At 40.0% G+C, this 257,128-nt stretch overlaps 8 protein-coding genes across 8 annotated transcripts; 2 read left to right on the plus strand and 6 right to left on the minus strand.

The window, feature by feature from the left end:
- Positions 1–3,844: 3,844 nt before the first annotated feature.
- Positions 3,845–5,313, minus strand: LOC131698965 (transcription factor HES-3-like). The gene is made up of 4 exons (XM_058994101.1): positions 5,223–5,313; positions 4,999–5,094; positions 4,646–4,727; positions 3,845–4,442 (listed from the first exon to the last, which is right to left on the minus strand). Exons 1-4 carry the CDS (start codon positions 5,262–5,264, stop codon positions 3,958–3,960), a joined length of 705 nt encoding a protein of 234 aa, XP_058850084.1. The 5' UTR covers positions 5,265–5,313; the 3' UTR covers positions 3,845–3,957.
- An 11,624-nt stretch (positions 5,314–16,937) lies between these two features.
- LOC117394650 (uncharacterized) lies at positions 16,938–21,665 on the minus strand. Its single transcript, XM_034922876.2, has 6 exons — positions 21,523–21,665; positions 19,666–19,797; positions 19,448–19,549; positions 19,194–19,283; positions 18,958–19,083; positions 16,938–18,857 (listed from the first exon to the last, which is right to left on the minus strand). Exons 1-6 carry the CDS (start codon positions 21,560–21,562, stop codon positions 18,496–18,498), a joined length of 852 nt encoding a protein of 283 aa, XP_034778767.2. The 5' UTR covers positions 21,563–21,665; the 3' UTR covers positions 16,938–18,495.
- A 14,941-nt stretch (positions 21,666–36,606) lies between these two features.
- Positions 36,607–37,866, minus strand: LOC131698966 (transcription factor HES-3-like). Its single transcript, XM_058994103.1, has 4 exons — positions 37,786–37,866; positions 37,575–37,667; positions 37,344–37,425; positions 36,607–37,138 (listed from the first exon to the last, which is right to left on the minus strand). Exons 1-4 carry the CDS (start codon positions 37,837–37,839, stop codon positions 36,666–36,668), a joined length of 702 nt encoding a protein of 233 aa, XP_058850086.1. The 5' UTR covers positions 37,840–37,866; the 3' UTR covers positions 36,607–36,665.
- A 1,554-nt stretch (positions 37,867–39,420) lies between these two features.
- On the minus strand, positions 39,421–46,606 carry LOC117963759 (taste receptor type 1 member 1-like). The gene is made up of 6 exons (XM_058993055.1): positions 45,365–46,606; positions 44,264–44,573; positions 42,856–43,617; positions 42,376–42,597; positions 41,067–41,184; positions 39,421–40,412 (listed from the first exon to the last, which is right to left on the minus strand). The coding sequence occupies exons 1-6, from the start codon at positions 45,553–45,555 to the stop codon at positions 39,478–39,480; spliced, it is 2,538 nt and encodes an 845-aa protein (XP_058849038.1). The 5' UTR covers positions 45,556–46,606; the 3' UTR covers positions 39,421–39,477.
- Positions 46,607–46,728: 122 nt separating this feature from the next.
- On the minus strand, positions 46,729–52,652 carry LOC117425350 (protein RER1). Its single transcript, XM_058993056.1, has 7 exons — positions 52,534–52,652; positions 50,187–50,268; positions 49,672–49,776; positions 49,409–49,508; positions 48,651–48,729; positions 48,182–48,317; positions 46,729–47,958 (listed from the first exon to the last, which is right to left on the minus strand). Exons 2-7 carry the CDS (start codon positions 50,265–50,267, stop codon positions 47,869–47,871), a joined length of 591 nt encoding a protein of 196 aa, XP_058849039.1. The 5' UTR covers position 50,268; positions 52,534–52,652; the 3' UTR covers positions 46,729–47,868.
- Positions 52,653–54,460: 1,808 nt separating this feature from the next.
- Positions 54,461–146,923, plus strand: LOC117962360 (protein kinase C zeta type). Its single transcript, XM_058993057.1, is given in 20 exon segments — positions 54,461–54,531; positions 55,743–55,825; positions 65,927–66,048; positions 67,224–67,313; positions 68,189–68,239; positions 109,264–109,307; positions 109,309–109,350; positions 115,089–115,220; positions 116,240–116,321; positions 117,259–117,311; positions 117,870–118,058; positions 122,944–123,041; positions 124,207–124,293; positions 125,587–125,722; positions 126,055–126,142; positions 126,607–126,726; positions 128,108–128,187; positions 129,952–130,041; positions 139,518–139,633; positions 144,235–146,923. Coding segments are annotated over 19 exon segments (1,779 nt in total). The 5' UTR covers positions 54,461–54,531; positions 55,743–55,754; the 3' UTR covers positions 144,323–146,923.
- Positions 146,924–148,285: 1,362 nt separating this feature from the next.
- Positions 148,286–156,372, minus strand: LOC131698816 (uncharacterized). Its single transcript, XM_058993058.1, has 4 exons — positions 155,918–156,372; positions 154,680–154,824; positions 153,058–153,746; positions 148,286–148,731 (listed from the first exon to the last, which is right to left on the minus strand). Exons 1-4 carry the CDS (start codon positions 156,085–156,087, stop codon positions 148,659–148,661), a joined length of 1,077 nt encoding a protein of 358 aa, XP_058849041.1. The 5' UTR covers positions 156,088–156,372; the 3' UTR covers positions 148,286–148,658.
- A 7,793-nt stretch (positions 156,373–164,165) lies between these two features.
- On the plus strand, positions 164,166–235,229 carry LOC117963646 (ski oncogene-like). Its single transcript, XM_034904486.2, has 7 exons — positions 164,166–165,526; positions 224,538–224,657; positions 225,479–225,594; positions 226,768–227,054; positions 227,267–227,574; positions 228,574–228,804; positions 230,980–235,229. Exons 1-7 carry the CDS (start codon positions 164,621–164,623, stop codon positions 231,157–231,159), a joined length of 2,148 nt encoding a protein of 715 aa, XP_034760377.2. The 5' UTR covers positions 164,166–164,620; the 3' UTR covers positions 231,160–235,229.
- Positions 235,230–257,128: the final 21,899 nt, after the last annotated feature.

Genomic DNA, 257,128 nt, shown 5'->3' on the forward strand with positions numbered 1-257,128 from the left:
TTTAATACTGCTACTAATACCACTACTGCTGCGGATAACAATAATCATACTTTATTTAACAGGGGAGCCTTGATGGATGCATAATGAATGTGTCAGGGTTTATTAAGGTGAAAACTAATACAACAGGTATACGGAATGCGTGTACTATGAAAGCATCAAGAATCTGGAGAATAGGAAATTAAATTTAGTATCTCTGCTATATTCTCTTATAAGGATACCGATAGTTCTTTTCATTTGGCGCTTTTAGTTTTGCGCCTTATTCTGTAAATCCACACTGTTTACAGGAATGAATACATTAGCCTGCTAAACTCGTTAATCATTAATCAGACATTGGTTTTTGATAAAACGCTTCACCGGTAGAATGATCGATGCATTTTGTCTGCTCCCTCTTTGTGTTCTTGCTATTGTTGATGCGTGCGCATCTTTGGATACAATCCAATCAATAACACGGATTGGCGAGGGTCTAGAATGGTGATGACCCTCGAAACTCCACGCCCATGCACGGGGGAGAAAAATACGACGTCGCCTTTGTTAGCGAAGTACGTACACGCAGGCGTTTAATTAAAGTGAAATACATCCTAACAGTGCAGAGGCGGTACATTATGTCCTCTGTTATGTACAGTAATACAAACGTAAATATCCAACATGAATATAGAAGAGGTAAGTAGTCTAGTGAATCTTTTGTAGAGGCTACCTAGCACTTGTTTCGAGGTTACCTGTAGCCTATATACAGTATTTGCTACACCCCTCCAACTGTTGAGACACCTATGCGAATAACCAAACTGTTTCCATGTCTGTCGTCTTGATGCTTGTGCTGTGCATTACTCCCCCCCCCCCCCCCTTTGTTGTATGAATGATGTTCACTAGACAAAACGGCCTTAGTACGGGCATTGTTAAACTAAGGCAGGGTCTATTGTCCTGACCGCTTTCAAACAGGGTTGCAATGGACAGCGGACTCTTTGCAATGTCATAAATACACTTCTGGCTTTTAAGACCGCTCCGCTGGACACAGTATTATGCAAATGCTATCTTCTCTTCCCTTTCTCAAGCATATAGGGCTCCGGTGCACGCCTTTTGTGTTCTAAACTAAACTGGGTTCCTCAAACAACACTGGGAAGAGTTCATAGAAATTCTTTTAAGTTAAGTTACTTCAGTGAGTCTGTCGCGTGCCCACGCGCTTTCCAGTGCAATGGCCTAATACGGCAAAGCAATGTGATTATTATTATTATTATTATTTTATTTTTTCATTTATCGATCATAGATAGATCCCCTCCAGTATCCGAGTATGTTTGCATTGTGCGTCGCTTGCATCTGTTGTACTGTGTATTCTGTTGTTGGCACTAAACTGTGTGAAAGAGAATTGAATGCATTGGCTGGAAGGCGTTTCTGCAATTTGCCTCGCTGCGAGGTGCCATCCTTTCTTAAAACCCGTTGCATGAGAAGATTCTGTTTAACGCTGGGGCCAGGAAACCCCACAGACTCCCAACCCCCGCTACCCAGTTTACAATACATTAATAAACGTGAGCGTCTGACTTTATTCAAAGAATAACCAGATATAGACTGCACGCTTTCCAAGGCCGGCGTGGCGCACCTGTTTAATTGTCAAATTATTGAAGTAGGCCACATATGTAGGCTACGCAATGCAATCACAAGTTAATGTCTGTTAATATAAACTCTTTCACGGATTTAAGAGCATTGGAATATTAACTTGATACAAACAATCATTATCCTTGGATATTAAATGTTTATTATATTCACTTGGAAAAACCAGTCATTCTTAATATGAGAAAGGAGCTTAATTCATATTAGTTAGGGGAGTATATACGGTGCACTGTAAAAATATTGACTTAATAAAACTGTATTTGTAGATTCATTCGAGTGTATATTTCCGTATTATTAAAGGTTCATCATTTTTTGCAGTAATATTGAACAACTTTACTGTAATTTAACAGAAATGAAAAAATATATATTAAAGTAAGTTTACCGTAAAAATACGTTTTTTGACAGTGTTAGTTTATAATCAAACTGGGAGAGTTTCAGTAACTATAATAGTGAACAGGCGTTCTCAGCTGTCTTTGAATTGAAGGCTTCAGTCTGCTATACTCAACCTGCCTCTAAAAATGTACCATAAAATTACTATGACATTGGTATCTGAGGCGCCCAGTGTGTGGTAGCTGGCCGCTTCTGCTCGTGCTAGGTGGTAGCATTCAGCCCATTCTTCCGTGGTTTTACGCATTAGCCCCAAACAGCACCGCGCCAATGAACTCCATGTCAAACAGAATATCAATTTTCTGCTGCTAATTATTTACACGCTCGCCCGCCAGCAGAACATTCTCCAAAAGGTGGAAAAAAAATATTAGCATTTGTAACAGACTAAACACAGAGCAACATGTGCACGGTTCAGCAATGGTGGCCAGAACATCTTTACAAGACTGGAAATGATCGCACGTGTATAACAGTGGAGCATTGCTAACTTAGAAATGCATCTTTTCTACAGGATCTTCTGCTTTTCATTTACACAATCATCATGTGTACGTATGCTTACTGTCTATATTTCGCATCATTATCGAACACTATCAATAGATGTGTGCCATTCTGTATTGTGTACATTCTACCGGACTATGAAAAGTATACCTTTAGATTATTATCATGTATTTGTTTTTGCGTGCAGTTTTTTAGTATTGCTATTTTTCTTTTCATGTTTTACGTGTTTTTTTGGGGGGTGAGATAATAGAATGCTGCTCGAAGCTGTCTTTTGAAATGCCTTCATATTTGCATATAGACTGGCATGCTTGGTGCAAGGTGTTCATTCGGTCACATGTAATTGCTATTAGAAACATCAGGCCTTCTTTAATTGCCCAAGCAGTGAGAAAGTGAACGCGAAAGGTCCCAGTGCTGTAGAGTCTGTAGACAGATCGGGCTTTCCAGTCTGTTTTTGTTTGATGCGACAAAGACCGGATTAATTTATTAACCAGCTGGGGGTCCTTTTGCTTTCCTTGAGTGCCCCACTTTTTAAACGATTTTAAATGCGTAAAGAGACACCCACCAACCCACACACACATACAAAAACATTTAATTAAAGGGAGCTGACTAACCTGGCGGGAACGAGTTGGCTAAAAGAAAGGTGATTATTTTAAAAGCGTCAATATAGTTAAGCCCTCCGTCATTGTATTGGGTGGTCTTCACAGATGCTGAATAGAATAAAAAAAAACTGATCATCTTCTGAGAGTTTTATAAATATAACACACCATCGTTTATGTTACATTTGATATTAACATTTTACACGATAAATGAGGACTTGTTTTATACAGAATGTGTTGTCATTTATCTAATTTATTTAAGCACCTTGTCATTCAGTGTATTATTATTATTAGAACATAAGAACATAAGAAAGTTTACAAACGAGAGGAGGCCATTCAGCCCATCTTGCTCGTTTGGTTGTTAGTAGCTTATTGATCCCAGAATCTCATCAAACAGCTTCTTGAAGGATCCCAGGGTTTCAGCTTCAACAACATTACTGGGGAGGTATGGAAATAAATATTATTATTTATTTCCATACCTATAAAGAGGAGTGCAATACATACTAAAAGTGAAAGTGCTATAGTAGCAATGAGACATTTAATGGTGTAATGTAATTAATATCATTCGTGTGAGTGTGTGTGTGTGTGTGTGTGTGTGTGTGTGTCTATATATATATATATATATATATATATATATATATATATATATATATATATATATATTCACTTTGTTGGTTTAAGGAAAGACTGATAGAGCCACAATTACTGTATTTTTTATTATTAAATTATTTTTTTAATAAAAATACAAAACAATACGTGTGAGATATCATACAAAATATACAACAATATTCAATGCAAAAATCGCCACCTTTAAACATTAGTTACACGAGGCACGCTACAGATAATGATCATACAAGAAATATACTGAGTATACATTTCACCAGGGTCGCCAAAAATTCAAAGGGGCAGAGCAAACATTATACGTGGCATTATTTTGCTTAGACTGTCCTGAAACGCGAGGAAAGTTCCCGGCCTGTTCCCTTTGCTTGGGATTCTGTGCTACGAATATGGTTTCGTTTGATACACTTGTACTGGAGATAGCTTTGTCGGAGGTACAGGGCAATTCGACAGTGTGAGGTTTGCAAAACGTAGCGAATGGGTTTGCAGCTGGCTTGGAGTGTTGTTGCTGCAGGAAGTTCGACGCTGAGCGTGGTGCGGTGACGTGCTGCGCGGCGCCGCTGTCCAAGGTGCTGAAGCTGCGAGGGATTCCGCAAGCGTCCGGGACGTTGTTTGTCAGGTGGTTCAGTAATCGGACGCTCCCGCTGGAATTGTCTGACGTCAAAAGGTACTTGCTTACGCCATTCAAGCAATTTCTGAACCCGGCCTGGTACTCGGTACATTTCCCATTGTTCCCCGTGGAACCTGCACAAATACACAAGGCAATATAAAGGTTTCGTTCTTTTCTGATATCCCAGTTATTCTAGAACATTAGAATGGTAAAATACATTTGATTGTACAGCTACACATTTAATTCAATAAGGTTGGGTTTTTTGTGGTATTTTGCTGTTAAATTATTTATTGTATTTTGGGAAAACGTGCCATTCTTTTTGCACTTGTAAATTGACCTTGTTGGGAGTTCTGGAGATCCCTTAGGTGTTTCACTGTTAATTCCAGAATATCAGCTTTCTCGAGTTTACGTTTTCGGATCTGTAAAAACATAATTATAAAGAAAAGGGAAGGGGTTATCATGAACATTAAATAAAGTATATAATATTGATAATTTCCATGTTAGTTTGGATATACAGTTTTTATCCTTATTGGATTGTAAATCTGGATAAATATGAATACATATGTACCATCAACTGCATGGGTTTGTCATAAAAAATGGGTTTATTGCATGGAGGCTCGGGTGTTGATAGTGGGTCTCTTATTTATCGAACAGAGAATATATGAGCTCATTTATGCAATATCAACTTACATTATTAGTATAAGAGCTTTCCAGGAGGTGTTTCAGTTGCTGTAGACATTCGTTAATTCTGTCTCGTCTTTTCTTTTCCATTATTGGTTTGGAAACCTGAAAAGGAAAACAAACAATTTCAGTATGAGTTTGATCATTTTATTTATTTGTGTATTTATTTTTTTGCAGGTAAACCTTTTACCCCTCAAAAAAAAACCAGTTATAAACTCATTAAACATACAAACCTTTTTACCATTTAACGTCTGTTTTTTTTCTGCTGCTCCCATATTGCAGTTTGGGTTTAAATCCACTATTCTCAGAGAAGCGCGTGTCGTATCTCTGATATCTTCAACCCGACAGTAATGGAATTCAGCCCCGCGCCTCATTTATATCGCTGCCCCATTTTGCATCTGAATGTAAAGAATACCACGCTGCGCGCGCGCACACAAATTAACAATACGGACAGTGCGCGAATCCACTGCAGGCTGACAGGTAAACAAAGCGGCTTTAAAATACTGTACAGTTAAAAATACATTTTTTTTTGTAATATGAAAAAAACGTCACACTAAAATCAATTTATTCACACTGCATATAGTAGGATCCCTTTTATAAATCGATGTGAGTAGTAATATTACTATAGCTTATGTCAAAAGGCTAATTTATGACCCTTTTGACCTTTTTTTGACCTTATAGGTATGAATTTATGAATATATAATGAGGGGCATGGATTTATGAATTTATGAATATATAATGAGGGGTATGGATTTATGAATTTATGAATATATAATGAGGGGCGGGGATTTTATATAGACATTTGGAATATGGGTAATGATATATATATATATATATATATATATATATATAAAACAGCCCTGTGTATTTAATAAGTGCTTATAAACATTAAATATTTATAAATGTAAAAGAGTATGAAAATAAAATAATTACTGTTGGGAGGATTCGAACCCACACGGACAATTAAGTCCATTGCCTTAACCACTCGGCCACAACAGTTTTTTCTTAAAATATTAATAAATAAAAATAAGTATTAAGCTTACCATGGGTTTCAGAGAATCAAGGTGGTTAGGTGTTTGAGCAAAAGGTTGAAATGATCGAGACTATGAAGGGTTTTTGTTTTTTTGTTTTTTTTAAAGGGGCATGTCTGGGCATGTATTTCAGACCTTATAAAAAGGAGGAAAATATTTTGCCAACTTATTAGAGTGGTACACCAGATGGCTCATACCTTTGTTAGTGGCTGCTCAGAGAAAGTGGATCTTGAGGATCGGGAAATGTCTGAACTTATAAAAGCTTTTAAAAAAATGCACATTAGCCCCTCCACAGATGCAAAAGAAACCACGGCTTGTAAAAAAGTTTCAAGAGAGAGTCCAAGCATGGGGCCTTCAAGCATTCTTCCCAAGGATCGTCTGTGTACTGTACAATCTCCTCTGTGGCCTGAACTGAAAACAAACATCAATGAGAGAGAGAGGGGTGGATGTAATAGGGTAACTCTGAAAACGCCCACAGGGGCGGCGCCTCTAGGACCACCCATTCAAGGATCTCTGATAGGTCATCTCAAAGGATCCCCCGCGGTGCCTGAGGCGTCAACACCCTCATAGGCCGAAAACTAATCTTGGGGAGCATACTAAAGGGGCTCCCCACATGTCCTTTTGATTGAAGGAGTCTGACACCATGGCTTCTGCAAACTTTAGATACTTCTCTGAAAATGCCGTTCTTGAACCGTGCGATCTTGAGATGGATTGGACCAGTGAAGAAATGACACAGCTTATAAAAGACTTTGAAAATGTCCCGCTCCTCAATCCTGCAGAGTCTGACGACGTTGACGGGGGCCTAGGCATCTCTTTTGAAAAAGTATTAAAGATCTCTATGGGTCTCGTGGCTTCTCTATTGGAAGTGATCATTGACCGTGATATGGTAAAAAATTGCCGTGGTTGTGAAATTGACCACCCGAGCCAACTGAGACACAGCTGCCTTTTTGAAGCGGCCCCCAATTATTTTGATCAACATTTTGAAGAAATACTAGAAAAAATACACGTCCCGTGGCTGAAGCTTCTGATAGCTAAAGCTCTAGCGTGTTTCAATTTTCATCCGTCTTTAACAAAACTTCAGAAACTGGTGGAAGATATTTTAACAGAGCTAAGACCAGAACACAGCATTAGACGTAAACTGATTCATCTACAAGAAACCCTGGATGACAAGACCCGAGACATTGTTAACAAAATTACCAAAGCTTTCTACCATCGCAGTTTTACTAACCCGCGCGCGCCATTAGCATATTACGGGGCCTGTGACTTTGAAAATGGGGAACGTCCAGACTCCAGCAAAACTGAGGAAAACCATGGAGGGGCTGTTGTTTGAGTTATTAGCTGAGAAAGTGGCTTGCAAGAGACTCTTTCAAAACCTGATCCCCGTAAATGTAAAAATGTTTAGCAATTTAAAAAGTGTAACTGATTTAATCCGTAAAGATATTGATACTAAAGAATGGTCAGAGTTGGTAATTACCCATATAAAACACTGTAAACCCTTAAATGCATTTTTAATGAATATATTACCTGTAATGTTTGATGAAATAGAAGATTGCAAATGTACACATATCCTTGTTTTGTATGCTTATGTGACTGATGTATGTTTTTATAACATGGCCAGGTTTTTAAGAGATGAAGATATATCAATAGTTGTGCAAAATGTCGTGGATTATTTAGTGACTAATCATGAATGTTTGTGTAAAAACTTTATAGCTCTTCTAAAATGTCCTAATCTTCTTGATAAACTGTGAATAAAACTTTTGAACGTCCCACATGTCTCTGAAGTGTTATGATAACCTTTGAATAAAAACTTTTTGAAAGTCATATTGTTCTCAGTTGTGTTATTTTGGTTAAAGATGACACACCAGCGTATGAAAAAAATATACTACGATCCCTCAAATCCTGGAGGTTTAGGGGGTTTACAGACTCTTCAAAGAGCTCTGAGGTCTGATGGACCTAAAGTCTCTGAGAGGGTCGTAACTGACTTTTTATCAGAGCAAGACTCATATACGTTGCATAAGCCCTCTAAAATAAACTTTAAAAGAAACACTGTATTTGTATCTAATATCGACACACAGTGGCAAGCTGATTTAGTGGATATGTCTAGCTTGTCAAAAGAAAATGGAGGTTATAAGTACATGTTAACATGTATAGATATCTTATCCAAATATGCATGGGTCTTACCATTGAAAAATAAGTCATCTAAGGCGGTGACAGAGGCGTTCAAGAGGATCATCGGCGCTGGTAGGAAACCTAAAAAACTACAAACTGATAAAGGGGCCGAATTTCTAAACAAAGCATTTCAGAACATGCTAAAAAAACATAATATTCTACACTTTACCACGGGGAATGAACTAAAAGCATCTATTGTTGAGAGATACAACAGGACTCTTAAAACAAGAATGTGGAAATATTTCACCGCTTTTAACACGCATAAGTATATGGATAAACTACAAGAAATGGTACATGCATATAACAACTCCTTCCACCGTAGTATTCAAATGAAACCTTCAGAAGTTAATGAAGATAATTCATTTAAAGTGTTTAAAACTTTATACTCTAAGAAGAAAAGCCCTAAACATATAAAGTTTAAGTTTGCCGTCGGTGACAGCGTAAGAATTTCAAAGTTAAGAGCTCCCTTTATAAAAGGCTATGAACAGACGTTTACATCAGAGATTTTTACTATAACAGAATGTATACCAAGATTTCCACCGGTGTATAAACTATGTGATTATGATGGAGAGCCTATAATGGGCACATTTTATGAACCAGAATTACAGAAAATAAATGTTAAGACTGATAGGCTGTTTAGGATAGAGAAGATAGTTGCCGAGAAAAAGGAAAATGGTAAAAAGTCTTATCTCATAAAATGGGCCGGTTGGCCTGAAAAATTTAACAGTTGGGTCGCAGAGCAGCAGGTGGTGGATCTAAAGAGTTAACAAGTACAGAGTGTATTTAATTACACTTAAAACATTATTCAAGATGTCTCAAGACTCTTTTTATGTAACTCTGCCTAGTAATGCTTCACAGGAGGTTTTCCCTAAAAATGCAATATCAAATTTTACTATCAAATTGGTTAAAACATTGAATCTACCGGGAAAATGGGAAGTTTGCTTAGCAGAGATTCAATATCCCCATACCTGGGATAATATTAGCCTTAAAGACAGCACTTTTATTACCAATGATATAGAAAATGCAATAAAACGTGAATATACTATACCAGAAGGATATTATGAGACCCTTCAGGATGTAATAGCGACCATGAACGATGTCCTGCTCGGAAAAGGACTAGATCAGAAAGGTGACAAGGCTCCCGATGAACAAAATAATAATGATTTGAAATTATTCTATAAACCTATAGAAAGACGAATTTATATAAAAAGTACTAATCCGTATATGCTTTTTACCAAAGAACACCTCGGACAAATGTTGGGATTTCGTGAGACTATAAAGGGTGAAACTATTAGCCTATTAGGTCCTATTGAGGCTAAAGTGTATTCTGCTTATTTGAGGACCAACTACCCAGCTGACATCAGAGTGGGCTTTTATACCCTGTATGTCTATACTGATATCATTACACATCAAGCCGTTGGAGATAGTTACGTGCCTCTTCTAAGATGTGTTCCTATTAAAGGCAAAAACAACGATATAATCACGGTAACTTACGACAGACCTCATTATGTGCCACTCAGCAAGACCACCTTTGACACGTTAACTATACAAATTAAGACGGACCAAAACAAGTTAGTGCCATTCCGTTTTGGGAAGGTTGTAGTGAAGTTGCATTTCCGACCTGTAAAGCCTCTTTTTTACACATAATTGAAAATGGGCCCTAATGGATATGTCAATCCTTATATTAATTATTACAAAAATCAGGCTGGTAATGGATTGCCAGGATTTTCTGGAGCTCCAGTAATGTATGGTGCGGGTATAGGGGGTATTTTTAGAAGTCTTTTCAGAAAAGCTTTACCGTTACTTAGAAGGGGTTTTGAAATAGTTAAACCTCATTTTAAATCAGCAGCTAAAAATATTGTTAGTGACGTGGTGTCAAATGTCCTAACAAGTCATAACCCTCATAGCCATAACAAGAGCCAGTCAGGTGAGGGCTTGATGGTGATGTCCCGAGGATACAAGAGAAAACGTAGCAAACCCCCAGGATCTCGCTATCATCCACACAAAAAGGCTAAACCAGCTACATTGAGGTCATTTAGTACCGGTAAACGGAGAAGGAGTAAGAAACCAAAGACTCCCAGAACAGCGAAAAAGAGAAACATCTTTTAAATCATGACGCTGGTACATCATATGTCTCAAGAATGTGTGAAATCAGAATTGGATCTGTTTACTATACCTTATACCCAGACAAGTATTGAAAAAAACCTTTATGTGGAAATTCCCCCCCTGTCTGCCTTGTCTGACACGGGCCCCCTCGAATTTTACATAGCGGGAAATGGGGAAGATTATCTTGATTTGAATAATACTCTTTTAAGACTTTCATGCAAAATTACTAGGGCTGATGGCTCAGATTTAGTTGGAGGTAGTATAGTCGGTATTATCAATTACCCTGTAGCTACCATGTTTTCACAAGTGGATGTAACTTTAGGAAATCGCTTAATCAGTCAAAGCAGTAATACTTATCCTTACAGAAGCATTATAGAAGCAATGCTAAACTTTAGTAAGGACACTCTAGAATCACAGTTCACTGCCGGCTTGTTTTACAAAGATACCCCAGGACATATGGATGAGACTGATCCTGCAGGGGCTAATGAAGGTTTAGTTAAACGGCATGCGTTTACCAGAATGAGTCATACTGTTGAACTTTTAGGACCTCTGCATGCGGATATATTTTTTCAAGAGAAACTCATGCTGAATGGGATTGACCTGAAAATTAAAATGGTGAGGGCCAATGACACTTTCTGTTTAATGTCTGATGCTGCAGAAGAGTTCAAACTTAAAATTTTAGAAGCATCTCTCTATATTAAAAAAGTAAAAGTGTCCCCTGAGGTCAGAATTGCCCAAGCTCAGGCCTTGATGACCTCTAATGCCCGATATCCTATTGATAGAGTGTCTATGAAAGTTTTTAGCATTCCTAGAGGGAGTAGGGTCTGTAATCAGGAGAATTTGTTTCTGGGGCAGTTACCAAAGTTTGTGGTTATTGGTTTAACAGATAATGATGCATTTAGTGGTTCCTACGCTAAAAACCCATTTAACTTTAAACACTTTGCTGGGAACTTTATAGCTATGTACGTCGATGGTGAACAAGTCCCCTCAAAACCTTTACAACCCCACTATACAGCAAGACACAACCCAGTCAGGGAATATTACAGTCTAATACAGGCCACAGGTAGACATCTCAAAGACAAACCGCTGATAATTGATAGGTCAGACTTTATTAGAGGCTATACGCTCTATGCATTTGATTTGACCCCTGATCAAGAATGTGGAGATCATTTTTCCTTAGTGAAAAATGGTAATATGCGCCTTGAAATGCGTTTTGCCAATGCTCTGCCAGAGACGGTGAATATGATTGTATATGCTGTTTTTGAGAACGTGATTGAGGTTTCCCACCAAAGAGCTGTTCTCTTTGATTACTGAAAAGTTTGATACAACATTGATCCTTTTAAAATGAATACCACTCAGCTTACAGCTCTGCTAACCAGCAACCCATTGACTGCAAAGTATTTTTACGGGGTTCTAGCTAGTGATCAACTACCTAAAGGAAAAATAAAAAAATTGCCTGCAATACTCATTGTCAACACGGACCCCCAGAATTATCCGGGAGAACACTGGCTAGGGATTTATCTAAAAGAAGAGGGACAGGGAGAGTTTTTTGATTCTTACGGTAACCCCCCAGATTTTATTTATTTTCCTAAGACTATCTCAAACTTTTTAGACAACAACGTCAAACAAACAGTGTACAATAATCATCCTCTACAAGGTCTTATGACCACGACATGCGGCCATCACTGTGTTTTCTTTGTACATCATCGATCCAAAGGACTTACTTACCCTGAGGTTATGGCTCTCTACAGCTCTGATTTAAACAAAAATGATCTGATGGTGTCCCAATTTATACATTGTATGTCTAACCCTAAAAAACAGAATTGTATAAATATATTTTCATGCGTGCAGTGTGTCAAGACTCATCATGATTTTAAAAAATGTTATGAATGTTAATCTTCAAAAAAAAAAAAAAAAAAAAAACTTATGACAATGTAAATGGTGAATAAATATTTTTATTGCTGTAAATATATCAGACATTGTTTATATAACATATGCATGAATATACAACAAAATGTATCAGACAATGTTTACACAACATATGCATGAATATACAACAAAATGTACAAATATGTAAACTCAATAAAAACAGTAACATCTTAATAACTTTCCCATAACTGCTGTCTTTTTTTCTGCTTCTTTTGCATGGGAGTCTCTAAGGGTCGTTTTTTATAAGCTTCTATGAGTTGTCGTGTTTGAGAATTAGGTACTGTAGAATAGGGGACATTTATTACAGACAAACCTTTGATGAATTCGGACCATCCTACAGGCAACCTATGTTCAGGGATATGGGTATGCCCCGTTGCAGCCCTGATTAAATCAACCATATGCGACCCTCTAATGTTCTTGCCCCTAAGAATGAATTCCCCTTGATCATTCCATGAGGTAACCAAAGCATTCTGAGACATAGCGTTTAAAATAAAATTAGCATTTTTCTTAGATCTGGAGGGCACACTACTCATAACAGCAGTCACTATCTTAGATTCAGGTTCTGCTGCCGGTTGGTCCGTTTCCTCAGAGGGGGGTGTAATTAATGTAAGGGTATTAAACTCTTTTTCACTCTGTTTAAGCAGGGTTAGATATCTCTGTAAGGAGTTGGTGTATAGCTTAACTTTCTCATGGTCACTGATGTCGCTTCTAAGTAGAATGCTTTTCATTTCAGAGTCAAGTCGGCTTTCAACTGCTTTTTTAATAGGCTCGGGGTTTTGGGGCTCAGGCTGTCGAAGTCTATCAAGTTGATGCTGGGGTATCAGAAACATTTTCTGGGAGTGAGTCATTATTACAAATTAACTTTGATGCGATAAGAGTCCTGATAAAAAAGGCAATGCAATCCTTATTAAAGCTCCGATAAAACCACCACTCTGATTCACAGTTTTTTTCTTCTTTTTAATTGAATGCTTCTTATTGCATAGGCTCTTTATAACACGTCGCTGCTTTTTGAGAGTGTTTAACTGACTCGAAGTTAAGGGGATGTGACCCTTTAAGGCATTTAAGGCAATTTCCCCAATCGATTTGATAAAATCGTCTGAGGCGTTTCGTAAAATTGCTCTTCTCTGATGAGCAGAGCTATGAACTATGCTCTTTAAGAGATGGAGGTTACGTTTTATTCTAGCCGACATGCTGAGCTGTTGCATAGCCTAGATAAATAAAAGTTTTAGAGCAATAACCGGCCGTTTATAGGTGTTTTGATTTGGTATTTCTCAGGATGTACGCAACAGGCCAATCAGGAGTAAATAAACCAGTTCTTAGACGAAATGCTTCAGGGGTTTGGGCCTTTAAGTCTATTAAAAGATAACCATAGGGTTTTTTTGTCGCATCTTCAAACGCTTCTAAGAAAAACTTGGAGTTCCCGGGGTACATCTGACGGGCTAGTGTGTTGATTTGAAGTTTATCTCGAGGGTTTTTAAACAGAATAATGTAATTGGCATTCAAGTTTATTGTGCGGCTCATTTTTCCTTGAAAAAAAAAATTTTGAACCAAATACAGTACGCATAAATTCCTATGATGAACGTATTTTGTAAAAGCTTTCTGTATTTCATCATTTTCGCTAGCTGCTTCCATCAAGTCATCTATAATGAGTAAATTGATTTTGTTAGGAGGCATTAAATTATCATCGGTTAATGAATCTGGTATGCCTTCAATAAATTTGATATTTTTAAATTTAAGTGACAATTCATTGTATATTCCCTGCCAGCAACTATAACTCCAAATGATATTCTCAGGGGGTTTGGAAAAGATCTGTTGAGAGTTTTCTAAAAGCTGCTTCACAAAATAACTTTTCCCTGAATTGGAGGGTCCCGATATTATAGCTGCAAAAGGCACAGATAGTCTAATATCAAAACCTTCTTCAGTACCCATAAGGAATCGATGTGAAATCAGAACGCAAGACTCGCTTATTGTAGACTATTTGAAAGGTTTTCTGGAGTGGTTTGTTTTCCAATTGAAATTCTTTTTTATTGCGGCAAATCTGGGAGCCTCGAATCATGATATGTTCTGCAGGGGTGTTTCTATCATGATTCACAAAGTTTTGTACAAGGTCTTTTAATGAAGCGATGTTAATTAATTTGGAATTCTCATAGTTTAGGGTAATCCCCTTTACTTTGAGACATGTTTTTCCGTTGTTTGTGACGTACCCATATGTTTTAGGGCCCCCTGACACAAACTCTGTAATGTGTTCCCCCGGCTTCAACTCGCTAGTTAAATCACCAAGATAATCACCTAGTTTGGGACGCCAAGCCTGGGGCCTGCTGACAAAGATTACAGAGTCTGTATCATGATACAGACATCGACCCTGCAAACGATCCAAGAGGTTATAGAGCTCTAGCCGGGCGTAAGCGGTAGTAAATGCCGCTATGAATACGTTTACATTACCTGTGGGAGTATAGGTATCAGAAGCGTAACGCCACTGAACCTGAGCCACAGTATCACTTACAAAACAAAAATGCGAAACCTGATATCTTTTTGAAAAGAGATAATGGAAAAACTGGTCAGGATCCTTTACCAAGCTTGTAGAGAGCTGGTTAGTTCTCTGTGCTAGTTTTCCCCACAAACTATTGAGGCATAGTTTGGAGATTTGTCTTTTAGCAGGGTTAACATTAATGTTTTGAGGATCTAATTGAACCCCCTCTTTCTGAAAATATTCCGCAATATAACGCTCTTTACGCTCCTCATCGGTACAATGAGCAGGGTATCCTGAACTTTCCTGTTTCCCCTTGAGATGACTATTAATGTAACCTGTAAAGAGAGTGTCAGATTTCTGAGGAAAATGCCACACTTCATGTATTTTAGACACTTTGTAACCTTTCTCAAGAGCTTTAACTACCTCTACACTACACCATGTCCCGGTCAAGGCTCTTTCTCCAGAGGTATGATTACATACCCCCGTCTGGTTTAGTGTTTCTGCGCATGAACGGCAGAGGGTAAACATTAATTTACCACAGATGCGGGCAGGCAGTACAGGGAAATAAAGACCCCTAGGAGGCAGAACAGTTAATTTGAACAATCCAAAGTACTGGCTCAAGTCTTGAAAATTATGGTAAATTACAGTAGGATGGTCTACGGGATACACTTTTGTTTTGTTAACAAACGGATACAAACTAGTGAAATCAAAGTATTCCACCCTTTCATTTTCTTGGGCCACATAATGTAATGTAATGGCATTTGTACGTCCCCCAAACAGAGCCTCGCGTGGATTTATGCGTTCTGGAAAATCAGAACGAATCAGAAATTCGTGAACTTTAGGTTGTTTTTTCAGGGTGTTCCATTCATGTTCCCAAATAACTCTGACTTCCACCCCGTAAACCTTTTGCAATGTTTCAATCTTTTCATCAAAGTGATGATGCATCGTACCACACGATACTTTGCTTAAGGGGTTTACATCGGCCGAATCATAGCACAAGGGACAACCATGAAAAAAACACCCTGCAAATTCAAAAGCCGTACGCTTACCATTAATCACAGCATAACCGTCCAAGAAAAAGGGTCCTATTTTAAGCTCTCCGTAGTTTAAAGCGTGTTGAATGAAAACATTTTCAGTTTCTGCTACATACATTAACCATTGTATCGAGGCATTTGAAAAGCTTTTTTGCTGCTCACTGTAATTGTCGGGAGGAATGATCGCTATTGTGTCTTTAGGCATGAATTTACTTCTATACATAGCCATGCACAGTGAAGCAATGGTGGTACATTGGAAGGGGTCTATCTGCCCTATTGCATAAACCTCAGTCCGGAATTTGATACAGGCCTCTTTCAAAATTTCAACATCATTTTTGCAGTAGAATGCCATTTCGTCTCTGAAATTAAAAACACCCATCTTAATCGAATCATACCATTTGTAAAAGTCATCACGATCTTTAGACATCATTTGCTGAACACCATAGTAAATGGGTTCAGGAAATGGCCCCACATAATTCTGGTTTTCAACAGTATTGAAAAAATGAGGAAAATATCCTTTTTTGGCTTCAAATCCCATAGCAGCAGGCAGGGCACTTAACTTCATGGGCAAAAAGTTAAAGGAATCAATGTAACGCATTTTAAAAGCTTCGTCTGTAAAACACATCAACTTGCTACCCTGAGCTATGATATTTGGGTTAATTCCGTTGGATACTAAATAATTCATCAGTAAATAACTGTCATAAGACTTTGCATTGTGTGCCAAGAAAGTATATCCTGCATAACAAGGTCTACGATACCGCTCAAAAAACTTTTTCACACATTCCTCGCCCTCCCAATACCATGATTCACCACCCATGTGCATGCAGTACAAATAATTAGGAATGTGTACGCCAGCTTCCTGACGACATTCAAAATCATAAAACACATATTTGTCTGTGGGTTCCTTAGGTTTAAGCATTTGAATGAAGCATTTATGATCACTGTGAGGTAACAACACGGCTTTACATAGCTTACAGTAAGGAGTAAGACATTTGTGAGTCTGTGGCTTTGTAGGGTCACATTTATAGAGAGAATAACACCTTGTACAAAGTTTTAAAAGGTCACACATAGAAACCTGTTTTTCACTGTTGGCTTTATCTCTGAGAATCTTATGCTCATCATAACAGAGCTGTGATCGACAATAACGATTGCAGTCGTTACATTTTACCTTTACAGAGGACTCGCTGTTACAGGCTGGTGAAAAACACACATTACAGTGTCCTTCACAGCGATGTCCAGATCGATTACTGTAGGCGGTGTAACAGTAATTACACAGATAGGCTGCACCCAGAAAACCTTTCAAGTTAACAATACCATAGAAATGATTCTCATGAAGAAACAGAAATACAGTTTTGTTTTTTGCTCGAGTATCTGTTTGGTGATTCAGGAACACATCCTTTTGAGGACATCTGTACCAGACCACAATTTTAACATCTAAGGCCTGTTCAAATTTATCTATGTCTACAAACGACACCATTTGATGTTCACTTAATCCCACACTCTGTTGAAGTTTTAAAGCCTCAGCCATACACATTTCATAAGCCCCTCTGAATTCTGGAAATATCAAGCTCAGTACGCTGTAGGCAAAGCATAATTGATTGTCTCTGTTGTAACATATAATCAGATGCTTGGCTTTTTTTCTAATAAGCTCACTTTTCATTAAGGTCTGCAAACATCTCCTTACACCACCTCCTTCTGGGCACCTAATAACCTGCACAATCAACATTAAAGAGTCATCAGCCAAAATTTCACTATGACTTTGAAGGAGAGCTTCAATCTGACTGAGAAAATCATCTAGACTTAAATTGGCTCCACTCATTTTTACATACACTGGTATATCTAAGGATCCCGCTCGTAATTCAAGCTGGACAACGTCTGAGGGTCTTAGCGTTCTAGAAACCTCACTCAACATATTCTCTAACGTTTCATGTAACACCGTAAAAACTTCAGCGTAGGAATCCAAGTCATACAGATGTGTAAAGTTAAGAGGTTGCTTCAATTCGAAATTGTTAAACATAGGTCTATGTCTACGCTGTACACCTTCCCCACCAATTCTATCACCGGCACTATCTCTATGGGGGGCCTGTAAACCTGAAGGACCTGCCACTTGATCATCATGTAATACACCACCCCCCAGGACTTTTATGCTAAAAGAATCATCACGGTAAGCCCCGTCGTTCAAACCTCCCCCTATTTGTTTTTCCACATCAACTACACTCTCTAGAGTATCATGATTCTCTCTATACATTTCATGCAGAAGCTTATCCAAAGAGTCAAAATTGATCTGAGTCAATTTAGCATCATTAACAAACACACGGCACTGGGAGTTATTGCTGTCTATATTAGTGGAGTTGTCATTTATCGGGGGCCTATCTGGAGAAATTTCATCAATCAGAGCCCTGATTGACGGTAAACTATACGCATTATAATTTATATCATTTAATAGTTTGTCTAGATAGTCAAAATTCTCGAAACCATTTAAATTTTGGGGGTGAACGGGGGGCAGACAGACATTGGGGGCTGTAGACATACTATGTGTATGTGAACTTGTTGAAGGATCAGAATTTAAGGTATTTTTAGGTACGAATATAGAATTTACCACAGAATTTGACACATTATGACTCGGATCAATTGAAACCTTTTTATTTTTTAGAACACCATTCACAGCCGTATCATCATTGTCAGAATCATCAACAGTAATTTCAATGTGTTTCCTTTTACATGTTTTTTTGCGATGTGGTTCCATTGTAGCTCTACAAATACACTGTTATTGTTTTAAAAAACCCAGCGTTTTCAATAGGGTAATTAATGTTTGTATATTCTGAGCCACTTCTGGGTCAGAAACTAGGGCCCTTATAGCAGGATGTCTGTAAATGATCTGCTCTATAGTCATATGTACATGTTTCAATAGCTCAGCGCTGTGATACCTAGCAGTAGTTGAAGTTGAGGGGATCGTAGGTTTTAGCCTTTGTGATACTTTGGAGACTGTGGGGGTGCCTCTTGCTTGTAGTGAAGCATGAAACCTTTCGGAAAATTTACGCGGCCTTTTAGACTTTGGGTCTCTGCTGAAGGAGGTGTCGTCCTCGGAAGATTCGCTTTCCACAAGAAGTGTACGTCTAGTGGGCCGTTCTAAATGAAAATATGCCAAAATATACAATCAGACCAAAAATACCTTAACAGATGATTGAAATATTTAACAAAAAAAAAACTTCATTTTAAATACACTTACTTTTGAGAGGTCTTTTTGCAGATTTTTGAGGTCTATTGGGATGCTCCAAGGGGGTATACGCATGTATAACCTGGCCCTCCTCCGAAGTACCGGCCACGTCGTTCCTTTCGGAATTTTCAGGAACTTCTAAAATAATATAAACGGTTGAATATGAATGTTTTAACCTAAAAATAATTAATATTATGAAAAACGATCAAACATTTTTTATTAATCTATAAAAACAATACGGTTCATACTTTTAGACAATTCGGAGTCTGACGCTAGATCACTGAAGGATGTCTTGAAGTACTGTTCCAAAAGCTCAGAATCTTCAATATATTCAGCTTCTAAAAACAGAATGAATCAGGTATGTTTTTAAAAGGAAATCATAATAAGCTAAAAAACAATGTCTAGCATGTAATATCATTCACGCACTATATATATCATAAGTACCTTTATGTATTTGTTATTAATAAAACAAACAGACAAATATGTCTACTATTTTACTCACTTTCCGGCTTTTCTGTTATCACTGAGAAATTATTTAAAAAGTCCTCAGGCACGATTAGATCGCACGGTAGCTCAAGGGAAATGCTGTGCCCTGGGATTGTATCTGCAATTTAAAAGGAGGTACTTATAGTTAGACCAGAAAAAAAAAAAAAAAAAAAAAAAAAAAAAAAAAAAAAAAAAACCCTCGCGATATTTTGGTTAGCAAAATGAAAAACTCACCATTCTGACTATCCAAAAAAAATGTCGGGGACAATGGAATGATTGTAGGTGAGAGGGGAATGAGCATAGGAGGATGCTCAATTACTTCCTCCTGGTGTGAAATTAAATGTTCTTCAATAAATTCCTGGATATCTATAACAATGAAAATATATGATTTTAAATAAATAAAATAATAATAATATTAATGACAACATAAAATAAAACACATTGCATATCCTGATGTAATAACCCCTTTTTTATAATTTATATTTTTAGATATTGTCACTATTATCTCATTTTATACACACACACACACACACACACACACACACACACACACACACACACACACACTTAATGAAAAAGAAAGTTTAAAAGAAGTTATTAAAAGCAAAAAGAAAACGTCTTATTCACCATTTAAAAGCATTTAAACAATATACATATATACACTTAATGAAAAGAATGTTTAAAACCGCATATCACAAAATAAAACAGATATTAAATTAAATATTTATAAAAAAAAAAGAAAAAAAAACCAAAAAATCTACCAAAGTACAATTTCTGAAAAAGCGCTCTCTCTCTCTCTCTCTCTCTCTCTCTCTCTCACCGTTTTTCAAAAAAAAACTTCCCAGACAAAACGTTTTACAGTCAGCATTCCCTGAAAGCATTTAAACTAACATTACACACACGCACACACACTCACACACACACGCACACGCACACACACACGCACACACACACACGCACACACACGCACACACACACACACACACACACACACACACACACACACACACACACACACACCCACTTAATGAAAAAGAAAGTTTAAAAGAAGTTATTAAAAGCAAAAAGAAAACGTCTTATTCACCATTAAAAGCATTTAAACAATATACACATATACACTTAATGAAAAGAAAGTTTAAAACCGCATATCACAAAATAAAACAGATATTAAATTAAATATTTATAAAAAAAAAAAAAGAAAAAAACAAAACAAAAAAATCTACCAAAGTAGAATTTCTGAAAAAGCGCTCTCTCTCTCTCTCTCACCGTTTTTCAAAAAAACTCCCCGGACAAAACGTTTTACAGTCAGCATTCCCTGAAAGCATTTAAACTAACATTACACACACACACACACACACACACTCACACTTAATGAAAAAGAAAGTTTAAATCCGCATATCACAAAATAAAACAGATATTAAATTAAATATTTATAAAAAAAAAAAAGAAAAAAACAAAACAAAAAAATCTACCAAAATACAATTTCTGAAAAAGCGCTCTCTCTCTCTCTCTCACCGTTTTTCAAAAAAACTCCCCGGACAAAACGTTTTACAGTCAGCATTCCCTGAAAGCATTTAAACTAACATTACACACACACACACACACACACACTCACACTTAATGAAAAAGAAAGTTTAAATCCGCATATCACAAAATAAAACAGATATTAAATTAAATATTTATAAAAAAAAAAAGAAAAAAAAAAAACAAAAAAATCTACCAAAATACAATTTCTGAAAAAGCGCTCTCTCTCTCTCTCTCTCTCTAACCGTTTTTCAAAAAAACTCCCCGGACAAAACGTTTTACAGTCAGCATTCCCTGAAAGCATTTAAACTAACATTACACACACGCGCACACACACACACACACTTAATGAAAAAGAAAGTTTAAATCCGCATATCACAAAATAAAACAGATATTAAATTAAATATTTATAAAAAAAAGAAAAAAACAAAACAAAAAGAAAACACGATTACGCAGCATCACCGACACACCCCACATTGTTCATCATAAACATAAATTAAGTATCAAACATTTTTTACCACACATCTAACATTTACAGCCAATTTAAACATTAAACCTAGGACATACCGTTTAGATCCTCATTGCTGTGGCTTGATTCAACGTCCATTTATAGCTGAAGTGGTTCTTTACGGGATAAGGTATCTTTGAGAGGATTCGTCCTTTTTCCAGAAGTGTAATACTTAGCTCTGTACGTGGACGATTTTTATACTCTCAAGATCCCCGGTATTTGCCTTTGTAACCACACGGGGTCCGGATCAGGCTGGATCAGGTGAGATAAACCCGACACCCCGAAAGTTGCCTAGACTAGCTGGCGCTGAAATCTGCCCCTCTCCGCTTCTCTAAAGCGGCTATTCACAAACCCATCCGTCATATTCTCGATATTATGCGGAAATTATGTTTTATTATGTTTAAATCACGTTTTTAAAGGTATGCTTTTAATAAACAAGAAATGACGACGCATATACCTATACTTGTATGTTTTTATAGTTAAAAGAGGGCTTAGTTTTTCTATACTCAGTATTATATGCAAAAAATATTCTCATTCGTTTTGTAACGATTTTATACAATCTGTTTTATAACCCGATTCATTTTAGATACACGTAAAGGAGCATTACAACTGTATCGAGTCAATATTCGCCGTTTCTTAAAAAAACATTACGTTGTACTATGCTACCCCATAGTTTTAAATCTACAAACTGTAAAAGCGTGTTAATGATTTGCACCAACCTCAGAATAGTTTGTTTGTGTATGAGAAGCTACTTGAGATTATCATGAGGGGTGGCTATTCAAAAAATGGGCCATGATAAAACACTTAAATAGGTTCTCTTATTTTATTTGCAATATAACACAGATTTTATCTTATTTTATGTTCTAATCGTTATGCCCAGAAACTAAATCCCGCTTGAAATACCATGATGCTTATAGCCTCTAGCAGGCTAAACGACGCTGCGGTGATGTTTCTCAGTGGGGTGCCTTCCTCTAACATACGCTATCTGTACTTTTAATACACAGCGGCGCCAAGCTGAGCCTAACGTGTAAAATTGAATAAAAAATATTTATCCCCTATAGTTATCTATCTATCTATCTATATATATATATATATATATATATATATTCACATTGAGATAATATCGTGCTTTCCAACATCATCAAACATACCGTCACCCAAAGTCTGATATGTTAAAGAACTAGACTCACGGGTGCCACGATTCTCACCTCACAAATGAATTTCGGTTTTTCAGACACAAAAAATACTCTACAAAAACCGTAACACTTATTCCTTAAGACATGATAAACTCTGATTTATTCATTTACATATGTGTTTAATTTTCCTTCATTTGTTTCCTGCAAAATCATTACATTTTGTTTTTATTCAGTTATATTCAATTCCCTAAGTTTTACAGGTACAGAGCGAATAACCAAGCTTTGCTATAGCATATATTATACATGTTTGTTTGTTTATAGTTGAACGTAGGCTTAGTTAAATCTACTTTCTTTACGCGGTAATACAGGCATAAAATGTTCATGCAATATATTTTAAATACGTCTTTCATTTTTTTTTTTTTTTTTTTTTTTTTTTTTTTTTTTAATTTTACTAGCGTCATGAAAAAATGCTCTCATTTTATCTTTTAAAAAAACATGCAAACAAACAAACACAGACAACCAAACACATTTAAACAGTTTTTATTTATAGAATTGATTCCTGGTTTTAATCTTAACAGAAATATGCACGCCCCTTAATATATATATATATATATATATATATATATATATATATATATATATATATATTTATGTATAAAGTATGTATATTCATTGGAAGTAGTCATCGCAGTGTCTATCATGCGGAGACCAAACCTTTAGGCATTACAAATCACACATTTCAATAGCCTTCTCTGCAGGGGACCTTCCTCTAACAAATAGGTAGCGGTGCTTTTTAGTACATCGAGACGCCAGTCTGTTCATAGCGGGTGGTTATGTGTCTGTGTGTGTCTGGGTCTGCGAGTGGGATTGTCTCAGTGTCGGTGCTCATGGGCGCGCGCCTGTAAGTGTACCTATAGGAAGTTGTGCGCATGTTCGAAGCCCAAGGAACCGCCCCCTATTTAAGTCAAAGAGCGAGTTTGCAGTCATTCTTCTGCTAAAGTTTGATGAGTGCAGTTGGCTGCAGTTGTCTGCGAGGGAGAGAATTCAGACTGTACTTAAGCGGATGTCCTGGGGAGTTTTTTAAAAAACGGTAAGAGAGAGAGCGCTTTTTCAGAAATTGTACTTTGGTAGATTTTTTTGTTTTGTTTTTTTCTTTTTTTTTTATAAATATTTAATTTAATATCTGTTTTATTTTGTGATATGCGGATTTAAACTTTCTTTTTCATTAAGTGTGAGTGTGTGTGTGTGTGTGTGTGTGTGTGTGTGTGTGTGTAATGTTAGTTTAAATGCTTTCAGGGAATGCTGACTGTAAAACGTTTTGTCCGGGGAGTTTTTTTGAAAAACGGTGAGAGAGAGAGAGAGAGCGCTTTTTCAGAAATTCTACTTTGGTAGATTTTTTTGTTTTGTTTTTTCTTTTTTTTTTTTTATAAATATTTAATTTAATATCTGTTTTATTTTGTGATATGCGGTTTTAAACTTTCTTTTCATTAAGTGTATATATGTATATTGTTTAAATGCTTTTAAATGGTGAATAAGACGTTTTCTTTTTGCTTTTAATAACTTCTTTTAAACTTTCTCCTTTTTCATTAAGTGTCATGTAAAAAAAAACTTTAATGTTGTCTGCACCAAGCATAAGTTAACATAAGCATTAATGTTGTATGCCCAAAGCATAAGTTAACATAAGCATTTATAAAACATTGGTACCCCCTATCCCGATTACATAAATAACATATTAAACACTGATTTTTGTACATATCTTATAAAAGACGTGCAATAAGTTTATAGGCAAATATAAGCCTATATTCAATAAGCATATCTGTCTTGTAACAACCATAAAATCCACGCCCCTCATTATATATTCATAAATTCATAAATCCATGCCCCTCATTATATATTCATAAATTCATACCTATAAGGTCAAAAAAAGGTCAAAAGGGTCATAAATTAGCCTTTTGACATAAGCTATAGTAATATTACTACTGATGTGTGCCAATGAATTATTACGGAATACAGCAAATCTTATTAAAATCACTGAACGCTTTTTATATAGCCTACATCATATTTATCTAATTTGGATTGTATTTATATGTATGGGTGTGGCATATGATTTATCTGAATGTGTTAATTTTATTAACTTGTGTATACATATATGTTCTGATTTTGCATGTATTCCATATAGTCGCTGATACATTTAACCACCAACGTGTGAGGTTGGATACATTAAAAAGCGTAAAATGTACCGCAAAATTGGTCAGAAATAATGAAGCATTCTCGGTGTGGGGTTTGGGGCTGGTGGCCAGTGCTGTGCTATGCAGCGCTATTCATCTCTTTCTTGCTGAGTTTCACGCTCCGTCCTCGGAGGCAGCACCGTGTAACTGGTGTCCGTGTTCTCACAGAATTAAAATGTTCTGCCACTATTAGAAACAGGATAGAGGTGAGACCTGCTTCTTATTGGAGCTGTTATTAACTAAGCTTCCTGTGTTGTATACAGGTACAGGTGCATAGTTTGGCAATACAAAAAATTGTTTCATAATTTAAAAATAAATAAAAAATACATATTTTATTGTATTGCTTCCAACGAGCGAATTCAAATGCATACAGTTACTTTACATATATTATTGTTATTCGCCTATATATGTTCTTACAGCGATATATTAAACATGAGCGATAAAGTGAAAAGCTTAAATGGTTAACTTGGTATATGACCATTTCTCACAGACTGCTGGCTTTGTCAGAATCAGGGAGCATAAAGAGACAGGAGGCGTTCCGTCGAGTCTCCTCGCTTTCAAAAGAAAAAATCTGTATTCTATAAACTCTTTACACAAGACACTTTTAAATCAAATCTTACGTGTCTAAACTGCAAACAAGAGATAAGAACAGTAAAAATAAACAAAGACACGTTCTGTAGCCTGCGCGCTTTGGACTGCATTAAAAGTCTTGCAGTTTCCTAGTTTAAAAGTTACCAATACTTAGAGTTTGTGTTTTTAGATGCTCATATGGAAGAAAGTTACTATTAGTCGTGGTAGTATAAAACTGTGCATAACGGTTTAATACATTGAAGAAGAAGAAGAAGAAGGAGAAGAAGAAGAAGAAGAAGAGGAAGAAGAAGAAGAAGAAGAAGAAGAAGAAGAAGAAGAAGAAGAAGAAGAAGAAGAAGAAGAAGAAGAAGAAGAAGAAGAAGAAGAGGTCTGTTTATATGTATATGCAATCGCCTTTCCACGCACTTTGATGCATGAAACGCTTTCACTTTATTTGCATTGGAAATCGGGTCACGACAATAAAGAGAAAGTTGAGATTTCTGCAACAGCCTTAGAGAGCGGCACCTCGCGGCGAGGAGAATCGAGGACACGCCCCTCTGCCATTCAACTCGCCTACGACCTGTGTGATGTCAGCAGCAGGCACCAAAGCTTCAATAGCGTAGCAGTTAGTTTGCAAAATCTAAAATGATATGGGAGAAATGAGCTCCAGGTGTATAGATATAAGTGGAAGGACACGCGACCTCCTCGTATATGCTCACCTCAAGGCAAACAGAGGTTTGGAAGAATTTCTATAGACTATTTGGACAGTTGCTTAAGACTCCTAAGTTTGGTTTAACACACAAAGGCTTGCTTGGAAATGTGCATTGGAGCTGAATAGCATAGAAAGGGAAGGCAGTGCGCATTAACATTTCACTGTGTTCAACCCAGAGCTGAAAGCGCCGGTGAAAAGGCTGCAGTAAATTTATGACTTGAATGGGCGCAGATCCTTTTACCGCGTCTCCGTTGCTTTGTGTTATTCTCTGTTCTGTGTACAAAAAAGCTAAAAAGCCAATCAAAGCATTATTTGCATCTGAAACACGAGACTGAATACTTTGTTACAGACGGGATCGTTGAAGTATCGTGGGCTCCACTCGAAAAGTTTATCTTAAGAAAGGCAACACATGAATAGATCTTGAGCTGGTACAAGCACGACACTTGAGGTGTCTAAAATAAATACATATATACTACAGATTTATTTTTTCTTAATCTTAATATCGGTTTAGATCGATGATAGACGGTCCTATTTTTTGTGCCAATACACAAAAACAAATTTTTATATATATATATCTATATCTATATATATATATATATATATATATATATATATATATATATATATATATATATATATATATATATACAGTTGTAAAAATATATTAATAGATTAATAATGATCTTACAATCTTACTAAACACACACACACACACACACACACACACACACACACACACACACACACACACACACACACACACACACACACACACACACACACACACACACACACACACTCTTAATCTTTATTTGCATGCACTGCACGTTGATTTCAAAGCAATTTGTACTCTAATTTCACCCCTGTACCAGCAATAAACTCCTGGCTGTGTCTCTGTACCAGACTGAAAGAGCTTCCTTGCACAGTCAAGGTTGTATTGAGCTCTGAAGTTCATACTCCAAACAAGAATAGGATTTTGAAGATTGAATTAAAGTAGTCCGTAAATGTGATAATATTATTCTTCGATCTTGGTGCACCCAACTGTAATAGTCAACTGTAGATGTGCCTATGTTTGATGTTTCGTTATTTTTCTTTGATAAGAAACAATGCACCCTTTGCTTGTGAATGAGTTAGTATTCGGTATTTGTTGTGTAGCATTAATCGCTTTGTGACTTCATTTGGAATAACGTGGTTGGAACTTTGCACCGGAATAAAATGACTTTGCATTCCAGATATATCATGGGTTTCATTCCTTCAGCTTGTGTGGCTTCATTAATGTCCGTAAAATGTAACGGGAAATTGGAACAGCACAGTTGGGCTTCGTTTTAAAAAGCAGCGCAAAATCACTATGAAATTGGCATGCGGTTGTTCGGAGCGGTTGGGTGGTGCCCATTCTTTTATGTGGATTGGTTCCCCTTTTCTCACTCAAGTTGAACAGGCAGAACCGTGATGATTTTCATGTTTTGTTAGTGGAGGAATTATCCATGCTTTTCACAAGCAGGCTGGTTATATGCGTGTATTAATGCTAAACGTGTTCAGATATAACCGCTATTAATGTTTCCCCCAAAACACGTTAGTTTGTTCGTTCACTGCGTAGGTTACTGGTTTCTGAATTATCCTTTTTAAAGGATAATATTAATGCAGTTTTTGTCAGTCGTCTTCTAGTTTTGTGCTATACTGTGGAACAAGACGACCGGGCAGCACAGAGAAGACTGAGGCGTTCCAGCGATTCTCCTCGCTTTGGGTCTGAATATAACTCAGAACATTCAGACGGCTTCAAAGAATCAGCAGGGTTTTTTTAAAACAACATTTTGGCAGTGAGTTTTTTGTTTTTGTTTACTATTCAGAAATGGCGAGCACATATTTCATAAATGGGTTTTATTTGGCTAACTCTCTACTGATTAAGGGTTTCAATGTTAATGTGTTTTTTTTTACCATTATTATTATTACCATTATTATTATTATTACACTGTAAAACCAGATGTTGATGAATAAACATCCACGTTATGGAACAGATTGCCACTTGCATTATTTGAGTTGACTTGAATTGTTACACTTCAGACGCACGAACGCCAGTGTTAACAGAATAAGCATTGCATTACTAAAATGCATGTATAATCTGCTGCGCAAGACCGACCTGTTCATTCTCAAGCGCTTGTTTTAAAGCGTGGGACAGTAACGGTGGCTTTTATCCTGTTTCATGAATGATCTACTTCTGTATTTTTGTTAAGCGCTCGAAATCAGCGGGGCTCCCAAGTCAAGTATGGTAATAATTGAAGTATTATCGGTGGTGTTAACATTAATTAGTTAACCAATTACACAATGACCTGCAGTAAACCACTTCTATGGCTCTCGCTGTTGCTTTAATTAGCAATTGAATGGCTTTTCAAGGGGCAGCAGGTTATAGACAACCGGCTACAAGGTGCAATCGATGGGAACAGCGCTGGATTTATTGGGGCTCTTGACACGTTTGCAGTGATGACGTCTCTTTAAAAACCGCAGTGCATACTGTAGACAGCCGATAGCTCTGCCATTACAATTATTAATAATAATAAACTATTTGGAATGGACTAAATGCTGAGAATAGTCGAGTTCAGACGTCTTCCAATACAGAATAACAGCTCTCAGAGCAGAGCCTCGGCTCTATTCAATCTCTAGACACAAAAGTGTGTGCCGAGGGATGGATTAAACGCTGGTCTCAACCCGGTACAGGACAGGATGAATGTGCATGTGGTTATATATATATATATATATATATATATATATATATATATATATATATATATATATATATATATATATATATATATATATATATATATATATATATCAGCAGGGATAAAAGTCGATTGCCACGCGACTGCTTTGTTGCCGCAACTCTGCTCAAACATTCGATCCCATGAATTTCTATAGACTGCGCTCGCGGTTGTTTAAGACCGCTTAGTTTGGGTATAGAACACAAAGGGGTGTGTTTAGAGACGGCCATTGATCTGAATGCCTCAAAGGGGAGCCCTGCGCATTAACATCGCATTGTGTTTTGTGAAGGAGCCGAAATGAACTAGAGGAAAAGTAACTTCGTAACTTTGCGGAGGCAAAGTCCCTTTGTTGTGGCTTCCCTCATCCACTATGAGCCAAGCCGAGGACAAACAAAAGCAGGCTCCGCTTTCATTGTTAAACACGGCGCTGGGGGAGGAGGGGGGTGATCCCTGCGCCTCGAATCGCTAAACATCTGCCCTAAACACCGCAAACCACTTGAGAAAGATTTGCATTAGAAAGATGAGTGGACCCTTCTGCAATGGCATGACTTTACAGCGGCGCGCATAGAAAAGGGGATTCAAATGAAAACGATAAATATGAACAGACGACATTAGACAGAATGAAAACAAAATCTGTATAAAAAACAGAATATTTGAGCTAAAACAGATCATTTATAAAACCATGCTTTGGGAAATGTTACGGCCTGTTACCAATATGTCATAAGAGAAGACTGCATATTAAGGTATGCTCATATATTAACGCAGTACATATAACGAGTATATACAACAACAGTTTATTAAAACCGTCTCTGCCTTCTTTTCCTTTGGATGGTTGTCTTCTTGGCGAATGACAATTGTAATAAGAAATAAAACGTGGGCCAAACAAAGGTTCCAGAGGCATCTCGATTGTCTTAATTAGCACATTTGTTGTCCTCTTAAGGGTAATTTGTTACGTTAATGATTCATTTCCCAGCCATCAACGTCTTTAAACGGGCTCGGCGATCCTTTCGACAGGGGTTTCATTAGCATTTCAAAGAGGACCTTTTTACCCAGAGAGGTGGATCAAAGGGAAGGCGCCCCCACATTATTTTGTAGTAGGGCTTATAGGAGTGGATTTTCTAGTTGTCTAATAAACTCACCCATTGTAATGTAGTTTCTTTTGTCAACGCTCTGGCACAGCATAGAAACACACTGTTAAAACACCCCGCAATATTCAGTTAACGTATTCGTTTGATTAACACAAGCTGTGATTAAAAACAGCAGAGCGTGGGGTTAATGTAACACAAAACAGGCTAATCAATTGCTGTTTCGATCATTCTGATCAGGCCAAAAAAAAAAATCTGTCTTAATTGTATTTCTGTCTTAGAAATATGTAAAACTCCAGGCGCCTCCTACTTCTTAATCCGCCACCGTCGAGAGCAATTGAATACATCTCTAAATGCTTTGTCCTTAATCAGACATTTACCACAAACTGTGTGATTGTAAATGTAACACGCTTTTCTATTACGGTGTATGTAATACAGTAGTCGTAGCCTTTACTTTATGTCTTCTTGCAAACTATTTGAAATCAAATCGGCCGCTGCATGGTGCAGCAAGATATATGCTATGTCATAGGCTGCTGTGCAGCTGGGCGCAATAAAATGGGAACCGCTAAAAGGATGAAACTATATTACCCTGGTTCAATCATGCAATGACTGTCGAGGCTGTATAACACGTGAAATAAAAAGACAAAACTGGCACACTTGGAAAAGAGTGTTTCTAGTGGAAATATTTGCCTATACCAACCTGTATTTAGAATATAAATCCTTTTTTTTATATATTGCAGGAGAATTGTTGCCAAATTACCCACAATTGCAACCAATGAATCCCACTCACGTTGGCGATAGTAGCAACTGTGTTGTAGAAGTTAATGAAATTACTTTGCGATTAGTTTCTGAATAATATAACGTGGCTTTATAGCACTCCAGGAAAGACCTGTTGCCATCCCTATGTCTTTGAAGCCCCAAACGGAAACCTTAAAAGTGCGTTTAACTAACCGAAAAATGGCTTTTGAATTGTAATGGAGTGCTGCTAATTTCTAGTCCCTGCTCTCCCAAGGGGATCAATTGAGTTATTTATGAAGTCATTTCTGCCGCCCCGTGCCTCACCTCCACCTCATGTGGAGGGTTCAAATCAAGGCATGCATATTCTGAGAGCGTGTAACAGGAGCGGGTATCGCACCAGCACGATAACCACACTCCACCGAGCAGCTTCTAAAATCGAATGGAACTGTTCTTTATTAATATACTGCCTATTCAGGCCGCCAGCAAATCATTTCAGCTCCAAGATTAATTGTATCTAAAGCATTGCTTTTTCAAGATCTTCTTTAGACCTTTATACTTGAGAATTACTATATGCATGTTTTTGTTTTAAATTTTGTAATTAAAACAACAAATGTGTAGAATAATGATCTTGGAGTTAGCTGTTGCAAGGACTCTGTAAAGCTTGCAGGGCAGTTTAGCGAGAGGCACAAAGGGGTCTGCATTTGGAAATGAATGGCACCCAACTCCCATTATGTTACATCAAGGGTTAAAAACCCGCTCGTGTTATCTAGAAGTGTAAAATGCCATTTGAGTAACAGATCCCGGATTGTGATTTGTTCTGTTAAATACAGTAAGCTTGCCTAACAAAGTGATCTATGCTTCTTTCTTAAACATGAGACCTTTACATTTGGCGAGAAAAACATCTGCACACAAAGCTACCAGGCCTCGTCCAAGCCTTAGCATAAGAAAGCCGGGAATGAAAAATAAAATGGAAAAACCCTTTTGATCTTTAAGCTTTGTTTTAATGGTCTATTAACGTCACAAATATTTATCCAATGCATTAATCTCAAGGATAAATACAAACAACATAAAGGCGTCTAATATCAACATTGAGTTTTGAAGTTTGTTTTGCATTTCATGGGAAGTTTAAATGTTTGTATTAAGATTACCGGTACATTTAAAATGCGATTACACTTCATTTGTAGCATTCCTTACAAAATGCCTACATTTGAGTTCATATGTCTTCTTGAAAAACTACATTCATTTGGTCTAATAATGTTCTGCTTAGTTTTCTCCATGTTGTAAGTTATGAAAACCAGGACTGTCCACACACACACACACACACACACACACACACACACACACACACACACACACACGCACACACACACGTCAGAATTACGTGTATATATTATGTTTTATCGTGTCTGCATTAACACGTCGATGATTGCTTCTTTATTTGGGCAATTACATTAGTTATTTGTGCGTGCTGGTCCCTAACGCGCGCAGTTAAAGACCATATCCAGTGGAAAATGCGGCGGTAAATTAGTATGAAATTGGAATCAGATTCTCACAGTGTGTGGTTGAGAGCTATGCCCAGGGGCTGGTCGACAGGGCAGGGCTATTCAGTTCATTCTATCCCCACGTCACGCTGCTGAAGCGGGTGCAGCCCGGAGCCAAGGACCCCCATGCTTTAACAGCGTTTCAATTTTCTGCTTTGAAACAGGCAAAGAGCGCCAATTCCTATTTCCTGATAACAAAAGGAAACGGCCATGCAATTCCCTCGACTTCAAGTTGGCAATACAAATATCTTTACACAAGATCTTGAAAACTGACCCTGTAGATTCCAATCTGATTATGATTGTACCCATGCTACGGAGATTATTGCAATCTATGTGTCAGATCCAAAAGACTTCGCTACACAACTCTATTACAGTAATGCGTGGTTTCTTGAATAACAATAAAAGACAGATATGTTAAAATCGGCTACTTTGCAATCATAAACCCACTGCATTATAACTCCTGGAGTCTATAAGGCTAGGATCACCAGGTCGGCAGATCCATTGTACTGTAATGCTTGATAATCACGTGGTCTAGAAAATGGAATAGCAGCTTCAGAACTAACATTACTACTAGTCTTTTGGGGGTTCATACACGTGTTCCAGGTAGTCAAAGTACATTATCAATTATTGTCTACGCAGCCGTTATATCCGATTTAATTTCTGTTATAACCCCCCCCCACACACACACCCAACTATAGGCTATTTAAAAATATGTCTTTATAAAAAGTGTCCGTATTGTATTCCGCATCGTTTAGAGGATAGACGTTTTAATATGTTGCGACGTGGGAAGCAGGGTTCCCAGGGTATTCTCCTTTATTTTCCTAAAGTGGAAAATCGGAGTGTAGGATTCAAAAGCCGAGAGGCGTTCCTCCGATTTTCCTCGCTTCATATTTTGCAGCAGAAAAAAATATGCTGGATGTGTCGGCGTGAATGCGGCTGCTGGTGCTTGTAGGAGCACAAAGACATTTTGAACAGCTCAACACTTTCCAAACTTTTTTTTTGTTTTTGTTCCTTTCTTACCGCTCCAAGGAACAATTTGTTATATTGCTCTCGAATCCCCCTGGCATCTGTTCATGAACAGAGGAACAGTTTTTACCATATAATTCAAGGACAGTCGGATACGTTCAAATGACGCATGTTTAAAAGTGGTTGTTATAGGCAGGTATTGTTTAATCTGCGTGGTCGCTCCATACAGGTGACGTTACAAGTGAATTGACACCTTGATTGGAGTCGAGGGACTTTTCAGTGGGCACTAAAGAGGCCTTGCGCATGTTTAGTGTGGATTGGGTAATTTGCGCATAGTGGATAATTGTCTCTTGAGTTATACTGCTTAGTCGCTTGGTTCTTGTTTGTTAAGATTAACAGGTGTGAACCGCACAGCTAAGCAATTGCACAAAAACACGGCGATCCCTTCATTGGCGAGATAAGGCAAGAGAGTGTGGTTTAGGTTTTCAACCATCTTCTGAGTATGTGAAGAGTGACGCACAGTAAAGACACCCGGTCAGCACTTAGGGTCTCAAAGTATATCAGAAATTGTAGTATCGGTTGTATTGTTTTGTAAATAAATAGCCAACAGTTAAGATTATATTTAAACGCATACTTCCATAATGTCACCTTGGAGCTTTCGAAAACGCTAGAATACACAACGTGTGTGGCTTCTAGAATTTTACGCATAGAACTTTACCGCAAAATTGGTATGAAATCGCTATTTGTTGCAAACAGTGTGTGGCATTGGGAGGGACTCCATATGTCATACTAGACCGCATCATTGAAAGGATTATTTCCTCGTTTCACGGTACACCTCGACGGGAAGCACCATGCCAGTAGCTTCAATGTCCTAACAAAGTGGCAATTTACTGTTTCACATTTTCGCATACCCTCAGGGAACAAGCTTTCCGTTTCCCGCTGCGATATAGCCATTGTAAACCCACAGGCCAATAAACCAATGGCATATCATTCTGGTATTATTTATTTATTTATTTATTTATTTATTTATTTAATTGTTCAAAATAGATGCAATTTGTCGTTAGCATTTTTGTATTTTCTTTAAATCAAACCAATTCTAGGGAATGGTGAAATTGTTTACTAGACCTTTCCCAAGGACAGCTCCTTTGTCTCTCCGAGTGTGGAGAATCGCAGAGTATGGTTGAAAGAATGAAGGCGTCCAGTCGATTCACCTCACGTCAGGATGCTCAGAGTTGGGGACAAATGCTTTAAAATTGCCGAGGCATTTGTGAAGTAATTGTCTCGGCTCATAAAGTGTATTAAAGTGGCAGCTGTTCGGTATGTTACAATAAGAAACGCGCCTTGTCAAGATGACATTAAAGATAGACCCTTCCAACAGCCCCACGTACCATCATTTCCACTGGAGGACAATCCGTGTAACCGGTACCGCCAGCTTAGACAGAATGTACGGGTGCCTGTAGGTTAGATCTTTCTGGAATACCTGCAATATCACATTAAACCCATTATACTGAATTTAGAACCACACCCAAAGAAACCAGAATTATTATCCCAGCAAGAACTCAATAAAACTAATAACACGTATTCTACTGAACGACTACACGCTCTCATTTCTCTTAAGGAGAAATACAATCCAAAATCTACCAAGAAAAAAAACAAACTCAGCTATACTTAAGAACAGAAGAAAAGTTTTGCGAACGCGAAAAGGCCATTCGATATAGCTCAGTTTAGCATATATTTAACTGAGGACAACACAGTGTATCATTAGTTAATGGTATGTGGAAGGTTAACGGAACTTGTGTTAAAATTAAAATTAATTCATTGTTTGTTTTAAATTCATTTATTTCATTCTTACTAACATAAATAGTGATGTATTTCCCAAGCTTTTGCTCTAGTGCAAATTAAATAACTCCTTATATCAAGACAAAGTAGGCAGAATGTTGATATAACGGCTCCACACAGGTTAACACATTTGGGGACATATTCCCGAGTCATTTACCACTGTGCTAAGTTCAGATGTTGTTTGCTTTAAATAAATAACTCCCGAGGTTAGTTTAGCACACCTCAGTTGTTTCTTTTCTGTAACTCTAGCCGTTCGTATTTCGTTTTACAATGACATGGTGCCTGATGGTGCAAACTGTGTCACAGTGGTAAATGTATTTAATATCACTTGCTTTATTTCACTCGTGGAGCACACGTTGCACTAGAACTAACCCGTAATAAATTAAGCCCATACACTCTTAAAACGAAATGTTTAAGAACTAAACATACATCTTATGGAACGCACTATAAACACATTTTAAGACTACAGGCCTACTTGAGAAGCACGAAAAACAAGTGTCTCCAAAATAAACATTGGTGTAAAAGTATATACATACTTAAATATGCTCAGAATCTGACACATGCATGTTCTTAAATAGTATCGGTTATAGTTATGCATTATTTAAAGCTCTTAAACTGATCATGAACTCTGTTACATATTCATTTTGATAACTTTTTTAAATGTTAAAATGTATATTACATAACATATTATATTCTACAATAGTGTGTTATCTAAACTTTTAAAACTATTGTCCGTAATGGAACACACTTTGTTGTTCGTGAGGTTTATTTATTTATAGTGTATTAGAACTTATTTAATACCGGTATTTCATTTTTTCATTGATAACTTTAAAACGAAGTCTTTGGTAAACATGATGCATTTTAAAAGGAGTAAAAATAATTCATTTATATTTCGAAGGAGTAATTTATACTGGAGTTACAAAGGAAGCATTAGGAGAGGTGAGACAATTTTGCAAGAATATATATATATATATATATATATATATATATATATATATATATATATATATATATATATATATATATATATATATATATATATACTAATTAATTAATAGACAACGAGGAAGGCGTTCACTGCGTTGTGGGCATTGTTAAATAAAGCGATTCCATTCCATGCTTCATAATAACGGGTTCCATGTATGTGCGTGGATAGGTATGGCTGTATGTTCTCTACACAAACATTCATTTGTCGGTGTGCCAGCGAGCTTGATTTTACTGGCTCTGTTAAATGAGTTGCACCGTTATCCCAGCCAGATTATTATTTGTTTATTTAGCAGACGCCTTTATCCAAGGCGACTTACAGAGACTAGGGTGTGTGAACTATGCATCAGCTGCAGAGTCACTTACAACTACGATACAACAACACCTTACAACAAAAACATTTTTGGAAAATGTATTTTTATTTTGTTTCAGTTTTACAGTTCAATAATATCATCAAAATGATGTACAACGTGCCTTCTTACGAAGAATCTATAATAACTGCTGTGCCAAGCATTCCTCTAAAATACACTTCATTTACATGCAAAAAATAATAATTAGAAAAAATAATTGGCAGCAACCGATCCATTAAATAATGGAAGTTGCTGCCTTAAGTACTGTAGCACATAACATGGTTCTCAGAGCTGGGCTCACCAGGGGCGCCAGCATTCTGATTTAGTATATATAACGTCTCTAAGCAGTAGCAGATCGGGACCCTGGCTCGACTTTGACGCATCGGCATTCTGATTCACAGATGGTCGCACAATGTTGTCAGCGTTTCCATTCATGTTTGCAGGAGTGTTCTGGTGCATGGCTGGAGTTGAAACGCGGCTTGCCTGTTTTCTTTCTAAAAAGTCCGAAGAAATGATATTGCGTTTCACTGCTGGGCGGTGGTTTTGTGGTTGAGGATAAAGAGACGGAGAAAAGCTGGCTTCTTGTCCTGGTCTGTTACTGGCGCTGTCCAGCGTACAGCGGCGAGGTTCCTTGGGCGCGAGGGGTCTGGCGAGCTGGCTGTGTAATTCTAAACGCAGCTCCTGGCTTCTCAGCAGAAACTGGTCCATTCTGTCTGCACAGCACTGGAATCCAGCGTGGAACAAATTCTGCTGCTTTGTGAAGGTGGCATCTGGAAGGAAACCATAAAACAAAACCGATCAATGGAATATCCACAGCAAGTAAACTCAAAGCCTGGCCGCTCAAAGGTTATTTCAAATGCCTTAGCTCAAATGTATTTCACTTATGGTCTTATAGGGGCTTGTGTTCACTGAATCGGTAATCATGTTAAAATGATCGATTATATGAGTAATATGAGAAAGCTGTTGATTATTTACCTTGGTGAGAGTTTTGCAGATGCTTGAGGCATTTGACTGTTAATTCCAGAATGTCGGCTTTCTCAAGTTTTCGTTTGGAAATCTAAAACAGAAAAAAACAAACAGAGAAACATGATGGTCAGCACTGAATATAAAGCACAGGTCACTTCAGGTCTGATGGAAAGCTATTCGGTGAATCTTCCACATTCAATTCAATGATACTGTATATTCGATCAAGTCAGATACACTTACTTTGGGATATCGGCTTTCAAGAAGACTTTTCAGCTGCTCGAGGCTGTTGTTAATTCTTGCTCTCCTTTTCTTTTCCATCAGCGGTTTGGAAATCTGGTGGGGAAAAAATAATAAACGAATTAATGAACAGTCCATTTTGTTTTACATGAACAGATTTGCTTTGTTTTATATGAAACACATCCCAGCTCTTAATGCACTGTATAGATTGTACCTTTCTTTCCATGCTGGCTTGCTGTCTAGCGGTGGATCTCGAGTCTGAATGCATTGTTCGCGAGTTCTCGATCTGATCAGTGTTGAGTGAAGGACCAGCTTCCATTCCACGCTTTATATGCCGGGCTTGCTTTGCATATGAATGCGGGCGCTTGTCTTATTGAGACAACACAATACCACGTCTTGAACAGTTTAAATGAGAGAAGGTGTTCTTCCTGACGCTTATCAGAGCTACAGTCAGAGTTGCAGGCTGTATTTATTTGTGTGTGAGACAGGTCGACGAGTTTCTCCTACATGTTGTTGTAATGCTGTCGATCAGGTATGTCTTATTGCCTTGCACTGCATGGATTAAGTGATCCATGACAGGTTTTGTATTACATTTGTGTTAAAAATGTATGTATAATTTTTTTTTAAATCGATGTGCGTTTTCTAAGAGATACGGGTTTGACAACAATGATAAATCCTGTAGCCTCTATTAAATATACTCAACCAAACCGAAACACACATATCCCATTAGCTAAGCAATAACGCTTAGCATTCTTGAGTTCTGTGTAAAATCATGCGTCAGAACGCTTTCCGAATACAACAATGCTCGACTTGTGTGGGAGAACTGGTACTTTTCTCCTGGCAAATTCACCGCAAAATTGCTATGAAATTGGTGTATGACAGGCTCAGTGTGGGGTGTCGCAACGGTGGCTAATGCATTACTAGGTGTGGCAATCGGGCTCAATAGACAAGGCTTTCACGCCTCGGGCAGAATAGCAGCACCGTGCAAGTGGCCCCCATGCCATTACAAATTGTCAATTTTCTGCTATCGAGGTTTTTTTTTCTAATGGTCAACTCTTTTGGTTGCCAAAACAGACGCGTGTAAGTCAACTGGGTTTCTGTCATAAAGTGTCTTTTTAAATGTCGTCTTTCAGTGCTTCAGGATGGATTCCAAAGCGGGTCACGGACTTCGAAAGTATAGGTATACAGCACCTTTTTTTTTCACGAACTGCTAGAAAAATCAGATTTTTTTTCTTCTCTCAATTGATTTAATTAACCAGGTGGAATGTAAAAGAAGAAGAGAAAACAAGGGGAATGAGTTTCATTTACTATACAGGGGGGCCAATAAAACACCAGAGTGGGGTTTATAGGATTCTGTAATTAGTTTATCACATGCAGTTTTGATAATTGAATACGTATCAAAATACAGCGGCCGCCCCCTTTCTCCATCCAAATATACTGTCACTGCCATGTTCTGCTGAGAAGTACCTTCGGAAACTACTGTAATAAGCCGGTAACCTCTAGTACGTTTTACAATGGAGATTTCTGGGCTCAATGTTGAACTCTGTGAGCGACATCACCATCTAGTGGTGAAATGCAGGAAGTGGCACTCTGACCAATCCTGCGTCGTGCATGCGTGGAACGTAGCATTCTGGATAGTGAGAAAAGCGTTGCGATTCTTTGTATGTTTTTTGAATACCAGGTGACCTGCTGGGGGTTTGGATAATCACACCAGGTTTGAAAATGCTACTTACAAAAGGACAAAAGGAAACACACAGGTATACATCAAATAAAACACGTTTCGTTTTTTAAATATACTTTAATTGGAATTAAAAACAAAACAAAACAAAACAAGAATACAAGTGAAACTGCTACATACCTGCTTAATTATATCTATATCTGTACTTATCTAATGCAATAGCAGTCATCATTTACTACTAATGGTCTTAGTGTAGTTCTGAATGCATGTCTGAAAGTGTGCTGTCGTATTGTACTCTGGTTTAAAAAGGATGACGTAACATTTGGGGATGAAGTAACCCACCAGGATACTGGCCAGACTAGCCAGCACTGAGATGGCGTTTATCAGGGGAATGTATTTCCCGCTGTAGACGACGTAAGCCGTCAAGTACGCAACCCAGGTGAAAAAGAAGACCAGCAAGCTGTAGGTCACGTACTTGGCCTCGTTGTAGTCTTTAGGGAGGTCCTTCCCGAAGTAGGAGAAAGCGAAACAGAGCACGCTGAGCAAGCCGACGAAAGCTATCACTGCTGTGAAAGCAAACATGTTCCCCATGCCGCAGTCATAGATAATCTGTCCCCTGACAGCCTGGGTGTCATTGAAAGGGTGCGGCCCCTCTATGCCGACCCAGAGACCACACATGAAGATCTGGAGGCCCACGGCCGCTGTCACAAACATCCACTGACCGTTTTTCTTGACCCAGAACTCATAAACTTTGGGATTCTTGGCGGCTATTTTGAAAACGCAGATTACCTGGAAGGTGCGGACTGAGAGACAGCAGAGACAAGCGGTGAATAAAACAGCAAAGACGGGGTTTCTCAGTATGCATTTCCAGGTGGTGGGTACCCCGAAAAAACAACTGATGCTGAGGCAAGAGACGCCCAAGCAGCCCAACATGAAGAAGCACATCTTGCCCCCGGAAGATTTCACCACGGGGGTGTCGTGGTGGACTGCAAAGACAATGGCTACAGCCACCGAGACAGTACACATCAGACCCGCACACACCAACAGCCCGATGGAGAAATGATCATTGTAGTCGAGGTATTCCAGGGTGCGTTTTTGGCAAAATGCACTTTCATCATCTGACCACTCGTCCTCTGGACACGGCTGGCAGGTATAGGGGTCACCTGTTTAAGGGGGGGTGGAGACAAGGTTAAGAAGGTTGCACAGAATGGCCAAAGATTCCTTTGAATTCTCATGCATTAGCTGCTGTTCCTGTGCTGTTCCACTTGAATTCATTTAGAGTTTGTGGCTATTTTAGATTATCTTTGGGACTAGAAAAAAATCACAACAGAGCATAGGTTATCAGGTGTTACTCATATGTCATTTTATGGAAATTCTTATGAAAGGTCATATCGTTAAGAATCTGCTGCAGTTTAATTTAGTTTATTATGGTGTTGACCACCAGACCAGCTGGACTGCTCGGATGGGGCGATAGTGTTTGTGTTTTAAAACTTTTTGTTGTTGTCTATTAGCATTTCTAAATGGAATTAGACACAGCCAGCTTTAGCATATTCTGTTTTTTGTGCATCAAGATAGGGTTAGGGTTAGGGCACCAGGCTAACTATACTCATCCATGCTAGCATGCATTCATTACGTTCTTAGGACAGGGATAGTTTTCAGGCTAGAGCAGGCTCCAGAGTATACAAAAGCAACGATGCTTCAGATCTAGGGAAGTAAAATGGAGAAGGGAAAGACTGATCAAGACACACAAAAACTGTAACAGGAGGAGTAGGAGGAGCCCAAGATCAGGTATGAAAATCAATGGAAGTTCAACGTACTTTGATTAACAAAAGTTCCGGCAGTGCAAGGCTCACAGTTGAAGCAACAGGTGTGAATTCCATAGGGTGTCTTTTTAAAACCCGGGATACAATCCTTGGAACCCAGCGCTACAGGGATCTGCAAGGAAAACGAAACAACAACAAAAAAAATCTTATTCATTTATTGACTTGGTATTGCAAATCTGTTTTTTTTTTTTCAAAGTATGTTAATACATTTTTCAGTTTGGCACTTCTCTCTCAGCACAAATACAGCGGATGAATTAACGAATTCTGGTCTTTGCTATGCCCCTATATAATATTTGTATGACTGGCTTAAATATTATACACTGAAATAATGTCATTGAAGTAGTTGCGGTAGGGTTGTCCTGTCAAGCAAATCAGAATAAACAATCCTCATACTTAAGATTACTTAACATTTTACAAATGTGGTGCTAATTTAAACAGTGCCACTTGGTGACCCAGTATTGCAAATGCAGTTGGTCAAATCCAGGAATTGAGTTTTGTATCGCTGAGGGAAATCAGTGAGGCGATTTGTTTTGCAAGGATCAAACTTCTTTTCAGTAAAAAGGAAAACGAAAACCCCACACAGCCCACCCCCTAACACCACACTGGGTGACTGGCGATGTGTTTCAGTCCTGTTTTGAGCTTCTGAAACTATGCAAAACCTGTCTTTACCTGACTGCGGTTTATCATGGTGAAAAATCAAGCACAGGCAAGCATTGCTTCAGCGTGGTGAACTGCAGCATTACTGAAAAGCTCTACCATAGAAAAAGTTTATTAGGAGCCACCCTGCTTCCGAGATCCCAATACTGAACATCATAATGCATACTGAATTGGTTTCCTGGTCTCACATTTCAGGGCACCTCAAGACTAGTTTAAATAGACAAATACACCAAGAACATGGATGCAAATTAGTGCATACTACATTAGGAGCCACAAAGGTATCCCTGAACAGCAAATGCATGTTGCTTTAGATGTCCCTTTAACCAGGCTTGGTTGGTCACATCAGTCAGTCCTTACGCGCTGTTAGTCTGTAGAAACAACACAATATTGAATATTGTCCTCTTTTAAAATGTTGCTAGCATTTTAAACATGTCAGTAGGCTCGCTCATTATTCAGAAGTCTTTATACAAATCGTCACCTGGAAAAACATCGCAACCTCACCTGAGTTCGCTGTGCTTGAATTTGGTTACAGAAGCAAACAGAGTTGTGGCTGACAAGCTTTAGGCTGTAGAAGACATTTAGAAGCCTCCTCCCTATATGGTCACTTCACTATGTGATAATCAGGTATAAATATCACAAACGTTACCTGGCCACTAGCGTGCCACTTGATATCCTCTTCTCGAACAACAAACCGGGTCCCTGAATCTCCTGAATCTGAGGCATACGATCCAACTCTCTTGAAGCTGACTGGCTGTGAGGTCGTATCCCAGAACACTACCTCGTATTGGGGGGGCGGGTCTCCATTTTTGTCAAAGCTGATGGTTCGGCCGTTAAGGGTGAAGCTCCCCTCTTTCATGTTTTGCAGGATCTGAAATCAGGTCCAAGGTAGAACGTTTTGCAATATGCAAAGTAAAACAACGACGTTTTAAAAACTAGTTAAAAAAAAACCAAAAAAAAAAACAGCAGTGGCATATTCTAATGTAGTGCCAGGCTTAGCAGTCAAACACATGATCCCACCATCAAAGTATTCTGCATGTATGCATTTGTCCCAGTACCTTGGTGGAATGCCTTACATTTTATTTAAGTTACCTAACCCTCTTTGCAGACACTGATGTGTTATGCTTACCTGATGAGGAAAAACTGGCTCTGATCTTTTGCAGATTTTCCCGTCGCACTTCAGTACCCGATGCAATGCATGGGCGACAGCATAAACTGCAGAGTAAACGCTAAAACTGAATGTCGAGTCAAAGTCCTGGACGGCTGACGCGGGGATCTCGCTGCACTGTGGGCAGTGCTGGTTGCATGATCCCTGATTGCTGGTTGCTCCCAAGAACGCTGAAGGCTTCTTTTGAAAGCTCCCGTTCCAGGAATTCCTCGTACTCTGGATAAACTGGTCAAAGCCGGAAAGAGCCATCCCCTTAACGGCCATTCCTAAAACAGTGCCGACCCTGCTGATTCCAGGCATCTTGGGTATGCTCTGACTCAGTGACCAGGCTTCGCTGGCGACCCAGACAATGTCCCCCACGTTGCTGGCGATGGCCTGTCTCATGAGGTCGGTGACGGGTTGCCCCGTTGCAAACACCACCACGACCTTGACGTTGAGATAGACAATGTTTCTCAACATATGTCCCACGGCGCTGCTGCTCTGTGGGATTGTGTTCTCGTAGGCCACACAGATGCCGTGCTCCCTCGTCTGCTCATTCAATGCCTTTATGCCGTCCTGGCTGTAATCGTCGTCTGTCCCCAGCAACGCGATCCAGCGCCAGTTGAATTTGAGCAAAAGGAGAACAATGCCATCCACTTGATTTTTGTCGCTTGGGATCGTACGGATAAACGAGGGAAATCTGGCTTTGTCACTTAACTGCATGCTTGATGCTGAATGACTGATCTGTTTGAAAACAAAGGATGGTAATTAACCAACAGTAACCAACGTGTACAGAGCGGAAGAGGTTTGGAAACGGCATTGCTGTGTTCGCTCTAGATGCTGTTGAGATAATCACAACATGCTGACTGTGCTACAGTCCCAACATCCTCTTTTATACTTCTCTTCTACATCGGGCTTTTACTTCTGTCACTCTCCACTCTCACAGGTAAAGCTGAGGGAACACAGAGACATTTTGTGGCTTGGAACTTGGTTTCAGGAGACTAGGTTTCAGGCCACTGCAACGGGAAGACTTGGAGTTTGTGATTCAGCAAAGTTGCTGAGGTCTCCCGTTCTGGAAGCAGGTTTCAAGCCAATGCTCAATCATAAATACTGTACTATTAATGCAATCTGCTTTATGACGAGGTGTTCCATTGCGCTATTCAAGGCTAGGATCTTCAACAGCCCATCAAATGCAAGTTTAAAGCAAATACTATGCAAGGATGAGGAAGGATTTCAAGCACACCTACATTTTTTTCCCCTCTAAATTAAAAACATGCCAATTCAAATGGTTATCTTTGCATCATCCAAGCATAACCCTGAAACGTCAGTGAACATATAATTGCAATTATTATATATATATAAAAAAAATCAGTATTATACAAAAAGTTACCAGTGGCACAAGATAGGTCATCAACATAGATGCAGTTAAAAATGCCTCCGTGCTGGAGGAAGGCCCAATCACTGACAAGACCTTGGGTAGGTGATGGTCCGGTCTGTATCCCACTCCAAACGGGACGGACCGAGTTGAATTGTCAGAGAGGAAGTCTAGGACTGCCCTGATGTTCACAGAACTGGAACAGAGGTCATAGATCTCATAGCCCAAGGTGACACCGGGCAGGAGGGAGGTCGAGTTGTTGATCTCCTCCACAGCAAACCTCATGACTTGAAATTGATTATAGCCTTCCGGGAAAAAATCATATCTACGGAGAAACAGAAACAGTATATTCCAGGAGTCGTGTATACATGCAGTGCATCAGATCCACCACCGCAGAGTGCCAGATATGTACAGTACATATAGCGTACTGGTGTAGGGCCAGAATGTGGTATATCGTCAGAATGTGGTACGCGTACCAAAAGCCGACCTGTGTAACGTCAGAAAACGGTATGCGGTCAACGCTGTGATTGACTAGTGCACAAATCAATACGAACAAGACAAACCGTAATTCACCCACAAAATTGTATACGTTTACAATTTTAGATAACCCAGTTTGTTGCTCCTCGGTTAAAGTCACATGCATTTTCTAAATTGTGAAAAAAAACCAAAATGATTAAAAAGAATTTTAAGGGCCAAACTCAGTACATCGTACCCGTTCAGATGGGCGTTTCCTTGTTTTCTGAGCTAAAATCATTTGCGCAAGCACAGTACATGGCGTACCACTTTTTAACACGTACCACAAAATAATCCTACACCTATATATTGGTGCGTAGTATATTAGTACGTTAAAAAAATGAATAATATTCACACTACTGTGCATTTTAAAGTGATCACTTCCTTATTTTTACACCACTGCAATGTTCATCCGTTAGATACTAATATAATGATATTAATACTACAGTTCCCAGAAGAATTTTTTTTTTTTTTCACAACCCTCAAATCATTTTATACATAAATAAATAAGCTCCATTGTTTAAACCGTGTTTTAGAAAGGCAAAACATAACTTGAGCAACATTGTTTGAGAAAATGATGTACAACAACAAAATGGTACTTACTTGGAGCACTGTATTACTTCGGGCTTCCTTTGCAGATCAATCTGTTCGGTTTTATGGACCGGGAACAGTCCTCCTAAAAGATAATCCCCTGGTAAACTAAACTCTGAATTAGATTTGACATTTACTGCATTTATTCCTGTGTGCCAAAAGTACACACAAAGTTTAACCACTAATAATACGAGCCGCTGCATGACAGCCACCGCGTGAAGCTCCTTTCTTTCTACCTGGCGCTGCACAGAATCTCTTTTCCGAAATCACAGCGCGTCTGTGTTAAAGTCTTAAATCCTAAAGTTACAATGCTAATATCCATGGGTTTACATAACACAATGTGAATTTGCATGCAGTTTGGGGCATGTTTGCTTCGTATTATTTTAAAAGGTAATACTCAAAACAAACTGCTTTTTAAAATTATTATTCTATTAGTATCACATAATATTCTTCATGTAATACTTTTTTTTTTTTTTTTGGTGAGTAAACGATGACACGTGTAAGTGTTTATGCAGGACACATGGGATGTATGCATCCCCTCTTGCAAATAGGAAGCAAGCAAAATGCTTTTTGTGCGTGTGTGGCTCAAAGCAGTCAGACAAGGTTTCAGGGCAGGCTTTGTATAATGAGAAGCAACTAAACTTTATTTATTTATTCCTTCATTCATTCATGCAGTGTTTCTTTGCTGAATTTTGGCTTCTCTGAGCTCTTGCTCCCATGAAAAGAAAGAAATGCATGTACGTAATATTCAACCAGGAAATGCATTTTCTCAAGCACCCTGCTGTTGCTTAATACTTCCCTAAATAATTGCCAATGAACTCTACAAGAAACTCCATAAAGTGACCCGTTTAGAAAACTACATATAACATGTACAGATGTATTTAATGATATTGTTTTGTATGGTAAATAACTGATATTAGGAATACAGTGAAACGCAAGTAGGTACAGTGGTGTCAGCAAATACATTGTTGAACTTATTTGGTTGCTGTGGGCACAGACACAGGAGATGCCAGTCAGACACTGAAAGCAACATGTCAACAGCCATGTACCAGCAGGTGCTAGCAAGAGAGACAATTAAAAGTGTCAAATCAGTGTTAGCTCCACTGTTGTGGGTGCTGTGAAGTAAAGGAAGCGTGTTTCATTTCAGCAAACAATTCAACACTTTGAAGTTTAGTTAGTCAGGTATATACGAGTTGCTTATGCCCTTCAGCACTTCGAAAGAAATGGAATCCCAAAACTTTACAAGTCGGGTCTTAAAGCATCCCAATTATTTATATGAAGGCTGTGGCTAAATTTGTACAGTTAGAAGCATTAATTATACATACACCCACACCCACACAGAAACATACAAAGACTGATTAACCACACAAGGCAAAAAAGGGACATTGTCTCTTTAATAACATCTGAAGTGAAAAATTACACTTAATAAAGTTAATAAAATCATGTTTGGGTTTTTTTTTTTTTTTTTACCTGGAGCACATGACACGAAACATGCATTTTTACATATTTCTTTTTTTTTTTTTAAGAAACTGGATTATAAAGCTACTGTTCAAGGGCTACTTCTTCATTTCTATGAGATTGTTTACATGAAATAAATTGATACGTTAATCAAAAAAAAAAAAAAAAACACACCTGGAAACAGTAATATGTTTGTAAAGCAAAATATGATGCATTCAAAATAATCTCAAAACTATTTACCCTTTTTTTTTATATATATAAACCCTGAACAAAACCCCTAAGAAAACATGATACACTTCCACCAGGAAAAAAGTTTTGATCCTTTAGTGAAATGGTGATTCGGACACATGTAATTCTTGTCTTATGTTCCCTTCCATAACAACAGCAGAATCCTGAACCTTCTCTATCGTTCACAGCATGACTGCATCTCTGGCACACCCTCTGGAATATGAGCACCAAACATTAAAAAATAAATCTCCTTAGGAATGATAGGATTCTAGAATTGAACTACTTCGTAATAAAAAGTGAGGTTTTTAAAAGTCAGAACAAGAGAATTGGCAAAAATAGATCTGTGTGCACTGTGCTATAATTTAATGGAATGAACAACTGGGCAGGTACGATGAACATGACCTGACCAGAAGGGTGGATTAAATGCTGATTTTTGCTTTATTGGTTTCTTTTCCCCTGAAAGTAGCTGGAAGATGAATTACACCAATGAGACAGGGACAAGCAGAGCAGGAGCAGGTATACATTTCTGTACCTCACAGCACTCAACAGCAGCTTGAACCATCCCCCCACGGGGAGGGCAGAAGGCAAATATAAAGCACTCCACAACTCCAATGAAAACCTGTCCTGAAATGAAATAAGGTCTACAAGAGAGAACCTTTTAGTACCAAGGGGAGCGTAATCTGTTTATGTAAATCCTTTACCTGTCTGCCGTCCAACACCGTCACAACGGATCAAAACTCTTTTCCATTTTATTTTTTTAGTCCCTCCTCCCCCCACCCCACCCCAAGTTAAGGATTTTCTTTCTCTTTTTTCAGGCGGTAACATTTATTCTAACTGGTAAAGGACTTCCCTGTGTCTTCCTTGCCTTTGTATTTTGCCTTCCCGTGTGTAAATGGTAGATATCTGTACTTGATCATGTGCTGTAAAGAAAAAAAGAAAATAAGAGAAATAGCTTTAGTGCTGGTGGTTTAGGATTTGTTTGGAAAGATTGCACGACATGGTTAACCTTATTTGCAATAAAAAAGTTAATAATACTCCTTTTGTACATCATTTGGTGCCACTAGTATAAAATCTCCTTGACTACTGTTTGCAAGTAATAGTTAAAGCATCGGGGGTAAAAGGTACAAAAAAAAATGGTCATACCTTAATCTGCCTCTTCATTGTGATACAGAAAAGCATGATGAAGTACATAACGAGAATAGGCCAGAACACTGGCACGTTGAAGGCTTCAAAGAATGTGCAAATCATTGCAACCACAATTCCTTTAGTTGCAGAGTGCCTGAAAATAGCAACACGTTATATATCACACAACAGTAGATGAAAACCAATACAAAAAAACTACAACTTTAACACTGCATTTTACCTGTGGAGACAAAAAGCTATTTGCTAGGTATGGTCACGAGTTGCTTGAATGTTATATTGCTACAAGTAGTCAGCAACTTAAATGGCATCTAATTCTGAGTTACTTCAAGGGTCTTCAGGGTCTTTCTAACTTTTTCTGTTACTGAAAATGTACTCAGGTTATAGCGGCAACGTTGTCAGTAGACAGGCACTCACAATACAATGAAAACCAGTGAGTGGTGCACCATCCCTCGTACATTTTGGTACTCACCAGAATTTAAACTCTGGTAGCCTTCTTATAAAGGGTCGGAATTCTTCATTCTGCTTTGTAGGTAATGCAGGACCTTCATCTGAAAATAAAAGAAAAAAGGTAGAGCTGTTAAAAAAAAAAAACACAGATTCATGGGAACCAGAAATGATCATGAAGTCGGTCAAGCGAGGAGCTTTTCCAAACCACTCCTAGAAAGCAGTTCATGTTTAAACCCACTTTAAAAAATAAAACCCAAATTGAACTTGTTTTCCAGAACATCTGGAAGCATGTTCAGTAGATGCACGATCCCTCTGTAAAGTTATGTGGTTTCACACTTTGCTTAATGCTGTAGGTTATTAATTACCCTGTTCATAGATCACAGGGTACTGGTTATCCTTAACTATGCATTTAATAATAACAGTAATAATAATTCACATCCCTACTGGAAGCTATTAGCAGCTACTACGCTTACAAATTCACTGAGAGTGTCGGCCTCGCACTCAGAATATCAATGACAAAGACTCCTAAACCACAACAGGTTCTATATAAACAGATTACATCCTTCAGTATCCAATCTAATTTTTTATTTTGATTTAATGACTTATAATACGTTTAAGCGCTCGTAGAGACCGTGCAAGAAATACACTCTTAACTTTATTAGAGGTAGCCGACGAACACTTATAAAAACACACATTTTCACTCACGGTCAAATCCAAACCGATTACACAGACGCAAAAATAATTTCTCAAGATTCAGCGCTCGTCAGCTGAAGGGTTTACCTGCGTCGTCCAGTAGTGACGGATCCACTTTTGGCGACAGAAAAGCAATGAAGAGATTGAGATGGTAGATTCCAAGAGCGTACGTAACAATATACCATCCCTAAAAAAAAACAACAACAAGAGAACAAAAGAACACAGTTGAGAGTTTTAAAAGAGTGCGGAATGCATAGAAAGCATGAGTAAGTTAACTTATTACAATGGACACAAATCACAAAGTTTTCACTGTTTCAAATGTAACTCACATATTTTGAAAGCATGCTTACCTGCAGTATATACACTCTTATCAAATAGATGACAGTTAGAATTAGAGCAACAACCCATCGGACCACTGCAAATGGTGTGGACTTGTCTAACCACGACTGGTAAATCTGAAAAAGAAATTAAGCAATTTGCCAGCGGCAGTTCTTCTAACGTCAAGCAGACAATTCATTCCGATTCCCAATGATCTGGACTTTACCATTTTTTAAATACAGAAGTAAAAAGTGTTTTTGAAAGCTTTTGAGATAAATGAATGACCTTACAACGCATTTAAAAGCAATAACATAAGACTTCCAAAAAAATAAAACACTCTACAAGGAATATGTATTTAAAGAAAAGGAAGCTGACTAATTATAGACCACTGTATTATCATGCTAAAAAAAAAAAAAAAGCTTATCAAAATAAGTATGTCATTAATTGCATAGAACACGCCTTTGTCTTTTAACTCGTTATTGATCAAGGAAAGACAATACTAGTCTAGGATCACGGCATTTGCTTTTAAAAAAAATAAATAAACCACCTGCCCAAGCCTTGTGAAAAAGCTGGCGATTGATGATGGTTTCCCGTGAATGGATTCACCTGCACTGTCCCCTTCAGACATTCTGTAGATAGAACAAACATTATTAAAAAAAAAAATAACAAATGTACTCATGTATTTAATTTTTATTAGCAACTTCTGATATAATATATCCCCACCACTGTCTGTCACAAATCTGTAATTGCGTTTTTAGACATTTTAAAAAGGTTTGTGTGTGAACTCTACGGAGTTTGAGAAATTGCCCTGCTCTAACTTTGGCGTAAAAAAAAACCAAAACAAAAAAAACATGTATGCATTATAAAATATGATGAACAGATAGAAAACATAACATGATACAATAGTGCACACAGTGACCGAAGGGCATGTAAAGAAATAACAGCTGAGCGTACATTCAAAACGAGGTTGGGATTACCTCAGTAACTGAACATGCCACTGTGCTGATGTTGCTAGTTAGCCTACAGGTAATTATACAATGAGGCAGCAGTGCCGAGGTATTTGCCCATTTCACATATAATGCAAGCTCAGCTGACTGTTTTCCTGACATGTAAGGCAAGGACCAAACCATGCATCTCATGGACAATATAATCTCCCAATACTGCCCTTCTTATCATTTTCATAAAGCAAAGGACAGTGTTGCAAGGTGTCCAAGACCACAGATTAGGGTCTCCAGAGGCTGGAACAATTAAATCTAATGCAAGCCTTTAGATCATTTACAAAGAATCTCGGTCCAATTATATGCACAGCACCACACACAGCAAACACTGACGAGTACCAAACGAGTAAAAGTCATGTCAGAAAGAACATTCTCTGAACGTCAGAAAGAAAAACAACAATACAAAATAAAAAATACACTGTTGGAAAAAAAAAGAAAGGATAGTTAAAACATTTAATAGTGTCAATAATTTACTCTGCACTGCCAGTTTTCTTGGTATGGGCTAAGCATGACTGTACGTCGCAGTGGGTTGGGTCTGTCTTCTGTATAGTGATGACTCAGTAGATCTTCCTCAGACCTTTCCTTTTAGATACACTCATTAGGTTCAGTAGGTCATTTTCTCACTTCATAGTTCAGGCTACTTGATATGTGATATTTCCATTTGTTAGCCATACTTTAGACTCTCCCATACATTATCCTCAAGGTTGAGTTGTTATATATATATATATATATATATATATATATATATATATATTTTAGCTCAAAGAGCCAGCTGCCCAACGTTTCGATATGTTGTACATATCTTTCTCAAGGGAGCCTGTGTTTGAATCCAAACATTGGAGGTATTGATAGGTTTTTGACGGCATGTATATATATATTTTTTTGAAGTGTGCAATTGTACATAACACTAGTACAACATATTGATAAGTTGGGGGTAGGCAAAATAAAAAACGGTTTAATTTAGGTAGGCATTTTTTGCCCCACAAAGAAATGTGTCTCTTATCAGAAAATGATATTAATTAAACGCTGTGTTGTTACAGTACACTAATACACATATCCGTGAATATGGGCTATTTTATTTTCTAAGATTGTGTACAAGTCCATTTCTGCCTACTTGAAGGTGATCCACAGTCATTTACCAAGTGTGGGCTTACACAATTGACAATCGGCTGTAAATTCTGTAAATCATATACAGGTATTTTAACTATATGATAAACTAACATCTGTGTTACTGTTCTATCTGGTGGGTTTACAAGCACACATCTTGAAATATGAATGACATCTCGCTCATACTAAACGCATTTGATGTCTGCTCTAATTCTAAAAAAGGTAATGTTATAGTTATTAATATAATCTACAAAACATAAATATGAATAAAATAGTGGAATGCTTAAAAAGCTATTCCTTAAGGTCGATTCCGTCTTTCGGTTACGGACACAAACCTAGCGCATTCTGGAGGTTGTAGTTTTCGTTTGTACAACTCCTCATCCACATAAACATCGAATTACTCGCATTTTGACTATTATTCCCGAAATGCAATGCGTTGCAAGTTTGTTGTCAAGCGCAAAGCTTTGCGTACTGGACGTTGTAGTTCATTTTCCCCCGAACTCTAACACGAATACGAGGCAATCGAGTCGAATTAAAACTACAACTACCGGCAGTAACTTCGTAAACTGACCAACTCACTTCCGGCTAACCCCATCCCCGAAGCCGACTGTGAAACGGGTTTTCACTGTCGTTGGGGAGGTTTGTTACAATTTGGAGATAAACTCGAACACGCAGCAGAAGACGTTTCGATATTCAAAGACACCACACATGACAATATAATGTATATTCTTCGTAATTCTCAAGGAGCGACACCGCCCTGTTATTTTCTGTCCGGAGAAACGGTCCTACCTGGTTGCTGCGGTGTCGCTCTCCTCTCGAGACTACCGCTCGTGCAATCCCCGGAATGTGAACACGTCACTGCTTCCGCGAGAGCTCCACGGCTGATAGCTGACAGGGAAAAGCAGCTGAGCTCAGAACGCGGACATTTGGACACCTGCCATTCGGGGATCGGTTACCTGCCCTGAAGAATGATCAATGATGTATAATAAAATAATTACAGGTTTTAAAATACATCATAAAAAATGCACGGCCGTGTTTTTGTACTGTAATTTAATTTACGGTCGGTACCAGATACTATTTGTATTTATTTAATTTTTTTTAGAAATTTTAATTTATTGGCTTTGGCATTACTCTATTTATATTTTATTTCTTTACTTATTTTAATAGTTGAAGCCCGTATATCCGTTTCCAATTACTATTTATTACGAATTCCACCAGCGGCGTATATGTGGAATGAAATCCTTAATCTTACATTTTTGTATCCTGGGACACTATCACCCTTCATTTAAATATGCTTTATTTTGCTCTTATCTGCCCCCTATTTTACTGCATTTAATCCTGTACCTCAGAATATTGTAATCTGCCAAGTGTTTAATCTGTAGTATTTTGTACTTAATCATATCCTGATGTAACTATCACTATTTAATCATATCCTGATGTAACTTTCACTATTATCTGCTGTATTATTGAATTGTGGTTTGTCACACTTGAGAATTATTGTATTTCTTGTTCTTATTGTATGACTTATATTGTAACACTTGAATGTATTTGTATTTGCTTGCGATTGTAAGTCGCCCTGGATAAGGGCGTCTGCTAAGAAATAAATAATAATAATAATAATTTTATTTGAATGCCTTCTCTGCTATTGGGGGGGTTTCATGTGACGTCACCACAGCACGACGCGGCCATACTGTCGGTCAAAACAACAATGGCTGCTAATGCAAAAACGGTATCTTCCACACCAAAATGTAATGCACAGAGTGATTAGAAATTAAGTTTACCACATCAGTGATATGGTGCGTTGATGTGGTAAACTTATATAATGGTAAGTGCCAGATCATTGTGACCCTTACTGTGCACCCCGGGGTACTCATTTCTGCAAAGCATAGTCCTTTAGCGGTCTCTTAGATTAAACGTTTAGCTGTCACTTGTTGAAGCTGATTTTACAGGAACACAACATCTACAAATTCCAGTTACTGACGCTTCGTAGAACAAAAGGTTATTTTTTTTGTTTATCCCTATACAAAGTTATGATACACACCAAATAAGTCATATACATTGTTTTAATTACGAGTCTGTTAAACGTTGTATATACAAACTGCATAGGAATATTGTATATAATGAAACAAACTATTGAAAATGAATATTGTCTTAATTGGTAACACGTAAGTAAGAATGTGGTTTGCACGGCAAATCCAGTCAAAGCGTGCTCGCTCACCGGGGGTGCACAGTAAGGCTCACAAATTATATCTGTCCCTTATCATTATTTATTTCTAATTCCTGTGACTGGGAAGTAAAAAGCCTGCTCGGGTCACATGCCTGCAAACCCTCAATTGGATTTGCAATACCTGTTTGCCTTGTGTTCTGTCAATGCAGTTTTTTGAATGGGCACTAGAGGGACACTTTATTCTACATATATGTTCATTTATTTATTTTGTATTTTTTATGTATGTCTGATGATTCTGTATTATTTAATATAAATGCCGTACCTGTCTCTCCAACAGATTTTGGCTGAATATGTATTTATCTACCATCAAGTGTTCATATTCTGGTTTATCAGAACACGATTATTCCAAATAAGAAATGTAACTATGCAAGGTGTTTTTAATTAGCTCCTTCGCAATGGTTTCTGATTGGGCGCAGGTAACACAAGCTCTCTTTTGATTGGACGGGAATCCACCCGTTTATTATTAATTCAGCTAAACCACTGCGCGACCGTTTATTGGTTGAAGGTAATCTCATGTTTCACTGGATTGGCTACAGGTGTTTCTCGCTCCGCTACAATTGGTAGGCAGGTATTCTTACTGCAGTCTGATTGGCTTTTGCGCTGGTCTTTCTCCGCCATGTTAGGCAAATCCTGCTTTGAGACAGCAGAAACTTCTGGAGTTGCGGATTGGTTTTGAGGATGAGATATTTAAATCATTTATAATTTAATACAGGCAATAAACAAGGCGGTGCATGAAGATGGATTGTACTTTCATGTTTGGCAGGACGTCTTAACAGTTGTTTTATACATTTATTTTTTTTTGCAAGTTTCCTGCCTGATTTTATAAATAACAGCTTTACGAAATACTTGAAGAGAGTGCAACTTTTTTCCCCCATCATTTGAAAAAAGGAACAGTTGTTTGTGGAGCCTTAAGTTAGGTTTCAAAATATTTGCAAGTTGGCTGTTTTTAATTAAAAAAAAAAAAAAAAAAAAAAAAAAAAAAGTCTGACTGCAGACTCGAGTTGGTTTGGCTCAGAGTACACACATTGAGTTACGTTGTGCCTTTGTTTTTTAAAAGTACTATTTTTATTTAATAAAACATATATTTTAAACGTTACTGGTTTCAAAACAAAGCTAGCGAAACAATGCTGGATATTTAAACTTTTTAAAACTATAATTTCCTAAATATTGTGTCGCAAGGTCAGGTGAACCTCGAAACGTTTCTTGTCTGTTCTGATAATACAGTCAAACGTAACCATTTTTATACATCGTCATTTTGCAATATATTTACGTACAGAAGGAAAGTGCATTACATTTTATTTACCACAAAAAAAAAAAAACTTCAACAGGTGTAATTGTTGCCGTTGTCGGGCAGCACAGACTTGACAGAACTTTGCTTTTCTTAAGTTTACAGTAACATTAGGCAGGCTGCAGGACTGGGATAGTCGGTATGATCCAGAAACGCTGATAATAATAAAGTACAGCCCTTCTCTTTGGAATGTGCAACTCGTTGCATCCTCGATGATGGTCGAGAGAACCGAAAATGACTTTGAACTCGTGAACAAAACTTAGAGATTTGATATACCTGTGTGTGTGCATATATATATATATATATATATATATATATATATATATATATATATATATATATATATATATATATATATATATATATATATATATATATATATATAGTTTCTAAAGATCATTTCTCACAGAATTCCCTCCCCCAACTGGATTACAACATTTGTTTGCAATTGCACACAGCTGATATCTTCATTTCCTGCTGTAGTTTTGGAGTATCATGCCTACCAGGCAAGCATCCACGATGGATCTGCAGCAGGATTATGTGAAAATTAAAACACATTACAGAGGGTAAGTGTTGTTTTTTTTTTTTATTTAATTTTTAAAAATTTATTATTATTATTTTATATATATAAATAACAGCCGGAATGGTGCGACATAACTTCTACAGCTAAACGAAAAAAGACACCGTGTTATTTTGTCGTTACCTTGTCAACACGAATCACGACTTTCTTTTTTATTTTTGTCGGAACTGTGATTACAGCAAGTTCTTCAAGTTTATCTACCTACTCCGAAATACATTATCACCTAATGTATTAAATCAGTTTTTTAAAAAAACAACGCCGCTTGAGTACTGTGCGATTAAGAAGCGTTTGCCACACAAGGGGAAATGCTTCTGTGGTCGGAAGTGCTGGTTAGCCAGTTACACGTTACATATTCTATTAGTATCTCCATTCATATGCCTTGCAGGCAAATCCGGCACTGTCGCTGTGATTTTTTTTTTAAAGGAAGAACTGATTCGAATTAGACAGCCTGGTTCAGCATTGTGTATATATTCACGGAGTTATAGTTGTTCACGATTACCTTCGTTTCAGCGAAACCAAATACTAGTGTCACATATCTATCTATCTATCTATCCTCAATCTTTTACTGCACTCTCCATATATAATTGTAACCTTCTTTGGTGAAGAGAAAACAAGACATGGCTTTTAAAGCGACATAGTTTACTGTAGATCAACCTAATATGTACTATGTGTATACTAAACAATAACGTTATTTTCAAAGCAGGTCAACATGATTGTGTTTGACTTTATGTATTTGATGGAAGCAGATGAACAAGGCACTACTGAGTTTAGTTTTTTTTTTTTTTTATATAGCTCATTTTATCTCTAAGTCTATCTGGATGAAGCGTTTTACTCCTGTGTAATAAGGAACGTGTGTTTCTTAAGAGAACAATGCTCTTAAACAAGTAACCGATTTAAAAAACAACCTTTCAGGAAACAAATGTTATTCCTGAAACTTGAAGCCTTGTGAATGTATCCTGTTGTGAGAGGCCTCTCAATATTATAATGTGTTGCACTGTACCTCCTGTGTACCTCTTGTGTTCCTCCTCAGGGAGTGGAGTTTTGCAGGAGCTGGTCTTTAAGTACCCACGATGAAGTGTCCCAGACTGTACTGTGCAGCCTCTGTAATGTGTGTTCTGAAGAGCAGATGTCCCGTGGGTTAATCAGTTGAACCAACTAAACTTTGTAAGAACAACAGGTTGTTTGTTTTGCATACTGTGGGGTATTGCAATTCCCCCTGTGTAGGAATCATGAGAAGGAAGTAAAACTATAGGCCAGGATTCCATGGCGTTAAACTGCCCTTAACCCCTTGAGGTACACAAGACACTGATCATCTGTTCAAACGGGTTCTTCTTAAAATACATTTAAGAGTGACTCGGTATTGCAAGGAAACTGACAATGTGGATGAGCAGATCTGTCAGTACGTTTTAAACGCTGTTCCCTGCACCTCATTGCAAAAATAAGAGTTAGCATAATTTTATTTGTGCAGGATGCATCTCTTGTACCTTTTTTAAAGGGTTAAGCTTCTACTGTTATGTAGGTACTGTAAATGCAGGGTCTGAACACACAGCAAGCTCAAGTGAAGTTCTTCAACTTTAAAACCTGTTAGATATACATGTAGATGCACACACAAGAACATCCTTGCCAGTGTAACGCCCCTCATGTGAAAAAGTGATGTGAAATTGAAAGAGAATAGACAAACGAAACCAGAGTTTAATGTATGTACAGTAATGCAGGGATCGATATCTTTTTTTGAATATTCTTTTTCATCCCAGTGTAACATTTCCAAAGTTGTGTTCATCAACACTTACCTGATTGATTTTTATTGAAGATGGGAGATGAATTTCAAAACAGCCTCTGTATGACAGTGCATTCATCTCCCTGGGCACCTCAGAGCTGTCCTGAAGTGGGATTGCTTCCTAAGTGAGCCTGTTTAAAATCCTAAATAAACCACTTCTGTCGCTGCATTGTATGGAGTTACAAAATATATTCTGCAGAGCAGGTCATTAATCAGGTGTGGGATGGCTCTGTGGTTTTATAACCAAACACCAAGATGTATTTCATAGTTAAATTGAACTAAATGGCATTTACTTTTCACTAAAATGACTACATACATGAGGGGGTAGAGAATATCTATTTTCTAATAAGTATCTATTTTATAATGGTGCATATGATTTTTTTCAAAGTTTTGGCAGGGCAACTTCTCAAACTCCATAGAGAAAACACAAACTGTTTTATAATTAAAAAAAAAAAAATGCAATTACACATTCTTTCCCAGAGGGGGATATTTTAATTTCCTGCAAGTAGATTTCTGGCCCAGTTGTGAACTGGGTTTTGAAGGTTGATGAAAACCTGACCTATTGTTTTAAACAGACTTAAATAATGATGGAAGCAGAGTACAAGGTACTGTACAGATCGCCGAGTGTGGATAAGTGTCTGATTGGCGAGGAAGCAATAAACCTCTTTGCAGCCCTTGTTTGTCTGTGCACACAAGCTGCAAATACATTGAGCATCAAAGGTAGGGAAAGCAATGCCTTGCATTAAACATTTTGCAAACGTTTTACAGCAGATTGAATTATTATTTGAAAACCAGCGCCTGGGTCTATTGGGTACGGCATTCCACCACCTTTTTTAGATTCATCAGTGTTTATTATCTATTGTTTATCTGACATAATTTCTTAAAATATTTGCACAAATATGGAAGAAATTGTATCATGAAGCGTGTTGTCTTAATTGTGATGCAGCTGTTAAAACAGCAGTGCTGATTGATATGCGTCTGCACTACCTCAGATTAAAATAGCACAGTGTCTGACCCTGGCTCTCAACCCTCATTGATCCACATCAAAACAAGAAACAGTCAGCAGACAGCGAGAGCCAGAATCAACGCCTTGGCTGACACTGCCAATTCTCTCACCAGAAAGACACCTATACTGTCAGGTAGCCTCTAAATACTGTACCACACATAGTTTGAATTCCATTGACTACCTCTCCACATACAGCACGGTAAGGGAGGGGGTTTTCAGAGCATTAAAAAAAATCCTGTTTGTTATGTTTTGCATTAATAACAAGAAGACACACAGAAGTTTGACTTTCCCCTTTTGTTTTGCATTGAGATAACTTTGTTTATCAAAGCAAACATGCACTCGCTGTGCCTGCAAATGGTGCTTGACTGTATGAAGAAAAAAAATACCACCAGTATAAAATCAGCATAGTCCTCACATGGTGTTCTAACGGTAATAATAACATCACGATTGTGTAGGCAACAAACTTGGTCTAAAACACAACACACACACACACACACACTTCTTAGAATCCTGGAACAATTGGCCCATTTTGAATTTGTTGTTAAGGAGTGGGAGTAATCAAGCATTAAAACCTTATCAGCCCATACTACATATATCTCCCTGTGCATCAGATTCAAAGCAGGTATTGCAGATCTTGGACAGCAGATGATTACATACTGAAGGTCACATGGTGCAGGGGGTGGGGGTGTTTGTTTGGTATCACCCTGTAGTTAATCTAACCAGCTGATGAGTGAGTGGAATAGCAGGGCTGAGTGAGTGGCACGGAGGGTTCAAGGGTGGATTTAAATGATGAGACGGCCAGGTTGAAAGATAAGACAGCAAGGCAGTGTTGTGAACCACATGGTTGTAAATATATCTGATACTATTACTATAAAAAGGACATCATAGCGCAGGTTCATCAGTGAAGAAACTGGCTCTACAGAGTCTATAACAGAGGTGGCCAGTGGGCCTTTCCAGTCCTGGTCTGTGTTTGAACCCTGTTCTAAATCAGTTCAACCTCCATCCAGACTCTGACGTAGTTCATTATCTGATTTCCCCTGTTAAACCTGGAGTGGCATGGCCCTCCAGGACAGAGATTGGACATCCCAGTGGGATTACCTGACCTACTGTAAAAGCTTAACATTTATTAACCTCCTACTGCTGCAAGTGTTTTTCTTCCTAGTATGCTTCCCTAAGGGCGCAGAGAAAGCTTAAAATCTTTATCTAAACCCTTTGGGGAATGCAAACGAACTGGTTTATCAACAAGGACTTGTAAAGTAAAAGGCTAAAAACCACAGAAAAATTGTGCTCAGCAGACACCCATTGATTGTATTTGAGTGTGAAATAGTTTGTGGTACACTGCAGCTTGAAGATACTGTAGTGCTTTGTTTACTCGTCTCCAGTACCGTGGGGTTATTGGAAGGCAGAATTGCTTTTCTGTTTCGTTACCAGTTGCCGGGGGTTTCAGTCCAAAACAGACCACGCCTTCTTCTAATCTCGGAATGCTCTTCATGTTTATGATGTGGAAGGCACAGTTCCAGGCATTCTTTATAGTTTCAAAAGGAGGGGGTGTGTCCTAAATATAGAAGTGTTTTTCCCCTTGGGCAACCATAAATATGCCTCGTCATTGGCCTGTCTAATTAGTGTTTTTAATGTCCCTGGAAAATGAAGAGTTCCATCAGCTTGGTTTTACTTAAGCTGCCCTTGTGAGTAATGTCCCAAGTGTTTTCAGAAGAAACAGCTCTTCTTTTTTTTTTTTTTTTAACCCCTCAAGGTACACCGGGAATTGAGCGCTTGTTCAAACGGTTTCTTCTTAAAAGACATTTGAGAGCGACTCAAGTATCGCGAGGAGGAAACTGACAATGTGGATGAGCAGATCTAACCAGTCAGTACATTTTAAAGCCCTGTTTCACGCGCCTCATTTCAAAAATCTAAGAAAGTGAGCATTTTTATTTGTCCCTCGTACCTTAATGGTCTACTTTTAGTTGATACGATGCAGGGCTTTTAAGGTGGTGATTTGAATAAATTAAAATAAACCACACAAAAGAGAGGAAGCTGCCAAGGAATGGCTTTAGTTTTAATTCGCTCAAAGCCAGACAGCGAGCCAGGCGTCATTTCACGGGTGGCTGGCTGTTTTGATTGGAAAGACAGGCACTTAGACATCAGGAGCTGATCTGTTTACAGGCAACTAGCTGGGAATCTCAGCATTTAGGGCTGTTTTTAAAGTTTTCTATGAATTAAGAATAACGATAATGACCTCTGGGACTAATCATTACTAAACGGCTGAAGGCCGCCTTCTTCTTCTTCTTCTTCTTCTTCTTCTTTTTCTTCTTCGATGTTTGATTGATGGTAGTTAGGAAGCTAGAACACTTTTTTTTTTTTTGGGGAGGTCCTTTTTTCTGTTTTTGTTCCTTTTTGACCTGCCCAGACTTCCATTTCCAGGCACTGATGTGCGGCAGTGGTTTCAATGTTTAACTAGGAACCTTTACTGGAACAAGCCTTGTTTAAACAAAATCGAGAGTTTAATTGAGGTTGTGTCACTAGATATGTATCCTCCTGTCTAATTTTCACCTCAGCTGGTAGTTGGCAGACTTTGTTTTATATAGGGGTGTATGCAGGTGTAGTAATTCCTGTGCTATTTCAATCTTATACAGTAGCATTACTGTGCCATCTTAGCTCACCTTTTGATAATGCAGCCTAATACTTGCTTATGGGATATTAATCAAACAGACCTGCAAGATAATCTTAAGTGCTGTGCAAGGTGAACATTGTCATGGATACCAAATACACTTGTATTATTTAAGGTAGGTTAGGCAATCATGTTAGGTATTTAAAGCATTTGCCAATGCCAATGGTCCCAAGAACTAATTAAAAAAAAAAAAAACTTTGGAACGGTTGCCAACGCAGTGGCTTGTCAAAGGCAGGGAGCTAATCTACAGTGCAGCAGGAGGTTCAGATTTGAAGTTATTGTACAGTGATGAATGTTCTTTCCCAATTAGCTGTATGTTTTGGAAAAGCTTATTTTTCAATAAGTTCAATTGAATGTTCCCATCAGTCATTAAGCCCCAATGGTGTCAACCACTCAGCTTAATTTCATTTTTTTTTTTTTTTTAAGCACTGTGCAGAAAACCACCCAACAGCCTCATTTTGCAGGATATTATAAATACCAACAAACTCAATAATTGAAAAGTGTTTACAAGACCTCAACTTACAGACTTCAATGTCCCAAGAGATTTCAGGCAATATCGCTTCATGATTTATTCATGGGTTTTTATGAATCTTGCCTGGAATATGTAGTGTATTTCTACACCGTTGTATTGAAAGCTCTGTCGTTTCATTATTGAGTCACTGATTCCTGCTTGTTGTATTTTGTTATGCACTGCTGCCTTTTAAGCAGTGGGAATGAGAATGGAAATTTACTGGGGTCTGTAAGAAAGAACAGATTTTCTATGTTCACAATTTGCCAAGATTAGAAAATGCATGAGTAGAGCACCTGTCCCTGGAACTGTTCTCGGAAAATATCCTGAAACCCCCGACTGCTGCCCCTGGAACAAGGTGCATGCATTCGACATGAGCGCCTTGGATAACCAGCAGGGATCCACATTGCTCAGCATAGTTCACTCCACTGCGATGTTGAAATGAGAATGCTAATCACCAAAGGCAATGGTTCATGTACATGCTACAAACTCTGCACAAGAAAACCAGGTTTGACATGTACAGGTTCATTTGTGCTGTTTCCTTGATGCATAATTAAATGCTCACTCACACTGTGGTACAGGAGTCTAATAGATACTTAAGATGCCATTAATCAGAAAACAGTGCCGTGATGAGGGGAGGTGCATGGCGTACATTCGGAGGACTGTTTTACAGCACTGTTGTATAGCGTACTGTGTCAGGCTTGTTTGATAATGGAGAGATTTAAGTTGAGATGTGAAGTATTGGATTCATCCTGGCTTTTAGATTTGTAATGTCTTAAGCCCAGGGAGCACAAAGCCACTTTTTTCAGGAACTGGCTTGAAACCTGGTTCCAGGAGACCGGGAGACCTAGTTTGATGCAACTTTGCTATATCAAACCCCAGGTCTCCCCTGGTGTGCCATGCTGTGGCTTGAAACCTAGTCTCCTAAAACCAAGTTCCAAGCTTGCTTGAGCAATTTAACAATTGCTTGTATTGAGAAAACACACTTAATTAACCAAACAGCTTGTTTCACAGACACTGATTAGCACTAATCTTGGGCTTGACTACTTCTCATAGAAAATATATTCACAGTTTAGATTTACTGTTATGCTAAGGTATGGGTAGGGCAACATTTTAAATGAATGCCTAAAAATAGTTCTGTAGTAAGTGAAAGAAATCAGTCCCATCAATCCATGTGCTTGTCTATGAAGATGGCAAAAGCTGACTCAAGCGCTGCAGGCACACTGTTAGGCAGACTGGAATGAATCCAGCAGGTTCACAGAGCAGGTTTAAAGCAGATTGCCTGCATTCCTTAGACATGGTTTTAGCAGTTTTGCAAAAGGTGTGGTGACGTATTGTTCATTTTAATCAGCTACCACACGTGCACTGCCATTTACTACAACTCGCAGTGGGATAACACCACAACCTTTTCAAGCTTTCTCTTTGCATAGTAAACCTGTCCAAATGCATGACAGGAGGTGGATGATTAGTTAATTGTAAAAAGTGTATCTAGGTGCAGTGTCTGGGTATTTCAGGGACTGCCAAAAAACAGAGAAATGCTTTTATGAGCTGCGATATTCAATTACTGATATTGCAGGGCTCATTGAATGATAGTTCTATGTGTGTTATATTGGGGTCTGTCGGGAAGTGTGCTTCTTTGTCTGGAGATTTTAAGCTTATTTGTGAAAAGCAGTGTATAATTATTTTTTTTTTTTTGACATACTAATATGATAAATTAACGTTTTAGCCAATGGGGCATTGCTATTGAGGTTTCCATGGCTACCAGCGTACTGCTGAGAGAGCAGGTGGTGAAAAGGCTGAGGAAAATAAACTCGAAAAAATCTGGCCTTTTCAGTGCAAGGTCTTTTATTGAGAGTAATTGAAAACAAACCACAATGGAATTTAAAAGCTGTGCAGTTTATAATACAGTACAACAGGCGCTTCACAAAAGCACTGAAAATAACCTTTCTGTGTTGCACTTACCAATTAGCCCACTAGAGGGCATGAATGTACCACACACACACACAAACACACAAACCTCAATAAAATCTATTTACAAAAATAATAGGCATGTGTGCACATTCTGTTGTGTATCTCTTCAGCTGCACTTTATTTGTATGTCAGTTACCTGCCCAGAAAGACATTGCTTACCTGCGTTACATTTGTAAGATGGCTCGACAGAAATACTGTACACCTTATGGGTAAGGCTGTGGGGAAGAAAATATATGGCGTGTGATGTTTCTAAGCTCTAGCTCCAGCAGGTGCTATCCGTCTTGTGCCTCCCTCTAAAAATGACGTGTTCTCCTCCATAATACATTAGCAAAATATGAAAGTGTAGAATAACTACAATTTTTTTTTGGAGTCTCACTCTGGTTGTGATATTGCTTTTGCTGTAAAAGATGGTTCTTGTTTTCATTGCTTGCTGACTCGGAAAGAAGACTTGGCTAGATGCTGTGTTTTCAAATTAGACTCCCCAGAAGCAGGTTTTGCCTGTGCTCGACATCAATCTGATTGGGTTTTAGGTTGAATAAGTAGCCTTTGGGTTGAGCAAGTAGCCTGGTTTCCATACAGGAAAGCTGTCCTTGCAATAATCCTAGTTGCACTCTTTTGCTTGAGAGGAAAAATGGCCTTTGTTGCACGTGTTTCAATAAACGTGGTTTGTGACCCGAAGCGATTAATTTAGCCTAATATGTTGGTATAGCAGAAAAAAATGTATCCTAAATATAAGAATGAACTTGCTCCAGGAAATAATAATAATAAAAAAAAATACTGGTGAAGTACAGTATCCAGTGTAGCTAATTCAGTGAACTGCCTGTTCTGATTAAATCAACAGCCTGCTCCAGTTGTTTTATTTATTCATGCAGCTTTGAAGTACGTTTCAATAACTCTCTAATTTTAATATGACTTGATGTCTGATTTATTTAGCAAAGCAATTCAGAGCGCTAATTCTATTACTGTACGTTACTGTAAGTGCAGGACGTTGCTACAGTGTTTGTCACGGCAATCTTAAACTGATCTTATTTCTCATAGGCTTTGTGTTTGCTGACATGTAGGACAACAGCCCCACCTATTGATTGAAATGTACTGTGCTGTTCTGAATCGATCAGTAATAATAATAAGGGAACTGCACCCTGACCTTTCCCCTCGTGCTAGCCAAACCGTCTCTCTACAGTGCCCAAATGCACGTTGCTGGTGCATCTGCTTTGGATGGAAAAGCAGGCCGCTGAAAAACACGTCCCTTGACTTTGCAGTGGAAGTTCATCTAATACTGTACTAGTCAGTATGGAGAGGTATGCCATCTACCCCTATCTGAAACCTTTACTATTTCCTAGTTCTTTAGGCCGACCATATGATGATCGCTGTGTTCTCTTCATCTAGTTTAACCTTGCTATATCAAAACTGTACACCAGCCGCTCCACGTCTATAGTGTAGATGCCACCGTGAATTTGCTGATGTTATAAGGAGGGGCAGTTCTCTCCCTGTTTAAATCCGAGAGACCTGGATTGATGTGTCTGAATACTACGAGAGAAGCAATCTCATTACCTCGGGCTAATCCTTCATGCACTACGTCTTTCTTTGGACATTTAATGCATCCTAATTTGTCAACCATTCCCCAACTAAATCAGTCTTCACATAGAGATTGGTGGCTCCAGACACCTTATTTTTAGAGCGAGATATAAAATATTGAGTATTTTGAATTTCTACAGCACTGTATTGCCTTATCAACAGTGAACCAAACCTGGTAAACGTAAGCTTACAATTGGGATATTCCAGCACAAGAGAACCAAAATCTGGTGTTTCCAACCATGTGTGGCTTATTCAAAAATGCATGTACTGTGAAATCCTCAATGTTACAGATACAGTTCATGTCGCCACTTGATATTTAGCTTGCAGCAAAAAGAGATGCCATCAATCTCAGTAAAAGTAAGTTTAGAACAGGTCGGAAGCATCTTGCTCCACAGAGTTATAAATGCATGCAAAAGTCTACCAGGTAAACTAGTGGCTTCCAAAAAATTAACAATACCGTTCTTTTAAAGGCGTTCTAGGTGGGCAAATGGTGTGCCACGAAGGCACGAGCCTTGATGGGCCAAGTGGCCACTTCTCTCTCCCGAACTCCTCATGTTGTTCTTGTTTGTGTTCTCTCTAAAGGGACATGCTGATCACAGATCTGGATTCCTCCTTGACGTACAGTGCGCTGTGTGATGAGGTTCGGGACATGTGCAGTCTACTACAGAGCCAGCCCATCACACTCAAATGGATTGACAATGAAGGTACAGACTTTTTTTTTACCTGCTCAGTTTCTGCATGCTGGTTGTCTTTCACTTCTTAGCTATGCACACAGCATTGCTGTTTGGAGGTTCCACAGAGGTGGAAGGGAAAGTTTTGTTTTTTTTTTGCTCGCTAGATTCATCTGCTTTCCAGTATCCGTTTATAAAAAAAGAGGAGGCTAGGAAACGAGGTCCTGAATATTAACACTTCTCACATGTCCATTTCCAACTTGAGTTGGCGTTTTCATAACAACTTGATTTCCTTTTACCTGTTAAACGCAGTTTGACAAAAAAAAAATCTATGAAAAAAAACAAACCATAGGCTTCCCTAAGGTCAGCCTCTCCACTTATCTGCAAGCAAATGTATAGGCAGGGGTACCTTGAAAGGTAAAGAATGTAGTGTAAAATATGTATAATGTAGTAGTGTTGTGTGGTCTAAGCTTTAATAATCTATCCCATGAGTTTCCTGACTGAACTAAGAAAAAAAAGCTACTTCATTCTTGACTTGGCAGTATCTTTTCAGTTTGTTTCGGTTTTATTGAATTCTTGCTTGAGAGCAGGTTATGTTTTTGACTTGGAGGATGATGGATGTTTAGAAGTTAAGTTGAGATTAATGGACCTGTCCTCCGAGGAATAAGTGTCCTTCATTTCCGTACTGGCACAGTAAAAAACACACACTGCTCTTGGTGGGGAAACAGAGGACTAAAGACATTACACATTCTTAAAAATTGCTAGAACCTAACCAGCAATTTATATTTTTCCTCCCTGCAGTATGTTGATACCCAAGCAAAATAAATGTTTGCTTTTCAGTACTTAAAAAAATAGTTACAGAAAATAAGATTAATTAATCCAGCGAGTTATATTGCATGAAAGCTTGCATGGAAATGTACTGTAGACGTACAGTGAAACCTAAAATCAGGTGTGAGCATGTGCTGTCAGCTATCAAGCATTCATATTAAATTTTACTGCATTTCCCAAGTGTAATATATTATAAACAGTTGTTTCCAGGCTCCCCAGTGACTCTCCTGGTAAATGCACTGCAGTACAGTTTAATGTCCGAGTTTCTGCTCCACATCCTGGGCTGACAGTAACCCTGCATGGTGCAGTGCCTGCTGTACCGTCTACATTCTCCAAAGACTGAAATATCTTTTTTTCCTGTTTCTTCTCTGCGTTTGCAGGAGATCCTTGCACCATCTCCTCCCAGATCGAGCTGGAAGAAGCCTTCCGTCTGTACAGCAGGAACAGAAACGAGGGCCTCCACATGCACGGTACGCTCTCCAGTTCTGAGACTGACCCCTTGGTGGGATCCATACCTTTTCCTGATGTCTCTTTATTTTAAGCGTCCTGAAATAAGTATTTAATGAATATGCAGTTAACCATTCGCTGAAGATTAGTTCCATGTTAATAAACAGTCAATAGATATGCCATGCATGTGTGTGTGTCTGTCATTAGACTGCCATTTGAGCTCATATTTCCCATGTACAGTACGTTGGGTACATGCAGACAAGTATGTACAGTAGTGTTACTGTATAAGCTATCCGCTCTACCTAAGTGTGCATTTAGAGCACATGATTGCCATTCACAATCTATTAAATTGTGATAATCGTGGGAATAGGGTATTAGTAGCTTTGCAGACCAATCTTTTTTTCTTTTTACTCTTAAGTGTCAAAAAACACAACATACACATAAAATATGAGCTCAAGTGGTAGATGCACACATGCATGGCATATCTAATAGCTAAAGTTTATTTAGGTTATCTTACCAATTATAACAGAAATGAGTTATTCAGTTGTTACTCCATTCAAGTGCAACCAACCGCTAACTACTCCCTTATACAAGGTTACGGTGGTTAATTGTTTACCATATTTCCTTCTTTCCCATACATTTCTGCATATATCACTTCAATCATTTTAAAAGTTACCTTAGCAACTCTAATTATGCCAAAGCCACCTCCAGCAAACTGGTTTAGCATTACCAACACATTCTTTCTTTTTCCACATGATTGATTACCAATGCATTTTACTCTACAGAAGTATCATAAGACTTGGGCAATTTGCCCATTCTGGGAAATTGGGCATTGGATCTTAGTTCGAGTTGTATGCAAGGATTAATGGTTTAATAATTTGACTTGCTCTCTCTTCAGTGTTCCCCAGCATTCCAGAGAAACCAGGCATGCCGTGTCCCGGGGAAGACAGTGAGTACAATGTTTCCAATAACCAGTCACCAATCATTGATGAGTGCTGGGGGCCGCTCTCCTCTAAAGTGCTGTTAAATTATAGGGTTCTTCAGAGAGAAAGTGCATTTAGCATTCCACTTCTGACTGCGTGGCTCTAAGGCACAGGTTTTCATTCTTTTTACTGAAGGGGAAGGTTTCATTCAAGTTTTACACCAATACTTCCGCGTATAGGAGTCGCGCATTGGCTGAGAGAGGCTTGGTGATTGTACATTTGTGTGTGTGTGTGTGTGTGTGTGTGTGTGTGTGTGTGTGTGTGTGTGTGTGTGTGTGTGTGTGTGTGTGTGTGTGTGTGTGTGTGTGTGTGTGTGTGTGTGTGTGTGTGTGTGTGTGTGTGTGTGTGTGTGTGTGTGTGTGTGTGTGTGTGTGTGTGTGTGTGTGTGTGGTTCTGCGTTTGCCATCTGTGTTGGTGTAAAGGAGTCAAGAAGAAATGTTCCCCAACTGTGCCTTTTAAAGTCAATAATGACCTGAATCTGAAGTGAATGAATTGAAACTCTTGCAGAGCTGTTCCTGTATTTTGATACCTGCTATGGAAGCAGTTTTGTTTGTGAAATCGTATTTCGTGTGCAAAGAAATCTAAGCAGTGGTATCGAAACTGCACCCGATTCAATCCCCTATGTTATAAAATCACACTTGTGCCAATGTCACAGCCTTCTGTCAGAACTTGTACAGAAAAGCAATGTCCTCTGCTTTCCAATTAACTTTTTTTTTTTTTTTTTTACCAGCAGTTTCGTTTTTCAAATACTGATTCCGTTTTCATTAGATTACACTTACAATTTGACAGGTTTGACACATAGCGCGTCCTGTATTATTTTATGCATGTTTTACAGATTAATCAACCCAATCATAATTGCACCGCTTTCAATCTCCTCCTAAGGAAGTTTTGAGTTTTAGCTGCTTGTGATTAATTATAGCATTAATAATAATTTTGATGCAAATTAAGATACGTTTTTGATAGAAATTATTTCAGCTGTTTTGCTTTCTACATAATTCCTTTGGTGGAAGGACCCATACAGCTGATTAAAGAGGCATAGAACAAGCGTGGGTCTGTCCACTTTGGGTACATTGGTATGTATGTATTCAGTAGGCAGAGGGTTAGCGTATTGATTAGCTGTCAGCCATCACATTGGAGAGAGGCGCTTCTCCAGGATCTCACTGCTGTGCCTTTTTAGTTACAATTTCAAATAAGCAAATGAAAAAGCTTTTGAGGCGAGTCTATCAGCAAATGTAAAAAGGCTGCTTCATGTAATGTCTTCATTAGGCAGCAGAACACAAACAGATTCATTTACGGGGGCATCAGGGGACTCGAGTCCCATTCTCCACCTACTAGCACCCTGCAGCCTCTCCCATTGGAACGTGCTGGAGTTTAAAAACTGCACTTCAGTGCGTTTCGTGTCGTGCTGGGTTGTATAAAAAGAGTACGATGCCAGTTGCATGATTGGTCATCAGTAAAGGTTTTAAAGTAAACTTATAGGTATATACTTAAGGTGCATACTTCTCTATAGTGTAGTTGTAATGCTGTGTATTGTTTACTCCGTTGTCTTTATTGAAAGGTGAAGTCCTATTCATTTTTTACTGCGTTTGAACCTGCATCCAGTATTCTTTCAGTATTGCCCCTGTGTCTGAATGTGGAACAGTGAAACTTCTCAGTAGCAGATGGCAACATTTGTTTTACAAATACATTAGGAATGGTTTATTAGCCTTGTTATGCTGATTTGGGTCCATTGTCTGCAGTTCAGTAGGTGTAAAATTCGACCGCACGTACCGTATTCAGATTGCAGGGCTGTTAAGCATTTTGAAGTAATTGACAAGCGCATCATTACTTGATAAATGTGGACAGTTTTGAGTAATGATGAGGATATACTGTAGTGTCAGCTCCTGTAAGTGTTTTATATGTGTGTGTGTGTGTATATATATATATATATATATATATATATATATATATATATATATATATATATATATATATATATATATATATATATATATGAGAACTGCCTACCTAGTTTTGATGAAACTAGCCAATGTACATCTCTGCCTGTCAGTCTGTCCATCCTTATGTATGTCACACAACAGTAAATCCTACATTTTATAATTCAAAATATTTTTTTGTAAAGAGGAGTGACGTTGTTTTTCCAGTGTCAGCAGAACTTCTCTGTGTTTCTTGAGCGTTGCTGTCTGTCTGTGTGTTGAATGCTTTTTTAACGAAGGACTCTAGCGCCACCTCTGTTGATGGATGCCACATTCATAAGAATGTACTTTTTAAATTCAACCTGAATTTCTTTATTGCCAGTGACAGGATGCTTCAGTTACCGTGTAGGTCAGGAAGGCTGAATAACATCATGCAAGCGCAATGCAAATGCAGCTGCAGTAATAATTAGCCCCATTCATCCTTGCAGGGCTGGCTCATTGCTAATGGCAGTGTTTACAATCAGAATTACAGCAGCGTCTGTAAGCTTTGTTAAACGCTCGCTCACCCTGTTAGCATCCGAACCTCCGCCACTCAGCGGAACCAACCCAGCAGGGTGTTTCTGATCGCCTGCAGCCAGAAGAAACACATTGGGCATATCAATTTAATGAGGATTGTGGCAGGGCAGCACCACGGTGCCTCCAAGCACGTTCAGATCAGATGGGTCCGTCATCTTTGATTTCTTTTTTCGTGTTAATCTGTTCTCTTTCACCCTGGTGTACCGGTTTTGCAGTCGAAAGAAACCTCATTTAACCTAGAGATTCCTCACTCCTGCTGTGCTCCCCCACCTCCCCAGTTTTTTTTTAAATTGGCTGCTGAACATCTTGAAGTACAACTATTGAAGTTAATTGGACAAGCGCTCTGTTTTATTCAAAGAGTGCGGGTCGATAATTGCCTTATTGACGCTTGCCTTTGTACAGCATAACGTATTCATTCACTGCGTACGTGCTGTTGTATTCGTCTAGGTTTGTGACACCTGAATGCGAATATGAATGATCCAATTCCGAAGCAATGATCAGGCAATTTGTAACTTTCGATTAGCACAGCGTGTTTTTTATGTAGCAGGATTTGTGTGCTACAGAAATACATACAACGGTCCGCTAACTCCTGACAGCAATTGGTGGTAATATGATTTTCAATTACTTGTGCTACAGTACAGTTTAGTTGTATTCCTGTCGCTTACTTTTAAATCCTGTGTATATGCTTAGGGGCAACAAAACTGCATATATGTGACTTTGCGACTCTGAATGTCAAATCAAAACCCCCAATAGCTGAGGTGTGATATTTCTGTATTCAGGGCATATAATGTACAACGTGATAGGTGGTATTTGGTATTAGTGCAAGCATTTTAGCTGGAGAGCCTTTTAAGCATCAGAACGAGCAAAGCAGGGGTTGTCGTCTAAATATTGAAACCAATACAAATGCATTTGACTGAGTGCATTAACGGCATGTCTTTTGTGACAGTAACATTGTGAAATCCAGGCAGTTGTTCTTGATTGTGAGTCTGTCACGTTAATCTCATAGCACCGTTAACATGAAATATCAGAAATGAGCGGTCGAATTGTAAGCTGGAATATTTCAAAGAAATCATATAAACAGTACAGTGGTCGTTTTTTTTTCCTTGCAGGTTTCTATTTGTAGACGTGAGATTAAATACAGAAAAAAAAGAAGCATTTTACCACCCGTGGATGTGTTGCTAAGCAACCTTTCTTATGAGTGAGTAATGGAGCCATTGAATCTGTATCGGAAGGGGACAAATGAAATTGGTCACACCTTCTTAAAAAGCAAGTCTAAGAACTCGGCTAGAGAAAGGAATGACAGGAAATAGGACAAGCTGTCTGCCTGTCCAGTGTGATTTGTTGCAGTAATACCTGCAATTACTAGAGATTACAGACAGGACATCTTTTACGCTGGAGCATAATCTTGTGAATCCTATCAGTTTTAAAGGCTTATGTGAGCATTTTCTTCTTCAAAAAAAAATGCATGCATATTATTTAATATAGCAGTAGTATTATTGTATATATTTCTTCATTTGTGGTAATGTACAATGGAGCTTAAAATAACCCAAACCTAATTGAGATAAGTACTTAATTAGTTTTGACCTCTTTCATTATCTTTGAAAACATATACCTAAAGCATCTCCATCAATTGCTATGCTTGTTCACTTGAGCTACCATGCTACTCAGTTAAAGGATGAGCGCTCGATCAGCGTTCATCAAGAGTGAGATCTTTTACCATTAGAGCAGCACTCTTACCATTATCGTTCATCACTGCAGGCTACCTTTATTATAGCAGAATTTCTATTATTTACATAATAACTTGTGATCTCTGATCTACTGTCTGAATAAGATTAAAGAAAAATAATAATTATAGCCACATTTTAGTCATGTCATTTGACTGGTATTTGTAGCTGTAGTTTCTTTTGAATGGGATTTCATCATAGCACACAGTGCCATCAGGTGTCCAAGTGTTGCAATCTCAGCGGTGTTAGGATGAAGTCTTCATTGCTGTACTGCAGGGTTGGCCAACCCTGATCCTGGAGAGCCACGATACTACAGGTTTTCTGGGTAGATGCATCAACTGAGAAGCGCAATTTGTAATCTGCTGAATTGTCCCAGCAGGACACCATAGTTCAGTTCCTACTGTAATCACCAGGACCACTTTCCAACTTTGAGCAGTTTTGGTAAAGTTCCTTTCCATATATAGTGTTGCATGGCTACCCACAACCAAACCTAGGACCACACACAAATCAACAGAGATGCAACAATTAGGATTGGCATGGCTTTTGATTTTGCGAACATCAATTAAATATGAATTGATGGAATCGTCCTGGTGCCCTTTCTGGAGTCGTGTGTGTGTGTGTGTGTGTGTGTGTGTGTGTGTGTGTGTCTATATATATATATATATATGACACACACACACACACACGAAGCTGTTGTGAAAAGTCTAAGAATCTACACATTTTATGTTGCACCTTGCTTTTTGATAATAAAACGTTCACAATAAATTGATCGCTGTGGATTATTACCTTTCCGATATTCAATTGATTGCTCGTTGAAGCTGTAAAATATGCAGTTATCCCTCTGTGACAATACTTTAAATTCTGTTATTTCACTGACACCCCCCCCCCAGTTTGACGCCACCCCAATGCCAGCTAGGTAAGTGTGTGTCCCAGTTCTCAGTGTCAGGGATAGAAGATTATTATGAGAGGATTTAGATCCGTACGGCAGTGTTCTTGAGGGTTGCCTGCACCTGATATGTCAGGAAATTAGGAATATTCCGTAATTAGGGTTGTATTTGAAAGACAAAAGCTACCAACATCTGGCCTGCATGATGTAATCTGATTGGATTTGCACAGTACTTTTTTTTTAAAAGGAGTTGAATGTCTGTTTCCGGAGTGTGCTTTTTAATGCTACAAATCATTTCTTTCAAAGCTCTACAGGACCGGTGGCACACAGTTAAGCAGTGGTGGCTTGGTGGCCACCCTTCCCAGCCCTCTTTTTATTTGTTTATTTAGCAGATGCCTTTATCCAAGGCGATTTACAGAGACTAGGGTGTGTGAACTATGCATCAGCTGCAGAGTCACTTACAACTACGTCTCACCCGAAAGACGGAGCACAAGGAGGCTAAGTGACTTGCTCAGGGTCACACAATGAGTCAGTGGCTGAGGTGGGATTTGAACCAGGGACCTCCTCATTACAAGCCCTTTCCTTTAACCACTGGACCACACAGCCTCCTTAGTGCGCGATCCCAGTTAAACACTGATTTTGCCTGATTTGCAGCTGCTGCTTCCTCTCTTGAAACAGCGTCTGCTTGTTTGAAATGCAGATTATTGTAAATTTATAATGCATCGTTAGCGTGTCGATGAGTGTGAAGCCGAAGGCGTCCGTTATAAAGACACCCTTTCATTCTTCGCACCGATTCAAACAATACAAAAAGAATGAAGGTATCCCCCCTCCCATCAGTTCACACCTAGTATCGACTGTATTTAAAAGCCCTGACAGCTGTACAAAGCATTGCGCAAAGATCTTTTTTGTTGTAATGGACTGCAAGGAAAAGACACTTAAGTAAATGCTAACGGGGGATTAATGAATCTCAAAAATGCAGTTCTGTATTCTTTGTGCTTGTAATTCTTGCATTGTTCTGTTCTGTTGGATACAGATGCCCTGTCTCTTGTCAATCTTCCACAATCGTACCCCTTTCAAAGAAATACATCTTAGTTGTACCCATTACCTGGGCATCTTGCTTTACAGCTAACCCCTCTAGGCCTTATATACTGCACATTCAATGTTGCATTGGTCAAGTCACTATTTCCTCATCATTTGCTTTCTCCATTAACTGGTATTTCCTTGTACAGCAGTTCCTTATAAAATCTGTATTAGTTTTATTTAGCTTGTTGCGTTTGGTAAAACAGTTTGTTTGCATGTCATTCTGCAGTAGCTAATTCTCAAATTTTTTATTCTCCAATTGGGCCCTTTCATTGATTTATATGTTCGTACAAGCGCTGTTTGTTTTGCTTTGCTTGTGCTCAGAGTTAAATGTCAGTCTGGTAAATCGTGCTCTGATCGTTTAAAAGGCCTGGCTGGCAGGATGTGCTTTGTAAGCGACTCGCTCTCAGGCAGTGCTTTCTCCTGTAGGTATAATGCATTTTCTATTCACTGTCTGCCGGCTATGGGACCTGCATGGAAACCTGGTACAGTAAGCCATTGCTGCAGCTGCTGATTGTATTCTGTGTGAGGTGCTGATGAAGTGTGTTGTGTTTTCAACTTGGAAGGTAGTTTGCTGGTGGGGGGGGGGGGAGGGGGGAGGATTCATTTCATGGAACCTGCGCTAAGCAGTGTTGACTTTCCTGCCTCCACTCCTCTCCTCCTCTTCTCCCGTGAATGATGTCCGTGTTGTGTGCCGAAGGGGTGCCGCTGTGTTACATCAGAAATTTTAAATTGCAGAGCTCAGACTGCCATACAGTAGGTAGGTTCTGAATATCCCACACTGTGTGGAGAACAGAGACACTGTTTGTTATCGTTGCTGGAATGCTGCAGTGCTGGTGGCAGACAGACCGCATGTTTTGTAAAATGTTAATTGATTGTTTGGTTTTTTCCCCTCAAGATCGACTTGACTTTGCAGGCTATCCTGAATATTTTTCTGCTGTGCATATTTCTGTGTGTCAGTATTTGCATTGTGATTCTAATCTTTTTGGTCTACAGATGCAGACCAGTAACTAAACTGCTGTTTGTAATGCTAGATTGACATCCTTTCTTGGATTTGTACTGAACAGGTGTTGGGGTCCTGGATGTTGGTTGCAGCTTTCAAAAAAGGACCAGTTTATCAGCTTAGAGGAAAGAAAATGGAGGTTGTCACCAGTTCTGGGCTCTGGGGCTTGTTTTACCAAAGATGGATGTGCATCTGGCCTGCAGCCCAGCGTGGCCCGGCCTCTCTTTAAGGTTGTAACCGCATTTTAGACTTGCACCCTTTTCAACCCCCCTCCCTTCTCGTTTGAAACTACTGCTGTTCACGATGGAGTCATACCCATTACAATTGTTCTGCATAGGTGTCCTTTTTGGAGCTATTACAAGTTTTGATTGACTCCAAAATGAATGCCCTTTTAATGTCTGCTAGTTGTTGTTCTTTCTGTATCTGTTGGTTTCTATGAATTTGTGTGCCCTGCTGGTACGTCACCTGGGTGCAGGCTGGAATTATGATCTCGAGGGGTCCTGTTGAAGTGTTTCGATTGATTTGTTTCATTTCGTTACCCCACAGCACCCTTGCAAACAACCTTTTAAAAAAGATATATATATATATATGTTGTAGTTTATGGGGAAAGGGTTTGGACAAGCAACTCTGATTTGTTGATGACATTTTGAAAGCAGATTGTGAACGGATGTGCTGTACCTGTGCTATTTTTTTCAGGTTGTGGTTTATTAGGAACCTCTTTGTAAATGAACCACGAGCTGTACCATTCAGAATTGTGGATTTCCTGTAAGCTTATTCTTGTACTTGACAATTTGCTGAAAAGAGATTAATGCTACTGCTGTCCATTGACAAAATGACACGCACGAGAAAGCACGCATTGAGTCAAAACCTATAAACGTTTCAAACCAATCCTGGACATTGTTTGACACTGTACTTCGTACAATGCAGATGATTTACTTCTAGTGCAATGTCAGCATTGTTAATACCAAACAATGTACAAATATCAAAACCAGAACTATTGTTATCAATCAGAAGCAACAAGGAGATTTGCAAGAAGACTGCAATCCTGACCTGGACACCCCCTGCTGAGCATTTAGAACCGTGCAGGCATTTAGAACCGTGTCCATCTACAGTGTTTGAAGCCTTCAGTATGGACAGGGTCTGTATCTCACCATCTGCATAATCTAGTGTTGTTAGCTCTACAGTACAATATCAGAAATACAGTGCGACTGCCTGAAAAAATAACGTTTATCATTCAATGCAGAGCTGTGTGTTTGGTTTTATAGTGTGAGTCATTGTACACAAAAAGAACTGATCGGATTACATTAGCATTTATAATTATCCATCACAGCCACCAGAACGAACAGAAATATTAACCTTACACCCTAATACAAAACTACTAATATAACAGTACACTCTTTGGGCTGTACATAAACAGAGCTGCAACCATTTATTATTATTATTATTATTATTATTATTATTATTATTATTATTATTATTATTATTATTATTATTATTATTATTTCTTAGAGTCCTTATCCAGGGTGACTTACAGTTAAAGTATCACATTACAAAATATAACATTACAGGTAAGAGCAGTTATACAATACAGTTATACGGGCAGCAGTGTGGAGTAGTGGTTAGGGCTCTGGACTCTTGACCGGAGGGTTGTGGGTTCAATCCCCAGTAGGGGACACTGCTGCTGTACCCTTGAGCAAGGTACTTTACCTAGATTGCTCCAGTAAAAACCCAACTGTAAAAATGGGAAATTGTATGTAAAATAATGTGATATCTGTATAATGTGAAATAATGTATAATGTGATATCTTGTAACAGTTGTAAGTCGCCCTGGATAAGGGCGTCTGCTAAGAAATAAATAATAATAATAATACAGTAAAATCAGTAGTAAGAGCAAATTCAAATGAGAGAATTAAAAATACAGTACATATCATTCATCTAGAATTAAACACGATCACAGATCTCAAGGAGCTTCCCTCCAATACGGTACATCCTGCAGAATATCGGCAAATCGCTTTTAACAGTCAACTTTCTTTCGCATTCGTTACAGCGAACAAGAGATGCTTTCTAAAATCTTACTGCCACGGCATGCTGGGTGCCAGGGACAGTGGGTGTCCTCCCTCCCTCCCTCTCTGCTGTGCTGCTTTCAAGCTGAATCTGGCTGGCTGTGATTTTTCAATCCCTTTGCCACATCCATGCCATGTTTTTGGTGGTGCCTCAGCTGTTCAGCACTGGCTCTCGAGGGAGAACACGCTAGCCGTGCCTGGACGCATGAGGCAGGGATGTGGTAGAACAAGAGAGGGGAATCACTCTGCCATTTAAATATTTGCTCTTAATGTTCAAGCCCGTTTCTCCCTTTGTCCTTGCTGCCTGTCAGTATTCGAAAAGCAGCAGCAGTGAAATAAAAAATAAGAAAAGCAAGGAAGGTGGGATTGGACATGCCAACCGGGTGCAGCGTAAGGCAGCCAGAATAATGTGCTGAAAGAGCAAAAAAAAAAAGGAACGAAACTGGTGAGCAATATATCTCCCTATCGCTGTGTCATTAGCAGGATCTAGGTGAAATGTAATGTGTGCATCAGTGCTTGCTAGTATGTTTACTGTATGTGTCTGTGTGGGGCCAGTGAAAACAGTAGAATGCAGTATTTTGGTAGAAGGATACAGTCTGGTTTTTGCTGTCTGTGTGCAAGCTGCTCTGAATCCACTGCTCGGCATGCTTTTGTTATCTTGTGAGGGCTAAACCTTTTGTGAGTACAGTGAGGTCTCTGTAAGGAGACATTTACAAAGTAGCAAAATATATTGCTTCAGTTGCCTAAAAAAAAAAGGCTAGGCTTTGAATCGAAGGGACAAAGGACAGTTTTTGTTGCACTGGTGTGTTACGTGGCTTCTTCGTCAAGGGGGAAAAATGCATCCTAAAAAGAATGATGGTATGGGTATTTTTTATGCTTTATGGTCTTGCCCAGGTTGTAAATATAAGCAGTGTTTTAGTGTTATGAATGAATTATGGCAGGTGTGGATGTTTGTTTGTTTTTTTACATGAGTCACTGCATCCATTATTATGGGATAATTTTACATAGAGCAGCAAAAACAAAAGGGTCATTTTTAACTATTTCATTTTGATATTGTAGCCAATGGTGGATGTTTGTTTATTAAATGACATAGAATCACTTTTCATTATGGTAAAGATGTAGAAATAGCATCTGCATGCATATTTTAAGAAATAATTAATAGAACAATTTCCAGACTGTAATTTTGTTTATTAGTCTGGAACAAAATAATAATAATAATTATATTCTTTTGAGGAGGGTGCAGTTAATAAAGCTGTTTTGTTAATTTAAGGCTTGTCTGTATGAGGAATAATATACCCTTTTTTAATTTTATTATTATTATTTTTTAATTTTGAAGGCTTACAAGTAAACAGAAAGGACTCCTTTTGATTTTATGTTGTCAAAAGCGCACAGCTGTTGTGTTAGATTTCCTGATCCCAGATCTTAATTCCATTTGTTTAAATATTCAGCAGGCAGGAGAATGCCTTGCCCTTAATTTGATGCATGCATTCTACTCTACAGTCAAGCCAAGCTTACATGTAACCTTTACAGTGTCGCTCGCTGGAAGCATACACCGTGCGGCTCATGGCAGTCATCTGTCCAGATTTAAAGCAAACCGATATTCTAGGATTTGTGATAGAAGTGTCATGACTTCTATAGCAATTTTATGTGCCGTCCTTTGCTTTCTTGACTTGACAGTTTTTTACAGTGGTTATTTTGCCTGCAGCATCCAAACAGTGGCGTATTTTAAGGTTTGCATTAAATGAAAAAAATAACTTGTTTGTCCAATTGCTGTCAATTCTGTAATCCATCTCCTTTGTTTTTTTTGCACGTGAGCTGAATCACAGACGTGCCTGTGACAGATTAAGACGGAGCTAAATACAGACCAAGCTAACTGGCTGGCTAAAATCCTCCCTTACCGTTTTAACCTCAGATCTCGGTGGCTGTGTATGGATATCAAGTCAGAGCGTGGTTGTAGACCTCGCCTCTTTTTGCGTGATGGTGGTTTTTGAAAGGATTGAAGTAAAACGGTTCAGACAGGCTTTCAAGGACACCCAGGATGAGCCACACATGAAAAACAAAGAGCTAGCTAATCGTGTTTCCTACAGTGTGCAACTTGTGACCGTAAACCACTGCGTCTGCACAAACGTTGCTTGGCACAATGATGCTAACTATCCGATTTTTACAGTATCTTCTTCCCAACTATCTTCAGCTAATCCTGGGCTTCAGCTGCCTATGTAAGTGTCAATGCTAAACTGGAAAGGACATGTGCTCCTGTGTTTTGTCTCTACAGCTACTGAACTTGAACAGGAGAGAGGAGTTCACATGGATAGATGTGAATTAAGAAGGTAGCACCTGTACTGTAGGTATCGCTGTTGAATTCTTCACCCTGTGCATTCATATTTCTTTGGAAGTGGAAGGGGTGTAGATGCTAGAGCTCAACCGCATGAAATGAGAGGATTTCACATTAGTTATGTTTCAGACACCTGCTCAGATAACCTTGGCTGGTTGTACAGGTGCAAACAGTGGTTTCCTTCCCGTTGGTGCCTTTGAAACCCCTTTTGATTTTAGAGGCTTTGAAACCTTGTAAACCCTGTTACTGTGAATGCTGGATGTTAACTGCCCTGAAGTGCTTTTACAGGATCCTTCGAAGTGTTCGCCTGCCTGCATGAACGTTCGTGTGGAAAGTTATTGACGTGGGGTTTGAAATTAGATTCAAACTTTTTCCAGTTTGCGTTCTGTATTGTTTTCTTTTTATTCTTCTGCCAGCTGCAATTGGAGATGGCTGTTCTTTGCACAGGGAATTTGCCCAACAGAGAACACAACAAGAGCGTGTTCTTTGTCAAGGAATCACCCCCTCCACCCCCCCTCCACAGATTCATGTGACCCGGAGAAATCAGGAGCAGGTTCTAAAACTGAAAAGCCAAAACCTTTATTGATGCAAACTACCATTGTTTAAGGTTCAGTTAGCGGCATTAAAATAACAGCTGTATCGATTTTTGTTGCATAAAATAGACTTGCTTTTGGGCGTTTTGAGTACAATCAGCAGAGAAATTAGTGGACTTAAGAAAATCGATGCTCTCATAATATGGCTCTGCAAAGAAAAATATTGTTGTGTTTGAGTTGGCAACATGAAGCGGCCGTTCTTAATGAGGAGGTCAGTTTTGGTTACTTAAGGTTTCATAAAATATAAAGGCGGAACCAGCCAGCACTGCTAGAAACGTCATGCATTCATTTTTTAACATGCTTCTGTAGAATTTGTGACGATGTCTGCAGTGTACCCACGTAGCCAACCTGAGGACTGAAAGTCTAGCAGCAGGCTGAGACTCATGCATTGCAAGGAGGTTGACAGATACCAATCCCAGCTTAGAAAAGTGTTCGGATTGCTTATAAACTATTACCTTACTTGAGTAGAGGCTTCTTTTTCTTTTCCTTTTTTTATTATTTCTTTTCAAATCTGGAACTATCCTGCACAGCTGCTGTAATGCATTGATTCTGCTGTCGGCTTTGCCCGTGAAACGGGCAGCGCAGAGCAAGAAGAAGATTGCTTTCCATCAGTTTTCATTGCTGCAGCAGGTGCAATTTTATTACTTCCAGTAAACTGTTAAAACACCAATAAGAGAAAGATAACCATGCAAATCTTATATCTGTGTCTTATTTACATCACGCGCTCCCTTATCAGGCTCAGAATTACACTACACACACACACACTCCAGTGATTCCATTTACTTGCACGTTAAAGGTTCCTTGTGCTACACCACCCTCTTCTCCAGTGGGATCTGTGAGGACACAGTGTCACAGTCGGAGCCCCATGGCAATTTCTCCTGCCCAATTAGGAATTGGCGGCCGTACAGGCACAGAGACGGCCGTACAGGCACAGAGACAGCCTGCCTAGCATACCTACGCCTAGACTGTCTCAACCCCAATTTAAACGGAGAGGGATGCACAACAATGCAGTCAGGCAGGTAGATGTACTACAGGGAAATTAAAAGGCTGACTCACAGATTGTAATTGACCTTTGTAGGCTCTCCACAGATTGTTCTGTATTATGTCTAATCATTTAAAGGGATTCAGGGAGGGTTTTGTTTGTTTAGCCAGAATGGAAACTTGTACTGTAGGTGGGGTGTGGAAATGACTGTACCTGCCCTTTGCTGCCAAATCTGCAAATCTTTGCCACCAACTGGTTATCCTTGGCGGCCCCTAGAGCTGGGAGCAGGTGTTAAAACAACAGACTGGCAGCCGACCAGTTGATTTAACACTGAATTATTCATGATAAATTCCAAATTCATCATGAATATTAATGCATTGCATGAGTTTCAGTACACTGCCAATCAAGATAATGTTTTAGGTACTGCACACACTGAAATTGACTTACAAAAGGATTGATTCGTTATACCTGTTGTGTTTATACCTTCTCCAGTGTAAAAAAAAAAAAAGTATTAGCACACAAGTCCTGTAGCTACAGTAGAAGAATACAGATTCAGATATGTAGAGTACTTCCGATTGACCCTATTAAGTGCCATTGGAGGACAGGTTACTTTGTAATTTGATGCAGTATTTTTAACTGGCACCTCCCTGTTATTTTAATTCTCTCTAACTCTATTGTTATGATAACTTAATCATTTTGTTAACTGTAAAAAAAGTAGTCTAAATGGAACTGGTAATTCTGCAAATACAGGCCTTCAGATGCTTTTATGACACCTCCTATATAAAATAAGAAACCCAAGCCTAAAAATGATCCATTTCTTGGTGTTTTCCTCCCCACAGTGGTGATAAAGCTCCATTTTCTATGTTGAGCTTCATAGCCGACATGAAATTTCACTGGTCTGATTACTGGCATGCGTCTAACTTGACTGTTCTCGAAATAGATTGCAGCAGTTTGTAGCCAAAACGAAGGTTTTACATGTTTATTCTGTGGCAGCTGATCAGCCTCTGACCTCGTTTCACATTGACAGGGCTCTGCTGTCGCTGCGAGGAGCGGTGCTTGGAGATGGCTCTGTCGCACACTGGGTTTGAGTGTGCGATGGAGCCAGCTTCGCAGCTGAAGTCATGACGCGGTCTGCCAAAGACGTGAGGTCAAGAAAGCTTGGGGTGGGAGGGGCAATCCCATTTGAGTCCACAAACAAACAAAAAAACAGAATTCAAATAGTGTGAATTGGTTGGGGTGGGTGTTTAATAAAAGTGCCGTGGTGACGTATGAGCATCGAGGGTGCTGCGACACTGCTGGGATTTGTGTAATGAAGTCATTCTGTTTCATCACGCTCCTGGCCCTAATTCAGTATGGGAGCATGTGAGATGCAACCGGCAGTCACGAGATATGGTATTTCTGATTTCAACTCAAGGCTATAAAGGAGAAATATGAAGATGGTACATGTAAGTAGTCTGGCAGCCTTATTGGTCTGTTGATTCGTTTGTTCAGTTATTTATTTTTCTTTTAAAGGAAAACCTAGTTTGGAAATGAAGAGTCACTAACTAATAAACAACAGCTTTCTTACTACTTCTTTTTATTGTGAAAGCAAAGAACCAGAAGGTGGTGATAATGCTGGTGCTAAAGGCTTTTTTTAAGGTTCGAAATGCAGTTGATTGTTTTGGAAGTGTGTCAAGTACAGTAGCCTATAAGAACGTCTGCAAGTCCAGTTCTGCTGGTGCTGTACTGCACTGAAGGCTGCCTCTGCATGGAGTATGCAGAACTTAAATGCACGAAAATTCCCAGGAGTCAGCAATGATCTCATTTAGCATAAAGCACTCATTTACCTGCTGCAAATGTATTCTGCAACGCCTCACACGTGACCAAATGGCTAGAGAGCTATTCATTTTGCACATTTTCATATGATTCAGGAGCAGTGAAATTCGCAATACTGCACTCTGTAGTTATGGTAGTAATTTTAGAGAGGGTTGCAGTGGAGTGTTCAGCACACAGCATTACTGTGCACAGGCCAGTCTGCATGCATCATTTGTATTCAGTGTTTGTGGAATCTATTTGAGAGTTTTTTTGTTAAACCGGTATGCCTCTTCTACCTCCTGCTTGTTTTTAATGAAGATTTTGTTGGGATCTGTTTTTTTTTTTTTCAGAAGCGTCTTGCTGTTTGCTGATGCCCGTTTCAGTCCTTGCTCTCTAGCTCTCGTAATGAATTCAGAATGGAGAACAGGGAGCTCTTGTGTTTCTTGACAGTGGCGTAGGAGATTGTGGTGGCAGGTGTTCCTTACTACATTAACAACTACCCACTGATTCCCTAAAGCAGAGGTGTGGGGGAGGGAGAGGAGAAAGGGGGGTTATTAAATTAACTATAGCTACCCAGTCAGACAGAAAACAGTAAATAAGCAGCTCTGAGATCCTGAAGACCTCCTGTTATCTGAAGAATGAATGGCTATTAAACTGCACTCTGTCTGTCCAACTGCGTTTTGTTTAAAGCATAAAGATCCATCTGAAAACGTTTCATTTGCATTGCCTAGCAAAGTCTGTGGTCTTCCATCTGTCCGTCTATGTTTCCTTCGCTAACAGAATGCAGATGCAAAAATATTTTCCCTTGTGTTTGTGTGTGTGTGTGTGTGTGTGTGTGCTTTTTTTTGTATGTGTTTGTATTTTTTTAGGACTAGCCGTAATCAGATTGTTAATCTGGGGGGTTGGGAGAGGTGAGAATGGCTCTAGGGGAGTTTAGCGTCTACCCAAACCGATCACTCTGTAATGGGAGGGATGGGAATGGGGGTGGGGGTGAATCTCTCTCTGGTTCTCTACTTTAATGTAAGAATCCACAGCCAGTTTTGAACAAGAGTGGTTTTTTCTTTGTTTTTTGTTTTTTTAATCATGAAATAATCTTGACATTGGGGGTTAATAACATTGTGTAGATACGTCAATCAAAGATCAATGGCCTTTTCATATTCATTTTCATATGTGTAATCTACATTGTATTCACTTTCTTGTCTCAATAGCTTATAATAGCTTCATTTCATGCATGTTTGTTTAAACATCGCGGAGCTCGGTTTTTAAAAGGCAACAGTGAAATGAAGGTAGGCTAACGCCCCATATGAAAAGACAATCCAGAAATATACGAGAGCAACCAATTTCCTAGTCGGATATCGGACTGGTAATAATAATCAACTGATTGATGGATTGAGAACCCTTTTATTATTCAAATCAAATATCAAATGTATGTATTTAAGCAGGACCTGAAAAAAATACAGCCTTGCATATGACATCTCAGCAAGGCAACTGTGTTTAATAGCATTTTAGAAACATGCAACACTTGTAAAGCATGTCAGACTGGTATTTGATGTTGAAAGGTTTTAAATTGGACATTTCCTGAATGTCATCCAGACCTTGAGATATTAGGTGTAATGATGCAACGCTAGCTAGCTTTACTTTTTGACTTTGTAACGAACCCCGGGGCTATAGCGATGCTTTTATGTCGCTGAAGCTAATCTGGATGAAAACAGGAAGATTTTCTTTTTCTGCTCTCCCTGACCTTCACAGCATCTATTGCATGCACACTAGTCCATTAGTCATGAAAGACCTAGTCGTCATTTTGAAAACACAGCCTGTAACTAATAGTTTTATACGGGTAGTGTTCTTGAAGAGAGGAATCTCAAGGAAACTGATTAAAAATATGCATAAAATGCCCCCCCCCCCCCCCCCAAGCTCACTAATTGAAGATGCACTTTAGTCACACACTTCTTCACAAGCCATACATTTGCAGCTGAGGTTTGTGATGAAAAGTTGAAACCTTTTTTCTGTTGACAAAAGCTGTCACTTGTATCAACATGCTTCTGTTATAGAAGTACTGGTATATACAGAACAGCTTGCATCCATCGTTTGTGTAAAGTAATGCAGGTAACTAGGCTGTTTTCTATTCTTCTAACTTGCAGCATTAATTAAAAACGTTGATACTGAGATTTAAGTAAGATTTTGTGTGTGAGTTTAAAAAAAAAAAAAAAAATTGTTTTGCTCTGACATGCTCTATATTGCTGTTCCATTGAGAGTTCGCTAGCAGGTGCGATTTTAAACAGCTGTTTTGATGCTCAGCACACTCTTAATTTAGAATATCCATGCCCAAAAGCCCAAATACTGCTTTACATTCTTGTGTGAATGGTTTTTAATAGTTCTTTTCTCCCAGCATGACAGCTGCATGTCACCTAGCTTGCCCATGTGGTCTTCTGTCCAGTGCTAGACATTGACGCCCTTGTTCTCTCACATTAAAGGGCTTGCAAGGTTTCACTGACAATGACCAGCTTTAAAAAGCCTCCCTCGCCCTGGTGGTATTTAATCAGCGTGTTCCTGAAAGAGCTTCTGACCATAACTCTTGCTTCCCTGCTTAAGGTGACTTCTTCGTAAGCACTGTACTGTGCGAGATGTAATCTTGGTCCAGCCAGGTAAATGCAAAAGTGAACCTGCTGTGCTAAAAGTATCTCACGTCTTAAATCTTCCCCGTGACAATTGCAGCTCTTATTGTGAGCTCTTTTTAATAGAGGGGCTTTTGTACTTATATTGTTAAATAGTGTCGCACCCATCTGCTTTTTGATTTCCATGTTTTTTAGCCCCTAGTTCTGGTTTCGGTTTAGATTTGTATTAGATGTATCAACACTCATTTTAAGGAGTAGTTGAAGACTTTTAGCGAGATTGAGTCAAGTAAGCAGAGTGGTCCAAGCAGAAAACCAAATGAGGCTTTTGAATGTGTATGCATTTGTCAAGTAATTTGGGTGGTGAAGTTCTAATACAGAACAGAGAGGAGAGAGAACCCTGGGTGAGAATGGGTTGTGTTTAATGCTGATCTTCTTAATGCAGCAGCTTCAGTAGGATCTTGGAAGCTGTCAGGACCTGTGCTTAATGTTAAACTGCTCTGAGATAGCTGGCAGTGTGGTTCTGTAGCATGTGGTGTTTGACTGGCAGAGTGTAATACAGAGCCGGGACTGTAAAAGCTGCAGTGCGGTGTGCCAGCACACTGGTAAGTAGTTTATCGATACCAAAGACTTTGTAAAATTAAAAGGCTTCTTGTGAATCAAAATTAAACCACTGGTGATTTTTTTTGACGCTGCAGAGAAATGATAATTGAAACTGCAGGCCGCTGTGCTGCAACAAAAATACTCCACACAGTAAAACTAAACAAGCAGTTTTTTCTAAATTGATTTTTCAGCATCCAACACTTATTTATTTGAGCTACGGTCCTGTTAATTTGCACTGAGTATACAATGAAACACCTTTAAAGAGCATTGTATAAGAATTTAAATGTAGTATTTGCAGTATAAATCTATAGTAATCTTTCATACCTATTGCACGTACCCTCACCCAGCACAAATATTCAGGAGTTACATGTACAAATGCTGTACTGTGTAAAAGGGTTGGGTTTTGTCAACATTAATCTACATTAAACAATAGATATATTTAGAAATTCATTATGCAGCAATTCACCTGAATAAAACATGCATTTTCCCCCATCTGATTTGTTTGTTTCATTAGTAAGAGCTGATGACATGACTTGCCTGTTTCTGTTTCCGTTGATGGTTGAAGATTGGCAGAGTGGCTCAACAGTGCAGGTAATGCAGTCAGGCTGCCTCAGGGTATTGACCATGGCGGCAGAGAGAGAGAGACACAAACAGATGACATTTGGGGAAGAGGACTCTCGGGGAGTTGCAGATCTCTAGAGGCAGATGGAGAATAATGAAAGTGGGGTTCAGTATTGGATCATTGTTGGGCTGCACAATGCAGTCTTGTTGTGCTTGATTTAAGACAGTAGGCCTTCCCAACCACATTGGAACGATGTGTTGTGTATAGAAAAGGATTCACTTCGCAGAGCTCTGATGTGCAGCACCCTCTCTTCCTGTGTGCTGTCTGTTGCTGTGCGGTCTTGCAGCTGGGACTGAGGCACACCGAGATCATGTGACTTCTTCAAGGGCCACAAGAGAATGACTCAGTGCAGAGTGGAGACTGGGACTGTGTTGAACTGAGACGCTTCGCTTTCACAGATGTAATGATTGCTTTCCAATCCTGGCTGAATAATTAGTTTTTCTCTCTTGGGGAAGAATGCTGTGTATATACTGGCTGTGTGACTTTTTAGTGTGTGACTCTGCAGGTGTCTCGTTTGTCCTCCTGAAATAAGTGTGTTCAGAGTTCATCCATCTGATTTACTGTCATACAAACAGATAGGGGATCTCAGTATGAAATCCATTTTCCATTCGGGACAGATTACATTACAAAGCTGTAATTAAATGATGGGTAGCCAAACTGATCTATCATAGTCTCATTGAAAACCCCATGTACTGAATGCATTTATATTACATTGAGGGTATTATCCTGTTACCGTGGAGTAATGTGTGTGTGTGTGTGTGTGTGTGTGTGTGTGTGTTTTTTAAAACATTAAACAGGTGGCTGAAATGGCTGCCATAGTTAAATTACTGACTTTTATTTATTAATTTTTTTTTAATTAACAATGGCAGTGTCAAGCGCTAATTTCATTGGTCAGCCTGTGAAGCGAGTAGTGTAGCCAGTTTGCTGTTTGTATCTGATTGATCTAAATGTTAATTGGTGGAGATGTTGAATCCCCGAGTTGTTAAATAGCTGTAATGCACAGATTGTCAGCAGCTGTTTAGAACAAAAATGATCTAATTTGGTTTGTGTGAACGCTGGAACATTCGAACTGTAGCTGGGTTCTGATGTGGTGTAGTGTAGTTTCTCTTCAGATTCATAATTGGGTGTCCAGTCTCCCTATCGGTTCAGCAGTCCTGCATCTTTGGTACCCTCTGAGGGCTTCCAGAATTAGACATGTTAGTTTAATTACAAAATTAAGAAGTTCAGACTTTTGGCCTCTTGCTGTAGTACATTTTTAAATAAAATGCAACTTTTTAAAAATATCTTTTTTTTTTTCTGGGATGTCATTTTGCACTGAAAAGTACCAGAAAGGGATGTGCAATTCCAGACCTGACCGTGTAACTTGTATTTTTTACAACAAAATTCCGGAGGTCCATGGGGATTTATATTGCAGGATTATTGACTACACCCCAATAAAGAATTTCACATGAATCATTTCTTAATGAAGTCCTTTACGTGGTATATATCTAGTTTTAGACAGGCACAGTACATCATACATACGGATGAAAAATGTATCCTGTCAATTTTTTGTTTTTGTTTTTAAGCACTAATCATTGAGCATGTTTTAGAAAGAAAGAAAATTAGTATTGTACCTCCTGAAGAGAACTGGAGGAAAGGTCTGGTGGGACGCGCTTCATGTAAGATGCCTGGTAGCACAGCGTGCAGTACAGCAGCTTGGGGTGCAGAGGTGTTGTAGCTCAAATGCATTTCAACAAAGGCTACAGTTTACCTATACAGTCAAATGAAATGACCAACGTTTCGACTCAAAGAAAGATTCCATGAACCCTGAAAGCCTCCCTGACACTTGCTAAAGTAGCTGACAGCTTTATTTACCAGAATAGCCGTGCCGCTGAGGTCAATCTGCCGGCTGTATCAGAATGATATTATAATTATCTGATAGGGCTCACAATCCTTAAAACTTGCCTTTGCACATAATTAAATGAAGCCGGAGGCACTAATACATCTACAAATTACTTCCAGCCCCTGTAGACTTGAACAGTTGCTGACTTGGTCTAATATTGCTGAGGGAGGTATGCAGCAGATAGATCTTGAAGTGGCTTGTTTTTTTTTTTTTTTTAGGATTGATAAAAATAAGTTAAATAAGTTGCTGGTTTCTGCTTATCGGATACTTTATAAGTCATAAACAAAATTCAGCAAGAGCTTGCAGTGGGGCTCGTTTGTCATCAGCTTGTGCAATTGACTGCCAATGGATTCCAGCACACAACCTTCTTGAAGGAGTTATTAACCTCTTAAGGTAGGCAAGGAATTGAGCGGTTGTTCAGACGGTTTCCTCTTGAAATACACTTGAGAGCGACTCAAGTATCACAAGGAGGAAACTGACCAGATCCAACCTGGCAGTCAATTTGAAACCCTGTTTCGTGCACCTCATCGCTAAATTAAGAACATTTTCATGATTTTGTATGTGGGGCACACAGGTCCCTTGTACCTAAAAGGGTCAAGCACTGAAGAAGCCACATGTCTCTGAATGACAGGCTTACTCACACAGTGAGAATCCTGGAAGGAAGGAAGGAAGGCCTGTGCTGAGGAAGTGAAGTGATAAGGGTCGGTAATGGGACACCTTCCAGTCTTGCAGTCCTCGGAAACCCATACTGTTTGTGTGTGTGTGCGTGTCTTTCCGTGTCCTTTTCACATGCCAGTGCCAGTTTAACTGCCGATGAAAACATATTCAGCAGGATTTTCAAAAGGGGCGAAATAAGAACTAGGTCTCAAAGAGATTTCTGAAATGTGGGTTACTGAGTGTACGGCTATCAAAAGGTTTAGGTGAAAGGAGTCGTGCATCCACTTGTTGAACCATTACAAATTTATAAAGTGACTTAGTTACATTTAATCAGGCATTAAAAATGATTTTGCTGCTCAGTTCTTATTTTGCCCTTTTTGAAAATCATGCTGATTTGTAGATTTGAGCAAAGCGGTTATAAGGTTGTACGGTCATCGCAGAGCTTCATGTAGGGATGAAGGGACAAGCAAAATGATTTGTCTGCTTTACTTGTGCATTTTAAAGCAGCAAACAAAATGAACTGAACAGATGCAAAGACTTGAAGGAGGACAAAGGAATGGGAATTACAAGCACTCGATCTGCCAAAGAGTACAAGGAAAGGGATAATTGCTTGCAAAATTAGCTTAATTCAGTGTTGTGGCCAATGGATTGCCTAAACACTGTGCTGACTCACTCAGGGTCTAGCATGTCATCTCGATCGTAGCTTGTAGCTTCCAGCCTCAATTTTGCTTTCTTCATTGAAGTCTAATTCTTCTTGTGGCTGTGTTTTTTTTATTTATTGTTTTTAACTTCCTCAAACCCACACGGCTTCAGCAGCCTTTGATTCAGCACCTGCCATTCTTCCCTCTGGCGTTCTGCACTATATTAGAGCAATCACAGACACTGCTGTCACAGTGCCAAACATTTTACTACTCTCTTCCAGCAAAACCTGGCACGTTTTAATTATGTTTGAAGCCTTTTAATTGTATGCGAAGTTGCATCTGTAGTTATAATTAGTTTTTGTGGCTTCCTCTTGTTGGATATCCAGTCAAATGTGCATCAAAGCTGATTTTAGAATGGTCGGTTGTAGGTGCTACTTCTGCATTAAACATATTTGTTTTCTGTCTCTGTGTATTACATAGTCCAGTGTGTGTGTGTGTTTTATAACAGTTTAAGATAGCTATATACATACACATAAACGGCACAAAATTGCCTTTTTGAAAGGCTTTCTTCACTGCTTTGTTCCTAATAAAATGGCCCCACTCTGAATGTGGTTGCAGGATAGGTTACTTGTTACTTGTACAAATCATGTGAATGAGATGTTGCTTTTTTGTTTTTGAATAATAGTGTTTCTCAAGGCATTGATTATTGTCTATTTATTTATAACCTTAGGGAATTATTTCCTGGTTGCACCTAGACTTTAGTGTAATGTTTGCAAACCGTTTTATTTTATTTTTTTCAATCTGCTGCATGTATTATTATCTTCAGTGTATTTTCCGACCTAGCTCCTATTAAACACATTAAGTTGCATGAATCTCATACAGGGATTTATTTCCTCATGTAAAAGTGGCCTCTAAACATGTTCCCCGAAGTGACAAGCCCTATCCACTCTGTTCTGCTGTATGTAGGACGTGCTAAATTTGGGTCCCAGTTTGTACTTGTGCATTAATCTTGTCAAACAAAGTGACACCTTCAGCAATCATGTGATACGTTACCTACAAAAGGAGAAAACTGAATCTGGTGCACTTCACGTTTGGAACTCAGAATCTTTATTTACCCTTTACATGTAAAAGAAGGATTACTGTAGCATGGTTCATTTTTAAAGGGGCTTTGTTACAGTGAAATCTGGTCATTGTCATTCCTATAATATGGATAACATTTAGGAGTTTCATGCACTGAGGTGTGCTTATAAAACTAATTCACACACGCATGAAGATAACAGTACTTTATACATTCAGGGATACAAAGGTAATTGGTAAGGAAACAGTCTGACTGGGACAAAACAGGCAGCAAGCACCTCAAACCAGCATGGGTGGCTGAAATACCGTTTTGAGTCCCTCGAAGTGGATATAGATGTAAGGTATAAATGTACAGGAAGTTTCTAGCCCTAGCCTGAACAGACTGCATTTTCCCAGTAACATTAGAATGCGTTGAAATACCAGCTAGATGGGTGTAAATTTTTTTTTTTCTTTTTTAAGGTTGCATGCGACTAGTGAGTCTTTTCTTATTTACAACACGCTTCTAGTGGTAGCTGCTTTCTTAAATACAAGATTTACATGTGTCCTTTCTTGACATGTTGGCACACCTCAGAGAATTGAATTTCCAGAACTAATAGCCGCAAATCCTGACTGACACAATCCATGACCCAAGTCCAATTCCTTTGTTGTATAAAGCGGATTCTGGAACCGGAATTGCTTCGGTCTTATTTTTCCACGGGAAGTACTGTAACAAATTCCACCGGATCACATATATAAGTATTCTCGTAGTTAGCTATCCCTCGATTTGAATATCGTCTGGGATCAATTAGGACTAAATTTAATTAGTTTGATATTTCAAGTTAACCACCCATCACTTCATAATTTAAGTACAAGTTAAAACGAAGTCAAGTAGGCTGACACTTCAGCTAGTGCCTTCACTTTGTTTCTTTTAAGTTTTACATGATATTTCAAATTAATTCAGGTCAGGATTTTCACTGCAGGTGCAGAAGCACTTTAGAAATGTTTCGCTGTTGTTTCCAGCTTCACCCATAACGATCTAAACACTGGCAAAATATGTAGTAATAGTGAAAGAAAACAATACAATTCTTACAAAGATGTTTCGACGAGAAGTCTTTCTGAATGTCTGGCTTACTAGAAACGACTGAATGGATCCGCTCCAGGGAAAACACTGACTGCCTTCTGAACCATCCCATGTCTAATGCTCATTGAAAACAACCCCAATGGAGCGAGTTTGCTTCCTATAGGGATCAGACTGCATTTCTGAGGTTTCGAAAGCTGACAGCTGCTTTAAAATCTCTCAAAAGTTGTTTTCTTTATTTGTTATTTTATAGATAATAAAGTCATACTAAGCCAAAGGAGTTGACAGATGGCCGCTGCTTGTAATTGTCTAAACTTTTAGGTGGTTGCACAGTGACAACATGAGTATCATAGAGTTCATTCCTTCAGAAACTTTTATCGTCTTTAATAAAATCTGCTTATAATGCCCGTCTCCTGAAATGCATTTTATTGTTTCTCAGTCTGATATATATATATATATATAAAATTATATATACATAATGTTTTTCTGTCAAGCAGTACTGTATTTTTCAAAATAGAATGTATCCCCCCCCCCCCCCCCCCCCTCCCCCCCTCTCCCTGAAACACTTTGACAACTGCAAACTGATAACTTTATTTATAGCTTATTTAAAGTAGCTGGCAGGTTTTATTCTTCTCAAATGGTTAATGTAAATCACTCTGTAAAAAGCCTCAGTGGGTATATGTACATATGTTGTCTTTACAAGGCACAGGGTAATAGAATTGGGACAAACTCAAAGCTTCACAGCTGTCTGTTGACCTGATTAGATTTCTAAGTGGTGTCTGTCGTTGTGTTGGGACATCATTGGGTTGCTGGGTAGCTTGTACAGGTAAATACGCATTGGGGTTTGTTGCTGTCTCGTTTGGTACTCATTTGTAAGGTTTATGAATTAAGGTAAACATGGAATTAACTACTTTGTTACACTATAAGGACCAGACAATGTTTCAAATTAACAGTGTTTCCCATTTATTACTTCCAAAGCCCCACATTTCATTCTACATTGAACGTTATTGTTTAGATACAATATGTGGCAGTAGTATGAACAGAGAAAGGCAGTTGATTAGATTACCTCCCCTGGAGAGACAGCTTGAGACGCTACCCCGATGGTCCTGATGATCTGGAGGTACTGGGAGCTTCTCTGACTGTGTCGCCTCTATGCCTGGTATTTATACTCTGGTAGCTCAGAGACTACGGGATTGCATTTCATTTCTAATTATAATAGAAATTAGTTATTCAGCTGTTGCACCACTCAGGTGCAACCAACCGCTAACTACTCTCTTTTAGGTCTCCTTCCCATTCATTCCTGCACATGTTTTATCACTGCCACCATTCTAAACCTAAGTTGCCTTGGCAACTTAACTTATATCAGTCACCTCCAGCAAACTGGTTTAACATTACCAACACATGTTCTTTGTCGTCTGCCAGCATGTTGAAGGCGTTTATCTATATAGTGTTAATGTGAAGGGCTGAGTAAGTGGACAGCATCCAGCAATGTTCATCACGGTTGTTGCCCATCGTGTATGTGAAGTCACCTCTTAACACAAACTGCAATATCTGACTGAAAACCGATGAGAGGAACTTGTTGTGATTTTATTGCTTCATCTGTCATTTCCCCCCCGAGCTTCTGAAATCAAATCACGCTTTTACTGTTATTAAATATGGGCCCTGGCAATCTAACTGCGTCTGAATATTAAAAAAAGAAATTCTCATATACTCTGCCTAGAATGAATATGGATTTTGTTTCCTCAACCAAAAATAGAAGTAAATAATATAGAAAAATCAATTGTTTTCTAAATGTTTTTTTTACATTATACTACCCAGGGCTTACCATGTGTCGAGTATTGCCTAGTCACTTGGGAGAGATCTAAAATATCTTTCAGGATATTTTGAAATCAATTTAAGATATAAATAGCACCTTAGTGATCCCCACTTGTGAATAATTGAAGAGCTGTCTGCATTTAAGCAGGACCCTGTAAATGTGTTTGCTTTTTTGCTCCTGGATTCCATCATTTTGAGCATTGGAGATTGAAGCTTTGTAGACAGAGCCCAGGTGACTCCTGCTGCTAGCCTATCGAATATCTGGTTCAATAACAAGCCTCAATCCTGGCCTGGAGAGAAAATCCAGCAAAGGATCAAACTGTCGTATATTCACCCTGCGCATTCGATGTTCTTGAGAGATTGTCAATAAAAGTAAACATTCATGGCAGCTGGAAATGAGGTTTTGAGATTGAACTTTAACTTCCTGTACATTGCCCCCCCTCCCCCCAGAACAGTGGTGTGGAATCATTTTAGATGTCTTGCGATTGATGCTGGACCAGTTCACATATGTTGCTTAGTTATGCCAAGGTGTCGTGCAGATTGGCCCAGATTGTGTGTTTCACACTTCACCCAGTGGCCCATGTTGTGTGCTTCACTCTTTCACTTGTTAAAAGGTTCACAGTGGAGTCCAGCTGTGCTGCTCCTATTAGTTTTGTTCTATATCTATATATAAGATGGCTGGTAACACTAATCTATGTGGTGTGTGTTTACTTGAAGTAATCTAGTTGATTTCCTGTGAATCAATTTGACAGCCTGCTTCAGGAATGTTGCATGTGTATTTGATATATATTGTGTGTTTGTTCAGGTCACATTTCGTGTCCTCCTTTGGTGTTCTGGTTTCCATTTTCATTTTCGTGCAGTTTATAAATCCAGTTGCTGCTGTACTCGGAAACTCTGTGGTGATAAGAGACCAAGAGGAGTTTGGTGTTGCAAGTAAACAATTTCAATAGCACTTTGTATATCGCTGCCTAAGATGAAGTGTAATTAGTTAATACATTTCTTTCTGAAGCGAATGCAAGACGACAAAAACTGCTGCTATGGTGACCAAGGCCAATGTGTTTTTCGGTAATCATCGTGTTTGCGAGTTCCACGATGAGAGAGAGAGAGAGTGATTTTTTTATACTATGTGCTCTTTGGTCTTTCTGAGCAGCAGGTGCTGGGCTAGATAATCAGCAGGCGCTGCAGGAAATGACAGGGTGTATCTCTGAAATCACAGGGTCACCTCTGATGATCACCACAGATCCTTAAATATAACTGCAGACCAGTAAACATTCACCCTACTCGGTAGCAGTACTGTTTGTCTCTGGGAAACACATTTTGTTATGTTTTTGAGTATGGGCTACTTAGGTTTCTCTCTGTACTAGTGCTTGCATATATACAATCTCTTTCCTGTATTATACAGTGCATAATAGTTTACCTGGAAACTCTGAACTCCTGCTATTCTAAATTCCCTGTTTTTCTGAAAGGAAAAATGTTGTGATCCCCTAATGCCTGTTTTGAGCTCACCTCATTGCCTGCAGTGCATGAGGACTGCAGCACTGTTAATACTGTGGGCTGGGGGAGGGGGGTCTGTGTTGTTGCATGTCTGCTCTACACTGAGAGCAGTGGTTTTTGAATTGAAAGCCTGCTGAGCCATTGCTGAAAACTGTCTCATCTACTTGGCGTGATGGACGGCTTCATGCCTCTGCATTGGTCTGGGTGTATGGCTGCACTCCGCAGGGGGTATCCAGGCTTCCATGGAATCCGTGCATGTTCTTAGAATGCAATGGGGCATAACCGGTCAGATAGACAGACAGTGTCTTCGTCATCAATGTATTCTGGCTGGACAGGACCAATAGTATGAATTGGTTTGATTTAAATCAGTCTGAGTCATTTTGCTAGTTATTAGCGTCCCTGTTACTGTACTTGCTGCAAACCAGTCGTTTTCTCCTTTTTATTTGAAAGACCACGTACGAGTAGAGACTGGCCTGATAAATGGAGGGTTCGGTTTTTCAGTTGTACTTTGAAGATGTTCTAGATCAGATCTGGTGCAACTATATATTTTTTTTATAAGGATAAGTAACTCTGTTGTTTAGTTGATATTTTCTTTTGTACCCTTTTTTTTATGATGTTTACAATTGATTACAATGACCTTTTAAACTCTGTTGGCCGGTTACCCCCATGTGATTTCCTTGGAATCAGGAAGTACTCAAAAGGAGCTGGCAACTAGGATTCTACAGGCATCCCAGAAGGGGTTGGAGATGGCACTTCAAGATTATTACCCTTTTAAGGTTATTTACACAGAATAGACTACACTTGCGGTTCATAAAATGATAGCTGACTGCTAAACAGTGTTATGTCAGATCCATCCAGAGATGTATCATCTCTTGAGTGTTTCCAATTAGAGGGGACGGTATGTTTTTTCATTATTTATTTATTTTTTTTTTTGCTTTCTGTTCATGAGACAATTCAATTCCTCTGCCTCTCTGAAGCATTCAGTCATCAGTCAATGATATGATGTCTGCCATAACTGAAGTATACTTGCTGTCAATATTCTGGCACCTTTGTGAATTATGTTCTGTGAGTCGATGTGTTATCTGCGGCGTGTTTCTGATTAACGGTCTTGTATATAAAGCCATGGACACTGGTCGCTTGAGCAATCAAAACAATATGATCCTGTTATTAAATAAGGACGAACTCCAAGTCTTGAGTCTGCAACTCGTGATTTCATTTGATTTATTCAGTAGCCTGAAATATTTCCTATTTGGAAATTACCTCTGTTCTGTTATCCTGTACCCATTTACTGCATCAAGATCCAAATCCGTAGATAAACAGGGTTTCTTTTGAAGGAAGGTACGGCACTGTAATGCTGCCCTCTTCCCCCATGTTGGTCCACACATATTCAGAGTCCCTCCTGTGTTTTTTTAATTTGCTAGACATCATGCTATACTGAAGCTGCAGACAGGTGGGTGGCAATGGAGTTGAATATTCCCTCTGATGGAGCACACACTAGGGGGGGACTGTAATGCATGCGGACCAGTGTGGAGGATAGAGCTGCTGTAGTGTTGATCGGGGGGGGGGGGGGGGAGATTTTAAAAACAGAAATCTCAATTGTATTCCCTTCGACGGGTCCCTGTTGTTATTTACACAGAGTAATATTTGTAAGAGGCTGTCGGTTTGTATTTCAAAGGTCATGTCTAGGGGTTCACCGCCCAGCTTTTCACTTGTCATTCATTTAGAAATTTCTGGTAATTCTAGCAATGTTAGCTGTTTTTTTTTTTTTCTATTGAAGTTGAATTGGCTTTGGATGTAGTGAGAGGGATGTAGCTGTCAGTCACAGCCACACGCTGTCAATTCAGGACTGCCTGTGGAGTCTCGCGCTGTAATTTCGCTTGCTGTTCTACTGTAGCAAGCTCTTGGCTTTAAAAAAAAAAAAAAAAAAATACTAATTCCCAGACAGTCTTGTACGTTCTGAATCCATGTACATCCCTTGTCTTATCATCCTTGTTGCAGACTTGAGCAACATGACTGCCCAGACTGATGCCTAGGGAAAGGACCTCCTGAATTTTTAGAATTCAGAATTGCTGTCCTGTCAAATTGCAGTTGAAATGATCTCCCAGTGTTTCTACCACTTTAAAGGATTGCAGCCCATCGATTTATTTCGCCCTGTTATTCCTTTTGATGTTATTATTATTCCGTGCTGCTGCATAGTTCTTTTTATATGTTGCCAGGGTTCTGATTTATTGGCATTCATTTCACAGCTCGTGTTGTGTCTGTGGGTGTGTTTACCATAACTCAAACGGTCCTCTGTGTCTAAACACTGTCCCGAAGACTCGCAGGTAATAGGGGCCACTATAAATCGCTTTCATGCTGCTATGAAGCAACAACAAGGAATATTTTATGAGCTGCAAGAACAACTGTGTGGAACCAACCAGTGCAGGTTATAGCAGCTGTGGGGAAGCAATTTAATGCTGCACCGTACCTGTACAGCTTCCCGGTAGACTAGTCTCTATACCTGGTAAGGTATTTCTGGAACTAGTTCTCTTGATTTATTTTCAGCACTGGTTATTTTTAGATCTGTGTGAACAGCTAATTCTTGATGTGTTGTGTGACTGAGATGCAGGAGGTGTGCTGAATTAATTTGCGTCGGGATGATTTTAATTTCTCGCTTTTTTATATAGCTCCTCTCTCTCTCTCCTCTCTCTCTCTCTCTCTCTCTCTCTCTCTCTCTCTCTCTCTCTCTCTCTCTCTCTCTCTCTCTCTCTCTCTCTCTCTTCTCTCTCTCTCTCTCTCTCTCTCTCTCTCTCTCTCTCTCTCTCTCTCTCTCTCTCTCTGACTTTTTTTCCTTGTGCCAGTGGCCATATCCCTGTTTAATAATAGAAAAGCATTTTTTTTTTTTTTTTTTTTAAAGCGTTTAAAAAAAAAAAAAATAATAATAATAATAAAATAAAAAAAAGCCGGAGGACAAAAGACTCTACACTTCACTCACTCAGACTGCAGATACCACCACATAGCACCTGCCATTTTGTGCTGATGCTGGTTTTAGATCCTAGAAGGCATAGCGCTTCGCTGCACTTAATGAAGTAGGATCTTATTAAATGTTTGGGAAATTAGCAGTAATTGTTGGAAACAGACATACAGTATAGAGGACTGGGATCTTTACTGGCTCTTCATGTACAGAACACAAAGGTCTGCTTTTAGGATGTCTCAGAAATTATAATTGTGAGCTTACAAGTAGGTTTCCTGTTGCAATACAATGAAAGGACACCAGCGGCAAATCTGCAGAAACTGCGTTTTCATACAAATGCAGCACAAGTCGGTGTCCAAATCAATCAGTGATCTTGCATGTGTTTCAGACTGGGGCAGGGCAGGAGAAGAGGGTTTTTTGTGTAATTGTATATTGTAAATAGTGTATATTTATTGGAATTGTTGTAATTAATTAATAAAGTACCTGACGCTCCTGGGAGTGCCTGCCTGCTGTGTGTGATTGACAGCCGTGGAATCTAATCAGCAGGTAGGTGTGTTCCAGCGGGGCGTCGGGTGTAAAAGCTTATTCACCCGAGAGCTGCTGCAAAGCCAATGGGCTGAACATCGTCCACGCTACCCGGATACAGAGAGCGAAACGTCTTGCTGAAAGCCTCCGATTGCCGTGAGGGTAACCAGGGATCGGAGCCAACAGAAGACAGCTTTTTGTAGTGTTTTGTTTTTGTATGTACCATGTATGTACTCCGTGCGCTACCACTTCTGGTAGTGTCATGTGAGCTGTAGTCCTGCGTGTAATGTAGATAAAACCTCCGTCTCGATCTCCTGCCTGTCACTCGGCAGTGACTGCAGACACGCAGGCATTTTAAAGTTGTTATAAAACACGTATCATCTTCAATTTCAGCAGCACACCACTGGACACAAATGTATCCCACGCTAGATCTAACCGTGCTTGTGGTGTAAACTGGGAGTAGTGAAGTTATTTTTCTTTCTGCAGAAGCTGTTCCACTAGTCGGAAGTACCATTTGTAGAGTTTTAAGAGTAAATGTCCCTGTTACAAGCATCCTGTCTCCCACTGAACTAACTACAGCCTTGCTGAATGAACCCTGACCCAATGGCCTTCCTGCTGTATCCACGGTATAAAGAGCTTCTAATGTGGCCTGAGTCTTTCTTTAGCTGGATGAAGAATGGAAAGTGCAGCTGCTTGTCACACTCCCCTCCTGTGTTGCAGACTTCTCTGTACCAGCCAGTGTAAACACCCTGCACTCCTCCATGAAACCCGCGCCGGAAATAAAAGGCAGCCTTCCCTTTCCAGCAAGCTGCCTACATAGTCTAGGAATGAATTCATGTTTTGTTATCTGTTCTCCCCTGGAGATGAAACTGTAAATTACCAAGTTGGTACCCCTCTCCCTAGCCTGATGAGCTCACAGCTGCTAAGCAAGCATGATTCACCCCTTTTATATAACTTCTATTCATCTCTGGATTGAGTTACCAAGGCTGACAGTTACTTTGCTATAGAGAGAATGCTTTGTCGCATTTAAGGTCTCTTGTTTTCCAATCTTCCTTCTTGGTACAACTTCCTGTCATCTTTCTAAAACCCCGACCAATGTGCATTTCAATACCAGATGGATGGAAAATGTGAGGAAGTCCAGACGCCATTAAAACCCAGTGGACTAACACCTATTCTGTACATATACCGTACAAACTCATCACAATCTAATACAGGTAACGTTGGAGGCAAGGTCTTGGTGGGGCACCTCCTGGATTGGAACTAATGGGCTGTCGCGTGATGAAGTTATGACCTCCAGTTCAAATCAGACTGGGGTCATCGAAGCCATGAGTTGTGACTAAAGACGTCTGTGCGTTTCTCATCTGGAAGGAGACTTGTGTTTGAGTTTGGCTCATTTTAAATCGTGTGCTTGCATGAATGCAAATGCATGGTGTATCCCATCCTCCCACCAACACCTACAGCAGAGATTTAAAACGGTGCTCCCTTTCTTCGTATTCAACTCTAATGCTGGACTGGTGGCATGGCCCTACTGTACGTGTTAAAACCCTGTGTCCTGTTTCATTGAGAGTTATGCTCTCCGCTTTTCATTTGATTCAGAATGAGACAGCAGTTTCGTTTTCCCTCACTGCTACAAACATGTGCTGTCAACAAAAAACAAGAACATTACACAGACCCCCCCCCCCCCCCGCTCCCTTTTAAATAGCTTGCTATCTTCCAATGCAGGAAAGAAATGATTCCCTCTGTGTCTGAGCTGAGCTCAATCCTTAATGTAGTATTGCTTGTTCTGTTTGAGACAGCATGGCCGGTCCTGTTACTATATAGGACTATGAGGGATCAGTTCAAGGATAATGGCGCTAGGTAAACCTGCACGATTTTATAGTTATGCAATTCCGTATAGAAAAGATTTGTCTTGGATAGAATTAACTAAGATGCAACACTTAACTGGTCAGGCCCTAACACACTGTGACCTTCGTCAGGGTCAGGGTCAGGGTCAGGGTTAGGATGGAAGATCTTCTTGGATCAGTGTTTGTGTTTTAGAAGCAGACACGCAGAGATAGAATGAATACTTTGTAACAAAACTTTAACAAAGAGCACCATCTCCTGGGGGCCTTGTGTTATTACATCAGCTCAATTCTGAACCACACTGTACTGAGCTGGCTGGGACATGCGTTGTGCATCATTAGCAAACCCAGTGATGTACGTAACCGTGGTTAAATAAATCAATTAAACAGAGGGAGCTGTTTCCTTCCTATGGGTACGCTGCATACCCAGAGACACTATTCCACCAGATTTCAGGAGCTGACTGAGCGTGCTCTGAATAGTATCGGATGCAAGCGAGAGGAACGTCTGATTTGCTCGGTAGCCTTTGAGCTCTCCAGGGTGAGAAAATCAGCAGTAGCCATACAGCAGATGGCCTGAGGGGGACACATTTTAAAATGACAGGAGCGCTCTAATTCAAGGATCCGGCTTCCAAATCTGCCACGATGCTTCTGACGCTGTTGTTTTATCTGCGTATAAAAGGTACCCTTTGATTTTGTTTTGTGCAGTGTTGAAAACACTGCAGAGTGGGAAACAAGGCTTGTGCACGGTGCATGTGAGGCTAATTGATGCTGATTAGCAATTGATCCAGCTACCTAATGTTTGCCTGCTTTTAACAATGCTTTGTTTCAGCAGCATTTGGTTCCAGTAGCCTTCTTTTGTAACACTGTACCCAGGCACAGTATCAGTCCATATTGATTGGTTTAGAAGCCTAGGAATCAAAATGTTCAGAAAGCCTGATGGGTTTATATGGCACCAATTGTCTTGTTTGTTTTTTAACAGGGAGATTGTGTGTTATGGTTACAGCTGTTTTCTATGGATTCAGAATTGGTGTTAGAAAATGAACGTTTAGCATTTAGCGTTGGAAATTATTTCATTAAGTACAAACCATGATCTAAATACCCGACTCTGGAAGAACAGGTGGGATAACAGTTACGTTCAAAACCACTTACCCTTTAAGGTGATGGTGGATATTTTTTATTTAAATGGTATTGTTTTGAGGTTTTTCTTAAAAGGGAAGTCCCAGTGTGTATTTTCTAAACTTCTTTCATTTAAATTCAATCATCCATCATTGCTTCTCCTGCTGTACTGCTTCATATTTAAGTTAAGCATCAAACGTATTTTGTAAGCCGAAGCTGGGCGTATATTAACTTCTCAGCTTCCGTCAGCGTAGTTTTGTGACATGATGTTTTGCAATTCATTTGAACAGGTAAGTTTGTCTTCATTGTGGTAATTGGAACAATTTGTGTGATTTTCCAAGCATTGGTCTTGTTATTGATCTAAGTGCTCTCAGTCCAGCTAGGCTTTACATTTCAAAGTGTGCTCTGCATTCACGCATGCACTCAGGTTTATGGCAGCAAACATTTTGTTGCTGATATTGTTACTTTTTTTTTTTTTTACAAAATATTTTCCTTTTATTCAGCATCGTTTAAATGTTGCCTGCTAGGGGAAGTTCTGCCAATTTAAGGGACAAACAAGGGACCTCCACTTGATGGCATTGTAACCTTATGTTTCTTTTAGCCCATTCAAGTAGGAAATCATTTTCTTTTTCAGAGCACAAAATGTATTTATGCAATTTGATACAGAAAAAAAGTCCTTCATTTTGGCTACAAACTATTGCAGCTCACGTTTGCTGCACAGATGAGTTTTAAAGTGATTATATATATATATAAATATATATTGCCCTACCTAGAATTGCCCTATATATAAGCTATAGCTGTGCAGAGCAGTAATTAACGCACAGTCTCCTTTGTATTCCTTATTGTCCGTTATTCATTATGTAACATCAAGTGCTACAGAACAAAACAGATAGGAGTCAATGCCGAGAGAAAGGAGAAAGCAGGGCTGAACATACCCCTGGGATAATAAGAATCGCTCCAGTACAGCAGCTTAGCTAAATCTGCACAAACTGCTCCAGCACATTGTGTTCTTTTGATCTCCCAGTTCTAGATGCTGTTTTTTTTTTTTTTTTTTTTTTTTTTAAACGAAGGAATGTGTTTGCTTGATTTTATAAGAAACAGTAATGTAGCGCTGTGTGTTCTGTTACCATGTTCAATGCAGAAGGGTAGTTACTCTGATTTTAACAGCGTATTGCCTCAAATTCTTATACTTTTTGACACATTTAGAATATAAAAGCATTGGTTCTGTGTCTGTATATGCCACTTGGTGGTGAGTAGCCTTATTACACAAATTTTGCAAGAATGTATTCCATTACAACAAGAGCTGCTGTAGATTCTAGGTAGGGCAATAATTCATAATACACAAAGAAAGAGTCTTCATAAAACCAGTTGCTAGAGGCTTCTCTTTAATGCTAATGCTTTTGTAAAGCTCAAATAAACTACCCTTTCTAACCACGTCCAGCCTTTTAAAAGTTTATGGTAAATGTACTGTAAGTTGGTACAGTCACTTTGACAGTTTCACAGTTTATGTGTCTTCCTATAGTTTTCCATACATCACAATCCCACGTTCTCACGGCTCTAAACCTTGGGGCAAGTGGCATTTACCTGACAGCAGTGAGCAAGTGTGGCAGGGTACAGGAATGGAAATAGAAATAGAGTCAGGTTAGTGGAATAGCCGACAGTTAAAAGTAACAAGGTCAACTCGCTTCTCCACTCTGCCCTCCGTGAGCTTTTCAGTAAAACTCGTCTCAAACTGCAAACTTTCACAGCACCCTGCTACCCTCTGCTGAATAAAACGTCGCCTCCTGGGTTCCCAAGGCTGTGCTCTGTTACTGTGTCTCTTTTCAAAGTGTTCTCCTGTCTTGCCAAAAGGATTATGAGTTTTTGTTTTATATTGAAAGATGGGCCGATGGCTTTGCCAGTGGATGAGAGGGAATGTTTTGAGAAGCCAGCAGTGTGATGGTATGTTGTTACTGTAAATAGGGTGTTGCAAATGTATGGGATGTGTCTGTGTTTTTAGACCTGTTTTGTGCACCTTTTGCACGTTGAATATTCCTTTCTGAATGTTTGCAGTTCAATTGTAAAGGAATGTGGCTAACCATGCATTTTAATAGGGAAATAATTAACAGTAATTATGATTTCAAATGTAGTGTTCCAAGCAGTTTAGTAATTCATGTATTTTTGTTTTCTGGCGCTAATCCTCTGTGTAATTTGTAATTCTGTTAGTAATATGAGAAGAGCTACAAGCTGGTACAATATTTATTGCTGTGTAGTTTGTTTATTTAATTATTTATTCATTTCTTTGCTGAGCAGTGTGTTTAATATTCCATTGTGAAAACTTGAAACTGAATTTTAGCAAAATGATATCCCCAATGATTTCCAAACGATAGCAACAGATACTCTTGTCTTTCCCTATTATTAATGGCTGCTTCAGAAAGCTGCATGCAATTTCTTGTGACAGTTTTTGTTCTTAACTGTCTGTAAAACACATTCATTTCTCAAAGGGGAATATTGTAAATAAGACAGAATTGTGAACATGAAGGATAAATACAACTCTGCAGTTACATTTACAACTGCTTTCTTATTTATGTAGAATACCAAGTCCATGTTTTCAGAAGTATTGATGATATTAATAAGCAGTGCTGCATATACTGTACACCGTCTACTTTGACTGTGATGGTTATGGAAATAAAATATAAATATTGACAACACTGGCCTTCAAAATCTGGAGACTTCCAAATTGCTTCGTAGTTCATGATGGTGACAAGAAGTCCTGTATCACGGACTGCCACCAGAGGTTGCTCTTTTTAAAACATTTCTGCTTTAACTCGAGGGAAAGGCAATTCAGTCCACCAAGCACTGAAGGATGAAAATGGTATTGATCCGTAGTTGGAGTGAAATAATGTCATTTATTATCTTGTTGGTCGTTAAAATTCACATTTATATAATGTGGTTAAAATATATAGTGTGTTACTAATGGATGTGCTGAAATGCTTACTGTGTGGTTTTTATGGTTCTGCTTGAAGTTCTTCAGTTAGTTCATTTAATTCAGAGCGTTTATATAGCAATTTCTCAGCTGGTGGTCTGTGGATTACTCTGCTGCATATTGTTTATTATGGCTTGCCTGGTTGCTTTTAGTTTTCTTTCCTTGGAAAACAGTGTGGAAAATAAATCTAAAATGGCTTTGAGAAAACTGAGAGATCGAAGTAAGGATGTACAATCAAGTCTGACACAATCTTCCCTTTTAATATCTCTACCCCACGTTGAGCTACCTAGTGGCATGCATGTGCTATAAAAATTTGCAGTTACACTTTATTGCCACCAGTGGCACTGCATGCTATGCCAAAATCCTACTAGAAGTACATTTTAAAATGTTAAAGCAATATATTTGGTAGTCATTTATCTTTACAGTATACAGCAGTGTGCACACGTTTGTTGCTTCTGTGTTTTGATTTGTTGTGCATATGAAATCAAACCACTGGAACTGAAATCTTGGAAAATTGTCAAAGGGAAATGAGTGATTGTCAAATGTAATCGATGATTTTGATAGGCCAGACATGCAGTTCATTAAAATAGGAAGAGAAAAAGAACACCTTGCCACAAATGGTCAAGTGCTGAGGCTTTTTAGAAGCAGTTTTAAGATGCCTAATTAAAGCACAAAATGGTCTGCCTGTTGTTTCTATATCACAGATTACTGAGCAAAAATTGAAATCTTCACACCCTACCAGCAGGTAGGTATGTAACAGATACAAATGACAAATCTTGAGGTGTTCTAATAGATGTGCACACGACTGTATACTGTGTGTGATGATGAGTAAAACCAATGGGATTTCAAACCGCTTTCTGTCTTGTACTGCATGTACACGTGTGGTTCATTTGAAAGGGCTGGTGCAGACAGTGCTGTATTTCACTGCACCCCACGTGAGTAGGTGGCCTCTCGCCGAACTGTGACAGAAATAAAGTGAAGTCATTTCTCTTGCTGATATCCATCATCAGGCTCTGATGATGCAAGTCGCTTGCTTTTCAGAATGCATGTACCTTCTCAAAACACGAGATTAGCTGTGTTGAAGGAAGCGTGGGGTCAACGAAGTCCACTGTTCTCATCCTTGCGTCAATCTCTTTATAGTTGTGGGTGTAGGGGGAAGGGGCTAGGATTAAAGGAACTGCACTGACATTCATAAAAGCTGGTCCAGTGCGTACACTATCACAATGCTTTTATGCATTGTGATAGAATGAATGAAACCAAATGTAACCATATTATGTAATGTACATTAGCGAGCTGTGTCTCTGTCCTAACAGTGCTTCATTAGACATCCAATGAGCGATTTCTCATGCTTCATATAGGAAAAGTAATGCATACTGCAGCCCTCCATTTGCACTTAAAACCAGAGACAGTTTTATTGATCAAGTAGGTACAGTAAAGACTAAGTCGCAGTAGCCATATAAAATGAAACATTGAGAAATTTGGGTAACTATGGAAACTGCTTGATTTGTAGTCTATTCCCTTTGGACACTGGAAGTGTACAGGATTAGTCTGTGAAGCAATGCTGGCTGCTGTAAAAGACTGTTTATTTGGCTCCTCTCAATACCGTGTGGAGTGAGAAGGTCTGAGTAATGTTCAGGTGAAATATCTGCCTATCAAACATCTGTCCGTCATTGCTAATGCACAGCATGCTAAAGTGATGCAATCTCGTTGGTTTAATGGTTTGTAGGGAGGTGACTATAGGCGTCCAAACAAGTATTTACTGACAGAAAAAGACGCAGCACTTAAACCAGCGTGAAGAAGCAAACGGTAATGAAGAGAGACTCATGCATATAAAACAGGCATTACTTCATTTTATTCCAAGTAAATGACCTTGCTTCCAAATTGAGGTTTTGTGAAGACTGCATTGAAGAGCTCTGACAGGATTCCTTGTGTGCTCTGTCCTGTAATCCTTCTAGCCCTGCTTTGTGCGCAAGCAATCTTTTGAATATTTATATCTACACCTTACAACTGTAAATTAAAATAATACAAAAGAAACCTCAGTAAGTAGATAGGCCAGATCATTGTGAAGCAGTCCTACTAGGGATGCAGATGCATCTCTTAACCCTGTTTTTGGAGCTTGACAAATGCTTGAGTCGTCTCGCTCTGGGTCTGAAGGTATGACTTTTTTTTTTTTGGAACAAATCCTAGGTCAATATAACGTTGCTGTTTAAAGGCTAGAATGTATTTGTAAAGCTCTTTTGGAGTGTTGGAACAGAATTCTGCTGTTAACATGGGATGTGGGGCTGCTGTGGGTTACCATAGAAACAGTGGCAATGAAGTGGAGCCCTGTCATTCCCTGTGGACCTGCAGTGAAGTGAAATTGCAGGTAAATGGGAGATGCAGTCACTTACAATACTTTTCACACTGGTATTGTGTCTTTAATACTATTAGCAAAACAACGTTTTAGTTTGCAGGGGCAGGGCTGAGACACATTGCTGTTGCAGCGGGTATGAGACGGGAGAACGATTGCGCTGTAATGTGACACTACCTGTTCTGTGCATACCCAGAAGATTTCAGTCTGCAGCTCCATCGATCCATTATGCTTCTTCACAAGCGATGAAAAGCCAGCTTCATTTGAAAGCAGCAGCAGAAGGAAAACAAAAAAATCCAGAAATCTAAAGTGTGCAATTTTTGCACTGCTCTGCATGCTCCCCAAACAGTACTTGCTATGGTGAGGTGTGTGTGTTGTCTTTAGTGCTTGGAGCTTTGCAGTTCCCTCCCTGGCTAGCCAATCACTTCTTGTATATGGTCTGCATTGAGAAATCACTGTCTCCTGGGCTGTGCTGTTTAGCCTCTCGAAAGAGAGAACGCAGAACGAGGGGAATCATTTCTGAGCTCAATCCCTTTGATGGATGCGTTGCCTCACTAGGCGTTGGTGAATCCGTAGCCCCCTCACTGCTCCATGCTTTGCAGGCTTTGTTAGGCTGTAAAGATGCACAGACCCTCCCCAAGCACCTTAATGATGAACAATAAAAACAGTGCTGAATTTGTTGTTTGTCAGAAAATCGCTGATCTGCATGCAACTAAAATGATACCTGAAATGGTGCAAGCTGTGTTTTAACCCTCATCCCCTCCCTTGGCATGGTTTAAAGCCTATATACTGTGCTACCTGTGCGTATGGTAATGTTGGATGCAGGCTTAAGTGTGATCTGTTGCAATTATTTAAGTTCTAGACAATTCTTTTAATTTGAGTATGCATTTCTCAACCACAATCTAATAATACCACTTAATCTCAGAAGCCACCATTGTGTTACCAACACAAATTCCCATTTTGAGTTGTGTGTTGATTTGGTTTGTAAGTTTTGAATAGCTTTATTTGACTTAAAGAATGGCTTTGATATGGAGACCCTTAAGGTGGCCTTTGTTTCACACTTATTCCTAGAGTGTTTCTCATCCCTTATTGACCGTAACAGCTACTACAGAGGCCTATAAATACTGCACTGTACAGTAACTCTCCCCCCTCCCCCAACCCCCCCCCCCCCCCCCCCACCCACTCACCTGGGTTCCCAGCGTGCACAGCCAGCAGCCGTGATATAGTAATGAGATTAGAATCACGTGGGACAAGCGAAGAGCAAGAGAGAGTAGGAGAGGCAGCAAGAGTGTGTGCGAGAGAGAGAGAGAGAGAGAGAGAGAGAGAGAGAGAGAGAGAGAGAGAGAGAGAGAGAGAGAGAGAGAGAGAGAGAGAGAGAGAGAGAGAGAGAGAGAGAGAGAGAGAGAGAGAGAGAGAGAGGAGAGAGAGAGAGAGAGAGAGAGAGAGAGAGAGAGAGAGAGAGAGAGAGAGAGAGAGAGAGAGAGAGAGAGAGAGAGAGACGAGAGAGAGGAGAGAGAGAGAGGAGAGGAGAGAGAGAGAGAGAGAGAGAGAGATGAGAGAGAGAGAGAGAGAGAGAGAGAGAGAGAGAGAGAGAGAGAGAGAGAGAGAGGAGAGAGAGAGAGAGAGAGAGAGTGTTTGTATCTCAGGAACCTGACATCTTAAACTCCTTTCTCCTCTCTGATCAGATTGACTGCTTAGCGAAGGGTTTTAGCAGCTAGGCTAGGCTGGACCACGCGCCCCTAGCCTGCTATAGATGAGAGCCACCCCCTCTCTTCTTCACCTCCCTGGTCTCGCTATGCTGCTCCTTTACACCTTTTTCATTTCTGTTTTAGAATCAATCTACCGTCGTGGAGCCAGAAGATGGAGGAAGCTCTACCCGCGTGAACGGGCATCTCTTTCAGGCCAAGCGCTTTAACAGGGTGAGTGCGGCTCTGTGAAGGGGTTAAGGGAAGGTTCCCCCTGGCTAGCGGGTATAGATCTGTCAGCTTGCACTGCCTTTTATCTGCCGCTGCTGTTGTCTTCTGGTGTTTTGGTATGCTCCCTGGCTGGTTAATAATGGATACAAAATAATTCTGCACACTGTAGCAGCGGGAAAAGGATTTGATGCATTATTTAAAAGTGGCTGGCCTATATCATTTCTCTGCGCTTTCGCTTTAGCCTGTTTTCTTAGCTTCTCCATCAGTTCTCAAGGGGACTGGTTTCTGTATTGCTGCTGATTTTTTTTTCTGATTTTTTTTTTTAACTGGGATAGTAACCGCTTGCCTGCAGATGCCTTTTAATGTTTCCCCTGTCTCGTTTGGGTGTAATGGTCTTGCTGCCCCCACTGTTTGATATGCCTGACTCCTGCTTTTATTGTGTTGTCTTGTTGTTGATCTCCTTCGAAATGCACTTTTTTTTACGAAGGAGCACAAGCTATTATTATTATGTTGCCGCCAGTGTAAGCAAATCATAGAGAGAGACATCTGATATTTCTTTAACCAGCTGGGCTACAGGGGTTGTACTGGAAGTACTTTTTGCAGATTCTGGTTTTCTTTTACCGGGTTGTCGACAGAAGCCATGCTTCTATAGAACGGGCAAGTTTGATTTCTAGATTTTTTTTTTGCTTTTTATGTAGCCTAGGTCTGCAGCTAAGTGCTCAGGAAAACGTCATTAAAACCCATACTGTACGAACCTGACCGACAAATATGCACGTAATTCTGGACCGTGACCTTTTAACTCTTGAACTCAATTAAGTGACATTAGAAAGTCCAAAAGGTTCAACTTCTAATAAGATGAGACAAGCAGACACATGCTTGAGATAGTACCTTCATCTGACGCTAGCCTGCCCCAGTCAAACAGGAACATATTTAACAGTGTCACACAGCTCTGCTCCGGACCTCTTTTGCTTTTTTGTATTGGCGTGACTAGATGGCTAGTACCCAGGTATTTCACACTGCCCATGGAAAGTAGGTCATTCATTTTGTACTCGCTGCTCTCTTTATTATGCTGTAATTGGAGTGTCCTACACAAAGACAGCCCCTCCCATACACACAAACACAGGCTTCAGTTTCTTATTTTATACGGAGGCATCACAAAAGCATCTCAAGGGCTGTATTTGAAGGATTAACAGTTACGTTTAGAATTCACTTTAGCGGTTAACAAAAGGAGAAGTAGTTATCATAACAAATATAGTTATAGAGAACATTCAATAAACAGGTAGATGCCAGTTGAAAATGACTTCCAATAACAGGTAGATGCCAGTTGAAAATGCTCCAAAAAATGACAAATAAGGACACTTCATGGGATACGCTTTGCTTGAAACACATTTGTATTCTCAGTCATTCAATATTTAAATTGTAAAAATCTACACTTTCAATAATATTGTATAACAACTGCTGTACGTTTTTCTTTTTATATAATTTAAGGGCTTAATCCCCAGCCTACAGTAGCTGTCTTTTCAGAAATTAAGAAGCCCCCCTTCACCACCCCTATGAATGAGCTTTCCTGGGATTTCTGTCAGTGCTGCTCCGTGGGTTTGAGCATGGGAGGCAGTCTGTGATGTACGGCTTAGTTGTGAGCAAACGTAGGAAGTGACCGCGGGGCTAAGATTGCTCAACTCTTAGCTCTTTACAAAAGCCCCTTCGCACTGCCACAAAAGCATGTGTCAGTAGTATGTTAGGGAACTCGCACACGTCACAAAAACGAACATCCACCTCAGTTTAACAAAGTTTCACCACCTGTTGTTTACAAGAGAACTCGCGTGACGTTCCGTAGGTGAAGGACCAGCTGTAGTAGCCCCTTCCACACTGGTACGTCCTACTTGGGTCAAGCTTCTCTGGATCGGCAGCCCAAATGTTGATTTAGAGCAAATGTTTCTTCATCCCTGCTGCAATCTGGCTCATGCTGTGTCTCAAGCAACAAAAATATGGCTAAACAGAAACGTTCCTTGCGGAAGTGAAACCTTCACGCAGGCGTGGCTGTTTGTTATTTCATCGGCTTACGAACGGCCGTCATGCATTTGGTCTCGCTCAACCCGGGTCAAAGCGTGTCGACTCACATCTTGAGGTGGGTCGCTGGGACCCGGGTACGTTGTTTCACACTATGCGGGATTGTGACCCGGGTAGCCAGAACCCCGGTCCGGGACCTGGGTAGGAGTGCCAGTGTGAAAGGGGCTTATGTAAATTCAAGCGATCAGGTGACCATTACAAACTTGCAACAATGGTTGCTTGGCTGCGTACGTACAGGCTAGTGAATTTCAGGTCATTTTAGGGTTTTATTGCATTTGTGATTACTGATTTCCTCCAGGCCTATCAAAAAGCAGCTGGATCATCTCAAGGTGTTCACAATGGAGAGCAGCTCTTTAATGAATCCATTCATTATGAATCCAGCAAACAGCTGTTGATTGGACTATAAGGAGGGGTTTCGCAGTGTGCTGGCACAGCAGCTGTTAGAAGATGTGATTTCCTATTTCTATACAGGGCAGTTTTATTGAGTTTATGTACCAGGAAGCACAGACATCCAGTCTGATATATTACAGCAGCCCTCACTGTCTGATTACTTTGTGAGTGTTGTGTTCGTGAGTGTGAGTCTGAACTGAAAAAACGAACTGCTTATTATTTAATGTATTTGATGTGCATTTCATCAAAAAGAAATAATAAAACCTGCTTTTCTGTGGAAATTGAAAGTGTGTAAATGGAAAAAGCAAACGTTGTTCCGTCTGAACGGCAGGCTTTGCACAGCCCATGCAGCTTGCACAAATGAGCGGAAACACTAAGGGCTTTCAAAATGAGCTGTGAAACACATCCCTCGAATTGGTCTTTCATTTAGGTCTTTAGGTAGTGGAGCAGTTTAAATGTATTATTAATATTATTGTTATTATTTGTCACCATCTTTAACACAGCAAACAAAACTTTGTCAGTAGTCAATTTGTAAAGGTTTGGTCTAGATGGCCTAACCATGATTCATTGAGACATATCTGAGCTTAATTCAGGTTATCCACCTGGGGGAAGAATGATAGAAGGTGACTTTTAGTTTTCTGTTCATTTACGGATACAAGCATGCACGTTGCTTAGATGGCACAGTTTATTAAGCTAGACACCAGTTAAGCGATTTTATAATGAAAGACCCACGCATTTCCAGTAGGTTGTTCCCTGTACTTAAATCAGTGTTACTTCTGCAACGTATAGCTACCAAACAGATGAAACACTCAGAGGTGTTAGTTTAATGTTTCTTCTGCATTGATTGGAGCTGGCAGACAGGCAGCAGCATGAGAAGAGATTTCACACACTTTCTTGTATAAAATCAGGAGATGTAGGAGCAGGGGGCAGTCTGCTTTACTGTATGTCTGCTCTCTGTTGGGCTGTTAAACACTTCCTTTCCTGAAGCTTTTTAACCCTATTCACACCAAGCGCCTCATTACACGCCTCGTTAGAAGAAATGAAACGTCCGAGCTGCTCTAGAGTGGTATAGAGGCACCCTCATTCATACAGAAGGATTGGGGTGAAAACGAGGGATTTCTTTTATTGTTGTAGTTTGGAGGTTTTGAGTACTGAGGTACAGTGTTGCTAGTTTATTGAACTTTATCATCAGCAAATGCTTGATGATAGCCTAGCATTCGTAATTACGATTCTTTCCAGTTATTACAGCAACTAAGAAACGGTGCCAGCAAAGCACGGGGTAAGGTGAAAACGGTTAATCATTTGAGCTTTTTAATCATTAAAAATCACGATTTACATTCAAATGCAATTTCATTCTCATCTCATATCCAAGTGTTGTTCATTTTTCAGTGTAGGGTATACTGAGATGTATAAAAGCCCAGTCAGGAATGGCATTATTTTCAACAAGTCATCACTCCTCATGCTGTAGAAGAGCATGCTTTGATGGGTGCCATTATTTATTTCATTTTATTTTTTTGCACCCGGAATTAGGCGGACAGCTCATGACAGAAACAAGGTAATGGGTATCTGATCTGTTTCACCAGCTCCTTTTTTTTTTCTTTCTTCATGGGTCTGGCAGATTTATTTCCAGTAAGTCACAATTCTTTTTACAGTGCAGACAGCTGAGGAGAGGAAACGCAGTGTTAGAGGTGTGCGAATGGTCAAGCTGGTGGAGGGACAGTTTATTCCCTTAGCTCATTAAGTGTCATTGTCCTCATTTCAGGACCGGCCACTTTGTCATTTTTTGGAGCATTTTTAACTGGCGTCTACCTCCTTTTTAACGATGTTGTTATGATAACTATTATGATAATTTTGTTAACCGCAAAAGTTAAGTCTAAATGCAACTGCAAATATAGCCCTTCAGATGCTTTTATGACACCTCGGTATAAAATAAGAAACGGAAGCCTAAAAATGATACATTTTCTTGGTGTTTGCCTACCCGCAGTGATGATAAAGCTGCATTTTCAATGAACTTCATAACCGTCTTGAAATCGGGCTGTTACACTTTTGTTTAGCATTGTGTTAAAATGCAGTGCATTGAAATATAGCCGCAACACTCAATCACACAGAAAACTGTTAATACTTTACTGATAAGGGCATCCATTAACCTTGCAAATATGCAACGGTTCTTGCTTTATTCTGTATCAGTTTTTCAGACAAGGATGCGAGAGTCATTTGTTTTGTTGCATGTGACGAGCAAGATAATGGTGCGGACCGATACGGAGGGGAAAAAGAAAACGGGACAAGAATCTTAAACTGTACAATACTTTTATTGTAAAGTAGAAAAACACAAAGGAAGAAGAAAAAAAAAATCTGGTTAAAAGGTCTTTGGCTGTCTCTTTAATTGACGATCATATTTATCAGCTGCTAATGCACATGCAGCCGTTCCTTTTTATACATGTCCTTTGCAGCTTTCAAGGAGTCTAGGAGCACAATTGGTAGAACGTCCCCATTTGCAATATGAAAAGCAGCAGTGGGCGTTTTTGCCAGCCACCCTAGAAGATTAAACGTTCACAGGATGGCAGGAGGTCGTCAGGGGTTGAAACGGATGTGCAGTAATAGATTAAGCTATCCCATTAGTATTAGCCTTACCGTACGTGCTGGTGCACGTGCACAGCTCTCTTTGAATGAACAGTGAGAGAACATGGATGCGTTAAGAGTAGCAGAAATGCCTGTCTGTGTTACTAACCCTGTCACAGGCTTTGGTCATGCTTGACACTGTGTTGGTCCTTCACACCAGGGTTAATCTTTTACAGTGATTGGAGTTGTTAAGAGTTCTGTTGCTCCAGTAATCATTTCAGTGGCTTTATTCCAGTTAAATCCACTGTGGCTGTTTTGGAAACTGCTGTTGTACAAGTTCGAAGGAATAAAGTTTAATGCATCCTGTTAGCTGTTGTAATAAATGTGACCTGGGACTGGTCCGATATTAATGCGCCCACTTTAGTGCTGAGTGCTAGTTATTTATTCAAGCAATTTTCTGAAGACTGTGCTTTGAGAAATTAGATGCTGGGCTCTGTGTCATCCACAGTATAGACCGGATTGCTGTAGCTGGTTCCAAAACTGCTGCTGAATCTGCCAAAAGCATTTACTCCAGCCAGTACAGCACCCCATGAGGTGTGATTCTGGAATGTTGTGTGGTTCTGGAATGTGTGATTCTGTTCCACACAGCTGATGATGTCACTGTCCAGTCTGATACAGCGTGCTTGCTCTGATTTCTTCTCTGTCTGTCTTGCCTCCCACAGAAAGCTTACTGTGGCCACTGCAGTGAAAGGATATGGGGTCTCGGAAGGCAGGGCTACAAGTGTATCAACTGCAAACTGCTGGTCCATAAGCGCTGTCACAAACTAGTTCCTCTGACCTGCCAAAGGCATATGGTGAGTTCAGATAGCTTCTGTTTGTTGTGTACCCAATGATCATTATTCACCTGTCAACCTGACACACTGTGTGCACACAGTACATGATCACACTAAGAATCCACATGCATACATGGCCCAAGGCTTTCTGACTAGTCATAAACTCAACACGGCGCTGGTATTTTTATGATGTATTTTGACACAACACCACTCGGGTGTTGTACCTGCAGGATCTAAATTTTAAAGGCACTAAAAAAAAAAAAAAAAATACTCTCAAAGTCGATAGTCGCAGTAGCTGAGGCTTCAGATTAGGGGCAATCAGGAAACAGTGCAAATGCAGAATACCAAATTTAGAATCTAGGACTTGGTGACAGGAACTTGGTGTGCCCTTGATTTGGATATTGAAAAGCATCCAGAAATAGCTTTTCATAATGTCTGAACTGGAGTCACAAACGTAGCTTCTGGGAGAGGTCAGGGGCATGTTAGTTTGGGTGTCCATTGCAAGAACTACAGATGCCCAGCAGCTGTGTTATTTTCAGAGTGCGCCGGCTTACTGCACATGTACCTGTGTGTCTTGCACAGTAGGGTTTCTGGAGATCCTGTATTTCACTGCCACGGAAATCCCAAGGCCCCTTGTGCATGTCTTGACTCACTTATTGCTATCTTTGCTTTCCAATATGCATTACCTGCCCCCTCTGGCTTGTTATAATATCCACACTGTCTGAGATATTAAGCTCAAGAACAGGGCTGTTGCCACTGAGACCTCACTGTATCAAACGATGCAGCTTCTGGCAAAAACAAAACACAGTAATGCATGATACTAACCAAAGGAGGAGAAACTGTAGAATGCACATGTTTCTATTTTATACACAGTGGTGGATTCGGCTGCATTCTGTTTTTCATTCTTCACTCTGTTTATTTTTTCCTAATGCGTACATGTAGGCTTTTTATTTATTTTTTTCAGTTCATGTTCTCGCTCTCCTCTGATCTAAAAAACGGGATCTGGAAACGAGTTAATTGTCCTTCTGTGCTTCCCATAGGATCCGGTCATGCCATCCCAAGAGCCGCCACTGAATGAGAAAAACGATGAAGTCGACCTCCCTTCAGAAGAAACAGACGGAAGTAGGTTTTCTAAGAGAGATTTTGTAACGTCAAACATATGTGTGTAGGTACAGCCGTGTGGAAATGTATCTGAACACCCCATTGCTGCTGTAGTTTGTGATTTGTTGTGCAGATGAAATCAAACCACTAGAACTGAAAATTGTAAAAACAGGCACGGTCTAATTTTAATTGATGACTTTAATAGGTCACACATGCAATTCATTTAAAATAGTAAGAGAAAAAGAACATGTAGCCACACATGATAAAATGCAGGAGACTTTAGAAGTTGTTTAAGATGCCTAATTAAAGCACAAAGCGGTCTAACATTTTCACACAAGAGTGCCTGTTTTTCTATATTACGAATTACTGATCCAGAATCCTCACACCCTGAGGTTTTCGTGCAGGTAGGTATGTAAAGGATATAAGTGACAAATCTTGAGGTGTTCTAATAAATGTGCACACGACTGTATGTAGGTACGTGACCATTATAGATTCACAAAATGCCATTGTTTAAATGAAAGGGCTGTCCTTTGAGATTGGAAACTGTAATCCTCGGTACTTCTGAAGAACAGGGTCTGTTAATCTAGGTGTTTAGTGTTAATTCCAGTGCAAGCCTGACTAGAATCCTTCTGCATGGTCAAGTTTAATCCAAAAAGTCAACAGTTGACCGCTGCAGTTTGCAAATGTGAGAGTGCTGTGGTGCCCTCTAATGGTTGCTAGCTTATATCACAGGGCACTTCTACAGTAGTGATTTTAATTATTAAACTCAAGTTGTGATCATACACCGGTATCTGCTAGCACATTATTATATGCGAATGCAAATCGCAAAAGAATATCACCCTTACAAAAAAGTACTATTGTAGTACTATACTGTAGTACTTTATAGCAATTTGCTGACTCTCTCTCTCTCTCTCTCTCTCGCTCGCTCGCTCACCGCTGTTTATTTTTCTTCTCTTAGTTCCATTTATACCACACAATCGGACGTTGGACAAAGGGGAGGATGATTCAGAGGTGAGTGAGAGGAGTAAAGCCAGGTCCTCACATCCACGCAAATGTAAGTAACATCAGTCTAGCCATAAAAAAAAAACACCCAGCTTAAATTCTACCCACTGAAGCAGCCGTCAAGCATGACTTCCTTGCTGCGTTGCGGGCATGCTGTGGTTACTGTTTACTCATTATGTTCACTGCTTGGCTTCATGCTTATGCCTTACAGTAATTTAAAACCTTGACTGCTGATATTTTTTGTGGAACATTTTCTGTTATCTGTCTTGCTGGTTATGAAACAATCGATGAAAGACGTTCAGAATTATTAAGCTTGTTATCATTAAATATATATTTTTATATATACACTGACTGGCCAAAATGTGATTGACCTTCTACTGAAGCCTAGAAAGTCACAGCTCTGTGAATTGTGTCGCTGTAGCACATCTGTTGCATTTCACAATACGTTCAGGCTTGATCTGTCATGACCTGCTTGCAACCGGAGTGGTGCTTTGTCGTGAAATCAAGGAGACCCTGTGCCAGTATGTCTCGTCGCTCTGTGCCAGTATGTCTCGTCGCTCTGTGCAGGATCTCAAGCCGGTGTTGGACGGGATCGATGGGATTCAGATCTCCCAGGGGCTGGGGCTGTCGGACTTCGACCTGATCAGAGTGATTGGCCGCGGCAGCTACGCCAAGGTCCTCCTGGTGCGGTTAAAGAAGAACGAGCAGATCTACGCCATGAAGGTGGTGAAGAAGGAACTGGTGCACGATGATGAGGTGAGCACAGACACACACACACAGGGTTTGAAACTGGAGCACGATGATGAGGTGAGCACAGACACACACACACAGGGCTTGGAACTGGTGCACGATGATGAGGTGAGCACACACACACAGGGTTTGGAACTGGTGCATGATGATGAGGTGAGCACATACACACACACAGGGCTTGGAGTCTCAGCCTATTAAAAATCGTCTTTGTTTAATAGGAATGCAGAATTTTTTTGCATTATAGGATGGGATACACTGTAAGACGTTAACATTAATTGAATAGACCCGACCCGAACCCAAACCCGATTTGCATAACACTTTTCTACGTGAAACCCGTTGGAGTACTGATTGGGTCTCTGGTCCTCGGGTCCGTCCGGTCCCATGAAGACCTCGGATACAGTAGTTCGTATTTTTCTGACCACTAGATGGTAGCATTACATTACTGATGCCTCGTAAGCACTCCCCATGTTATTTGTGCTCGTTCATGCTTATTGAGCAAGCCGTTCCAGTGTTTGTGCTTTCCTCGTGCTGAATTAGGGAGCATCCAATACTGACAAAGGGGCTTGGGAATGTGTCTATATGTTAATATGTAGAACAGAAAGGGTTAAACCTTTCGCTGTGACAGGTACACCGCAGTTTACTTCCTTCATGCACGTGAACAACATTGCAGATATCATGAGAACCAAATAATGCTCCTAGTGTGAATTGCTCTGATTTAAGACAGGGCAGTGGGGGCATTGACAGATGCCATGTGCGACAGACACTGCCCTTTAGGCTGCAGGGTTACTGCAGCTTAACTGAAAGGCACCTTCAAAACACATGGTGCATGTGTATACACCCATGTGCGTTATATATATATATTCAAATTTATTGTACGTTATCATAATCCGTTCCTCTACATTTTTATGAATGATCTGAATATTTTACTGGGCAATATGAATAAAAAGAATGAGAAACTAAACAATGCTGTATTTACAATCCTGACCCTGTTTTTCTTGCCGTGGTATTTGTGATTTTAAGCAGGTCAGGTCTGCGTTGCAAACAGTCTTAGCTGCTTTTTTGTATTTCCAATTCCACCTGAGAAAAGAGACCTCTAATCCTGCTGAATGTATTGATCATCTCTTCCATAAACATCTGGATATCTCCTCGGATTGTAAACCCCTTTGCCAAGCGTACAGCCTTGTGTTGGAAAACCACCCCCTTCTCTGTACAGCATTGTACTGCACAATTAATACAGTGGCTGCATAAACTGTGCTTCAGTGCAAGTGATTCTTGTGCTCACTTACACTTTGTTTGTCATTGGCTAGTTTTCCAGTCCTGGGACTTCTGAAGGAATTGGGAAGAGCCAAAAAAAGAAATCATTGTAAACCCAGCTTCCGTTTTCCCCTTTTGTGTTTTAAGAAGTAGTGACTTCCAGGCCAACTCCAATGAAACTCTGGCAGCTATGAACACTCAGTGCTGAGGAAGCATAACGATATCTCCTATTGTTCGCTCACTGTGTTTTTTTTTTTAAACTGTCAGAATGATGAATTGCATTTACCAAGTGAGAGCTAAAATTTAATTCAGCTGTTTTTCGTCAGTGTTTCTACTTTGCAATAGAGCATGTGTAAGGATGCGATTTACTGCAGGAGAATCTAAATGAGATTCCTTGTCTTGTCTGTCTGTCTGTGTGTTAAACTGGTTGAGTGCACTGCCGTATGTGTAATTAAAACTGTACGCTATAGCACCAATGCAGTTATTTAAGATTGGTAAGAGCAGTACTTAATTAATCAACTTCTATAAAGCTGAGGGTGGTTTGCCATTCTCACAGAAATCCCTTGTAATTTATGGTAATGCATTTGATAATGCCTCAGAGTGCATGTGTTAACTAAGGGTAGATGACTGGAGTGCTCATAATTGTTATTGTACAATGATAAATATAGCTAGGTAAGTCTGAAATCCTTTGCAAGCCTTTGCAAACTCTCAGGGTTTAATTCACAATTAAAAAAGGGGTGGTTGATCCAGGGAGCTCAGTGCACGGTAGAAACTGCTGTGTCTAATGGAGCTGTGTCCTGAGGTCAGAGTGAACATATTATTTGAAAATGACATTTTGGGCTACCTGAAACCGGTCCTTTGCATTAACTCACACTCTCTGCCTATAATAATGTTGTGCTAATAAGGGATAGCTGTGAATTCTAGTTTGACAGAAGGGCTGATAGTATAGCGGCTGCTTATGATTCGACGTGCAAACACAAATGCTAACTCTGAAGTGAGGTCAAAAGAATCGAAATGTAGAATTCTAGAACGTTTGGGCGTTCCGAAGAAGAATGCGGGTTCAGGCTCAGTCCTGCTCTCTGAATGTTTGCAAGGCTGGGATGGGAGGTGAAGTGAAGGGTTAATAATATTCTGCTCGTTTCAGAAGGGAAACTAGTTTTCCGGTTGCACTTGCAGCACCAAATTCAGCACAATGACAGCCTTTTCTGCAAATACAATAAACCCATAAAATAGGGACAGAATTAGCCTTTCTCCCTCAAAGGGGGGTCTTCTGCGGAAGTGGGGGTCCGCAGATCAGCCAGGCTGTGTCTGGGAGCACTGCCTGATGAATTAAGACTGCGGGCCTCAAGTACCGAATCTGTATCGGGCAAAACTAAACGGGTTAAATCAGAGCAGTTGTACTTCATGTTCTTTGTTTGTTTGTTCACATTAAAACGAGTTCCTGTGTAGGGTTATTAAGAGGGAGGGAGGGAGAGCTCCGTTTCCTCCTCTGTTACATGTCAGCAGGCGGAAAGGGCTCGTTTAGCTGGTAAAAATAGAAGTACTATTGTAAGCAATTTCTCAAAGCCTATAAAATAAAAATAAAAGCAGTGTGAGGCACCGACCTTACACTGCTTTTATTTTATTTATTTTTTTTAATATGATTTTTTTTTTTTTTTCTGAAAAATTTAGTAGTTGGCAATTTGTGTTTTTTAGCATTTTCTCCCAATTTAGAATATCCAATTATTTTTAGGCTCAGCTCACCTCTACCACCCCCTCGCTGACTCGGGAGCGGCGAAGACGAACACACGCTGTCCTTCGGAGCGTGTGCCGTCAGCCGACCGCTTCTTTTCACACTGCAGACTCGCCGTGCAGCCACCTCGGAGCTACAGCGTCGGAGGACAACGCAGCTCCGGGCAGCTTGCAGGCAAGCCTGCAGGCACCCGGCCAGACTACAGGGGTCGCTGGTGCGCGGTGAGCCGAGCCGTTCCGGTGCCTCCAGATTTGGGGGGCGACACCACTGGTTGAAGTTGAATTGAAGTGGGAAAGCTTTGAGGATCCAGCCTGCTGAGTTACAGTGCAGTACACTGCAGACAGACAGCCTCTTACCCCAGAGCTCTCATTAGACGCTGGTGTCTAGACAACACAACCCCAGCAGGTTGTCAGCTCCACGACCGACTGATTTTCAGCTCATACAGATGTTCTATTTGATTGGTCCGCAATATCACGGTTCGGTATTTTTCACTGGTGTTCTTATATGTGTGCATGTGAAGTAAGAAAAAAATTAAATCCTGCATCTCTATCAGCAGAACTAGCTGATGCTTTGTTATAATGCTGATGTATAGTAACACAGACCATGCCAGCTCTTTTACCAAATGTGCTATGAATGGAAAATCATAAAATGTGTAATTTAAAACAGCCTTTAGTAATATAAATCACTACAACTCTATAGCAGCTGATTGATTTTCTAACATAAGTGAGCTCTCAAGGCCGACCTTAGACTTCCAGAGCGTATATATATGTGTATGGAAACATTTTTAATGCACAAACACAAAGCATAACCACGGCTTATTCAGGCTCTTGCCTATTAAGTTGATAATGACTCCTCCGCTCTAGCGAGTTGGAAGGTCCCGATCCCTGGATCTCGGGGCTTGGTCACTCCAGCGCGTACTGCAGTCTACACTCAAGGGGCTGAATAGAAGAGGTTTGCAGAAGGAGCTGGAAAAGAATGGCAGCAATTCCACCCGAACAATGGTTGCGCGCAGCTCTGAGAGGTTTCGGCTTGTGTGTGAGAGTGGATAGCAGCTAAGAAGAACGTGTGTGCTCCCGGAGTGAGGGAACGAATAGAAGCATTCAGAGTTTCCGTAGCCGCAATTCCGCATTTTATTTCCACAATTCTAATTCTGTGCCTGGTTTATGATTTTTTATTTTCTTCGGTCACGGTGTGTGGAACAGTTTTATCTCTCAACACATTACTCCAGGGGCTTCGGTCCTTACACTGGTTACCAGTGAGTTATCCAGTTGATTTTAAAGTTGCCGTAATATTTCATGGATTAAGGCCATCCTATCTCCAAAAACTACTAACTCCGCCTAGTCCTATTCTTTCATTGAGATCAGAAAATACAGAAAAAAAAAAAATCCTCTTAAATCAGCTGGAGCCGCAGTTTTTTGCTGTCGTGCTCCTCGTTTGTGGAACTCTATTCTGGCTGACATTAGGCAGGTTCAAACATTGGATTCTTTTAAGTCTAAATTGAAAACGTGCTTTTATGTAATTGGTTGTAGCTGGAGTGTATTGTACATATGAGTACTCATGTTTTGTTTTTTAACTTTACAGAGCACTCTGGGATGTATTGTATTGTATTTGTCTGTATAATGCACATTGAGCAACTTCTCATATATATATATATATATATATATATATATATATATATATATATATATATATATATATATATATATATATATAATTTCATAATGCTGCTTATTGACAAAATATCTCTATTTATTTTAAATGTGTGTTGGGAAAGACATAATTGAGCTGTATGCATTTATTAATGTTGTATCCTAGCCAGCCAATTAATCTCCCAGTGTCCTTGAAATGAATAAGAACCCTTAGTTGAAGCCTGGGAAGCTCATAGTCTCTGTATTTCTCTTCTAGGACATCGACTGGGTCCAGACAGAGAAGCACGTGTTTGAGCAGGCCTCCAATAACCCCTTCCTCGTCGGCCTTCATTCCTGTTTTCAGACAGAGAGCCGGTGAGACATCCTTTCTTTACAGCCCACGCTGACTCCTCAATGTAAAGCTGCAGCGCTGATACGACTGTTTAGGAACTAGCCGCAGGAGAGAGCTCAAGAGAGCTGAAGAGACAGGCAGGCGAGACGAGGGAGCCTTAGGGCTACACAGAGTCAGGGAACTAATGGGGAGACTGGTCAGCTTGCGTGGGGACTGGACTGAATGCAGGCTTTCACAACACTGAAACATGATCAAATTGACATTTTGACAAATGCTGAATGCTACCAAAAACTGTGTGATAAACAGCATCGCTACAGTGTGGGTCAGAACTCCTCCCAGGTTGCATTTGCTGCTTTATTTTAAAAACCCACTACTGTGGTCTTCGTGGCAACAAATTTCTGCTTTCATTTGTTGTGTGGCCTGCCTTCAAGGGTGTGAGATTAGGACTAGACACCTTTTTAATAGTCACTGGTGTACTGGCAAGCAAGTTTCTTCTTGGACATTGAGGAATGAATGGGCTTCCGGGATAACTGAGGAACTGGAGGGTGTATGTTTAGGTTACTACACCCTATACCAGTATGCATGTCTAAATGCACAAACATTCATTGATTGGCTCAGTGCATTGCATGCTATTTTTTTGGGTTTGTTTTGCACTCTTAAAGCAACTAAGACATGCCACTTGAATAAGAGTGATACCACAGCGTGGTTAAACCAATTGCAAGTGTAAATTACAATGAGATTCCCGTTACTGCTGCCAGAACAATTCCCCCACAACAAGCTCTGCCTCTAGTTAATTACATTTTCCATCCTCGCACAACAGCCTTGTCCCAATTCCCAGTGGCAGTAAAAGGTAAAATATGAAGGCTTAACATGACCCTAGAATAGTTAGCAATAAAACGAAGCACAATACAGGTTGTGGTACTGTCCCTCGCGATTTTGCATTTTCATTTTCTAAGCAATTGCTTTCTCTGTCTTTTTCATAGCATTCAATGAATGGGCCCAGCCCCCTTGTTTTCAGTTAGTAATAATAATATAAATTCAGATCGCTGCAGTGAGTTTTCAGTGCATTTTACTTTAAAAACAACAGTACTTGCAGCCCTCTTGAAAACCATTTACTGTAGTAGTTTTTTGTAGCCCTCCTTTCATAACCTCTGATGAATGTTGAGTAAGTTTCTTTGTTCTGTTTAGATTGTTCCTGGTTATTGAGTATGTTAATGGCGGTGATCTCATGTTCCATATGCAACGGCAGAGAAAGCTTCCGGAGGAGCATGCACGGTAAGAGGCTGGTTTGATTCCTATCTTCACAATGAGAAAGGGTTCGAAAGGTACTGGAGCTTGATGCTGATGAGCCTGCACTCTGTGCTCAAGTGTGCAGTAATGCACACTTGCAGCTCAGAAATGATTTAAGTAGCAACATTAATTGTTAATATTTCTGCTTTGAACTTCCATTAGCTACATACAGTAGGTCTCAAATGTGCAGTTTTGAAAAGAAACGTGTTTTCTAGCAAACGTGTATTATATTTTTGTTATAAAAACATTTAACAGTCCTCTTCCGTGTTGTGATGTCTGCAGTCATTCGGAGTGGTTCGTTCTGCGGTTACTCAAATATGTTTTTCTTTATAAATCTGTGTCATGATTGTTTGACGATGAGTTCAGGAGCCGATCCTCGGGTCCATTTGCCTGCCGCAGGCATTTGCAGTGCAGGCTAGATTTGCCAGTGTCTGTATATGGTATAGAGTGATTGTAAACGTCACGAAAAGGAAAGGCGACAGTGAAGCTACTGTTATTCTTTAATGATTTAAGCATGAAAGTGCTAAAGCAGCGCAGTGATGAGGATCAGCTGATGCTAGAGGCAGGGACACTGCCCGGTGCTGGTTAACCCCCCCCCCCCCTGCTTATCAATGACAGCTTGCAGCCCTTAGTGATAATCCATGCCTCATCCTATAATCACCGTGCATGATCCCGCAAATAAAAATTCACACATTTCAGTGAGGTTCATTTTGAGCCTGCTGCCTTCGTTGGGTCTGGCCAGTAACCTGTATGGCCGGGGTTGGGGGCTGGATGTGGGGTGCATCCTTCCCTCTGGTGTAAAAGTCAACCAGTGCCTCAACATGGTGTTCAGAGGAGCCAGTGATGGTCTCCGAATATAAAAATCCCAATATAGGTCAATCCAAATCTTTCTTAAGCTTTTCCTCCAGGCAAACACATTGTCCAGCACATTACACTTTGAGAGCATTGACGGTTGGTTGATTCAGCGTTTTTAAGATGTGTTTCGCACCTTTTGGACGCTCAGCCAAGGCCAATTGAATCCATTCCCCTAGCATGCTGATATCTGTTGTGCAGTGTGCAAATTGATCTACAGGCTGACTTACAGGGAACACTGTTTATGACAAGGTTATTAGATGGCAGAAACATTAATTAAGAAGTGAAAAGGCATTGAAAGTGAAATATGTTTTAATGTACTTGGGTTAGAACCCAGTTCTTTGCATCCATTCGCTCCTGTGTAACTGCACGGGAGTACTGCGCGTGATCTTCCTAGAGTACGCAGTTCTATTTTCTGTCCTATAGGTTTTATGCAGCTGAAATTTGCATTGCTCTAAACTTCCTCCATGAGAAAGGGATCATCTACAGAGACTTGAAACTGGACAACGTTCTCTTGGACTACGAGGGACACATCAAATTAACAGACTACGGGATGTGCAAGGTGAGAGAAAATCAAGGGAATGAATCACCCCTGTGTCTGGTAAATGGAACAGTAGGGCTGGCTAGTCCAGTTGAAGAAGTAAACTGTTCACATGCCAGTCCAAAAGCAGTGTTTTAAAGATCACATCCGATTACATATATATAATTAAATGTCATTTGTATGTTCGGCTATTCTGGTAAAATATTTCATACGAATAAATCCGCTGTTACCCCTGAATGCTGTTGATTTCCTTCATGCACTGTGACAGGCCTGTGCTCAAGTGTGTACAGATGCTTATATCTTGGTAAGTAAATGTGTTAAACAGGCTGTCATTCCCATATTACTCTCCATAGGAGGGTATAAGACCTGGTGACACTACAAGTACGTTCTGTGGGACGCCAAACTACATAGCACCTGAAATACTCCGGGGAGAGGATTATGGTAAGCTGCTAATGGGTTGCCTGTACACATGCAGAATATATAAAACCAGACTTTAGTAGATATGCAAAGGTGACAATAACACCCATTTCTTTAAAATCTCCATCTTTTGAAATATCTGTATGCCTTTTTCAACCCTATTAGGAACTGTACAGAAAGATAACTGTAATGTAACTAAATCAATCAGTCCAGTGTCTTGTGCGGAGTCATAAAATAGAGAATACTGCATGGGGTAGTGTGTGAATTGAATGCCCACCCGAGGGGTGGGATGCTGCATTATCCAAGCATCCCAACCCCATGGGGATGGGCATGGACTTGTCATTTATCACACAGTTGTGTGCTGCTTGTTGTGGGGGGCCACGCTCTATTGCTGGTTGCTCCCCTGTAATAACCTTGTATTGTGTAATAAGCACGCTAATCGCTGCTGGGGTCACTGCTGTAATCCTGCTTGTTCCGGGGGTGGCCAGGTTTCAGTGTGGACTGGTGGGCTCTGGGGGTCCTGATGTTTGAGATGACGGCTGGAAGATCCCCGTTTGATATCATCACGGACAATCCTGACATGAACACAGAGGAGTACCTGTTCCAAGGTTTGTGATGCACGGAGGTGTTCTGGGTTGAGGATGGAGGAGGGCGGGGGGGGGGGGGGGGGTAAGAAGGCACTCTTGATCCCTGATGAGTAACGCTGATTGCTTACAGAACAGCATTATACAGGCCCCGTCATGCCCTGCACTGATGCTCTGTAGTTGTTGTTTTTGTTGCCTATGTTAGTTGAACTCAATTACGGTTCTGTCTGGATCTTGCTAGTGTATGAAAAGAGCAGGTGCAGTTGCTGCCTAGCTGTGTCCAGCTACGTTTACGGCGGTAGTGTGGTAGGAACTATTCCAGGACCTGTGCTGTATAGTGTAGTGCAGTATTCCAGGACCTGTGCTGTATAGTGTAGTGCAGTATTCCAGGACCTGTGCTGTATAGTGTATTGCAGTGTTTCAGGATATGTGCTGTATAGTGTATTGCAGTGTTCCAGGACTTGTGCTGTATAGTGTAGTGCAGTATTTCAGGACCTGTGCTGTATAGTGTAGTGCAGTATTCCAGGACCTGTGCTGTATAGTGAAGTGCAGTATTCCAGGACCTGTGCTGTATAGTGTAGTGCAGTATTCCAGGACCTGTGCTGTATAGTGAAGTGCAGTATTCCAGGACCTGTGCTGTATAGTGTAGTGCAGTATTCCAGGACCTGTGCTGTATAGTGTAGTGCAGTATTCCAGGACCTGTGCTGTATAGTGTATTGCAGTGTTCCAGGACCTGTGCTGTATAGTGTAGTGCAGTGTTCCAGGACCTGTGCTGTATAGTGTAGTGCAGTATTCCAGGATCTGTGCTGTATAGTGTAGTGCAGTGTTCCAGGACCTGTGCTGTATAGTGTATTGCAGTATTCCAGAACCTGTGCTGTATAGTGTATTGCAGTATTCCAGGACCTGTGCTGTATAGTGTATTGCAGATTTATGGTTCGAGGTGTGTTACAGAGGCACATTGCTGTCACTGGTCCAACTTCAAAACATTTATCTTGTATTCCTAACAGAACCTTTCCTGCTTACACAGTAGACAGTAGATCACGAGCGGCCAACCCTGGTCCTGGAGAGCCACAGGGTCTTCTGGTTTTCGTTCCCCGAGTTCTCAATTACTTAATTTGAACCCATTATTTTCTTAATTGGTCAACACAAACCAGGACCAGGGTTGACCTGTAGATGAGGTTTTGATAGAAATTTGCCTTTTTATTTTAGTTAAAAAATATTTTTTTTTTGTTAGTTGTCCCTTTTCTCGTGCAAGAACAGCCGATTGTGAACAGCAGGCTGGCTCTAGAATAGACATACTTGAAGGATAATGCTGCTATCCCTGTTATAAATACAAGCTTTACAATACTGTTTGTCTCTTTGCAATATGTGTGTTTTTATTATTTTATTTTTTCTTCCTTTTCAGTTATTCTTGAAAAGCCCATTCGCATTCCAAGGTCTCTTTCTGTCAAGGCTGCCAGCGTTTTAAAGGGCTTTTTAAATAAGGTAAGTCACGAGTTTGGCATGCTGTCTCCTCAGAGTACACCTCCACATGAGCAGGACACACAGAGCAGGGGGCTGGGGGCATTATCACAAAGTCTCATTTATTGGCAAGAAGAAGAGATCCTTTCTCTCACACGTTCTCACAAATCGTGTGCCTGTGTTGGTTGGCTGAAAACAGCAGGGGTTTGCAGAAACTGCAGTTCCGACAGTCAACCACCGGGTGTCATGTGTTCTGTACAAAATTTCCATTCTGAAAACTCCCATTTACTGTAGCACCAATGTAAATATGAACAACTGCCGTGTGAGTTACAGTGCTGGGAAATGAGCGCCTAAACTAATAGAAACAAAAACATGCATTTTATTAAAAGTAAAGTTAAAATCTCCTGTCCCTAGTCGGATGATTAGTTTAATTGTTGCTTTGTATATACTGTACTGTCCTCAATTCTATGAGTCAGTGGAGGAGTGAGTCATTGCTACAGTTTATTTTCTTCTATGTTGTTATTGCAGAAAGCAAATAAGCTGCTTGGCTACATATAACACACAACATTGTTTATTTAAAAATGAGTCATTTTTAATATTATCTATACATTTTACACCTGGAGACTTTGCCATCTCATATACAGTCATCTTAGCTTGTTGCCTTAATTTATGATCCGCCCCAGCATAGATAATGAACACGTCTGTGTCAACATGTTTTAGACAGAATTGTACTCATCATTTTTACTCACTGTAGGAACATATATTCTTGCGTGTACAGTGCTCTGTATACAGCTATGGACAAAAGTGTCGCATCACCTACAATTTTAGGATTGAGACGCAATTAAAAAACTAAAAAAGAAAAAAAAAATATATATATATATATATATATATATATATATATATATATATATATATATATATATATATATATATATGAACATAGTTTAGAACTTATTTTATATCATGTAATCAAAGGAACTACAAAATGATATTGCAAAAGTCTACCGGAAGCCATAATAATAGTACAGTATTTCATGTTAGATTTTTCATTAAGTGTATGTAATTCAATATGTTAATGTAACATTATTCAGCAGGTTTCATTCGACTTTATGAAGCAAAATTGTTCATTCTACCTGGTGGTGCAAAACTTTTGGCCATAGCTGTACATGCACACACAATATGACCATTCTCCACTATTTGATTTATACCAGTAAGTGCACTCCTCTTCTAGTTGAGAGTGGCTTCTCCTCACTTAGTCATATTTTAAGCTAAAAGGAGGCTTGAGTTGTTTTATATTCATTTTGAAAATTAATTATTCTAACAAACGGATGAGGCTGCTTAAGAGGCTAGAGAAATTTGACGACCTCCAGATGCTCCTAGGCTACAGACGGAGGTGACTTATAATACCAATCAAGGATGAAAAATAAGACTCCTAGTGCATTGCAGTTTCACCCATTCCAGGTTTTAATACAAGCTTGATCAGCCACAGTGTATAGTCGTCTTATTAAACTCCTAGTAAAACTGCTATGCAATGGGAGTCTTACTTCCATCCTTGCCAATGGAAGACCTCCTGCAGCCAGTCTGAGTTGCAAAATCTAAAGCCGCAGGTCCTTTTTATGCACTTTTATGTTTTCATCTATAAAACATGTCGCCTTTCAGATTATCCTTCTTTCATTCGGGTTTACAGGAGTTGCATAATTTATTAAAACCGGAGGAAATTAAGATGATATTGCAAAATAAAATCCATGTGATTTTGTTGGACCGAACCAGCTTGTTTGTGTTCCACAGGACCCTAAAGAAAGACTTGGGTGCCAACTGCAAACAGGATTTTCAGATATCAAGTCGCACACCTTCTTCCGCAACATAGACTGGGACCAGGTAAGAGGCTGGGCTCTAACCGAGAGAAAGGAATTGACACTAAGGCTGAGGTACAAGCCACGTGAGTTTAGATGCAAGGTCTCACCACAATGCCATGTGCTCTGTGGTTTATGAAAGGACAATTCTGTTAATCTCCCAAAGCTATTAACAAGCAACTAAGAAGATTCAATTAGGGAATCAAAGGCATGACTACGATCTTGGCTGTTTTGTGACATTTTAATCATGTTTCCTTTCATGATGCCAAATTGCATTTTGGTGTAGACCTTGAAACAATGTTTTAAACAAATTGATATCCTTGTACATTTTCTTCCTTTCTGTGGGTCAAAATTGCAAAAACCTTGTTGAAGCAACACTCCTGTAGAACGGACCGAGTTACAAGAGGTGCCTGCATGAACCGCCAGGGCTGATGAGTCTCCTGTCTTGTAACTCCATGAGCACGGACTGAGCACTGATCCGGGGTCTCCCGCATTCCTCATGGATAGAGTTGAGTGAAAAGACTTCTATGCAATGGAAAAGTTTCCATGCAACACAAGTTTGACGGATGTTGTCCGTTCTTTCCCAGCAAGCCTTGCGGATAAGGTAGCATTGTTTACAAAACCAAGAATATTAAAAGCACAGAAAAACCCTGATGTTGTTGCCCACTCGTCACTTGAGTGGTCAGTGTTGTGACGTACTTCCACCCAGCCCGCTTTGGGAAAGGGTGTGGGGGGAAAAAAATCGTGGGCAGCTCAGATTGGCAGCCAATGTGGGTTGGCTAAATGAACATGGAAACGCAGCATCAGGGGCAGCAGGGTTTTCAACCTGGGAAGAGTGGTGCATGGAATGAGGTATTCTTGACAATCACTACACTGATGAAGCAGATATGTTTTTCATTTACAACAGAGTTCCAGTATACAGTGTGTGTCCACTGTCAGTGTTTACTTTAATAGTTTTAAAAGATGACTCAAAGAGAGTTTGTGGTTACTTGGTTTTAATTTATATAAAACGTTGAACCAAGAAGTATCATGCAAGCACGTCATTGTATATAAAACTCAAAAACAGAGAACAGATTCATTAGGTTTTTTTTTTTTTTTTTTTTTAAAGGTTCCAATAAAACTCTTTGGGGATATAGAGATGATACACTATGAATGTTAATGGAGTTCTGTAGTTCTACATATGTTTTTTTTTTTATGGCCATAACCACAGCACGGCCAATGTTAAAGTGAAACAAGGGTCAGGGAGTTGTTGCATTGAAAACAATATATACGGTTTAAATTGGAGGTTAATTATCTTTTTTTTTTTTTTTTAAATCAAATGATAAAGTTAATACGCTGGGTGTCTCTTCTAGAAGACATGTCATCTCATGCATTTTGTACATCTCAAAGCTAAGCTATTATTGCACAATGTATTATTATGAAATCACAAAAATGGATATTGTAATGTACTCGGGTACCACAAAAAAAAAAAAAATTGTGCTTTGAATTGCACCTTGTGTTCAATGCACACAGAGGTTTTAACAAATCCTGAACAGAGATCAAACATGGGATTTATAAGAGAGAATTCAGCTCCTTTTAAGCGTTGCTTGAAGGAAAGGGTTAATCTCATCCGTAGCTTGGACGCGACTGCAATGCTTTCTCAAGCTAAATGAGTTGTGTGGGCAGCCGTTTGTGAAATAAGCCCCCAAATAGCTCCCTTGTACTTGTCACATACAGACCAGCACAGCTTGCCCTTTTAACCTGAATTGTTTAGGCTGTTGTGTAATTGGTACAGCGATACATGTAGATTTTAAAACATGATTAAAAAGGAAGCATCGGCAGTAAATGTTTATGGTTTGTATTAAACTAAAAAGCTGGTCTTCAGCAAAGGTTTTCGGTCTGAAGTGAGAATATATTTGCCCAGTGCTGAGATTGTCAGACTTGTCCGGGCTCCACGGTTACCATGAAGAGAGGGGAAATGACAGCGGAGTGTTTGGATGTGAATTAGGCATTTGCTTTCCTGTGTGCTGGCAGGGTAGATGGAGTCCTGTGGAAATGAGCGCAACAGCAGAGGAGGAACAGCTTCGAGTGGTGCAGCTGGATCAGGTGATTACACACTGCAGCAGCAACCTCGCAATTAGAGGCGTTAGACTGTGCACTGCCATCCAAGTAAAACTTTTATAATGAAGCTTGGATACTTATCAAGGGTGTGCAAAAACCAATAGGAATGAATGAATTAAAAAAATAAACATGGTCTCTGAAGAGTTTTGACACTTGTCTCGTCCTGGTGGCCGAATATTGTTCTTGGTCATTTTTTTTTTTTTTTAATTTCTGATTTTTGTTGAATACTGTCTGCCAGCTTGGTTTCCCTGTATGTCCTTCATCTAGGGCACAGAATCGAATCTGAAGCCTGCAGGCATCCACAATGTGACTGTAAGGAAAGCTCTAACGTGTGTTCTAAGTCAGACCTCTTAAGGTGATGGATAGATACCTGGCAGTGATAGATATCTCCTGGCGATCCATGGAGTGCTGGCGGCTCAGCTGGCAGTAAACTTTCCCCAGTCAGCAGACCAAAGGTTCTAGTCATACATATTCCTAAATTCTTAGCAAAGCTCACGTACCATCTTCAAATACTCCCAGCCTGCTTCAACCCTCAGTGCCACACCAGACACTGGTCCCGTCTGTCCTACATGTTATTACAGATACCGTGACTCTTGTGGTTGAAAAGTTAGTGTCCTGAAAAGAAGGCTTTGTAGCTGCATGAAATACCCTTGTACCATCGAAGAAGCAAGTCTATGGGTTAATGCAGCAGAGACAAAGCTGGCTAATTTGCGCTGTTTTCTATTGGGCGTTGCAGCGATCTGCTGCTGAGAAATCAAAGCAATATTTTCCAAAAGATAGCAGCTCATTTAAACTGATAGAGGACGGTGTTTAAATACCCAGCAAAACAAATGCAATTTACAGGGATTTCACTGCAAGAGACTTATCAATGTCTTTTTTTTTTTTTTTTTTTTTTTTTTTTTTTAATGTAGGCTGACTTGTCACCCCGCTCCTGAAATTTGTCATTGTGAACTCATGTTCTGTTTCTTTGTGTTGGGCCTTCAGCCATCCTGATACCGTAGTGGCTCTGCTCCGTGGGGAGCCTGGACGTGCTTGCCAGTGGAAACACGGAGTCTCTCCCCTTGGCCCGTGGCGCACTGGGAGATGTCAGCAGGCTGAGTGCAATGCCTGCAGGACTCCTGCCATAAATAATAAAGAAAATGGTCTTTAATGAAAGCCAGTCTGACTAGCGCGAGACAGAGACGCAGGGTTTCGGGCCTCTTTCTCTCAGCAGAAGTCAGCGCTGTCTACACACTTTTTACAGTACTTTTAACCCTTTAAGGCACCCCTGTTGGAACTGCTTATACAAGCGTCTTACAAGAAATTCTCTTTTAAAGTAATTGCAATGTTCTGGCAGCAGAAATCTCAGTAGGATTAAAGGTAAATGATATCACCTTAAAAGGATTATATATATATATATATAATATGAAGAAGGACCTCCACCTTCTTCAGATATTATGGATATGTATATATCTCCTTGACGAGACTGAGTCAGTAATCCTGGAAAGAGTTAAAGACCTGTGTACGACAATTGTTAATTGAAGCTGTCTCGGAGCGTTGGCTGCATTATTGAGCAGTCCCTGCACCTGTGTCAGACGGGGGGGATAGTTAACACGCAGGGATGAGAAACTGTGAACAGGAAGCCAGCTCGGTGAGCCTGCACTAATGTCATCATCTTCATGCCTCCCTGCTTCATAGACACAACTCCAGGCTGTGATTGTGTTCCAACCCATTGCACCACCTGTGGCACCGCGCAGACAGCACGGTCGGGGTAAAATAAAAAAAGGCCGGGGGTAGGCAAACCATAATTATTCTCTTGATCTGGTGACGTGAGTAATTTTAATATTGAGGCGAGGTGAATGGATTTGTTTCCGTGCATCTTGCAGGTCTCACTTGCAGACATACTGCGTGATGCCAGTTGCTTGTGCCTGGTGGAGGCTGTGTCATCAAATAGCTTTAGTCCGATGCAGACGCTTTAGTCTGATGCTTAACTCTGTGTCACTTTAAAACTGATGCATAGGTACTGTACTGTACATAATATTCGCCAATACAATATATACATATAAGTTTGGCCTCAATGTAAAATACAATTATATGCAATATCTAGGAACTAATTAGACAGCAATATTACATTGCACCTAGGCTGAGGAAGAACTAAGAAAAAATGCAGACCTTTCTCACATTTTAATTTTGATATCATTTCAAATTGAGTGCCCCTAAAAAACAGCAAGATTGCAGTGTCCTTCTTGGAGACCAGTTTGAAAAAGATGAGATACAATTACTGTAGGTTTCGATAGCTTGATAGGTTGCGAAGCCCAATTTTTAAACCCAAAAAGAAAAATGACATCCGTCTAGCTGTGTGGAGGGGAGGGGAATATAAAAGGTTTCGATATAATAAAATAAACTGGATTACAAAACAATTTTCCAGTTCCCTAGTTTCTCCATTTGGAGACTGATGGCTGGAGAAAAGAACAAATGTACCCTGTGATTGGAAGCGGATTGAAAAGGTATTGCTCATTAAGGGATGACAGCAGACCACCGAGGCTGACAAGCCAGGGAAATTTAGCCTCTGACCTGCGATGTCTGCTCCGCCAGGCTCCTACCTCATCACACAGGAAGGGGCTCCCGGGATCATTAACTCAGAGCAGCACCATCATTCCGGGACAAGCGGCAGGGTGATCCATTGACAGATTTAGGCTAACCTTTCTTAAGACACCCTCGTAATGGGAATCCCTGCAAGAACGGCTGAGCAGACACAGACACACGACAGGCTCCGCACGTGAAGCACGGCTTTGAATTCAAGTCTCTTCTCTGATTACTTCATTTCCTTCTGCCGGGGAGGATTTGAATCTGAAACGTGGCAACATGACTTTGCAAGGCTGTAGGTTGTCTCGAGGTGATGGAGAGATGTGTTAGCTGATGGTAAAGCATTCTATTGCAGCTTGAATTAAACTGCCTGAGCTTCATACCCTAATTTTTAAATGTAGACAGCAAACTGTATACAAAACTTTTAGCTAGGCTTCACTGGCAATGACTGTAAATACATTTTATATAGCAGGCAATCATTTATATTTGTCATATCCTGGTGAAATATAAAAAACTTAACTGCAAAGTCTTGGGAACTGATTTACAGATACTCTTTAGCTGGCATGTTTACTTCGAAACACATTTACAGTGCAGAATTGCATAGTTTATTATTATTATTATAATTATTATTATTATTATTATTATTCATTTCTTAGCAGACGCCCTTACCCAGGACGACTTACAATTGTTACAAGATATCACATTATTTTTTACATACAATTACCCATTTATACAGTTGGGTTTTTACTAGAGCAATCTAGGTAAAGTACCTTGCTCAAGTGTACAGCAGCAGTGTCCCCTACCTGGGATTGAACCCACGACCCTCCGCTCAAGAGTCCAGAGCCCTAACCACTACTCCACACTGCTGTATATGTGTTCAATTGAAAGTTAAATGCTTTCGTTGGCATACACTTTACTGTGGCTCACTCAAACAAACATGTACTTTATAAAGATAAAGATAAAAAAAAAAAAACCAGACAATAAAGAAATGTCTCCGAGTCTTACAGATCAAATGCTCTTCTTGATTTATAACAACTGTGCAATGCAAACTCACGCAGTGTCAAAGGGCTTGTGTGTGATCTTTTTAAAATCAAACCCCACGTGTCGACTTTGAAAACAAATTCTTTTTTTGTTCATTTTAAGAGTTGTTTTAAAGTGCCTCTCCTTGCTCCAGGGTGCGATCCGGGGACGTTAGGGCTCTTGCTATTACCCCACCTCCTCCAGTTACTGCACAGAATAGGAGACCTGCAGGCACTGCACCGCAGTGTCAGAGTGCACAAAAAGAGGAGCTCCTTTGGTATCGCTCCAGCTGTAGAAGCGAACAGGAAATGCACTCCGCACTGTGTGTGTGTGTTTTAAAGGAAATGCACTCTGCTCCATCTTTGCTTGCGCAGCTCTTAAGTGCATTTGAGTGTTCAGTACTGAGACACTAAAGCATCAGAAAGGGTTGTGCAGAAAATTCAGTTTCACTATCCTTTTAAAATTCTTTCCAGTTGGCCACTGGCAATACCGTGAATGTATCAGTGTGCATAATTTGGTTTTGGACTTGAATCGGTAGAAAAGGGGTTAATGTTCCCTGTGTTTCAAGTTTGCTGTTCTTGAAGTGCATTTCCGTGTAGCCTACACCACAGCAGGGATCAGTAGAGTCTTGATAAAGCCCTTTTATCGCAGGATTTCACAATAAGATCCACAATGAAGAGAACTGTTCTTTCACGGCCGTCCATTCAAACCCACATTTCAAACTCTTGCATCTGTTCTGGAGGAGGTAGTGGACGGTGCTTTTATTAAAAAGCTGATGGTCAAGGAAACGTACTGGGGTAACACTTCCCACACAAAGCAACCTGCTTTTTGATCAGTTAACCCATTAAGTACCAATTTTTTTATTTTTTTTTGGAAAAAAAATTAATAAAAATCAGAACACAAGCTGTAATTTTTGATACATTCTAAATCAATATTTCATCACGAAAATAATCTCAATCCTTCATTTTGGCTACAAACTGCTGCGTCCTAATTTTGAGGACGGTCAAATCAGACCAGTGAAATTTCAGTCCCGCTTCTTGTTGGCTATTCTTTCATACTTTCCTCTACAGCTTTTGATCCTGTTTCTCAAGCATCTCTATTTCCTGTCTTTTTAATATCATTTTGTTTTAAATGTATTTGCCTTCAGTTCCCCAAATGTATTGATTTAGCAAATAGGTTATTTCATACAGGAACTCATGAGTAAATCCACAGCTGGGGACTGCTTAGCTTAGCATTCAGTTTCTGGCCTGGAAAAATATTCCAATTCTTTTCTCAGTAATGCCCATTTCCCACTTTTTTCCTTGGGGTAAAATGATTCTATTCGGATAACAAGACAGCATTCGTATTCCTATTTTATTTTTCTGTTTTAATCCTCTGGATACAAGACTCTATATAAAGCGCTTGAAGACAATGCCTTATGAAAAGCGTTACATAAATGCAAGATGTTGTTTGTCAAAGTTTTTTTGCCTGCCTGTTGAAATCTATTGAAAGAAATCAATAACAGACGGGGGTGTTTTCTAGGGGAGGATCAAGGCCTGTCTGTGAAACAGTGTGGGGAATTGATTCAGTAACAGAGGAGTTTCTTCAGTCGTATGTGCTTTTAGTTTGGTATAAACACAGCCTTCCTGGGTTTTTACAAATCAAGGACTTTGAAAGGTGTTGTATAGAAACGACATTGCATTGTATTTTGCCCATCTTAAGCTGTGCTTCCATGCCAGACGCCCAACATATCTATCGTGAATGTGATCAGATGTCCAGTGAGCGCGTGATGAATTGGAACTTGAATCTGTCATGCACCTTCCGCAGTGCCGGTTGCGTGATGCCATCTTTAACCTGTTGTTTTTGCAATGTTTTAGTGGACGGATGTTACTGCTGTGTTGTAATTGGTGTCGTGGTTGCTTTAGCCTGCGCTATCCTGTTATTTTGGCATCTGAGGCACAGGTGTATTGGAAAGTTGCGTCAGGATTCTGTTGTCTCTGTTGTCAATCCTCTGCTAAATCTACTTAGAAGTGATGTGACTGATCACAGCAGGAGTAAGTCTTGCCTGAGTCTGTTTTGTTCACTATTAAGAATTGCACTTGCAGATGTGGAGGAGAAAAAATTTAATTTGACGGGGGCCTTATTGTTCAGACTTGCGGTTCCTGATCTTTTCAGTATTCTACCTCACTGAGGTGGAGTTCAGAAACCCAGGATTCTACTGTAAGAAACCTCGACCTTCAGATTTAGAAACAATACTAAAGGGTGATTCGCTTTTGGAAACCTGGAAGAGCAGAGGTGGAGGGGTCTCTGCAGAAAGCACATGCTTGGGTTGAGATCTTCAGAAGTCATGAGTGTAAATCATATGCTTTTTTTGCGTTGTGTGTTTTTATAGGAAGTAGTAATCGTGTGAAAACCTTTGACTGTGACTAATATCACTCTGCGAGTTGGCATATAATATTATCCCCTTATCTGAGGGTCAATGGAGAACCGAAACTCCTAGATGCATTAACCACAACCATATTTTAAACTTTCTCACAGTGGTAATAAATGTAGCGTGTTGGGAAATACTGTACAAGGGATAAACCGCACTGGAAAAGCAAGGGCCTCAAACGGCCACAGTCCGAAAAAACAATCTGGGAGGTCATAAAGAAAAAGAACCTGTCTAAAGATCCAATTCCGGGGGGGTACTGTTCCGAACCGGAATATATGGGTATTTCCTTCTTACTGTCCAATTGTGTGCAAGGGACAAAACTGGGAGAACTTGCTTCGTACCAGTTCAATGCAAGATTTCACAAGTTGGGGAAACTTGAATGTAAAACTCATGGGGAAAAATAACTCGACAAAGCAGGCCAAGCTAACCGAACGAATATGATTAATATAATTCCCATATCCGTCACTATTTGATTAGTTTTCTTTTTGCAAAGAAATCATTTCATTAAATGGACAAACTCACAGTGCCTCGTGTAGTGCAATAATCCCACATCAAACTTGAAATATTCAAACAGGATTGTAGTCTCACTAAGCAAAAAAAAAAAAAGAGATTAGCTTGTGATTAATATATTCGGATACATAAACTATTTGAAATAAACCATCTCTAAATTTGAAATGATCATGTTTTGCTTTTTTGTTTGTGGTGCTGCTGTTGTGTAAAAATCCTAAGGATTTTCTTGTCCTCGCAAAAAAAAAGACCCCATGTGAATTGTTTTGTGAAGTTCCAACTGAATCCTTAAGTAATTAGGAATCTGTTGCATCTCTCTCTCGTGCTCTCTCTCTCTCTCGCGCGCTCTCTCTCTAAATTGGTTGTTGTTTTGCTTCAGTGAGAGTGTTCCACTTGATCCACTTACTAGCAACATTTCCCGCAATACCACTTCGTGCATCTTGTTTCCCCCCCTGCCTGTGACGCAAGCAGGAGACTGTTATTAAATTACTACCTGTTTTTAAGAACACAAGGTTTTCTTGTGCTGTTTTTTTGTTTTGTTTTGTTTACTTGCTTGGGGACGGGGGGGACGGACTTGTGTAATCTTTTCAAATTGAGCACAAGTGAAAGAAAAGGACATGTAGCATGAATAGCATACATATTTGCTTTCAAAACAAGGATTGTACATTTGTTTTAAGGGTTTCTATAAATCTTCTTTTTTAAAAGGCACTCCAGCATAATAGAAATGGCGTGCTGTTCAATAGCTTTGGTACATGTTTACCATTCACCAAAGCCAGTCCATACTGAAACTGCATGCATAGGGGCTTGACGTTACTTGTAGTTTTATGTAACCCTTGAGTCACTGCGTGTGTAATTGTATGAATGGATATCGAAACCCTTTTTTTTTCTTCTCTTCACAGTTGGAGAAGAAGCAGGTGACTCCCCCATTCAAACCGCAGAGTACAGATGACTATGGTTTAGATAATTTCGATACTCAGTTTACCAACGAACCGGTGCAGCTAACCCCAGATGATGAGTAAGTGTACTTTTTAAAAAATGAATCATCTTTTGGTGAATTTAGACGGTTCAGGCAGGTATCACTGTAGACGTATATATTTTTTTGTTTCACCCAAGGCATTAACAATGCAGATTGCTCACACCACTCAGTATCCTAATACATCCAGTTTAATTTCACAGACCTGTTTTCGATCAGTGCATACCACAAAGGACTATAAAACACTGTAAACTGCTTTAATTCTATCGGATAATTTACAATGATTGTCTTGACTGTATTCACATTTTACAAAAGTTATACATAGAAAAAGATAACTTCACCTTAAGCCGTTTTGGATGTGATACCCTCAACCACACTAAAAATGACACTATTTTTCCTGGAGTAATAAAAACGATAACTGTAGCTAAGCAAGTTCCTAAAAGAACCTTTATGCCTTTAGGAACTTGGGAATTGGCAGGCTTGCACACTGCTAAATAACACACTGCTCTCTGCATGTATATTCTCATGGCAGAGAAAACAAAAACTGACAAAACAATAAAAAGCAGCAAGATTACGGGGCTCAGCTGCAAGAAATTTAAACACAGCTGTTTTAGCAATGAACGCATATTTTATATAGTATGAAACATTAAAGTTGTAAAACCAGAGCCCTCAAAATCCCTCCACTGCAAATCCAGGACCTCAATTATAAAATTCCTACAAGAAAAGCAGAAAGCCTACATTATTAGTTTAAGATGTATGGCAGTTGTAGATTTCAGCTGGATCCCTAAGGCGGCATTTTATATGCCACTCTGGTATTGCTGAGAAGCCAACAGGGAATGCTTTAAAAGGTATTGCACACTAATTGCAAAATCTGTCATTGCCTTAACCATTGGTTTATATTTTATGCTTTGTATTTTGTGATCATAGTACCCCTTTGCACACACACAAACACACACACACACAATAGCAACTTTGCAAGACCTTTATTGTGTATTGTAGGGTAATGTGCAATAGCGAGAAAGGAGGTTTAACCCACTAGTGAGGAAGACATTCATAAAACCCACTTCTGCCTGTGGCTCTTCACGTCCGAATGTCTTCCTCCCTTATTCAGGTGTTCCACTACAGGCTACTTGAGCAGCTCCTAACATGTCAGCCTTTGCAAAACAGCTCAATAACTCAGCAACAAATAAACTCAAGGTGCATTGCAAAGTTCCATTAGTTCCATAACAAAGAAGAGACCCTGTGCACTAGCATTACATCCATCATTGAGAAACATCGTCCTGTAGGAGATTGGATTTCTAGAAGCGTGCCTACAGTATGTTAAGGTGCATTTAGTTTATAAAAGGGTTACAGCAGCTAGTAGCCCACTGGAAGGAATGATGGAGGCATCAATGAATAACTTCTGCAAAGCTCTGTCCAAGTTCTGTTCATTAACACAAAAACAGAGGCTGCCTTGCATGTCACTCTATTGCATGGGTAACATACCTAGTTAAGTCACATACATAACATGGTAGTCAACCCTGTGAGTATCTATGTTCTTTTAAAGAAAATAAAACACTTTCTGATAACCCTGTTCACTGGTTGGAAACATGCAGTTCAGTCCGTGGAGCCTGAATAACAGGTAATTTGAACAGTGCTGCAGAATATCAGTCTTACCAAGCCTTTGTGTCTCTGTGTGGCGCTGGCCATTCAGGTGTTTTAAACTTTATTATGTCTGGTCGGCTGCTTGAACTTTTACACCCTGTGCGTACTTAGTTTTCAAATCTGAAAGCAATCGCATTTCTTTCAGGTTGATACGTTTTGAATGAATTGGCAGGTCTTTTGTAGAAAGCTGGGGAGTGTGGTCACATTGCACTGACATTGCTGGTATACAATAACAGCTCATCCTTTTCTTGCAGAAAGTTCATATTAATATGTAATGTTTACACTTGTTTTTGAATAATCTAAAATAATTGCATATTGAGATTAGCTACATTTAATGGATTCAGGTCAGTTTCATGGCTATAAAAAAACAAAAAGGGACTCCAATCCAATCTCACTTCTCGTAGGTTTTGAAAAGCCTTGCATATTGGAGTAATTTTGCTTTAAATCAGTTTTCATGCTTTGTTGCTAAATACAAACATACTCTCAATGCAAACCGCTGGGCGTTTCTGGCATTATGATAGTTTGTGATTTAATACACGAACATACCACAGCATACATTTCCAAAAAAAAAAAAAAAAAAAAGACTTGGCTTTTGGTCTATAAAGGCTTGGCTACAAACCTGGCATCACCCATTTCAGATTTACTGTTCGTTATGGTAAGCAGGACATCAAGTAGTAGGAAATGTATTTAAAACAACATCTGACTTAAAGGCAAAGTGAATATATACATATATTAGGTTGTGCAAATGCACAATAGAAAATAAGGTCAGAAAAGCATAATTTGAAAAGACATTAAAACTTGCATCGTCATTATTTAAAAAAAAAAAAAAAATTGAAATTTGAAATTCCTTAGAGATTAAGAGGTGTATCTAAACTAAAGATGTTATTTGTTATTCAAATATCCAGATTCTACAATAAAGATGTTGGATTCAAAGGGTTTTGTATGAACAGTATGCTAATTATTAGTTAATGCTAATTACAGTGATTCCCCTAGAGAGTATAACATGAAAGACTGTTCTGAGCAATATAATACTGAATACCATTCATAGTAAAGTCCTTTTTTTTTTTTTTTTTTTTTTCAATCTCTTGAATTGTAGGTACAATTTCTTTTTTTTTATTCTTAACTTAATCTAAAAATACATTGCTTCTTATAACGATAATCGTAGACATATACAAGATCCGCACACTGAACACTATGAAATGTGGCAGGGGGAAAAATGCACTAGTTTATGCAAAAATAGAGAGCAATCTATTTTATACAAAAGTGCACTTTCTCACTCCTGCACTGTTTGGCTAGCACCTTTGACCTGTACTTTTTGTATAAAATAAATGACTCCATAATTTTGCCAAACGTTGCAAATTATTTTTGCTGCCACATCTCAGTGTTCAGTGTGTGGACCTAGTGTACAGCCTGTGTGATCTGCGCACCTGCACTACACTACCCGCTGGACGCTACCGTCTAAGGCTCAGTAAATTGCTACGTGAGATTCTTATATTCTGTTGATAGAAATTCATTCTTGGCTTCAATCGGGGATTTGATGTTGGCAGCACAAGACTTTGCAGCATGTCAAAAAGCACTCTTTTCATGAAAGCTTTTTTCACTTTTGAAGAATGAAGGAGACATAGAGAAGCAAATGCCTTTTGTTTGACTGGCTATTGAAGAAAGCAAACCATTGCTTGTTAGGGTCGGGCCACACACACGCACACACACACACACACACAAAGTCCCTGTGCCCTAGCCCAATAGCTAGGAAAAAGGGAGGACATTTCTTAATGTCACAGACACATGACTTCATCAGTTTCCAACTGTGCTTGTTAATATCAAGGTGTAGGAAACAATTTTGCTGTTCTCCTTCGGGGGGAGTGGTGGGTGTTGCGCTGCTCCCATTGCGTAAACCTTTTGGCAGCAGTCACAGAGACGCGACGTGATCCGCAATTGCTTTTAAATGGTCCCTGTATTTGATGCTGACGTTAAGTTATATTTACATGCAGCAACTGAAAAATACAGTAGCAAATCCGATAACTCAAGTTCCTGTATGCCTTGAATTTCTTCTGGTGGAGAAAAACATAAAAACTACGAATAATAATGTAAGAGCAATTTATCTTTTAAAGTCGCACACTTTATTTGGCTTAATAGCAGGTATGTAGTTGCATACGTTTAAGTGAAATTAAAATAGGTTTGAGTTGGCATGGTGGCACTTGTCACACCGAGCAGCCAGAACATCCCAGCAGGTGTCTATCTCCCGCATTGTTCCACATGAGACACTCCCCTCCAATTATCATGTGTGGGTGAGGACTGAAGGGGGTGTGGGCTCTTCTGGCATCAGCTGTATTGAGGTCAGTCACTGACGGGTCTAAGCTAACAGACTCCTCTCCCAGATTCTCCCAGCTGGAGTTTCTGGAAGAATTCATATTTTTCAAGTTTCTTGGAGATGGTCCTGTATTTAGTTGCAGCGCCCCCTACGGCATGGAATAGTCTGGACCAGAGTATCTGGGATATGATCGTGCATCAGATAAATAACCCAAATGTATCGGCTGAATGTAGAATAATGACCAACGTTTATTTGAATGAGTAGGTTCCGAGAATTATCGAATGTTTCTGTTCTCAGATCGAATGTATGATGTCTTTTTTAGAGTGTTGCTGTTGTTTTTAATGATGTTAAATTACTGCTGTCTGTTTCTGGTCCTCTTGCCAGGACACTTGTAAATGAAGCCTCCGTCTCAATGGGTTTTTATCTGGGCAATACCACGCAGAAACTAACAGCAGCTATAAGTGCAAATCAGAAATGACCATGCAGATTGATTCTCTCTCTTTCTCGTTGTCTAACCTTTGCCTAAAATTATTCATATATATACGTACCAGCACAGGAAATGCAAGTCGCTTTTGTTCAGATTGTTTTCTAAATGTATTTTTGGCATGTCAAGTGTCATGTAAAAGACACACCCACATTTTCAATTCAAATGTCTTAATCTCTTTTTTCTTTCTCCCCCCCCCCCCAGCGATGTTATTAAAAGAATAGACCAGTCTGAGTTTGAAGGATTCGAATACATTAATCCCATGCTGCTGTCGTCCGAGGAAACGACATGAAACAGGAGCCACTTTGTTTAACCTGCAGATCGCAAACCTGAATGACCTCCGTGACCAGAATCATTAAAAAACTTTATGGAGGTGGATCATTCTCTGGAACTACTTGCATGCAAGGATGAGGAACTGGTGCAAGACTTTCAAGAAGAACACTAGAACTGCTGCAGAAATAAATAAATACATTTATAAAAAAAAATATATATATATATATATATATATATATATATATATATATATATATATAAAGCAAGGTCAGTCAGTGGTAGTCTTCCTCTAACCACTATGTTTCCGTTTTAACTGTTTTTGGGTGTCGACGCTACCTGGCTTTAACTGATGAAGAAAGCCTGCTCATTTCGTGCCTGCTTCCATGAAGGATCCTAGAATACTAATTTCATCCCTGGGAGAATATGACAGTTCTGCGCAACGGAACTTGAATTTATGTGCGTTTTTTTTTTTTTTTTTTAAATGACATTGGATGATCTCGTCGAGGATGACTGACCTTCGAACTATACAAGAATGTACTATAAATGAAGGAAAAACAATATACTGTATTAAAAGTGTAAGTAGCGACTCCCGAAATTCTATAATGCCTTTTGTTGACGCAAGTTGGCATGTTATTTATAACCACTTTGCTGGCAATTCCTGTACTTCAGCAACAAACAAAGGAGTTGCATTTAACTACCAATCTGTGTTTTAGGATAAAGTTTAAGAAGTGCCTAACATGACTCAATGTCTCACAATATTCTTGACTGCACTTAAATTAGTTTGAATTAGTTAAGGTTTGACTTGTGTGGTACAGCTGAATAGGGCTGGCTTACAAATTTGAAGGGCCACATTCATACCTGCAACCCTCCCAATTCTCTTCCATTTACACTCCACTGTCTCTAGTCCTTCCAAAAACCCTGAATGGAAACATGACACGGCTTCTTAAAGAAAGATTGCAATGAAAACTGGATACTGACACTCTTTAGTCATATGAGCTAAAGATTTTATTTTTCAAATACCTGTTTTCAAACAGAAACCTAAGGTACTAAAAAAAAAAAGAAAACAAACTTGTAATTATATTGCAAAAAAAGAACAAATCTAATGATATACGGCTGTTTAAATTGTACATACTTCAATATACTATTATTATTATTATTATTATTATTATTATTATTATTATTATTATTATTAATCCTGAAATGCATTATGTTTGATTAAATGCACAACTCCTTTGTTTAAATGATGTATCGTCAGACTGAAGCACTTCTTTGTTTTTATTTTTTTATGTAATGCTCAGTACAGAAATCTCAGGCACTTTGTCTAAATTAGTGATATGGCAGTGAATCATTATTGATTAATAAAAAGGGGGAAATCAATTTGGACTATAATGAATGGGGGAAAAACACTGCTATTTTTGCTGATGTTGATGATCAACCCAAGTCTATTACAACTGATTACTGAACTCTTCATTAAAGCGTAGCTGGGGTTTTAGTTTTTTTGTTTAACAATACACACACACATTATATATATATATATATATATATATATATATATATATATATAATTATACTCTTCTGTAAAAATCCTGGCAGTGAACTTTAACCCACTTTGATCTCTCGGATTGGAGCGACAGTATCTCTTCTGTGTTTTTCTTCAAGGTTTTACATTTTTACCCAGAATAAAATTCTGTATGTTTAAGTAACACATTCACTAAAAGGACAAGGGTCTGGAAGATGGGGATTCTTCGGTCACAAATTTCTCATTTCATTTTTTAGAAATTTGAAAACTGTTTGTGTTACCCTGTACCCTAAGAAGTTACCCTGCCGTAACTTTGAAAACAAAAACATATATGCGTTATAAAATAGATACACGGACAGAAAACATGGTACAATTGTGCACACAGTGACTGAAGGGGATATTTGCAGAAATGAACTTGCCACGTGTTTTCCCTTTTAGCCAATTCTAATTTTTTTTTTTTTGTAGCAAGTTTTAATGTGGGTGTCATTGTTAAACAACTTCTGTCTTTTAATATGTTGTTAAGCATTATGAATTATAAGATGTGATCAATATTAAAAGATGCTGTCAATACACATGGGGGGGGAAATGGGACACAGGCAAAAATTCCCATTTTAAAGACCCTTGTCCTTTACCCCTGCACAACACGAAACAAGCCAAGACTTCTTTTCTTATTTCCGCCCCTTCCTCCCCTCTCCGGGAATAGGCTTCAGTTATTAGGAGCAGTTTAGTGCCCTTGATATCTGTGTATGCAGGTTCTTGTGTTCCACTGGCCAGGATTCCCAAACTTTTTATTTGAGGCTTCCTGTTGCTCTTGACAGTGCAGAGACCAGCAGACAAAGAAATTAAGGCAGTTTCCAAAAAATGAAAACACGTGTTTGTGATGCTGCAGTATGAAAGCTCAATCACATGGCAGCGTTTTGAAGTGTAGGATTCTAACTGGGATTCAAAACCAAATAATCAAAATCAACCACACCTATTAAGAGGTCGTTTTCAAAATAATTGGTTTAATTGAACATTGTTGGATTGTGCTTTGGTACAAACTGAATGCCCTTCCTTCTTTTATTCCAGAATAAATTAGAGACAGTGGCTCCTTGGATGAGAGATTAAAAAAAAAATCTAAAAAAGGCATCAAATTCTTTTTATTAGTTAATAACTATTGCCAAATATTTCTGCAGTTGCAAGCTTTCTCTGCATTTTGCTAATTGTGGCCAAAGCAAATTATGTTCTATCTACGTGCTATAGAGGGACACTTTTATATTTAGAAGTATTAATTTTATAAATTATATGATATAATTAAATATGTGACGAAAAAAACAAAATCTTAAAAAGAAGATTTGAGATTGGGTCTGGTTCTGGTGTACTGTGGTCTTAATGAACCTTCTAGATACCTTGACGATTGTAAAACAGTAAACATGTTTAATGTAGTTATTTTGTATATTATGTTGGTTGGATTATGGATGTGAGTTGTACCTATTGTTTGCCTATTCTCAAAATTTAAGCAAATTTAAACTGGAGGCCTCCGGCCACTTTCTATTGTGCAGAGAAATGGCAAAACTAATACATAATATTCTTGCACATCGAAATTAAAGACTTTGACGAACAAATACATAAAAACGAAGGTCGTGCTGTCATTGAATAACTGCAGTGTCATTTAATCATATCGTGATAAGACATCCTGCTATAGCTTCTTGGGCTTTCTGGAGCAGTCGCTTGGCTCCCTGTCAAGCTGTGCTCTTAGAAGAAAACCTGAAATCAAATTATTAACAAATATAGCAATGTACAGCTATGGCCAACAGTTTAGCATCACCTGCAATTTTAGGACTGAGACAAAAAAAACAAACTAAAACATAATTTTATATCTTATTTAACATCATGTAATCAAAGAAACTGCCACATGATATCGTGAAAGTCTACCAGACCGGAAGCCATAATAATAAATAACTTTAAGTATATGGGAAAACTACAAAGCGCTGTGTAATTCAATATGATAACGCAACATTATTCAGCAGGTTTCATTAGACTTTATGAAGCAAAATGAGTTCATTCAATAGGGTGATGCAAAACTTTTGGCCAGAGCTATATTATAGCTTCACACTTCTACTAGCCATCTGAAAAGAAGAAACTCTGGATTAAAATAATCCAGCAATGCCTCTTAAAAGGATGATAACGGGTTTTATTAGAACAGATGGGTTTTAAAAAAAAAAAAAAAAAAAAAAAAACTTGATTGGTTTGAAATTTAATTGAAGTGTTACCTGTTAATTTTGTACAGCAATTTTAAATAAAGTGATTCATGTTATCCGCATCAGAACTGAGGTTTGCAAAACAACCATATTTAACATTCAGGCAACGTCAAGGTTTGTATCGCAAATTGCTGCCTTATATGTGCAACGACCTGTTTGCCTATTTATTCAGTCTGACACGACACTTAAAACCGATTATGTACAACAAGCACGCTTCATTAGATCTGTTCTGTAGATGTATTTATTTAGATTTATGTACACAAGCATTGGTAATGTAAGTACAATACATAAGTGCTGCTATAATCTGATCACCATGTGCAGAATCTCAAAGGAATACTATTGCATGTACAGAAGAAAAAAAACATTCCAGGTGTCTAAGTTAAACGATGATCTAATTTAATGACTTTACAGGAACTTTATAGAAAACCATTCATAATACGCCTGCCTCTTCATGGCACAGCACAGTTTAAGGTGTTCAAGTTTGGAAACACGTACATCAAGCTGCACGCAATGCAAACGGACAACGCTACCTAAACAGAGACAGATCCCACAGGAGGACAATGATTTAAAACGGATCAGATGTTGTTCTAGCGAGTTTACCATTCAATGTCTTCATTCATTTCGGACAGGCACTTGGCAAGGTGGCAGTCAGTTTCCAGCTGGGTAAATCTATAAAAAAAAAAATGGAAAAGCCAGAACAATGTTGAGATCATTTTAGGACTGTTACAGCTCTAGGGTAAAAAAAACGGAATTCTACATGTACAGCGATGGCCAAAAGTTTTGCATCACCTATAATTTTAGGATTAAGACATCAAAAAAAATGTTAATTCTCTCTCTCTCTCTATAATATATATATTTTTTTAATTTAACATCACGTAATCAATGATAAAATCACAAAAGTCTGCCAGAAGCCATAATACTAGTACAGTATGTCATGTTAGATTTCGAAATGTCACATTTTTTAAATGTCAGTTTTTCGTTAAGTATATAGAAAACTACACACCGGCATGTAATTCAATATGTTAAAGTAACATTACTCAGCAGGTTTCATTTGACTTTATGAAGCAAAATTAGTTAATTCTGTCGGGCGATGCAAAACCTTTGGCCAGAGCTGTACATGAGCAGACCCTTTTATGTCTTTCCGATTAGCTATGTACTGTAACAGGACTAGACTTGAAATTTACAGTCTTTGCATTTTGTTTAAAAGGTTATTATACATGGAAGCAAGCACCTTTTCATCTGAATGGTTAACTGTTGCCTTTTAATGTAGCACCCCACAGTCTCAGAGGTGCAAAATACACCATGAGATAAAAACAACAAGTAAATCACCTGGCTACCTGGTTCTGTCTTTGTGAAAGACAACTCACAGCAAGCGCAATCAAACTTGAGACGCCTACAGTAGATCCCACAACTGGTCCTTGCAGCCAACACCTCTAAAGACTATCGCATTGACGACTTAGCAAGGCCACCATTCATCTCGGCTCGCAGAGCACTGTTTGAGTGGAAATGGGTGTTGAAGGTTTCTATGATTTGGTTCACTCTCACCCTGTTTGTTGCTTGTCACAACATGATGCACATGTCCGAGGCTTGATCTGTCATGACCGGTTTGCGCCTGGAGTTATACTTTCCCTATCTGTTTCTGCAAGCGTCACTAATCAGTGCAGCCCCTTGTGAAGTCACAGGGATCCTCCTGCTTTCCTGTGATTGTTGCTGAATAGTTGCACATATTTTAGGTCTAGTGTATCTCAGGTTCCATGACCACATCTATTTGCATATATTGGACACTACAGGATTTTTTTTTATTTTAAATTTGTATTCATTTTTTTTTAATTTCACTTCACTTTTATGGCGTACGTCTGTACTAATTGCTTCCAGGAGCCCTGCTGAGATTTCTCCCAGTCTTCCAGCCAGAGGGCAAAACCTGGGCAGGGGGCCCACATTGAGAGAAGCTAAAAGGTAATCTACTGTAGAACTAGAACGCATTTTTAATAATAAACTTTCCAAGAACCTTTTACACCCAGACTGCTGAATGATTTTTTTATTTTATTTTTTTACAGTCATGCCCCTTTTTTTTTTTAACTCCCCTTTCAGACAAAGGCGCTCTTTGTCCGCATCTGTTAATGCTAGAAAGTGGCTCCTTATCCGCCAGCCAAAATACACAGCATAGACTGGAACCCTGACTTACTGCTTAGGTCTGCTCAAACCCAGAGTGAGGGTTGGGAATTTTACAATGTCACTCTTGTTCGGGCCACAAATGTTGCTTTTTGTAGTGTCGTGTCGTCCCTCTGGTACTGCAGTTTTATCAAACCAAGGAGAACAGGATTTCAGGAAGGATTTTCCTGCACTGCAAATCACAGAAGTGTCCCCACCCCCCGCACCGTACAAGCTTTCGATAAATACAACTAAGCTGCATCAGAAATTACAAGTCCATAAGGAGTATGCTGTCCAAACCAGCATGAATCAAAAACTTCTCTTCCTGAGGATGCTATGGAGGAGAAGGCTTCGTTTTTTTAACGCAAACTAAACTCCTAATGCTACAGAACTGCCAAAAAATGCTTGCACAGTGGTAAATGCTTCATGAAAATAGCCTGTAATGTATACACTACTGTATCCCCCTTTTATATCTGACATGAGATGGACCATTAGGGCTTTAAAAAAAAGTGCCATTATGTCAATTTATACTTTAAATTATTCAATTTATTATAATATAGTTTGGGTTTTTTGCAGAGTATTTTCCAGACTTTTGGTCAACATGGTGGTGTGGTCCAGAGGTTAAAGAAAAGGGCATGTAACCAGGATGTCCCCGGTTCAAATCCCGGCTCAGTCACTGACTCATTGTGTGACCCTGAGCAAGTCACTTAACCTCCTTGTGCTCTGTCTTTTGGGTGAGACGTTGTTGTAAGTGACTCTGCAGCGGATGCATAGTTCACACACCCTAGTCTCTGTAAATCGCCTTGGATGACGGTGTCTGCTAAATAAACAAATAATAATGTGCTGTATTGAGCACTATACAACCCATTACAACAAAAATAAGAAATAAATACACAATTACATGCTCAGGCCACTGGGTGGCACTGCAGTTTAGAGCACAAATCACTCTCTAAACTGACCACTTCTAGGCTGCAACCAACAAAATGCTTTCATAGGTCGATATTAATGTGGTAGTACAGTCCACATTAACATGCAACTTTGCATGCAATAACTTTGAATGGCTCTCTCAACTGTCCACAAAGCCGACTTAAAGAAAAAAGCCTTCAAGAGTGTAGAAGGACCGGCTCATAGAATTTACAACATCATAGCTTAGCCATGTCATTACTGTAAAGGTAAATAGGAGCTGTAATATATATATATATATATATATATATATATATATATATATATATATATATATATATATATAAAAAATCTTTCTCTTAGCTTTATTTGTGACATTTTGAAAATGATACAGGCAAAAATCTAATTTAACTGTCTGGATAAGAGGGGTAAAATGTAATAATGTCTTTGTGTTAAAAGGCCAGAAGTGCGGAGGCAGCGTGTTGGGAATGGAAAGTCAATAGGGCTTAGAGATTCAACGTTTCAAATCTGGTTTCGTTTTTTTTTTTTTTTTGCAGCAGCAGCAGCAGCAGGCAGAACTAATCACGCTAATTTGCATTTACAATGCCATCATCAGTCAACCCCGGGGAATGATTTCTGATCAAATCAAGTGAATTCAGTGCTTTTAAAATGAATTTAAAAAAAAAAACTACAAAAAATGATAATGATGTATTTTAGCACACTGCACAGCAGTACTGCCGCGTCCCATAATTACCAGTCAGTCTGATATCATTATGCACAGATCCCTTAAGCAGCTTCTAGTATCAACTTTAATGCAATTGTCTTGGTGGCAGAAATATGGCAGGAATGAAACGTTGCAGGAATGCAGAGTTAGAACCCCACCCACATGCCCATGGAACACACACAAATGGACCTCTTATGTACACGGTGCGCCGCTATTTCTGGTTTTTGGGTTTGCAAAGAAGCAAAAGGTTCTGTATGGGCAGTCAGTATGCTGTGGGTCCTCATGTTGTTTTTTTTCTGTTTGTACTCAATAGCCCCTTATGAACTACTGCTCCAGATTGATCAAAACCTAGCTTCAGCACAAAACACACACTGCCTTCAATATGTAATGAAAGTCTCACACCCATGTCAAGGTGGAGGATTTCAGCAGAAGAACTGAAGCCGTATGTATCAAACAAGTGCTAGGGAGCCCTACCCCTGCCCCTTCCATTTACAATAGAGACTTTCCCTAAGCTTCCCCAACGATCATTTATTTTTTTAAAAGCTGCGTGCGCTGCTTGTTTCAAGACAGGCCTCAACTCCCCAAAGATAAAGGATAAGTTCCCTTAAAAAAAAAAAATGCAAACTCATCAGTTTCTATATATTTCTCTCCTTAACGCCTCAACCTTTCTATCATATTTGCAGGCCTGAAGAAACTGATTTTACAAAGCTTGCCAAAAACTGCAATATCCTGGACTGGGAATTAACTTGGCTGTGCACGGAGTTATCACAATGCAACATTCTGAATTCCACGAACTAAGTGTTCTGTGCCCTCGAATCAGACTCATCCATACCCTTAGCACAAGGATGTTTGCTTGCGATTCCAAACAAATTACTGCCTTCCTTCTAGTTCTCTTCGGAGATGCTAATCGAAGCAGTACAATATGCCTCGGCAAGCATCAAAAGCTACGGGGAGCCTGAGTTTCTGAGCCAATGGATAAACATGTAGCCTAATGATTCGGCATTAAATAATGTACCACAGTCCAGTTATTGCACAGCCGGTAGTGCACACAGTACCACATTCCACTTTGTGTGTCACAGGGGATCAGTCTGTGATATTTTTGTATTTTTATTTATTTTTTGTTTAGTAGTTAAAGCATTTCATACATTTTAATTATTTCTTAAAAATATCTCATGAGAGCAAAACAGATAAAGCAGTGCAGGCACTGTGTTGCTTACCCTGCAGGAAACTGTTGTAGACACATGGGGCAGCTCTCAATGGATAACCTTCCATCTGATTTCCCATCCACTCTTTCATGATTAGCAGCATTACCATGCTTACGTGGAGTTTCAACAGAATGATCTGCCCTCATCGGGGATTCATCTGAGCTTGAGTCTTCTATTGTAATACAGCTGTCAACATCTCCCACCTCCAACACAGGCAGCTGCTTTTTGATCGCATCTTCTGATTTTTTTACACTTTGGGCTTCTTCTGATGAGCGAAACCCTGCTGCGAGATTCTCAGCAGGTCTTTGAGGACCAGCCACTCTGGAACTGGGAGTTCTGTCAGTCGATGTGCTTTCTGATCTTCCTCCCGTCGGCCCCGATGATCGAGAAGGTTTACGTTGATGATGATGATGATGATATTCTGTTTCGTTTCCGTGATCGGTTCTGTAGGTCTCATTACTCCTCAACCTAGCTGTCTCTCCCGTGGCTTCACCTTTGGAAGTCGATGAATCTTCAGGCTGGTTGGGTTCGCTCAGGCCATGTTTTGCAAGCTCCACAGGAACCTCTCCTTTAATCGCAGTCTTCAGCTCAGTGCCTAGGTCAGGGTAAATTGCTGGCTCACACACTGATGGGAATGGAGTCCATGCTTTGCAGCCTCCAATGCAATCATCCAGCTTGGGATATTCTTGCTTTAACCAAGCCTGTTTCAGAACGACATATAATATATAAAAAAAAAACAATTTTGTGATGTAGCAGGATTCATCATTCCCCGCCATTTACCCCTGTCTGTTGACACACCTAAATTGCATTCAGAGACGTTTTACAAAAAAATAAAAAATAAACAGAATATTTGTACTGTTCAAAATTAAGAAAATGGTAAAAACTTATCAAAACTAAATCAATTAGATCTCCATTTAATCAAAATTAAAATTGTCCCACGTTTGCCGAGTTTCTATTAGGGTCTTGCATTTCTATTAGGGTCAGTACAGTATAAATATTTTAACAAACAAGACCTGACTATTAATAAGTGCTCCAGTCATGGGACACTGGGAAAGAATGTTCGTTATACCAATAACTGGTGAATTTCCACACCTTGTTAATCCAAGCTTTACTGCATGTTATATTTATTGTGACTATTAATGTGTGCTACTGACTGCCTGAAGACACATTTATCAATAAATCTCTATCAATTGCATAATAAATGTAAAGGACAGGGCATGTTACTTACTAACAAATACACAGTCCACTGGCCCTTCTAGGTCTATGGCATTGTAAAAGAAAAATAAATAAATACGTTTTCACTTGCAGTTGCAACAGTAATTATTTCATCATACTGAGGGATTTTAGCCAACGGCATGCGCTCCTGTCGCTGCGGGAGGGTTACATCAGATTGTGTCTTGCTGTGTCCCAAAATAAATAACTGAGCAAATACCAGTTTGCATCATCCACCTGTCGGAATGATGGGTTCATCCAGAGTGCATGTCCCAGAACTGCCACTGGTGTGGTTATCCATGCATGCAGCGGCATGGCAATCCACACAAGCAGCACGCCACGCTACAGAACATGTGGGTGGACGTTATTGTCGTTGGCATTTGTAAATAAAAATAATTTTTTAAAAACCGTCATTGCCACACCTTGGGTGCAAAAGCAGGTAAATCTGGTACTGGTTCCCATGTACTCTGCTTCAGGTCTGGATAGACAGACTTCAACGTGGAAGCCCACAGATTCTCAGTCAGGTCAGTTTTATCCCACCATGCACCAGCATCACAGCTGAATGTGCTGAAAAGAATTAAAAAAAAAGGTTAAATCGATGAATTCTAAATGTCCTGTAAACCCTTTTTCATTCATAGCGTTTATGATTAGGGCAGCAGTGTGGAGTAGTGGTTAGGGCTCTGCACTCTTGACCGGAGGGTCGTGGGTTCAATCCCAGGTGGGGGACACTGCTGCTGTACCCTTGAGCAAGGTACTTTACCTAGATTGCTCCAGTAAAAACCCAACTGTATAAATGGGTAATTGTATGTAAAAAATAATGTAATTGTATGTAAAAAATAATGTGATATCTTGTAACAATTGTAAGTCGCCCTGGATATGGGCGTCTGCTAAGAAATAAATAATAAATAATAATAATAATGATTATCTTAGCTATCCAGGGGTGGCCAACGTTAGTCCTTTCAGTCCTGGTCTTTGTTCCAACCCTGTTCTAAACTGTTAAGTTAATGATCTCATTTTACCTGTTAAACCTGGAGTGGAATTGCCCTCCAGGACTGTGATCGGGCGCTCCTGATTATAAGCTACACTACAACTGGCAACATCCCTGAAATATTCTGGTAGTGCAACACTGACAGGGCTGTATAGTTACTTGCATAAAAACCCACAAAGCTTCATTAAATTGTAGATAAGCGGAAGGGCTGAAAATAACTGGTGGTCTAGTTTAGCAGGGGTTTTTTTTTTTAGGGTTTACACGCTATCGTGTTTAGCAATATGTTTTGTCGCCTTAAAAGCGATCAACACTGAGAAAGAAATGTCAAAATGCATTAATCTTTTCACACAGCAGTCCCGTTCTGTAGCTGACATGAACCAGAATATACCACGCTGTTGCCGGGGCCCTAGGTTGCAAAACCAAATCGACATGATGCAAACCTATGGAGGTCAATTTATGACAAAAAATATATACATTTCAATTTTTATTTTTTTTTGGCATAAAATATCCTCACTAGCAATCGGTGTTTCACAATTAGGACAGTAATAATGTTGTACATGATGCGTCTAGGAACATATTGACCGAGATATATATATATATATATATATATATATATATATATATATATATATATAGACACACACACACACACACACACACAGTAGTACTCACCTTTCTGTCTTCTCTTCTAGGAATGTGACTTTACGTGTTGTTTCATAAAGGTCAGTTTTGCTTCCTTCTTTGCTGTTTTTAAATAGGTCTGCGCTCTCTCCATGCACAACACTTTTCTTTCTCTTTAGTTTTAGTTTAGGGTGCTTTTCTTGAGACATGACTCGATCCATAACCAGTTCAACTTTCCAATTTTTAAACGGTATAACTTTTATTCCCCGTGTTACTGTCCGAGTAGCCCTCCCACATCACAAACCAGAAAGTATTTTGCGTCCTGCAAATCCGTCCACATAAACTTGTGCATAAAAGATAAATATCAATGATAACTGAAACGATAACGTAGACACTGTACAGTGTCAAAAATGTGTTTTATTTTTATTGCGTTGCGTTTTTGTTTTTGTTTTGTGCCTTTGCTACGGCTGTGTGTGCGTTTTGTTTTTGGCGCGGCAAACAGCTGACGAACCGGAACTAGTTCATTAATTGATTGGCAGGTTGCTTTATTTAATTTGAGAAGGTGCATTACTGTTGCTCCGGTTTAGATTTGTGACAACAGAATGGTTTATTTTAAAACGTTTATTTAGTTGTAGGTTTGTTTTTTGTCTTGTCCCCAATTTCTAGTTGTGTTTAAATGTATGTGTAGTGTGGTGGATAACGTATCAAATTTGATATTATTATTATTTATTTTAATTATTATTATTTGCAAAATATTACAATCATCACAAAGTTGCCAAAATATTATGCAGGAAAAAAAAAAAGTCAAATAATTTTTGTTTTACTTATAATTCATAGCCTAAAAAGAAATCTATTGTGAGGAAAGGGTTTGAGAGGGGGGGAGATTGAAATCTGAGGTTACTGTCAGATTTGGATTAAAATTTTGGTTCATTTACAGGTCAAGAAACTTGACTTCTAAAGTAAAACAGGACCAGAAATAATTGCCCAGGTGCGATATGGAATTCTCAACAGGAATTTGGCACTCGCCTCCCACATTCCCAGACATAGTACATTCTCAGACAGGTTTAACGGTAGTTGACTGTATAAGATTTTCACTCCCATTTTCATGGGGTCAGCGAAGTGTGTGTCTGTATGTGCACGCATTTGGAAAGGGGTGGGGGAGGGATTTAAAAAAAAAAAATTGAACCACCGTTTCTGTTTTCTTTCAAATACCGCCTGTACAAATAAAAAGTAAAAAATAAACAAAAGTGTTTCTACTGAAATGAACTCTACAGGAAATTTGGAAAATCGACTCTATGATGTTTTACATATTTTTCAATATTCTCCAGGAAAGCACAAAAAAAAAAAAACACCAAGACAGAACACACTAATTGCTTCCCCTCGGCACTGGCCAAAGCAAGTTTGCTGAACCTTCACATTTTCACCATAACCAAACACGACTTTCCATTGCAAATCATAGTGGCCTTAGAGACTCCAAAATTCCCAACGCAGGTGCAGCCAGCAAATGAATAACTTTTCTTCATTTTCTATAGCAGTCAGTATATGAGAAAATAATATTTCCACACTGGCTATTTTTCTGGGGAAACATGGTATCCATGGTGAGTAAGTGCCTGCGATTTTTTTTTTTTTTTTTTTAGTGTCAAGGCTTGAACAAGCTCCACTTCTTGGAAATAGACCTATTTTTAGACACAAACAAAATAATATAATGCAAGTGACATGCAAGTCTTTTCATAAACAAGAGGACCTGGGAACCATACTTACCTGCCTCTTCCGGATGCTCTGGAAATGATTTATAGAGCCTCAATAATCTGGTTCCTATCTATAGAATATGTGAAAAAAAAAAAATGGCCAGGGGAAAAATCATTGGCAACAGAAACCCTCCACGTTGGCATGCATGCAGTATTTGTAAATTACAGACTAAATACATTGCTTTTATCATGTTAAGGCCTTCAGTATTGTAGGTATTGCACACAGTGACTTGGGTATAGTCATTTGATAAATTAGCAATTGGAAATGCTAATCAATTTTAAAGCCTGTCAAAAAAGGTGTTGTGTGTCCAAGTCCAAAATGATGAATTCTGTTGTTTTTTTTTAACGGTGTCTGGATAATGCAACCTGCCATTATGCAAATATCTTTGCTGTGAATGCTCTTTCCAAAGTGGCGACTGACTTTACAACACACTGCATATAAATTATACAGCAGAAGCTAGCATGTGTTAGATTGACACACCATAAAGAGTTTGCAGCTTATAAAATAATTGTATAAATCCTACCTGCGTTGCGTGCCATTTGCTACATAGCTTTCCTGTATGTTTCTTTTTTTTAAAATTATATCTGGTGCTACATTAGGGTTGAGAAATCTCTTTTTCCAAGCCTTGATCGTGTTGCACTTCCTAGGTCATTTGCAATAACATGTGTTTCTTTTAAAAGTGCTCGCTAGAGTCCATAGTCGAGAATGGAAGGAGAATGGAGCCACGGTCACTTAAAGGCAGGTGAAAGTTCTATATGAAACCAAGGAAGCAATGCTTTGAGCTTTGTACCATATATATATATAACAAAAATAATATCTCTTGCAGATGCAATGTAAGTTAAACTAAGTTAAAAAGTTACACCATAATAAATGGGAGTATCAGAATGCTGACATCAATTCTTCATTGCCCCAGATGTGGATACCAGATGAGAAAGCAGTGGGTGTCTGGTTCTGCATTGGGGGGAAAACCAACAGGAGACAGGAGTCCAGGAAAGAGAGGTTATATCATTATGAATTGTGATGCAATGTTATGAAGAATTGCCATGGATACAGGAAGGAAGAGGGAGGGTAGAACAGCAGGATTAACAGGGCACAGAATCCAGGACTTCTCACTGAGCTCAGGAAAAATAGATGAGTCCATTCTGGCAACTGTTTTATGAATCATTTATTTTATTTATTTATTTATTTTTGGTTGTTTTTTTAACCCCATTTGGCAGATTTGAGAGAATGGTTCAACAGTCCTTTATGGTATTCAACTAATGCTGTATAAACCTAACAAATCTATAGGATCTAAAGGCCATTACAATCGACGAAGAAATGAAACAAGTGCACAGAATGCATTATGAATGCAAAATCAGGTATTCAGATTTGGCTTTTTATTGGAGGCTGTGTGGTCCAGTGGTTAAAGAAAAGGGCTTGTAACCAGGAGGTCCCTGGTTCAAATCCTACCTCAGCCACTGACTCATTGTATGACCCTGAGCAAGTCACTTAACCTCCTAGTGCTCTGTCTTTTGGGTGAGATGTAGTTGTAAGTGACTCTGCAGCTGATGCATAGTTCAAACACCCTAGTCTCTATAAATCGCCTTGAATAAAGGCGTCTGCTAAATAAACAAATAATAACAATATTGGCAGTGGTGTAGTCCTAAATCTGAAGATGCCGGAACAACACTAAAATACAAGAATTCTTATACAAATTCACATTCCATTTTTATACTGAACTTCTAGTAACACACATAATAGGTAATGCATTTATCTCATTTCCACAGTGTCTTTCTCCAGCTTTGTTTGTGTTTGCGTCTGCAGTCGTTGTCTACTTAAAGAAGTAGTTTGTAATAGAATAAGTTCCTAATGCTCTTTTCATTGCATCAAGAGGACTGACTGAATCAGACAGTTGTGAGGGAGATAGGAGTCATGTGAGTTAGCTTTATGCACGTTCCAGCTCAACTACACCACTGCTGCCTATAGAAAATAGTACAGGAATGGCTCCACTACACTACCACCTATTGTCTGTAGGATAGGGTATATAGTAAGTGGTGGAATGATGGGACTTCAATGTGTAACCCTAGAACCATCCCAGTGACCGTGCTAAGAATGGCACTGGGCCAAAATGATTAAGCTATTACGTTCACAATATCAAAGGTCGTAGACTAAAATCCTAGATATTTCCATTTCTAGTCTTCAGTTGCGTCATCCTGCAGTTCAATGAAGTATGTGTTTTCGCTTCTCCCGGGGAGAGACTGGTGAAACAGAGAATATTTCATGGCGCCACTCGGAGTGCTTGAATTAGGGACTGCTAAGCGTGCTAAACGACCGATTAAAAATGGAAACTATAAAATCTGTGGGAATGATATTTTGCATCTTCTTCTGCAACTGCAACATTTGGCCACAGGTGTAGGAACTGTGTACGATGCCAAAACAATATTATGAATGAATGTAAATAAAAAAAAAACAATGATTCTGCCCTGGCGATGTAAAAGAAGGAGATGTAGTCCAAGTTATTTCAATCCCAGCACAAATTAGAGCTAGGGAGCGTGAATGGAAATGCAGAGAAAGCACACTCATAAGGTGGGAAGCACATTTTAACCAATGCGTGGAGTAGTTTACTGGGTGATTCAGCAGCTAGTGGTTCTCAAGCAGGGAGAAGCCACCAACGCTTACTGGTACTTTTACATTAAAAGCTCAACCCTCACGCCATTATCTACAACAAGCTGCGAGTAATGATCAACCAGTCAGCTGGGATGACAGTACTGTTCTCCAATACAAGCTGGCACCAAGCAAATCAGAGTTGTGTGAGTGTTCTAGATCTTACACAAGCCAATGGGAGGCAAGCGAAAAGGAAGCAGTAAGCCCAAACCATGACAACAGCAAAGCACAGCACAGAAAACCTGCTACTGAGATCAACCAGCTACTAAGAACCAGATGAGCCCTGATGGGCCTCCTCTCGACAGTACGTTTTCTAAAGTTCTTGTGTTGGGCCAAGTGAAAGCTGCACGGAATTTTGCTGTTACCAACAAGATTGTGTGTTTGATCAAAAGCAGTGTCCAATGGGAGATTGCTGTGGCTGCAATTCAGAAACACTGGTCTCAGATACAAAGAGCTTTCAAGAAACAGTTGTGGTAGAAATTAACAAATCTCATTGGGCCAAACAGTGCGTTCTCCTTCCCAACATTCCTTTGCTTGTGTTCCAGCGTGTGACCTGGATACTATTTACGGATAGGTCTTTGTTTCCAGGACGACCATTCTGACAGGTGCAGCCTCTGTCAGGAGTCTCTGTTGGGCGTTAAACTCCACAAAGGCAAGCACACCTTCTGAGACTACAGACATTAATTACCATAGAAGTCAACATGTTTTCTTCATTGGCTTCAAACTGCGATGCCAAGCAGCAGTGGGCCTACAGAGGGGATTTGAAATTATGTTTTGCTGCTGCTTTACTCCAAGGGAAACTCAGTAACTTCTGTGGAAGATCATGCAGGGCCTGCTAAATCATATACCCTCCCGCAAGTGTTTAAAAATACAGTGCTCTATATTGAAGCTACTGCAGCTGAAGGGGAAAAGATCGACCCTTTTGTTTCCTTTTTTTTTAATAATATAACATATTCAACACTCCCCAGAAAATCCAAACCTCTCCTCATTTTGGATTGAACTTATTTTTTTAATTTTTTATATGACATATTCTTTTGACTGTACTATCCATTTACCCTGGCTTGCCATGTTTTATAATATGCTTTATCATACCTGTCTATGCTTTACGATTCTTATCTGTGCTCTATCATGCTTTCACTGTACTTTATTACACTTTGCTATGATTTTACTATCCCAAATCATCCATATGCGACTGGAAATATATTTGTAATTTAAGACCTCCAACTTGTGTGAAAAATGCTAACTAATCATGCTTGAAGTGTACGGTACAAGTTTACATATACAGCTCATAAAGAGAACCCTTTATTTCTAATAAGGTGTAAAAGCAAGATGCCTAGTGTGAGTTTAATCCCCTTTTATTTTACACAGAAAGAATTTGATATGGCATTGTTAAAATTTTGAAAACATGATTCCTGTGTTTGCCTTGGGGCTGCTGACATCAAGGGCGCTATGCAGACGCTTATTGCATTTCACGGCATTAGATTCAATTGCAGTAACAACAGCTCAGGGTCATATTTGGTCTAACGAGGACCTATACACTGATTAGGGTCCTTTTCCAAAATCGAGATATTTATACACTGATCCTGTCTTTTTATGTTGAGTCTATTTATCGCTTTGTTTTCCTGTGTTCTTCTGCATTGAACATTTATTTCTCCTAAAACTACAAATCGTAGGTCATTCATGTTATGTTCATTTTTATGTATGTGTGTATATATATATATATATATATATATATATATATATATATATATATATACACACAGACATATTATTGCGGTGGAGCCTTCACTTTTACAGCACCTGAATTAAAACAATACCTATACTGTAAATCTCCAAAAATGACTGAACTTCTCTGATTGCTTAGCACTGGTTATTGCTCTCATTCACTTCTATTGAAAACTGGCCAGTGGTTGACTGGTATGCCTGGATGACTGCTTAGCAGTTGTAACACGTGTGCTATTTGTTTTTTTCTGTCAAAGGTGGAGGCGTGCAGTGTTGCTTTTACAGTGCCTGCCTGCTAGGGGGAGCTAGTGGAGCAGGGAAATCACGTTAATTGGACTGGTATCTTTCTGTCCCAAACATTTTGTATTTGCACATGTAGATAACCAGTGACAAGAATGTGCTCAATGTATTATTTTGATTATTGTCATGAACACAAGTTTAAAGTATGAAATGCACGTTCATTTAATAAAGCAGGCACACGGCTTAGCAGTTTAAGTTTTTAAAACCCCTCGTATGAAAAGTAAATACTGCATAATAAATAATACAGGCTGAATATAATATGGATATGATTAAAAAATATATCTCAAAAGAGCCAACTTCCCAACGTTCCTTTGTGGGAAAGTGTGTTTGAGAACAAACACTGGAGGTACTTACAGGCTTATAATATATATGCATTTGCTGTATATTTCAATCACACATCTAACATGTTTTTTTTTTCTTGCATAACAAAAAATGCTATTCACAATTAACTGCAATATTATAATATTGCTTGCAAAACAAAGTTGTTGTTTAATTGATGTATTGATTAAATTCTTTCAATACAACAGTGCATTTCCCAGTGAATTTTGTGAGGTGAACTATATATATATATATATATATATATATATATATATATAGATAGATAGATAGATAGATAGACAGATATATATATATATATATATATATATATATATATATATATATATATATATATATATAACCTAATAATGTTACTGTAAACATGTTTTAGTCAGTGGGCCCTACCAACATATTCCAGTATATGAATGTCACAACATCTGCTTATAAAATGGCTAGACTGCAGTAAAGCACTTTAGCAGTTGTGTATATTGGAGCGGCTTTTCCGAGAAATAAAAGTTTAAGTAAACAGGTTTTTTTTTCATCCTGGAAAAAATAAATAAGCTATTCGGCTTTGGGATGTGTCTCTCTGCTTTAAGCCTTGCTGATAAACTTGGTTTAGAATTCAGCTGCTTGTCTGCAATGCCCAGTCGAAAAAGAACTGCAGTTTTTCAAATAATGTCCTAAATCTGTTTTTAAGAGAAAGCACTAAATTGAGTTAGTCGGCATTAGTAAAAGGAAATCTTTTAGTAAAAGGAAATTCTGGTTTCAGCTGAATAGGAATGTGTGGGTGGAATGGACTTGCAAACACCCACCGCTTCATTCTCTCTGGTTCAGAAGTTTACAGTAGAAACAGGGTTGTGTTTCAGAACTGGCCTTGAAGCTACAAGGAACAAAAAAAAAAAAAAGTTTTTAAGGTTGCTGTCACACTCCCTCCTCATTTTTTTAAAAATACACTATTGCTCTACTTCTTTAGATCAAAAGCCAGAGACGCGCATGTTTACCATTAATGTATGTAACTGAAGATCAGAATAAATGGTTTTTCTTGGACATATATGTGTTTAAGGGTAATGGACACATATGTGTAAATATGTGTGTTTTATATACCCTGTTGTATAAACAGAATATTACACTGGCCCACAGAGAGTAGAAATAAATAACATAAACATTGTGGGGGCATTTTGAACCTCCTGGTTTGCACAATTGCTTTATTTTATTTATTTATTTTTGCACCCCTTGGTCGTCCTCTAATCATAGCCTGTTAGTTTAACTATTCCAAATACCACCCTCCCCCGCTGTTTAGTTACATGTAGAATGGACTGTGAACCAAGTGATTCACTGTGCTCTAAGCTGTTTTTTTTCTCTCGCTTGCCTTTGCATCAGCAGAAGGCTTTAGAGAGCGGAGGGTGTGACGGCATGTACTAGGAAGAGCCAGCCTGGGGAGTCAGTCACATAGTTGGCTGGGATTCAATGACTGAGCCAGACACACACAAACACTGAGAAGGGGGGGGGGGGGCTGTGAGGGGAGGGAGAGAGAGAGAGAGAGTAAGTGAGCGAGCTAGCTAGCTGGCTGGCTCTCGCTATACAAGCATAACTTACTGCAAGGGCAGACTGCGTGGATGTGCGTTCTGTCAGTGCGTTAGTAAAGCCAAAAAGAAACAAAAAAAGTATACAAGCTGTACTCAGCTGGGTTCATTCGCTGGATACCTTTGTGTAAGCGAAGTGCTAATTTTGTTCCATCTACTGTATTTGGAAAGGGTCGCTGCTGGATATGGACTGTAAAGGGACTGCAGCGGAAGACGCGCTGCTTCTACTGTACGCATAGTCTTTGGGATTGGAAAGGCACGGCGCTCGATTTCTTGTCTCTGGATGTTTGATGAAGCACTTCTGTTCTTCGTTTCTAACTCTGGAAACCTTGGATTTACAAGGAGCTACTGGGGTTGTTTGGGCGTCTTTATTTCCCACCAAATCCTTTTCCACCCAAGGGAAGTTAACGCTTTTTAAAAACCAAGATAGTGCAACATCATGGAGACTGTAACTCGACCAAGCTTTCAACCTCACCCAGGACTTCAAAAGACTCTCAGCCAGTTTCATCTGAGTTCCATGAGCTCCCTCGGCGGCCCGGCTGCGTTCTCGGCTAGATGGGCGCAGGAGATGCTGTATAAAAAAGATGGCAAAGATCCAGAACCGGTCCTTCACATACCCATCCAGCCTCCTCCTGTGATGCCGGGCCCCCTCTTTATCCCGTCAGACCGGTCCACTGAAAGGTGCGAGACTGTCCTGGAAAGCGAGACCATCTCGTGTTTTGTAGTCGGCGGGGAGAAGCGGTTGTGTTTGCCCCAGATCCTCAACACTGTTTTGCGAGATTTCTCCCTGCAGCAAATCAACTCCGTCTGCGACGACCTACACATCTATTGCTCCAGGTGCACGGCGGACCAGCTGGAGATCCTTAAAGTTATGGGGATTCTGCCCTTCTCGGCACCTTCTTGCGGCCTCATCACCAAAACGGACGCAGAGCGTCTGTGCAATGCCCTGATCTACGGGGGCACCTACCCGCCCCACTGCAAAAAGGAGTTCTCGGGCACTTTGGAGTTGGAACTCACGGAGAAGAGCTTCAAGGTATACCACGAGTGCTTCGGCAAATGCAAGGGGCTCTTCGTTCCGGAGCTGTACACGAGTCCCAACGCAGCCTGCATCCAGTGCATGGACTGCAGGCTCATGTACCCGGCTCACAAGTTCGTGGTCCACAGTCACAAAGCCTTGGAAAACAGGACTTGCCACTGGGGTTTTGACTCAGCCAACTGGAGGGCTTACATCCTACTCAGCCAGGATTACACGGGGAAAGAGGAGAAGGGGCGCCTGGTGCAACTTTTGGATGAAGTGAAAGAGAAGTTTGACTTCGCGAACAAGTACAAGAGGAAAGCAGCAAGGGTATGGAAACATTTATTATTTTTTTTTGCCATGTCAATTCCTGGGAGCAATTTTGATTATTATTATTATTATTATTATTATTATTATTATTATTATTATTATTATTATTATAAGCGCTTGAACAGCGCTGCTTTTTTTAAAAAACTAAACTTGTTTTAAAGTTTTTGAGATTCTTTAAAAACAATATTGCTGGAACAAAGATGAGATACAATAGCTAAGTAAATGATCCTCAGCATCGTTAATGAGTGGGGGTTTCAGTCAAGCTAACTGAACTTCAAAACAATAAGAGATTTGAATACTGTCGATTTCTTATTCATTCTAAGCCTTTCCCGTTAACGTCTTATAGATGCAATGCGATTTTTATAACACACCCTCCCACATAGGTTGGTTCCCACAAGTGTGGTAGTGGCTTATCTTAAAAAAAAAAAAAAAAAAAAAAAAAAAGACGTTGTAGTGCAAAAATACATTGAAAAGTGTTTTTTTCAATCTGCTAAACTTCTCCTTTTAGAAAAAAGAATATATATATATATATATATATATATATATATATATATATATATATATATATATATATATAGCCTATTCTAAAAGGAGAAGTTTAGCATATTGAAATGTTACGATTAAAATGTTAATTGATTATTTTCCCAATGGGATGTAGTTAAATATATTGCCGCTAACAGTCACACTGTGTTATTTGTTTATTTTACTTTTGATTTATAAATAATTATAATTGTAACTCGAATGAGAACGAATGATTTCTGCTCTAAAGCGTTGCACGCGTCGGTTACGGTGATGGGAGCGCAGGTTGCGAACGCGTAAGGTGAAATTTGTGTCGGGTTAAAAGTTTTTCAGGGTGGATAAATATGTTTACCAGCATATTACACTACGGTACTGGGTAAAAGGTTAATATGAAAGAGTTTTGGTCTGTGAGTTGGGTTTTGTGGTTGGTGTTTTTGCTTGAAAAGATCGACCTACTTAACTGAAAAGCCGTATTTTTTTTTTCAAAGGACATTTGACATTTTGACTTATAGAGCATTTTAGCCTTTATTAGATTTACATTTCACACATGCCTATTAATTGGCTGAGAAGAATAACGTTTTTAAGTAGGGTTATAAACTCATCATTTGGTTCCTTGAAGGTGTGAAGCATTTCCTTTGTTTAAAAGTGTAGATAAGCATTTAAGTTAAAGGGAGACTGCCAAACTATTTAAAAGCCCAGCTTTGAAAATTCTGATTTGAACGATTTCTTATCTCTTCTTGGTTATTTGCATCTTGTTTTCACGTAACATGCTTTTAAAAAAAAAAAAGAAAACAAATAAGAAACATAACGAAAATACCTTTTTTTAATTATTATTATTATATTGTGTTTGGTTTTGTGAATGCCAATGATCACACCTTTTAATCGCAATCGCCGACAATAAATCCGCACGATCTCTCATCATTGTTTTACAGCATATTGTGGAAATGTTTGATATATGAGTCTATTATCACAGGTGGTTGGAGGTGGATGGGTTTTCAATGACAGGCACATCCTTGCTTAATGATGTGCTACTTAGCAAGTCTGAGCACACAGAGGTTGATAGGTAAGACTTTTTGGAAGGGGCAATGATCGCGAATGTTGTGTCTGGCTATGCAGACGTCATTAGAAATAGACTAGCCTAGTTTTTTTTTTGCTTAAATTGGTGTTTTACCACAGAGCCCGATTCATGAAATAAGCTACTTAAAGACTGCTTAAAAAATAGAGTGTATAAACTTATAGAGGGTGTTGTGAAACACTAACCCCTTACTAAAACATAAATAAAACTGGTAAAACCGTTCTAGTTTGTTACCTGGGAAACGCGTTAGATTTTTCTTGTGACCCCGTATGCGACATAAGGATCGTTATACTAGGGCTGTTTATAGCAGAATGCTTCCTTTTTAACTTTGACAGTAGAACACTGTAAAGTTGGATTTGAAGTACCCTGGTGTTAACTTTTGCTTATAAAGAGAACAGAGGTTACAGTGGGGCAGTGCTCTGTTCCAGGAATCAGCTCTGTTGCTTTTCCTGAAAGAGGCGCTTCTTTTAAGGATGAAGTTATTGTTTTTCTATTTTGACAGCCAAACACTGGATACACAATACCCCCCCCCCCCCCCCCAAAAAAAAAGAAAACGGCTCTTAAAATATGTGATTAGGTCTTCTTAATAACCAAAAATGAAATGGTTTATAATTTGACAAGAAAAAAAAAAAAAAAAGTTGTTCAAATCTTTTTTTTTGGAGCCGTTGCAGAGAAAAATGTGATCAACACACGGTTGTGTGAAGATTGTATGCGTATTTCACATAACTCCCCCACTGAGTCAAAGCCACCTTTTAAAATTAATATTGGCGAGAACAGATCAAGAAAAAAAAAAATGTATTGGGTGCAATGCTAATAAGTAATACGTTTCAGACCCCTTCCCGTCGTCCCCCACCAAAATAAACAAACAAAAAACAACCTTGCCTTGCATCTGCTTAGCTGCGTAGTAGTGCTTTGTTGCCCGCCTAACCCTGACTTTTACATTGAGAACTCCGTTAACAGATTGCAGACAGAGGCGGATTGTTCTCGTCGGGCGAGGGGGGGCTGAGTCTGTGTATGACGGGGGGTCGGTCAGCGCAAAATGTCCCCCTCACCCTCTCCAAAATAAAAACAAAAAAAGAAACCCTTTAATGAAAGGCCATCACGTCCATTTGCATGAACTGTTTCAGCTTGAATGGAGCTGATGGTGCATTGTGGTGGAAACATAATATGCTTCAACAATGGATTTCATTCACCCCCTGCCCCCACACCCCTCTTCTCTGTGTAGGGGGTGGGGTTGTGGCAGGGTATTCAGTGGTCTGTTTTACAAACAAAAAAACTGAATGTTTACAAACATAAATCCCCATAATAGCGGTAGAGTCAACAAGCACACTTGGAAGGTAAAATGGGTCATTAATGCATCAATTTGAACTATCCTATATAATGCAGTACCTAAATGCGTGCTCTGAAATATAGCTCAGCTTGAAGGTAATGTCATTGGATGTGGAGTGGCTGCTCTGGTGAAATGAAACCTTGTATGCAGAACTGAAACTACAAAAAAAAACCAAAAAAAAAAAAACCTGATTGGTCAACCAGGGTGTGTGGTGTACCTACATTTCCAACCAAATCAAATCTCGTGAGGTAATGGGCTTGCTCTTTGGTTTCTGGTAACAGTCCATTTCTATTACTGTGGGCGGCTCCTTGGATCCAGTCCACCGTGCATGTCTGATAAAGCGCAGCCAAGTTATCTTCTATTTCCTGTAAGTTGTCAGTTTTTTTTTTTTTTTTTATCAGTGCAGATCGATGCTGCATATGCATATGTGAATAACAATTACAGATTTACAGGCTAGTGTATTTCTGAAACTGTGTTCAGTTGCAGGGCAAGGTCATGAACTTACTCCCTGATTTGAAGCGAGTTTCTCAATTTCTTTCAGCCGGGCGGCTTTTCTTGCCTCGCTGTCTGCAATGTTGAGTAAAGGCACGGAAGCAGCAGACAGGATGTCCCATAGCTGCAATGTGTCTATCTGGATGTCATTGTGAAAGTCAAGACAGTTACTCCTGTGTAGAGCTGAATTGAGCAATCTCTGAAAAAAAAACCCAAAAAAAACCTGCGACTTCCTGTTTCTCTGAAAATGCCAATAAAGGAACGTGATCTGCTATTTTTAACCCATATGTTCACCCTACTGTACAGATCTATGGGGCTGGGAAGTAATTCATCCGATTTGGGCACTGGGATTGGAAGGGGTCTTGGTACGTTTCAGTCCACAGCAAGGAAAGAATGCCTTGGAGTTGTTTTAGGTGAATTCCCATGGTTTTTTTATGTACCTTTTAACTTAGAATCAAAGCAGTACAACAAGGCACAACAGCAACCTAATACCTTCAGCCTGTACAGGGCCATATCCTGCCAAGATGCCTCCAAGCCACCTTCCAAAAGATTGTAACGTGCGTGCAAACTGGAAGCTCAGATACAGTTCATCTGTATTTGTTTACTGTCTTTTGAATCCAAGTCAAAATCCAAACCCAGACAGATTCGAGAATTTTTGTTGGGGTGACTTTCAATGCATAAGCTGAACAATGTCCATGTTTTGTGTTATTTGTGTCTAGGTTTTGGCAGCTAAGTACCCTTTACGAGCAGGGTGTGTAACTTCTTTACGCTTCAGATGGGAATGGTAGATTTATATAGTGGGGACTGGCTTCAGCAAACTTGTGTGGGTGACTCATTTTTATCAGTTTTGTGCTTCGAAGCAATGCAGTTAACCTTAGATACTGGAATATTCCATGCTCTGACACTGAGTTATTTATATGTACAGTATGACTGTACAAATATATCATAGTCATACTGTACATACAGTGCTAGACCTTGACACCACCGTGTAGACAGAACTATTTTTGCTGTGGTGCAGTGGTTAAGTGTGCCCAAGCCTTTAATCCCATAATGATGAATATGAATGTGCTGGATGGAATAACTCTGAGGTTGAAGGGTTTTTTTTTTATTTTTTGGTTATAACCCAAATTGGGTTTGCAAAGGGTTTTGGAAATTAATGCTGAAGCCTTGTGTGTTGTTTTATTGGAAGAATACCTGAATTATTTTCTACACACACACATATTTGGACTATTGGAATTTCTTTCTATCTATCTATCTATCTATCTATCTATCTATCTATCTATCTATCTATCTATCTATCTATCTATCTATATATAGACAAGTGTGTATTGTCTAGCTATTGTGAAATTGACTTACATTGTGAAATTCCTATAGTCCATTTCCCCCCAGGTTAAACTGGATGAGGCAAGACCTCTGATGAAAGCATGGGTAGACATGAATGAGTCTGCAGACCTGTTCGATACTCAGAATCAATCATTTACCTCTCCACGGTTGCAGTTTGTAGTTCAAGCTCAATTACTTGCTTCTACCTTTTGATGGGGGGAGGGAGTGGCTGACTCCTACGGCTAGGATAAAACATTTAAAAAAGCGATAGGTTTTTGTCAAGGTTCATTATGCTTTGAGGAATACCCCCTTCTCAAAATAACACATAAAAAAATACCTGTGCCACTAAATACCATTTATAGTGACCATTTATGAGTGCGTTTTAAACTCTGTTATTACTGATTTTAGTAACACATTTAGGAGTCATTTAATAGATTGTTCTTGCTTCACCACATTTCATGAAATTGTATTCATTAATGGATTTGATTAAAAAATAATAATAATAATCACAATCCTCTCTCACCTCATAATAATTTTTGTTCCAGCTATTTCCCCCACTGTCATAATATAATTGTAAGTATTTCATTATACATTCTCTTAAACAATGTATGTCTTAAACAAACACAGATGTGCTCTTCTTGTAAAGTTTTGTAGCCTTTAAATATTCCAGAGAGTTGAAACTTTCTCTTTTCGCTGCTCGCGCGGCCCCGGTGCATTGTGGGATTTCCCGTCCACAGTTGAATGGGCTGGTTGTTTGAGGGGAAAGGAAGCGTGCTCCCCAAAGGATTAGAGGGCTTGTCCTGTTTCGTATGCAAGGCACATCGAGCTAAAACCCTCTGACAATAAGCCACATCCATTCGGAGCAGGGCACAACAGCTGCTGGGCTTGCATATGAATGGTCCAAAAGAAATCCTTTTTTTTATTTCATTTTTTTTCTTTTTTGAAAATGCGCTAACCTCAATTTAATTTTTTTTTTTTTTTTTTTAAATACAGCTGCTATTAACTATTCTGATGCGCTGGTCCTTCAGAATTCGCTCGGCCGTGTAAAATGTAATCCTTACCCCATCTGGTTGTACAGTTAAGTCTGAAGTATTATTGTGATACCCATAGACTTCATCCTGTATTACAATGCCCCTTGTGCCGAGAGAGCTCACTATGGGATGAGAACATTGAAATTGGTAATCCACTATTTATTGGCCTCTAGCGTTGGCCACTTTCCACTTCAGATTGTCTTTCAAGACACACACACTATACAAAGACAGAGGAATCAATTAAAATGACCACCAGGGAATTCAGTGTTCCCAACCGATGCTTATTTACAACTGTCTATGACCACATTAAAACCTGCCTGGTTCTGTTTGCTTTGTGAAGTGTGGCAGGGTTCAAAGACACAGAACTGGCAATGCGACCTGTAAAATAAGAATCATGTGCCGTCCTCCAGCATATTCTCTGTTAAACACAGTACTTAGTCAATGGCATGCAAGCCGCACCGTCCTTGTATATATGCATATAGATGGTAATAAACGTGTCCATTGACTACCCCTCCCAGTCCTGGACTTCGTTACTGAGATGAGGTCTCCCCAGAATTTTAGTTTGAATTGCTCTGTAGCTTTAATGGTATGCAAATGCAAGTCAATTAAGAAGGGGGGTTTTAATTAGCAGTTAGGTTCATGTGCAAAGCGTCTCACACTAATTATCTGCCACACACGCTGCTAATTTGCTGGGCTTTTTCTGCAGACCCATCAAAACTGTGATTTTTTTTTTTTTAATTTTCTTTCTTCCTGAGGTGGTTAAAGCAGCAGGGGAATTGGCCAGCTATTAAAATCTGCTTTACGGCACCTTTCTCTAAATCACTTAAGAAAGTTTTTTTGCTGGCAAATTGCTTCACAACCGAATTTGATGGGGGCATATATATATATATATATATATAACCCCCAGAACCCTCCCCACTTTTTTGCAAAAAAATAGTTAAAACACTGCTCTTATATTCAACTCAAATGGTACTGATTTAGTTGATAAACAAAAAAATTTGCATGTTAAACTTTGCAACCTCCACCTGTCCTGCCGACTCTGTTGCAGGCTGACAAATGGTTTATTGGTGCCTGCCTGCTTTATGATAATTGAGGCAGACGTCTGTGGGAATTACCGGCAATCAATGAATATTTCCATTGTGTAATACTTACAAGGAAATTGTATTTGTAGTTCTAGAAAGGCTGAAACAAAAGAGGTTAGATATATCAAACGAAACCTGTAGCGCGTTCGGTCCACCTTAACGATGAACCCTCGTGAGTCCTCGCCAGGGTATCCCATTTCAATTTGATTTGATTTAATACAATTAGATAGCTTTCAGGTGAATTAACGGCACAGGCCTTTGTGCATCAGCCTGTCAAGTCCTTTTTTTTCACCCAGGAGAATAGCCTGAGAGCTTCTCCAATCCTACACTCCTTTCCACCCCCCTCCCCCTGACCCCCTCCCTCACACACACACATACACACACACAATCCCATCTCATCCCAGGGCTCTCAGCCTCTCTTACAGAAGTCCATTATCCTGACCCCCCCCCCCCCCCCTTCTTGTGCTCCCCAGTTGCTCAGCAGACGACTGGGTATCGTGGATCTTTCAAGGGTATCTAGGGAAGACCAATGGAAGCCCAAGGATGTGGTTTATGGGAAATTAGGTCAATGAGACATGGAGGATCAATTCATTTATCAGGAGGTGGTTGGTTGTATATCTGTAAGCGTACGTGTGTATGATTGAGGTGGGGGGGGGGTTTAAATGTAGCGGTTCCCCATACTTCTTTCTCTATTTCTAAGGTTCCCAAGATTAACCTCTATGCTAGTGAATCGCAGCTGTGCTTACGGCCACCTCTGTTGGTTTCAATTTGAAGGTCCATTTCCTGATTAAGACAAAAGAGGAAAATGAATATTGACTGAACTTTGCAGACAGGGAATACATGGTAGAATCTGATTGAAAACGCCTCTTAATGGGTTAATGCACATTTTTTGCAATCACACCTTTCTAATTGAATCTTTTTTGATGAATACATCAATGTGGCTCTGTAACAAACTCTTCATTATTAAGTATTACTAAATCTCAATTTGTTGTCGTGGTTTTTTTTTATTTTTTATTCAGCCTTTATTTATTATTGATGATGGATTACGGTGTGCAGCACAGGCCAGTGTGTTTATTTAATGAGAGAGATAGTGCCACAGAGCTTAAAATATTAATCACACAACTGCCCGTGCAATTGAAGATGTAACATTAACTACACGTTGAGTGATGCTGAGCTAGAGAATGCCACCATACGGTTTGCGAATGCAGCGTTTTCCCCAAACCTTTTTTCTTGTTTTATAGTGTAACACACTGGGCTACTTCTAAATAATAAATAGCTGTGTATTCAATAATATATAATAGTGCATAATGTATGTCTATATTCCGAGCCCTTGAAACCCAAAGGGTTGTTTTCATTTAACCTGAGCCAACACAACCCAGATATGTATATTACCCTTGCATGACTGCACACTGCATGTTTTGACCTCCATCACCAAACATGCTCACTGTTAGTTTACTAGCCCTGGCTTGAAGGCTGGCGTTGACCTGAATTGGATTTGTTCTTCGCTGGTTCAGGAACCACCAGTGGTCTCAGGGGTTAAAAAAAGAGACTTTTCCTGCACGGCTGCGAGTCTCTTTTGTATGCGCCTCTGTGTGGTTGTGTGGCTGTCTGTGCGTGTGTTTTCAGATGTGTGGGTCTTGATGCTTGTGTGCGTGTGTACGTCTTTATTATTATTTGTTTATTTAGCAGACGCCTTTATCCAAGGCGACTTACAGAGACTAGGGTGTGTGAACTATGCATCAGCTGCAAAGTCACTTACAATTACGCCTCACCCGAAAGACGGAGCACAAGGAGGTTAAGTGACTTGCTCAGGGTCACACAATGAGTCAGTGGCTGTGGTAGGATTTGAACCGGGGACCTCCTGCTTACAAGCCTGTTTCTTTAACCACTGGACCACACAGCCTCCTATGTCTTTATGTCTCTGTTAATGTGGACTAGTTCACTGCTCATAGAGACATCCTGGAAACACATTGAATGTATGAAAAAGGCTGCCAAGGGGAAGAGTTTTTTTTATTAGTCGGGTAGATGAGGGCTAAGTAATTCTTTGGAGCAGTTTCAGGAATTATCTTTCTTATAGGTCCACTCACATGTGCGTCTGTGTGTTTGTATGTCAGGGTGCGTACACGTCTGTGTGTGTGCGTGTGTGTATGTGTGTGTGCGTGAGCGCTATTGGAGGGTTAAAGACATACCAATAAAAGCCCAGTGTGGGTTTAGAGGCTTTGTGTGAATGTGGGCTTGAACTTGTGTTTACATATTAAGGTGAGGTTCGGGTGGGGAAGGAAGCCTTTACACAAGTGACAGGTAATAACGTACACACGGAAAAAAGAAAACTAACAACCGTCAGATATTTAGAAAATCTGCTAAAAGGAAATCAATGACTTGAGAGGACCGTTTGTACTTAAAATAAAGAAAAAGCGACAGAATCAATTAAAGATTTCAAGCTTCTCATCTAAAAATCCAATCAAGAATCCATTGGAAGTTTTAAAACGGTAGAATTTTAAGCAAGAAGTTAATTATACAGCACTGTGTGCCTAAGGCTGAAGGATAGACTGGCTAGTTGAAATCTTTTTTTTTAATAGACTGACTGCCCGTGAGGATTGCTTAATATTCATTTACACAAATACCTCCTCATGATAAAAAAAAAAAAAAACGTCTTAACAGTGCAGAGTGTGTCCTGCATGTCTTGAATACACAGGGTTGCAGTTTTTAGTGCATAGACAGGAGACATTGCTGGATGATGAGATTAAACCACAAACCAGTGTTATTGTAGTCCTCTGGTTCCAGCTAACAGAAGGCGAGACTTAACCCTTTATAGAATTTATTGACAAGTAAAAACAAAAACAAAAAAAGAATTGCCTGAATAGATGGGGCGACCTTTCTCACGTCTGTGCGTCTCGTGAGCTATAGATAGAAAGTATTTGAAATTGTGTTTGCAATCGTGTCTGTTCAGCAGGGTCATTGTTAGAAATGGCTCAGTTAGCAGACAGCCAGGCTTTGGGAGAACTCTGCAGCAGGTCAATATATCAATAGACAGATATGTGGTTTAGGTACAAATCAACCAAGACGCCTAATAAAGCAAATTATCATGACAGGTTTGTGATGTCAGGAACTGGGCTAATCCTATCCAAATTCCTTTATCTTTGAATAATGACTGTATAACAGAAATAGCGTCTAGAGATTCCTCCTGCAGGACATTTTCTATTGAAAAGCAAGGGCTCTTATTGCAGAACAAACTGCTGTATGTCATGCCACCCTCTTAAAAAAGATCTGAAAGTGAAATGTGCACTAAGTTCAAAGAGCCGGTTTGCATTGATTTAGTCTGTGGTATTTTCCCTAAACATTATCAAAGCACATTATTCGATGGCAGATGTGCATTGTTTATTTATTTATTTATTTTTGGTTCTTTCTTTGTTTTGTTGCCAACTAGGACTTGCGTAAAAGCATCTTTATATGTTTAAATGTTTCTCTCTCTCTTCACAGAACATGGGAAAGGGAGACAGATCAGCTAGTTCTAATTTTAAAATAGATTTGTTCAGTTTGTGGTATTGAAACCAGGGCTGGTGGTACCTTAACCTAACTTTGAAAAAGAACAACCACAAGGAGAATCTGACCGCTGTGGGAGCGGGGCTAGGAGTTTTTAGACAACCCCTAAGACAGTGTGTTAAAAATGCTCTTCTTTATTTTTTATTTTTTTTTCAAGAGATGGCCGCCGCTGCTGCCACAGTGCTGTAGACACTCATTCAGAGAATTTGTGCCTTGTCAGCCGACGCTGTTCTTTGTGCGATGATGTCAGGCTCTAGAATCCCATGTGTTGTCAAAGGGGTTCTGACACATGACCTCTTCTAGGACCCCCGCCCCCCCCCCCCTGCAAAATAAAAGAGCTCCCAAAGGACAGATGGCTTGTTGATAAATAGGATGGGGGGACGGGGGGGGCAGGGGGACAGGGGATGATAAAATGTTACGAATCTGAACCAGCCATTTCTGTGCAGAATTTTGGAATTGATATTCTTTAAATGGTACTCATGGCGGGGAGCTGGCTACTCATTTTTGAAAAATTTCTGAATTTCTGTTTTGGTTTTTTTTTAGGCATTTAATTTGATGTTCATTTCACACATTAGTGAAAACAGGAAATAAACAACACAAATCAGTGTGCATCTCTCATTTCCTTCCTGGTTCTTTATTTAATGCATCTTGTGTTTCATACATATATTAAATAAAGCACTAACATTCATTATAAGCAGCATTGAAGTTTCATATTCAACAAAAAGTACAATTCCTGGTTTCAGCTCTGCGGACACATGCCTTTTTTTCTCATTAGATGAATGCTGCACATAAATGTGTCCTCTTATTTAGCCACTGCCATAGCTCACTGTTTACCTTCAAGGCAATTCAGACATCTACAAATGCCCCAGAAACCTTGAGGTGACACTGCTGGTGCATTACGGACTGCCAGACGTGCAAAAATCAAATGAGAGAGAAATGTGAGAGATGATTAACAAGCTCAGTTAAGAGCTTGCTGCCTAACCATTTACATATCCATCTGTCTGCTTCCCACAGTGACGTGGGCAAAGCACACCCACAGCCCTACTGTCGGCACACAATTGCAGGGTGCACCGTGTAGCTCACTCTAACAATGGCTAAACAGATACAGAACTGACTCAAAAATATAACAAAGGCATTGAAAAAAATAATGCAGTGTCCGGAGCACCACAGCAAAAACTCAGTTAATCGTGTATCTTATCTTAACGCTAAGCTGTAGTACTGAGCTGTGGAACCCTGATTCAAATGTACTGTAGAGCGAAACTGAAATAACCACTAAGCTCGCCTTTCTGAAGCTTGTACATCCTGCAAACAGATATAGTATTGTACTGGGCTTGTTGGGTTGGGGGGGTTAGTTTGGTGTCTACAATACGTGAGGGAGTGCAGCAGCCAGCCTTCTGAATAAATGAATGAATTGAGGAATTCTCTGCAAGCTGATAAAGGGAGGTGGCATGCTGAAATAGCTTGCGCCCCCTGCTTTTAAATGGGTGCCGGTGACTTCTTCCTGACTCTAAGCTCGCCAGGGCCAGTGTGGTGCAGAAATTAAAATATTAAAAGGATTGGATGCATTCTGCTGTCAGGAGAGGCTTGGGTTCCCATTGTCTGGGCTTTTATGTGAGCTGTTGGGTATTAAAGACGGGGGTCTCCAAGGGTCTCCAGTCTCGATGCTGGGGGGGGGGGTTCTCTCTTGTCTTTTGGGGTATTGTTTTGCTGGGCGGGTTGGGGGGTTGGGGCACGGAGGGGTCCTGCCATCTTGTTAGGGTTTGGTCAGGCCCCTTTGTCATTCTTTGTTTAAATGACATCAGCTGGGACAGTGTGTCGGGGGACAGATTCAAGGAGACAAAGCCCCCCGCCATCTGCATTGTCCCGGGATGTCGGTTTCCCAGCATCAGATTCAGCCAATTATACTTCAGATTCAGCAAATCGGTCATTGTTGTGCACTTGATGTTTGCTCTTTTTATCAGCTTTCAACCACAAAGACCAAGACCGCTGATACGTGGGCTACTGTTATTGTTATTAATTAAACAAAATGTTGTTCTCTTTTCTTATTGGGCTACTGTTATACACATTGCGCGATTTATGCAGGAAGTCATCCTAACTGTCAACTGTTGTTTCAGAAAAGTCACCTTATTTATATGACTCAAATGAATGTTTTCTGTTTGAACTGACTCTAGTGTTTAGGGATAGAGAAAATGGTGGGGTTGCTTTCTAAAACGTTACCTTAATCAAAAGTGAGTAAATAACCCCACAATGGTATTATCCCAAGCTCATGACTAATGCTGCCTTCCCATCTGTCCGATTGGTGAAAATCCGGGATGTATACCAGCGATTGAAGGCTCAGGTTTTACATCTGATCTGAGACACGCTACAAACGTGTGATTATTGTGAAACATTAAGCTGATGTCAGAGTCACTGTGGAATTTGTTCGTCTGAGACTTTATGGTATATTTTATGGCCTTAATAGTAATCTGGTCTCAGTGTGTAAAAATAAAATGTGTCTGCTGTTCGACTTCACCTTCAAACCCATTGCATTGTGACGTCCTTATTTATTTATTTATTTATTTAGTAGGTTTCATTCCATGCGTTTCTGCATTTACTTTTTGGTTTGTAGTGAATGCATGAGAAGTTTGGATTGAACTAGGAAAATTCAAGCCACTGAAACACACACACCCACACGCAAAAAAAAAAAACAGTTCCTGTGTGACGACAGAGATCATGTACTGTATCAGTCGTTTATGAGTTTTTAATGGCTTTGATATTTTTTGCAAGCCTGGGGGTAAGGCTGAAACCAAACCTATATTTTTTACAAAGAGATTAAAATGTTCTCCCTTTTCAGGGTTCCTCCCTCAGCCACTGCTTCGTTCCCAGCCTTGGGGGCATCCTGTTTGGGGAGTAGGTTACAAAGGAATGGCAACCCCAACCCCAACCCCCATCCCGTGTCATTTTTAAAAGAATAGGTGTGTGTGTGTTACCATTAAATCTAATGGGACATGCATGTTATTTAGACAGGCCAAATTAGAAACTGTTAGCCACGGATACCAGGATAGTAATGATGCTTCTTTGGAGCTGATTAGGAGACTTTAATTAACTTGTTTGTTTAAGGACAGCAGCAAGACAGAAAGGTTGGTTTGCATGCCAAACGCTTTGCAAAAACAAACCAAAAAACTGATCATTTGCAAAATGTGGTTGATGCGCTATATTTTACACCACTGCACACCAACCATCTCCCACCCCTGCGTTTTGCACTGCAGTCATCTCTCTTAGTGTTGGACGTTCCCCTTTGAATATGGTCCGAATGCTTGCCTTCCAAAGGCGCTAGGTTTTGTAACGAGGCTGGAATGTAGTAATAAGTGTGCCATTAGGCTAATGAATGTGATTCAGGCATCCGTTCTAGAATGGCAAGCATGCATCTGTAAATAGACTGCTGTGACAACTATCCTTGTTAATTGCAGCAGCAGTTCCTAAAAGGTGGGCAAATTAAAACAAGACGAAAAATCTGTTATAGTAGTTGGGTAGTGGTGATGGTTAGTCATTTTCATAGCTGAGAGGTACGTCATGCAGGTTGACTGCCCAGATTTGCACAAGGAAGGAAATCGCCACCCTTCCGACCTTCTATGACAGAGAAGATACTTTTTGCAGAAGAGTGCAGAAGAGAATCCAGCATGTTGACTTCAGAGGGTGCAGGCTTTGGTTTTAAGACTGGATCAAAGTATCTTCCCAATGGAAATGCTAAAACCTACAGAAAGTTAGCAAAGGCAGCAGTGCAGAAGAACATATTGGCTGCCAAGCAGTGAAAGGAACTAAGAGCGAGAGGGGAGAATGGGTTGGGGGGCATTGTGTGTCCCGGTTACAGGGACTGGGGCAGCAAACTCTCTCTTCGCCCAGCAGGAGATGGTTTTTGTGGTCCGTCACACCTTAAAGGATTTCGTGAGGAAGCCAGGGGTGGAGATCAGTGATGGGATTTAAGCAGTCCATTCAGGGAGGGGGGGCTATTGAGATCATTATTCTTAAGTGTTGGAAACAATAGCATTTAGTGATCCCTCAAACCTTTCCCCTAAATCACTGATATGTATACAGTTAATCCCATTCCCGTCCCTCTTTTATCAATGAAGCAGCAGCACAGAAAATACATAAAACAATGTCTCGAAACTGGAGTTTACTACTGCAACATGACTTCTTTTTTCCCCTTCTTCTTCTGAAATACATCTTTCCCTTATTAGCCGTGTGTCATCTCATTGATTTATTTTTCTTGCCAAGACCCCCCGCTTGTTAATAATCCAATTAGAGAAGTTTAGAGTGAAAGTGCTAAATGCTGATTAAAACAGCGCGCTGGGGTGCAACGGGTTAATAAGAAATGGTAATGTTCTTCCCCTCACCTCCCACCTCCCCCTGTTGTCAGGGAGACCATAAGTAACTGGCCATTTATACAGTGCCTACCTCTCTATATATTCCAGTCAGTTTATGGACATCTGCCTGTTTGTCTGCACGTCACATCTATCCACACTACCTATTTGTTTTGACCCATCTGTCTACTTTGCTTAATTATCTGAGGACAACGCAATGCATTGGCTATTGACAGAACTCTGCTTGGGTCACGTTTAAAACTGAACCCCCCTGCCATTTACTTTCAGATGCGAATCCAAGAGCAATTCTAAATAGACAGTAACTGAATACAGTATGTGGTGTTATTCCCTTCCCTGGCTGCCCAAGCAGATTATTTAGAGAAGGATGCACTGCAAGAATAAAGATGCCACTGTACTGAACTGCACACCAAAGCTGTGTCCTCTCCAGACGTGGTTTCACGCTGTATTTAAATATAACTGCAGGAGGATTTTATTTTCCCGGCGTTCTCTTAGCTTAGTTGTTTTAAACAAAGAAATAGACATTACTCAGTGTTATGTGATAGTTGTTTTGTCTTGAGTTGAAGGGCAGAGGGAGTCGTGTTTGGTCTTTTCCGCTCTTTCTAGAGATCAGGAAAGGATCGCCTGGATGTCTTTGCACAGCCATTGCGGATGACACCAGATTTGTAACATCAGACAACGCTTCCTTCTGCAATCGATAACGTTCGCTCGCCTTCTTCCAAAAAAGTGCGTGCAAAGGTTAGAAAACTAGCAAGCGCTGATAATCTTAGATTTGGCTTGCAATGCCCATCAGGAAACACCATTTAAAAAAAAAAATATATGACCAATTTATCTTGTACGTTCTAGACACAGGACTTGGTTAAGAATAAGAATAAAAACAGATCTGTTTGTTTTTTTCAGTAGGCATATTTGTGGAAATAATGGAGCTGATTTTATCGGGCAGGGGGTAGTTAATTTATCATTTGCAATAGGCACTAATAGGCCTGGCTGAGCTAACGCAGAGACTAATGTGTCCATTAGTGCCGCCCCCGGTTAACAGGGCTGAAATAGAGTGATGAGATGGCTTGTTTACAAACAGTGTTCATTTTTACACGGAGCTGGCCTGTTTACCTGACCCTTTCTAACCTCTCCCTCCGCCTGTTGCTTGAGGGATTGAGGTGTTTTTTTTTTTTTTTTCTGGTTACCTTGGTGTTCTTAGCCATGGCAGGGTGCTAAGAACAAAAACGTGGCTTCCATTTCCTGACTGTTTCATTACTCTGTTTAAATCGGCCCAATCGACTCCTACCCACCCCCCCCCCTCCACCCACCCCCCCCCCCCTCCACCCCCACACCCACCCCCTCCACCCCACACCAACTCCTGCCCCACTTATCCCTTTTGGGAGCCTGTTAAGATTCTAGATTTTAGATTAGTTTGGATTTTGTAAACTTTTGCAGTCAGATATCCTGTGCTTTTCTTTTACAACTCGATTGATATCATGTTTTATTTCAGTGCTTCGTTTTTGCATAAAGCTGCAAAACACACATCTCTTGATTGGTCATATTAAGCCAATGTTTCTTTAGGCTCGGCAATTAAAAATATAAATAAATAAATAAAGGTATAGCATGCATGTTGTGTTGGATGATGTTTGCTTTGCTGAAGAACTCTTGATTGGACTGATTGGGGGCGGGTAACAGGATGAGAGAGCACTTTTATATGGTCGCTGCCTCCTCCCTCCAAACCCAGCCTAGTTCAAGGGTCACAGAGCCAGCCTGCTGATTAGAGAGTTTATCCCAGGCAAGTGTTCCAGGCGGTCCCCCGTCCACCCCAACACTGCTCTGCTTGTGTGCTGCCCACGTGACCTCAGTGGGGTGATCAGAGCTGGATGAACAGCAGAGTCACAGCTGCAGGAAGCCTTAAAGGGGTAGCGCTTGTTAATAATCGTGTTCATATATATATATATATATACATTTCATTAAAGGAGTTATCTTTAAAATCAATTAAAGATCAGGTGTTGCCGGATTCTTTCAACGATCCACGAGTTCTCAATACTGGCGTCTCTGTTTAGTTGGGGCAAGTAAATGCATAGTCGAACAGGGTGGGGGGTATATTTAAGGAGGAATGACCGAGGAGAAAGAGATAGCCTCCTAAACCCTGTACCGGGTGGTCCATTCTAGGCAGGTGAAGAAGGACCTCATATAAAGAGCCCACCATTGTGCTGTGCACCTGGCTACAGAGTCTGCACTGTCCTTCACTACCGCTTATCTCTGGAGATCTGATTCATCTCCAGTATTCAGGTTGAACCGTCTCTAGAGTAAGCCCTGTGTCTTGGATTGTGGCGTTGCTGATATGTGATCTCTTCTACCCTAGCAGAACCTTAGCTGCTGGACGAGCCAGCCTGTCTATAAATAGTGGTTGTTACATTTCGATCTTGTTTAATTGGGCAGGGCACGGGGTGAGCGTGTGTAAGCAGGGGCTTGATAATTAAAGGCTGAGTGAATATTTAAAAAAAATACAAATATCGTGTCCTAAAACGAAAGCCCAGCTCAGTTCAGTTTTTTTTTTCAAGTGCAGGCAGTAGCCTGGCACACACAGGGTTAAGTTCGTCTGCACTTGCTAAACAGAATGTATCAGTATATTCTGCCTAGAGGAGACTCTTCTGTGTCCAAGTCTACCCTAGTTCAGATGCAAAACTGTTGAGACAGCACATCTGGCTGTTCTCCAACCGACTGGCATTAGTACAGGGAGCACATTTTATCACTGCCTCTCATGCTACCCCGAGGCATGCTCACTGCCCCCCTCCCCCTCCCTTTCCACAGCCTCAAACGCTAAGCCTTGTGATTTTGCCTCCGAGCCAAGTCTTTCCCTGAGTTCAACTCATACAGAACAAAATGTTCGAGGCACTGACCGAAAGCACCAGCATGTGCGGGCCACCCCAGCGCTCTTAAGGGCGTCCAGCGCTATTAGAACCAAAGACCCTTTGTGTGGGCACTCAGACAACGGAAGAGCAGCTTCTGCACACATGTTTACAGAATGTGCCTCGAGCAAAACCACTGGGGGTTTGATTAAAGACTGATCGGCAAACGACCCATTATGGGAGTTCAGTTGATGAAAAAAAAAAAAACAGTTTGCCTTTGTCCTAAATTCGTTGGATACCCGGATACCTAACATTTTGATGAACCTTTCTATTAAAAAAAAAAAAAAGCTATTGTAATTGATTTTTATGCTTGATTGCCAGTGGCAATGACAAAGCACGACAGTGTAAGAATTTTTTAATTAAAATGCCGCAGTGCTAACTAACAGAGCAGGTATTTTCTAGCTGGTAACTTGAAGTAGAGAATATCTGGACAGTAATACTGGGTGTATCAATCTTCTGCCTTAACTTGGCTAGGACAGCATTCATCAACAAACAGTAACAGGGGACTTCAAAGCAGCATTTTTACTATGTTCAGTGGCTTTGAAACATTGAGAGTGAACAGAGGAAGTACTCATTAAGAATTGGAGCTCAGCACAGAGTGGCTGGTTGCCTGTGTGCCTAATTTCCTTTAAGAGTACACTTAGTGGGTAGACTTAGTGGAGAGCATTCCATGGGTGTGTATTCCCCTGTACAGAATAGATCACCTTCCATCGGCAGTGCCACATATACAGCGATGGCCAAAAGTTTCGCATCCTCTAACTATCTGAACATAATTTAGGTATTTCATTTAACATCATGCAATCAGAGAAACTACAAAATGATATCGCAAAAGCTATAATACACATTTTTCGATTTTCGATATATGGAAAACTGCAATATGCAATTCAATATGTTAACGTAACTTTATTCGGCAGGTTCCATCCATGAAGCAAAATGAGTTCATTCTGTCGGGTGATGCCAAAAGTTTGACCAGAGCTGTATATTTAAACTCACCCCTGCTGTCAGATATTGATCTCCTCTGAAGTTGACGGCCTCCTTAAAACTGTGTATTTTTTCTTGGTATCTTGTTAGCACGGCTGGACTTTGTAACACGAGCCAGCGCTCTCTCTGTCTCTCTCTCAGTTCAGAAGCTTCTGTAGTAAACAGAACAAGTACGCAAAGAAAATGTTTATTTAGTTACTGATAACCAACCTGCCAATTTCTTTCTTTATTTCTTTCCAGTAAATACGACTGCTGTTTTTTGCTACAGCTCATTAGAGCTAAATTAACCCTTTAATGAGCGGTACCACAAACTTCGCTGATATCAGTCCATTTAAGTGCCAAGGATAGGCTTTGTTAATTGGCCACCAAAACAAAAAATCTCATTGGATATAAACGCGTTGAGGTACTGGATTGCAGCATGCAGTACCATATCTGAATGCAGTTTACAACCTTTTCATATTGTTTGCCATATAAATATTTTAGAGAGCTGTGTGTTTGTATAAGTGAAGGCTCCAAAGAAGTACCCCGTAAAATGCTGCAAACAATAATACACAGTGCCATCAAGGTGATGAAGTATTGTGAAGTGTGCAGCAAGTGCAGTTTTAAATAAAGCACACACTGTGCTGCCTGCATATCTAACTTGCATTATACTGAATTCTTACGAGATTGGAGCTAATGCGGTTGCTAAGCGAAGCCTGTCTTCCTGGGCTTAATAAGACTGCTGCCTTTTCAGACATGCCAGGTCTGATAGGATACAGAACACTGCAGCAAATACTCCCTGCTTTGAGCCAGCCGTGTTTCTCACAGTTTAAAGACAAGTTGTGCTTTTCTGTGAGGCTGTAGGACAATCTTTATCTCAGTCCAGATAGATATACCAGTATGTCGTTTTGAGCTCTTAGTTCCTTTCTTTGCCACTTTCTTCGGAAACACACACACACACAAAAAAAAAGCCAAACACTTGCTGCCAGTATGTACTACACACAGAGGCCGACGGTAAACCACTCACTTCCCTTCTGTGCAAAAAGACAGAGAGGTCAATTCTAGACACAGGATGTTGGGTTCAAAAATCAGAGATCGTTTGCCATGAAAGGTTCACAGAACCGTTAATTTGATTGCCAGACAATGCCCTGGGCCAGTATTTAAGTATCAGCAGTGATACTGTACTGTCCTATCTTAGTTCTTAGTTACAGTAGGCTAAAGCTTAGCAATTTACCCCCTCCAAACAACCTTGATGAGTTGGCTAAACAGTGATTATCTATTTATAAACAGACGGTCACTCATGTCTCTGCAGGTCCCCCCAAAATACAGCATAACCTTTAGCAAAACTCTATCTGTGTTGTCGGCCCACATGTTCTTTGGTGTGTGAGTATTCATTGGGAATTTGAATTTTTCTGACCCCTTTACTGTTAAATAACAACCTCCAAGCGATTTAATAATTATATTAAATATGACCATATTTGCTCATTAGCTGTTTGCCCGCTGCGTTTCGTTTGTAATTTTGTGTTTGAAAGCCTGACACATGCAGGGTTTAATGAGTTTAAAAAAAAAGCTTATAAATAAAGGATGAAAAAATGTTTCAGCTGATATCAGGAGGAACGTACTGCAACCCTCTCTACATATCTGTTTTGAGCATGTCAAATTATGCTTAATTTGAGTGCAAATCTCGATTTGTTGATTCAGTTTAATGCAACCTTTCCGTTATCCTTTACTGTAAAGCCAGCCACATTTCATTTCCTTGCAACAAAAGCATTAGTGGACAACCAGACTCAGTAAAAGCATATGCACAGCAATTACTTTGCATGCATGTATTTTTTTTTGCAGCTGCAAATTAAGGAATGGCTAGATCCACCAGATTTTTTTTTTAACCAAAAACAAACAAAAAGCGAAACCAAATAGGCTTTCCTCCATTGTTCAGTAAGTGCAGACATTGTGATTTCCAGCTGTCCTAAAATATTAACAATCTTAAATGTTCACGCTAGCCTGAAGCCTAACAGGTCATTGTTTTACATTTTATCTTCTTCTCAGTACCACAAAGTTGGGGGGCCTGCTGTAACAGAAGCGCCCGCTGTTTTAAAATCGAGCGTGGCTCCGCAGAGCTGTCATTTCAAATTAACTCAACTTCCATTCCTCTAATCCTCTCCCTCTCTCTCTCTCTCTCTCTCTCTCCCTTTCTCTTTCTGAGCAAGGGACCCGGGCCACTGCTTTATGTAACCGTCTCAGCAGAGAAAAAGACGGTTGCACGAGGATGTCAGTTTATTTTTTAATCTCGCCATGTCACGTTTCCAGCAGGGGGGTTTAGTTGGGGCGGGAGGGGGCCACTGCCGCGGCCTGTCTAGATGGATTTGCAATGCAGAGCTTTTTAGACAACAGCGCATTAATGCGATTCCATGGATTAGAGTCAGATACATTTGCCTTTGATTTCTGAGAGGCATTCAAATACATATTTTGCTTATCTTGCTTTACCCCGCCAGTAGCTCCTTTGACTACCCACACCAAGGCAGTTCACTATCTATAAAATATGTCTGGTTATATTTATAATAACCGAAGTGTCAGGGATTGCACAGGTAATGAGGCAGACAAAAGGGTTGGCAGCATTTTCCTAAACGAGCCCCACCATGACACTGCGGCTTATCCCGCACTGACATCCTCATCCTTATCGTGTCTGGTGACAGAGATTGCATTGTCAGCTAAGAGTTATATCATACTGTATCTTAAAAAGCTCAAAGCCGCTTTTGGGATTTACCGTTGCAAACTAGGTAATTGTCACTCCCCTTGGCACAAACAGCTCAGCCACTTTACAAATAATAATTGCTCTCGTCAAAGGATACTATAGTCGGCGTTTTCATGGGGGCGTTCTTGGGACAGCAAATGGTTTTAGAAAAAAAAGTAAAAGGGCATAACTTCAGGGCCAGATTGTTGTTCTTTTTTTTTCATAACGAGTACATTCTACTGTGGCTTTGAACGCAATGCAAATATGATGCAAAGGCACTGCAGAGGCTGGGCTTGTGTGTAGCTGTTTAATAAAAATGAACAAAAACGGGGAACCCCAAAAAAAAATCCTTTTTGGGCGCAGGTATAATATAATGGAACTATAGGCTTCTATGTTATTTGTAATCCGTAGCGGCAGACTGGTGGCGCCCAGACACTTTTGAAATGACAATGTTGTTCTTCTTTTGTGTACTTTTGTGTACTTTCACTCCCCCTTCCAGTCACCTCATGCAAGCTACAGAGTTAGCAATATCTCAAATGCAGCCTCTAAAGCTGTCTATTACTGTTTGAGACCTAATCGTATTCTGGGAAAAAAACACACACAATTGAGAGAGGGAGACAGCTTTCAAATAGCAGCTTTCATGGCAAGTATTACTAATCATAGAGGGACACGTACAGGCTTAACCACAGCAGAGTCACCTAAAAAGACATTTGTAATGTTATTTCTATGTAGTGCGTAATGTCTTCCTTTATGTGTTGTTTTTTTGATGACATCAGAAACTAGACTTCAGTCCTCTCCAGGGTTTGCACCAGTAAATTATATTACTGGAAATTATATTTTAGCTTGTTTTTGGCTTTTCTTTCTCAAACCAATAACTGAAAATGCTGTATGAAAAACTGGAGGACCTAGCGGCTAATCCCAGCCCAAAGCCTAGGCAGAGAGCTTGCCTTAATTACCCATGTTAACCTGGAGATCGAACACTACAAACACTATCTTTATTTTAACTAAGCCTTTAAAATCCATGCCTGTTGATGTGTCTAAATGAACTTCTTAACACCTAACCTACATCCTCTTTTTTATCTAAACCATATTTGTTTTTTGGTTCCCGTTCTTGGTGTTGGAAGCCAGTGGAGTGTGGGCAGGGGGGTGGTGGTGGTGGTGGGGATCTGACTATAGAAAGAAGCTGAGAAACATGTGACGTGTTCTGCTCTCATTTTGATGAAATCACAACCTGGATGGCATCATCTCTGTGCCCCTTTGGCGGTGCTTTTTGTTGTAAAAGAAGAGGTGCTTAATTAGATATAGACGTAGTTCACTAGGAGACAACTCTGTAGCATCTGCTGTCAAGTGAAAGCAGCGTTTGTACCTTTTGCAAAGGCCGTCACTGTCCTGGGCTTTGTGGGGGGTGAGGTAGTCGGCTACAGTCATTTGCTTGCTGATCTGCTTTTGTATCCAAGTGCGAAAGAATGTTGGCTCATATTGGCGTTCAGACATTGGCCTTTTATGCGTTTAGATTTTAACCAGAATAGTTTGGTTGTTAATGAAAAACCGATTGCTTCGAACTTCACAGGATCGCTTTTTAAATTTTTTTTCCTGTAGCAATTAGAAGTCAATTTTTGCACGATGAATTTTTTTTAAAAAAAAAGTTTAAATCGTCCTGTACTATTCTGGTGGCTTGATCTACTGTATGTAAGATCAAAAGAGTTCCCCCGCACCTTGCAGTTAGCCAGGTTTCCTCCAGGTTATGCCCAGGAACCCCTAAGAATACTAAGAGATGCCCTGGTCTGATGCCAGCTCTCGTTTTATATACAAATTAGCTTATAACCCACAGGGGAATTTGTGTGGCTCCACTGGACCCCAGAAGAGGTAATGGGTTCCCTTTTACTGGTTTCCTGTTCATTTCAATCCCCTGAAGGCCAGCCACCAGCAGTGCTACTCATATTTAGTGCTAGGATATAAATTACGTCAGTGTGTAGGCTCCGGATAGGGTAGGCTGTTCCCTTTACCAGAAGTTAGCAAGACAGAAAGAGAAAATATGAAGAAAAAAGAAAACTGCAAAAAACAATATTTGTGCAGAGAATTTACTGCCAACCCCCCTGGGGTGTATGTATTACCGAAACTCCAGGTTTGTGTTTGTGTGTGGGGTGGAGGTTCTAATCATTAATGGCCTGTTTCCATAAAGGCTAGACAGATGTATGAGTGGATCATTTCAGAACTGATGACCAGACCAGTAACCGAGGCTGAATTGCAGATGTCGGTTTTATTTAGTTTAATATGGGGTGGTAAAGCTGGTTTAATTTCTTTAAACTTTGCCAGACCCCTCAGCCTCTCCTCAGCTGATCCAGAGGCTAAAAGGGCAGACATAAAAAAATTCAGGTCTTTTGCTCTCCAGTTCCTTGATAAATAGGACCTGATAATCAGTTGTGATCAATGAACAAGGTCATCTGCTCCTCCTTTAATCCCCACCTCCCATTCCTCTCCTGGGCTTCTTGATTTGTTATTCCACAAAGTTTATGCCCTGCAATTCAAACCTGACCCCCGCACAACCCCTCCTCTCTGATTTCTCTGGCCATTAAGGAGGCTGTGACTTGAGTCATTAAGTGGCATTTGGTGTAATTAAGGTTAACTATCACCCTTGATCACTTTTCAAGATGGCCGTTAAAACTCAGCGCACATTCTAAAGAAGTCCAGACAGGGTTTTTTTTTGTATTTTATTTCTTTTTACAGCTGAGGGACAGGCTGTAAATAACGTGTCACAGCCAGGGAAGGTGTTGGGGGAATGTCAGAGGAGGTTATGAACTCTTGCAGAGTTTTACAGTGGTCAGACTTAGCCCCACAAGGGTGATGGGTGACTGGCTTACTGAAGTGCCACCATTCATGGGCGACTAAACAAGCCTGATAGCAGTAACTGCTGTTAATTGAAAGCATATAGCCGGGTAGGAAACAGCATAACTTGAGTCTTGCAGGAATTCACAAGCTTAAAATATGAAAACAAGCCGAATTGGGTTCTTTCGAAACCCTATTGTACACAAAGTAGGGTAACTGATTAAAGGCTGAGATCAACGAAATCCCGGGTTGTTTATCTCAAGCCACGTTTGAGCTGCATGTGTATTTGCCTCATTTATTTTCATACCAGGGAAATTCATCCTGTTCAATGCGCTTCAGTGCAGCGTTGAAACCCCAGCCAGCTGCGTAGTATGTAAAATGACAACTAAAAGGAAAAGAGCAGTTTAGAAAAAGGAAAGAAATGATCTTAAAAAACGCTGAGCCGCACGTAGTATTTGCTGCGATTGTTGGGTTATAATATTCCCTGTAAGAGAAACACAGTAACCATCCCCTGCTGTGCAGACTGGTGCATTGCACACTAGCAGGCATAAAAAAAAGAACTAGCAGATCTCCCGTCATGGTTTGTACTGCGGACTTTGAAACCGCAGGAGAGAGTGTCCCAGCGGTTCTGAAGGACTACCCTCTGTGACCTATATAAAACTTCCTTTTAGCAGCCTGTTTAAAAGTGGTAGGTTGCTCAAATGAAGTGGAGCTACAGTTTAGAGTCTGGCATCCGGAGCAGATTCGAAGCTTTTGAACATGAGTTACAGACAGACTTTAGGTGGGTCGCTCAGTGCCAGGCATTTAATAATAAGAGAGACAGAGAATCTACTATAGTGCAACGCTGGAGTTTTCCAGAGTTATATTGAGGACAGCACGCTGAGTTCATTTTGATACCAGAGACGGTGCCAATTAAGGTAACTGGCACAGTGTGTCACGTGCCCCAGTTCAGAAGTGCACGGTTGTTGTCTTAGATGCCAGTTTTATGTGGTGGGGTCATCTGGTCACTTTTTTTAAAGGGTGTAGCAGTAAGTCCACAGCCAGCTTGGCTTCTCTTCCCATCTGGCAATCATAAAACGGGTAGTAAGTCTCATTTTGTTGTGTCTCCTAATGGGGCAGAGGGACAGGGAGAGAGAGAGAGAGAGAGAGAAGCTGTAAGCTGTTGATATTCAGCTGTGCCCCAGAGCAAACTGCTTCTCCGAAACGAGGGCGTCTGTGTAGTGGGTCAAAAGTTCATGCTGTCCAGTTTTTTTTTTTTCTAAAGAGGGGGGCTGAAATGCAAAAGCTGTAAAATGCTTTTTCTTGCTCCACCCCCCCTATCTACTTTACCAGGCTAGGATCCCAGACCTAAACAAAAACAGAGACAGATTACGAGAACAAGGAATGCAAGGTTACTACAGCAAGCTACTTCCCAGAGTGCAGATTATGGGCTGTATTACAGGGAATGCACCCAGAATGAACAGGGTTTGCAAAATAGAGCTAAATCATCCCTTTCTTTATTTCTAAGAATTGCTCATATTCAAGGGTATGTCTTAGCAGAGAAAAAAGCATTCAGTGCCTCGTATTCTACCTTTCACTCACTTTCAATCTCTGTTTTGAATTTCAGATACTATAAACTTCTAAAGCGATGCACTCAAATATCAGTAAGAAAAAAAAAAAAAGTTCCTTCCTGCATCACAAGTGAAGCCATATTATTTTAACACTTCAATGTTAACCAGACTAGACCATGTAGACTGGCTGATAAGAAAGTGTGAAAGAAAAGTGTGAGAACGTTCTTTGAATATATATATTTAAATAAGCATGACAAAATGAAAAGTGATCATTTCCTTAAGGTCTGTAGGGAAGAAACAGAAGGCAGTAGGGCTACCTAAATATATCCCATGGTGCCACAGGCTGTATTCATTAGACAGGCCATTACATTTGCTATTTGATTAGCAGGGCTAATGTCTAGGGAGGTTTAAAAAGTCAGGGGGCTGGCCTTTTGTCATTACTGTAGATTATCCCTTTTACCAAAAAAGAAAGTTTCTACCCCTCCTGGTAAAGAGGGGTGGGGTGGTTGAGATCTTTGAATTAGAGAGAGAGAAAAAAAAAAGGTAGAGGATCTCTTTGTCTTTCTAATCTGTGCCCCTTTTCAAATGAAAACGTGCCACTTTGCAGCTGGAATGAAATATGTTAAGCAGGGAACGTTAGCCAGGGCAATCCTGTTAGCTGCATAACTTTCAAGAAATAGTCAATCTCCTTAAGTGATTAATCTGCATGAGAAAGTCAGGCCTTAGAAGGCAGTGATCCACCTTGAAATGCCAAGTTATTTATCAGCCAGAATTTGTCCAAAATGTATTGGACTTTGGGGAAAGAAATCAGGTCCACACTTGGATTATATTAAATACAATGTATGTATATTTTGCACTTTGAATATTGCCCACATAGCAAGTCTGCAATGTCACGCTGTCCCTCTGGCCATGACGGGGATTAAAATGAAAAAGAAATGGCTGGGTTCAGGAGGTCATGGCCTTTAGTTTTTACAACCCAAAGCTGAATAAGACAGAACCTAACAGCTTTTGTTGTTGCTGTTTGTGTGTGTGTGTGTGTGTGTGTGTTGGTGTGAGAAAGGCTAGCAGCAGGGCCTTTTTTTTTGTATAGAAGTGTTTTGAGAAAGCTGCTACGGATTAGTTTCTTGTGGCATTCCCGTGGACAGCTTGATGTTTTATTGTTCTGAAAAATAAATAAAAATAATTAAATAAGTAAATGCTGTAAGTTTCCTAGCCACCCTTAGCAGCAGTCAATTAAAGTGATTTTCTTGTTTATCAAACTAAATTCTTTCTCTTGCTCTCTCTTTTTTGCATGTTTCCTTGACGTCCCTGCGCCATGGATGCTTGCAACAACAGGTAAGTTTGTAAAACTTCAGCTAAATGACGAATCCCTGGTAGTAAGCCAATTGATACATACAGCAAATTACAAAATTACACAAAATGCACCCACATAGGAAACCATTTAGAAATGCCTATAGGTTTATATATAGTACATACTATGTACTGTGTCTATTAATCGATTGAACGATGATCCAGTGAAAGAGTAAGACAATGTCAAGTTTCTTTTTAAAGGTTTACGTGATAAACGTTACAGGTGAAACATGAAAGAAGTCGGAGTCAGTTGAACTAAACACCCCTTTTACTGGGCCCATAACTGCCCACGGTTATTAACTATGGAAATATGTAAAAGGAAGGCATATGAGTGCACTATAACTGCTTTATTCAAACTGTCAGGCATATATTACATGTTGAATCAGAGTATTTAAAAAAAAAAGGTTGATTTACTACAACCAAAGGAGGAAGTGGAAGCAGTGTGGCCAGTTCCCCCCCACGCATGTGTGTTCGGGTTGTTTTGCAAAAGTTGGTTTTTAAACTGGTTGACTTCAGCACCGCAGTAGTTGTGAGATAAACCTCCTGGGTTTACCACTCGTCCCCTCGCTCTTTGCGCAGATACGTTGAGCAGTTTTAAAATTCAGATTAGAACGTTCCTCTGCCTGACTGCTATCTTGTTGGCTTTCTAAAGCGATCCCTCGTGTTAGTTGTGTTTGTAGTGTTACTCACGAAACCCATCATAAAGGGGGATGCTGCTCTTCCATCTCCTGTAAACACCGCTGTGCTAGGAAGCCTATCTCTTATCAGTGTTTGTCTGTTCTTTGCCTGTGTGATAGCTCTCGAAAAAGCTTGTTAAGGGTTTAAAGTTCTGGCTGTGAGTGTTATCTTCTACTGGTAAATATCTGGGCCATGGTTAAAACTAAATAAAAGAGCGACAGACAATAGTAATCGTGGAAAAAGCGCAGTGACTGCAAACCAGACCCCTGTTAATATCTTCAGATAATTGAGTTCGGTCAGGAAGGCAGTGCATCATGGGAAGGCGGGGTCTTTGAAGACACTGTGCTCTATTTTTAATGAGCTGCTTAAAGGAAAATAACACAAGTAGATGGTTCAGGTTATTCTGGAATAAAAAAAAAAAGATGCCTGCCAAATGTATTTATTTTATTTGACTGGAATTATTATTTTTAAAGGAGTTGTTTTGGCAGCGTTTAAGTGAGGTAACTAAACTACAGAGAGAAAAGTAGGCCACGGATACAATGCTGTGGAAAAAAACTGACAAAAAATCCGGCAATCAGTGGATGAAAAATGAGCGTGGTAAACTGCACTGTCAGATAGCCACTTACAAAATAAGCCTTTGATCTATCTGAAGCACTCTTATGAAGACTAACCCATGGGAAATAAAATAATGATCATTTCCCTTGTTCAGACAGAGGACCAGTTGACCAATTATTAGTATTGTTTTTTACACTCAGTATTCCTAAATATTGCACCGGGATAGGCCACTGGAATCCTTGAATCCTCCATTTTTAATTGTCTGGACTACTTCAGTCAGTGACTGTCAGGTTTATTTTTAGGGCCCCCACCCGTCCATTTATACACAATCTCTTAGACGTCAAAACAGTGAATGTAAATGAGCACTCTGCAAGGCAGAGAAAGGTTCCTGGGATATTCAGTGGGATCCAATGGGGGGAGGGTCAAAGGCCATGACCTTCACAAAGGGCAAACAGAAGCCAGGACTTGTTAAAGAGATGTCTGGGGCTGACGCTTGGTGGAGTGTTGACAAGGCCAGGAGAAAATCATATGTGCTCAGGAGAGACCAGGTGCCTGGAATTTCCACCAGGAGTTGTGTGTGGGTTTGGCTTTGAGGAATCAAAGTGGGCAAAATAAACTCCCCTTCATTTCATCCCATTCTACAGTAAGTTCAACTGGTGCCCATTGAAATCCTCTTTTAGCAGCACAGCGGCAATACAAGGCCACCCACAAAGACAGTTTTTTGGGCATTATCATTTATTTATTAACAAAGTAGATGTTTAAGGGATGTGTGTACAAACCACATAGATTTTCCATAGAGTTGGATGTGGTTAAGCCAGCTTGATTATTTGACAGCTAGATTTTCAGTCCTACACTCTTTGGCCCTGGGTTTGGGCTGTGTGATGAGATGGGTGTAAATGCTTCGTGGAGTTACGCTGTTCGTTTTGAGGGATACATGATGTAAATTAAAAAACCAGCGCTGATGTTGAAAAGTTTAAGCTGCTACAAAAAAAAAAAAAAAAAAGAAAAACGCTGTATGGGGGGAGTGAGAAATGGTTCATCTTGCTCTGTCAAGAAAAGGCATTTCCTGTAGGGAAGTCACTCTTTCTCTCGCTCCAAGCTTTTACGAGTTCATGCCCTCTCAGCTTCCCACACCACTGGTATTGTTCGGAAGGAATAAAAAAAAAAAAAAAAAAACGCTGACAAGACAGTGTGAAAGCGTGTTAGGCAGGCACACCCTTGCAGGTTTCTATATCACTCAGCCCATATTCATTTTTAATTGCTTCCTCTCGCAAGCACATAGCCTGACTTTGTTACTTGCTGAGGAGAAAGCGAAGAACAAGAGAAAGAGAGAGAGAGAGAGAGACAGAGAGAGACCGAGAGAGAAAGAGAGAGAGAGAGAGAGAGAGTGAGAGAGAGAGAGAGAGAGAAAGAGAGAGAGAGATAGTTCACCTGGTTTGACTAGCAGCTAATGAGAATTACATTAGTGCATCCATATGTGTTCAGAGAGTGGTTTTCCAGGACCCAGAGAATGTGCTCTCCCTGGTGTCTGGAACAGGGACATTGCTTTATTTTCATTAAGCGTCATATTATTCTTCCTAATGTATTGTGGTTCAAGCACACAGCAGGAATCTGGCTACAAACTCTAGTTGCTTCTTCCACTAAAGGTAACAGCCAAAGAAATATCAAGTATCACTGCCAAAGAAATATCAGCCTTTTTTTTTTTAAACAAAGAGACATTTTTCTTAACCTTTCTCACGTTATTTTTATTTATTTTTTTTCTTTTAAAACCGTCTTGGCTCAGACACCAGCGTTTGATCTGCTCCAAAATTATAATTATCAAGGAAACCTTTTTTTTTTCATCGACATCAAAGGGCATTTTAATAAGGTAGCGTTGCCATCGAGAAGAAAGCGCGAGAAAGCATGATCAAAAGCTTTACACAACTTCCACTTTACGGACTGCTCTAGTGGTCTCTTCAGTTTGAAAGAAAAAATGAAAGAAAGGCCCGCTCTGTTTCGATTCAGCCGCTGCTATAACTGGGACTGAGTCAGCTTACAAAAAAGCTGCTGCTGTCTCTTTAAGTAGGCTCTCTGCCTGCCTGCCTACAGAATGCATCAGCTCTGTGGAACGGATGCAGTCTGAGCTAAGGGGGAGGGAGGAGGAGGAGGAGGAGACGGCAGCGGAGGGGGGAGGGAGCGCGAGAGGATGGAACAGCCCTGTCTGGGCCTCCAGCCTCCTGGCTAGACTGCTGAAACTTATTATTGAGTTCCTGAGCTGAGCCTCCCTCCCTCCCTCCCCCTGCCTGCCTGACTGCCGCTCTGCTCTGCTGTGAGTGAGAGAGAAGGGAATGAAAAGAAAAAAAAAAAACACGCTGGCTCCCTGCCATGCCCTTTCACAGCGACCTTGCATGCAAATAGCGCAGAGGAATTTTTTTTCCTTTTTTTTTTTTAAAAGCCGCCGATGAATTAAAGAGGAGTCGTACGCTAACCTCTTAAGCTTCACCCCTTACTAACATGTGAATCAGTTCAATAGTTATAAATTGAGCCACAGTTCTTTAGGCAACACACACACTCACACACATCGGCTTGTGCCTAGTAAAACTCCCAAATGATACCAGATGTCACACTGACGTACGCAGGTGGAAGAAAAAACAAATACAGTCCAAACAATGGAGATCACTCTGGTAGCTTTATTTTATTTTTTAAAACATATAGAAGTGACCGTTTGCACGTGTGTTTGTTTTTTGACTTGAAAATGCCAAGTTGCAAGCCACGAAGATATCAGGCTTAAAAAAAAAAAAAAGTTTAGTTTGTTTGTGTCTGTGTCGGTAGGATACTCCCAGCTTGGGGTAACTCAGAAGCCCTTGCTGCAGTTAGGAGTCATTCTGTTTGCATGAGATGCTTATCTCTGAACCAGCAGAATAGGAAGCAGGCATGTTAGCTAGAGGGCAGCTGGGGAGGGCAGTGATGAAGTGGGCGCGTTCTGAGTTTTTACCTCTCCAGTGCTGCAGTACCATCAACCTACTGCAGTCAAATTTTGTTTCCACGGGTCAAGCTACTGTTTTATAAGCGTGGCTTGCGCTGTGGGTTGGCCACTGCTTGTTTGGAGCCAATATCAAACCAACTTTGCCTTTTAGCAAAATCTGTTTGACTGCAAAGGGATAGCTTGTTTTCTAGCACTGACTGAATTATTCTGCACGCTAAGGTGTATGTATTAGGTTTAAATTATTAGAAAATATATATATTTCAGGACATTTTGGACAAAACCCCTTTTCTGCTGTGCAGTAAGAAAAGTAAACAGTGCAGTAAACATGTTATTTTTCAATAATTCCTATATGAATGAATATGCATGCCAGAGTCAGATGCGTGTCATTGTCTGTGGAGCAGCAGTCTGGTGCCAGGGTTTATGGTGCTGTGTATATTGTAGATGACGAAGGTGGCGTAAATGAGTTTATAAGATAGCCAGCTATAGCAGTCTCCTGTAAGGTGCGCTGCGGTGAAGCAGATGGCAGTGATATCAAAGGGCAGGCGCTCTCGCTTCCTACCAAACTCCTCGGCAAACCCCCACCTGGCAGCCACCTGCTCCTGTCATCTGCTCTCCCACCCCCTCGCACCAACAGGTACAGGACAAGGGCAGTGCAGTCACGTTGCCATCCTGCACTGACCTACAAAAAAACACAGTCATCTGTGAACCCATTAAGCGCCGTTGTCCTCATTTGAGGACAGGCCACTTTGTCATTTTTTGGAGCATTTTTTTAACTGGCTCCATTTTCTATGTGTTGAGCTTCATAGCCGGTTTGAAATGTCACTGATCTGATTACGAGGAATATCTGACTTGACTGTCCTCGGAATAGGATGCAGCAGTTTGTAGCCAAAACAGAGGATTTTATTATTTTTTTTCTATGAAGAAATATTGATTTAGAATGTATCAAATTACATGACTACAGCTTGAGTTCTGATTTTTTTCAAAGAAAAATGTATTTGTTATTTAATGGATTAAACAGAGCTATGTATTGCATCTGTTTTGGCACGGGGTACCATCTAGACTTATACTGTAAGGGTTTTGTAATAAAGTAAACATGCTTTTGACTGATCTCGTCCTGTCTGTTGATAATGCAGTTTCCATGAAGGAAGTTAATCACTGTGCTTGCAAACCCTTAAACTCCCTTTCTCTGCCTGTTTCTCTGTGTGGTTTATGAGACTGGAAATCCCAGCACTGTACCCTACAGTGGCAGCCACACAGAGACGCACATTTTGTAATAAATTTCAGTTTGGAGGCTTAGAAGATGGATTTCAGAAAGACTGACAAACAAACAAGACAGTCAGTAAGCTGGCCTAGTCTAGGAGCCGGGTCAGGTGCATGTACCTCATTCAAAATAACTAGATTATATCTGTGTAGAGGGGAAAAAAGTATCAGTGTGTAGGACGCATCTTGCTTGTCCTGTATGGTTCAATACCCTTGAGATCCTTTTATTACAATTTGCCAGGTCATGTCAGGTAAACAAAGATCACAGGGATTTACAAAGTAGGCAGATACCACTAACTCACCAGCATACTGGTACAGAATGTTTCAGACTGGATCAAAGTACAGTGACATTATTTATGAAGTAATGTGTGGAAATGAATGAACCCAGGTGAATTCTGTGGGGTAGAACCCCCTGCTATAAACTCACTCCACACTGTCCTTGTTTTGTAATTTCAGCTGTATACATTTTCTCCCCCCTGCCTAGTTAAAATGTTTCTTTTCCATCGTGCGCCATTCCCTTTGAACGAGACGTCCGTCCTTGGTTCCCAGGTGATGTAAATGACTGAGCCAGTGCTTCTTAGCAAAAGTGGCTTCATTTTTATTTGTGGAAGTCTCCAACATACAATTGTGGTTTTTAATCTTCCCACATTTCCACCTGTGGTGAAGCCGGGCTAATGGAACAACGGACGCCTAAACGGTGTGGTGACAAGCTTGGGTAAAATAATACATAGGATTCTGGAGCTTGAGGTGTTGTGAGGAGCTGCCTCCAGAGCAGGTCACAGATACTAAAACGGAAAAGACAAACACAGACAGCTAATGGGGACAATATGACCCATTAAAACCTTCCTAAGACTGCTAAGTTCACTGCCAGCTGGTGCACTACCACTGTGTCTAGTTCACAGATCAGGATTGATAAGGACCTTATGGAGAGCTAGAGTGGGATAACTTGCTGTGCTTGCCCTGCCTTGCCCTCCAAGGCTATATGGGGGAGTATTTCTTTATGTTATGGTATTTTTCTTTCAAATCATCATGATGTGCTGCGAAAGGATAAAACTAAACGTTTCAGATGAATTATTACAGCAGAATGGTTTGATGTTAATTTCCCTTACATTTGAGCCCACAGGCCTTTTTCCTGTCCCAGCGCTGAAGCACTTTAAAAAAAAGACAAAACTCTTTCTCTTGGTCTCATTCCCCCTTCTGCGTGCCAAGAATGTTCAGAAAATGGAAAATGTAGGAAATACCTCCCCTTTCTCTCCAACGGTTTCTCCAGCTGTATTAAGGCTGGGACATGCGGGGGGGGGGGGGGGGAGGTTAGAGAAAGACAGAGAAATACCGTGGGGAAGTATGTCAGTGGAAAATGTTTCTGCCTGCCAACTAAAACTGGTACATCCTAGCTATGGAGACAGGATCTTTTTTCTTCGTTCTCAGTCTGTCTGAAGGAAAACTGCAGCTTTCTCCCACCCCCCCCCAAATTAATGACGCCCGATGAATATAGACAAAAAAGTATTTTGCAGAAGGGTGAAAGGTTTGGCATTGCATACTACTAGAGTGCATGCTTAGAGATTCATAGCTTGCCCTTGTCTGCGACTTCAAAATGATAGGTGGTTGCAGTACTTCTGAGCTGTGTCACAACATGCAGACAAAGGGCTTTACATAGCCCATTTATGTCGATAGCTTTAAGTCTTCTTTCCAGTTGACCTTCCATCCTGTTTTGCAGTCATGAGACTATGCACTGAGCGAACACTAAAAGCGAGCATAAAAACGGCGAGACTTTTCGACGTCAGTGTTGTGACTATTGGAAATGCTGGCAGGGCTCTGTTTCACATAAATCAGTTGACGCTGTATTTCTGCTGTGGTTATTGACGTCATGCATGATGATTTGTTGTAATTTCAATTTAAGAGGCAGTTGAGAAAAAAAAAAAAAGGATCCCCGGTGTGCAATCGGCTCTCTTTTCGAGTGACGGAGGAGGCTGTCTGTACAGTATGTTATAAAAACAGACTGTGATAAGTCTGTCTGGAATTCACTGCCGCTGCCCCAGACAAAACACTCAGACAAAGTTTAAAATAAAAAGCATGCGAGTTGTTTATTCACCCATGTTACGCAATTGTGCTGTGGACTTGGACCAAGAATGCCGAGGTGTCAGAGAGTGGGGGTAGGAGAGGGGGGGATTGGCTCACAGGTGCGGCATCCCCTTTTTCACAGAGAGGCCGGTTGTAAACTAACAAGCACACTGTGTTCTCACAGCAGGATTGTGTCTATAGAATCACACGCTACAGGGGCCCAGGGGAGAGGAAGCAGTGTGCTTGCACTCCATCTGTGTACAGAAGAGCACTCAGCAGTCCCCTTGACCAGTTTCCCACAAGTAGGATTGTTCCAATCTTCCAGACAGACAACACCGAACGCGTGACTCCTAAATCCGCTACGTCATTCGGCTGGTTAGACTCTAGCAGGATTACCGTTGGATGCCATAAGGCTGTCTGTCTTTTTATCTTTATCTTTTTTTAACAAAAGCTGAAGTATATCCTTACAGATCCACAGGTCTCAGCGTGCAGTTACAGTCGGTGATGTTTCTGGCATGCTTCCCCTCTGCAGCTCTGGTTCCTCTGCTGCTCTGCAGTGCTGAGTTGGTGAGGACGTGCCCCAGTTAGAAGAACATGAAGCAGCAACATCCACAGTGCAGTACATCAGTCTAGTCAGTGAAGCCTAAAGCCTGATCCAGTCTTAAAGGTTAGCGGAGTGTGGCAGAACGACATGTGCCCCTAGTGGGTTTTGATTTTTAACCCCTGCTTTGTATGCAGAGTTTGTCATATTTGTACAAGAAAATACCCTTTTAGAAAGGCTGCTACAGTGAGTGCCTACAATGAATTTCTTCTTGTCAGTTTTTAGACCAAGGGTGTCTAATCACGGTCCTGGAGGGGCATTCCACTCCAGGTTTAACAGGTAAAATGAAATAATTACTTAAAAAAGTACTTATCTCATAATGAATCCTGTGGGCTTCACTTTCAAATGCCATAAAATTACAGGATGTTAAATGAACACAAAACATGCACTTGTCGGGTATAATATCTGCTTGCAGTGGGTGGGAGATATATGAGCGAAGGTTTAACTGTTAACGGATTACACTGTTATACAGTGTTTTTCTATCAGGCAACTATAATCCGTCACTGGGTCAATCTGTACCGATTATAATGCTTGCTGGGTGACCTGTGCTCAACAGGACAGCCAGCTCAGACATTTATGTAACGTGTCATTTTTGTATTCAAATGGTTTGTCCTAAATCTCAGAACTGATCATCCCTTCTCACTGACAGTTAGTTCTAGTTTCATTAAGAAGTGAAAGGAAGAAATGTACACTTTCCCTTTTTAATGGCTGATATTCTTTAATAGGACTAAATACCCCCCCAGGGCATATTTCATGACGCTTATTTTAAAAATGCAGACTCTATGTTTTTTAGTACGGCAATGTATATGTGCAAAAAAGTGAAAAGATGTCAATGACGTCTGTTTAAAAGCTTGCCCATCTGAACCAAGCCCCTTGCATGGATGCAAAAAAGGAAGAAAAAAAATCCTTTCCATAAATTTGTTGGATGATATATATATTTTTTTGTTGCTTGCTCTGTTAGTGGGGTTGGGAATTGGCTCTGTAGTTGTGTTATGTCGGTTCCTATGGTGAAAAACACTACCCGCGCCAGATTAAAAAAAAAAAAAAAAAAAAAAAACATGAAAAAAGAGAAATTTGATCCAAGAATTTACAGGGCGTGAAAGAAGACAGTGCCTCTCATTGGACTGAGGGAGGTATATCACCCTCCCCTTGCCGTTCCTTGGAAATACAGCTGGTTCTTAAAGACACAGGGCTTTTTGTTTGTGCTCTGAATTAGTCAGATTACTAGCGAGCAAAACTGGCAGCAAGAAGAAAGGGTTAAAGTTTCCATTAGATCATTTACAATGTGTAATCTGAATTAAATGCACAGGCCGAAATGCTCCTGGTGTAGTGGGAGAATCATATTACAGCTCTTAAAGAAAGTGGGGTATAGGTAAACCAAGTCATAGAGATCACCAGGTCAGATATAATTAGGAGCCAGACACTAACCTGCTAATATCAACCTGCTGTACTGTAAGTAAGAGAAAACATCAAACAGCACCTTGTTGTCTGCTCTATGGCGGCTATGGTAAGAGAGGTCTCGTTTTGTGCTCTAAGGGAAATTGCTACCCTAAAGCAGCACTCAGACATGTGAGAAGAGCTCTTGTTAATGCAGTGTGCAGAAACCTGATCGCACATTTTATAGGATGAATAACGACTCATGAATGGAAGATTAGATATGTTAGAGTGTTAAATGCATGATGGATGGTGTGCATATATTTTAACATATTGAAGACACTGAAAGGGCAACCAGACAGGCAGACAGACAGACAGGCAGACAGGAAGGAAGGCAGGCAGACAGACAGACAGACAGACAGACAGACAGACAGACAGTTGGCTTTAGAGGCTGTACGGATGGATCAGGGACGTAGGTGGGCAGTAAATACTTCCGACAATTGGCAATTTTAATGATATTTTTTTCCTGACAATCACTGGTGTATATTGTTGATGCCTGAGTCGTATGCTTGCGTCCATGGATGTATGGCAGTGGAAAGCTCTGGATTTGATGCAGCACTGCATGGTGGGTATTCTTTGTCTCCCCCCGACCTTTCCATGATGGCTTTTTTATATATTGTTCCTTGGCATGACCTCTGCTTTTACACAGCACTTCCATTGGCTTAGCGCGAGGGCCTGATTTTGTGTGGTTTTATTTTTTCTTTTTCTTTTAATGCTGTTGTTAAAATGAGGTTGGATGGGGCCGCGCATTTGTTTTTTTGTTTCCTGGAATCCGCTGGATGATAATCCTGTTAAATGTTAACATTTGGCCTGGCTCTTTATCAGCACTTGTACGCGGCAGTCAGCACAAAACCAAAGTAGTGACCTGCAAAAATATTCGCTATGAACTCCCGTTCGAGGGGTACAAGAATGCAAACGGGGAGGAGGGTGGGGGGGGGGGGTCGTCGGCTCTTAGTTAAAATTCTCTTACTGTTCGAAGAGTCAGTATCACTTAATCTTTCCCTTTAACTGCACGGTTTGAACCCATAACCTCCTCATTTGGTATGTGCTGCTTACAGAACCGCGCAGAGCTGTGTTGAGCGTGCCAGTCCTTAACTAATGTAGGTTGTTGGCCCGGTGTGAGCTGCAGAGAGCCAAACGGAGGGAGAGCATTGGAACCCAGCAAGCTGTGACCTGTTCTGTACCATGCTGTCATACTTTGTCTGGGCATTGGAACTGAGTGTGCATGTAGTCTTGAGACTCTTGCTTTAATAGCAAACTAGATTAACTTTTAAATTGGGAGAGAGGAAGAGATGACAATCATTTCTTGATGCTTTCTTGGCTAAAACCAGATTCACCAAGCCAACCTCCTTTTCTTTGTCCTTCAAACGAACAGCTCCTTTTTTTTGTTACGTTGTTTTGCTGTTACGTAGTGCGTTCAGCTTGTTTGTTGTTTGTTGTGCTGCTATGTCTAAAATCACAGGAATGGGAGACAAAGGGCAGGGGAGTTGCTTGCAGATCGGGCTGAAGCTTTGCGTTCGTACCGTCTAGTTGATGGATCAGCTGGATTAGGATTTTTTTAGTCTAGGTTTGGTCTTTTATGGAAAGAGGGTCTTGTGTGGAGACTGTGTGGTCCAGTGGTTAAAGAAAAGGGCTTGTAAGCAGGAGGTCCCCGGTTCAAATCCCACCTCAGCCACTGACTCGTTGTGTGACCCTGAGCAAGTCACTTAACCTCCTTGTGCTCCGTCTTTCAGGTGAGACGTAGTTGTAAGTGACTCTGCAGCTGACGCATAGTTCCCACACCCTAGTCTCTGTAAGTTGCCTTGGATAAAGGCGTCTGCTAAATAAACAAATAATAATAATAATAATATTTAGATCAAATTGGCATCACAGAGAGCCTGAGTGAACTTTGTACCGAGAACTGGAAATCTTATGTCTGTAATATTGATCATTTCGTCAAATAAAACCTACTTTCTACATCATCTTTTATCAATAATAATATCAATAAAGTTTATTAAGTTCATCATAGTAGCATTCTTTATTCATTATTTATCAAGTTTTAACAATGCAACTTGTGATAACAAATTCTGAAACAAGTTCAAAAACCTTTTTTTGTTTTCCTGGTAACCAGTAGATATTAAAAACGAACTGTGTTGTCATTAAAAGAATAAAAAAAAAAAAAAAAAAACTGCCTGAGGGTTTAGTTACAGTCGATAAAACTCATTAACATGAGACACTTCCGAATTGGTGTTGACAAAAGGAAGGAAGGTGCTTTCAGGTATCAATACTGGGTAGTTTGTCAAGGAAGACAGTAGTGCAGGCCAGAGGTCTTGTTTATAGTAGGGAACCTGTGATGTCAAACTGCTCAATCATAGCTCCAGAGCCAGTCAGCACTACAGGTGTACACTTCACCCTCTTGGTCTTCAGATAAGGGCCCCTGTGCATTCTCTGCATTTTAGCTTTCTCTGTGATATTGCTGTTTTTAATAAACAGTCGTAGCACAATGATACATTCCACAGAGTCATTTATTTTTGCTTGACTTCCTCTATTCTTGGGGGGGGTTTACATAATATTCCCTCCCTTGTTACTTCTCACAATTTCCTTTTAGTTTTAGAAAACACTTGCACTTTGCAGTTTCTACCCCCCCCCCCCCCCCTTCAACACTAAACTTTTTCATCATTGAGTTGCAATGTTTAATTCATCAGACTGCAGCGAGCTGTGCAGGGCTTCTATAGAAACAAGAGGAAGCCACTGGTACGAGTAATAAAATGTTTGGCTCTGTATGGAAACTTGGCAGACCTTACCTTGCTGGCTTCCCAGACACAACAAAGCTTTTAGAAATGGACGGCATGATTAAGGAAACACAACACTTTTACTGCTCTGCCATCCCCTTCTTAAAGCTACCTAGACCGATCAATTAATAATGAAATCCATTGGCTCCAGACCTGTGCTTTTTAGACAGGGATGAGAATTCCGTCGAATTCCGTTTAATTTGGCTAGTCGTGCATTCAGTTACACAACGTTTCTTAGAAACATTACATTGTGAGGCAAAAGCTGAATAACAATACCAATGAATACCAATTTCCCATCTACTTTACATAGCGGTAACACTTCAAATTATTTATGTATTTTTAGATATTGTTTTAGTCGTTCTGGCTGGAAGTTGTCTGAGCTTGTAGCATCCTGTGTTGCCAAAAGGTTTGTCATTTTGATATTTCTGGTGAGAACATCTTGTAATGAGCAGAGCTGCAATGTTATCATTTCTATAATACCCTTGCAATGAATCATCTTGATTACCAGGGTGGGGTTTGGAGAGTAATGTAGACCATTGCCAGAGACATCCACATTCATAAACTAGTTTCAGATAAGCAAACCAGACGCATCCTAATAACATTCCACATGCAAGGCAGCATCATTACAGACAATTACACAACATCCTGCAAAAGACCGGACTTTTTTTGTTTCAACCTTCTAATCTGGCTAAAGGAGGCTCTGAATCTGGGAGTGTAAGAATTTATGAATCCTCAGCATTTTTGTCTGCTTACTATTTCCTTGTTTGCATCGAGGAATGCTTCCTCAGAACAGTGACTTATATTCACAAGACCTGCCTGTTTATGGCTTGTGTCATGACTTGAAGAGACCTCCTGCCTTAATGGCTGCCCTTTTAGTATAACAAAAACACTCACAGTGACTTTAATTTAATTTGAATGAAATTATGCTATGATTCAGACTCCTGGCAGGTAGTATTATTATTTATTTCTTAGCAGATGCCCTTATCCAGGGCGACTTACAATTGTTACAAGATATCACATTATTTTTTACATACAATTACCCATTTATACAGTTTTTTTTTTTTACTGGAGCAAACTAGGTAAAGTACCTTGCTCAAGGGTACAGCAGCAGTGTCCCCCACCTGGGATTGAACCCACGACCCTCCGGTCAAGAGTCCAGAGCCCTAACCACTACTCCACACTGCTGCCCATATAAATATAAAACTGATCCGCAGCAGGGTCGATTGGGGGGGAGTCAGCAGAGATCCTTTTGTACAGAGAGCATTTTCTACAGAATGTGCCTCTGAAAGAAAAGTATAACCATTGCACTGTGCAGGGAATTGACCAAGGTAGGGGGAGAGTTGGGAGCCCTGTGAGGCAGGGAGGAGGAGTTTGTTGGGATCAGACGATGACAGAAGAGCTCCATCCAGATAAACTTTCCGACCCCTGTGGCTGACCTTTGAGGATCATGTGACTAGAAGTAGTAGGAACAGAACGAGAGGGAAGTGGGGTCAAACTTACAAAACCAGACACCGTCAGTGTGCATGTCTTTTGTGCCCTCCTAGAAAGCAGAAAAGCAGGGAAGAAATATTCACTATGGTGGTTCACCCAGGACCCTAGTAGGTTTCACGTCAAAGTGGACCATTATTTTATTTTTTGTTTGGTAAAAGGAGAAAATAGGGATTTAAAAAAAGATAATTTTTCACTGAACAAGTTTACTCCTCTCCGGCTGGAACAAAAAGCCATTCCTTTTTAATTAAGACAAATTCCAGTGCATAAAGCTCCCAACGTTTTTTTTTTTAAATGTCTTCAAACCACAACATCCTGTGTTTTGCTGCAAGTTCTTTTTATTTCTCTGACATTTCCTGTCACTCGGCATGGAAATGTTTGCGAGTCTCAGTGATCCGTTTTGATGAATGGCAGAGGGACGGGGGGCCAGCAGTCCGCAACTCCCCCCCTCCTCCCTCTCCCTCTCCCTCCCTCCCTCCCTCCCCACCACCATCAGAACACATGAGGAATCAGCAGTGCTTTGGAAAAGTTAATTTCACAGGACTTGCAGTTTTATGGAAAATCCATCCCCTGCACTTTCAATATAAACAAAATCAAATCTCACACGCCACAAAAAATGTTCGAAACAATCAGGCCAGTATTGTAGCAGCAACTAAGCTGTTGTCACTCCCCCGTACGTCTCTGAATCTGGTGTCCTCTTGGCCTTTTTCCACTTGGTTTTATATCTCCCATGCTTTTCTTATCCAGAGAGAGAGAGAGAGAGAGAGAGAGAGAGAGAGAGAGAGAGAGAGAGAGAGAGAGAGAGAGAGAGAGAGAGAGAGATGCCAGGGAACAACAGACAGAATTGTGGCTATAAACTTCAGACTTTTTACTGCCTTGGTCTGGTCATTCACCTCCAACTGAACTCCCAAGACAGACACAAAATCACTCTCCAAGTGAAACTGCATTTGCAGGAAAAAAAAAAAAAAGAAGTGACCCCAACTTCACCCCGTCCCTTCACAGGTCTTTTATAGCACTTATAAACACCCCCCCCCTAACCCCCCATCCATTCATCATACCACTTCTTTTCATCTTCACAAATTGGTCTACCACCTGCCCTCCCCATAGCCAGTAATGCCTTATACAGCTAATAGGGTCTCTTCTCTGTCTGGACTTAAGAATTGAAAATAAAGAGATATTGCTATGCCATGTAGAACATATATTATGTAAATGCAGATTCTACTGTAAAAGACCCAATATGAAAAGGCTGATCAAGCAGTATTTCTTTATTAAATCCAGTGTGGTACTGTATATAAAAAGCCTGACCACCTTACGTGTGCACAATAGCACAGGGGACCTGTTGTTGAGTTGATTTATACCGTAAAAAGGTATTGAAACAAATATTCAATAATACATTTCAATTCTAACACATGATTATGAAAATGGCTGTATGAATTAGAGCTAATATACTACAGCATAAAGCATGTATTTTCCCAGATGCTTATTAATAATAAAAAAAGTGGTAATTGAGCCATGTGGTGCTGTTATAGAGAAAGATCAGTGAGGTGTCCGACTGTGAATGTTAATATAAGCACCAGACTCTTTAAAAGGTGCCCTCCTTTCTCTGAAGCCAGTTTCAGAAGGGGTTTAGACTGACAAGTATTCTTTCTCACAGTCGTGTGCTATTTTAAATTTACACCTATGCAAATATTAGTATCTGTTCCACGGGCTGCCACACAGAGCAGGTGCTGGTCCTGAGCTCAGAAGCAGGGAACAAGGAACCCGAGCACAAGCAGAACAGCTCGGGCCCGCCCATCCGAGGCCAAGTCCGTGTATTGACAAGACGCTGGCGCCTGGGCAGACCCCCCTCCCTCCCTTCCTCTGTAAACCCCCACGCACGCTCGCTGCCACATCGCAGGCTAGACAGATAATTGATTTCTAGTTTGAAAAGGGAGTCAGCACAGGAGGAAAAAAATGAAAGTGGGGGAAACGGAGAAGGTACAGAGTCAGCAACACCGGCAAGCATCAGGATTGAAAACTCCAGTCTGGGGAAGGGGATGTTCAATGTCGCTGTTCCGACTGGTGGCAGGGATATTGAAAATGCAGAAATACTTCAGAGCAGTGGCTAGAGAGGCAACTGCTCAAGTTTTTGCCGCAGAGTGTCTGGGACTCATTAAAATTGTACGTCTCATGTGTAGCAGCCTTGTGCATTTGAGGTTAAAGACCTTTTTTTTATTGCTGTCTGCTGTTAAAAAAAAAAAATCCTGCCTTTCCAAGAAAATTGATCAGATCTTCAAGAATGTATTCCTTGAAAGGTTGTATGGGTCATAAAATCATGATATGTCCCTGGAACCAGGGACATTCTTGCGAAAGAGTCATAAATGCCGGGCTGTTAGGCTTCCTGTTGATACACAGGAGCAAGAAATCTTCTATAGGGCCTGTTAATCATTATTATAAGGAGAAGACGAGAAAAACAAACAAACAGCCATCAGCCAGAAAAAAAAAGATCATTTGCGCAATTTCTGAGAAATAACCTCCCAAGTTGCAGTTATTATTATCCCACAGAACAAACTAACAGGGGGGCTTTCAGCGGTGGCCTGGTCAACCATTAGCAGCCCCCGAGTTCTGAGCGCTGGACTGTCGTGTAAGTTAAATAAAACAACCTTACAGCTCTGACTTGGGGACACCTCTGATGCAATGAGAACAATGAAAGGGTCCTGTCCTTGTTGTCACTGTAGATATGTACTGTGCGTCTCTGTATCTGGTACGAGTGTGGGGGCGTGTGTGTAATTTAAAGAGGTGTGCCTATTTTCAGAGCAGATTTCCTACATCTGTAAAATCTCGTTTTTAATTAATCTGATCGTGCATTGTTTAGCTCTCAAGACTGCTCCTTAAACAAATAGGTGTCACTTCCCACTATGGCTGTAATAAATCAATAGTCAACCTGTCATCGATGATTCTGATCTTCTTTTCCCCACTGAAATAAAAAAAAAAAGCTATAACCCATTACGCCGTTAATTAGCACATTTATTGAGTACATGAAACAATCTGCAGTGTGCTTGTGCTGCATTCTTTTAAGGAAGCTAATTGGACCTGCTGTTGCTAGGGGATTTGTTTACTTTTTGGTGGTGGTGCTGCATTTGTCACTGGGCTTCCCTTATTCGATTTGATGCCCGAGCCAAATTGGATTTGCATTGGTTAAATAGGTGAACTAGGAGGTTGTGTCGGGTCGATCAATGGTAGTGTAGTTAAGCTACAGGGCGCATTAGCTTAGTGAGTCGGTGGGTCATTCCCTATTAGTTGAAGCACGCGGATCATGTTTGCATTGCCCTTTAAAGAGAGTTAGCCCCTCCCAAATCCTCTTTTCCGAGGGAAGGCTGGTTAAATACTCATGTGAGGCATGTGCAGCCTGACAGATACCAGCAGCATCTGCGGCTTTGGTAATGCTAGAAGGGATTCAGACCACACTAAGCACTGTATCTACTAGACACTGTTAAGGAAGTGGGTGGGATAGAGAGTCTAATGAGATGGACTGCTGGAAACATGATGGCACCAGCTGCTGTTTGAAGCTGCATATAAGTTAGGTACAAGCCTGGCTGTCTAGAACAGCTGTCATGCAAAGGACATGCGTTCATGTCGTTTTTTAATGTGTTTTTAATTCTTTTTTTTTTTGTAATATCTGTAAGCTGTTTCATGCTGTTCCATACCGTCACCATGGCAGGAAATGTAACTAGAACAGCTTTCTATTGAAGTTGCGCGTATTTTAATCAAATGGCAATTTCTCATTTGCTTATTCGCACCTCCAGTTGCTGTCTTTATCATTAGCGTTTATCGTCGGCTCAGTGCTCCCGGTTTTTCTTCCTCTTTTCATATCTGCAGCTTTCCTTGTCTCTCTGAAATGCGCTCAACCGTAGCTATTACTTGTACCCAGCTTGTTCATTTTTAAAATGAACCCCACTCTATAATTTGCATTCTTGTTTCCAAAATTGGGTGGATCTAGGGAAAAAAAAAACAATGCTGGTTAAAAACAATTAACCTCTCAAACCAGCATGGTAACATGTGATATAATTGCCTTAACTCTCCTTATTTCAGATTGCTACTGTTTGGGTGTGGCGGGATGTTATCCAATGATATTTGAATCGTCTTTGTGTCCCATCTGTATTCTCATTGCACTGCAATCTCCCGGATTACCATCCCGCACTATCCAGCACGTGAATTTCCAATAGCTAAATAGGCTTTTTGTTTGACTTAGTCTTGCATGCATGCATTCAAAGCAGAACCAGTTTGCTGTGCATTATGTGTCTATAGACTGTGTGGGAGTAATAGTGGAGGTCTGCTCTATTGCAATTTGGCATTCCAGGGAGGCTGGCTCACGCTGTGTAGTAATTACAAATCAATGATACAACTTTTTTTTCCCCAGTATTACTAGGATTATGAACCTTGGATTTTCAGACATTTGTCCAGAACATCAACATTTCTCACTTCTTTCATAAAGCATTGCCATTTCTTCAGCACTTCACTCTCTCTTCGGTCCAATACCTCCCTCAGGGAACTTGAAACTGACGAACTGGAATGTCTGTCACAGAAGCGCGAATGACCCTTTTCCCTTCAGACCTACTTCATTATTGCATTAGTACAGTACACGATGACAATAGCATTGGAAACGAATGGACTAATCACTTCAAATTGATGAACAATTCCGCCCGAGTTGAGAAGCAGTTCGCTGCATTTATCCAGACTAGGCATTTGTCTTGTGGTACTGGGGTCATATCATGTGGGCCACGTACAGTAGACACACACTCAGCGTGCAGTTAGTAGTGCGGAAGATGCCTTTGGATAGATCTGGAATCCCCAGGTACCAGCTTGTCATGGTAACGCTGATTAGTCTGAAGAGGGTGCTCTGGTGCTGACTCCTTTCTTGTCCAGTGGGTAAAATGTATAGCACAGACAATTGCCATGGGAACCAGACACAGCTGCTTAGTCCCAGAGCTCCTGCTGTACAGGAGACTAATGCAGACAGCAGCAACTCGTACGTACAAACTCAGCATGCAAAGAGAAGCACCTTCCTAGTCCAGCAAGGAACAGAGCGATGGGGAATACATCTCTGAATCCATTCAGCACCCCCTACCTGTATATAAATAATGCAGTAGTGAGTTATATATATTTGTTCTTTTGTCTGTATAGTTATTTTGAAAACAGGTTCAAATGCAGTAGATTCAGTAGTGTGGACTGCAATTTCAGTGGGGTACGTTTGCTGTTTAAATCCACGACTGCATTTTGTTCGCTTAGGCATATTGCAGTTAAACGTGCGACAGTACACTGCTTAGTTCGTAATCTGCTTTTACTGCAGTTGATCTCCATTTGTTTTGAGGTTAATATAAAAGCGTGTAGGCTATGTTATCCAGTAACCTGGTAACCATTTCCAGTGTTGCGGACTGTCACCTATCTTCCAGCTGATAAAAGTCCAATGGTTTTGCATTAAATTTCCTTTGTTTGGGTGAGGCTTGCCGTTTTTGCTTTCCAAGTGGTTTGCAAATGAACCCTGGTGTTTCCATCCCTTTAAAAACAAAAAGTTTCCCTTTGTAAAGCTGCCCTTGTATCCATGCACAAACATGCAAAGCAGCACATGAACCTCCGACCCTAATTCTGCCTCTTTTCCATACCATTTGACTGTCTGAAGGGATAAAAAAAAAGGCTGGATATCGACAGTTTAAAAATAATTTTAATTCCAATTGAATTTTGTGTCTCTTCCCTCTATGCATGACATCTTTAGCTGTGTTTGGATAGCAATACAGTGTTATCAACGGGCTGTGTGCTAAATGCTAAGACAGGCGGAAAGATGCTGTGTGGGAAAGGTTAACTATAGATAGGGTTTAGCTGCAATCTTGTGCCTATGATACGAAAGGGTTCTGTCTAAATGCAATACACAATGCAGCCAGGCACTAACTGCAGTATATTGTTGCTCAGTAATAATTAGCCTTAATGTGCCTTAATATTTGTACAATATAGCTGACCTCTGATGTGCGTCACATTTAATCGTGTATCATTTTTAATCAGTCTATTTCCATAGCGTCTGGCCGTGCAGGGTCTCAGCGGAAAATCGGGGATACGCGGGGATACCAAATGGCTTAGTCGTCTGTCGACACCTGTCTTGTCCTGCAACGGGAGAGAAGCAGCAAACTCTCATAACCGGCTTTTTTTTTTAATCAACTCAGATATTCCTCTCCCCCCAGGAAAGGCTGCCAGTTACGTCTGGAAGTCCCAGCTGTAGATCAGACACTTCATCTCGCTTAGGCTAACCACTTGGCCTTTCTGATGATATACTGATGTTTGTACAGTGAACTTGGAAATAAAATGACGCAGTATCTACAAGCGGCTTTTTTTTTTTCTCATTATTGTCAAACCGGTACGTTACTCGGAATCTGTAGTACAGAAGGTCTCACAGTCTTTTTAACTATAGGTTTCACTTGACACCTCTCAAGCAAAACCTTGTAGTAGATTTCAAGATAGGAGGACTAACTATACATTTGGAGATTGCATCACATACTGGAAAAATCAAATCAAGAGGGGTTTCGCTCGGAGCTGTTAATCTGTATTTTTTTTTTTTTGCCAGTTTCAAAGAGAGGCAGACAGTGCTTGGGAGTTCTATTTTTTGTCAGGCTGTTTATAGACCTCTATTTCAGTCGGCTCTCAAGAGCCTGAGAAATTCAACTCTGATGGCTATTGAGCTAATTATAAAACCCTAGGTCATTTTCACGACTCCCAGCGTGGCAGAAACACTGTGCCAGGCTTTTTCTAAATGTGACCTAGCTGTGGTCATTGGCACCTTTACCTGCTTGAATTGGCAGTGCCCACCTCAGGCGTTTTCAAGTCAGACTCTTGCTAGGTCAAACGCTGACAGCTGGTCTGCACCAAGGTGTCGGAACTCATTTTCTTACCAAGCCAAAGTCTGATTTAAATGAAAGGTTTTAAGAGACCAAAGAGGGGCTCAAGAGGCCAGTGCTGCTATGCAGTTTTTGTTTGAGCTTTTATATACAATGCATGTCATTTTTCATTGCATGAGCAAAAAAAATCCTTCCAGCGTCTAAAAAAGGAAGATAAAAAAAGAAAAAAAAAATACCCAGCTGAATACATGTACCTGTCGCAAGAAGAAACCCGAAACAGTATCTTTTAAGAAAAGCCCGTCCCACAAGACAAAGCAGGGTTATCCCCATTCTTGCCAGACCTGCATTTCAGCTTGATTTCCCACTGACAGTAGACACTGCAGTGTGTGAAGAAGTAGCAGAAACTTACTGTACAGGTTTGAACTTCAGGGAACGGGTCTCGCTGCTCACTCGCCAGCACACTGCCCTCCAGCAGCAGAGCTGTCACTTGAAATTCTTGACTGTATCAGTCGCTGTTGTCATGGTTGTTCTTGCAGAGTGCTTGTTAAACCAGCGGGACCTTACGCTGCTTTACTGGGGCAATTTTTGTACATAAACTAGAAGTAGCTATAAAATCACCTGGTAAAGCTTTAATTTCTTTATTTCTTTCGTATCAAAAAATGATTTGAAGTCTTACCGAGAATCAGAACCAACAGTGTGTTGTTTTAACTAAACCATTCTCTGTGTGTGTGTGAATGATGCTGGTGGGGAGAAAGGCGATCTTGTCTCCAATGTTAACGCTGTCTCAGCAAACCGAAAAGATCAATCTGCCTGATGAAGTCTCTTTTTAATTGTGGGAGGAAGACAGTTGAGCTACTGCAGAAGATGCAGTAATAAACACACATCCAGCTCTCACTCTTACGCAGACACAGGCACACGCATCCCCAAACCACACACAGATAGCTAATAACAACTTCTAAAATGGATATCTGGCAAGGAGACAGGATTCCAGTGTCTGCACCGCAGACGATAATAATTACTCAAAATGCTAATTAGTCTTCTTCTTTCTCTTTGCATGCGCTGCCTCTGTTTGCTGGATGTTGGCTGTAGGTGAGTTTACCGCCTTTATGTTTTCATGCACAATGCATGCATTACATGCTTACAGAATTTGCATTTTGCTTCCTTTTCTAGGTCAAGTGGTGTTTATCCTTTTAACTTACGGTGTGAATATGTATTAAGGTAATTGGTCCTTAAGGCCACTTAAAGAACTGCATGGCAATGCTTAGGGCTTCTTTTAGAGCAATTAATGCTCACAGGAATTTGACATTGTCACTAGGGCTATGGTGGGGCCATTGAGGTTAGTATACAGCCCTTCAAAGGGATTTCTGGGGTTTAATTAGCTGACCATTATATTGGATAACGTTCGGGTAAAACACACTGCACGTGAGGAAAGAGGCTGGTTGCTTTTCAGGAGGTTTGCGTGATTGTGGGTCTGTCCCCCCCCCCCCCCCCCGCTCTCTATCTCTCTCCCTGTGTCTGCTGCATAAGGCAAGTGAGGTTCATTGGGAAGATAGAGGAAGAGGCTTTTGAAATGCTAAGACTCTTAATTGGTTGTCTGTCTTTATGCAGTGATCCGTGGCTCGGGGAGTGGTGGCTTTAGAAGTAATAACGCGTGGGTTTCCTTAGCCAAGGCTAATCCTTAAGTGGGGAAGCTGTTACTTGACGGAACTCAAGTCTGGCCAGTAACAGAGTCTTCTGCTTCAACAATCAATAGCTCGTATGCATTGCAGTATTCATGTGCGTATTTATTAATATGCATGTGCTGTGTATAAAGGGTATCATTTCAAAACAGGTGTATTCTGTAGACATCCTTGCCTAAATGAGTTTTAAAAAAAAACAACTATGTTCTAGATATTTGGTAAAGGAGTGGGCCATGCATATGAATTCACATTGCATTTTTTTTAATGCAGAACGTTCATACTGTCAACACACGTGTTGGTTATTTAAAATAAATAAGACGGCAACGTAATCCGGGGGCGAAGTGATGTCTGGTCCATCTGGTAGCTGGCTGCCTGTATCGCTGAGCCCTGCCGTGCGAACAACACAGCCGCTGCGTCTTTCAAGGCCAAGCGAGTAGCCATTGGAGGCTTGCTTTTAGAGCTTTGATGTGATTTGTTATGATGGGATAAGGCTCGTCTCCTCAACTTAGCTTGATGGTTTAGTTTTTTTCATTTTGTTGCCGTGCCTGTATTACTGTCACATGTCCGCACATGTGCTTCGTGGCCTGATAAGGCTGTCTGGGCTGCCTGCTGGTGGTCCACTAGCGAGTAAAAAAAAAATAGGGCATTGCGTGGCTGTGTCTACCACTTATTTGTGATCTCAGCTGGCGAGACGCTACCCTTCTGGGTATGTATATTGATTTTTTTTCAATCAGTTTTTTTTTTAAAACTGCTGTGCAATGTAGTATATTCATATTGCAATGGGAAATCAGCCTCTGAAGTCATGCTTCATTGAATTGCAGTACATGCTTCCGAAAGATACCAGGCCCTTATTTAACATTTCAGAGAGACTCAGGTATTACGAGGAAATTCAGATGATCCAGATACAACCTGTCAGGGAATTTTAAACCCTGTTTCGTGCACCTCATTGCAAAAAGAAGAAAGTTAGCATCATTTTTATTTGTGGGACACATATGTCCCTTGTACCTTAAAGGGCCGTACAGGAAATAGATGTACTATTACGAGATTGTATTAGGCTTGACTTTTATAAACAGTGGGGATAAATAATTTAAGATGCACTGTGTCCCAAGTGTGCATATCCTGCAGTTTATTGTAGAAATATGCACTTAAAAGAAGACATTCTACCAAAAAGTGGTAAATAGTGGAAACATTCCGAGCCTCCTTTCTTCCCAAGTTTTACGGAGCTGTAAACTAAGGTATTTTTGCTGTTGCCTCTTTAAATATTTTTAAGAAGAGGTTTTCAAAATAGGGGGCCTCTTTGACGCCCAGAGAAAACAATTTTGGCTGTAACAAAATGATGAAGCTTCCTGGGCTTTCCAGTTTAAAACAAAAAAGCAAAACGACATTTCATTGGGATTGCGTAGGTGAAGTACAGGAAAAATGTTTCATAATGTTTCTGCTTTGAACCAGATTCTGATACCAAGCCTATTGAGTTTAAGTGCGAAGTGTGAAATTCTCGCTGATTTACAAAATACAGAGAAATAAAAAGGGAGACACTGCAACTACACTGTCTCCTTGAGCCAACTAGTAAAATTGACCCTCAGCTTTGTAGATGCTTTCTGATCAATATGCTGTCCATTAGTGAGAGAACAGGCATTAGAGCTGCTTTCAAAACATTTGAAATGAAATTCTACTGCTTTTAGATATCCGTTAAAACAGGGGGATAAACCAACCTTTAAACAGGGTTTTTGTCCTGGGAGCACACAGAGTTACAGCGGTTCAGGTAATGATGGATAGCACTTCCTTGCTTACAGTCAAAGCCTAATGTCACGGCCAGGATTAGATGACCCTCAAGGCATTCTCTCATCACAGGATGCAACAACACCGCCTTATACAGATGTCATATTTAATCTGCCTCTAACACAAATTCTATGTTACATTAAGAGTCACAACATTTCTAAGAGAATTCGGCGCTGTTAGGTTAATGGGGAAAAGCACGACAATTCGTTTAGCACATGCCATTTTGCTTCAGCCAAAAACTAGAAATAAACTAGTGAATCGTTAGTGTTTTACTAGGTTTGTCTGTCAGTGCTGTATGGTTTTACAAAGCTGGCGAGGTTTTCAGGACATGCAGTGTTTGGAGGTACAGTTCGGCTCAGTAAAGAGTTGAAAGTGCGTTGTTTGGTTTTGTTGTTTCGAAGGAGCATGGAAAGTACAGCTGTGGCTGCAAGGCAGCTCTCTCTCTCTCTCTCTCTCTCTCTCTCTCTCTCTCTCTCTCTCTCTCTCTCTCTCTCTCTCTCTCTCTCTCTCTCTCTCTCTGCTATCTGACAGCCCCCCCCCATCACCACCTTGTATCAGCAACGGATTTGCAGGGTTCCCACACAGGCACTTGCCAAAGCAAACTCCCAGAGAGGAAATGAGGCCTTTTCTTTCAGCTCCATCCCTCAGACCTGGTTTAGACCGGTCTCAGCCGCTGGCTCCTTTCCAGTACCGCGAGGGGGGGGGGGGGGGTGGAGGGGGGGGGTTGTGGTAATTAGGCTACTGGAACTGCTCCTTCTTTATTTATATCCCATCCCCATCCCAGTGCCATGTAAAGGCCTCACTGTCTTAGCCGGCTTTCCAATGCGAGTGATTGTGGAAGATTGTCAGCACTGTGTTCGTCCTGTGTGCTGTATACAGTACAGAATTGAAGCCGGACAATGCTGGGATTGCAGTTTTAGCAGGGACTGGTAAAGCGTTATTCTGTCTTTAATTATGAAGAACTGACGGTTCAGTCTACATATCTTGTTATCATGATGTACCATTTTAATGGTGGTGGTGCCACAAATATTGATTTTAAAAAGGGCATGGTATGTAATGTACACCCATGTTTTATATATATATATATATTCATTTTTATATGTATAATATTTTGCCAGGAATGGTAAAAATGAAAACAACGTTCTATGTTTATTTAAATACATTGACAATAAACATGAAAATCATTTAACCCTGTCCGGTACAAGAGATATAGGTGTCCTACAAATAAAACAAGGTGCTAGCCTTCTTGTTTTTGCAATGAGGTGCACGAAACAGGGTTTCAAATGTACTGACAGCTTGGATATGGTCAGATGTTGGGGGGGGGGGGGGGGTCGCACACCTGTGCTCCGCAGTCTGGTGGAGCTTGTCTCTAGCGCTTCTTGTTTTCGGGTTTCTAGAAGTCCCGAGCCCAGCTGTAGAGCTCAGCCTCCCTTTGATGTGGCTCTGAGCAAGGACCACGTCAGTGTTCCTCTCAGCTGAGATCATAGTCTGATTTAGCTGGCTGGGCCCTTGTTGTGGTGTCTGGGAGTGGCTCCAGTTGGAGGCTGTTATGTCTGGTACTCGGACTCTTCCTGGAACTGAAAACCTCAGGCTAGGAACAGCGCTAGACAGACCATTTTGGGAAACCAAATGTGGTGTCAGTAATAAGAGACTCATCTTGCATATTGATTCCTAGAATCCTTGTTCCTGGAAGGTGAGTCGGTTTAGGGGTGGGCAGGTAAACCAGGTTAAGGGTTACTGAGAAGATCAAGCCTGCTTTTAACAACAAATTCAAACTGTAGATCCTGTTTTACTAAACGTAATTTACTTAATTCACTAATCAGTATTCACAGTCCTAAAAAAAGACACTGAAAGAAACTTAATGAAGTGAGCAAGATTCGAAAAAAAGTCAACACTAAGGCAACTTTAATGTGGCAACGTTTTAAATAATTTCCAGTAATAAAAACAAGACAACCATTAAAACATAAGAATAGTTTTATATATTGTTTAAAAGAAAATAATAATAATAATAATAGGTTTTTGAAGAATTTAAAACATATTAGGACTACTCTAGTATACAGAATAATGATAGAAGACATTCCTGGCTCAGTTCTGGGTAGTTTGCATGCATCACGTCCTTGCAGCATGCAGATAATATGCAAAAATGCATAGCTTATCCACGTACTGTAGATGCTTTGTAGACCAAGGATGCGAAGGAAAAAAAAAGGATCTAAATTAAGGATTGTGTTAATTTGCTTGTGGGCCAGGTGATTCATTAAGTAGACACATTAAGAATCAAGACCCTCATGGTAACAGGAATTTACTCAGTGTTGTTGCTTAGATGTATTTAATGCGAGCTATCTTAATGAGCTCCCCATTAGCTAGCACTGTACCTGCAAAACTGATGCTTGTTTCCAGAGCTATGTGTGCCTCTGCTCTCATGCTGGCTGCCTCAGACAGTTTGAAATGCCTGTTTTGTCTAGCAGAATCGGATTCAGACACAGTGTACTAATGCACGCTGTTGTCGTCTTGTCTGGTGCATAGTTTTCTGTCATCTGCAGGCTAGTCATCGAGGTTAGGGATTTGGAACGATGCAAATTAAAAAGAGCTTACGCAGCAACAGCAGGGGTGATTAAAATAGACGCAGTGGTAGAGTATTAATTCTCTTTTATTTTCACTGGGCCTTGTGATCTTAAAATGTATATAAAAAGAAACCCCCCAGTGTTTGTTTGAAGATTTTAACTGCAATGAAGACTGGTTAGCAAGAAAAGGCACGCAGGTATGTAAGCTTGTCTGTGTGTTTTAGGATGTACTCGACCTGGAGTTGTGATGCAGATAATTAATCTTCTAGGAGTACAAGCTGTTATTCTCTGTTCTGCCCTCCAAAATAATTGGTCTAAAAGTCACCTTTATTAGCGTCGGGATCTGACTGCAGTGCAGTCTCCAATCCATTAGCACAGTACTCCCACAGTCGTACTACTTTCATTAGAAACAAACCTCCCCCAAATGTATTAGTAATCTTGGTTGCCATACCGACAGAATGTTCCAGTATTTTTTTTTTATCTGCGCCCTTTACTCTTGTACTCAAATTGGATGTCGTAACACCCTGACCCTGGTTCCCTAAGTTCCCAATTCACCCAAAGTTGAGGCTCTGCAACGTTTATGGCCACTGATCTCCTACACATTTTAACCACTCTGCAGCGTGCCTTTCTTGGAAGGTAATCTCACAGATTTCGGAAGTGAGTTAAAGATAGTTAAGACTTCGTTATCATAATTTCAGTTTCAAAAACAACAACAACTAATTGCAATTAGCTGCCACCCTATACATCCAGCCTACATTGAGCCCATCATTTTGCAGAACCCGAACGCAATGAAAGGAGAAAGACAAGTGCATTGGTTAGTTTTAAAGAAGACTGCTATTTAAGTATTTTTCTAAAGAAAAAGCAAAGCTTCTTTATACTTTTTTTTTTGAAGTCGTGTCTGACACCTGCACATCCGGGGCAGTCAGTCTTTGAGGTTTGCTGAAGAGACAGCAGACAGGGGGCTCTGGGTTTCTGCGGTTAGCGCTCAGTGAGAAACCCTGTTGCCATAATTTCCACCCAAGAGCTGCACCGTGCTGTGTTACAGGAAGGCCCACCCTTCCGCTTAAATGCCCCAGCCGCAGAGCTCGGAAGAGGCCAAGTGCAAGTCATGGGAGGGGTGGAGGGAGCTGAGCCGCTCGAGACTGTGTGAATTGAAATCTAAAACGTTTCTTACATTTTCAGCCTGCCTTGCTTTTAATCAGTGCCTGTTTCTGCTGAAATACAATACAGGAAGGCTGGTGTGTTAATGAGCAGGGACTGGAGTGTTTAGTTTACTAAAGAATATTATTTGCACTTTGGAAAGATGTATGGTCTCAACCTTTTAGACCATTTGATATTTTCTCTATCTCTTTTTTTTGTTGTTTGGACGGGAAATCTTATAATCTGGGTTGAAGGAAGCTGCCACTAAACCTTCTAAGTGGGAGCTTTTTGTGGTAAAAGACCTTCGTGATAGACCTCAGAGAGGCGCTTGAGGGAGGGTGAGAGAAAGGGAGGAGATTCTGAGAGAGTGAGAGAGAGAGAGGGGTGCAGAACATGCAGGTCCTTTAAACATTGATTCTCTGCCAAGTGCCATAAAAAAAAGGCAGCAAGTGTTTCTCTTTGGGTCAGTGCACCTGCTCTGCAGCTGTCAGTTCTCCTCAGAGCTACAATAATAACCTGGCTGTGAGGACTCTCAGCTCAGGGCTCTGCTGCAGCACTGGCTTTCATTACCAGACACGGGCACACGACACACAAGTCCTTAAACTGAAGAACAATGAGGGGACTCTGCAAGGGGGTTCAGTAACTTCACTGCTTAACGTGAAGTGACACTCTGCCTAGCCCCCCGCCTCTATTTGCATGACAATCAAATTATGCAATCAGTGCTAATTTGGAATTCAAATGGTCAACATGGATATTTTGGTGGTGATTTGCATTGTTTTATATGCACGTTTTGGTTTGATTAGGTGAGTGGGGTGAGGTTAGGGGGCTCTGTTCCCTACATATACTTTCATGCTAATAATTTTTAGGAAAAGAGCTGCGTTCAACAAGTTGAGGCATGCCTTTCTGCACACCTAAACCAAAGAAAGCCTTATCTGCAGGTGCTCCGTCCATGCAATATAAAACAACGAATCCCGATGTGCTGATAAAGATGGAATGTGGAGTAAGTTCATTAAAATCAAAGTGTATTTGTGTTTACTACTATAGCAAAACATTTCTTATCCTAAGACTGTTTTATTATGATAGTCTCATAATGCTATTGTGATGACGGATGACCGTTAATTGCCCTCCAGATATTTAGACCTGCCATTACTCCGACTAGAAAATGATGCTTCTTGCTTTTTCGCTGGGCTTGTTGGCCCCATGGAGTCTCCCTGGCTCTTGTCCAGAGTTTAGTCTCATTTCCACATTGCCAGCCTGCATATGTTACAACTTGACGCAGGCATGCAGTACTACCTCAGCCAATGAGCTGTGGCCCTTCTGTCGGCTGGGTAACATGTATCGCGATTTCTCAGTTCGAGTTAAGATAGCAGAACCCATCTATTTTCTGCAGTAAAATCACAACGAGCAAATCCTGAGCCCACTTACAGAAACAAGCTAGATTTCCATGAACTTTACCATTCAGCTGCAGCTCAGGGATCGATTCCCACTACCTCTCAATCCGAGGTTACTGCAGGATTGACGTCAGCAAACATGCCCTTAAAAAAAAAACCTTGCACAAATGTTTTTTGGCCTTAATGTATACAAGCTAAAGTACAAGACAGTGACCATCGTGAAACCATATCCCTTTAAATATTATTATTATTATTATTATTATTTATTTCTTAGCAGACGCCCTTATCCAGGGCGACTTACAATCGTAAGCAAATACATTTCAAGTGTTACAATACAAGTAATACAATAAGAGCAAGAAATACAATAACTTTTGTTCAAGAAAAGTACAAGTGTGACAAACCACAATTCAGTAATACAGCAGATAATAGTGATAGTTACATCAGGATATGATTAAATAGTGATAGTTACATCAGGATATGATTAAATACAAAGTACTACAGGTTAAACACTTGGCAGATTACAGTATTCTGAAGTACAGGATTAAATGCAGTAAAATAGGGGGCAGATAAATATGCTAATGTCTACAATTCACTCCACAGACCCCCTGCTGTTTGTTTTTACACTTGACCCCCGAGTCCTATTATAGCAGCATGTGATTTAGGTCCCAAAATGGTCGTCCCCGCTCACAGCCTGAACAAAATGCAGAGCTAGCAGACAGGAGGAGGTGGTGGTTGAGAGAAAACTGGCTTTGCACCAGCCCGTCACCACCTGTTTGGCTTCTTCTGCTTGATCTCCCCCTAGCCCCAGAGCGGACAGACTGGGGATGTCAGCAGGGGTTTGTCAAATACCTTCCCGCTGCGGTCACCACCACTGTGCCAGAGAGAGAGAGAGGGGAGGGAAGGGGTGCGGAGGGGGTTTGTTAACTGTATAAAAGCAGGTTTGGTCTAATGAAATCTGTCTGCACACTTTATTTTTAACCAGTACTTTTAACTGGAGATTTACTGGAAACAGTGGTTTCCTTAATCTGTGTATTAAACACGTCAACAGTTGTTGCACAGTTTGTACTGGCATCTTGCTCGACTAGTACAGTAGCTGTGGAATTTCTCCTGTAGCTACTGGAATTCAGAAGGGAGCCCCTGACTAAAATAGCATGGAAGGGTTGTGTGTGAATGTGTTATGGCGTGCAAACACGAGTTACCATTCGTAGTTTATACCAGTTTAAAAATAAGAGGACGCAACTGTTAGACCCATAGACCCTCCAGTCTGCTTTCATTTTGAACTTTAATTTGAGCTGGGATTATCACAATTTGCAGTGTCTCTATTTTAAGCGATATGAAAAAAAGGTTGCAAGTAAAGAAAGTTTTGTATGGATATTAACACCAGTAAGCCATTGCATCTTTGTTTTTGTTTTGTTTTTTTGTTTGAGGTATATTTAGAACCCGCTATTTTATATAAATAGATAGAGACTTTTTTACACTGCTATCTTTCTAAGCATGATAGCACACATCCAAGCTGTACACTTCTCTCAAATTGTTCCCAGCGTGCATTGCATTGGTGTTTCAGCTTTTTCAAGTACAGAAAAAACAAAGCTGCATTCTGTCGCTGTATCCGTTATCCAGTGCAGCTGTGGGTACTGAAGTCATCCACGTAGCAACTACAATACACAGCATGCAACAGAATCCCCTCTGTTTTCATAAAATGTCTTTGCACCACTAAACCAAGAAAACAGGGAAGGCAGTGCGGTCAGTCATCCCTTGTTTGTTCCTTCCTCCCTCTCGTCTCAGAAGCTGTTGAAAGGTAATGCACAGTGCTTTATACAACATGTCTACACTGATGCTAGCTGCAAGGACAAATGCAGTTGTAGCTATTAAAGCTGGCTGCTATGTTAAAATCAAATTACATAAAACCTTGTTAAAAGCGTGGCTGCAAGGCCTTGACTTTTATTGTCATCATTTAGAGCTTTTATTTCTTTCTATTGCTGGTATTTGAAAGCCTGTCCTGAGCTGAACAGTCTTGTTTCTAGCACGCTATCCTGCTTTCATCCAGTTTAAACAAAGTGGAAAGGTGGCAAATTGGGCCTTCTCCCAAGTCTCAATGTGCAAAAATCAGTGTGGCTTAGCCAGTCACAAACCCAGGTGCTTACATCACTCAGACACTTACGCTTGGCCTGAAACGACTTTGAAATCCTGGTAAAGGAAAAACTTAAACTTGCTTGTCTGTCTTTTTGAAAGGCCGTGCTTAAATTTGTCAGCGAAATGAATGGTTTCTGTCAGGGTCTGACCTGTTAACTGGATCTGTCAGTCCTGGAGACTGTGTGGTAATGGCTCCGGCTCCAGCTCCTGTCTCCGTGTCAGGACTGTGAATCGGGGCCATGGCTGTAATTCTGGAGCCATATGGAGCTGGGAACAGGGAAATGTAAGGTTTAATGCCCCTAAATTGGATGTTATGGAGGAGAAAATCAGGAATTAGATGCTATTTAAATACCTGTCTCAGCATTTTAATGTGCTTCATATTTATACAGCTTATGATAATGCAAAGACTGCTATGGGTTCATATTTAAGTGGCATTACCAGGATGGCAACTTTGCGGCATAGAAAGCTGCGAAATAAAGGGTTTTGTGTTGTTAGCAATGGATTGTCTTTGAAAGCAGATATACAATTCAGGGAGAATTTTGGGGTAGTTTTAGTAACAAGAAAATATATTTTTTTGTTGTTCCTCAGACCTCAGATCCGATCCCAGCAAAGAAGTCTAAACATGAAGATCCTTTCTCCCAGTCGCCAACAACAGACAAGGAGAAGCAACCCGATTGGCTACGGTCTCTCGCCTCCTCAGCAAATAAGGTGCAGTGATGGAGTGGAACATTTTTCTCTTTAGTTCTGTTACTGTGGATTAACTGGGCCATCATATCTTGGCACATGTGCTCTGGTCTTCAGGCAGAAAGATGCAGACTAGAACTGTGTTTTCTGCTGTTCTTCACAGGGAGTGTTTTCAAAGGATTCAGTTGGTGTCAGTGGCTGTATATCAACCTTGGCAAGGTGTTGACACATTCTGCTGACTCCCAAGAGTGTAGTAGCCTCTGTGTATTGCAGTTAGTGGCTGCGTTCTTTAGATGAGTTGTAAACCCATTACCTTATCTGTCTGGAGACTGATAACAGATGCAGTACTTGTGGGAAAGGAGCCTGTTTTAGGAACAAGCTTGTGCAAGAACAGTATGTATCCTCCAAATGTTGTGACACACAGGTTTCTGAACGTACCGTTCTGCAGAAGCTCGAAATAACTTAGGAAAATAACTTCTTGGATGAAACAATAAGCCTATTTCCATTTAGACTTTTTTGATTTTAATTGAATACACACAGAATACATTGCTGTCTTTATGAGTCGTTTAACCCCTTAAGGTACACAAGGAAGTGAGCGCTTCTCGTTCAAACGGTTTCTTCTTAAATTTGAGAGCGACTCAAGTACCATGAGGAGGAAACTGACAATTTGGATGACCAGATCCAACCTGCCACCACATTTTAAACCACGTTTCCGTGACCCTCATTGCAAAAATAAGAAAGTTATTTGTGGGACACATATGTACCTTAAAGGGTTAATCATGAACAAACTGGCATTTCAATAAGGAATTTCAGCTAATCGTTTCCTTTTCTGGTTTTCTTAACAGGGCATCGGCTGTATCCATCCTCGACAGCGGCCCTCAGCGTTCCGACCCTGGTCTCCTGCAGTTTCAGCCAGCGAGAAAGAGACCGCTACACACCTACCCGCTACAGTTCGAGACAGGTATGTGGGACAAGTAAAGCTTCATTAGCAAAACACTGTCCTTTTAAAGGTTCACTGCGGCACACCATGGTGTAGTAAAACTTCATAAGGCCCAGATAAGTATAATGGTAAAATCTGTGGCAAAATGCATAAGCACGGCAATCTGCAAAAATCATTTACTGTTTTAAACTTATAGAAGGGTGGTTCTGATTTGCTAAGCTTTTCACTGTTGCAAATAATGCTAGTCAATGTTTTTTTTTTAACATTCTGGGTTTCATTTCTGCTTTTGAAATATTTGTTAAAGCTTAGTCAATACACCACATGTATTTGTAAAGTAAAAGGGACCAGAAACTGCTGCAGTACATGACCTCGCATTTTCATTCGAGTGTTTTGACTAAGTGTAATGTAGGCTGTGCTGGCTTTCAGACCATGCAGTGTTGATGGTACTCATGTCTGTAGAGTCAGCCTGCATAGGGAGTGATGTGCACTCTGTCAGCCTCACTTTTACACTTCAGACATTAGTTTGCATAAAATAAACATCCCCACATGCTGTACGTGTCTGAGTCTGCAGGGTCCAGACATCCACACATTGCATGCTTGTGGCACTGCTCATAACCTTCACCACCCACATGTCAGTGCGCTGTCAAGGAAGGGTATGGATAGGTTAAATGGCAAGGGATTCATTAAGTAGAAAGATACATCAAGAGGCTTTTTTATTCTCCCCTAGGCAGCCAGCAAATAGAAACACTGTTTTTTATATGCTGATTTACTGATAATAAGTTGAATAATAAGCGAAGGCTGTTAGTAGTGCACACCTTTTCTATAAGCCATAATGTGCCAGCCAGTGCTGCAAAGTGAGTGAACTGTAGTTTTAGTTATGCATTGTGGTTGTTTACCTTATTAAATGAAACTTACAAATGCTGCGGAATGTGAATGTGCCCAGCACAGAGAAATCAAAAAAGGGTTATTCCAAAGGTGGCCATAGCTGGCCCTTCCACTCCAATCCTGGTCTGAATTGAACCGAGTAAACCTCCACTCAGACCCTGAAAGAATTAAATATATACTTGTTAAATCTGGAGAGAAATGGCCCTCCAGGACCGTGATTAGACACCCCCTGGCTTTCACAATGGTAGCTAGGTTTTATTTGGTTTTAGGATCCAGTTTCATATATATCTTCCTCTGTTTTTGCTACAGCTTGTACAACTACAAAAGTTTAGAAAACGCTGTGGCCCCCAATGTGGCCCTGACGCCCTTGCCCCATCAGAAGGTGGAACAGCATTCCCCGTCCACGCCGAGCGCCTCCCAGGGCAACAGCAGCGAGGCCCCAAGCAACGGCAGCTGCAGCAGGCCACGCAAACGTCGGCTCACCGGCGAGCCCCAGCCCGCCCCGGAGCCGCCCAGCACAGCCGTCTCCGCCAGCACTGCCCCCCAGGAGGACAAAGACTCAGAGGGCGAGATCGAGGTGGAGAGCCGTGAAGAGTGTAAGTGGAGCTCGAGTCTGTGTGGTCACTTAGGGGACGGAAACGGTTATCTACTCACTAACTAACTGCAAGAAAGTTTAAAAAGCCTAGTCTTGAAAAGCCTAGTTTATGAGCAATGAAACTAATTAAGCTGCAAATAATGCATAATTAACAGCTGGGGCTTGCTGTCTGGTTGCCATGCAGTGACACATGCTGTTTGTTCCTCTTTCCAGTCGCATCATCCCTGTCCTCCCTCTCCTCCCCTTCCTTCACCTCCTCGAGTTCATCAGCCAAGGACCTGAGCTCGCCAGGGACCCAGGCTCCGCTGTTGGTGGGGGGTATCTTTGAGGGCCCCACCGTCCTCGGCGAGGTGCCCTGCGCAGGGCTGGAGACGGAGCTGGAGGCCCTGAGGCAGGCCCTGGACAGCGGGCTCGACTCCAAAGAGGCCAAGGAGAAGTTTCTGCACGAGATCGTCAAGATGAGGGTGAAGCAGGAGGAGAAGCTGGGATCAGCCCTGCAGGCCAAACGCAGCCTTCAGCAGGTGAGGCCACACTGTATTTGCAAAGATAAATAGTCCTGCCTCTGCTTAGTGTTAAAACATTCTGAGGCTGCAGCACAGCGAGGTCAAGTGACTCGCCCCCAGGGGCACACAGTCAGTGAATCACTCAGTGGCTGAGAATGCCCATGGCTGTAATCACTAGACTAAACAGGGACAGTTGCAAACCAGAAAGACTGGTCTACAGTAAGCTTAAAATGAGCTATCTCCTGCAGTTTTAGAAGCCTTATTATAAAGACACAGCAGGAGTGAGCAGCTCACTTCAAATTGCTCATCTTACAAGCCGTGTGCCAGTAAAGCAGCAGAATGCGTTATTGTTAAGCTCAACATTGACAGGAGCGTAACCCCGGTAAGCTGACAGAAACATTTGTGCTGTGAAAGGATTTCCCATGAGCAGGCCAAGGGTGTTACCACAGAGAAAAAAACTGTTAGTCGGTAGGTTTCAGGAGGGAAGGAAGCCCAGCTTCTGGTCTCAATCTCAACTTTCGGAAAGTATCTTAACCCCTTTGAGTCCGGATCCTGAGCGCACCACTACAGCCATTGTTAGTGTTGCTGTGCTTCTAAGAAAAAAACTCACTGAACAAGTTAGGGCACACTCCTTAATGACTGCATGTTCTGGCTCTAGGTTAAATTGATTACCATGGTGCCATATTTGGTGTCCAGAGAGATGGTTAATGTAACTTGGTACAAGAATAGCTATCGAGAACAAGGTTTTACACCAATTAAAGGTGTGAGGAGACAGGTGCCCTGAAGCAGCAGGGTCCTATTGATGAAACAAGAACCTTTTTTTTTTTTTCAATTAACATTTGTGAAGACGCTTTCAAAAACAAGTGCTTGCTCATAATGAATTGAGGTTAGGCTTTAATATGAACGGTGTGGGGGGGCAGGGGGAGTATCAGGATCCATTCAAGAAATAACGGTGCATGTAATTGCATTTGAGGGGCTTGTTATTAAGTGTTCACACTGTTTCTCCCCCACCGACAGGAGCTGGAGTTTTTGAGGGTGGCGAAGAAGGAGAAGCTGAGAGAAGCGACAGAGGCCAAGCGCAACCTGAGGAAAGAGATTGAGCGTCTGCGCGCGGAGAACGAGAAGAAGATCAAGGAGGCGAACGAGTCACGGATACGACTGAAGAGGGAGCTGGAGCAGGCCAGGCAGCTGCGGGTGTGCGACAAGGGCTGCGAAGCAGGGAGGCTGAGGGTCAAATACTCCGCACAGGTATGGGGGCTAACACCTTACACACCGCAAGACAGCTGCTCCACGGGCTGTGTGTTAATCTTCTAAAACAGATTATTTACTACAACATGGATCCACAGTAGTTTAATTTAGTTTTAACAAGGAGAGAAATCACCAACAGGATTAAGTAAAAGGCTCTTTAAGATAAAAACAAACAAAAGTGTGATGTTCTACCATTGTCAGTATGTTGTTCTGTTTTTAAGCTCAGCAACTGGTTTAGCAACACAAATCATATGTACGCTTCTGAATCTGTAGCTTTGCAACATCAAAACTGATGAGATGCAGGGCGAGATGCATCTTCTGGTGTTATCAGCAGATGCATAATTATGTCTATATTATTAAGGATATACTCCTGCTTTCAAGGAACACAACAAAAAAAATAGATACACATTTCTTTGCATTGTATTTGATAAACAGAATATACAGACTGGAAAAAAAAACAATTCAAATTCAAACACAACTAAAAAGGGGGTGGGCGATTATATTATTTTTTCTCGGTCTGAGTTTTATAAGAAATGGGAGTAGCCCTGAAAGTACTGATGAGAGATAACACAGGCTCAGAGAGGAAACAGGAAGTGAGGTTGACTTCCCCTAGAGCATCATGGGAAGTCTCACCGATAAGAGGAATCCAGACTAAACAAAAACCCCAGAGTGGGAACCGCATACCGGGAGTGGCCATTTCTCAACCTCCCTCGCAGGCGACAGACAGCAAGTGCTGCTTCAGTTAACTCACTAGGCGCCTTCTTCCGATAGAAGAAAACCTCAAAAACAACGCCCAAATGACTTGTTTTCGAAATTCTCCTGTTTTATATGTCAGTACATTTTGGAAACAGACTAACAGCTATTAGGAGTTTGAAGAAGAAGTGCCCGGTATAAAACACACTACTCTCCCACAAGTATTGGAAAGTGTTGTGGCCATTGCCATTGATTGTGAAAAAACAACACTCCCTGTCTTAACAAAAGATACTTCAGTATAAGTTAATTCATGAAACCTATTTAACGTCAAGCAGTCTTGATAGTCATCCCCAGCAAAGCTTCCATTGTGTTCCAACCAATGGCACTCACAAGGCCGGGACAAGGCCTTTCAGTCAGAGTGACAGTCCTGGGGCTCTATTTTGAAGCCTGTCCCGCATTCGTGTCTGAATAGGAACACATAAAAAAAAAAAAACACACGCACACACAAAAAAGTACATTACAATATTATAAAAAAAAGGGGGTAAAAATTTGCTTTCCCTGAATTTCTTGGTGTTTTATCTCACTGGTCCATGCTATCTCATTCTTCTCTCAGCCCACCCCTGCGCCTGTCAATTAGTCACCCCCCCCACCGTATCCCCACGCACATGGTTCCACCCGCTCATTGTCAACCTTGTCGCCTGGCATCTCATTCACACACACACCCTCAATGTGCAGCCTACTTACTGTCATGATGCCCACAGGTTCTCACACGCTCACACACAGTCCCCACCTTTTCACTCTCTTGTCTGTTGGAGAGACAGAGAGAGAGTCCTTAACAGAGAAGCACTTTAAATGGAAAGCCATTTCAAATCCCCAGTGGGGGACTGACTCAGCATAGATCTGAGGCTTACTACTGTACTGTTTGAGGACTTTGGTGTTGGCTGAAGCAATGCCTGGCTGTCTGGTGGGTGAAAGGATAATGTAATGTATATACACAAGATATCACATTATTTTTACATAAAATTACATTATTTTTTACACGTTATTTTTACATACAATTACCCATTTATACAGTTGGGTTTTTACTGGCACAATCTAGGTAAAGTACCTTGCTCAACGGTACAGCAGCAGTGTCCCCCACTGGGGATTGAACCCACGACCCTCTGGTCAAGAGTCCAGAGCCCTAACCACTACTCCACACTGCTGCCCTAATTTTTGATTATGTGCACATCACATGTTTAAATGGTAATAGCTGACCTCGTGTTTTTTCACATTAACCATGTTTTAGTTAGAAATAAAACAACAAGTTATTATCTGCAATAAATACACCCAATGTTTTTACATTTTTTAATTATAATTGTGTTGTTATATACTGTTATTCTAATGGCTTAAGAGTTGCTATGGCGTCAGTGAATTGAAAAAAACAATCCAAAATGTGCAAAGATGTTAAGGTGTGTTTTTTTTGTTTTTATTTCTGTTCAGATCGAAGACCTGCAGGTGAAGTTGCAGCACGCAGAGGCGGATCGGGAGCAGCTGCGAGCGGACTTGCTGCTCGAGCGAGAGGCGCGGGAGCACTTGGAAAAAGTCGTCAAGGAGCTGCAAGAGCAGCTGTGGCCAAAGTCAGGCAGCACCAAAATGGCAGCGAAGGACTCTGAAAACTAAGAGCGAGAAAGAAACACACACAGAGATTTATATCATCTATACGCGTATACAGATAGACAGACGCGTGCGTGTCTGCGCGCACACATTGGTGCAAACAAAACACACAAAAAATATATAATAATAGAGACTTTGTATATTTACCTGGAGGAAATGTGTTACTTACTAACATAAGCACTGAAAAGCGCCTCTAATTAAAACAAAAATTAATAAAATAAAGAGATGAATTTAAAATAGCACAAGTAGTTTATTGTGCCTAACTATTTTCCACTGAAAACCACATTTTGGATACAGACTTTTCTACGAATAAAAGAAGTAAATAAATCATCCCGGAGCACATCTGCAGGTGCAGCAGCATCATTGGAATGCAGACAAACAACTCAAAAGAAATGTCAAGGTGCCCTCAGATCTGTTTCTGTTTGTTTGTTGTTTTTTTCTTTTGGTTTGTATTTGTACGATTTTCTCTTTTCTTTCAAACATTTACAAGGATTTTTGTAATAAGCTATTTAAGAGACTGTATTAGAGACTTGCGTTTATATATATATAAGGTTTTTGTGTTAATGAAACCTAAAACAAAACAAAAAACAAACAGGAGACTCGACAAGTGACAAGAATGACGGACTCCCGACAGTGTTGCCGATTGATGCAGTCATTAAACCCTAAACACCCGGGGGAGGAAAAGGAAAACTTATGGATATTTTTTTTATTTAAAGTAAAAAAAGTTTGCTTTTTTTTTTTTTTTTTTTTTTTTTTTTTTTTTTGCAAGAAATGATGGAGACCCCAGAGTATGGGAGGAGAAGGCCTTTGATTTGACTGGCCTTATTCTCATTGGAATTGCAAGAATACCACGACACAGTATCGCTATTTTGAAAACTTTTATGTTAAATTGAGGTGTTCAGGGCACCCTTTGAAGAGCACTTCGGTTGATACAGTAGGTATACAAGAACTGGGATATTGTCCAAGAGATTACATGCAATATATATATATATATATATATATATATATATATATATATATATATATACACACACACAACTATTTGGGACTCGTTCCAAAATATTTTGTTCAAGGAGCGATTTTTTTTGTCAGCTTATCTTTATCAATGCTGTTATGAGCATGACTACATTTAATATTTTTACCTTTGAATACTAAAAGAAATTAATAACTTGCTGCTGTTATAAATTACCAAGGCCATTTTTCTTTTAATGCAATCATTGGAAGCTTACACCTTTAGTGAGAACATTTAGTGTTTTTTTTTGTTTTTTGATTTTATTAGTATATATATTTTTTTTTACTATAAATAATGAATCGCACTTTGTCAAAATACTGTATTCTGCATTGCATTCTCGCTTATTGTTTATGCCTTTCATTTTAAGAAAATGTACTTTCTAAAAAAACTAAACAAAAAAACAACTCTTTTTACATCCATTCATGTGTTTCATTTATGCCATGTAAAGTACATGCTTGAAGTACAAATATTGTAAATAAAAAAAGCAAAAAAAAACAAACAAACAACCAACAACAATCTAAAACGTCTGTCACTTAATCCCAAAGGACATACAAAAATGTGGGCTGCATTCTGAATTTAGTAGAAATCGCAAATTTTGATTTTTCTTTTGCAAAATGATCCTGGTGGTTCATTTGGTTTCATTTCTTTTAAAAAAACAAACAAAAAAAAGCACGACATCTTTGGAGGGGGTTGGAATATGGAATACGGGATGGCTGATTCTCCTAAAAGTGTGGTAGTTCCAGGTATTTACAGGTGATGAGTTTGTTTCATACAGTGAAAGTATATGATGCTGCACATGAACACGAAGCATTAAAAAGACCTTTAGTTTAAAAATGGATAGATGCATTAACTTGAAGGTGAAGTGACACTTGCTGATTCGGTTACATTCAAAATAAAATGCTCCTGAAACAGAATGGGTACAAAAATCCGAATATCGGTTGTGTTTATGCAATTATTTTTACTTGGGGATATTTTTCTTGCTTATCTTTGTTTTTGTTTTATTTTTTAATAGCAAACCGTTATAAACTTTTTTTTTCATATGCATGAGATTTAAGAAAAGTCTGCCATTCGTATGTTTATTAATGGGCATTAATAATGTACATGTAAAGGGTTTTTTTTAATCGTGTTATGCAATATACAGCAAACTTGTATTTTTTAAAATTTGTATTCAAGTGATACTCCTTTTTTTTTTTTTTTTAAAGGAAACTAAATCTCATTATCTTTTCAGACAAATAATTTCTATACCTATTTGTTACTACTGATAAAAGTTCACATACATTGTTGGGAAAACCTCAAGTGCCTGAATCAAGGCATAAAGGTTTACTGACCGGGTTCAAACTTGTGATTACAATAAACCTACCTTGTCCTATACAGTAAATGGGATGCCTTCTCTGCAGTGACTGATTTTCAAAGTTCAATATTTCCTGTGTTCCTCTGTGCAGACTGTCTGATCTCAGCAAACACAGACACTACACCCTGTTTCAAGCATAGGGTGTAACTTGATTAGCAAGTTGAAGATGCCTATTTTTATCACCAGGCTTCTTTTAAAAGTGAGAGAGGGTAATTCCGTCTTAAACGGCCGCTGATTTCAGCTTGCTGTCTGTTACAAACCAGAACTAAATCCAGCACCACAAAACTACTGTTTTTTAATTCATTTCCCCCTAATAATGAATAGGGAAATATATAATAATACAGTCATATAATGACACCCGTAGTAATCCACGTGTTTTATTTATTTTTTGTTGACTATTGTCTTGGGTGTATAGCAGAATTGTGGCAGAATGGGCCATTTACTGTTGCAGTTTAAAAACTTGCAAGTGTATGTGTGCACTGTACATGTCAAATATTGCAATGTATTTATGTATATTAGATATGCATTGGAATTATAACCCTCAATGAAATTATAGATAGTATTTATTCCCCAAAGCTATAGAATAATCATTAAGGAGTCCAAAGTTGGCACTTTTTCATGCTTAGAAACTGTGTGTTGTGCAAGTTTGCTGAATTCCTGCCATGGCAGAGCAGAATGCAAATATGTATACAATTACAAGTGTTAATTTACACTAAAACAAAAAGGTTACATTTAGTTTCCTTTAAGAAAGTTTTTTTTTTTTTTTTAACTAAGGGAGAAGAGGTGTTTGAGGCTTTTGAACCTCCCTTTTCTAGAATATTTCATTGTATATTAAGTTAAACGGTTTATATTTAATATACACAAAACAAGAAGTTTTTATTTTCTAAACGGATGAAAATAAAACAGCAATAACTGTTCATATTACCAGAGGAGCTAAAACTGCTTCTCGTCACAAACAAAACCAACCAGTGTAAAAATTAAACAATGACAAAATACAAATTTACACATGTAAATACTTTTTCATTTTACACTATTGTATTATAAGTGTATATGGTGTTTACGTTTTTCAACAAAAACAATTCTTATGCAGTAGCCGTCATGCTTTATGAGTTGTGTTTTAATAGAGGAAAAAAAAAAGTTTTTACTGCAGTGCGTCAGAGGAATCTCCCTACATAAACATGTCCTTTTTACTATAAAATCTTTTTTTTATTATTATTATATAAAAAGAAACATTGCTTTTGATCACCAGTCCACGTATTTTATAAGGTTAAATGAAATTAGCGAATTAAGTACATTTGGTCAAGGACAGTGAAAACAAAACAACCTCATTTGCATTGCAGCTCATTCACTCTCGTGTATCTTAGCCCTGCTCTGCTGCTAACAGTATATCAACTTTACAATTCTAGAACTATTTTTATGTAAGAGATAAATGTATGCTTTCTCGTTTATTAATGCCACATTTACAAAACAAACAAAAAAAAAGCTTGGCTTATTTATCTATTTTGTATTCCTTGTATTTTTTTTGCGTCTTTTTTCCCACTCTTTCCCCTCTTCCCTCTCCCCTCTCCCCTCTCCCCTCTCCCGACACAGACTATATTGTAAAATAAAGGACTTTATGAGATTATGTATGAAAATAGCTATGCTTATATACCACAGTGACTGAATGTACAGTGTATAGATGCATTACCAGAAATAAAGTTGTTTGTCCAGATAGTTGGCTTCTCCTGTTTCATTGATAAACTTTTTTTTTTTTTTAATGGATAGCTGCAGTAAGCCTTCGCTCGGGTGAACAGTTTGCAAAACTGTTAAACAATTCTGAATACCCCTTCGCTGTGTAACATTAGTAGTTTGTTTCCCATGGAAGAGTTCAAACTCTTCACTCAAAAGCCTAGTAAACTGATCTAAAGAGTAAAGTCAAATGCTAAAGGGCTGCATTCAAGCTGTAATTGAGTGTTCCGAGACAGGTAACCAGGTTAGAAACAGTTGTCATGGTGTCTGGAGATTTTCACATGACCTGGTCCTACACTTCTTAATGCATTACGCCCTTACATACCCTACACCTAACCCCCATAATTGCCTCATTATCTCCTGGATCAGCTTTCAGGTTACAGCACTGTTGACATGCCCTGTCGTAATGTGTCATGTTTTCCCATAAGGTGACCAGGTGTTTGCAGAGAGACTGTCCAGGTTCAACCACTGTTTCATTTGCACAGAGATTTCAAATTCTGAAAAGGTACTGTATGTGGCTGAAACTTCTTTAACGCTGGGAAGATGGGTGCTACCAGTATAGTTCCAAGCCCACTACAAATCAGTAAATGAGATGACCAAACGATTGGAAACAGAGGGGTAGAAATGGAAAGATTCCACAGAATTGTAGCAACTCTAAATCAGATGGCAACACAATCTACGGGGTCCTCTGTTTACTATCCAATTGTTGCAAATGATGCAAGCAAGTAGCGCAGAGATAAGAGTTTGTCCAGATAGGAACAGAAAAAAAAAAAACACATAAGGCAGTAACGCAAAACAATCCATCTGCAAACAATCCATTCTGAAGAATCAGTGGGTTCCAAGTTTAGCTTTTTAAAACCAGAACCACAAGGTAATCCCAGAGATCGTAATCCCATACAGTGTTATAGTTTTGAAGTAGCCACTGCCAGTGTAAAAGCAGAGTCCCTCTTTACATTACGTGTCTCTAATGACTGTGTACTGACCAAATAGTTACTACAACTATGTGTAAAACCCTGACTCTATTACCTAATCCTAACCCTAGCCTTCCAAACCCTAAACTGAACTCTGTTCTGATACAATTGTGTACTTACATATATCGTGCAAAAAGATTTACCCATTAAGTACATTGTAGCTATGCATAATGACATTGTAATACACATGTATTTACTAAGTAACTACTATGTAAATACCCAGTAATTAGAGACACTTAATGTAAAGTGTGAACACAAACAGTGCGGAGAGCACCAGCAGAACATGCCTTTGGGGTGAGAATGGCCACCGTCACTGAGAGTGCAGATCATCGGTCACGGCCAGTAGCGCTGATGATTCACTCACTCATTTCACACCTGCATCGCCAGACATAGCCCATGAGTTCATCACAGATCTCACTGGGCACAAACGGCAACTCAACGGGATCTCAAGCATTAATATATATATTAATATTTATATTCCCAAATCCTGCTTGTACCGGATAGGTTGGGATGTCAGAGACCAGCTTGGATGCAGAGGGCTATCCACAAACATTCAAATTCTGTCCAGGCATGCGGCCTTGTAGTTACTGGAGGCTTCTGGACACACTGTTGAGTAAATAACCTGTAATCATGATGTCTGGCAGCATGCTATTCCACAACGAATCCACTTTACTGACAGCTTCAAAATATTTTGCATAGTTCTGTGCGTCTGTGTGTTTGTGAGTATGTGTGTGTGCGCGCGTGTGCGCGTGCGTGTGTCTGTGTGTGTGTGTGCGTGTGTGTGTGTGCATGTGTGTGTGTGCATGTTTGCGTGCGTGTGTGTGTGTGCATGTGTGCGTGTGTGCTGCTGGATGGAGCTGCTTGTGGTTTGCTTGATGATGGTAACTGGCTGGGTAATTATTATGCTTGTTGTGGGATGCGTTAGAAGCTGTTGTCTCACAGTTGAGATAATTGTCGAATTGGTAATTGCAGCAGCAGCTGCCTTTAAAAGTGACCTGATTGAGGAACTAAAGGCATGTGAGGGGGGGGTGGCACAGTGTGTGTTTCAGAAGAAGGCAGTTCAAGGAGATGAAAAGCATGGTTGGTGTGTCTGCTTGGATGCACACTATATGTGTACCAGGGAGGGGCAACAGATGCAAGAGATCATTATTAGATGAAATTAAGAAGAAATAAAATGCAAAGCCGTTGAGATTTGGGCTCTTTGACAAGGAAGGGAATCCGACTTTTCCCCTTCTTTCTCAGATCAAATATATACCTCTACTCAATAAACAACTGGTTTGAGTTAAGATAGGTAGGTTAGTTTAAGTAAAGTGACCCTTTCCAATGTGTTGCTGTATAACCAGCCTACACAAACATTTCATTTCAAACTCAAATGGGGTTTACTGAGAAATCTAAAGAAATAAGCCTTCCAGACTTGTATAAACATACAGTATATGTTATATAATTTGAATATATTGTAAATGCTACAATGAATGTATTCTCTTTCCATATGCTCATTAACAAAGATAATGCAGGGCAAGAGAAGAGGCATTTGAAAGATCTACATGCAAAGTGTTTCTGTGCTTTCCCACCACAGTGTCATAGGGGATAATGCATAGTCTCATTATGCAAATTATAGCATGCTTCTGCTCCCTCTAGCAACACCCCCCTCAGAGGCTGTGACCCACTAAACCAATGCATCTCTGGACTCTCCTTGATGGAAGCAGTCCATTAACCTTGGCTTCCGCCCATTCATCTTTGTAATAGCCCACGGTTCCCCGAAATTACTGCTCCTGCGGTTGTGTGTTCGAACGGGCGGTCTGAGGGCAAGGTCCAATGTCTGCAGGGCTTGGATCTTGTCCGGAGCCCCCTCCCCACTCACTCCAATCAGATCCCTCCACAGAGAAGCAGCCTGTCTGTCTGCACCTCTAGATCAGGTTGATGAGGCTCCACCACACATTTCCTGCATCAGGTCTTTAACAGCATCAATCTCTACTGCACATGTTGTTCCAGTAAGGCTTATTTTTTTAATTAGGTACGTGTGTATGATGAGTTACGTGGAATAAGGTTAACTAAATTATGTTTTTACTGTGACTTCTACTGTACCAGGTAATGTTTAAATCTATAATGAAATTAAAAATAAAAAATATTTAGTGTGTCCTTACACAAGAGGGCTTTTTGTTTTAAACAAAGCAAATCTTTCAAATAAAACACTCAACCAAAAGAAGGAGAGGAAGATCTTTCCATCTTCCTCCCCCTCCCACCCCATACACCCACCCTCCACCCCCAAACTTGAGACAGTAAGAGTGAATTGTTCTCCAGCAAAGATACTGTAGGAGAAGAGGAGAGAAGATCAACCTGCAGCGTTTCTGAGTTTCTGCACCACACTACCATAAGGGGTTTAGCTGATACAGTAGATTCACATTATAAATTATTGCATGCTCTGAACTCGAAGCAATTGCATATATGCCACTAGCAACACCATCAACTGCCCATCTCTTGCTGCCACCACTACCACCACTACTATTCAAACCCCTCTGCCTTCTCTAGTCCCCAGTGCATGCAGATTCTCAGTAGGGCTGGAGTTCTCAGAAATGGGAAAATTAAGTGCAGATCAATAGCCATTCACTTCCCTGCACTGACCTGTGATGGCTGGAGGTGGACGCTGATACAGACTGGCTACTCTGCTGCTGATCTGCTTCAGGACTGCCAGCAGGGGCTCCAGGGAGCCTGGAGAATATGGAAGCCTGTCCATCATTACCATGTGATGCCTCCAGTAGGTTTTCTCAGTGGGGTACTGTACATGCATTAGTGAGCAGAGCAGTACAGTTCAGTACAGCGAACTGACTTCATTACGGAGGTGCAGCAGGGTGATTTTGAAGTTGTTTAACTATCCTTATATCAGAGGTGGCCAAAGCTGGCCCTTCTAGTCCTGGTCTTTGTTCCAATACCGTTCTAAATTGCTTAACTGAACCAATTAAACCTCCATCCAGACCCTGAAGTAGTTAATTATCTAATCTTACCTGTTTAACCTGGAGTGGAATGGCCCTCTGTGATTGGACAGCCCTGCCTATATGATCCATTCCACATTTACAGGTACGGACTGCTTTTTAAAACATTTCTACCAAACTAGTCCACTGTGAAACTTAGCACTTGGCCTTAAATTGGTGTAGTGTAATTGGAAACTGTCCCGCGGCATCACGTCTGGCAGCCAGGACTGTTCAATTTTCTCTGTGACGGAACGTTTGCAGTCTAGAAGGTATCTCGTGATCAAATCGCAAGACAAAAACCTTGCAAATTGACACACAATGCATGCCTAGTTTGTTTTGCCAAAAGCCTTTTGTCATATCATTGTTTAACAGCACTTCTAGTCCAGTGCAATTGCCATTCCAACATAACAGTTCCTTCAAGATCCCTCATTGTGTCATTAATTGTGTTAGATACTGACTACTGAAGAAAGCTGTGTAAACCCTTTGTAAATCAGAGAATGTACAGTATGATCCTAGTCTGGATCTATAAAGAGATAGAAAACAGCCTCCTATTGCATTCTCGGATTATCTAAAGGGGTTTAACCTGCAAAGCAAGATTGTATCTGACCTGCCTCAAGCTTGTTTTTGACTAAATGTAGCTTTTATATTTTCATTGAAGTGCAAATTATGGTTCCTCCACATGGACCGCCTTAGGGACAAGGTGTATCTCCTTTTAAAAGATTAAGAAACTGTTTTTATTTCTTTAATTTATGGGACATTTCAATTCCCTGTAGTTTGGGAAAATCATGTTTTTTTCCATTAAGAGTGCGTACTTTTTAAACCCTGTTTTGTTAAACAGTCACAGACATATAGGAGAGTGCAAAGAAACAAGACACCATAAAAATTGTATGGAAAAAAAAACCCACAAAGAAAACAGGAAAAGAATCGATAGAGTAAGGACTGCATGTGTATTGTTAAAAACACTTAATAAATGTAATATTTAAAATAAATACAGAACATTATCCAAAACTATGGTGGGCTTTGCACTTCCCCTTTTCTGAATACCTGTATAACCATAGCATAGCAGTTTGAATAATTGTGCTTTTCACTGTGGGTTTCAATCTTTCAGACCACACCCACATCCCCCTGAGGTAAACCGAATCCTCCGTCTTCATCCGGCAGGAAAAAAAAAAAAAGATTGTGCCAAGGTTGTGCCAGGAAAATGCCTGCCTCTCACCCCGCGAAGTTGGCCAGCTCCTTTAAACATCTGCTTGGTGTGGAGAGACAAAGAGGAAGAACGCAGGAAGAGTGGAAAGAGTGACATTTCCGGGAGGGTCGGAGTTAATGATGATGACGAGTGGGTAACGCCATCAGAAGAAAATCGGTCTTGGCAGGAGCGGCAAAGCAAACAACAAAGGCATCGCAGCTGCGTTCCACAGCCTAATGGCGTTTTTTTTTTTTATTAGCCCCTGTCTGTTCCTCAAAAGCTGATTTCAGCTCATAGTCTTATGCTTTCTCTGGTTTCTTTTTCAAGGGAACCGGGTTGTTCCGGTTGGAAAAGCTTCGCAGGCTGTGGAATAACTCCGGTGTCAGGGGATCGGGCTGGTCCACACTGGGGTGACTGGAAATCATACAATAAAAGCTCGGCTCAAGATGGATCTCAGCGGGTGAAACTGCATGAAAACGGATGCTCACAACACAAACCACTGCTGTTTTAGTTTTGTCTTAGCCAAAGTTACAGTAAAATACAACACAGGAACTAGTAAAGACTTTATTTAGCAATGCACTTTATTTTTCCCCCGGCACTTCAATATTTAATGATTACAAAACAAAATATTTCAACATATGTTATTCTTTCCTGTATACTCCATTATGCTTTATTTGCATTTCCCTAAAGTATAGCAGGAAGCTTTATACAAGTGCAGGGGCACACTGCAGAGCCTGCTCCTTCAGCCTGCACTGAGAATCATTCTTTAAAGATTTTTTGTTACAGAGAGCTAGACAAACCGGCTTTCGGACAGAGGGGAGGGCAGTCAACACAACCTGATATAAGCGCCATGCCAGAAACCAAAACATGAATTCATTTGAAGTGTCATTACCAAGGAGAACCAGTACTATATGCACCTGGAGAGAACAGAGTGGCAGTCTGTTTACTGTAACTGTCTGATAATTGCTAGGTATTTCTGGGAAATACCATAGCATGGGCCATTGCACAACAATCTATAGTGTAGATCCATTGGCTGCTCCTTCCAGAGGACTACTTGATGGTCTAGACAGAAGCTCAATTCCATGTCCCTTTCAAGGGTGTCACCTCTTCCAGCCCCGTGCTGATTATCCTCAAGGCTGGATTGTAACCTTAGAGCCGCAGGTCATTTGCCTGTGGAGCACACAAGGACTCAATGAGAAGTGATCTGCTCCCAACCTGAGCGACTGCCTGCGGAAGCAGGAGCCCTTTCAGATAGAATTTGGAGTCTTATTTTAGAAATGCAGTGCGTTGGGTCAGGCACGCCTGTCTTAAATCATTTTTGATTTAACCTTGCTTGCGTTTGAAAGGCTTCCCCCTCCTGCCCACTCCCACATGCAAAGCAGCAGGTTCCCGCTTTCAGGGAAAAATGAGGACATTTCCAACCGCTCATCCATAAGGGAAGGAACTTATGTTGCTTTGGATGCTGCTGGATTTCACCTGCAGTGCTGTGTACAGTTTGATGATACCTGAACCATGGTGGTAGGTTACTGTAGGTTTCATGGGCTATGCAAAAGAAGAGCCATCCAAGTCATGCGCCCGACATGGTGAGAAAGTATCTGAAGGCCCTCCTGCATCTACCAAACAATTATGGTCTGCAACATGCCAAACTGAAGAATCAAAGACTTTCATTTAAAAGCCCCCATCAAGTGCACTGGTTAAAGGATATATGGCCAGAATTGATTTTTTTTTTCAGCCTCCCCTTCCCTTTCATTTTTACAATCCTTAGGAATAGTTATATTGCTCTAATATTGTGATTTTTCTAAATCATATTCCAAAAATGGCCTGCTTGCAAGCCTCTGGTTTAGTTTTTTGCTCTTCCAGGCCTTGAGAATAAACATGTGGGTCCACCTGTTTAGATACTTTACCATGGAGCAGGCAGAGTCAACAGCGTTGAAATGGCAATTGTACTGTAGCTATACAGTATGGGCTGCATTTTCAAAGCTATTTAATCAATTTTGTCATTAGCATCAGAAAGGAGAAACACACCTGGATAAGGTTACCAAACCAGAATTAAACAACTAAGACTTTTAACTCAGGGGCTCTAATTAAGTATTACGTTGTTTCTTATTGGTGTAATTGATGCTTTCAGAAAAAAAAATTGCGCTAATGGAATCTAGCCCTATGTCCTTTTTAAAACCAGACGAATGTCATTTTCACACTGCTTCCTCTTTACACACGAATGCCTGCTTTGGTCTTCTCTACCTAGAGTAAGATGTGGACTGGGGCCTGGGGATATAGATCCGGAGTTGGGCCGGCACATCACATGTCAGACCAATGATACAGAGGTGGCGTGAGGCGCCTAGCGGTCAGGAGAGACTTGCATTGCTGAGACAAGGTGTGGAATTGTACGGAGAGGCATGAAAACATTGGAATGAATAATAATAATAATAATAATAATAATAATAATAATAATAATAATATAAAAAAAATCCAAGTACCCATTGGCTGGCTTCATCTCTTGAGTAAATCAGATTGTATTCCTTGGGGAGATTTTATATGCAATATGAAAGCACACACGCATGCATTTTGTAAAGGTTACTGCACTAGAGATCCATAGAAGGCTTTTTAAAATACATCTTTATATTGCTCCTCCTCTTTACGCTGTCCTGGTTCATAATAGTATTAGTGTGTTTCTAGAATACATTACTTCCGGCTGCATGCATAATTTGTCTGGCTTCCCCTGTATTTTGTGCATGAATTGATTGCCTCAGTGGAATTCCTAGTATGTGCTTGGTAAAGTGTTCACTAAATGCACACTTATATACAGCATTATTTTTCAGATGATCAATATAACTTGATTTTAGTATTCAATTGTGTAAATGCAAATGTTGTGCACAAAAAAAATATTCAAAAGGCGTTTCTGTTTTTTGTTTTCACTTTTCACAGCGATTGCCCAAAATAATCACTAACCTACCCAAACTAATAAATCAAACGGTAATTAAAAGAGACAACTCTTGTAATGGCTTTCTGGCTTCTCCAATACGTCACGTGGTTACCTGGAAATAGTTCTGTATAAATATTTTAATTGTTCCACAGCAAGAAAGAAAAATAATCAATGCAGAAACATAGTGCTGAGGCAGAGGCAGAGGTATTGGATTATTACTGGGCAGCAACTTGCACACAAGACGATTTCTTTCATTCATTCTAGACACTTCTCACATTGCTACAACGAAAACATCTACCTATAAGTGATGTATGCCAATGCCTTTGTTTCCACATCAACCCCTGGCAACTCCACTCATTTGTGCTTTAAGGATTCAAAATCCCCAAAGAACGAGACAGCTGACAAGCTTGGAAATTAGGCTCAATGGGACTACAATTAAAAAACACTGTTCGGAGACCATATTAAGTGCTTAAGAAACCACAAATTAGGGTCTGGGGGTCTTCATTAGAGGCAGCTACATGGGAGCGTGTTTCAAACCCTCTCAACCACAGAAGTATAAATAGAACCAGGTGTCTGGAATGGCTAATTCGTTTAAGACACCCTAACACTGTGCTGGGGGAAAACATCAGGTTTACCATGGCCTGACAGTAAGGTCAGAGGGATCTAAGAGAGAAGACATAGGAAATGTCATGCCTCCTGTAGCATTAGATCTAGATTCCATTCATATAATTAGAGACCGATAATTCATTTAGTCTCTGAAAATAAGTGGTTAAGAATGACATTTTCTAATGCAAAAGCATTCAGTCCTCAAAAGAAATAGTATGTGAAGCACGTCACACTAATTCTGTACTGTAAATTAGATTCTGTGCAATAGTGTACAGATATAATTGTAATAGTGCACTGTAGTAACTGTTGAAATATGCAATAAACAGGTCTCTTTCTACTTGGATGTTTTGCATGATATTTTGTTTGATTGTAATGTGTTATCCCGCTCCAAACCAGATTCCCTTTGGGAAGTATGGAATGGAAAGGTGCTACCATGATCCACATTAGGATCAGTCTGACAGTTAAGACCCTCATTACATTCCAGTTGAATCCACTTTAGTTGAATTAGTCACACCTAAGCCTGCGGTGGTGAGAAGCAGGTGTTCAATAAAACAAATAAAAGATATAATGTGTTTGAGTTCTGGGGTGGGGCTATTACAATCAAAGGCTATGGATTTTGTGACTGCATTATAGAAATATGCTCCTAACTTACTTAACTAGGTGGAATTCGTAGTTAAAAAGCCCGTTACAGATTATTTAAAAGGATGTCAGTCACAACGTTCCTGCAGTCGCTCACGCAGGTGCTAGTTTCTGTATAATTAACCTGAATGACTGACGTCTTGATTTTTCGCATATCTCTGAGTGGATTTCACAGGTCAGCTAATGACACCTTTTTTCGCTTTGCAGGGAACAGATAGATTTTTTTTATTATTATTTAGAGAGAGGGAATTAGAGCTTTGTTACAATAATGTTTTTGCATTTCGGAAGGTGAGAAAAACATACTTTTTAATATTTTTTTGAAGAACAAAAAAATAATTTTTTGTGATGAGATTCAGGAAAACAAGGTGTGAGTCATATCTAATTTGCACAAAATCTGCCGCCCACTCGTTTTTTTTTTTTTTATTGTATTATTTTATATGTTTTTCCACAGGTGAAATAAATAAAATATCTCAGGCAAATCAAAGCTGAAGTCTGTGACAGTGATTTAAGTTTTGTATCGACTGTATGGCTTTATTTCACTTATTCATTTATTTACTCGTTTACCATCAAACTCTCAGAACACCAATATTTGGAACGACAAAGAATGCCATGGTATAAAATGTAGCCGTAGAGTTTGTTAGCAGATTTACACCTACAGAATTAAGCAAAGTGGTGGTTCAGACAGGGAACTTACGTTAACCTTAGACCCAATCAACATCAAGCATATTTTAGGCGCTCCAATAACAAATCGTCAGTCGAATAGTATCTTATTTGTCTTTCGATAAACAATATTTCTAATGATCGACTGTGAAGGGAATTCTATCTTACCTCAATCCATTACGTCCCCGTTGCACGGCAGAGTTCACCTCCTCCCCTGCCTCCACCTTCTTTTTGACATGATCTAATGGGGGGACGGCAGCTATCCTGCCCCTCTGCCAATGGCTTCCCTACGGTCAGCCTCTCCACTTATTTATAAGCTCATTTATGGGCAGGGGTACCTCGAAAGGAGAGGCCAAAGAATGCAGTGTATAAATATGTAAAATGCAGTAGTGTTGTCTAGTCTACGCTTTAATAAATAATCTTCCTGACTGAACTAAGGTGACACTTATACCTGATTTGATACGTGTGATCAGTTCAAGGCAGACTTACCAGCACCTGGTCATTTCAATGACATACCTAAGTGAAAGGGAGTGCTGAAACCCAGGACTGGGCACAGGACTTGTGTGAGCTTCAGACTCGAAGCATCTATCCTGTATACTACAATGCTAATTCAAAAGCTGCTTTACAACCCCGGGGTGCCCATTTTGTAGAGATGAATTCCTAACAGTCGGCAGGCCAGCGTTTAGTGGGCTGGAAGTTGGCCAAAGAATGCCTAGCAAGCTGTGGGCCACCATAACAACGATTAATCCCCGCCTTTCTCCACAGCCACCCAGGCCTGCAGAGGAGTAAGTGCAGGAAGATGGCCCTCTAAAGAGGCACTTCAGCAAACTGCAACAGCCTTCTGTACTGTGTTGCACGAGTTAGCACTGAAGATACTGTCAGGTTCTAAGAAGCTGATTGAGCTTGCCCATTCTAAACGCTGTAATGATGCTAGTGAGGCACACTGTCTGTGAAAGTGCATGTCAAAAATCTTCCTCACAGGCATTCAAATACAAATTGAGCAGAAAATTATGGGTGTCAGTGAGGACATATTTGGCTCATGGTTTGCATGAAGTTTGAATATTTGTATCCATTGCTACTTGGCAAAATGCCTGTGCCTAGGGCCCCTAAACAATTTACTTGAAGAGCATAATCTGAAACAATACAATTCACAAACCCTTCTGGAGAGTTACAATGGACAAAACCAGAGTGGTATATACAGACCCATATCGAATGGTATTTATGATGCATGCAAACCTAAATAAAATAGCTAATGCTTCTTTTAAACCAATGCTCTAAAAATCTTACTCATAAAATATTTTTGATGACTTTGTTAATCTTTTAATAATATGTTTTATACCCTATAAACACAAAATCACAAAAACATCCCCTTTAAAATGATTCATTGAGACTTAAAAACATACATGTGTGACTTTAGCAGAGATTGAGTTAAGAAGTGAATATGGTTTTAAGGGAGCACATTTTTGTCTATATGCAAGCTGGTGCTTCTGCTCACAAGCCTCATCAATGCTGGTACACTTACCTGAGCACTGCAGCAGACTTAAATCCAACAGTGTTTGTGAAATGATGTCTAATGAAATGCACTACTCGTTGGTAGCATTGGTTAAATGACATGGCCTTACAATTGCTTCTATGGGATTAAATGCATATCTGCGAGCTGAGATTTGAAAATTCCCCCATTTTCATTCAAGTTAATCATTTTAATGTGCACTGTAAGCTTGTCAAAGTCTCAGAATCAGACCACACCCAAGAAGCTTCAGTGGTGGCAGACTGTTCATTTAAAAGCCTGGTAATCTCTAATAATTACAGCTTGCAAACACAGAATATCTCCTGGTGCCAGACAGGAAAAAATGGGTCAGATTCAAAACACACAGCAAAAAAAAAAAAAAAAAAAAAAAAAGATAACTTTATCTCCACGGTGAATGGGCTAGGAATGAAAATCTAATTTTGAAATTGTTTCATATGATCATTTTTATTTTGCTGGGTGTACCAATAACTGCCATGGTTTTGTATTACACCCAATACAGCTTGTAACACCCAAGCACACACAGCAGCTTAAACAAAAAGTCTCCCACTAATACAGTAAAATCTGAAATTCAGCCAATTTTACATGATTAAAAGTAAAAAACAAAAAATACTGTTTGACAGGCACAAATCAGACTGTGAATTGCTAACTTTGCAAGCTGCTTCCTCCAAGCCAAGCTCGCTTAGCGTGACGCAATATTAAATATTCTGCTCTCCAGGGTGCTCGTCTCACAAATTAAATTCTGCCCTGAATCTGGCTGGCTGTCTAGCTGCCTCACCCGCTTCCTATCACACCTTGGAGCAGGGGCACAGCAACCAGGGGCACAGCAACCAGGGCCTCAGGATTCAAGCCGCACAGCCTCCCTCACCTTCTAGCTATCGCAAGCTCCCTGGTTCACATCCTTAGCAAGCCGGGAGACAACGGGAGGCGGAGAGATGGTTTAGTAATACAGTCATAACCGAGCCATCAGCCGTGATGCGCGACGTATCTTGCTGCCTTAAATGATCATGTGTTTTCCTCCATCGCTTGGATTTTTTTAAGGATTTGCTGTATTGAATTTAAAGCATTCTGTATTCAAGATTTGTACCAAAATATTGATGGCATATGCACTGAGGATTTTGTGTTTTTCCATTTATGTGATTTTGTATGCAGGCTTACCAAGGCAGTGTAAAATATAAATTCTATATTATATATGTATGTGTGTCTTTGCGTATATACAGTATATATATATATATATATATATATATATATATATATATATATATATATATATATATATATATATATATATATAGCATAGATGAAAAGAATCTGATAAATCAAAAATGCATTAATAGGAGAATCTGATAAAGCTTGTATAACTTTCATCAGTAAAACTGCACCAGCATTCACATCTTTCCATTTTTAAAACAGCTTTTTTGACATAGTTCAGCGACTATATTCCAGCTCTATATACAGCTCCCTATTAGAGCCACTTTGTGTCAATCCTTTTCAATCTGGAGATGATTCTGAAGACATCCTTCTGTTAGAGCAAGCTCAGTCCTTTTAGAGACTGCAATACAGGGGTGTCTTATGTACTTTAATTTAGTGTTGAACGGGAAGGGTTGTCTGTGATTTGTCATCTAGTGTAACAGACCTAATTACTGCTGGTAAAATGACTAAACTGAATTGGTCTGCACAAACTATGCAACCTGGTGAGTAAGTAAGAATTATTAGCACTTATCTGCCGTTGGTTTATTAAGCAATTTGTTTCACATAGAAAGCTGGACAAATTCCACTCTGTTACACCTGTATCTTTGCACATTTTAGTCATCCGCTGTACAACTCTGTCGCACGGATAACAGACCACAGGACAAGGGCTGGTTATAGTCTTCCATTGTCTGTGAGATGCTGTGGTTCCAGAAACAGGGGGAGTTGGTTTCTGAGTCAGTGTGTGTGATGTAAGTAATAGCTCATACAGTAATATACAATTGCCTTGATGTTGTATTGTAAGATAGATACAGTAATGGGTCAGAACAGGAGTCCCTTTTTATATTGCCAACGTTCCTTTTCATTATTTTCTAGAGAGAATGGTCATAACCTGAACATAAGCTGAACCAATATGACCTTAACGGGCAGGTACCTTTATTTATATCAGCTTCAGTAGCCAATCCCTGTTAAGGTGAACTCTCAACCTAGATTTCTATTGGATAACTCAAACACAAATGATGAAGTCATCAGTAAGTCAAACGATTGTATTATTTAGTGGTGTTTGATAGTCGAGTGCTTTCAACCAAACAGTTCTGTGATGCTTTAAATTCACTATCAATTTAATCTAAAGGTGACTTCGTTACATGTCAGCAAAAGAGGCTACCCACAGTCTCCATAAGTATCCATTATGGGTTTCTACAGTCTGGTGATAACAAAAATCCAATATGGAGGAGAGTTAACTTAAATAGATGTTTTTTGGATAACACTTTACATGAAACTTCTCTAATCACTTTGTATTTACATAGTACTTACATAGTAAATACATGTGTACTTACACAATCACAATGTTATCATGCATAGTTACAATGTACTTAATGTGTAAATCTTTTTGCACAATCTATTTAAGTACACAATTGTATCAGGAAACGGTTAGCGTCAGGTTTAGATATACTGTTAGGGTTAGCGTTAAGGTTATATCGTGCAAAAAGATTGTAACTTTGTAACTATGAAATTATGTGTAAGTGCACGTGTATTTACTAAGTAACTACTATATAAATACACAGTAATTAGAGACCCTTTTTTTGCTGTTTTTTGTTCGTTGCTGAATCGCCGCTGGCATCGCAATGGAATGGAGCACTGATACCACGTAGAGTTTCTCACAGTTAGCACAGCGCTGTTGCATTCCATTTATGCCAAACCTCTTTCGCTGCAAAAGCATCAGTCAGCAGTTACCTGGGAATGCATCTTAATGGATCATTATATTGTCTACCTTGTAGTCTCGGGGCCAAGTTGTTTAATTTCTTCTAATCCCAGGCTTAAGTGTCCTCAGCTGTACGTTTGTACAGGTTCCAAGCACCCCAGCATCTGTCACATATATACATTGTATAATATCTATTTTGGATGTCTTCTTTTCATTCCTCATTGCTTTCCCACCAGTAGGTTGGGCACGTTTCACAGACTTGTCAGAGGAACTGTGATTTAAAAAAAAAAAAAACCCAAACCAACAAAGAGCTCTTGTAAATTGTGTGATCTTTCATTGAAGATGCATGACACAATAAGCCAGGGTTGAAGAAAAATCTGACAAAGGGAAATTCTTCTTTAAATCTGGAGCTCAAATGCTTACAAGGGGGGGGGGGGGGGGGGATGTATGAAAGCCACAGCCCAGCTTTTCATACCACTCATGAGTGATAAGTATGGGTTGGGCAACCACACAGTAAAACATAGCAAACTTTTACCCCTAAAGACATCTGGCAGTGAAGAAGAAGGAGCACATACTGCACAGTGGCACTGACAGATAGTCAGGGTGCATTAGTTCATAGTTTTGTGATACCAGTGGTGTGTTAAAACATGTAAATGCTACCAATGAAGACATTTAAAAATTAAAATGTTCGTGGAATGAACGTAATGTAAAGTTGTGCAAGTACAAAACCCTTATACCAGCGCTAGCTATGGTTTTTATTATGTGTCTCTTTGTCTAGCATTCCCTGCACAATGTCTAAACGGTTTCAATTGGAAATGGCTAGACCTTTTGTGTCGTTCCTTATGGGCGCCATTGCATGCCACTGCATTGCCATTGAAGATCTTTTTTTGGGGGGTTCAGGATCTTTAATGTTGACTTAGTAGCCTTATCCCAACCAAAACAGCCAGTTCTGGCACAGAGCCGACAGCTCCAGCACCAGCAGCTCCTTTTTCTCATCGGTGGTCTCCTTTCAACCCGCTTGGCTTCTGCAATCTGGCAAGGCAACAGAAAAACTGACAGGGAATCAAGAAAAACATTGAACATCAGACCTCATAACCATCATGTGTTGTGTGTACACCTACACAGAACAGGAGCTCAGCTCACCTTAAACAGATATTAACACACAGAAAACAAAATCATTCCCAGTGATTTGTGTCAAGTTGTCTTCGGGGGGTTTATTTTGGCCTACAGCAGCAGCCTGCTGGAGACCAAGGGGAGAGACATTTCCTGTTGCTTGAATCCCACAAGACCTGACCCCTGACTGTACGACTGTATGAGGTCATAGCCAGCCATACTTTTTATATAGCCAGAGTTTTTTTAGGATGTTTGTAAGAGGTGATGATATATAGGGCAATTCCTAGATAAGCCAGGGCTAAATCTCAAGAAGGATAACCAACAACATCATTTACCAGAAACTTTACTAAATGTCTTTCAAGACACTGGCTGCTTGAAAAAGATGACGTTCTCTCCAGTTCACCTCATGAAGGCTCACAAACCAAGAACAGTACTCCCTAGGTCCCGTATCACCTGCGACCTCTGACACCTCACGGCATCTCGCAACAACATCCCGGAAAAACGATTTGTGACTCAAGCAACGATTCTTAAGCCTTCTGCAAACCAGGAGAGGGATTTCTTTCACGGACTCATCTAAGTGTCAGAGGGGGCTGCTCTTCTTACAATGCTGCCATATCTTTCTCTCTCTCTCTCTCTCTCTCTCTCTCTCTCTCTCTCTCTCTCTCTCTCTCTCTCTCTCTCTCTCTCTCTCTCTCTCGGCATGGAGGGCTGGCTCATTCTTTCACTTGACATCCACTTTTAGTGTTAATTGCCAAGGTCAGCCTTCCAGCACATGGCAGCCATAGAAACCATAGAAACCAGTTGTCTACATCTGTCTGGCTCTCATTACGGTGATTGCACCAGTGATAGGAATTAGATTATGCACTTCATTAAGATGAACCTCCAAGCCTTGCCTTTAGCGGAGCACAGATAGAACTGTCCTTTTTATTCTCTTTTACAAGGCCTATTAATAACTAGGCTTGTAAACGAAGGTAAAAAGTAACTGTAGTGTTCATCAAATGAGTTCCATTTGTTTCTGTTTTACAAGTGATTTACAGATAAATTGCAATGGCATTGACTTCAGGTTTTGTATTCCGTTGTTTTTTTTTGTGTGCAAATAGACAAACTGTCTGAACAGACAGGTATGGCAGAGGAAGCTTTGCAATCTTTATCATGCAGGAATGTTAACAATTTACCTGAGAAGCAAAACCTGGACAGCTAAATCATGCTCATTCCTGCTAAATTATCCTGAGTGTAAAGTTGATAACAGGCAGACTCAAAATGAATATCCATTTCTATAAGGATTTAGACCTAACCCCCCTGGCTGAACTCTTTCTTAATATCTGTACAAACCTCACAGGAGTCACAACAGTTTCCTCAGCCTGCTAATAAAACCACCCTGCAAATGTGAAATATTGCATTTTATTTTTCTTGCTCCATTTTTGCATACCTTCCATACTCGGCCCCTGTTGTTTTGGATTAATTGCACAGCTATCAGAATCTGCACGCGGGCAACTTATCAAAGGCTAGCTGTCATCCTTCCCAGTGATCTGTGACAACCTCCCTGATGCTCCAAAGGATAAGCGCCTGTCGCCAGGTCACAGGTTAACATGCATTACTGGGGCTGGCTGAAGGATGCACTTCGTGTTATTAAGTAATTTCAATTTAGTCCATCACCAGAGCCATCAGGAATCCAATGAGAAACATCTGCGGCAGGAACAGAAGCCCTTTGGGAATCCAGGAAGAGAAAATGGACAGTGAGCTTGGCTTGGGCAAAGCTGTGAACCACGGAGAGGGCTCCGAATGCGAGTTTACGCTGCCTGCCGCAACACCCTATTTATTTGGGTTTGAAGGCGAAAATCCAGGTGCTCCTTGATAATTAGGGGGGGGGGGGGGGGGGGGTGAAAATCCTTTTGACAAAGCCAAACATTCATTCAGGTTCGGGCTCAGCTCAATGCTTTTCAAAACCTAAGCTAGGTAAAACATCACTGTACTATGATGTATCTCTGACAACAAGCATAGTACTGATCTTCAGGAAGCCTGGTACCAGGATTGCAGATATTATTTCTTTTTAGCGCCTTGGCCTTAAAATGTGTAACTATTTAAACATTTTAAGTGGCAAAAGGCCAAGTTGGCGGTGTGTAGAGAACTGTCTTCAAGAGTGATGTACATTTATGATGCCTTGGATATGCTTTCAATAAGCTCCACCCTAAAAAGAGGGGGAAGACAATGGTCTCAACTTTTAAACTTAATTGCACATTTCCTGTGTGCCTCACTGTCACACAGAAACAAGGGGAGATGCCGGAGGTGGTATTGGCTTGTTGCAGGGCAGGCTGCAGCAATAGAAGCAGTATTTAAAGCAACTGAAAAGCCATCCCCTTTACCCAGGCATTAAGACTAGCTGCCTGGATGAATTGATTGGGTCTTCAAGAGTATAGACAGGAGGCAAGCCCAGGTGTCAATGAAGCATTTGAGAGAGGACGGGAGGGTTCATTGATTCAGTTCACTTCATTATCATTGATTTTCACTGGACTCTTTCTTAGCTGTTTGTTTCTTTTGTAATACAGCGTTGGAGATGGCCTTTATTTGAACTATTTATTTAAATCTAAAAGGCATTATATGCTTTATGTTCTTGATACTGTTTTTTTTTTAACGCACATATGATCGAATTGTCTGTCCAATGGACAGTAAATTGAAATCAAGTTTAATTCCGCTAATATCAATTTTATTCACGCGTATTGGAAACGTGTTTGTTTCTTCTCATAGACGTTAAATTGATTTAGATGTTTCTTTTTTTCTTAAAAGGGGGCAGAGGGAAACCCACATTTACAATACTAGCTCTTAATTATCAAGAGAGTGAAGGTATACTGGAAAAACATGTTGACAAGAAGTCCAATTAAAAATAAGTGTATGGAGGCAGTGGTGAAGTGGCTTTCTCATAGTGTGTCATGTGACTATGAGAGTAATTGCCATTTTGCTCAATTTACTCACTGCAGAAACATATGGAGCAGCATAGGAGCACGGTATAAAATTACATTTAATATATGGTACATAATTACTCTGAACCTGCTTATCCTCCACTTTGAAGAACAATTCTAAAAATAAAATGGATATTAAGGTGGGGCCATAATTACGTTAAACCATGCTGTCCATTAGTTTCATTACTTCCGTTGTTCATTGTACTTAAGGGTAGCAGCAAAAGCTGGGATTTAAAAAAAAAAACACAAGGCCTGTTATTAAAAACATAAGACTGATTGATATGCATTGTAGTATCTACTGTAGGTAAAACATGTGCACAAAGATTAATACTGGCATTTGAAAAACGTCAAAGATAGTCTAAAGACACTGAAAACGCACTTTGATGAGACATTAACATTTCTTTAAGTATTGTTCAAGTGACTGTGTATGACGAGTAATGAAATGTCTTAACCCAGTAAGTGCCATTGTCCTCATTTAAGGACAGGCTATTTTGTCATTTTGTGGAGCATTTTTAGCTGGCATCTACCGCTTATTTAAATGTTCTCTTTAACTATATTGTTATGATAACTTACTCTAATTGTGTTTAGCCCAAAAGTTACGTCTAAATGTCATGTATCGAATTACTTAAATGCAGCTTGCGTTCTGATGTGTTCAGAGATGGATTCATGGATCTGTGTTTTGTTAAATAAAGCGGTTTGGAAATGTAATATCTGAGCTGTTCAAGTAACACCCTGGAATAAAAAAAATAAATAAAAAAAATGTGAATCAGTCTGTTACACGTTTTAAATTATTCCAGGATGTCAATGCAAGCTATGGTTGGGCACCAAGCTGATAAATAAAAACTGCTAATGAAAAATATGATTTTTTTTTTTCTTGTACCGCAATGTAATTAGCAACAGCCAAGTTTTTTTGTTGTTACATAAAATGGTAATTTACTTTCCCTGCTGCCCTTCACTGCTACAAACATACTCTCACAAAATGAATGAACAATGACTTGCGGAGATAACCCCTGGATCACCACCATCCATATGGTGCTTACAGAGAAGCTCCAAATGCAGGGAATTGAGCTGCCAATCAGGCCTGACATATCCCGGGCTAAGGAAATGATAGTACTGATTTATGGGCTGAGCAAACCGCAGAATAAAAAGGACAGTGTCTTTTAAAATCCACGTACCTACATGATCACTGCTACACCCTCTGCTGCTGACTCTTCTAATATAAACCCTTCCTTCCTGAAATCCATCCCCTCCTTCCCCACCACCCCCACCCCAACCCCAACCCCCAGGAAAATGATAGACTGCCCACAATCTTCCCCCCTGCATAAATCTCAGAGCTGACCTCAAATATTTCAGCTATGCTGATTTATGGAGACATGGCTGACTCAGATGTAAGGTATGGGAGCTAGCGTACAAAAGGATTGAAGAGTTACCATGAGCCTACGTGCATGCATATATGTGTGTGTCTAAGCATGAATATGTGTGTGTGCTTTGGAGTCCTCCTTGTGAATCTTTTCCTTCCTTGCTTGTTTTTCTTTTTAGGATAAGCAAATATTCTGAATACAATGCAATAGATAAACTGCTGCTTACTGGTATCTTTGCTGTTAGTCACATGGTCTGATTAGGAAGAAGCATGAACCCTTCATATATAATGTGGTTCTTCAGTAAATATCTACAGTACCCATGGTGAAAATTACAGGCAGTTACAGCTTTAGAGAAACTAATGCATGAAAAACGTATTTATTAGTCTTTGTTAATCATGTTATATAAAGTGTCGCCCGTGCAGGGGGAAGGGGGGTCACTAAATTTCACAACATTTACTGTTCAAACTTCTATAGTGGGGCATTGAACCCACAGTCCCACAAGTAAAAACTCCCCAGTCAAGAAAAGTAACCAAAAAAGTTGGAACAAAGCTGCAAAGATCACTGTTATAATCCTCTAATGGAGCTGGCTCTAGGGGTTCATTTGTGAACCGCAAGGTACCGGATCTCATAATGAAGGAAGAGGGATGGCATTTTTGTTTATAGACCTAATATACTGACCTTGATTTGCAGTAGCTCCCGTATATGTGTAAAAAAAAAAAAAGTAATTTTCTTACATCCTAAAATATATCGTTACAGAAAACGTTTGTCATTCAATTCATGAAACAGGAAAGCGTTTTATTTGTTGATTGTACATGTTATGTTCTTTTCAGGAACAGCATTTTTTTACTTGTTGTTTTTTGTTTTGTTTTTCATAGGGTTCGTCATTTACAAACTGTATAATTCTCGCCTGCCAGACATCCGCGATCCGGTGCGATCCGGTGCGATCCGGCACAAATTCACCCCTGGTTTGGCACTGTAAACAATTTGGTCGACTGTTGGTCAGACTTTAAGGTCAGCTGTTGCTGTCTACCTATTTATCCATTGAAAAGGGCGGTAGCCTGGAGGCACTTGCTTACACACTCTGAATGACCTGGTGACGAGCAGTCAAGTTCAGGCCATAAGTCAGGCCATAAGTCTACTCACATCATTTTTTTGACAACAGCATTTCCAGGTGCTTATGCATATATATTGAAAATGAGTATGTCCTGAAGAAAGAACAGCATAAATCATGTTAAATGCGGACCACTCCCTCCAATGAGAAATGACAATGCTGAGACTGATTTATTATTATTGTAATTTAAATAAATAAATAAATAAATAATAACTGTTTTTTTTTTTTTTTTGCAGGATGTGTAGCTGCTGCAGTTTGCACGCAATTGGCTTACCCTCACAATTCTAATCAAAGCCCAGCCAGTATGGATTTAAACCCCAAGTATTCTTATCCAGTCCTGTTCACCAATAGAATAGTTTTTGTCATAATCTGAACTCCATCTGATTCCAATAGGGAATGATCTCTTCGTTTGCAAATTGCACTCACTCACTATCACATAAAAGGAATTCTGTGCCATGCTGCTTAAATGGTGGTTACAAAAGACACAGTGCTTGCTGAATGTACTGCAGTTCCTGGTCTTAAGTGCACAATTATTTTCACTTTATTAAATGTCCCAAAAATGTTTTTTTTTTTTAAAGACTGGAAAAAAAAAACCCCACAGCAGTTGCAGTGCCAGTAAAAACCCTTTTAAGAAAACTATCCCCAGATTGGCGCCTACGATGGTTTCAATTAGGTTGAATTCTACATTTCCGAAAAACAAAGAAAAAGAAAAGAAACACGCTTCTCTTAAAAATACATCAGATTTTCTTTTTCATTGCAGAGAGACTGCGGGTCACAAATCACTTTCTTATGTATGCACAATATAACTTTTGTTTTTCTTTTCTGGTTACTGGAATAATATTGTATTTAACATACTACAGTTCTTGAAAAGGATATCTGATGACTTGTTAAAAAAAAAAAAATTACTCCTCTTGCAAAAACTCCATTGGGATGCCAGTGTATTACCACCGTGTTAACCCATAGAAACCTTAGC

This window comes from Acipenser ruthenus, chromosome 20, assembly GCF_902713425.1.
Source record: "Acipenser ruthenus chromosome 20, fAciRut3.2 maternal haplotype, whole genome shotgun sequence".
NCBI lineage: Eukaryota > Metazoa > Chordata > Actinopteri > Acipenseriformes > Acipenseridae > Acipenser > Acipenser ruthenus.

Bases quoted from the DNA above. Each gene is read 5' to 3' on its own strand.
- LOC131698965 (XM_058994101.1), bottom strand. From the start codon at position 5,264: ATGGGAGCAGCAGAAAAAAAACAGACGTTAAATGGTAAAAAG. The intron at 5,095-5,222 runs GTTTGTATGTTT...TTTCCTTTTCAG, and splicing joins AGACGTTAAATGGTAAAAAG to GTTTCCAAACCAATAATGGA. The intron at 4,443-4,645 runs GTCAATTTACAA...GTATTTGTGCAG, and splicing joins TCTCCAGAACTCCCAACAAG to GTTCCACGGGGAACAATGGG.
- LOC117394650 (XM_034922876.2), bottom strand. From the start codon at position 21,562: ATGGACGTTGAATCAAGCCACAGCAATGAGGATCTAAACG. The intron at 19,798-21,522 runs GTATGTCCTAGG...TCATTGTTATAG, and splicing joins CAGCAATGAGGATCTAAACG to ATATCCAGGAATTTATTGAA. The intron at 18,858-18,957 runs GTAAGTGTATTT...ATTTTCATTTAG, and splicing joins TGCAAAAAGACCTCTCAAAA to AACGGCCCACTAGACGTACA.
- LOC131698966 (XM_058994103.1), bottom strand. From the start codon at position 37,839: ATGCATTCAGACTCGAGATCCACCGCTAGACAGCAAGCCAGCATGGAA. The intron at 37,668-37,785 runs GTACAATCTATA...TTTCCCCACCAG, and splicing joins AAGCCAGCATGGAAAGAAAG to ATTTCCAAACCGCTGATGGA. The intron at 37,426-37,574 runs GTAAGTGTATCT...TTTCTGTTTTAG, and splicing joins TTGAAAGCCGATATCCCAAA to ATTTCCAAACGAAAACTTGA.
- LOC117963759 (XM_058993055.1), bottom strand. From the start codon at position 45,555: ATGCAGCGGCTCGTATTATTAGTGGTTAAACTTTGTGTGTACTTTTGG. The intron at 44,574-45,364 runs GTAAGTACCATT...GTTTCTCCGTAG, and splicing joins GAAGTAATACAGTGCTCCAA to ATATGATTTTTTCCCGGAAG. The intron at 43,618-44,263 runs GTAACTTTTTGT...GTTTTCAAACAG, and splicing joins TGACCTATCTTGTGCCACTG to ATCAGTCATTCAGCATCAAG.
- LOC117425350 (XM_058993056.1), bottom strand. From the start codon at position 50,267: ATGTCTGAAGGGGACAGTGCAGGTGAATCCATTCACGGGAAACCATCA. The intron at 49,509-49,671 runs GTAAGCATGCTT...GTTTTTTTTTAG, and splicing joins TAAGAGTGTATATACTGCAG to GGATGGTATATTGTTACGTA. The intron at 48,730-49,408 runs GTAAACCCTTCA...TTTTATTTTCAG, and splicing joins GTCACTACTGGACGACGCAG to ATGAAGGTCCTGCATTACCT.
- LOC131698816 (XM_058993058.1), bottom strand. From the start codon at position 156,087: ATGGATCGAGTCATGTCTCAAGAAAAGCACCCTAAACTAAAACTAAAG. The intron at 153,747-154,679 runs GTGTGGCAATGA...GTTCTGAAACAG, and splicing joins TACCTGCTTTTGCACCCAAG to GCTTGGTTAAAGCAAGAATA. The intron at 148,732-153,057 runs GTAAGCAACACA...TTTTTTTTATAG, and splicing joins CTACAACAGTTTCCTGCAGG to ATTTACCCAGCTGGAAACTG.
- LOC117963646 (XM_034904486.2), top strand. From the start codon at position 164,621: ATGGAGACTGTAACTCGACCAAGCTTTCAACCTCACCCAGGACTTCAA. The intron at 224,658-225,478 runs GTGCAGTGATGG...TTTTCTTAACAG, and splicing joins TCGCCTCCTCAGCAAATAAG to GGCATCGGCTGTATCCATCC. The intron at 227,575-228,573 runs GTGAGGCCACAC...CCCCACCGACAG, and splicing joins CCAAACGCAGCCTTCAGCAG to GAGCTGGAGTTTTTGAGGGT.